The sequence below is a fragment of the Bos grunniens genome, chromosome 3 (assembly GCF_055505025.1).
Source record: "Bos grunniens cultivar Pamir isolate PY7600 chromosome 3, Bosgru_T2T1.0, whole genome shotgun sequence".
Taxonomy (NCBI): Eukaryota; Metazoa; Chordata; class Mammalia; order Artiodactyla; family Bovidae; genus Bos; species Bos grunniens.
In genome coordinates this window covers 40,465,449-40,702,032 of record NC_141167.1, presented here as the reverse complement: position 1 = coordinate 40,702,032, position 236,584 = coordinate 40,465,449, and the positions used below count along the sequence as shown (strand labels likewise).

The window sequence follows — 236,584 nt, the reverse complement described above, 5'->3', positions numbered from 1 at the left end:
ATGGAGAGGTTTAATATCCTGGGAAGACAGGACAGTCATTCATTCCCCAGAAATGTGAGAGGAGCCATTTATTTATTATTAATGACACAAATTTAGATGCCCAGAAAGGGGGAGCTAAGTTCCACACATTTCATTTGCTTTTGATTTTAACCCATTAGAGTCTTAAATTTCTTTGCATATTCAAGATGGTTAGGAAGGCTCTGAAGTTGACTGTGGCATTGAAGGGAGGCCTCCTTTCAGTTTGGCAACTGATCTGCTAGGTTAAAGTGAATGTAATTTGCCCTGAGGCATGAGCAGCGGTCCATTAAGAAATCACTATAGCCACTAAAACTGTCCATTCATACAGTTTATTTCACTAGGCTGCAATTTTATACACAGTATGAAGAGGTTTCCTGATAGCACACATATAGTTTACTTTCTGTACTGCTGAAGAACCAATTTTTTTTTTTTTACATTATATTGTAACACCCTATCATTAAAACATTATTCAGTAAATTTTTTTCCAACTACGTATAAACGGAGATTTACCACACACACGGTGCAAGAATGTCTTTATAACATATCTGGATCACAAAATGTGAATCTAAAATACATCACTGTAATTAGAACACTACTTTAAAATTACAATGCCCCATGTTATATCAGCCAGATTTGATGAACCCCTGTGTACATCACAAAGCAGTTGTGGATATCCACAAAGATAGGTGGACATCTTCTTGGGTAACTGGCAGCAGCTTTTAACTATGATTTCAAAAGAAATCTTTGTTTAAGAACGAAAATTCTGAATTTGAAAAACTTCTTTTATGTGTTCAATATTCTCAGAATCAAAATGGGACATTTAAAGATTTATAGTCTTTAAAACAAGGAGAATAAATCCAACCCTCCTTTAGCTGAAAGGCTGGCATTGTAATATTAGGTTTCGTAGAAACCTAAGGAAAGAACTGTATGGGAAGTGGAAGTGAGTTAAAAAGAAACATAAAATTTCTCTGAAAGCTTCCTGGACTGCCCCTCCCCACCTCTGTCAAACAGAGAAAGAATACTGCTTTGCAAATCAAGATGTATTTCCATGACATGATGTTCTAAAGAAAATGTATGTAAACAAGTCAGAGAGAAAGATTTCTTCATTTTCCCTTTTTTTTTTTTTTTTGGGTGGAGTGAGGCAGTGGGATGGTATCTGTTAAATAAGAACTAGAACTTCTTAATCAAAAAACCACTTTAATACACACAAAACAGCTAGGGATAATTGCTGAAAATTTCTCATGTGTTTCCTTTTCTTTCTCCCAAAGTTTGAGAATGTTTTGAAAGTTCAATAAATAGTAGAAAAATAATCCTTTACTTAGAAATTTGAGATGCATCATTTAGAGCTTAGTATGAGTTCCGTACAGCAAGTATGGCATCTAGGTACCGCTAAGAAACCAGGTGAAATCTTCAAAGACACACTTCTCTCTGCCTCTGCCACATTCTCAGTCTCCAGGGGAGCAGACCTCTCTTTTCTTCCAGTTAAGGAGAGCAGAATGTTTCTGGCTCCTCGGAACATTCCTCTGGCTCAGCTTAACCAAGGTTCCCAATGTTTCATTTATAGGTTCCGGCTCTGTTTAGAGGTTTGCGTCTGTTCATTCCGTTGGTGTTATGGCAGGTTCATTAATCAGACTTCTTTCCCCTCCATTTCACAACCAGCCTCGCATCTTCACAAATGTGGTGTTGCGGCTGTTTCACTTGTTTGGACACATGTTAACAGGCAGGAAGATGAGTTCAATGACTCCGGACAAAGCACGGACACAAGTGGATTTGATGCTGGCTCTTCTTCCCTCCAGCACACTCGGCAGCTGCCAGATCCCGCCTTCTGATGGAGGCGAGGGGGCTAGCATTCCGCGTCGACAGTGTGTACCGTCACGGCCGCCTGCAGGTGGTGGCTGTGGTGCAGCGTTGGGTGGTGCAGGCGGTAGTGGTGGAACTTGTGACTCAGGAGTGCGGCGGTCTGGGGCGGGGTGTCCAGCTCCAAGTCCTCGTCGTGGTTTCCCACGTCCACCCCGGCCGACAAGGGGTCATTGGTGCACGGAGGGTTTTCACTGTCTTCCTGTGGGCTCATGGTGCTGTAACCTAGAAAATGAACACAACACATAGGCAGCTGAGAGTTTCCACAGGCAGGGAGGAGCTGTCACGCAGATTTCTGTGGGCACTGGGAGGAGCTCCTACCTTTGGACTAGTAAGTGCCAATGTTTGCAGGCTGCCAGCAGACCTTGAAGTGACTTACTTTTAAAGAGATCTTTCATTAGCTGTTGTCTTAAAGCAATTACACAATAAATATGTAATCATTTAAAATAATACGAACAAGAACCCTTTCCCCAAATCCCCTAAACCAACAAAACAAAACTGAAAATCATCCCAATTTTTTCTGATCCACAGATCCCCACAATTGACATTTGGGGAAACAACCTTCTACACTTTCCCCCGAGATAAGACTATTTTTTATTTTAGAGAGAGAGGGAAAAAAAAAGCAGCTTCAAAACGCCTGAATGTGATACCACGGTAAGAACAAAGACAGCTGCCACAATGACAGCCCTGGTGTCATGTAATTTCTACACACCAACAAGACATATATTTAAAAATCCATTTTACAGGTGAGGGAAACGACAATCAGAGAGGTTAATGAACTTGCCTGAGTTTCAGTCCCTAACAAAACACTAACTCCACAGACACCCACAGCAACTAGCAAAGGAATCAGCTATTCTTTGTGTAAGCTGGTTCACTGTATTTAAAGATTAATTTCTCTTGGTATTCTAAGTAATACATGTTTCAAAAGAAATTGCCCTTGCTGATCAAAGGATTCCGTTCCAAGAACCTTGGCATGTTTTTAAATATTGCAAAAAAAAAAAAAAAGCCTTCAAGAATTTTGAAAAGTGACAGCTCGTTAATATTTCCGCTGCATCTACAGTTAGCATCAATCAACACTCACCCGTGGGTAGCGCTAGTCACAGCCGTGGCTGCAAAATTGACGTGCTTGCATACAGCCAAGCAGGAATAGTTTGTGGTTGAAAATGTTATGCTTCATGTGAAAATGAGCAAGGCAATCCTCAGTGCTCAATGAAATGTTCAAACGACAGAATTCTTTCTTTCAGTCCAACCAACAAATATTTACTGGGAATCTACCTTGTATAAGACACTGTGCTGGGCACTGTAGGAGACCTGGAGATGAAAACTGATCCCTGTACAAAGAATTCATTTACTAGGGCTCGAGAAATAAAACAAGTACAAGCATAGCTCAATCCAATTATTCATTTATCAAAGACCCTCAGGAGGCTGAAAGGAAAGACTATGAAGCATGAATAAGAGATGTCTGTTTTCCTTAAGGATTTCACCACCGAGTAAGAGACAGGTATGTACAAAGTTAGGCTTACTCTACTGAAGATCATGGTAGGTGTTCTAATGGAGGTTTAATTGAAATCCAGCATGTGCTCAGTTATGTCTGACTCTTTTGTGACCTCATGGACTGTAGCCCACGAACCTCCTCTGTTCATGGGATTCTCTAGGCAAGAATACTGGAGTGGGTTGCCATTCTCTCCTCCAGGGGATCTTTCAGATCCAGGGATTGAATCTGCATCTCCTGCGTTGCAGGCAGATTCTTAACCACTGAGCCACCAGGGAAGCCCATTGAACAAGGAATAGCTAATTCTGGCTGGGGGGCTGGGAAAGTTTCAGAGAAGAACTCATATTTTACTTGGGCTGTAATGGATGAGTAGGAGTTTGGTAAAGTGGATAGGAGCACAGGAACAGAAGGGCATGGCCAAGAGGACACAGGGCAATTCCTATACAATGTGGCCATGATGAGTGCTAGCCGGTAGCTACAGGAGGGACTTAAGTTTACAAGGTTTTGAGCAGACCACAAAAATAGCATGGTCATTTTTATATTCTAAAAGCAGAGTTATGGTGGAAATTTGGAGGTTGACTAGAAAGGAGAGAGAGGGAGGCAACTAGAGAGGAGGAGAGAGGGAGACGGTTAAGAGGTTATTGCCACAGCCTGGGTGAGAGATGTTGAATTAAAAGTATGGGATTGGACAGACATCTCTGGAATGGAAAAACAATAGAAGTTCATCAGAAGTTTGATGTGGGGGACTTGGGGGTGACGGGACAGCAATGTACTGTCAGGATGATGACAGAGGGAGACTCCAAGATCCTGAGTCTTAGGGAAGGAAATGAATTTTCTTTTTGCACATCTTGATTTTTAGCATCTGTGAATAACATATGTAGAGATACCAAGCCAGAAAAACAAGTCAGGGCAGGAGAAGGCGAGTATGTTGCTGTGTGCCTATGATCACTGAGTGCCTCCTTGGTGCCTGATGCCAGGCTAGGAGCTCCACAGAAAAAGGGGTAAGGTGAGGTTCCAACTCCTGAGAAGCCCACAGTCAAGAAGGGGAAATACAGGTACAAAACCAGAGGTACCCCAAAGAAACACCAAAGCTGATGAACTTAGAATCCTGGAGGAAGTGACATTCAAGGTGGCCCTCATGGGAGAGAGGGGATCCCTAGATAAAGAAAGGAGTGGAAAGTATTACAGGCAGGGAGATGAGCATGTGCAAAGATGCAGCAGGTAGAAAGGCTCTGTGGATTTGAGGCATGGGGAAGAGCTTAGTGTGTGAGAGGAGGAGTGAGAGATGAATCTGGACAGGCAGGCTGAGACCAGATCAGGAAGGGTGCTCAAAGAGCTGGGGGGAAGGTGGATGGCAATGACATAACGTGTGCTTTAAGATGATCCCTTGTGGCAATGAGGAGGTTGGATGGAAGGAAGGAGGGCTCCAAGGCTTGGAGTACAGGGGGCTGAGCACTGGCCCGAGGAGACGGCAGGGCCCTGAAGCGAAACATTTGCTGTGCTTCAGTGGAGCAAGCTGCTGCTCAAGTGCAGGGCAGGGCGGGGCAGCCTCTGGTGACCACATGGGCTTTCTGGCACCCACGAGAGTTAACATCCTCAAGGTTATTAGGTTCAGATGCTGGGGGAATGGAGATGCTTTTTCCCAAGATGAAAAGATCAGGAGCCAGAATGAACTCCTCAGCCTCAGTAGTGCTAAGTCTAGAATGCAGTGTAGGCTTTAAAGCCTCAGGTACAAATGTTCTACATGTAAGAGACCAAAGCACTAGAAAATACATTTCAGCAAAATCTCAGTGTCTGTGCCGATTATTTTTGGCCAACCTTTAGTGCTAGGCTGTCTTTATCCTGCCTCCAAATACCTCCTGGATGCCTTCCTGTCTCGCTCATTTACAGACGTCCATTGTAATGATAGTTGATTTCCACATTTGTGGTGTAAAATTCATAGCGGTCCCTCTGTGCCTGCCTTGCCCTCCCCCACTTCCCTCATCACTGTGCTTCATGTTCCATCTGAAGGTCTTTTCTGGGAAACCTTCCCAACCACCACCCACCCCACCCAGTCATACCAACCCACAGGAGTTCTGGTGGCCCTTCTGTGATGTCAAACGGTATTCTCTGCAATCCCTAGCTTCGATTTTACCATATTACAAAAATAAAGGACTGTCTTGTCTATTAGAAAAGTGCAAGGGCTTAGGCCTCACATAAAGCAGGTGTTTAATTAAAAAAATAAAAATCACATAAATTTTCACATAAATTGGTTTTGCCTGGTGTGACATTTACCAGTCTCATCTAATAATAAAGGCATTCTAGGACTCACTAGGCCCTGCCTGGTGTTCTGACTTAAGAGTCTGGGTGCTCTGAACCTGGCTGGTCACAGACCCAAGGGGTTGGTGAGCGGTACAGGCAATTCAGGGTCATCAGCATTTTCTGATCAGAACCCCAGCAGAGATCCTTTCAGAGGGAACCACTCACTCTGGAGCAATCTTGTTTTATTTGCTCAGTGGGACACTATTGCTCAATCCCTCTGTAACTTAGGCTTTCTCTTATCTCAATAATTAATGGAAATCTGGAGGGAGGGAGTTGTGGAGAAGCAGGAGGAAGCCAAACACATGCTCTCACTTAGCAAATTAATTGAGTGTTTACTCAGCACCAGGCAATTCTGTGCAGTGCTGGGAACAGTGATGCATAAGACAGACACGGTCTCTGACTCATGGAGGAGGCAGCACTATTTAAAACACAGAGGATATATACAAATAACTTCCAAAGAAAGATTTCTTTACTATCCAAAGGTATATGTAGAGAAATTCTTGCAAAGATTTTTCAAGGGAAAACAGGCTTTAGGAAGGAGGCCAGGCATCACTCAGGAATAAAAGAGCCAAATTAGGCTTTTGCTCTTTGGTTTTCTGCTAATATATTTATCCCCTGGTTCTTAAAGAAAGCTCTCTTGATGTCAAGGGATGTTAGGTCCCTCTGGGGACTCACTCACCACCTTGTGGTCACAGAGAGTAACTGCAGGAGAATAACTGCACCCCTAGAAAATAGCTTTGCTGTGTAATTTCGACCAAATTTTCAAGGTTCAGCATTTTAAGTCTTTTGGCGTTTACTTCACAAGGAGAAAATTTCCCTTTTATAAAGAAAAAAATATTGCTTAATATACATTTGAGTAATGCTTCTAATGTGATGGTAACTAAAACACAGATTCACAAGGAATAAATACATACTGTTGGTTTTTAACTTAAAAAATAAGCCAGTTGATGGTTAGATAGAATGTGATATTTTCAAGAGAAATAATGGGCAAAGCAGAGTATCAGTTCAGTTCAGTCGCTCAGTCATGTCCGACTCTTCGCGGCCCCATGAAATGCAGCACGCCAGGCCTCCCTGTCCATCACCAACTCCTGGAGTTCACTCAGACCCATGTCCATCGAGTCAGTGATGCCAAGCAGAGTATAAGAGTTAATAGTTGAGTGCTGGAAAAAATCATGCTAAGTGGTGTCAGAATATTGACTAAAATGCTTCAACTTTTCAAAACTGTTCTTATTTTGAGTGCTTAAGATAAAAATTAAAATCATACTCCTTTAAAATACAAAACTTTGTTGGCTACATGAAAGATTTCTAGTTAAAAAAGAAGCCTGGAGTCTCCAAGTGTAGCTTGACAGCATTTAGTTTTAATTCTAGGAATATCACCACTCTGAACCACACCCGGAAAGTCTTGTCTGTTCAATATTTATATATTTTATTCTTTTGAGGTTTCCTTTTGTGCCTCAGACCCGAAGACTCATGTGTAAATAAGCTCGCTGCGTACCAAAGAACCAGGGCATGACCAGTTCAAGGGCGAGCACCAATGTCCCCTCACCTCCCCGCCCTGGGTCTCACAGGATTCACTTGCAGATAAAAGTGAACTCTGTTCCCATCTTCTTCTTTGTTCCACTTCTTTAAGGGAACTGTCATATTCAGCCTTTTCTCAATCTTGTGAATACGTGCATGCATTTGTAGTTTCTTGCTGAATTATCAATTCTTTGAGCGCAGAGCGGGTGTGGGGATGAGGAGGTCGGGCTCTGAGCTCATGCCTGGCCATGTGTTATCTCACTTCATCCTCACGACAACCTTACCAGGGGGTAGTTTCTAATCCCCTTTTAATTATTAGGAAACTGAGGTCTAAGTAGTTTCACTGAGGTCTCACCATTTGGAAAGACAGGGAGAGGTGGGACTCCAAGTGAGTTCTGCTTGACCTATCATATATAAGCTGTTCTGTACCAGGCTGCCTGGCAGAAAGAAGACCACCCCTTTCCCACCTCGCTCCTCCCTGCCAAGCAAACAACAGATGCCTGATACATTCACCAAACAGGAGAACACCCGCACGAGTGTCGCGTGCCACAAAACCACTATTAATGGATCGGATTTCTGAGTTTAATGTGTACCTACGGCTTATCCTCTAGGCACCACGGGGACGTTAGCTTGATGTCACTACTTTCAGTGACCTGCCATATAGGTTCTGGGATACGACAGCACTTGGTTAACTGCTACTGATTTTGTGGTGTATTTGGAATTACCTGGAATGTCAGTGTCTTCCACTCCTTTTGGTGTATTCTGTCTGCACGAGAAACCATTTTTCATTCCTTGGGGATAATGGGAGCCAATTATTGTGAAAAATAAAAGAAAGGAAGCCCTTAGCTAGATTCCTTGGCTTTTAGATACTGACACCGCACTGTGCCTTTTATCTCGGCTGTTGCTTCATGTGCCATTTTATTAAGACAATGGGAGGGCTAATGCAGCACTGGAAATGTCATTCAGAATTCCAATTTTGTACTTAAGTGGTTTCTACCAGCAAGGGACGTGGGGATGGGGGTGGGTGGAGAGAAAGAGGGGGATGGGGAAAGAAAAGGAGGGTGGAGGGAGGGAAGGCGATAGAGACACAGAGAGGGAATGAGAGAGAGGGAGAGGAGAGACAGAAAGGACTCAGTATTTCTGCTGAATAAGAAATTCTTTCTGTTGAACTTTAGTAGCCTCAAACCTGTTTTATTATTCAAAGGAGAAGCACAGAACTGCCTGGCAGAATGAAATTTATGCAGGTTCAAAGATTTTTCTGGAAAAAAGGCAGAAAGTCAAAGAAGCTGAGAAATTTAAGTTCTGCTTTGACTCTCCATAGAAACCTGAAGATTCTATTTAGTTAGTGGGAACAATGTCATTCAGAGCCCAAATTAAGAGTCCCTGGTTTACAAATCAGAGCTCTGGCTTCTCCAGTTTTCCAAAGGGATTTAGAAGACCTGGCTGTCATGCAAAAGGCAGCATTGGTTGCTCTAGCGAATATCCCCTTCTGCATTTTTTAGCACAGGTGTGGAAGCACACTGCTTGAAGACTTTGTTTTCAGGGTAGATGTGGAGAAGGCAGAATAAAAAAAGCACAGATGCATTATTTATGCATTTATAAAAAGACCTGATTCTGGGAAGAAAAGAAAGACTTCTGGAAAATTGAACAGGTGTGTAAGGAAACAAAAAGACCTGACAATTAGAGGAAAGGATCTACACTTTCATTTTTGTGGAATGGTGACAGAACTACCTAGACAGTAGGGCACAGCTGTTGTTCTCTGTTGTCACGGAGAATAGGACAACAAGCCATGGGACACTGGGAAGGGGAGATGGCACACGGTGGCCATGCCATTGGTACCGCCGTGGACTTAGCACTCAGGGTCTCTTTCACAACTCAGCACCTATCCTTCCTGAGCATCCAACAGGCACTACAGGCAGCTCCATGACTTTGTACACACTAGCCCCTTTGCCTCTAATAGCTTTTACCTCTCACTTTTCTTTAATCGTCCTTCAAGGCCCAGGTAAGTGTTGTCTCCTTGGTAAAGCCTTCCCAGGGCCAGGGGATGCCAGATGACAGTTGTGGACTCTCGCCAGGTCCCGAGAGTATGTGGCTGAGAGAGCCCATAACAATCCTGCTGTTTGCCAACAAGCCTAAAGAGGCAGTAGGATCTAAGAAGGTGCTGATTCACTGAGAACCAAGTGCGGTGGTAAGCAGGCACCACTGAAATAATCTGAACCCTTATTCATGGAGAAAACCCAGGGGGTTATCTGTGTGCCCAGAGGTTATCTGACGTATGATGATGTATCTGGGAATGCTGAGCCATAAGCCAAAATCTCCTGGGGGCTCTTGTAAAGGTGTCATGTTGGAATGTGTCTTTTTGGAAAGCTATATCAAAATCATTTACTTGAGCACAGAGTAGGAAAGAGGAAAGGGCGGGTGTGAGCACTAGCCCATGACTACATCGGGGTCCTCAGGGCCTCAAGGGCAGGATGCCAGATCTTACCATGATCACTTTCTGTTCCTGAGCGACCCCAGTAGCGACGCCTCCTTTCTGGACTGTGTGCATGACGCTCGATGACTGCGGCTATAAATCGAGTATTGCTGACTGTGGAAGGCAAGGATAGTTAGTCACACTTGGGCCAGTATCTTCACTGTATTAAGCACATCTGCTCTAAGCAGGCTCTTTCACATGAAAGGGGTTGTTATTTGTTAGAGAGCTAGAATGAGTAATTTTTAAAAAATTCTGAGGATTAGGGAAGTTGCTTTTAGGACTGGGGCAGGAGGAGGTCCCTAATTACATATCTTCGACATGCATCAAGAAGATACACTTTCCATACGGTTGCAGGCCAAAGCATCTCACCACAAATGGAGCTCTCTTTTGATAAAGAAGTGTTCTTTTTGTCCTCCTGGGTTGTACACGCTAGTTAAGGGATTTAAAACATGCATACCTGATGACTCCCTTTCTAAAATGCTATACTGGAAAGTAATGAGGAGACAGAAAGGGAAGAGTAGGGGGTTTCAGGTCAAATGTCCTTAATGGCACAAAGAACACTCTGAATTCTTTGGAGATTTCCTAAAACAAAGCAAAGACCTATGCTTCCTCCTAACAAAAATGGGGGATAAAAAGAATCCCGTCGTGTCAAAGCATCTGAAATTTTAACACAAGAGAGCCTCCCGCTGGCACGTCTGGGACGGCGGCGGCGCAGCCACTCACTGATGCCTCTGTCCTCAGGGCCGTCGTCGTCCCTTTCATCTCTGTCGTTCTCCAGGTTGGACATGCGCACCGACATCTCTACCCGTCGTTAAAAAGAGAGACACAGGACTATTTAATCAAACAACATCACCCACGTTAATACCCGCAGAGGGCTCATCTGACGGCTGGGTGACAGCATTCCATCAAGAGTGAACTGAGGCCTTATCTCATTTTTTTTCTAAAGGAGGAGGGAGCAGGAATCCGAAGAGGGAGAACAAGAGGTGAATAATCCAGAGGGACACCTGAGATTGATTTCTGGAGACAGAGGAGAAAAGAAGTTGATTGAGGCTAACAAGTCTTTCATCCTCTCCTGCACCAGCTCGATGGACATGAGTTTGAGCAAACTCTGGGAGAGAGGGGAGGACAGGGAAGCCTCGTGCGCTGCGGTCCGTGGGCTCACAAAGAGTCATACACGTCTTAGTGACTGAACAAGTACCCGAAACAGAGGGAAGGGGCCTAAAACCATGGCTGGCTGTGCTGATAAAATGGTGCTACAGAATCTAGAAGCCAAGCCTAAGGTAACACTGGATGGCTGTCACCCTCAGTCGAATCAAATCTTACCAAGAGGAAAGAGCTTTGTGGTCAGCTCAGTTATTAAGTCAGACAACATGATCCCATGATCCCCCGACAGGATTGGGACCACAGAGAACTATCCCAACATCAGCTGATCGCAACTGCTACCAGGCTCCTGACCAAGTCCAGGAAAAATGATGAGTGAGCCTTATCTCCAAAACTCGGGGTAACACACCCTGAAGGGCTTTTAGGAGGCTAGAGATAGTCATTTGCAAGCTTTTTGCCCCTTGCAAATGAGCACAGATACCACATTTAACCCTTGATATGGAAGCCATAATTACTAATTTATCATCTTGTCAAGTTCTTATCCAGGTTGGACAGTTCTTATTCTATTTTAAGAACTGTGATCATCATTTTGAATATGTGTTCATTCACACATATAATAATGGCAACAATAGAACAGACTCATGTTCTTGCCAGTAGAGGCCTGGGCTATCTTTGGTCTGTCCATCTTTTTTGGAACAGCAAAGAACAGCACATTTGAGCTTAGCGAAGAACAAACTTTCCCACTGAGCCTCCCAACTCCCTTCTTCTGACTTCTTCCAGAGTCAGGCTGAGGTGGGCTAAGGAGCCATGTAAGGAGAGACAGAATCGAGGGATTTTCTGGAGAATCAAATGGGGCTTGCAGGATTCAGGCCTTAAAGAATGAGCTGTGAGCTAAAGGAGAGAAGCAGGCTTTGGGGGACTTCTGAATCTATTCCACAGAAGCAGAAAATATAGGGCTATTTTTAGAGTTGCTTAAAGGCTTACAACTAGTCACTGTCCTTCTAGCCTGGGGACAACCCTGGGGAGACTGCTGCTTCCTGGAGGAGCTTTGGGGTTCATTTCAAGCTCACCTTGGGCAGCAAGAGGAGACATATGCTGATGACTCCGGCGGTGAATCTGATGGCGGTATGCGTACACAGCCAGGACTAGAACCATGATACAGCCCATAATGCCTCCAGCCACCGGGCCCACGGGGGCACTTTTGATCATGTTCAATGTGACCACCTCATCACCTTGATTAAAACAAACAGATAGATTTCCCTTGTAAAGATTTCCCAAGTGTAGTAGCAGATAGGGATGGGGATGAGATGGAAAGAATCTAGCGGGAAGGGGTTGAGTGAAGATATGTAAGAACAGCTGCTTTAAGGCTTGAATTTCATGAAGAAGTTGCACCAGGATGGAGGAATAGGGCTTCCTTGAATTTCTGGTTCTCAAATTAAATGTTGGTTGCTTGGCAGAGCAAGAATACAGTTGACAAGGATTGGTAAAGTAAGCGAATGGATGAGAATCACTTAGACATGCAGTCTAAGGGCCCAGCTCTGGGGGGTGGGCTCCTCTTAGTACAGAGGTGAGGGAGGGTGACGTGTGCCTCTCAGCAGATATTTACTGGACCTGGTGTCATTTATTTCAGTGGATCTGTTATGTTACCTCCAAAAAGGATCCCATTTCAAAGTTTATGGGCTCCCTTTAAAATACTATTTGCACTTTTCAGGCAGGAAACTGCAGGTGGGAAATATAAAGTGACTTCTAGGAGCAAGGTTACTCCTGTCATGTCCCAACCTGGTCCGATAGTCATACGTGGGCTCAGAACCCTTCCTCACAAAGGAAAAGCTTTTCTTCCTCAGAAAGGCTCACACAGAGAGATGTCAAAACAGGCATTCACTGAAGTTTTAAATATCTACTCACCTGCGGACCACGCTTGAGATGCTTGTGCTGATTGCAGAAAGGCACGGAGAAAATCTCAGGTAGTATTTGAGGGGTAGGACGCAGGTAGTATTTGGGGGTTTTGGGGGGCCTGATCCCAGCGGTGTTCCTCCCAATATCTCTGTCCCCCACCTAAGTCGCCTGCTGCACTGGACAGTGTGGGCTTTTGTTGACCTCAAGGCCCTAAATACTGATTCGGAGCCCTAAGATGTCTGTCTGCAAAAGTCGTGAAGGGAGGACGCAGCAGGAAAGCAATGTCCACGGGTCACTCTGCCCATCACCAGCCCCGTGCTCCAGACAGCTGGGATTCACATTCGTACAAACCCCACAGCTCAGCCGCTCAGAAATCAGACCTGATATTTCTCAGAACAAGCTTTATGGGAATGCATTTCAGGCTTGCAAAACTTGGCAGGAAAGATGGCTGCTCACTCTGCACAGGAGAGCTAGCCAGCTTTGAAAGTAATTATTTGCCTTGGTTTTGCAACTCAAAACTACTGGCAAAGGAACCAGGGAAGTAGGGTAGGGAATTATTTTAAGATCTGTGTTCTAATTTAGAGGCCAAAAAATATGTTTTCAAGAATCAAGTTATTCTGGGTTCCCCCAAAACATTACCTATTGATCCCATGTCATCAACATAGGGACTTTTGGCTCCAACGATCCCCCCAAAGCATTCTTTCTGGGGTGCACAGTAGGATTTGTCCAGGTGGGTCTTCCCATCGCTGTCCACCATGCACCATTCACAGTCCAGCACACCGAAGCAGTCCCTGCCAGAAAGACAGTGCTGAATGTTCGAGAAAGCAGTGTCAGGCAGGAGTGAGCACATGGACTTGGGCGTCAGACAGCTCTCAGGGGTCCATGACTCACTAGAGCTAGAACTCCCTAAGCCTGAGTTGCATTTCCTTATAGAAGGAGCACAGCCATTGTCCGCCAGGGGAGAGCTGTCTAACATCCCTCGACAGCCTGGAGCTGAGAGAAATAGAATTGCCCTCTGTTACTCAAACCATCATGGATTAGTGCGGGGTCACTTAAAATCATCTTAAAAGACCACACGGCCCCAAGGTTTGTTAGACTTTGGCCTAACGTCCTCCAGGTTTATGGTTATTTAAAAAAAAAAAAAGGAAGGAAGGAAAAAAAAAAACCTAATTAATCAAGTTTGGGAAATACTGATCAGTTAAACATTTCTTTACTGCCAATTTCTTAGAACTTTTAATATGTTGAGTGCATTATGACACTCTAAGAGAATATATGCAGTGTTTCTCAAACTTAATAGGCTTTGGGTAACTGCATAACACACCCAGTCAATATATCTGATACCCTATCATTCCTCTATTAAAATACATACCAAAAGTAGAACTCGCTGCTCCTTTCACCCACTAATTTTGTTGAATCAAATGGCAACCTGCAGCTGTCTAGCCCAAACACCCTAGGGAGGAGGTAGAGGGAGCAGGGATCATGCAGTTTTTAGTTCTCAAAACTGCCATAAAGTATACCCGTTTTCTAAGAAAGAAGAATTGAAGCATTTCAATGTATCACACACACAGCTGAGTTCTGTTTCTAGAACCCATAATTTCCTGCTCCCTTGGCCTTGCTTTGTCATGCCATTTCCTCTCTTATGCCTCTTATTTCTAGAAAACTTTTCCGCCCACAGATGAGGCTACTAATATAGGGGTATGTGTGTGTATGCGCTCATGAGCAAGCGTGGGCCCGGTAGTTGCTCAATTGTGTCTGACTCTTTGCGACCCCATGGACCCTGCCAGGTTCCTCTGCCCATGAAATTCTCCAAGCAACAATACTGGAGTGGGTAGCCATTCCCTTCTCTAGGGGATCTTTCCGACCAGGGATTGAACTTGGGTCTCCTGCATTGTAGGCAGATTCTTTACCATCTGAGCCACCAGGGAAGACCACTAACATAGGTACATGTGCCAAATATCTGTAACAAGTAGAAACCAAGTAATGCTAAAATTGGTGGATAAAAGGCAGATAAGAACAGATAACACTAAAATTGGTGGATAAAAGGCAGATAAAAGTCAGTTTTAGATCTGAAAAACTGGCACATCTTTTAAAAACATCAAACATGGGGATGATGAATATCATCCGGAAAGTCCCATTGAGGCTGCTGTTCTCTGTTCTTTCCGAGGCTCTGCTCCCACGGCTGCGATGCTGGCGTGAATCAGCGCTGAGCATGCTTACCCACTCTCCGTCCTCTGACTGCACCTGCTGTTCACACACTGGTGAAGAGCATCCTGCAGGCCAGGGTCAATAGCTGTGTACGTCACTGGCTCCTGGTGTACCTCACAGCTTGGGTTTCTATGAAGGGGCAAGTCTGAAGGTTAGGACCGATACCATCTGCATTCCAAACTCATCATGCCCTTGGCCCCTGACGGTGCCAGAAAGACCTGCGTTTGAACTCTGGCTTTGTCATTTACCTGTATGAAACCTGGGGCCAATCTGGTCTTACAATCTGTCACTGAGAAAAGTAATGCTATCTTATGTGTGTGAAAGGTTCTTACATGTTTATCAAAGGGTAAACTAGAAAACTAAGTGACTTACCAGGCATACAGCATCTGACATGTTAGACACTTGTAACAGTCTCATACTTTTTGTAAGTAGTACATACACTTATAAAACTTTTTTAGAATTTTTATTCAAACCTGAAAGTGGGCTTCATTTTAAAATACTATGGAGTTTGAAAACTAGCTCATTGAACAGTTCCATCACTAAAATGAATCATCTTCTTATAGTTCCAACTTGAAACAAATCTATAAGACTCTCAGTATAAATATGCACACATACATATATAGTCTTATATATATCTCCCAGCATAAATATGCACATATAACACATATATATGTATGTACTCGGTTGCTCAGCTGTGTCTGACTCTTTGAGACCCCATGAACTCTAGCCAGCCAGTCTCCTCTCTCCATGAAATTTTCCAGGCAATAATATTAGAGTGGGTTTCTATTTCCTACTCCAGGGGATCTTCCTGACCCAGGGATCGAACCCACGTCTCCTGCATTAGCAGGCATGTTCTTTACCACTGTGCCACTTGGGAAGCCCACAAATATATATGTGTGTGTGTGTGTGTGTGTGTGTGTGTGTGTGTGTGTGTGTACACGATTTTTTATTTACCTGTTCTCTGCATTGGTGAGGTTGCCAGTACACTCATTGACCTCTAGAGGGCACTCACAAGGACATTCACATTCATTTTGTTCCATTCTGAAAAGCAAAAGGAAAAGTTACTATGCAGAGGGTTGATCAACTATATATTGCACACACACTGAGGGAGGTGAAATAAAGACAACATGAGCTAGCTAAAGCAGGCAGTAAACGCTATCACCAAAGGTTTAAATATTCAACTGACCTCAATCCACTGTTCTTTGGACAAGGATGTTACAAACAACAGTTCTAAATGCTTTTGCAACCAGGACTTTCCTTTCCTTTAGGGCACACCTGAGCACTTTATGTATATTGTACAGCTGGCATCAGTTAAGATATTCAATAGGTGGTAAACAGAGAGTATGTCCCACCCCATTTTTACCGGTGACAGTTGAGACAGAGCCGGTCTACCATGCTACAAGCACAGAAGGCAAGAGAGTCGCATGTTTCGTTGACAATGCCCACAAATGCATTGGTTCCTGGGATCCTCGCCAGTCTGTATTTAGAACAGTGACTGCCATGCACAAGGTTCGTCAAATCCCCCTGCAGACAACAGACGTGTCAGAGGTGACAGACAACAACACAAAGACTCAGCTCTACCATCCTGAAAACAGCTTACAACAAAACTTAACTTCTGATTAAAACAGTAGTTATACAGTCCTTGCTAGAAATTTGGAAAACAGAAAATTTTCTTAATTACCATCAGTCAGAGATAGACCTCATTTAACAGTGTGTGTACATTATTCTTTTATCCATGATGGCTCAGACGGTAAAGACGTCTGCAATGTAGGAGACCAGGGTTCGATCCCTGGGTTGGGAAGATCCCCTGGAGAAGGGCATGGCAACCCACTTGAGTATTGTTGCCTGGAGAATCCCCATGGACAGAGAGGCCTGGCAGGCTACAGTCCATGGGGTCACAAAGAGTTGGACATGACTGAGTGACTAAGCACAGCACAGCATACGGTTACATGATATGTTTTTATAGCTCTTTCTGTAATTTTTCTTTTTTTGAAACACATAATGATATAAAATGAAAATAACTGCAAGAAGCAATAAAGACAACTTTCAGGTACAGAATAGCCTAAAACTTATTCAAAGGCAAACCTAACCAGCCAAAAACATGCACCCCCTTTACCCCCCTCACTGTCTCTTGGATAACAAACCTCTTATTCTAGGATAACACAATTATTTAAAAACCAAAGACTCTTTAAGAGGCCAATTTTCTGCTTCCAGAATATTTAAACAATCCAACTAAAGTGAGCATCTTTTTCTTCATTCTATCACAAAAAAATGTGATAGCCGGCTTCATGAAATGTCTACAATTATCTGAAAGCCAAAGATTCTAAAGCAGCATTGTAAAGTTGAATATGGTCATTTTTTCTGCATGTGTCATCTGAGTCTTGTTTCCATGCCAGTCATCCCTGAGGTGTGCATAGTGAGGATAAGCCTAACCCTGAGAATCATGGCACTGAAAGGGTTTTCAAGAGGTCTTGATAAATTCTCCACTGCCTGGAACATGCCCACCTTTACAAGATAAGCAATAACATAGGCTTATCAGCCTGTTAGCTCCAATAACCAGGAATGCTCCAATTCCATTTTGGAATAACTTGGGCTGTTAAGAATTTATTCTAATTCATATTCCACTAAAATTTGCATTTTGAAAAATTTCTACTGGAGTATCCTGGCTGTCTCCTGAAGGCTCAGAAAGTCATTGTACAAATGACAGCAGATACGCTAGCTAAGGCAGACTTTCATACGAAAGCCTTACCTGACAGCCTCCCTCTGATCACACGTTTGTCAATGTCTCCTTTATAGAAAGTGCTCCTCAAAGTATGGGGGCGGAACAGAGTAATAATGACTTCCCTTGCTTTGAAAACACTAACCTACTAATATATTCATTTAAAAAACTCTCTATTTCCCCAGACAGTTGTTTTTGCAATCACTTTTTCTAAGCTTGTGTTTAGGATTTTCATTTAACCCAATACGTCTTTATAATTATTATTAATTTAAAAAATTTTGGGCTGTACCCTGCAGCATGTATGATCTTAATTCACTGACCAGGGATAGAACCTGCAACCTTTGCCTTAGAAGGTGGAGTCTTAACCACTGAACCACCGGGGAAGTCCCTTTACAGTTACTTTTTTTAATGATACAAGTAATGATTTGTGAATACAGTTACTTGTGAATAACTTTTTGAATGTAGATTCTGTCATGACCCATTTTCTCTCAGCTAGGATTGTTTACAAATTAATAAGTATATCCTTAAGGACTCTAACCATATCCAGGTAAGTCTGTAGCATCTCAAATCATAAGAGAGTATTCTAAGCTAAAAACAATTATTTTTGGATGATCTACATGAGTGTGGTGCCATGTGGCCCTCTCTTCCTGTCTTTGGGAGATTACTCAGTCTCCCTAAATTCCTAAAGCCAAATTAGGTTAGTTTCTAGTCATCCACCCTGTTTCATCCCACATGTATTTATACAAGAGTGTGGGAAGAGACTTCGGCAGACATTTCAAAGGGCTTAGATTGGATGAGTCTTTAAACAAACAAAACCAAGGCAAAATACCTAGTGTGAGACTTTAAAACATTCATTTATCCACTCTGGGCTTTAAATCCCATAACCATCAAGCTGGGGAACTGGACTGTCACGGCCTATCACTCTAGTTCCCAGGCAATGAAAACAGCTGGGTGTAACCAACATTCAGACATAAACCATGACTCCATTGCAACTCTATAGCCAGATGGGAGAGGAGAACGTGGAGGAGTCCTTACCACAAGGCTCGTGTTGAATTTATAAAACCTCTGGACTGTTCGGTCACTGAAGCTGTTGCATAGGTTCTTCTTGACAAAGTTGGGGTGGTTCAGGATGTCATTTGCTACCAGGGGCTCCTACCAAGGCCAAGCAGAAGACAGATGCCATGTCATTAGTGAGTCGCAGGCCACTTGAGAACTGGGCTCCAGCTTCGCGACCAATACCTTGTGGGTGATGTGCTGCTGCTCCACGGGTGCATGTCCTTTGGGGTCGATGAGGGTTGGATGTGCCACCAGATATCCCCTGTCCTCCATGATGAAGCACCTATATCAAGACAAGGACATCCCTCATTCATAGAAGTCGTTGCTCTGTGCTTTTGGTGAGCATTTATCTAACACAAACTGCATTTATCTCAGGTCCTCAATAAAGGTGCATGGACAAAATGAAGGAAGGCTGGCAGTCAGGTGACAGATGCATTATTCTCGAGGCGCTGGATCACCTGGCATAAGGTTTAAGGTCAGAGAGTTATACCTGACTCCGAGTTCACCTATATACTTCATAAGAATGTGACCACCCAGACTATGTAAGATGGGCTCAATGATCTTCTGCAAGAACATGTAAAGCGAGACTCCTTTTTTCCTGGGGAGGGAGACTGTGAAAGAAGCACTTGAGTATTTACAGGCACAAAAGTAAACCATACAATTTCTTCTTTCAATGATAAACATATATAAAATACAACATGCAGAGGACATACAAAAATATATTTGATGGAAACACTAAATAAGTGAAGCTAGAACTGATTTCATCAAGACTATAGTCTGCTTTTACTCTCCATTCATCATAACAATTTGCTGTGAATCCTGCATTTCCCCACTAAGGGCCAATGTGAAATTTAGCAGGGACATGAAGCACGGGCCATGAGTTGGAAATAAGAAAGCTATTTTAAAAAGCGGCCTGTATTAAATCAAGGGAATGCCCTTGCTTTGATCAGACATGCTCTTTTGAAATTCAGGCAGCAAAGACTTTCGGTTCCATGAGCCCCTTTCTGGGGAAATGTACAAAGTAACGAAATGTACAAAGTCTAAGTGTCTGAAAATCTCACAAAGGCTTTGGTTTAATAACTAAGTTCACATCAAAAGTACTACCCAAGAGTACCCTCTGGTCTTTCTAGCACCCAAGATATGGGAAACCTGTAATTACTGACTATTAGAGAAATAAGAGATTTTGGAGAATTTTGTGCCACAGTTACTCCCCTTGTTAGAAGTCAAATCTGTTTGTTTAAGTCATAAGCAATGTGCATTTTAGAAATTAAAAGAACAAAAACCTCCTTAATAGGACACCTAGGCATTGGACTCAGTTTCTAGTGCTATGACAAGGTGTCTGGCATTCCACTAGACATCCTTGTCTTTGTATTATGCAGCTAGTTAGGATACACAGTCTCTGAAGGGCTTACCTTATTTTATTGCCACCATCTTGGTTACAAACTGGTAACAAGTCCATCAGAACCTTGTAGAAGTATCTAAGCGTGAAATCAATGCCCATCACAGCCACAGTATGTCCGGAAGACAGCTGTGTACTTCAGGTAAAAGAGATCAATAAGAATAAGAGGTGTGTCTTATTTAAAGGCAAAAATTATATTCAATCATAGGACATTGTATGGTTTCAGAAACACATGCCCACTGTTCTCCACAATTTCTACCTTTGGAGAAACAATTAACTAAATGACTAACTTAGCTTAACATGGAGATTTGATACGAGAAAAATTTAAGATTAAAGGTAAGAATTCCTGAATAAGACTAGCCCAAAACACAGGTCAGTTGTAGAATATGGCTAGTCATAATTATTGGAAGAAAAGCTATGACCAACCTAGACAGCATATTAAAAAGAAAAGACATTACTTTGCAGGCAAAGGTCATCTAGTCAAAGTTATGGTTTTTCCAGTAGTCATGTATGGATGTGAAAGTTGGACTATAAAGAAAGCTGAGAGCTGAAGAATTGATGCTTTTGAGCTGTGGTGTTGAAGAAGCCTCTTGAGAGTCCCTTGGACTGCAAGGAGATCCAACCAGTCAATCCTAAAGGAAATCAGTCCCGAATATTCATTGGAAGGACTTCTGTTGAAGCTGAAACTCCAATACTTTGGCCACCTGATAAGAGGAACTGATTCATTGGAACAGACACTGATGCTGGGAGATGGAAGGCAGGAGGAGAAGGGGATGACAGAGGAAGAGATGATTGGATGGCATCACTGATTCAATGCATATGAGTTTGAGCAAGCTCTGGGAGCTGGTGATGGGACAGGGAAGTCTGGTGTGCTGCATTCCATGGGGTCGCAAAGAGTTGGACACGACTGAGTGACTGAACTGAACTATAGATGTTCAGACAATGGTGGGATTATTCTTTGTCAAGAATAAGGGGGTGGGGGAGATAGGTATCTGGTGGGAGGTTTAATACGTGGCTCTCAGGGTTCCTTCCAACAAGAAACCTTTTTTTCCTTCAATTTTTAAAAAATTGAGATATAATTGATTTATAATATATTAATTTCAACTGTTTAGCAAAGTGATTGTTATACATTTAAAAATATTCTGTTCCATTTTATGGCTTATCAGAGGATATGAAATATAGTTCTCTGTACTATAGTAGGACATTGTTATTTATTCATTCTATATATAAAAGCTTGCATCTGCTAACCCCAACCTCCCACTCCCTTCCCTCCCCAAATGCCTCCCCCTTGGCAACCAATAGTCTTCAAAAGGAACCTTTAGACAAAAAGCTTGTGTGACGTCATTATTTCCTTCATTTCATAGATAATGAAAAAAATCTATAGTTAATAATTAATCTATAGTTAATCTATACACCTCATTTAATAGAGATCTCAATGGTTAACTAGTTTAGGTCATACAAAATTTAGTAAAACCAATGTTTTGCTTTCTTCCTATAACACTATAGGGTTGGCTCTACTCAAAACCAGCTCATATTCTAGAACAAGACTCTCCTGGTTCATAGGCCAGTACTGTCTCCACTCAAAAATGTTTCTCACAAAAGTAGGAGCAAACATAGAAGAAGTTGGGGAGGACAACTTATGCTTGCTAGCCTTTTAGCTCTCAAACCCTGGTCTTGTTGGTTTCCATCTATTTGGCTACTGGGATGCTACTTAACCTTTCTAAGGCTCAGCTTTCATGTCTGAAACGGGGTTAATGATAGTATCTACGTCAAAGTGCTGTTACTGGGATTAAATGGGAGACTGTGTTTATAGCGCTAAGCAAGCTGCTTAATATACTGAAAATACCTAATAAGGAAAAGTTACTTTAAAGAAAACCAAACATGGCTTTAAGCTCAGGCCTACACGGAGAGTAAACATTTTATTCTTTCCGAGAAATTGCTAAATATATCAGAAGCATAAGCATCTCATTGGAACTGAGGTTCTTCTTAGTTTATGTTCATGGGTAGTCGAAGGATCTTGGGTTAACTTAACCAGTGAACTCCAATATTCCTATACCGGTTAAAAATTTGAAGTTTATTCCACATGCGATGTTTTAAGTGCCCATCATTACCATTATTTGCCTGCCTAATTTCTTCGTTAAGAAAAATACCAAAAGAAAAACGATGCTGAAGCTCAGAAGAAACTTCCCAAAGTAAAATCCTCTTCTGGAAAATCAAAACTTCATAGTGAAATTAGCTTTGCCATAGAGACAACTGGTTACTGTCAACATTAATCCCAACTTATTAACCCAACCCTCACCACTGACCCCTCACTCCTGTTGAAACAAACAAAACAAAACTAGAAAAAGGCACCAAGATCTGCAATGAAATTTCCATCAGGAACTTCCCTGATGGTCCAATGGCTGAGACTCTGTGCTTCCAATGAAGGGGGCCCGGGTTTGATCCCTGCTCAGGGGAACTAGAATCCATATGTCACAGCTACGAGTTCATGTGCTGCAACAAAGAGCTAGTGCAGACAAATAAATAAATATTAAAAAAAAAAAAGAGATTTCTGAGGTTTTCCTGGTGGCTCAGTGGTAAAGAATCTGCTTGACAGTGCGGGAGATACAGGTTGGATCCCTGGTCTGGGAAGATCGCCAGGCCACAGAATAATGAAACCTGTGCTCTAGAGCCTGAGAGCCGGAACCACTGAAGCCTGTGCACCCCAGAGCCCATGGTCTGGAACAAGAGGAGCCACAGCAATGAGAAGCTTGTACACTGCAATAAATAGTCGTTTCTGCTCACCACAACTAGAAAAAAAACCCTGCAAAGCAACGAAGACCCATCACAGCTATAAATAAACTTCTATCAGAACTTTCCTATCAGAGCTATTTTGGGCATGGGATGGGAGAAGACCATGTTGTGGGATTGTCTTTGAGAGGCTACTGCCTCAGAAAGAGCCCCTATTATTACTTAAGTAACTTAAATTCTACCGTGGGAACAGTTCAAAATTCAATTACAGTTACAAAATCCTTACAGGATTTGTACACTGTAGAAAACAATATTTTGCTAAAGTACTAGTCAAAAGGAGTCTAAACCCCTCTGGCTTGTCCAGGAAAGACAGATGAGTCTGCATAATAGTCATCATTATGATGACAGTAATGGCTTCCATTTACTGAATGTTCACAATTGATAGGCATTCTGGTAGGCATCTGAATACATCACTTCAGTGATTTCTCACAGAAAGCTTGTGAGGCAGTACTTCCAGAAAACCAAAGCTTGGGGAGATTCAGTGTTTGGTTGAGGTCACATAGTGAATAACTAGTGGAAGCCTGAATTCAAACTCAGTGCCTTTAACTTCAAAGCATATGTGCCGTATGCTAAACCGTTTCAGTCACGTCCAAGTCCTTGAGACCCTATGGTCTGTACCCACCAGGCTTCTCTGTCCATGGGGATTCTCCAGGCAAGAATATCGGAGTGGGTGGCCATGCCCTCCTCTAGAGGATCTTCCTGACCCAGGGACTGAACTGGCATCTCATATGTCTCCTGCAGGTGGATTCTTTACTACTAGTGCCACCCGGAAAGGCTGTATATTCCTAACCAATAGATTTTCTGCCTCCTTAGATCTGCATGGCATTCAAAAGTTTCCAAGCAATTTTAAACCATTTATTTAATTTCCTTTGAAGACATCGGAAAGGAATTATAATTCCTATTTTATAAATGAAAAATTAGGTTTAGAATGGTTATCGATCACTTTTTACTTATGGCTTAGAAACCAGTACAAAATCTGGTTCTTTCTATAGTACTATAGCTGCCTTAGTTAAAAAATACAATTCAGGTTTTTGGGGACAAGTTGATTTGGTTTCTAAACTTCCCTTGCATGACCGCCATCTGCTCCCACATATGATAAACACACTGAAGTAAAAGCATATACGTTGCCCATGGAAGTCTAGCATTCATATTTTCACCTGCATTTGAAAAATGTCCATGGTTACCATAGCAACTCGTAAAGACTACCACAGGAAAATGAAACCAAGCCTACATTTCTCAGCACAACATTGCATGCTTTGCAGTGCTCCGGTGAGATTTTCACTGCCAAAGGCTTGTCTGACCAGTTCCTTAATCACTGACTGTACTTCGTCATCTCTATCACACTACCTTCCTCCAAACAGTGAACACCTAGATTCTCAGGCCACTAACAATGCTGATGAAAGAATCAGAGGACAGTTGCTATAGCTGTGTAATTGATAAGTGAGCACTGAAAAACCTGTCCTCAAGAGCGCAACCCAACTGCATTTGAAAACCAAGGGAGAATTAGAGTGTTTCACAACAAGTTGAACATTAGCTTAAGTTCTCTCTTCTGACCAATTAAAATGCCAGAAACTTAAAAGCATGAATAGCGTAATAATAAAAGTAACTACCATTTATTGAGGATTTGACACTGGCAAGCATTTTACATACATTATCTATAATTTTCACTTCTTCAGTTCAGTCCAGGCATTGCTACCTCTGTTTCACACACGAGGCTCAGAGAATCATGGAATATAATACTAATACAAACATTTAACATTTATTGAGCCCTTAACTTATATGCAGAGTACATCATGAGAAACGCTGGGCTGGAAGAAGCACAAGCTGGAATAAAGATTGCCGGGAGAAACAGCAATAACCTCAGATATGCAGATGACACCACCCTATGGCAGAAAGTGAAGAGGAACTAAAAAGCCTCTTGATGAAAGTGAAAGAGGAGAGTGAAAAAGTTGGCTTAAAGCTCAACATTCAGAAAACGAAGATCATGGCATCTGGTCCCATCACTTCATGGGAAATAGATGGGGAAACAGTGGAAACAGTGTCAGACTTTCCCTTGGACTACAAGGAGGTCCAACCAGTGCTGTGATTCATGGGGTTGCAAAGAGTCGGACACGACTGAGCGACTGAACTGAACTGAACTGAGCCCTTACCATGCGCCATGCAGTGTTCTTGGAGACTCATGTATATTACTTAAAATAATCTTTAAATCATCACTTGAGGTAGGTCCTAATATCCTTCTTTCATAAGTGAGGAAACCAAGGCAAAAAAGGAACTTGTTAATGGTCATACAGACAGTAAATGGCAAATCTGCTTTTACAGAGTAGAATCCATCTTCGGGAGAGGGCAGGTTCTCAAGTTGGCATGTGAGATCAAAGTCACTGGTACTCATTTGGAAGAAGTCCCTTTGCAGAGCCCACCTATGAACACACCCATTAAAGCTGCAGTTGCCTTGGTTGAAAACCAGAAGCAGTAGTTGACTTGCATTCTAAGTTATACAGTGAACAAAACAGAAGGTTTTAAATAATAAAAACATGCTCACCTAAGGAAAATGTTCAAACAATCAAGTCCATGGGACTGCATATTGATCAAGACGTGAGCAGATACTTATTCCTGGAATACACTCTCATTGAGAGAGTGATGGACAGGTTTTTTAACTCTTGTTAAACTTAAATAGCTAAACTTGTGTAGTCTAAATACACTATCAGTGTTAGTTGCTCAGTTGTGTCTGATTCTTTGGGACCTCATAGACTGTAGCCAACCAGGCTCTCTGTCCATGGAATTCTCCAGGCAAGAATACTGGAGTGGATAGCCATTCCTTTCTCCAGTGGATTTTCCTGACTCAGGGATCAAACCTGGGGTTCCTGCATTGCAGGCAGATTCTTTTACTGTCTGAGTCATAAACAATAGCCAAATAAAGGAACTGAACCCAAGATATTTTGCAACTTGAAAGTCCATCCTATTTCCATCATGCTTCATTTGGGATGACATGATAAATATTTATAAATAAATGAGAAACTTCCACCCACTCAAATTCTGACAAAAACAAGTATACGAGCATAAAAATCTGTACCTCTCTGTGATCCCCCTGCCTCCCCTACAGCAAAACAATACTGTGTAGGAGGAAAAGTTAATGGTTCTTGATAATGAGTGGCAGGTGGGAGAAGCCAGATCAAGGATTAAGTCAAGGAATAAGTAAGACACACAGGTAGGCATCCTCTCCCTGCTCCAAGCATCACCTTTAAGAGCCCGATTCCAGCCCATGTCCTTGTCATCAAAGATCAAGGTGACTGCTGTCCCCTCAAAGAAAACACCTTTGTTTACTTTTTCTCAATTGACTAGAATATATGAGAGAAAAGATAAGTCTCACTATTCAGACAACAGTAGGTATATGTCTTATAGATGGTCTGTTACTAAAAACATTGAAAAGATTTGTTCTAAGAGAACGTTCGCTTGTTCATATGTGATGAAGCCAAATAGATATCATGCCCTGAAAAGAAATCAATATCTGGCTGGCAACAGGGCCCTGCTTACCATGGAGACACAGGTCACGCTATTGAAATTCCACACAGCACTGCTTCCCAATTCTTGTTCCCAATGAACTAGCATTAGAATAATTCTACTGATGTCAATCATTTGATATATAATGAGCACCAGTGAAAAGCATAAAGTTAGCAAGAAAATCTGTCTCCCATAAATTTTAAGGCATCATTACAGATACCAGTCAAGATATAGTCTCTATTGGTTGCTAAGGGAAAAAACAGTGATTTGTACAATGAAGGGATTAAAACAATGTGTTTGACTTTCCTCCTTATCTAACATTTCACTGACATTTGTAGCTTAAATACTGAAACCTCAAAAACCTGAAATATAAAGCACCCTAAATATATTTACAGTGATACTGACATTTTATAGCATTCTTGGAAAAATCAGTTTTCAAAATGCCATTCATTTCTCAAGAGAGTGCAATGACAAAGTAAGAACAGCAACAGAACCATCATAACAACAACAAATTCCTATATAATTCTACCGCTGCTGCTGCTAAGTCACTTCAGTCGTATCCAACCCTGTGTGACCCCATAGACAGCAGCCCACCAGGCTCCTGTCCCTGGGATTCTTCAGGCAAGAACACTGGAGTGGGTTGCCATTTCCTTTTCCAATGCATGAAAGTGAAAGTGAAGTCGATCAGTCGAGTCCGACTCTTTGCGACCCCATGGACTGTAGCCTACCAGGCTCCTCTGTCCATGGGATTTTCCAGGCAAGATTACTGGAGTAGGGTGCCATATATAATTCTAAAGAAACTCAAATACAAGAGGGAAGAATTTTGTCTTGATACATTTTTTCCTTCACTAGCAGTACTCTTTGTTCGGGAAAACACTCTCTGATAATAATAACTGTCAATTTCTTTGATTGGTTTAAGACTGGCATTTTCAGGAACTGCTTTACTGAATCTAACATCTCTGTTTTTCTTCTTCATAAGCACCCTCATGGCTACTAACAGGGTTAAGTGCCTTTTATTGACTCAATCACATGATGGCCTTGTAAGGTAAGCATTATCCCCATTTTACAGACATCAGGAAGTTTAGGAAAACCAAGACAACACAGAGAAGATATTCAAATCCCAGCTTGCCCATATCAAATGTCATACCTTTGCTACTACTCCTTGCTATCTACTAGTCTATTCAGATTTTCAAAATATCCTTAATGTTTTCAAGAAATGAGTAAATATTAGTTGAACTATTACCTGGTGGGGGAAGGAGAGGGTGGATGAATTGAGAGAGCACCGCTGACATATACACAGTACCAGATGGAAAATAGACAGCTAGCGGGAAGCTACTGTGTAACACAGGGAGCTCGGCTCAGTGCTCTGTTATGACTCGGAGATGTGAGACGGGAGGGAGGCTCGAGAGGGAGGGGGAAATGTATGTATATAGCTGATTCACGTTGCTGTCCAGCAGGAACCAATACAACATTGGGAAAGGAATTATCCTCCAATTAAAAAGAAAATTAAAAATAAAGAAATATTACCTGGATGAATGAATTGTATGACTGATAGTCACTACATAGCCAGCTCCTCCAACGTCTAAGTAAGGGCCAGTTAAGGAAATCAAACCTGGATTAGCTACTGCATGGAGATACCTGATGGAGACCAAAGAAAGTCCTTACTTTAGTGTACGAACAACAACTTTGCACATTTCAAAGAAAAGTGAGCTTGCAACCTAAAAAAATATTGTAAACTGTGCTTATGTTACATTTAAGTTCAAAAGGATTCCCACCCTTTATATCTGACTACAGCATCAACAACAAGGGGTCAATAAAAATATGGAATTCTCTTTTGAAAAGATACTGAACTCAGTATATATGTGAGATTTTAATAAGCTTTTAAAAATATAGATGTTTTCGAGGCAAAACCAAAGATGAATAAATCAGGTAAGGGCAAACACAACTGGGCACATACAAATGAGCCCTGGATTGGGAAGGGCGGGAGAACAGGCAGTAAAAAAGATGAGCCAACTCCCGAGTAACCCAGCTGCTAAGCAGCTCAAGAAGAGAAACCCTGTTTTTATGCCCAGGTTGCCCCTTGCTATACTACCTGACCAGCTTTTGCATTTGAAAATCAGAGTAAAAATAAATCCTTGAAGTAAAAAAGTATTTTTCAGTTTTTATGTCATTTTTCGTAGGTCATATATGAGCTGTAATTTGACACCATGATCATATGCAATGACAGTAAGTATATTCATTGTGGACACACTGCATATAAGGTGGGAATCAAACCACTAGGAACTGAAAAGGCCAAGTATAAAGCATTTCAGTCTCAACAGCTCAGTAAAGAGATAAAAGCACTGTAGACAGAGGAAGCCCACAAAGCTGCTGTTCACACTATGTTTAAAAAACAATACAAAAACATATTTCCACTGCCATGAAAAGTATCTTCTTTAAATATGACTGCCAGAAGTTGCTTTACCGTATGTACTTATCATGTCTCTCCAGGACTGGGGGAGAACCTTTGATAATGGAAGCCCCTAAAACTCACCATTGTCTCCTAGTGGGATCAAATGCTTTGTCCATGAGGGAGCCAGGATAAATTCTGAGGACGCCATTGGGTGTTGCTATGTAACGGCGGACAATGTAAGTGTTCAGGCTACTCATTTCCATTTGTGTCATCCATTCATCTGTGACGTGGCTGGTAGCCATTACTTCATTTCTGACAGAGAACTGGGAAACAAAGGAAGACATAGCGGGGATCCTTTAAGACTCACATGAAAAGAGAATGGCCTGCTGGCAGAGCTTCCCAAAGCTCTCTTGCAGAGAAGCCAAGCCCAATTACTTCTTAAAAATCTTTCCACAGCAGATGGATACAGCCAAACTTGGTGAAAACAAAAGCTTCCTGAAATATAGCCAGTGGACGTGTGACTTACTCAGTTGTTCATCCTACTTAGGCTTTCTTGCATTTATGAGGAAAGAACATATAGTGCAGCATTAATTAAATACACACACAGGCGCGCGTAAACACACACACACACACACACATCCCCTAAACCTCTGCTCCTTAAACTTCATCATATTTATCTCAACCGACAGTAGGGGCACTTTACTTCATCCCCCTGGGAAAAATGGGGCTGGGAAAGTTTCTCTGGTCTCTAACTCCTACCCCGCCTACCTAGAAAACCTCTACTGCATCTAAAGCCTGAAAGATATTCTGCATCTGGCCCACAGGGCTTCTTAATCCATCAGAAGGGTCCTCGCTGGCCAGCCTCCCCTGGGCCTCACACTCTGTCTTTCTGGCTCTCCAGCTGAGAGGCACAGATCCAGAGGCTGGCTTCCCACTTCAAAGGTTCACTGCAGCAACCCCTTCCGGGCTTGCGGAGGGGAATAGCAGAAATGCGGGCCCCAGGACAGCACTCACTTTGAGCCCCGGGTTGGCAATGAGGCGGGTGTTGTCGCTGAGATAGGCTGTGTAGTGCTCCACCATGCGCTTTGTCTCTGGCTGGCTGAGGTGCTCGTAGGGGGAGGAAAAGCTGCCAGCAGACAGCATAACGGTTGGACTTTCTGAAAGAGAAGCAAACAAAGCAGGCCTGAGAACATGGGGCCTGCACCTCAGGCTCAAACAAAAGCCTGGCTAAGGCTCTGCCCATCTGTCAGCTGTAGGGGCTTAGAGTCACTCCTAAGGAAAGCAAAGAACTCCACGCTAGAAGGAGCTGTGAAGGACAAAAGTCAGATTCTCTCCCTGCAGGGAGCTTACAGTCCTGGATTCTAAAGATCAGTCCTGGGTGTTTACTGGAAGGACTGATGCTAAAGCTGAAACTCCAGTACTTTGGCCACCTCATGCGAAGAGTTGACTCATTGGAAAAGACTCTGATGCTGGGAGGGATTGGGGGCCAGAGGAGAAGGGGATGACAGAGGATGAGATGGTTGGATGGCATCACTGACTCGATGGACATGAGTTTGGGTGAACTCCGGGAGTTGGTGATGGACAGGGAGGCCTGGTGTGCTGTGATTCATGGGGTCGCAAAGAGTCGGACACGACTGAGCGACTAAACTGAACTGAAACCTGAAGAGACACAAGAGTTGAGAATGTAACTGTTCAACATACTGACTCTCTGCAACCCCATGGACTATACAGTCCATGGAATTCTCCAGGCCAGAATACTGGAGTGGGGATCTTACCAACCCAGGGATTGAACCCAGGTCTCCCGCATTGCAGGTGAATTCTTCAGCAGCTGAGCTACGAGGTAAGCCCCAACATACCTTAGATCCACATAGAACATCTTACACTTATTGGGACCAAGGAGGTAGCACATGACATAAAGTCAGACTGGGTTGGACCTGGGCTCCACCATTTCCTGGTTGTGTGATGTGTGGCATGCTCGGTCACTCAGTCCAACTCTTTGCAATCCCATGGACTATATAGCCTGCCAGGCTCCTCTGTCCATGGAATTTTCCAGGCAAGAATACTGGAGTGGGTTGCCATTTCCTACTCCAAGGGATCTTTCTGATGCAGGGATTGAACCCATGTCTCTTGCATCTCCTGCAATGGAAGGTGGATTCTTTACCACTGTACTTCCTGGGAAGCCTGTGTGACTGTTGGACAAGTTAGAATACATGTGATGTTTTTATCATCTGCAATGTGGGGGGAATAGCAGTGCCGATCCTACAGAGTTAAGGTGAAAATTATATGTTAATATACACAAAGAAAATGATTTAATAAATGTAAAGCATTTAGAACAGTCCTTGCCCAAGTCATGTGTCTCTGTAAGTTTTGACTCTTACTGTTCATATTAGTATGATTATCAAGGAATAAGAAAAAATGGAATAAAAGTGGAGTCAATACAAGACTCAACTAAAAAAATTATTCTCACATAGCATATTCTCTAAACATAGCATAAACAAAGTCTATGAAAATGAAGTAGTTAATTGTTGGTCTTACTTAAGAGGAAAAACCCAGTATTATTAGGACAGAAATCCTTGCAATGAATTCCATTATGAAATAAAAACACTACATCTTTGTTTTTGAAATTTTACTCAACTGTATATTTTTAAAAGTATTAGAAAGCACTATCACATGTCTTATCTCGTTTAAATATGTGGGTGCTTTTCTATTCCTTTGTCAGTTCTCACTCACAGTGTCTCATTTCCTTGTGGCCTGGTTTTCTGTCACTGGATGCTGGGCTTACAAACAATTTTTGTAGCAAATGCTAAGGCTCAACAGGATGGGAATATCTTCCTCCACAAAGTATTGCTGTGCCAACCCCAAGATGAGGCAGGATGGGGAGGTGGAAACTCTTCCAATGAGACAGGATAATGACCCAAGTGCTACACTGGGAGACTACGGTATCCAGCTAGTCTATGATGAGCTAACACTCGAGATTCCTTAGACAACTCAGAAGACAGGAATCTCACGTCAAGGGCTGACTTAGTTCCAATTCATTCTTACCCTGAATATATAGTCCTCTGTGACTTCTGCTAAAAGCAGGTAAGTGTGTGGGGGAAGGTGGAGGGCAGAAGGGAGCAGTTTCACTTGTAAGTCTCCACATTTTGAGGACCTTGGATTTGATTTTTGTCGCTCTCCCTAGCCCAAAGAAGCTACCTAAAGCACAATTTCACAGTTGTTTCTTCTGGATTGATTATTATTATTATTGCATTTTGGCTACACCACACGGATTTAAGATCTTAGTTCCTTGACCAGGGATTGAACAGGAGCCCCTTGCATTGGAAGCACAGAGTTTTAATCACTGGACCTCCAGGGAAGTCCCTCTTCCAGGTTGATAAATATGAGTACAGTAAAACCAGTTTTAGATGACAGCTTTCTTCTCTGGGTTCTTATAAGCTCCTGGACTTTGGTCCACTACCAATTAGGTTAGTTCTCTGACAATTTTCAAAAAATTTAAAAAAGGTTCCATCCAGGACTTTTGGTTGAACTGAGCAGGATGGGTCAGAACGGCAGTCTTCCTTCACCAGAACACAATGCTTCCAGTATTGCTGCGTCTCCTTTAACTCTCATATCATCATGGTATAGCTTGGGAGTAATTATTGTATCCATATCAAGGAAAAGAAAGCCAGTGGCTAAAAAAAGGTTCGGTTGCCTAGCAATGAGTTCATGTGTATATGCTCGGGGGGCCTTCTGTGCAGGGTGTGCCAGAGAGACTGTCCCGAAACTCAAAGAATCTAGGACCCAATTGCAGAGATAAGAATAAAGGAAAAAAAAAAAAAGGAAAACAATATTAGACAACACAATGATATAAAAAACATCTCAGGGATAAGAGTTGGACCAGAAGGGGAGGAGAGACAACTCGGGGAGGGGACCTTCCTTGTAGCGATGTGGATAGAAGGAGAGGAAAAACCAAGATACAGGGCCTAGAGTCTTACGTCTAGGAGCTAGACACATAGCTCTTACATATATACCTGTGTACGCAACTGCACAGGATGATGTCATCTTTCAAAATTCCTCTGTCCCTCTTTGTATACCAAGAAAGACAACGCCCCATCCTTCCGACCTCTGGAAGGGAGCTCCAACCTAAATTAATACCTTGCCTCAAAATCCCCATCATCAATGAAATTAGGTAAAAATCACTTATTTGCCATTGTTTCCCTTATTTTCCACTTCTTTTAAAAAATATTTGAATTATCCTGCTTCACTTTCATTACCAACTGTTTCATTGGAGAAGGCAATGGCACCCCACTCCAGTACTCTTGCCTGGAGAATCCCAGGGACAGAGGAGCCTAGTAGGCTGCAGTCCATGGGGGCGCTAAGAGTCGGACACGACTGAGTGACTTCACTTTCATGCATTGGAGAAGGAAATGGCAACTCACTCCAGTGTTCTTGCCTGGAGAATCCCAGGGACAGGGGAGCCTCGTGGGCTGCTGTCTATGGGGTCACACAGAGTCAGACATGACTGAAGTGACTTAGCAGCAGCAGCAGCACTAAACTATCCTCAGTGATCTCTCTACACATTGTCCTGGGGGAGTTCTATGGCCAAAATGAAGTTGGGGTGTACAGTGGAAAGAGTACCCAGTGGAAGTCGGACACTGGCATAAGGTTTGTCCGTGTGCCCCCAGAGCAGCTCACTAATCCTAAGTAATGTATGGGCATTGATAAAGCTCTACATTTTCTGGGAGTGAAAATGTCCAACTGAGCAGGACCGTCCAACTGAAATACAATGTAATCCCCCATTGTGACATAAACATTTCTAGTAGCCACACGAAGAAAAGGAGGACCAAACAGGTTAATTTTACTAGTGTATTTTATAGACTCCAATATATCCAAACATTATCACTTTAACATGTAATCAATACAAAAAATTAAGTATGTATTTTATACTTACAATAAATCTCAACTTGGTTCAGCCACATTTTAAGTGCTCAATAGTCACTTGTGGCTACTAGCTACCATATTGGATGGTATAGCTATGAGGGATTATCTGAAGGAAATAAAAAATCTAGGCTTGGGCTTTTTTTTTCCATTAAGAAAAACTGCTGCACTTTGCTGTCCCAAATTTAAAAAGACTGGCCTTGTAAATCAACTATACTTCAATAAAATTTTTTTAAAAGATTAAATAAATAATAAATAAAAAGTTTCTTTTTATTACCTCATTTTCCCCAGCAGCAGTGTTTCCCATAGTGACTAAGGGAATTCCGCAGATCTGAGCTTTTCTTTAAGTAGTTCTTAAAAATATAAATTAAAGGACATACTGTTTTGTATGGGGCTTCCCTGGTAGCTCAGATGGTAAAAAATCCACCGGCAATGCAGGAGACCCCGGTTCGATTCCTGGGTTGGGAAGATCCCCTGGAGAAGAGAAAGGCTACCCGCTCCAGGATTCTGGCCTGGAGAAGTCCATGGACTGTATAATCCACGGAGTCACAAAGAGTTGGACACGACTGAGTGACTTTCACTCAATCACTCACTCACTCTTTTGTATAGAAACAGAAGGCAACCCTCTTTCCCTCAAACCTAAATTATAACAAACAAGGAAATGTAAATCCAAGTAGACATCTCTGGCCATATAACTTGTCCACACTGATGAGTGTGTCATAGATAAAACTACTTAGGCTGGCCTGCTCTGTTGATCTCATGTCCAGGCAGAAACTCTGTAGGGTGGACTGTAAAAGAGAAACCTGGACACAAGTGTTCTCATTTTAAAACTGGAGAATGGATGGTGACTTCTAAGTATTTTCAAAGGTGAAAAAGAAAATTTTTGTTTGATAATACTGTGAGTATACTGTGACATATAACATACGCCACAGATGCCTAGTATGCATCTGGCACATGGCAGCATGCAATAAAAGGGGTATATCAGGTATGGGAGAAGCATGAACCACATCTGAGCCTCGCTTCTTTCTGTGTTACTATGGGAAAGTTATGATCGGGTGGGCCAAAAAGTTCATTCAGCTTTTCCCATAGGATGATATGGAAATACCTAGACGAACTTTTTGGCCAACTCAATATTTGGATAAGCCCAAAAGTCCTCATCTGTAATAGGCCAACTCAGACGATGGCTGTAAAATACTGGACACCGACAAATGCAAATTCCCTTTTAGTTTCTTTGAATTAGTTGCCTATTTCCTAAGCGCTTTTGAAGACAGGGATCTGTGATAGGTACAGATATACACTATGTAGATATGTAGGTGTGCTACCCTTGGACTCTTTACCATTTTCCCACCTCCTATGCTGTACGCCTGCATCTTCATTATCTGCGTGCCTGCCTCTAGTGGGCCATATCTACCACTCTGTTTGATGGACATTCTTTGAGCTGCTAAAACCTCTTTGTCCTGCATTAGCAGAAACCTGAAAGTGACTAAGGAATATGAAAGTCCAGCTCCCTTTCCTGAGTCAGGGCAAGCTTTGCGGTGTAATTTACACTCCAAAGCCCCCCTCAGGACTAGGGTGAGGCTGGAACGTCACTTAAAATCAAATTCTGGCTTGCTTTCTCCTTTCTTCCTTCTCCTGTTAACTTCACTTCTGTACTTGTTTCTTCCAAGAGTTCATCCTGAATAAGTCACCAACCCACAAATCCTCATCTCAGTGACTCATGGAGAACCAGAGACAAGGCAAGGCCTCACACTGTTTTTACATTTGTCTCCCCACATGGGCACTGCAGGTATTCAGTGTGCTCAGTCACGTCTAACTCTTTGAGATCCCACGGACTGTAGTCCACCAGGATCCTCTGTCCATGGAATTTTTCCAGGAAAAATACTGGAGTGGGTTGCCATTTCCTCCTCCAGGGGATCTTCCTGACCCAGGGATTGAAACTGCATCTCCTGCATTGGCAGATGGATTCTTTACCACCTAGCCACCTGGGAAGGCATTTGGCATCTTAGTCCAAATCAATGCTCATGGGGAGCTGCTGTCAGGAAGACAACAATGGAAACTGAAAAGCACAGGGTTTACCCAGAGTGGCCAGCTGTTTGAAGTGGAGGCAAGCACTAGGCTGGCCCAGGAGGTCCAACCGGTGGTACAGCAGCTTGCTGCTGGGGACAGTGTTGAGGTTCTTCAGTTGTTTGACAGGTATTTCTGGTTGTATTACCACAATACAGAGAATGAAGGAAGTATCTTGGACCTGGAAAATTGACAAAGAAAATGTTAATACAGAAATGAAAGTTCCTGGAGAGATAGTAAGTTGGTCAACATTACTTTCTGCTCTCTCTGCTTCTAACCCACACAGAAAAATACGTGAGGAGTGAAGGAAAGACAGGAAGATGGGGTAATAGAAAATGGTTCTGGCAAAAAATCACATTTTCTATTTTTTATTTTTCTTTCTGATCGAGGGAACTTAATGCATGTAACAGAAAATCATGGAGTTGATGAAGGGATTAGAAAATAGTCTCTCTAAAACAGTAACCCTAGTCCTCTTTTGCTTATTTAAGCTAATGGATACAAGCTGGAACACGGCATAAGAATACAACACTTATTTCTGTTTGGGTTGGAAATGCGTTGTAAAATATACAGTTGGTTTTGCAATGAGTGTTCCGAGAATTGAGTATTTTAAATGCCAATTATGAATCTATATAACACAGCCTGTACAGAATCTGGTTTACTCATTCAATTCCCAATGAACACTTTCTTTTCTCTTGGTTAGAGGTGACCAGGATCTCAGACTCATGAAAAGTGCAAACCCTATCACTTCCTAGCAAAGCTGGCTTGACTTGTCCTTTCAGACCAGGAAAGGCAAGTGTGTTGTAATTTGGCCTAATTTAAGCTCCTATGTAGAGACAGGAGTACTTTCAGATTCATTCTGCTCCTAGAAATGGATGCTTGAATAAAATTTGGTGGGAAGAATGTCTACATGAATCAAAGGCCAAGTCAAGCTATGTAGTTCTAGCTCCTTGACTTAAAAATACAAGTCAAACTTCTCTAAGTTCATTATATTAAGAGCTGAACAGAATATATTTTAAAGGTGGTTTGTACTTAAATGAAAAGAGTGATAACCAGCAAATTCAGAACTAAAAGATGGCCAGAATCAAAGCAACTCAAAAGATAAGTTAACAATCAAGGAGAAATTTTTTAAACAAGGCAGGTTAGAGTTAAGTGTAATATGTGGTTTCTGAGGATAGCTGCAGAATCTTTTTAAACACAGGGGAATTTGCATCTTCCTGAAATTGCTTTTAAGTACTGCTGCCAAGGATATTCAATTACATTAGCAAATTTAATCCTCTTCCTCAACCCAACAAGTTAGAAAGTGACAGAGTATTCTGAAGTGGTGTTTACTATTTGCCCTCTTCCTGTCTCAGCATCTTTTGAGTTTGCTTCCTGTGCTGCAGGAAGTTCTATGCTGCTGCTAAGTCGCTTCAGTCGTGTCCGACTCTGTGCGACCCCATAGACAGCAGCCCACCAGGCTCCTCTGTCCCTGAGATTCTACAGGCAAGAACACTGGAGTGGGTTGCCATTTCCTTCTCCAATGCATGAAAGTGAAAAGTAAAAGTGAAGTCGCTCAGTCGTGTCCAACTCTTCGCGACCCCGTGGACTGCAGCCCACCAGGCTCCTCTGTCCATGGGATTTGCCAGGCAAGAGTACTGGAGTGGGTTGCCATTGCCTCCTCTGAAGGAAATTCTATAGGATAATTCTTATTCTCTTATAAGAATTCTATAAGAGAAAAAAAGTCAATTCTGTAAGATAAAAATTCTATCTTTCTCTTCAAGGGTCAATTATATAAGAGAAAAAAAAAAGAACTACCCTAAGCATCTAAAGGCAACACTTCATAATTTCTAGCTGGAAAGGAAAACAGATTTCAAAATAGGTCTCCTTGCTATTGTGTTCTTAGCTGAAAAAGTAGTTGCTTGCATTAAGGAATTAGTATAACATATCTAGAAGAGGCCTCCATGAGTGGGGAGTGGTTTTTTTCACTGATTATCCATGGGATTCATGTTTTGAAGTGAACCATGCCTGTACAACACTGGAATGTTGCAATACCTTCTGATATTAGTCAGTATTTCCTTCTGGCACAGCATGCAGCCTCCTCAATGCTCAAAGACAGACTTGAGTTGCATAGTGACAAAGTAGTAATCTCTTAATGCTGCTAACATAATCTCTCATGTTACATTTAAATTAATTCAGTGAAATAATCCGTCAATATCTGCTATATCTATGGATGCCAAGAAGTTTAACCAATTATTATCAACATCAACTAAATCTACTTAAATTGTATTTAGTAGAGGAATCCATTTCACTCCGGAGCACAAGAGTACTTACTCCCCCCTTTCTGCTGATGTAACTAGAAAGAGCTTACAAATTCTTGTTCTTATTTCTGGGTAATCAGGCAAGCCTTTTAACTTCAATCTCATTATTTATTACCACTTTAAATGTTCACTTAACAGTGACATTCTTGATAACTGATGTTGGAGAAGACTCTTCAGAATCCCTTGGACAGCAAGGAGATCAAACCAGTAAATTCTAAAGGAAATCAACACTGAATTCATTGGAAGGACTGATGCTGAAGCTGAAGCTCTGATACTCTGGCTACCTGATGTGAAGAACTGACTCATTGGAAAAGATTCAGATGCTGGGAAAGATTGAAGACAGGAGGAGAAGGGGATAACAGAGGATGAGATGGTTGGATGGCATCACTGACTTGATGGACAAGAATTTGAGCAAGCTCCAGGAGTTGGTGATGGACAGGGAAGCCTGGTGTGCTGCAATCCATGGGATCATAAAGAGTTGGACACAACTGAGCGACTGAACTGAACTGACAATTTCAAAACTCTGAGAAAGTTAACACTTCTACCTGAAGTGATTACATGATTATATTCATTCAGCTAAGAAGAGTCGTCAAAATGTGCCAATACCATGGAAGAAAGACAGTTTTTATAAAGATTATACTTCCCAAAATGTTAATACTAGGTTTATTTACTCTACAAAGAAGGTCTTAAAATGCCTGTATTTCCTTCTATCTCTTTTAATGCCTACAAATATTAATACAGATTTTTTTACCAGGATGTACCTGAATTGCTTTCAATTAGGATATAGTGTAAGATAAGCAATCTCCAATTTTAAATATAAAAGTATTTTTCAATTCAGAATTCTGGTGTCTGGCTCACTCTTTCTGATGTGAAAAATTAAGCAATTAGTCCTTATTTAAAAATTGTATGTTTATAAAGGGCAGATGGTATAATCATTCTAAACAGAAAAAAAATTCCTGAAAATGAGCTGTCTCAGAGAGTTTTGAAACAGACATTGACTTTTTTCAGATCTGTATTTATCAGCAAAATATCAGTAGAATTAGGCTGATAAACATAAGCTTCTCCAATGGTCTTATTATTTTGTTTCGTTTCATTTCCATTTTAGAAATTGCTGTTGCCTTATGATTCTATAAAAAGCAAATAAGAAGATCATAAGAGAGTCATGTCTAGAGGCATGTTGGCTTCTCCCGATTCCTATCATTCCTGTGTAGACACAGCACGGAGGTGTTGAACTGTGCATCCACTGCTAAGCTGGAAGCTCTGTGAGGGCAGCAAGTATCATTCTTCTTTGTCCTTCTCAGGTGACAGTCAATCTTCAATAGCAGGTCTTAAAGGGGTGAATAAACAGATCCATTTAGGATCGACAACACATATTAATAACATCAGAAATGGCCTTCCAAGGGAATCTCGAGTATGACTGTATTTTAAGTTTAATGATTATTACTGAATGATAGAAAAAAAGATCAAAGTCTACTCTTCTTTTGGTCAATTAGAGTACTTAGGGCCCCATAATAGCACTGTTATGCTATGCTTGGGAGGGGGAGTAAAGGACAAAAATATTAAGTAAGATGTGTGGTGTGTGTCAGATTCTGTTTCTCTATGATTCTTTGAGGCTCAGTGTTCTTTTTAAAAAAATATTTATTTCAAATAGGATATACTGTAAGATAAGCAATCTCCAATTTTAAATATAAAAGTATTTTTCAATTCAAAATTCTGGAGTCTGGCTCACTCTTTCTGATGTGAAAAATTAACCCTGCAGCATGCAGGATCTTCCCTGTGGCACGTGGGAACTGAGTTTCCCAACCACGAATCGAATCCGTGTTCCCTGCATTGCAAGGTGGATTCCTAACCACTATACCACAAGGGAAGTCCGCTGAAGCTTAAGAGTCTGAATGAGGCTAGTGAAAGAACGTGGGTAGCACAGGTATGGCTAGCAATCTGCTTGTGGTACATGGGAGCAGTACACAATCTAATCTAAATCTGTCTTTTCCTTGGCATCAATGGAGGACATTCATGCTTCTGTATCTCCTTTTCAGTGCCCAGTTTCCACAATCTAAGTTGAAAATGATAAAAACAAACCGTTACTGTTGTTCAGTTGCTCAGTCATGTCTGACTCTTTGCGACCCCATGGACTGTAGCACACTGGGCTTCCCTGCCCTTCACTATCTCCTAGAGTTTGTTCAAACTCATGTCCATTGAGTCAGTGATGCTATCTAGCCATCTCATCCTCTACTGCTCTCGTCTTCTTTTGCTTTCAATCTTTCCCAGCAACAGGGTCTTTTCCAATGAGTTGGCTCTTCGCATCAGGTGTCCAAAGTATTGGAACTTCAGCATCAGTCCTTCCAATGAATATTCAGGGTTGATTTCCTTTAGGATGGACTGGCTTGATCTCCTTGCTCCAACTGGATACAATCTAAATGTGTATTTGTGCGACTCAGAAGAAATTTGGTTGATCTATGTAATGTAGTACAGAGCCATTGAATGTGTTTTCACTTATAGAGATACATGCCTGTGTGTGAAGAATAAGTTTCCTGAAATTGATCAAAGTGGTTACTTCTGGGAAATGGGAGGTCAAACTCGGGAGGGGAAAGGGCAGAGTTCACTATCTATTTTTTTTTTTAAATATGGTTTGATTTATTCATGAGTAATTAATGGTTTTATAAACAAAAAAGGAAAAAAATATAACATTTCTATGGAATCTCTTCTTTTTTCAATCATTTTAAAACAGATTAGTAACATTACCAGGCTGAAGGTCCCTAGAATTTCTGCATGAGGAAGAATGTTGCATCCTGCACCTCCCTGAAGCAAAGGAGGCTTCCTCGCACTCACCATCTTCCAGGCATAGCTAACATTGTAGGCCTCCTTTCCAGTTTCCCTCAGCTTGTTTATGTGCCAGGACAGAGATGAGTTCACAGGGACTGCGATAATCTGGCTGCCCAGAGGGAGGCTGCATTGGCAAACAGAATGAAATACTTCAGGCAAAAGATAAAATGAAGCACTTAATTAAAGGCAGGGAAGACGCTGTGAGTCACTGACCACCTCCTGATTTTGAAAAGCAATGAAGCTCATCACTTTTGAAAGAGATAATATGAGATTTTTGATTTTGTAAAAGCATTATGTCAGCTCCGTACTGAAAACATTCCTTCCTCTCTACTCCTGTCCCCTGATTCTAATTCTTTCCAGAGACTAACTTGTCTCAAATCACTCAGTCATTAATTTACAACCAATGAGCACAAAGACCCGTTTCTCTATAGGTTACCATCTGCCAAAATAATGTATCATGGTTGGAAAAAATCCAATCTGTTCCTTATTTCAAGAGAAAATGTTGTATATGATTGTGCTGTCAACTTGGAATGGACAGTGCTTTGCCAAGCTATTTTTTGGCATGCTCTAGAGCTGGTCCTCAACTTAACCTCTTATTTTGCCAACAATTTCCAACTTGGTATAACTGGAGTATCTTTAAAAATGAGATGAGATATATCTGATTTTACAACTAAAGGCAATGTGAACATAAGAATTTGATTTACAAGACATTCCCCCCAAATAACAGTTCTACGAGATCTTACCTACTTTACAAAGTAAACAAAATTTTGGCTACTATTCTTATATCAAAAACCATGCTCTTGATAACATTAAAATAATTTATATACTTGCTTTATTTCTTATTCTAAACACTCATATTTGACCTCAGTGGATCCTATTCTCAGAGAAAAAAACAAGATATTATGACCCTCACCTTTTCCTTACCTTAGGATATTTTGCCGAACCAACTCAAATTTGGGGATATTTTCATAATGAATGATGTCAGTGTGAAGGGGGGGTTCTGAGAGTAAATATGGCCTGGTAAGAGATGGATGCATAAGGGTATACCCTGTAATAAGAAAAAACACACACACACACACTATGGGAAACATGTTGTAGGAAGAACTGATTCTAATAAAAGTGCTCATCGTAGATTTGAAATGTGGGGTATTCTGGGAGGGCTGCTCAACACTCAGCTGCTCAGTCTGTAACTCAGCAGTCCAATAAAACCTGAACTTGTTTTATGTTTTCTTGCATAAAACTTTGGAAGTGTAGCAAGATGTCTTAAATTCTTGAACATCTCCCTAATCAAGAATATTTGGGAGGTACTGACCATTTGGTTTTCATTTCATAAAATCTATCACATAAACCTTAATGTCAGTAAGTATTAAGAAAACAATATAGACCAAAGAAAGATCCAAAGGATCACTTCTATGTTTCATTCAATCCTCAAGTCTAATTTCCTGACGGTTATAAGTAACTATCACCTACCCCTCAACACAAGATAGAAACAAATGCACGATCTTCAGATGCATTCTGCCATCGTTATGGTCCTCTACGACAAATAAGTAGTCCTAGTCACACTTTTTCTACAAATACCAGCATTTTCCTACTTTGTTAGTATCAGAATCTCTGCAGATGACTTTTCTTCAGGATGGTAAAGAAACCGTTCTTTGCTATGTAAGTTTTAGTAGATTACCTTTGTCATCTATGAGGAAAGTATAGGAAGCCAAGGAGTCTTGGTAATACGTCACGTCTTCAAGGATGTAAGCCAGGTTCACGTCCACACCTACGATTCCCAGAAGGAGGTTTCCAAAATAACAGGGTTTACTTACAGTCATTATCAAACCTGCGGGTTAAAACAAAATAAAAAATCAAAACATGTCAGAGAAGGCATTGAACAAAGGCTGGTGCTGTGCTCCAGGCACTGTGAATGCGGCAAACAGCATCTTAGTTTGCTCTGAAGTTTCCTGTCTGCCACAGTAACCAAGCACTGCCTTTGCTGACAGCATAAAGGAGTTATGAGTGTGAGGGAAATAGACTCTTTAGGAATTCAGACATCTTCATTACCTTAAATGGAGGTAATTTGTACCTTTTCCACTATTTTTTCACCTAAAAGGATACGACACTCCAGATCCATACGAAACATCAGCAACATATTTATCATTCTACTTCCAAAGTGGGGATGATTCAACTGACTTTGCAAGACCACTGGACAAAGAATCTAACATTCTGGGCTCTAGCCCAACTGTGCCCTATACATATCATACATATGATACTGGACATAACTTTGAAACTTGATCTTCATGTCCATTTAAAGGACATAGCAGTAACAACCTTACCAATCTCTGTGCTGTGCTGGGCTCAGTTGTGATTCCATGAACTGTAGCCCACCAAGCTCCTCTGTCCATAGAAGCTTCTGGGCAAGAATACTGGACTGGATTGCCATTTCCTTCTCCAGGGGACCTTCCCAACCCAGGGATTGAACCTGTCTCCCATGTCTCCTGCATTGCAGGTGGATTCTTTACTGCTGAGCCACCAAGGAAGCTCACCGTACTCATTTCTAGGGGATGTTAAATGAAAGAGATTATGGATAAAGGAAAGCTTATAAGGTATTCTATTTTATTAATGAATCCTATAAAAAACCAGAAAGATAATGAGAAAAATAAAACATAGAAAGGTACAGAATCTTATGATCTGGCCACTTAGAACTCTGAGCAGCTAAAGGAGACATTAAAGTTCTAAGGGAATGTATTTCTAGTCACTTGGGCCAAGAGCTTGCAAACGTTTACATAAATGGTCAGGTAGTAGATATTTTAGGTTTTGTGAGCTATTTAACCTCTGGTGCATATTTTTTCTTTTTTTTCTAATGAATCTTTAAAAACATAAAAACCATTCTTAGCTCACAGGCCATACAATAGGATACATAGGGAAAGAGAAAAGCCAAGGGGAGGAAGACCTACAGAAGTAGAATGCATGAACAGTGGTCAATACATTGCCCGGAGCAGCAGAACAACTGGGCTCTCTTCTCATTTCTACTACTGAGTTGGCTGAGACGTGCCACCTCTCTGAATCCATCTCCTTGTGCATTCTATGCGGAGCTGAGACAAAGTGATCTCTAGGACCCTGACAATTCTACAATCCCATGGTTCTAATGAGGTTGCAAAGAGTCAGACACAACTTAGCGACTGAACAACAACACATGGTTCTAAATAAAATTTAGAACAAAAAGATGGATAGTTTCTCTCCATCTTGCTCTTATGTCTTACAACGCTTGATGACATGTTCATGCCTACTAGCATGGCAGAAAGCCATTCTTTTATCAACACCTAGGAAAGGGATTTAAATCACCTTGAAGACTTCTACAGAGAGAATAGTGTCTGATGTCCACTCAAAATATTATTGAGTTGTTGTGACTGCAAAGACCAATTAAATGTATCACTTGGAAGGAAGAAGTGGATACACTTCTGTAACACAAGGAAGTTCTGGGTATATAATGTACAGCCATAGGGACTATAGTTATAGTTATTAGTATTGCACATTTGAAAGTTGCTTTGGGTAGATCTTAAAAGTTCTTAACACAAGAAGTAAATTATAACTACGTGAGGTGGTTGGTATACAGTAAACTTATTGCAGTATTTTGCAATATATACAAATATCAAATCATCATTTTGTATACCTAAAACAAATGCTCTGTTGTATGTTAATTATATCTCAGTAAGACAAGAAAAAAGAAAAGCTATGCAATGGGTATTTATTATAAATTCAAAAGCATTCTTTAAGTAGTCAATTTTCAGAATGCTATCTATTGGTTTTAAAACATTTAAAAATAATAGTTATCTAAGAAGCTTTTAAAAATACATTTTGGAGATTTTTGCTCAGGTATCCCTGCGCAAAGGGGTTATAAATGATGGGAGCATTGCTATGAGGGCCAGGAAACAGAGGTCACAGTCTGCATGCCACACTCCCCTGGGCTTTAGTCTAAGAAGAAAGTCTTTTTTCACAGAGCAGTAAAGTGCAACAGAAATACTCGGGGACCACATGCTCACTTCAAATTTCTGTTCTCCTCTGGACATACTGAGAGCAAGCTTGATAAAAGAAAGGCAGTCTTACTTTTCAATTATCAATTTGGACAGAAGACTCTTTATCCCATTGTGGCAAATAAAGACTGCTAAGCTCTTGCTACACTTAATGAAATACCCATACACCCTCCCTACAAGTACATAGACTTATATTTTAAAAGAAATATGTCTAGTAACTGATATTTGAATCTGTGGAGATTTTGAATTAGAGCCATCTAAACATGAGTTTCTTTAGACTCAGGGTCCCCTTGTCATGGAGTTAGAGGAAGTATCACCCAGTAATTCCAGGGACTGAAAATACAAAGATAAATATGATATACTCTAGTAGGGGAATGCAGCAGATCAATAAATAGTAATTGAAACCCACTGCTTGGGAGTCATAAAACAGGCCTTAAGGACTAAACTTTGGAAAGCATCAGCTTTGCATATAATTTAATTTAAAGCATACATGGTAGCTTCTGGATGGAATATTTTGGGAAGGGTCCCACTCTACCTGATACCACTAACGGTAACTGAACTTGACTACATAATCCGCTCTGCTTGATCAGGACTCAGTCTCTACACCTGTCTCAATTCCTTTCACACAGAATTGTCATGTTCCATTGATCTATTTTTCTCTTATCTGATTAAAATACTTCTTGAGGGTGAGATATGTGTCCATCCCTGCCTGACAAAATACTTGACCGGCATTCAGCCACATTGGTAAAATGCATAAATTGTCATTCACGTTTAAGACTGACATTTCCCTATAAAAAGAAATAACCTTATGTAAAGGCATGAGTTTCTATTCTATACACATCTGTTGGCCCTGCCAGAACTAGGAAGGAAAAAGAAATTGAGGTGTGGCAGTAGCTACCATGCTTCTTCCCTATAGAAAGAACATATCTACTGAACTTCTATAAATCATAGCCTCTATAAGATTTATTCATTTTTATATGTGAGTTTTCTCTGAATATTGTAAAAATTCCTAGCAAATGGAACTTAAAAACAAGATCTCATATGGTGATGCTGTTAGGCAATACTAATTGCCTAGTAATTGCAAGGAGATCCAACCAGTCCATCCTAAAGGAGATTAGTCCTGGGTGTTCATTGGAAGGACTGATGCTGAAGCTGAAACTCCAATACTTTGTCCACCTGATGCAAAGAGCTGACTCATTTGAAAAGACCCTGATGCTGGGAAAGATTGAGGGCAGGAGGAGAAGGGGACGACAGAGGATGAGATGGTTGGATGGCATCACTGACTCGATGGACATGGGTTTGGGTGGACTCCGGGAGTTGGTGATGGACAGGGAGGCCTAGCGTGCTGCGTGCGGTTCATGGGCGACTGAGCAACTGAACTGAACTGAAATCTTATAAAGTTAATAACCCAAAGACTTATTATGTGAAAGATGTCGTGTTTTTGCAGATAACCAAATGTGAGTTAACAAGATTAAATACGTTACTAAAAATAACAAGTGGTAGGTAGGATTTGAAATCCTCTCCACGTCAGGCCTGTATCTATTTGACTACACTGTGTTGCCTTGCCTTTGATGCTGAATCCCAAGCACTTCTGCCTTATTTACCAGTTGCTGTGCAAAGTTACTGTTTAGTACCAAATTCACTTTTAGATTGGGGGGAATCCTCACAAAGCTTCTAGATGTACCCATTACGTTTTTTTTTAATTGTTTATTTTTAATTGGAGGATAATTGCTTTGCAATATTGTATTGGTTTCTGCCACACAACAACATGAATCAGCTGTAAGTATACATAAGTTCCCTTCCTCTTATACCTCCGTCCCACCTCCCATCCCAAGATCCAGTATGTTGACTGAGGCTAGAGCAATGAGGAAGAAATAAGGCTGCGGATTTCTGCTCTAGAACATAGTACTCACTGGGCCAGTGGCGGGGAGGCTACACAATCCTTTGACCAGAGAAAGGGACACCCACACTTCCCCTAAAGCTCACATGGCAAATACTGAACAACATTTAAAAGTTGCTGTTTGACTCATGTCCACTTCTTTTCGCTTTCCTTCAGTAGGAAGTTTTCTCCGAACTCACCATCTCCCATCTCATCAGAGAAGGGGAGGCTAAAGACAGCTTCATCAATCATCCGGTTGGGAAGGTTGGTATAGAACCTGCCAACTGTGGTCTCCAGGTTACTCAGCTGGTTCAGCACCATCATGCTGCCCTTAATCACAGGCAAGGCTATCCGGTCCAGCACGCCATACTTCCCTGAGTTCTGTTCGGCCAGATCTCTTAGAAAAGCCAGCTCTTTCAAGCCAGTCACCCCATCTGAAATAGAAAGCCAAGGGAAGACAATGTAAAACAAACTGGTGTATATCCATAGGATAGCCTTGTCATTTAGATCTAATAAGGGTCTCAATGAGGTCTTGCAGTGCCAAAGGGATCTTTGCAGAGACAATCTGGACTCAGGACACAGATACCAGTTCCTGCAGAGGAACAAAGCTGAAGGCATGATCTTTCCTCAAATAGTAATGAGGCCAAAGGAATTCTTCAAAGGGCAATGATGAAAAACACATGACTAAACAGAGGAGCCCCATTCAGCAAGGATTTCTTCCTTGAAAGTTTAATTATAAAATGTAAATTAGTTTTCTGCATTTAATATTTGAAAGCAAAAGTAATGATTAACAAGTCTGCATTTAATTTAAATTAGTAGATGAAGTTGTAAGAGTTTTAAAGGATTGAGGTTTGCCATTTCATTTCTTACCTCTTTGCCTATTAAACACTTGCCAAAGTCTCATGCAACTAAATGAAAGAATTATGGATTGTATTTAGTGATGTCTCCAAACCCCATTTCTTTAAACTCACTTTAATTACAAATGTTTTCATGCTTTATATTGTAGGGATAATACTGGATTTGATTTATTTAATATATATTTTTTATGTTTAGAGAGTTTTAAAATCTTTGTAAAAGATTCAGGCATACTGGGATGTATTGTTCTACATCTGTAATCTATAGCACAAAAATAAATTTAATAAACCTTTTTTAAAGTTTTGGTTTGCTATTGTTGGAACACAGTCAAAAGGATTAGTAACTGATCCCATATGGGTACTATTGTAAACAAATTCAAGTTATTTCAGTCACTACTGAAATTCTACCAATGAGTTTTAAAAAGATTTTTGCCTCATGTTCTTGAACTGTTTAGTCATTAAAAAATCTAAAAGTTCATGGTTCACCTACCTTCAGTGACTTTATCATTTTTAAATAGGTAATATATATACTTCTAGCTTTGGAAGTCCATTTCTAAAATCATGGCAGGATCTAATGGGTATAATTTCTTTCTTAACACATTGTATATAAATAATTTGGATTTTGCTCCCCTCAGACAATGCTAAAGGAGAATCAGAATCAGATTATCGTTGCCTTTGCTTGACACAGAATTGAAATGGGAGGTGAGTGGTATACTTCAGAGTAAAAGACAACACATAAGATGTGATTGATCCATGATCTTACACCCTTGAGAAGCTTACAGGAGTGAATGATAAAAGGAGACAATTTGAGGCGATAAAAACATTTCCTTTCTTTGTCATGTACTGCATGACTCTTTCAAAATGTACAAGAAAAGTAACAAACAGGAAAATCTACCAGACAAAGAGCACAGCACAAGATACCAAGGATTGGGTTATTTTATGTCACTTCATTATGAAGCATTATGCAGGGGTGGCAGCAGAGTAAGTAGGGTGGCAGACTGGATTATTCTATCAACAATGTGGTCGTGTTGGAAACTACATTTCCCAGAATCCCCTTTCTTCTATGCTTCCAGGTTAAACGTGGCCAAAAATGAAGTGCTGTAACTTGAGAGGTGAAGCGAGAGATGTTAAGAGACAGACACAGAGGGACTTGAGAGTTCCAGTTCATTCCACTCTTCTGATTTGTGTTCAGTTCCCTTTCCCAACTGCTGGCTTACTCACCAAAGGCAACCCAACCAAGGGCAGGCTCACTCCGGATGCTTCACTGAGAATTCACAGAGAGAGCAGCCACAAAGACAACAACTTCTCAGACTTGTACAACAGACTTCCACACCAGACTTCCTACACAGTCTGCAGTGGTCCTAGTCTCCAGATATCCTTGCAGGCTTCAACTTGTTCACCCAGATCAGAGCTGGTTAATAACCTTTGAGTTGTCAATTCCTCTTTGCATCTTTACTCTTCCAGTTTCCCCCCATAATTGTGTACATTCTTATTCTCTTATTTTAAATTGAGGTATTGTGTTGTTTTCAGGTGTACGGCAAAGTGATTCAGTTATATACATTTATATTTTTTCAGATTACTTTTCAATATAGGTTATTACGAGATATTGAATATGGTTCCCTGCATTACGCAGTAAATCTTTGTTGCTTATCTATTTTATGTATACTAGGATTTGTTAATCCCATACTCCTAATATATTCCTCCCTGACATCTTTTCCCTTTGGTAACTGTAGGTTTGTTTCCTATGTCTGTGAATCTGTTTCATATATAGATTCACTTGTATTATTTTAATTTTTTTAAGATTCCACATATAAGCGATATATTTGTCTTTCTTTATCTGACTTACTTCAGACTTAATTGTCCAGGTTCATCATGTTGCTATAAATGACAATGGCTCATTCTTTTTCGTGGCTGAGTAATATTCCATTGCATACATTTAGCACATCTTAAACCAATCATCTGTTGATGGGCAATTAGGTTGTTCCCATGTCTTTGCTATTATTAATAGTACTGCTATGAACATTGGGGTGCATGTATTTTTTTTTTTTTTCAATTTGAGCTTTTGTTTTTCTCTGATAGAAGTTTAGGAGTGGGATTGCTAGATCATATGGTAGCTCTATTTTTAGTTTTTAAAGAAACTTCCATACTGTTTTCTACAATGGCTACACCAATTTAAATTCTCATCAATAGTTCATGTTCTTATTCTGATAATTAATTTGATATACCACAATTTTCACTGTGATTCTGCTTCCCTATTTGAACTGACAGAATTAAGGGTATGTGTCAACCCTCTTGAGTACTGTTCAGAGATACTTTTCAGAGAGGTGTGTCAAGCTAGCTTATGGGAAGAAAGAGAAAAGATGAGAGTGGTTATGGGAAGTAACCAGAAGTTTCAAAAAGTGGAATTATCAGGGGCACAGCAAGTGCATATGATACTCCCATGGGAAGATCTAGGACCAGTGAAGAGATGGGTGATGCAAGAAAACTGCTCAGTATCTGCCTGAGCAGACCTTCAAAACACATGGGAAAGGCATGATCACTTCCTTTTATGTTTCCTTACACCTCTTCTATTGCCTTTAATTCATTTGCCTTGTCTATCTTCCTCACTGGGTCAAGGGCTTCTTGAAGACAAGAGATGTTGTATGAAACAGCTCTAAGACCTCAGCGCACTATGTTGTATATGGTGTGTGCTTCATAAGCACACCATATCTTGCATATTTATTATCAGAGCAACCCTATGGAGATTTTACTCTTTTCATTTGACCGATCAAAGTGAGGCCCCCAGAAGATTAAGTAACCAGCCATAAGCCACACGGCTAGCAAATGCAGACTGAAACGGAAAACCTCTAGACGTCAGCCCCCGTGCTTTTCCATGTGCAAGCAGTCCACAAAATATCTGGAAAACAATCACGCTGGCCTAAATACAGATTCCTGGAACTTATCTAGGAGGGTCTGATCACAAATCTGTAGACACTGCCTGGGAGTCTGCATTTAAAGATGAATCTACAAGTAATCCTTATCCCATTAAAATATAAGAACCAGTGCCCCTCAAGCCAGCTGGTTCTGCACAGAAATCTGGAAGTGGAGAGGGGAGATAAGAGACAACAGGTGAGGAGGACTGTAAATCAAGATGTGTTCTCTCAAGAACAAGAGAATGGGGCCACTTTGAACACTGAGAGCAAGGGGCCCAAAGAAGAAAAGGAAGAGCTGTGTATTTGTAGATGGGGGTGGGGGGGTGGAGGGGACGAGACACAGCAGGGAGCTAGAAAATTGGGCTGTTGTCAGACTGGAGGATGGTTAAATTGCTGAAGGGAAACTATTGAGTATTCTATCAGATTTGCCAGTTTTGTAAACTTTCTCACAGACTGATGTAACAGCCACACAATCAACTTTAATGAGCACCTAGCAAGTGCCTGGCACCATTCTGGGTGCTCACTCTATGTTGGGGTTAGTTTTCACAAGAACTCTGTCAAGTAGACACATCTCATTGCCATGACACGCAAGGGGATAGGGAGAAAGCGGCACAGTCGGTGATCCTGCAGGTAAATGTAATATTCACAGTCCTGGTTTTACAGAATAATCTAGGTTAGTACTTGGGATTCCTGATCTTAAATCAATGAGGTAAGTTCATAAGCTTCATACAGTATCAAAATCCAAGTATATAAGGAGAAACCCCCCCCCCCCAAAAAAAAATGGAGCTGCACAGATGCCTGTGTAAGACCATGTAACTGCAGAAGTTTTAGAAATGAAGAGCTGACTGGACAAAGAGATGAAGAGACAGCGACATCCTGACACATGCCCTGAGTATCCATATAAGGGGGAGAAAGCTGGGTTTGGGAAGGAATCTGTTCCTTATACCCTCATCAAAGCACCCTGTGATGGTTCTTTCTTATTTTTTGAAAGCAGCATGTACTTAGAAAGAACATTTTATCTGAAAGAAAAGGATCTCAAAACACTACCTACCGTTCATGAGGGCGTAGGTGAGAATCATTACAGAGTTGTTTAGAAAGCTATTTTCTTCATTGATGACACGGAGAGTCGCCTTTTTATCTTCTTCTGAAGAGTCCTTTGATGTAATGCCAGCGGACAGGTAAATGATGACCATGTCTGTATCTAAACAAATGCATACAAACTGAATGTTACATCAGAGGCTGGCTAAAGAGTTTCTCTTCCATTGGACTTTCCTGCCTCAAGGACCTGCCAGGCCCACTCTTCTTACTCCTGCCTGTCTGATGCTGAACTTTCATCTCCCTGCTTCTGCTGGCCTGTACTGGGCCACGAGGCCTCATTTAGCCAGTGTCAGGTAAAAAGATGCTCCTAATGAGTTTATTAGATCAAAGAAGGCAAGTTCCTCCAGGCATCCACGGTCATGGTTATTCAGCCATCCCAAATGGATGTCTCTTCTGCCTTCTGAAATACAGCATTCAGAACCTGATTTACTCTTTCCCCAGTGACCCAGGATCTTCACTAGGAATATACATTTTGGGGGAACTAGGCTTTAAAATGATGGTTCTTCCAGAGACTACTGAGATTTGCAAGGTTATCTGTCTCTATGCTAAGCAGTTCCAAAAAACATTTCTGTTTTGAAATTCATCAGTGTAGAAAAGCAGTGGGAAAAAAAAAAAAACACGTGGACATAGGAGCCAAGTTGCCTGTAGTATCTGGGTAGATTACCTAAACTTTCTACGCCAAAATTTCCTTATCTAAAACAAAATGAGGATAATGACTGTACTTACTTCATAGGGTTGCTATGAGGGCTAATTGGTTAATTTTAGAGTGAAAGCAAAACTATGATGGTGAATATAAAATAAAAGAAAGAAACTTTAACACAAAACAAAAAAGAAAACCCTTGTATTGGCATGAAGAAGCACCTAGACTCTAGAGTAAAATGACTCTCCAGCTAGGGCTAATGACTGAGAACTCATTGTAGCTCACAATGAAAACTTCTTTCAGGAGGATTTCCTCAAAAATTAAAGCGGTAGATTTCCTATCACTAAAGATGCAAGGGCTGAATGACAGCTTTAACAGAAGGAGGGCAGTAAGCCAGCTGGATTTTATACTGTCTTTTTAACCTGAGATTCTCTGATTCAGTATCTATTTTTAAGATTACTTACACAGATGTTCTTTTAATTGGGAAATAATGATTGATAGGCTATATGCTTGTTTCTTTAGCTTTTTATGGTTGTCATTCATCTGAGATTGCTTTCTAGCTACTGGGGGAGGCAGCCTCCAGGTTGGTCCCTCAATGATCCCACTTCCTGATATTCACATGGCTGTGTGGTCTGTCTATGAGAGTAGACTGGATTTAATGACAGAATGCAGCAAAAAAAAAAAAAGAATGCAGCAGAGGTCATGGGGTGTCAAGAGATGGATTAGGTTACAGAAAGACCATGGCTTCCACCTGTGTGCTCTCTCTTGGGTAAGCCAGAGAGAATGTTGTGAGCTAGCCTATGAGAGGCAAGGAACTGAGGCCCTCAGAATTGAATCCTCCAGCAACCATGTGAGTGAACTTAGCAGCAGATCTTTCCCAAGTTGAACTCTGAGATGACAGCCTCTCTGGCCACCAGTTTGACCACAACCTCATAGGATACCTTTGGGCAGAGGCACCCAACCATGCTGTGACCAGATTCCTTACCTATAAACACTGAGATAATAAATGTTTATTGTCTTAAGCCACTGCGTGTTGGGTAATTTATCATCCAGAACAGATTATTAAAAAAATTATCCTAACAATGATGAGAATACAATGACTGAATTTTCTTCCGTTTGAAAACTTCCATTTTAGACTCTTTATTATGTAGAATTGAATAATAACAACTTGATGCTTTTGAAATGTGATGTTGAAGAAGATTCTTAAGAGTCCCTTGGACCATAAGGAGATCCAACCAGTCCTTCCTAAAGGAAATCAGTCCTGAATATTCATTGGAAGGACTGACGCTGAATCGAAGCTCCAATACTTTGGCCACCTGATGCAATGAACCAACTCATTGGAAAAGACCCTGATGTTGGGAAAGATTGAAGGTGGGAGGAGAAGGGGATGACAGAGGAAGAGATGGTTGGATGGCATCATCACCAATGCAATGGACATGAGTTTGAGTAGGCTCCAGGAGTCTGTGATGGACAGGGAAGCCTGACATGCTGCAATCCATGGGGTTGCAAAGAGTTGGACATGACTAAGTGACTGAGCTGAACTTAAGACTTAATATATAAGCAAGCTTCAAAGCTAATTTTGATGATTGAACGATTCTTAATAAATATTAACTGCAAATTTAAATTACATGTTTAAAATTAGGGTATGAAACCTGATGTAAAATCATTAGGGAATATCCTGGTCTTAACTTAGATGTCAGTCTTTTTTCAATGTTGTAAACACAGTCCTATACATTTTTTTTTTTTTTTTTTTAAGGATGCAAAACAGCTCACTTAAGTTTCAGACTGGGAAAAAAATACTATTTGACCCTAGTAGGTGGGATACAGATATATCATAAAATAAAGTATGATCTAAAGTATGAGACAAACCAACACATGTGAGAAATTCCTGGATACTTTTAAGACTGACCTAAAGTGAACCCTTGGGTTTTCTTACTTGGCTTTATGATTCTGGATAAAACACACTGTCACTGACAGCTGGTCTTAGGCAAAGGCCCGTGACTAGAAAGCCAGAGGCCTGCAGCCTGCAGCCCCTTTAGCTGCCAAGTGTTATTTTCTTTCCATCCCAACAATAAGATACATGTTCTGCAAGCATTTTCTCTATCTCTGCCCAGCCCCTGACTCTGTTCTTGCCCCATTCTTAGGCAAAACTGAGTTACTTTTCTATTTTTAAATATCAGATCTACCAAATTTGCTCTGATTTATTTTTCTACTTACTAGGATATCCCCACTCTAATCACTCATGGGAACATTAAGCCTTGTGATTAGTAATGTTAGGGATGAGTCATTATAGACAATTGGGGCAGAGCAAAGATATAGCATGTACTTGGAAGAAAATGTAATCCTCTCCATGTGAGAAGTCCCTATGAAAGCCACCAGCATTCCTTGGGATCAATATCAAAGTGTGAAGAACAACCCAAATTTGGACTTTGCCCATGCCATTAGATCCCAACTCCTAACTGTCATATTCCTTCTGCTACAAAATGACCCCTCAACCGGTTATCCCCAAAACAAACCTAGGGAAAAAAATCCAAATGTGTTGATGGTATCTGTTACAGATCCACCACAGGACTGAAAAAGAGCCAGCACTGAATAAAAGTTTTAGTTTTTCTTATTAGTACAAAGCAGATTAGCACAAAGCCACCATGACTTGGCCATGCGGCTCTTGTTCATATGGCTATCAACATGGGGCAGATACTTGGTTTTCATGCACAGACTAATCCTTCCAATAACCTTATAAGGTAGGTCTTACTCATTGAGAAAATCCTACCAAATGGTCTTCATAAAGTGCCAGGTATACAGTAGAGTAGATAATAAATACTTGCCTGTGGAGTGAGTACAAGTTATGATGTACAGTATAAATTCATAAGAGGAGTATGTAGACCCCTTACAATGCTATAGCCAAGGTGACTAATGGTCCTTGAGTGTCTGGGCTAGGGGTCAAATTGGGATGTCTAGAGTATCTGCACTACTTTAGCCAGAGCAATAAGTCTTAAAGGAAACTGAATATCATTATAATCACAGCTAGTATGTACTTAATATTTATGATGAGATCCTGGATCTTATTATCACCCTCAGTTTGCAGATGGAGGAAACCAGACCTGGAGAAATCAAGTAATTTACACAAGTTTCAAAACATTTCAGAGGAGGAATTTGAGCACACATTGGTTGAAATTCAAAATCCATATGCTTAACTACTATGTAACATTGCTTGAAAGTACCTCAATCTCTCCTTAATAAACCAGGCAATACTAATTCCTACGTGTTTCATTATGCAACCTAATCTGGGTTTTTCTTTCTTTGAACTACCAGTACACACTGTAAAATGGAAGCCTGTGAGATAAACTTTAGAAACATCTTACTTGGCCTAGAAAAAGACCCTTTTCACATTTAAAAAATAGTACCATCAAAATGTGTCCTAATCAGTGACTCTTCTTGCCATGTTTTTGCTCACCAACATTAGGAAAATCCCCCCAAACCCAAAGGAGAAATGTTTCCTGCCAAAGCAGCTCTCTGCTAACATACAGTGCAGGAAGGTTTATAAGAAGAGGTTTAATGAAGTCTCTATTCACAGTTTTAAAGCTGGAACAAATGACAACATTTGAAAATCAAGGGATTTCACATAAAAATCCAGATTTCTGGCTTCTCTTAAAACAGAAAAAGATCTGGCAACACTGGACAGGCACTCCTGCAAGGCTGAACAGAAGAGCAGCTGCCTTCTTGATCGAGGATACTCTCTCTAGCTGTCTGCGCTCCCCAAACAAGCCCCAAACCTTACCTCGAGCTCCCTTGACACCTCACTGCCTGGCTGCTGCCAGTCTAACATTTCTCTCTATTACTTAAACAGTGGCATCACTAAAATTGGATTTCATCTCTAAAGATGGTTTGAGAACTGAACAATCAAGTAAAAAGAGCACATCTGATGAGGAATGCTGACAGGCAGATGACAGCTGGTAAAGGGCACCCACAGATGAATGGCATTGGCCAACTAGCCAATCTGTCTTGACTGCTCAAGAGGCCAACCTTATCCTTTGGCTTCATTGAACTAGGGTCAACGTTGCACTCAGGCATCCTGTAATATTGGTTATGGATTGCTGGTGCTTGCCAAGGTTGGTAGGCAAAATTCTAAGATGACCCTGAAGACCCACGCTCTTTTATGATCCCCTCCTCTTGAGTATGAGTATGACCAGTAATTTGCTTCTGACCAACAGAATATGGCAAAGGTGACGGGATATTATTCCTGTGATCGTGCTACATATATGGCAAAGATGGAGGGATTCTGCAGATGTAGTTAAGGTGTTAATAAGTTAATCATGAGGGAGAGTAGTTTATTTAAAGCAGAAGAGTGAGCCTGATAAGATCAGACAAAACCTTTAAAAGAGGGTCCAAGCCTTCCCTGACATCAGCAGCTGGAAGGAAAGATGCTCTCCTCCTGACCTTGAAGAAGCAAGTAGACATGAGTTTTACAATTGGAAGGAAATAAACTCTGCCAATGGTTGAGTTTGGAAGAGGACTCTGAAACTCAGATGCAACCACAGACCTGGCTGATACCTAGACTGCAGCCTTGTATAATCCTAAACAGAGAAGCAACGGATGGACTCTTGTCCCATGGAAGCTGTGAGATAACAATATAGAGAAACATAAAAATGAGACACCATCTACCATCATTACCTGTAATAATTACTGTAGCTTCTTTCAGGGGCCCATCATGTGCCAGCACTATGCTGGGCATTTATCAATGCTGTCTTAGTTTTAATGCAGACACACTGAAGGACTTGAAAATATATTCATTAAACTTATCTCAATAGGGTACATTCATTAAAAAACAAACAAACAAAAAAACAACAAACAGATTATCAAATATAAAAGAGAAAATGACATAGATTCCTTTCAGTAGTTTCAAAGCATGGGTCTTATTTCAAATATCCTTTCCTTTACTTTATTTTTTTTTTTTTATTTTATTTTTAAACTTTACATAATTGTATCAGTTTTGCCAAACATCAAAATGAATCCGCCACAGGTCCTTTCCTTTACTTTAGCTTGCATCCTAATTCCAGATTTTCTTTCATACATGAAAATTAAATTAGAGTGCCTTTGTACATTTGAAGGGCTGTGCTCATTTAAATGACAGTTGGTTAGAGGAAGGAAGGATCAAGGCAAGAATTCAGGCTGCCCTGTTTCTGCACACATGCGCACAAGCAGACTGTAAGTCAGTGACTAGGCGGGGTGGACAATTAGCATTAAAAAGGACGTGGATATTCTCCAGGGAAATAAACAAGGATATGTTCCTAATAAAAGGGCAGCAAGAAGAGGCTCAGGGAGTAAAGAAATCATGCAGAGTACCTTTGATTGGAAAAGATGAGAAAATCTAGTAAGTTCCTACTATTAGATGATAATATGACAACACAAGAAATTGTTATCCCGTCAGTTTAGGAAAAAACCCCTCTGGACATAGTTGTGTGATCAGTTAACAATCTATTTCCATCGCCATCATTTATCTAGTTTATGAGTTCCACGCCATAAGAGAAAGGCACTTACTTGCTTGAAATTTGGTGCTATTGTTTGTGCTTCGAATCAGCTGAAATGCCTTTTGAAATCCCACCGCGTGCTGGGTGGGGCTGTCCAAGGACTTGACGCTGCTGACGAAGGTGGACATCTTCCTTTTTGTCTCACTGGTGGCTGGAGACAGGAACGTCTTATAGCACTGGTCAAGGGAGCACGTCCTGACGGTGTCTGCCACCGTCAACACGGAAATCTGGAGGGGAAAACACACACGCACAGGCAAACAAAAACTTGTTATTCTGCCAAGGAAAAGCGTTTTACATTTCAGAAGAGCCCACAAGAGCCCGCAAGCCCACAACTGTCCTACAGGACAGTTTGGAAGAGTTTAAATAAAAGCCCAGAGGCATCAATCTATGGTATTTGAAGAACAGTTAAAGATTGGTAAGGGACAGAGACTCAGACCCTAGAGTTTTGTTTTTGTTCCAAGATGAAGTCAGGACTATGGTGTTCATCTAGAACATTAAAAACAATATTTGACACAGAGAAAAATCTTGACCAGTACTAATGATCATCATTTTCCAACTGGAGGTGGGGTGAGGGTAACAGTAAAAGGTACGTATGTCTGTGTGTTTAAATTTTTTTTTTAATGTGGATGATTTCTAAATTGTAATTCAATAATTTTTTACAATAATGCTTCTGTTTTGTTTTTTTGGGGGGCCCTGAGGCATGTGGAATCTTGGCTCCCCAACCCGAGATTGAAGCTGCACCCCCTGCACTGGAAGGCAAAGCTTTAACCACTGGACTGCCAGGTAAGTCCTGGGTGTGTGTTTTAAACAATTAGATCAGTGAGCAAAACCTTAGGGGATGGAAAAGTCAAATGTCTACAGGCGATAGATTATCATTAGCTGGGAACACACCTATCCCGAAGGTGTCCTAAAGATTAATAAACCTCTGCTGCTGCTGCTGCTAAGTCGCTTCAGTCGTGTCCGACTCTGTGCGACCCCATAGACAGCAGCCCACCAGGCTCCTCTGTCCATGGTATTCTCCAGGCAAGAACACTGGAGTGGGGTGCCATTTCCTCCTCCAATGCATGAAAGTGAAAAGTCAAAGTGAAGTCGCTCAGTCGTGTCCGACTCCTAGCGACCCCATGGACTGCAGCCCACCAGGCTCCTCCGTCCATGGGATTTTCCAGGCAAGAGTACTGGAGTGGGGTGCCATCGCCTTTTATCCCTCCCCTCCTATCAATCTTGAGACAAAGTCTGGCCACCAACTAGTGTCCAAGCCTTCACCTTGTTCCTCCTTAGTATAAATAGCAGTGTGAAAGTTATAGCTAATTATCGGTCTTAACAGAAGCCATTAAGGAAGTGCAAGACTCAGTTTGGTGGAACTGAACTGAAAGTGAAAGTAAAAGTTGCTTAGTCGTGTCTGACTCTGGGACCCCATGGACTATACTGTCCATGGAATTCTCCAGGCCAGAATACGGGAGTGGGTAGTCTATTCCTTCTCCAGCAGATCTTCCCAACCCAGGAATCGAACTGGGGTCTCCTGCATTGCAGGTGGATTGTTTATCAACTGAGCTATCAGGGAAGCCCAGTTTGGTGGGAGTGGTTTTAAAAAGAGATCTGGAACTAGTATCAGCAGCTACTTCCTCAGATACAAGAATAAAAAGTAAACCACTCTGTTTTTCTCAAAGTCATTTCTAGAGGTGGACTGAAAAATACATACCATAAAACATAAAGTGTTTTTAAAGGGGTATTCAAGAAAGACCCAATGCTAGTGGGAAGGGTAGAGGGAGTCATTGGGGTCATCGATACCTTGTCGTGCTCATCGATGGCGCTGAGGATGACTTGAGCGGCATCCTTGGCGATCTGAAGCTGCGTGTCTGTGACCGAGGCCCCGTGGTCCAGGATCACCACTACTTGCTTTGACTGCGGCCGGACGGTAGAGACGTAGATAGGTCTAGAAGGGCAAGAAGCTCTCAGGGGTCACTCCTGGTTTAGGAGAAAGGCTTGGACCTAACACAGCTTTGAGTGCTACAGACGGGCAGGCGTGCTGGCCTCTGTGTTTCAGGGGGGCTGGCACAAGGGCGGAGAGACCAGCATGGAATGAGAAAACTATCCTGGTACTTTGAAAACATCTCGAGACTATCGTAGGTGTCTGCACAACAGGGACTGCTGACTTCTGTCTTCCAAAGACTAGAGCAACTGGGAGAAGATTTTAAGAAGCAAAGCCTTTGGAAGACTGGCTTTTTCAGCCTGTGTGCAAGTCCACCCTCCCAGGAAATGGACCGAGTGGCCCAACAGGCAGCAGAGACATAGTAGCAGGGAGAAAACAGTTCACTGTTTTTCAGTGCTGGGTCCTCTGAAGAGTTCGAGTGGGGTTTGGCTAAAACCGAGGACACCTATCATTTGTGAGCATGCTGAGCAGCTCTGAATAGCAGATTTGGTTTCTCTCTCTCCAGACAAAAGCCACTGCTAGGAGGGCCCTTTCCTTTCTGTACTGTGGCCGTTTACACAGGTCAGCCACCAAAAGGCCCCTTATCAGAGATCTAAAACCATGCCATCAGATTTGTCCAAGCCTGTGATAGCCACTCTTCTTGCCAGGTTTTTGTTTGCCAACACTAAGAAGAGCGGGTGGGGGTGGATAGGGGAACTCCAAAGGAGAAAAACCTCCCATCAAAGCAGCCTTCTGTGAGTGTGCAGTGCAGGCAGGTTTGTGAGAAGAGGTTTAATGAGGTCTCTATTCACAGTTTTAAAGCTGGAACAAATTAGAGGGAGCTTAAGAGAGCAAATCAGCCTCAAGAGAATTCTCTCCTTTATGGACACCCTTAAAACACTAGATTTTTCCATGAAATGTTAGATGCCAGTTGAGTCACAAAAGCCTGGGCACAAATTAAGAAATACAGGCAAAGCACCAAAAAACTCAAAATCGGGCCAAGTTTACACTAATTGTTCTCAAGCCAAAAGTCCTACATTAATACTGAGTTCTACTATATTTTCACTAGTGAATACCATTCAGCCAAGTAAGGAAATAGAATAAAGAGAATCCAAAATTGGTGGCTGCAGAAACGAAGAAAACAGCAGAAAATAAGGAAATCTGTCTATCCCACCGTTGACAACCATGTCAAATACTGAACTTTTAGGTCCTCCAAGCTAGGGGAGCAGATTCTTTTTTTTTTTAAAAATGACATACCTCCTCTTTTCCAATTCAACTCACATAAACAAAAAGCAGAATATGTCTGCATGCTGTCACAGTAAATTGTTAAAAACTGCTTTAATGGGAGACATAAATAGCAGCATTCTATGTACAATCGGGGAGGAGGTCCTCACAGTGAGATTGGGTCCTTTCTGGAATGCGCTGCAAACCCACTCCACACTCTGCAAAAGCCTCAGAGGACAGGTAAAGAGATGGGTACAGCAATCTATGAGGAGAGAAACTCAGATTACTTGGCCAAGGGAACAGAGGCTTCAGGACTGATTAATGCCTATTTAAGGGGAGAGATTTGTGAAACCTTCTGAGTGAAGGTGAATGTTAATTTGTGACAAGGTGCTAAAGCAGAATGCCATCTAACCTATCTTCTTAGAAGTAAATGAGAATTGGATGGTTCAAAGTGTCTTTGGCCTCTCCTGAGAGATGAGCCGGCCTAGAATCCAAGGTCATGGACTCTGGTACAGTCTCCAAGATGCTCAATTCTTCATCATGCTGTCTAGGGAAGGAACGGAAGAAACCATACAAATGATACAAATGTCCTTCTAGGAGAAGCACAGAGGGAGTATTTTCCCTGGGGACAATTTTAGGTATAATTTACTTTTTGCTTCTAATACTGAGATGTAATTGACACACAGCACTGTGTACCTTTAAGGTATACAGCAGCACCCTGGTTTGACTTATATGCATCACGAAGTGATTATCACAGTAAGTTTAGCGAATAGATATAATTTAAAATAAAGATGGAAAGAATAAAAATAAAGATGGCAGTTAATTTACACTCAAAAAAAAGTAAACCAGGCATCTTGCACTAGTTCGGGAAGTTCTAGCACCAAACATCTAACAGTGCAAAAGAGAAACTGTGAGGATTCAGAAGGAAAGGATCTTTGCCTAAGGGGTTCTGTAAACTGATGAGTCTTGTCATACAAATTATCTCACCATTACCGCCCTTCTGGCTAAGTGGTAACATCTTAAGTTATTTCCTGAGAAAAACGGCAAGTTAACGATCCTCAATCCAGTGTTTTCTGGACAACCTTCAGACTTCTAGTAGCAGACATGTAAACGTCAAAAGGATGGCCAAGCACATTATCATAGAGAGGAAAACTGTGAATCACAAGCTCTACTCTGAGATATGCTGTGAAGTCTTCTAGCGCTGGTCTTTAGAGAAAGTATTACCACTTGTCTCTCAACAAAGGTGTCTGAAGGGCAAAACAGTTTAAAGTGCTTCACTATTTTTATTTCTTAGTAAATACCTTGTTTTACTTGGCTTGTTAGATACTTCTGAAAATGCTCTGGGCTTCATCATTTGCCTTCCTGAGCATTTCCACACCCATCTATGTTAAATAGTGAAATCATTTCAGGATAAGTTTCTAAAACCACAGTTTGGAGGCAAAGCTGTGTGGATGAATGAGGAGTCTATATTTTATACAGATTACTCTTAAGCAGTAATTAAAAGTTTGGCAAACAAGTCAACATACCTACTGCGATGCTCATAGCTGCCCTTACACCGGAACTTGTGTGCTGGGAAAACAGTGAAAATTCCTTCTTCCGAACTGAAATACTGCCACTTAATTCCAGGGTTGGATTTCAGGTTGTCTGCAAGAACTGGAGGAGTGGGGAAAAAGAAATATAACCACCAAATCCACAGGTGCACGGAGGCACTGTGCCTCAGGCATCTGTTTTGCATAAATGGTTTGTAGTATGAATAAATCCCACTAGATTTAAGGCTGTAAATTTTCTACTAAACATTTGCTTTCTGTCCCTTAAAAAAACACCCCGTGAATGGAAAATGTAACGAATGCTTCAGTCAAGTGAAGCAATTATTCTTAATATTGTATAGTGACACTTAATGTCGTGGATTATTTTTCCAGCATGAGTGACTCATTTGCATTAATCTCATCCTCACTGGGCTAGTCCCTGTTGGGTCAGTGTATATTTGCTGGCTTGGGGGTATGTTCTCTAACTGTGGAAGACAGTAATACTAATAGTCTAATCTCCAGAGTCCAGACCTGTGTGCTGACCTTGTTTGCTTCATAATGAGGGAAACAGCATGGATGGTACCTAAAAAGCCAGAAACCATATCATTCAGGAATAGCTTATGGAATGATTCCAGTATGCCAACACTACAATAGATACTCCCTCACAATATCTCATTTGATCCATAAAACAACTCCAGGATGAAGAGGGTTTTATCATTCCCTACTTTGGAGTTGAAGAAATAGGCTTATGGAGCTTAAGCAACTTGTCTGAGGCCTCATCAGGAACTGGCTGACCTGGGATTCAAGTCTGGGTGTCCTGGCTCCCATGTTCTTCCCATCACATGGTAATGACTCCCTTCATAAGTGTACAGCATCCCCCACGCCTGTTCTGCAGCTGGAATGGCAGCCACCTTACTGTGTGCAATCCTTCCCCAAATCTCCATGAAATCTTTCTCTCTTCTCTTACACTCTTTCACTCTGCTCCACAATACCTCATTCATGTGTCACATAGTACTGTGTGTAGGGTACTGCTTTACATGCTGCAAGATATACAGGATGAGCATAAACCAGCCCTTCTGTAATAAGCAATGAATCAAAAGAATTAGATAGAGGCAAATGGAGCAAAAAAAGAAAGCATGAGGTCTATCTGGCAAAACATGTATAGATAAAGCTCTGAATGCCACACAGCCATCCTGTAGTCTGGCTCAGGGGTCAGCAAACTTACGTAAAAGGCCAAGAGATCAGCAACTGTGGCTTAGCACACCCTATGGTCCCTGTCCCAACTATCCAACACAACCTTATGATGTGAAACAACCACAGACAATCCGTAAGAGACTGAATGGGTGGGTGTGTTCCCTAAAAGCGTATTTGCAAACATCAGTGGCAAGCTGGATTTGGACAGTGGTCCTCCAACTACATCATGTAAAATGCACTATGTGGAAGCCTTTGAACATATTTAGCAGTTGCCCTGCCCAACACACATCAAGGAGCTATAGTGCACTGTAGCCTCACACATATCCTAGGAGTAAACAGTCCATTAACCCAAGCTATGGATGAGGAGGTGGGCTGAGAGAGGTTTGCTGACTTGCATAAGGTCTCAGAATAGACAAGAAGGGAGTCAGCCAGTATATGACCATGACACCTGTCCCCTCTCTGCACTCTGCCAGGAGACCTTATTAAGGTCATCACTGGACCCAGACGACCACCGTCTCTCTGGAGACCAATGCTGATGTGAGCATGCATAAATAGGGATGAGGGTTTTTCTCTGTCTCATCTCCTGGGAGTCTGAGCCTTAACATTGACCTCACATTAGTTCTCTTCTCCACGCAGCCCTGTCAACTGGCAGTGAAAAGGCAAACACTGTCTTTAGAAGTAAAGGAGAGCTCGGGGATACCTCATGTAAAAGTAACATCTGTAACAATAAACAGCCTACAGTCAGACTGTTAAAAGGAGAGCCAATGAGCGCAAGAATGTTTTAAAAATAAATCGAATTCACACAGTGTGTGATACATTTAGTCTCACCACAGAAGATCATTCTGGTTCCATTCCAGCACTAGAGCCTAAGTCTCGGGCAAGATTCCTCAAACCCGCCTGCTGAGAATTCCTTTGGTATCTGATTAAATCTCATCTGTTACTTAGCACTAGCAGCAGAAGATGATGGTTATTATGGCAATGAGGAACGTGGGGCCCTGAAGCAATCAATCTATCATTGTGTGCAACCCCATGCAGGCCCCTCCTGACCTAGAGGTGGGTGACAGCCCTATTATCCATGCTGGGACTCCAGAGGGGGCTTCCCCATTCACAGGAGTCAGTTAGGCATTCTGATCACTAGATAACTTGAGTTGGGGTCCTGCACACTCACTCGATCCTCAGAAATGCTGGAAGCTGTCCAGGAAGGAAAGCTGGGCAGGCGCCCAACCTGTCAGCCCATGATGCACAGTGCAAGGCTTGAAGTTATCAATGGGCAGGGTCTGTATCTGTCTGAGTTGCTCTGCACACCAATCTCGGATGCACACATGTGAAGAAGGCAATGAATGGTTTTTCCTCACTGCAGCTTGAACCCAAGATAGTCATCGCACTCTCTGACATCCTTCTGCATTTTACCTCTTCCCACCTTCCAGTGAAGGGGCTTCCATGATGGCTCAGTGATAAAGAAGCCTCCTGCCGAGCCTCCTGCAGGAGACCCAGGTTCGATCTCTGGGTTGGGAAGATTGCCTGGAGGAAAGAAATGGCAACCCACGCCAGTATTCTTGCTGGGGAAATCCCACGGAAAAAGGAGCCTGGCAGGCTACAGTCCAGTGGGTTGCAAAAAATGTCAGACACAACTTAATAATTAAACAACAACACCTTCTAGTTAGAATTATTGTCCTTACAGTTAACTTTCCGATACTCCATCCCTAGATTCAAAGATCCTTGAGGGTGATTCTCTGTACCCCTGAAGCACAGATTCCCAGTTCTTTGCCCATCAAGGCATTCACTCTACGTGATGTCTGCAGCATACAGGCTAGGAAGATCTGCATGGAAGTACTATTAATGTTTCTTAAACATTTTGATACTTTTGTTTAATAAATTTTAAAATCTTACTTTCTTCTAATGCCAAATCCAGTTACACATAAATACTGTGACTAAATCAACAGAGACCAATGTTAATTCTACATATGTTTAAAAATGATAAACACTCCCTTCTCCCAACACCACTGCCAACACAACTGGTACAAAAATAGGTAAATGGAGAGAGAAGAGGCTTGCTTGTCTGATGATTTCATTTTTGTTGTTCGGTCGCTCAGTTGTATCCGACTCTCTGTGACCCCATAGACTGCAGCCAGACTCCCCTGTCCTTCACCATCTCCTGGAGCTTGCTCAAACTCATGTCCACTGAGTCAATGACATCATCCAACCATCTCACCCTCTGTCATTCCCTTCTCCTGCTTTCAATCTTTCCCAGCATCAGGGTCTTTTCAAATGAGTCAGTTCTTTGCATCAGGTGGCCAAAGTATTAGAGCTTCAATTTCATCATCAGTCCTTCCAGTGAATATTCAGGACTGATTTCCATTAGGATGGACTGGTTGGATCTCCTTGCAGTCTGAGAGAAGACTCTCAGGAGTCTTCTCCAACACCACTTAAAAGCATCAGTTCTTCAGTGCTCCTTTATGGTCCTTCACCCTCCTTTATGGTCCAACTGTCACATCCATACATAACTACTGGAAAAACCATAGCTTTGACTATATGGACATTTGTTGGCAAAGTAATGTCTTTTCTTTTTAATATGCTGTCTAGGTTTGTCATAGCTTTTCTTCCAAAAAGCAAGTATCTTTTATGGAATGATATGGGATGACTTCACGGGACTAAATATACCAAAACATATCAATTGTGTATGCTAAACAGATGAAGTTTATTAGATGTCAATTATACTTCAATAAAACTGATTTAATAGTGAAAACTTATTTAGCATCATACAAACTAGTTTTATATATCATTTGATGTTTTATAATGACTATTATACTATTATACTATTTTAAAGATGAAGAACGAACTTGCTCAAAGCCCTAAGTCATGATTTAACCTAAATGTCTGCAAGTCTTTGCTCTTTCCAGGACACTACAGTTCTTCTACATGTCAATAGATAACTGCTAAATGAATTAGCAATCAACAGATAAAAAGCATACTGAGTACTTCTTGAGAGGCAGAATAAATGTATAAACAGGTTGACGGTTCTCAGAATAATCAGCTGCATCAGTTTATAAGTATACAGTATAAGTAAATACAATTAAGGAGACACTTGCCAAAAAGGAGTGATGTTAAAACTGAAGTAAGATGTAAGTCTAAAGTGAGCACTTAAACTTCTGAGAGAAAACAAAGTGCTGAGCTGCTAAAACTGGCAGACACCCACTGGGAGTCTAATGTCGTAGGCTTCTCCATCAATCCCACAGGCTGATTTACCTGGAAAATGGCACAGACACGAGCTACAGCTTAGAGGGGAGAATCAACAGGAACTGCAGCGCTGAGGCCTGTGCGTGACATCCAGCAATAAATCGCATATTTTAGATAATAAAAGGAGTTTTTATTTGACAGAAAAACTATAGTGCTGAGACCTGTTAATTATTTTGCAGATGCTCAACAGGTTAGGGATGTGAGCTTGAAATGTCTTTTTGTTTCACTGTCAAATTTCTCACAGGCATGAGAAAGCCATTTGGACACAGGACCAGTGCTATTTTGCACTTTCTACTTAATTCAGGCTGGCTCTTAGGAACTAAAAGGGAGACCTTGATAAATCAGAAGGACTGGGAATAAGAAGCCATGGTTTTAAGTCCCAACTTTTTATCCAACATCCAAAGGCATTTTTCTAAAATGGAAATCAAATCCCACCATTGACTTCCTTAAAACTGTTCAAAGGGTTTCCACTTAACTGTGCCTAGTATTAAATCCAAACCCCATCAGTCCTTTCCTACTCCCCAGCCTCACCTTTTCCCCTTTCAACCCATTGGATATTGAGAGCTATTTCTTTTAGTGTTGTACATATGCCCATCTTTTTGCACTGGTATAACCACCTTCTCAGAGAGACCTTTGCTGACTACCCTGCATTATTATTCTCCCTCAGAGCACGCAGTATTTCCTTCACAGCAAAGCTTAATAAGTTTAATGTATTTGTTTTTGTCACTATTAGTGCCACACGTCTTACACAGAGGAGTTGTCAGTCCCAGAAGGGCAGGGGACTCACATCCCCAGAGCCTGGCACAAGCCCAGTTTTGGGGAAGCACTAGGGGTCAGTATCTGTTGGGCAATGAAGACCTTGCCAAAGGCTCTTCACTTCTGTCCCCATAAGATTTCACAATCTGCATCAGCAAAGTAGATTTGAAAAAGGTGTTCCTAAAGACCCTTTAGAAGCCCAGAGATAAATGCTAAGAGGGCCAAGGATAAAGGCTCCATCCACTTTAGCAATTGACTCTTTCTTACACGTCCTAGGCCAATTATAAGCGAACGCGAAGAATTTTGCCATACTCATTGGCTTATTTTTCCTTTGAGAAATTGTCATCAGATAAATGGCTGAAAAACTGTGCCTCTTCTCTCTGCAGGTACTCTTTATTTCCCGTCTACTGGGTCTCAACATCCGCCTGCATACAGTGTACTGAACTATCTGTGGGTAATTCTAACATATGGGCCCCAGAGTCCACAGTCCCCAAATATTTTCCTTCCAATTTCATCCTCTACATCTGATCGGTTCTGACGTCATTGGCCTTGCGAGTAAAAACAAAACCAACCACGTCCCCAGACTCCTTACCTGGGCGTTTTCTTTAACGCTTAGCCCACCATGTCAATGAGAAAGAAATGGATTACAAACTGTGTGTAGTTGGGCGGTGTCTTCTGTTTTCTTAACAGGGTTATTCAGCAGAGGTATGGACAAAAGGAAAATGCTCTGTAATAGAAAACTTTTGCTTCCACTTGGAAGAACTCTGGACTTTCTGATGTGCAGCCCAATACTGCTCAACAAAGCACCCAGAGCTGTCTACCTCCCACAGCTTGCCAAACGTAAAACACAAGAGCTGTCCTAAATACGCAGAGTTGCAGACACACAAAAACACACATCCTTTCCCAGCAGACCAGAAATTACATAGTACCTCTCAGTAATACTCCATGCAATAGCAATCCTTTGGGAGGGGAATCAAATAAATTAACATCCCGAGCACTGCAAACAAAATTTCTGGCATTATACCCTATTGCACCTTTCCAATTCCTACTCCTTGCTTACATCCTGAGTATCAATTTACCATGTATTCAGGAGGGGCCATATTTCACAGACCCCCAGACACTGTTTATCCTATTCCAGAGGGGGTAAGCATATCAAGTGACCACATACCAGCCACTTTTGAGGCTTCCCAGGTGGTTCTAGTGGTAAAGAATTCACCTGCCAATGCAGAGAGATGCAGGTACAACCCCTGGGTTGGGAAGATTCCCTGCAGTAGGAAATGACAACCCACTCCAGTATTCTTGTCTGGAAAATTCCATGGACAGAGGAGCCTGGCAAGTTACAGTCCATGGGGTCATAAGAGTTGGACACGATTCAGCATTGAGCATGCACGGGCACTTTTAGCTATGTTATCTTACTTAATTCTTACAACAACCCTATGAGGTAGATTTTATTATTCAGGAAACCAAGGCATATCGAGGTTAATTTTTTCAAGTATATAATAGCCAGCAAAAGCCAAACTTATGGAGTTTCACCAAAGAGATACTGTTATTCCCATTTTAGAGCTAAGAATATTTTGGCTCAAAGTGAGGAGTGACGTAAGCCTTGAGCCTGGAATGGGATCCATGTAGTCCTCTCATTCTCCCAGCACACTGATCATGTCAGCTAAAGCCCATTGCCACAGTTAGATTAATGACAGCTGACCCAGCTATCTCACTGTTTACTTCAGTTTAATACTAAGGAGAGGACATCCACAAGTCTCTGACTCTGTTCCAAGCTCACAGTTCATCCTGTCCACTCTAAGTTAATTACATAATGTAAAATAACCAGTCCATTCTATCCTTGATTCAGTTGAGACAGCCTGGTCATGGGCTTAGATAATCTAGAACAAATTTCTGAGCCAATCCAAAATCAGCACAGGATACACTGCTCTGTCTACCTTCGTTTCCAGTAGACCATTTCCAGTGGACTCAAAGGTCAAGGTCATCTCCAAACACTCATGGAAGGAATAAGAGAAAATTAACGGAGATGGAGTTCTCAAGTCAGGCTGATCATTACAATCAGCTCCTGAAGCCTCAGATTCCCAAGCTTTACCAAGCCAACATTCTGATTCACTAGGTCTGGGTTGAGGGGCCAACTAATAGGTATTTCTGACAAAGCACTTAAGGTGCCCCTGATGATCAGCCAGGTTTGGGACACTCAACCAGGATGGGAAACGCCATTGTCTTATCTGTTTCCTTAACTTCAGTTGCTTCCTAGACTCCGTCATCTTCAACATATAAATATTTTCAAGCCGCTCTAAAAGTATTATCACGATTTCCCTGATGGTTCAGTGGCTAAACTCCATGGTTCCAATGCAGGGGTCCCAGATTTGATCCCTGGTCAGGGGACTAGATCCCACATGCCGCAACTAAGACCAGGTGGAGCCAAATAAATTTGTTGTTCAGTTGTGTCCAGCTCTTTGTGGCCCCATGGACTGCAGCAAGCCAGGCTTCTCTGGTCTTCACTATCTCCCAGAGTTTGCTCAAACTCATGTCCATCGAGTTGGTGATGCCAGTCAAACACCTCATTCTCTGTTGCCCCCTTCTCCTCTTTTTCCGCATCAGGGTCTTTTCCAGAAAGCAAGCTCTTTGCATGAGGTGACAAAAGTATTGGGAGCTTCAGCAAGCATCAGTCCTTCCAATGAATATTCAGGGTTGATTTCCTTTAGGATTGACTGGTTTGATCTTCTTTCTGTCCAAGGGACTCTCAAGAGTCTTCTCCAGCCCCACAGTTCTCTTTATAGTCCAACTCTTACATTCATACATGACTACTGGAAAAACCATAGCTTTGACTAGATGGACCTTTGTCAGCAAAGTGATGTTTCTGTTTCTGCTATTTAATACGCTGTCTTGGTTTATCATACATTTTCTTCCAAGGAGTAAGAGTTTTTTAATTTCATGGCTACACGCACTGTCTGCAGCAGTTTTGGAGCCCACGAAAATAAAGTCTATCACTGTTTCTATTAAAAAGGTATTATCAACAGAACCTTCCCTATATCTGATCCCCTCCTGAGTTATCAATGACGTTTTACCTTTTCTATGCCAATCAACTTGGAAGAGTGGTCCCCATGGATTCTTCATTTCTTGTTCCCCCATTCATCCCTCATCTAGCCAATTTCCTCTCTCCATGGCCCCTCCCACTTTTGGATGATCTTGGCTGCCCCCCAGTTTCTCTTCTCTCAGGCTAACCACCCTTCCATCTGTTCTCCACAAAGCTCTCTTGCCTGCTCTGCTTAGAGTCTTCAACCGCTTGACTTCAAGCTAAGAAATGAAAACCAAACCAAACTCCTCACACTGACATACAAGGTCCATTAAAATCTGACTTAGTACTACCTTCCTTTTCCGTTACTTATTCCCTCTTACACAGCGACCTGTGCTGGATGCACTTTTTATAGATTCGGAAATGAGAAATGTGTTTGGTACTCAGCTTGAGAGCATTCAGCACGTTATCATACTATATCTGTTGATTTTTCTCATCCCAAGTGCCTTCAATATACATAAGACAAGGTTGTGAGCTCTGTGAGGGGAGGAATTCTGTCTTAACTACCCTGGTGTCTGCCACAGTAACTACTGTAAAGTTGTCACAGGAGAGAAACTTATTATGAGGGAGAAAGAGAGTCAGGATTGGTTCTGGTCTCAATCCTTGGTAACGAGCAAAAGGAAGCTGCTGCTAACTGATATATGGAACATGGCCCACGGAGGTGGTTTGGGTGGGAAAAGAGAAGATTGTGGGTTTGGTCAAGAGTTTGATGTGTCAGTAGGTAGAATATAGTGTTGAGGAGACATCTCTTCATTTTAAACCATCTGTCATAAGGAGGCATCAGACTAGGAGTCAGGACACGGACGTTTAGTCACGTTAATACCAACATTTTTTTGTTTGACTTTACGTAGATCAGTTAACTTCTCTAGGCCTGTTTCTCATTTATATAATACTGACAAATATTTTCCCTTGGTATCCATGGTAAGGATAAGGCAAAAGTATAAGATGGTTTATGAGGTACCAAAGAGTAACAGATTGATTTTCCTGTGCGCATTGTATGTTTGAAATCACCACAGTTAGTTTCATGAAAATAATACTATTCATCTGGGTAGTCTGTTTCAATAGTCTCCATATACCTGAGACATTTATACGTGCTGATTTCCTAAGCTAGGACAACCAGTTCTGATTTATAGCATATCACATATACATTCTATTCTTCACTAAGGTTGTTTCAAAAGCCTTGGTTATTCCATTATAAAGATGAGACAACAAAGTACAAAAAAAATCCTAGTTCTATTTATTCAATAAGCATTTACTGTGTACCTTCTGGGCTTCCCTTGTGGCTTAGCTGGTAAAGAATCTGCCTGCAATGTGGGAGACCTGAGTTTGATCCCTGGGTTGGGAAGATCTCCTGCAGAAGAGAAAGGCTACCCACTCCAGTATTCTGGCCTGGAGAATTCCCTGGAATGTATAGTCCATTGCGTCGCAAAGAGTCAGGCACGACTGAGCGACTTTCACTTTCCTATGTACCTTCTATGGGCCAGGGCCTGGATTGAACACTTGGCATACAAAAAATAAATGAAAAGGAGAAGAGCATCAAACAGATGTCCAACATAAAAGTTAAAATTCTATAGTAAGAATGGATCATAGAGTAAAGTAATAAAGAGTTGTGACTGGGCTGACACAACTCTGAAGGGCCACCCCCACCTCTAAGTTCCCTTGGGGTGGCTGAGGACTCCACTGAGGCTGTACCCCAGCCCATCTTCTCCTACTGCTCAATCCTGTCTCTCCCTTTCCCCACAGATTGCCAACCTCCATCTCAGAGTCTGCTTCCTAGTAAACCCAACTTGCTACAAAAGACAAGGAATTCTTACCTAATAAGAGTGAAGTATAGAGAAGTGGTAGAAACTAGGGATTTGGGGAAAGGAAAGGGATTCCTTGAGGATACAGCTCAGAGGTCACAAGGAAGTGAGAGAGCAGAAGATGAAATTGAAAGGCCTCCATTGTTATTTGGAAGGTTGAGGGAAGCAATCAGAGATTTTTGAGAAATGGAGTTATAGAGCAAGTACTTTAGCATATCTACCATGTGCAGAATACACTGAAAATGAGAAAGAATAGGAGAAGGGAAACTTTGGGGGAGATTTCTACATTAATTTGTCTTCTAGAAAGGCAATGAAGATTTAAATCTATGGTACTGAAGTGGAAAAAACAAAGGGGATTCAAGACATATCTTTGAACTATGGAATTTAAGCCAAGTTTCCCTTTAATGAAAAGGATGATGAGATCTACATTACAAGTGGGTGTGATGAGCAGGAAGAGGGACACACAGGTAAATGCCCTAGTCAGGTGACTTCATTCACTTATGCTCTCATTTGGTCAAAGCTGTTAAAGCCTGAAGTCTCAGGTAGAAAAAGATGAGGAAGAATTCCCAGTGTAACCAGGACAGGGTACTAACAATATATTCCAGATTGGGGAGTAAGTTTAGAGGAAAGTGTTCTTGCTTGTTTGATGGTTTAATATTTGAGGTAGCTACTGGATTATCATAGAGAAATATGTGTCCTGAAGTTGGTTCCTCAATAAATAAACTCAGAAACAGGCCACAGCTGGAGACAGAGATTTAGAATTGAGTAGCATATGGTGGGAGCAGGAGTTCTGTATAAATGGAGAACATTTGGGGAGATAACAGTGAGGGGAGGAAGGTGGTGAAGAGAGGACATGCGGGGACATCCACCATAGGAAAAAAGAGCCCAAGAAGAAGGATGATAAAGACTGGACAGAGGCGTCTGGGGATAAATGGCACAGAACAATTTTATAGAAACTAAGGAGGGTAAAGTTTCCTAAAAGGAAGCTTTCATGCCAACTGCTGTATAGCAGTCATGTGAAACCGTGGAGGGGTCACTTGAGATCCCAAGGAGCAATGAGGACTTCCCTGAGCAATGTGGCTCAGAGGGAAAGAATCTGCCTGCAACATGGCACACCTGGCTTCAATCCCTGGGTTGGGAAGATCCCCTAGAGGAGGGCATGGCAACCCACTCCAGTATTCTTGCCTGGAGAATCCCAGGGACAGAGGAGCCTGGTGGATGACAGTACATAGGGTCACAAAGAGTCAAAAGCGACTGAAGCGACTTAATGCACATACACACAAGGGAGCAAGGATATAGTGAAAAACCAGGACAATCTCAATGTTGAACTGGAGTAAATTGGTTGATTTAACATTGTTACACAATTATACATTGCTACAACAATAGAGACTTTGGAGAAGTATATTTGTTTTCATAGACATATAAGAATATTCACAATATATTTGCTAAGTAAAAAACAACAAAAAACCCCAGGCTGTATTCATTATGATCACAGGTATTATGGAAAGTGTATATATACACATGAGAATGTATGTGGCTAGTAAAATCTTCTGAAATCAGTGTAATAGGATTGTTGTAAGAAACCTAGAAGACGAGACTCCAAAGTAGCTCACAGTAGAAGAATAGAACTTGAAGAGGAATCAAAGGGAAGAAAGGTTCCCTTTGTTTGTGTACTTAGTTTTATGTATATACATATGTACACCCATCACCATACATGAATGTAAATGGAATCATAACCTCAAGAGTCTAGATTTCTAAGTGATTGAATAGTTTTTTAAATAATTACCACATCTTTTATGATACTATCTCAATCACAAAGCTGGATTAATTAGGCATACAAAATCCTAGAAAGTCCTAGCTTGATTGATTTTATTCTTTTTTTTTTAGGTAGAACATAGCTTCACATTGCATTGGAATTAGCATTTTAACAGATGATTTTCAAGTCATTTTAAAGAAAAACAAAAAACCTACAGCACATAGCCAGTGCTTTTCATTCAAAGAAGGAAGTGATGAAACCACTGAAATTAGCAGTTTGGTCCACAGCCTCCAGTGCCCATCTGGACCTCCTGCAGCATTTACTGCTGTAACATGACTTATAAGCGCCTCTTTCACCCCATGAATCCTGTTTCTCAGTGAAGATGGCAACGTGACCAAGATCGAAGTTTCCAACTTCAAATGCTCTTTAAATCAAACACAATAAAGAAAGTCCAGACACCCTTTCTTTCGGTGAGAAAGAGTAACTCTCACTTCCACTCTCATCTCAATTGCGTAACTCAAGAGAGCAAGAGGCAACTTTCCTTGGACTCTTCAAATAAACTCTCTTTAGGGATCAGGCTATGCACAAGAAAATAGCTCAGCAGGAATTTAAGAGAGACAGAGAGAGAAAGTGAGAAACTAGGGATAAAAGCAGGAAAGACCCTGAGCAAAACATGACCCATACCATCATGTAACACATGCACTATTGAACGTCAGCTATTTGTATGGAATCAGGGACAGGAGTCAATTTAGAAAGTAGAGATGTGGTGGGGTCGTTTTAAGACAAAGAATACACGTGTGTTGGATGGATGGACACATGACCTAGTTTTGGATAAATGAAGCTAAGAATGGTTTACAATTTATGTGAGTCTGTTTCCAGCTAGTCTGAGAGGCAATCTGAAACTGTGTTATCAATTAGGAACCCATTGATGGATTATATACAGACTGAAAGAGCCTAAGGCTGGACATTTTACAGATGTAAATATCAGACATGTGATAGCCTAGAAAGCACATTAATTCTGCTCTGAAAAGGGGCATGAGCCAGAGAGGAGGGGAAGGGGGAGCTGTGAGGTCACCCTCCCCCATCTCCCACTCCTCTCATATTACAAATGACTGTTCAAGAATGTGGACTTTGGCTGTAGCCACTGCCCGGTGGAATGTCACAAAACTTCAAATACGAGCAAGTCCGTTCTCAAATACCTGAATACTGCCAAAAACGGCTTGTAAATCTAGCTGCATCAACTGTGCTGAGAACAACTCTTGTCAGTTAGGGTGTTATATCAGTCTTTAGGACGTGATCTTGGAAACAGCCAAATTCAAGATCTGATCTCTAACAATCTACCTCTTCCCTGAACATCCTCATTCTCCCCATCTTTCCCTTGACAAATAAAGACTGTAATAAAACAGCATTTGGTCAGGATCCCCAATCATGTGCAGCTGAGTTCTACTCTAAAACCTCTATCACAGAAGGAAATCTTAGTGTAACTAATAGGTTTTCAGTGCCTCCTCCAACCCGCTCTCCCTGTCTCCTAGCCTCACTCTCAGCTGAGGGTCTCTTGCTTCCTAATTCTCTGAGAAAACACAATCACTATTGCAGGTCATGCTCCCAAGTTCCTGACATCACATTGGTCATTATGGGCATTCCACACACTTCCTCCTTCTTCCTCCTTCCCATTAAGAATGAATGCTCTGTGCATTTCCATCTTCTACTTGGAATCCCACCATCTCTTGCCTAATCAAGGGTAAGGCTGTAGCAACTATCTCTTTTCATGTCTCTCTTTTATCTACTGAATCATTCCCTTTGGCACATGACCTTGCCATAATTTCTCTCAATTTAAAAATATCATCTATACTCCATGTGGCCCTCCAGCTTTCCATTCAGCAAACCTTTGGAGTTCACGTGCTTAGCATCTCCTGCTCCATTCTTAAGAGCCTGAGCTGATGAAGATCAACCTTTCTTTTACTCTACGATTCCAGCAAACAACCTTTGTCAAATTCACCAGTTAATTGGTGTTTATGTTGCTTAATTTCATTTTCTCAAGAGCCTTCATCTTACTAAGGGCCTATTTAGCACAGTTGACCTCTCCCCCTGTCTTGAAACACTTTTGTCCTTTGGCTTAAGGCTCTCTTGGTCCTCCTACCAGACTGATTGCTATCTTAGATTCCTTTACTGCTTCCTCTTAGAGTGAACTCTAAGTTGTAAAGTGTCCCAAGACTCAGTCTTTGGACCTCTTGTCATTATTTTTTCCCCATGGCCACTTGCTGTATGATCCTACTGAGTCTCATGATTTAAGTATTACCTATACACAATGAATTTAAGTGATAAATGTCCAGTCTGGCCCATTCTCTGGACTCCAGACTTGTCTGGGTTTCCCTAATAGCTCAGTTGGTAAACAATCTGCCTGCAATGCAAGAGACCCTGGTTCAATTCCTGGGTTGGGAAGATCCACTGGAGAAGGGATAGGCTACCCACTTCAGTATTCTTGGGCTTCCTTTGTGGCTCAGATGGTAAAGAATCTGTCTGCAGTGCAGGAGACCTGGGTTTGATTCATGGGTTGGGAAGATGCCCTGGAGAAGGGAAAGGTTACCCACTGTAGTATTCTGGCCTGGAGAATTCCATGGACTGTACAGTCCATGGGGTTGCAAAGAGTCAGACACGACTGAGTGGCTTTCACTTTGGGCTTCCCTGGTGGCTCAGATGATAACAAATCTGCCTGAAATGCAGGAGAACTGGATTCGATCCCTGGGTCAGGAAGATTCCCCAGAGAAGGGAATGGCAAACACTCCAGTGTTCTTGCCTGGAAAATTCCATGGACAGAGGAGCCTGGTGGGCTACAATCCATGGTGTTGCAAAGAGTCGGACATGACTGAGTGACTTTGACTCACGATACACAATGAATCTAAGTGATAAATGTCCAGTCTGGCTCAGTCTCTGGACCCCAGACTTGTATACACCACTGTCTATGAGACATTTTCCCTTGGATAACTTTTCTAAAACTGAGATGTTGACTCCTTTCCTCCCACAGAAACCTTCTCTTTCTCACCTCCCCATCAACTCTGTCATTCTTGTTGATAAAGTCAAATATCTTGGAAGTCCTTCCCAACTCTTCTCTTATTCTTAAACATTCTGTACTGGGCACAACTGGGAAAGGAAAAGAGAGCAAATACTGAATCTGGGAAATGAAAGACTCAAGTTCCAGCTCTCTGCCCTGAGCCAGCCTTGGAATCTCCCATTAGAATGTCTCTCTGCCCATTCCATGCCCTTCTCTACTCACTTCAATTATGTTTTTATGAAAAGTATTTTCACTGAATTCTCTTTCTAGTAGTAAATCCCACCTGCTCCAGAAGGTCTCCAGATTCTTCGACCAATTTTTTTTAAATGACTGAATTTATTATATATTGGTCTAGACAAGAAGTGCCTGGCAGATTTAGGTTGCATCATTTAGCTAACAGCTATAGTTTTTTAATCCCTAAGCAACATAAAGCTTACAGTTCTTTCTTTCCAGACCTAATAGATTACCTGGTTTGTGTATACAATGCCCAAAGACTAGAATTCTTCCTCTGAACCAATACTGGGTAGGGCTCTAAAAGTAAATATTCTGGGTCTCTGGCTTTTCTCTTGGCTTATACATGTTTCCTGGAGACCTGGAATCTGGGAAATACACTTCTTCATGTATAAGGATTAAATTTTTTATTTCTCCAGTGATGAGGGAAGTCTTAGGACCATTCTGAGCTTCAGAATATTCCTTGGTAAAATCCTAGGACTGAGATTGGTAGGTAATTTCTAAAGGCATTTCTAGCTTTTATTTTTTAATTAATTTATTTTTAATTGAAGGATAATTGCTTTACAATATTATGTTGGTTTCTGCCATACATCAACATGAATCAGCCATAGGTATACATATGTCCCTCCCTCTTGAACCTCCCTCCCACCCCATCCCACTCCTCTAGGTTATCACAAAGCCCCATTTGAGTTTCCTGAGTCATACAGCAAATTCCCACTATTTTACACATGGTGATGTATATGCTTCCATGCCACTCTCTCCATTCAGCCAACCTCTCCTTCCCCTGCTGTTTCTACAAGTCTGTTCTCCATGTCTGGGTCTCCATTGCTGCCCTGCAAATAGGCTCATCAGCATCATCTTTCTAGACTCCACATACATGCATTACTATATGATATGTGTTTTTTCCTTTCTGATTACTTCACTCTATGTAATTGGCTCTAGGTTCATCCACCTCATTAGAACTGACTCAAATGCATTCATTTTTATGGCTGAGTAATATTCTGATGTATATGTGTACTACAGCTTCTTCATCCATTCATCTGTTGATGGACATCTAGGTTGCTTCCATGGCTTAGGTATTATAAACAGTGCCAAAATGAACATTGGGGTACATATGTCTTTTGCAATTGTGATTTCTTCAGGGCATATGCCCAGTAGTGGGATTGTTTGGTCACATGGTAATTTTTTATTCCTAGCTGTTTTTTAAAAGGTGAAGCCTTCAGGTTCTGAGGCCCATCACCCAACAGCTGTATACAAGACAGAGTGAGAAATGTAGATCGGAACTCCAGGGCAAGAAAGCAGAGATAGGGTGCCAGTTTGAAGCTATATGTAACCGTGTGCACACATGTCCTAACCCTAGTAGTAATTACTATTGCATATGACCGAGTTCTGACCAGACCAATAAGAAAGTTCAACATACAGTCAGTTGCCCATATCCACGGATGTGAAATACACAGATCTAAAATGTCAACTGTATTCTTTATACCTCACCATATATGTAAGGGACTTGTGTGTCTGCAGATTTTGGTATGAATGGGGCTCCCTGGAACCAAGTATCTGCAGATACTGAGGGATGGCTGTACAGCATCATGGCACTGTTCTGTAGTAGGAAAGTAACCTCATCATTCTTCAACTGCCTCCTCAAATTAAGAATTATGAACAGGGAATACAAATGAAATTCAACACTTTCTAAATGCAGAGACAATTGGGTCTCGAAGGTAACCTTTAAATGTGAATCTGCTAACAAATGAGATAATAGATTAAGAATCTAGCAAGTCACATGGCATAGTTCACAAACACAGATGTAATACAGTGAATGCTCAATGTATGTCTGCTTTATTTTCTTCTTCCTTTCCCTCCTTCGAGGGTCAGCTTGCCAGAAAGAAATACCTAACTTTAAGAACATATTTTTTTTCTTTCAAACTAAATGTAAAGCAATACGTTTATTCAAAAATGTGGTGGAAAACAGTTCACCTTTATGAAGTCAAGAGATTACTAACCTGAATTTAAGTCTCGTCCTGGATTGAAGGCCCGGCTATTAACAGTAGTAGATAGTCGATCACAACTAATTGTTCTAGATACATTGGTATTAAAGTTCCCATCAAATCTGAAACAACAGAAGAGAATCAGCAATATTTATCTGGTCCTTATTCAATTCAGAAAACAAACAAAAGTTAATAGTTCAAATACTGTGTACAGAATAGGTCAGCTCATGAATAGTAAAATTACAATTTAAATATTTTTAAAAATCACTTCAGAGTAGTGTGGACAAACCCAACATCTGCATCTAAAGGTTTTAGAAATCAAAATAAATTCTAAGAAGATTAAAAAAAAAAATCCTTCAAGACAACTTTCCCTGCAGTGAATGACCAGGTACTGTTGATGAAATCATACAGAAAATAGATTTGACAAAATTTAGACCAGAATGACAAACATTCAGACTTAAGCTCTGGTGTGACATGTGAAAAAATTCTTTAAATTATTCTGTCTGAAAACCAATGACCAAGCATAAAAACAGACAGTAGTGAAGGAGAAGGAATGGCTGTGGAGTAGGAAAGATCTAGATTTGAATCCTTGCTCTGTCACAATTACATGTGTGAACTTGCATAAATTGTACAATCTGTCTGAGCCCCAGGTTTCTTATCTGAAAAAAAAAGAAAAGAAAAGAAAAAACATTTTCCAAAGCTGTGAGAAGGCTGTAAACAACGTACCACAGTTCCTCTCATGATAAATGATACACAGCTTGCACGTTTCAGGCTGTAATATAGATGAGGCCAAGGTCTTTCCTGATTTCTAATGGGCGTGCAAGGCTGAACCTAGAGTTAGAACAGTGCTAAGTCTCTGGCTAGTAGCTGATCAATAAACACAAATATAATTATGACTCATTTCCCAGGGAAAACAATCTACAAGAAAATAATAAGAAAATCTACTGACTCATATAGTCACTAAGACTATTTTCCAGTGAATTTTATCCAGAAGTAATAAATCCAAGTAATTTTAACTTACAGGTAAATTAAAGAGATTTAGCTTTGTTCTAACTCTAGGTTCAGCCTTGCACTCCCATTAGAAATCAGGAAAGACCTTGGATTTATTACTTGGATTAAAATTAAATCCAATAATCCAGTAATTTTCTCTTTTTCTCCAAAGGAGAAAACTCTAGAACTTCTAAATAAGCTATTTTGGATTTCAGGTACTGAGATGATTCATGAAGGTTCTAAGAGTTACCTGTAAATAAACTCAATCTGAAATTAGGTCTTTAAAAACTAGTGTTAAATGTGTATCTCTGATTATAAATATCATTAATGAAATTTCATTAACACGGGTAGAGAAGCTCTTACAACGCTGAAGAAACACTCCTAAAAATCAAGATCCACTTTATCATTCATGTGAATGTTGATTTTATGGATCTTTTTTATAAGAACTATTAAATTGAACTGGCTGTATAAGCAATGGGGCTGGGTTTTCAAAGGGTATGCTGGGTTCCAAAGCAGTTTTGTTTCGATATCTATCATCCCAAAAGAGGAGACCTTTTAAGAGATCTTAAGAGACTCTTCAGTCCAGTCTCTCATCCAGTATAGAATTATATCAACACTGTCAACTGTGCCTCCAAGGACGCAGTTGCTTTACAAGTGTGGTCACTCTTCCTTGGACCTGCTCCAGTTTGTCTAGACGAGAAGATTGCTGCCTCAAAAGCCACAGATGGAGAGAAAAGAAGAGATTAATACATCAGCAGCTGCCAGAGTGTATGCTGGCAAAGCAACATAGTCTCACTGTCCTCTCTTGTTTTAGTATTTAACATCTGTGAAGCAAGAGTAGCATTAGACAAGGAACTCACTTGCTCTCCATGCACTAGATGGTCATATTAAATCTATTCCCTCACATACTTTTTAAATTAAAGACAGGTAATATTTAGGCTTTGTGGCCTACAAGGTCTCTGTCACAATGACCAATTTCTGCCATTGTGGTGTGAACGCAGCCAAAGAGAATTTTTAGAGGAATAAATATGGCTGTATTCCAGGAAAACTCAATTTTCAAAAATAGGTGGTGTACCACACTTGTTTCACCATCTCTGATCTAGACTGGGGCAGTCCTACAGAATTTTTTGAGATGATGAAAATGTGTCATTTTTGCACTGTTCAATATGGTAGCCACACGTGACTACCGAGCACTTGAAATGTGGCTACTGTAACTGAGAAACTAAATTTTCAATTTTGCTTAACCTTAATTTAAATGTAAACAGTCACCAAATAGTGGCTACCATGTTGGACAATGCAAGTCTAGAAGGTTCTCCTGATTATCTAATCATCCTTCAAGTCTATTCACTTATCACTTCCCCTGAGAAACTGGATTGTGAATGCTTTCCTAGTCTATGTCAAGTGTCTCCATCTTCTCTCAGGGCAAGTGCATAATTTTAAATTTATGGATCCATTTATATATGTCTTTTTAATTGGACAACACTTGTAAATGTTTTTAATGGGTGGCTTTTTATGGTTCAGGCCATATGAACAGACAAAAGCCCCTTGAGAGCAGATCACATGTTTGTCAGTTTTATTCACCACCATGTGTGTATACATATATGTATTCGTGTGTGTGTGTATATATATATATAAAACACTGAGCATTGTTCTTGTCAAAAGCAAGCACTCATATTAACTGATCATCATATTAACTGATGAACATTCCTCATATGTGCTTAGTCCTATTTTGGATTCTTGCAGAAGGCTCCAGAGGTCTAACAACTGAGGACCATCCCTCAGATAAATGGTTCCTAATTATCTAAAGTCTAAGCAATATCAGAATCACCTGGCAACATGCTGGAATGCAGATTCTTGGGCTCTACCCTGGAAGATTCAGATTTAGTGAGTCTAGGGTAAAGTCCTCCCTGAAATCTGACTTTGACAGGCTCCTGAGGGGTAAGAAGCCCTCCAATCCTATCATGTAGATTCCTTTAGAAATAAGGCAGTATAAAGGCTTTCCAGGAACTTCTCCCTATGCCTCAAAGAGACCAAGGACAGAGGACCTTTCAGTTTGAAGACAGCAGAGGAATTCTTAGGTATGCCTAAAACTCATAACTGGACTGTGCTATACTAATTACAAACCTTTTTCACACCTACCTATCTCCCAGTTGAGAAAAGTGACACCAAGGAACACATTGCAAATCAGGGACCTAAGAAAGACTTGACTAGATCATCACTACCTCCCTGTCCAAGGATGAGGCACACTTATTGTTTTATCTAAGTGACACATAAAGAACTTGTTAAAGGGGATGGGCAACTCAAGAGAGCTACTGACAACTCCTCCTAGAAGTGTAAGCCTGAAGAGAGCCCTCTTTCCCTGGATGGAGTCTCTATGGCCAGGACCTGTGCCATCAGCCCCAACTCTGGGGAGGGTTAAAATCCAGTGCAGCACACATACAGATTTCTGTGACCACTGTGAAATGATAGTTCACTCCTGAACCAGGGAGACTAGGGAACTATTTTTATGGGCTGTTTTCCTCTCTGTACTGAAAAGATCATCTCTAAGAGCATGAAAGAAAACATTTTGATAACAATAAAACTGCAAGTGACACATTAACGAGAGTAGGTGCTCAGTAAACATTTGTCAGTCAAAAAAAGATTTCACAATATAGTGCTTGTCATCAATAGCCTGCCCAACCTTCTTTCCCCACTGTGTCCCAACCTATAGTTCTACTCAGATCATAGTTCTAATCAATACATGTTTTTTTCTGTTGGGTCTCAACTGTGATGCTTTTCATTGTTCACAGTGCCCATTCTACAAAACCAATTTTCTGATTTTCCTTTTCTGATTTTCCTCCCAGGAAATCCTCTTGTCAGCCCCAGTCTATGAGGAGCCTTTTCTCCTCTAAACTGACTAGTGCCACTCTGCCTCTTGTGTCCATTTTCCATAATTTTTAAATATTGTTTTATAAACAAGCTTAGCATAATGTCAATAGAGCTGATGTCTGATAGACAGGCTGGTTGGTTTTAGATTCTACTTATATCAAGAAAATACTAATCAATAAAAATTCTAACATAAGGTTTATTATAAACAATGAGCAAATTATCTTACTTATTTTGCCTTCTCCACACACTAAATAAAAGTATAGTAAGAAAAACTGCCAAGATATTTTGTTATGGAAGCCTTATTGTCTAAATTCTACCACCCAGCCCTCGAATGCCCAATTCTCTCTATAACCTGTCGCATATCTGGGAAGTCTTAGTTCTGCCAATGGGATTGTGGGTTATTGAGGATTTAAAGTTCTCTCTCAGGTCCAGTACATTGCTGGGAATGTATAGTTCTCTGTAAGTTTTCTTACTGGTAGGTGACTGCTGTGGAAGGACAAAAAGCTAAGTCACTGAAAAGCTCTGCCTATTTCATTCAATCATATTCAGAGAACATCTGTGATGCAAAAGGAACTGCCACCTGGCAAAAGCATGCTGCGGTCATGTTCAGGAGCATGCCCTCAGATGTACACAGACCTGAACTGGAGTTTGGGTTTAAAATGCTTATTGCTCTCTAACTCTTGCATAGAACTTACATGTTTGCAGCCTACATTTTTCTCATCTATAAGATGGTGATAAAAATTGTATCTATTTTGTAACCGGAAAATAGCTCTGAAGAGCCTTGTACATAGTAAACATTTAATAAATAATAACAATGAATATTAGGTGTATTAGTAATGGTAACAGTTAACAGCTCCCGTGTTACATTGTATCGAGAATATTCCAAGTGTTTTACACAGATTAACTCATCTAATCATTACAAACCTGAGAACAATACTATTATTATTTCATTTAAAGACCAAGAAACTGAGGCACAGAAATGTTAATTAAGAAGTCCAAGCTTCACAAGATCCTGGGAAGTAAAAGGATCAAGATATGAACATATATTCAAGCTCTCCTTTTAAAAGGAGAGCTTTTAAACATATATTAAAACATATATTAAAAGCTCTCCTTTTAATGAATACATTACACTGTATCTCAATAAAATCAGTAAATTGTCATTAGCATTATCTAAAACAGCTGAAGTACAATTCAATTCTTTCAAAGAAAAGGATTACTCTAAAGGCTTGTGGGGCTTAGGGGAAATCTTTGCTTTTTACTTAATAGGAAATGACAGTTGCTAAGCATAAGGCTCACAATGGATAGCTGCAGAGAAAGAACTGTATGGACAAAGATGAGGAAGATGGAGAAGATATAATATTAAAGACAGCTATTCTCTATCAATTATAGATAACACCGATTTTTAAAATGTTCACCACTGGCATAACTTTGGAATGTTCCACTTTGGGGTTACTTTTTATTACCGCACTCCAGAAAAGCCTCAAGGTCCGTTTCCATTCAAATCTGAATTTGAAAGGTTTCTGAAATCTGAGAGGTTTCAGGGCAGCAGAGGTGGCTATAAGTTCCAGATGGACAGAAGAGTCAGCATGTCCACTCTCCACATAGAGAAGAGACACAGCTCATAGCAATTTCTCTCCTTTTCCTGGTGTTAACATTCTCCTCTGGGAGAAAGAACCAGGCATTCTGGTCATCTGATGACTTAAACAAATGGCTTATGTACACCAAAGATAAGATAAAAATAGGAGACCAAAAAGAGGAAATTTCACCAAATTCTGAAAATTTTCCATGGGACAGTGAGTTTCAGGTGGGTGCTAAATAACATTATAGACAATGGCCACAAATGTGAGCAACGCATAAAACCATGAAACAGGGCTCAGAGAAGCCCCAGCTGGTAACGTGTAAACACACAGCCTTCCAGAGATCAAACCTGATCCCAAAAACCATGTCAAATACCTGAAGACATTCTTTTTCTGAAGAAATCCACCCTGCTGTTTGAGAATTAAATAACCATTTTGCAGGAGAACCTCAGCCAGAGGGCAATATGACCTCTCCTCTAGTTAGCTCACAGACCTAAGTTTACTAGGAAAGGATGAAACAAAATTCAGTTCTTGCTCCCTGGGTAATCCACACAAAGTGAATACTAGTGGTTTTAAATTAATTTATTTCTATCAACTGCCAACATTCTGATACTTAAAGGATTCAAGGACAAGACAATCACTCTCCCTTCTCCTGCATGTTCCATGGAATCGTCTAAGTGGCAATGGTTGTACAACCTCTCAATTTTCTTGAGTCTCCTCACACGTGAGGAGCATCCACTCCCCAACTGAATTAACATGAAACACACAGAAACAAACCTCACCCTGTTTCTATGGTTGCTGACATTGCTGATGTGCAGGCAGGGCCGGGAGCAGGTGTCAACAGGGGGCTTGGAGATACAGGAGCATGGTGTGTTCCAAGCTGGTGAGTCAGTCGGAAGAAGTAATTTCACGAGCAAAACACCTGTGATTATCTCTCCCCTTCTGCTCAGCCACACGCACTAATGCTAGCTTCTCTTTTGAACTCCAAATACCCATAGCTTCTTATGGAAAACTGAACAAACTTTTTGGTCAACCCAGTAAAACTTGCTTAGTGCCATCCCAGTTACCTGAGTTATCTCCAGGCCTCAGTGGAACTGCTGCCTTGCCTAAAACGAGAGTACATTTAATGCACATGTGCCTTTTAGAAAAAATGATTTCTAAGAAGAAATGTACTATTTACCCTGATTGGGAGACTGTGAAAAATGCAAAGTTCATGCTTCTAAACCATTATAAAAACATGTCAGTTCTCTTAGGGTTACCTAAAAGATTTTTCATTGAGAAATACATAAGCTGCCAGTCACATTTATAAAATTTCAGCTTTTATAAGGTCAAGAACTGATAAAATTATAGATTTTCATATAAAATAAACAGGCAACTTATCTTTGCATATGGCCTTTAAAAAAGTCATAACAATAAGAGAATAATCCTATATAAATCTCCTCTAGACTTTCTCTCTAAAAAGGGGAGATATTGGATTATGACTGCTTTCTGTATTTATTTTCATAAGATAAAACTAGGGCCTTAAATTTAGTTTCAAGAGAAATAACTCCATCTTTCCTACCCCCTCAAGTTAAAAAAGAAAAAACTTCCTTCTGGATTTACTTTCATGAACAACTGATCGAAACTGCATCCCGAGGGAGAAAACAGAACTGTGACTCCCACTTTGATCTCTTCCCCATGGAGAAATTCACTCCCTGCCTGGCTTGCAAGATGTTCATTTGATTGACGTTTGCTCTGATGTGCAAACTGCTTTGAACTTCAGACATTTAATTCCCATCAGGCTGCAGTCATTTTTATTCTCCTTCAACAGGATTTACAAGCAGGAGATCAGCAAATGTAGAAGATAAAATAAATTTGCAGAAGCTTTGAATCTTACATCAAAACAGTGTTCAAGTGAGTTCCAATTGGATTTCATTCAGCCTCGGTTCACAGTGTAAATCAACTTTTCAGTGGAGTCCCAGTTTAGAAAGGAAAAGACACAAAAGGGAGAGAGACATACACCAGTCGGGGTTTACTTCCGGAATCTCTTTCTTGGTCTTTGTTTAAATTTCCTATGGAAGGTGATTTGCCAGGCAAATCACTTAAAACCCTGGGTTTTCCTCAACATTTCCAGGCAAAGTCTGACCAATTTATCATGTAGCACAGAAAAACCACACCCACAGTGTGCGTTCCAAGGGTGCTGCTGAAATGTGGTATTGTTCACGGGCACGTTTTAAAGGTAATAATTTAAAAAGCAAATCCCTGTGGATATCTCAGAAGAGCAAGGCTTATGCTGATAGTTGAGTCCATAAATAAAGCCAATATGCTGACAGCTAATGGGGTAGGGAATTTTTTTTACTTGTTTCCTTGTTTTTAATCCCTGCTAGAGACAGGCACGAGGGTGTTTCTTTTTTGTAAAAGACCACCACAGTTACACACCATTTCTTGAGGAAGCAAAATCTGGTATGGGCTCAGAAGCTGGTGTGGAACAAATGCGCTGAGGCTTGTGATGGATCTCCCAGTCTACGGCAGACCCTTGCTGCTTGGTGTCACCAGATTACCAAGTTCCATTTTAAGAGCAGCGCACATTTTTGTAGGGGGAGGCGGGGCGGGGCAGGGGGAAAGAAAAGATGGCAAAACCCAGCAGCTACAGGAGACTTTGAAAGGAGGTCCAGTGGTTAAGAGGTTTCCCTGGGCTCAGTCGGTAAAGAATCCACCTGCAATGCGGGGGACCCAGGTTCGATCCCTGGGTTGGGAAGATCCTCTAAAGGAGGACATGGCAACCCACTCCAGTATTCTTGCCCAAAGAATCCCCATTGTCAGAGGAGCCTGGTGGGCTATAGTCTATGGAGTTGCAAAGAGCTGGACATTACTGAGGGACTAAGCACATCAGTGGTTAAGACTTCACCTTTCAATACGGGAGGGTGCAGGTTGGATACCTGGTTTGAGGAGCTAAGATCCCACGTGCCTCGTGGCCAAAAAATCAAAACATAAAACAGAAACAGGACTGTTACAAATTCAATAAGGACTTTAAAAAATGGTTCCCATAAAAAAAAAAATCTCAAAAAAGGAGGTCTGGACATAAAAAACATCCGAGCAACAGCCCAACAGTGCCTGGTTTACTCAGATATGACAGGGAGACATTTCATTTCACCTCCATTCAACCAGGTTCCCACTCATTCTTTCTGGGAAGTGTCTGCTCTCCAAATATTTGAGCAACACCAGTTGAAAAGAATTAAACAAGAACCCCCTTATCTTCCACTTAACCACCCATGAGAATAAAGTTAAACAAAGAAAGAGCTAAGATAAAAATCAAACATCTGCCCTGGCAAATATTTAAACTCTGTTTGAATGGTGGAGGAAGGGGTAAGAGTGGGGTCACTTCAAAAAGGAACTATCACATTTATAAAGTAAATGATACTCAACTCTCCCCAATGGAGTTTACTTATTCAAACACCTAAATTAATGGGCAAACTGAAAAGCTGTCAAATAACGTGTAATCATGTTCCGAGAAATGGTTTTTCCTTCCATCTCTGCAGAGATTGAAGAGATAAGTCACATTCTTTCTGTTCTTATCAGTAATAAGGATTAAATCTTCAGGGTTCAGCAACCCAGACAGAGTGGAAACAAGGCTGGTTTCGAATGCCCTTGGAAGGTAAGGCTTAGAGCAATCAAGCATCTCTCTCTGTGTGAGGATCTAAGTATCATACAAACCAGTCACATTTCTCTTTCACCATTCCACACCCCTGCCTCCCCACAGCAGATCACTGGCAGAAAGCCCTGCTGTGATCTGTGTTTTGCTTCTAGAATTCCATTTAAACTGCTTTCTCACACAAGCTTGGAAAATGGCAAAGGTGACACCTAGGGGAACTGGAAGTGGATCCACAACCACGTTAAACATTTATCCTTTAACCTTCTTGTTACCAGGTTTGGGCAGGAATGCATGAAGAAGAAAGAAAGAAAGGTATCTGAAAAATAAAAGAGAAAACAGACAGCTGGGCAGAGGAATCCACAGGCTCCCTTTGTGCCATTCCGTAGCCCCCGTCCACCCTACCACTTGACCTCTAACGAGGGCTTCGCACATGTTACAGTTGTTTATATACTTTCTCCGTTGTAAAGAGAGAGATCCTTTCCCATGTTTATCCCTAGAACCTAGCCCAGAGTTTGCCTGTGAAGAGTACAACTGTAGTAAATGCTGAATGACAAAATGCAGAAAACGGAAGAGGCTGAAACTTGCCAGGACTAGAGTCAAGAGCTTGTAAATGCGTATGTTTTCTTCCCACACTTGCACTGGGTACTTAGTAAATAGCAGACAACTGTGAGTGGTATGACACAGACATCAAAGAGAAGCACTAAGAACTTCAGTTAGCAGATGACTGTGGAGATGAACTGGTTCAAATCTGTCAGGCACGTTCATGTTGGAGGAAGACAAGGCTTCTCCAGATCTCTGTTCTGCAGAAGGAACATGAAACATAAGATGTGAAATACTTATGGCTCATGTGTCCTCAAAAGGCATTACTGACTCAGTATTCAAAAGCTAATAAAGCTGTGAGTTGGAAGACAGCTGGGTCCACATCATACCAGACCAGTCGAGTCTCCAAGAAAGATTACGGCACAGTGATTTTTAAATCTTGACCTTCTCTGATACATTTTGGTATTTTTGCACAACAAAAACAGATGAAGACTTCAAGGGAATGCCTCTGTGATAACAGGGTATAGTTCTTAGAGCTGGGCAAAATGTACCAGGCAGTTTCGTTTAGAAATCAGACAGACAGGCAGACAGACAGATAAATGGAAAGAAAGGAGAAGAATTTCAAGACCAACTCTCCCTAAAATCCATAAAAGGCCACTGATGAAAATCAGTATTCTAAGCAGTGTGGCAGGTCTCCTGTCCTTCCTCCAGTGAAGGTTACATAAGGAAAATTCAGAAAGCAGGACTGTCAGACTCAAATACAGGCGTTTTCTGCTATGAGTGTGCTCATCAATAGTCCTAAAGATACAGATGTGTATCTACATACACATAAGGAAATAACACAAACTCCTGCAGCAACATAGTTTTAAAACAGAAATACAATTGGAATTTGCTATATCAAGGAACTCAAACAGAGGCTCTGTAATAACCTAAAGTGTGGGGTATGGAGGGAGATGGGAGGGAACATATGTATACCTGTGGCTGATTCCTGTTGATATTTGCAAGAAAACAACAAAATTCTGTAAAGCAACTATCTTGCAATTAAAAAAATAGAGAAAAAAAGACTGAGAAATATACTAAACAGAGTGTGGAAGCTTCACATTCAGCCAGTTTAGAAACTTCAGAGGGTCATACAATAGCCTCAAATGAAACTCTAAGAAGGAATACATAGTTCAGCATTTCAGTTGGCAGATAAGCCATTTCAATTTTACTACTGGTCAAAATAGTTTACCATTAAAAGAAAAAATGGTTTGGAATCAGGAAACCTAGGTTCTACACCCAGCTGCCCTGAGTCTTGACACGACCTCTCTGAGCCTTCATCCTCATGTGCAAAATGGAGGAGGAGGGGCATTGTACACCACCAGGCTGTCCTGAAGATCATAGGAAGAATGTAATTTAAGTAAAATAATGTTTACAGAAGAAAGTATTTCACTGAAGTTTAAACATATGTAACTCTTTTACATAAGTTAAATATTGTAACTGAATCAACCTTCTGAAATGTAACGCGTTCTGCAAAATCCTTGTTGAATTTTTAACTAGACTCAAGTCCTTCTGGTAACAATATCCATACAGGCTGTATCTGTAACATTTTACCAGCCCGCAGGTAATAATGATTTTTAAGTGGACTGGAGATGAAAATGTGAGATAAGACAGGGAGAACACTTGAAAGACAGATTCGTCATTCAGTACTTTGAGGGCAAAAATACAAATACACCTTCCTGGGAAAAGAACAGAACCTTTGATAAAATTCAACTTGTGTCAAGAACCATGCTTGTCACTTTATTGGATGTTGTGTTACCCAAAGAATAAAAGAACAAAACCATTACAGCAAGAGCTCCTGGCTAACTCACAGTGCTGTGAATAGTAATAATAAAAAATAAGATGTACATAGACATTTTTTATTATTCTTTCATGTGAAACACCTTAAAATATGGCTGGAAAAAAATAGGATTTGCCCACACATGGGTCAGCTGTTACGCCTAGAAACATTAAATCCAACTGTGCATCAGCACATTAAAACTATACATTTGCAATTGGTCCTCTCTTCTGAAATGTCATGCATATAACATACTTGTGGGGGTGAAAATATCTGTGGGATGAAAATAGAGTGATGCTACAGGCTACATTCAACTTCTTGCCAAATCTCTCCCAAGGATGATCCATGTGTGACTTTTAAAATCAGCATGTTCATACTAAATAAATCTTTAAATAAATCTTCCTTCTAAATACCTTCTGCTCTTATTTTCATTTGTTAGTTAACAGATTCTTCCCCTCTGAGATGTTCAATTTAAAATTTAGAATAATCTTTAAAAGTCTTCCTTCCAACCCAAATCTCCAATAAAATCTAGTGGCTAAGTCATGTCCGACCGTTCTGCGACCCATGGACTGTAGCCTACCAGGCTCCTCTTCCATGGAATTTTCCAGGTAAGAATACTGGAATGGGTTGCTATTCCTTTCTTCAGGGGATCTTCCTGATCCAGGGATAGAACCTGTGTCTCCTGCATTGGGAGGAGAATTCTTTACTTACCACCAGGGAAGCCCCTGTACTTCCTGTCTACAGGAAATATTCTATATAACGCACCACCACCCAGGACATCTTTTATTTTCCTACAGTCTTTCCTCCAGGAATTACCACTTTTCTCCTAGATTATTGGAATGGCCCAACATGACAAGCAACTAGTCTCTTCACCAAAATTTCTTTGGAAGGAATGATGCTAAAGCTGAAACTCCAGTACTTTGGCCACCTCATGCGAAGAGTTGACTCATTGGAAAAGACTCTGATGCTGGGAGGCATTGGGGGCAGGAGGAGAAGGGGACGACAGAGGATGAGATGGCTGGATGGCATCACTGACTCAATGGACGTGAGTCTGAGTGAGCTCCGGGAGTTGGTGATAGACAAGGAGGCCTGGCGTGCTGCGATTCATGGGGTCGCAAAGAGTTGGACACGACTGAGCGACTGAACTGAACTGACAATGATTTAATCTGCCCAAATCTCAGACCTGATCACAGCCTTTCTTTGCTTTGAACCTGTTTACAGATGTAAATCTGTCCAGTAGATCAAAGATTCTGAGCTCACCACATACATACATCCCTTCTTGGCTGTTTCAGCAGTATCCCCCATCTCAAGTTATTCAATGCTTTATGAAGCTTTGCTGTTTTCTGATCTCAAGCATCCTCCTTCTAGATCTGTCTGCAGGAATTCCACGCTTGAAGACCTCAACTACCACTCTTCAAGCAAACTACAGAGCCCTTTATTCATAATCACTCTTTCTTCAAAAGAGTCTTTGGGTTTTCCATGACAATTGACACAGCCTACTGAGTTTACTCTGCATCCTCTAAGCTCCTAAGGTACAAACTGTTTTATTCATCTTTACCTAGTGGCGAAGGCAATGTCTGGCACCTTAACTGCTTTGAACATGACACAGACAAGTTGAGTTAAAAGTGATATATACACAGATATTTGGAAATTTTGTGTGCTTAAACTCACTCCACATGCAGTCATCAGTATTGTTATAATAATTATTCATGTCTATTATTATTATTATCATTATCAGTTCAGTTAACTAATCACTGAGATAACTAAGTCAACAGCAACTTAAGTTTCCCATCAGAGCTTAGCACAATGGAATAATCCTCAGGTGAAATTGATGACTACCATGAACGGGCATAAAAGTACTTGAAATTCTGCCTAAAGTATCTCAGTAATTCTGACATCATCATCACTACCTATACTCAAACTAAGACCACCTCAGGTTTCGTACCACACATGAACTCTCTCCACAATTATATATTGAGGACCTGTTCAAGCAAGGTACTGAGCAAAAAGTTGACAGAAAAAAGATAAAGGGCACACAGAATAGAAATATGACTTAGAACCTGGTATCAGCCCCTTTCACCATTACCCAGAATCAATCTTCAGTTCAGTTCAGTTCAGTTCAGTCGCTCAGTCATGTCCGACTCTTGGCGACCCCATGAATCGCAGCATGCCAGGCCTCCCTGTCCATCACCAACTACTGGAGCTCACTCAGACTCACATCCATCGAGTTAGTGATGCCATCCAGCCATCTCATCCTCTGTCGTCCCCTTCTCCTCCTGCCCCCAAAACCCTCCAGCATCAGAGTCTTTTCCAATGAGTCAACTCTTCACATGAGGTGACCAAAGTACTGGAGTTTCAGCTTTAGCATCAGTCCTTCCAAAGAAATCCCAGGGCTGATCTCCTTCAGAATGGACTGGTTGGATCTCCTTGCAGTCCAAGGGACTCTCAAGAGTCTTCTCCAACACCACAGTTCAAAGGCATCAATTCTTCGGCGCTCAGCTTTCTTCACAGTCCAACTCTCACATCCATACGTGACCACTGGAAAAACCAAAGCCTTGACTAGACGGACCTTTGTTGGAAAAGTAATGTCTCTGCTTTTGAATATGCTATCTAGGTTGGTCATAACTTTCCTTCCAAGGAGTAAGCGTCTTTTAATTTAATGGCTGCAGTCACCATCTGCAGTGATTTTGGAGCCCAGAAAAATAAAGTCTGACACTGTTTCCACTGTTTCCCATCTATCTGCCATGAAGTGACAGGACCAGATGTCATGATCTTCATTTTCTGAATGTTGAGCTTTAAGCCAACTTTTTCACTCTCCACTTTCACCTTCATCAAGAGGCTTTTTAGTTCCTTTTCCCTTTCTGCCATAAGGGTGGTGTCATCTGCATATCTGAGGTTATTGATATTTCTCCTGGCAATCTTGATTCCAGCTTGTGTTTCTTCCAGCCCAGCGTTCTCATGATGTACTCTGCATATAAGTTAAACAAGCAGGGTGACAATATACAGCCTTGACGTACTCCTTTTCCTATTTGGAACCAGTCTGTTGTTCCATGTCCAGTTCTAACTGTTGCTTCCTGACCTGCATACAGATTTCTCAAGAGGCAGATCAGGTGGTCTGATATTCCCATCTCTTTCAGAATTTCCCACAGTTTATTGTGATCCACACAGTCAAAGGCTTTGGCGTAGTCAATAAAGCAGAAATAGATGTTTTTCTGGAACTCTCTTGCTTTTTCCATGATCCAGCGGATGTTGGCAATTTGATCTCTGGTTCATCCGCCTTTTCTAAAACCAGCTTGAATATAGCTACCTTCAATTCCTCCCTCTCCCAACACCCAATAGTGGTGTGCAGGCCATAGCCAACACCAACAGACAAGTTCAGGCCCCTTTTGTTCATGGCATATGTAAATGAAATCAGACTAGGTTTTCTAGTTGTTACATGGCAAACAAGTAAAATCTCCTAAAAGAGGATCATCATTTATTTTCTAAAATGTTAAATTCTCTCATTCAAACAACTAGTATTTACTTAGTGTCTACAGTACAGTACTCAGACGTTCAGTCACGTCCGACTCTTTGCGACCCTATAGCCTGTAGCCTGCCAGGCTCCTCTGGCTATGGGATTCTCCTAGAAAGAATACTAGAGTGGGTTGCCATTTCCTCCTCCAGGGGATTTTCCTGACTCCAGGATCAAACATATGTCTCTTGTGTCTCCTGCACTGGCAGGTGGGTTCTTTACCACTGAGCCACCTGGGAAGCCCTGCTGAGTGTCTACTATGTGTTAAAGACACATGGCAGCAAGAGATGAATTGTCCTTCATTTCATTTATAAAGCTTAAAGTCTCCTGAAAGAAGTTCAGTTATTCATTCTAGTATCTGAGGTACTCTATGATCTAATATTAATTCAACTTCTCAGCTGCCTTTTCCATCACTTTTCCCAATACAAGGTCCTCATCAGTGCTCCTGGCCATTTCCTTCTGTGGGGCTTTCTTTAAATTGACCTTCCTCTCCTGGAAAGCTCTCCCTCCATATCTCTATATGTGAACATCCTTTTCCTACACCAAGACTCAGCTGAAATGCTTCTCTCATAAACCATCTCATAAATGTTTCAGTTCAGTTCAGTTGCTCAGTTGTGTTTGACTCTTCATGACCCCATGGACTGCAGCACGCCAGGCCTGCCTGTCCATCACCAACTCCTGGAGTTCACCCAAACTCATGTCCATTGAGTTGGTGATGCCATCCAACCATCTCATCCTCTGTCGTCCCCTTCTCCTCCTGCCCTCAATCTTTCCCAGCATCAGGGTATTTTCAAATGAGTTAGTTCTTCGCATCAGGTGGCCAAAGTATTGGCATATCAGCTTCAACATCAGTCCTTCCAATGAACACTCAGGACTGATCTCCTTTAGGATGGACTGTTTGGATCTCCTTGCAGTCCAAAGGACTTTCAAAAGTCTTCTCCAACATCACAGTTCAAAAGCATCAATTCTTTGGCACTCATCTTTCTTTATAGTCCAACTCTCACATCCATACATGACTATTGGAAAAACCAAAGCCTTAACTAGACAGACCTTTGGTGGCAAAGCAATGTCTCTGCGTTTTAATATGCTGTCTACGTTGGTCATAACTTTCCTTCCAAGGAGTAAGCATCTTTTAATTTCTAGGCAGCAGTCACCATCGGCAGTGATTTTGGAGTCCTCTCAAATAAAGTCTGTCACTGTTTCCACTGCTTCCCCATCTATTTGCCATGAAGTGATGGGACTGGATGCCACGATCTTAGTTTTCTGAATGTTGAGCTTTAAGCCAACTTTTTCACTCTCTTCTTTCACTTTCATCAAGAGGCTCTTTAGTTCTTCTTTGCTTTCTGCCATAAGGGTGGTGTCATCTGCATATCTAAGGTTACTGATATTTCTCCTGGCAATCTTGATTCTAGCTTGTGCCTCATTCAGCCCAGAGTTTCTCATGATGTACACTGCATATAAGTTAAATAAGCAGGGTGACAATATACAGCCTTGACGTACTCCTTTTCCTATTTAGAACCATGTCCAGTTCTAACTGTTGCTTCCTGACCTGCATAAATGTTTACTTTTTAAAATTAATGAATAAGTAATGTAACCTTTGTAGGTCCTGTTGCATAATATCATCTCAACCACCCCCGCCCCCACCCACCAGATAGCTCTCAAAAGCGTGAAGAAAATTACCTAATCAATCTAGAATTTACAAATTTGGGCAGCAGGAAAGGTTGTCCATAATGAATCTTGAGCATTGGCTATCTGGAGTATAGTGGAAACTGTTCAGCTTACAGTTGAAGAAACTAAGGACTACAAAGGTTAGGTGAATTTTCTAAGATCATATAGCAAACAGGTAGAGCAGATGGCCATCTGGTCTTAAGACCATATTCCTATGATATAATCTATATCTCAGCTGAATTGAAAATGAAAGGAAAAATATCCTTACCACTTAAGATATTTTTTACTACCACAGTAGAGACTGAATTGATTTAAAAATGAAATATTTAAAAAGAGGCTTGCTGCTGCTGCTGCTGCTAAGTCGCTTCAGTCGTGTCCAACTGTGTAACCCCATAGACGGCAGCCCCAGGCTTCCCCGTCCCTGGGATTCTCCAGACAAGAACACTGGAGTGGGTTGCCATTTCCTTCTCCAATGCAGGAAAGTGAAAAGTAAAAGTGAAGTCGCTCAGTCGTGTCCAACTCGCTCCTCTGTCCATGGGATTTTCCAGGTAAGAGTACTGGAGTGGGGTGCCATTGCCTTCTCCGAAAAAGAGGCTTACCCTCCTTTTAAACATGAAACAAAGCTCATGTTTCAGTTCAGTTTTAAAAAAAGCAAATGGAAAAAAAAAAAAAAAGCAAATGGAAGATGGTACGGAGATTCCTTAGAAAACTAGAAATAAAACTACCAGATGATCCAGCAATCATACTCCTAGGCATATACCCTGAGGAAACCAAAATTGAAAAAGAAACATGTATCCCATAGTTCACTGCAGCACTATTTACAATAGCTCGAACATGGAAGCAACCTGGATATCCATGAATAGATGAATGGATAAAGACGTTGTGGTACATATACACAATGGAATATTACTCAGCCATAAAAGGAACATCTTTGAGTCAGTTCTAATCAGGTGGATGAACCTAGAATATATCATACAGAGTGAAGTAAGTCAGAAACAGAAAGATAAATATCCTATTCTAATGCCTATATACAGAATCTAGAAAAACGATATTGAAGAATTTACTTACAGGGCAGCAATGGAGAAACAGACAGAGAATAGACGTATGGACATGGGGAGGGTGAGATGTATGCAAAGAGTAACAAGGAAACTTACATTACCATATGTAAAATAGATAGCCAATGGGAATTGGCTGTATGTCTAAGGAAACTCAAACAGGGGCTCTGTATCAACTAGAGGGGTGGAATGGGGATGGAGATGGGAGGGAAGTTTAAAAGGGAGGGGATATATGTATAGCTACAGCTGATTCATGTTGAGACTTGACAGAAAACAACAAAATTATGTAAAGCAATTATCCTTCAAAAAAAAAAAAAAAAGGCAATCATAAACTGTGATCTCATGCTCTGAAGTCCCTAGAGGATCCTAAGGAGAGTAATACAGGAATCTGAACATTCTGAGTCAACATGTTAATCATCAAAATTAAAAATAACTCTCTAACTTATTCTAGTTCCCATGTCAACAATACTTCAGGAATTTAAAATGTGAACATACAAATGCCTTAGTGCCTATTCCCACAATAACTATTCAATTAGCCAACATTAATTGAGTGAGGATAAGAGAACTGACTTCTACTTGGAGACACAAAAAAGAATAAAAATCTGAATTCATCTCCCAGTATTTTCTCCCTGGTTTATCCATTGCACTCTTCCAATCTTCTTAAATAAAGCCATTGAAAACAAAAAATAAGAACACCATGAGACAGGAACACCTACAGAAGAAATTGAGGAAGGGAGGAGGAGAAAAATGGAATTAAGAGATGTTGAAGACAAGATTATTGACTGGCTTATAAAAAAAAGTCAAGGGTTAGTGACTAAACAACAGTTTCAGATGTGTAGAGCACATTCCCATTTCTGTGGCAGGTTTCAGAAATAGATATTTTTGGTATATGCAAAAGGTGACTATATATAAATGTGACAGAACAACATGTATGCTTAAGACACTTATAAAATTTATTAATATTATATAGTCTTCTCAGATTGGGAGTTGCAAAATCACATGCTAATGTGGGCCCAGTAGGTAATGATTGTTAGGGGAATGGGTTGGGTGTGAAGCAATAGGGAGTAGTGGAGACTGTGGTGAAGGGGAGAATACAGGCCCTGTCTTCAAAGGGAGCTGCTCTTCACAGGAGCTGACTATTGCCAGGGCAGGAGGAGAATGGGACGACAGAGGATGAGATGGCTGGATGGCATCACTGACTTAATGGACATGAGTTTGGGTGAACTCCGGGAGTTGGTGATGGACAGGGAAGCCTGGAGTGCTGCAATTCATGGGGTCGCAAAGAGTCGGACACGATTGAGCAACTGAACTGAACTGAACTGAACGTGATACCATTGAAAATGAGTTTGCTGTAGATTAAGTCATAGCCTGCCCCCCCCATAAGAAAACATCAATTCTTCAGATCATTCCTTCAGTAAATATTAATGGAATATCAAATCACTATACAGGACTCTGTACAAAATAATTAATTTTAAGGACTCCTGAGTAAGAAAAGTTGACTGGTCTGAGAATGAAAGTATCAAAATCACCTGAAAAATCAATTTTCTGCTGCTTTGCAGGTTCTGTCTGTAGTCATCACAGTATAAGCTTCAGGGTGGATTCTGCAGAATATTGTACAAAAGAATATTCTCTCTCTTCAGAGCTGGGCATTTTATCTTATTTTTTAAAAAATATGCATTATCATGAGACTTCCTGGTGGTCCAGTGGTTAAGACTCTGCATTCCCACTGCAGGGTGCATGGCCTTGATCCTTGTCAGGGAACTAAGACCCCATGTGCCCCGTGGTGTGTTCAAAAGGAAAAAAAAGAAGAAAAATCATTATCAAGTTTTAGTGACAAAAATCAAATATGGATTATACATCAGTAAAAATAAAATTCTAGGCCTAAAAAATAAAAATTAGTAATTGGATAAAAAAATCAATCATAAAAATATTGGCCAGGTAACTAACTTGTCTTTAATAAAGTTGGAGAAGCAAGATCAATGGGCTACAGACACAATGTTAGTAATAAGTACCTTAAGTGCTCTTGGGTCAGTGCTACATTTTTTAAAATGTTTACAGGGCCTATATATTTAAGAATGTTGTTCATGTCTGACTTTTTGCAACCCCGTGAACTGTATCACGCCAGGCTTCCCTGGAGTTTGCTCAAACTCATGTCCATTGAGTCAGTGATCCCATCCAAACATCTCATCCTCTGTTGGAGTCATCTTCAGCATCACAATTTGAAAACATTAATTCTTTGGCGCTTAGCTTTCTTTATGGTCCAACTCTCACATCCATACATGACTACTGGAAAAAACCATAGCTTTGACTATATGGACCTTGTCAGCAAAGTGAGGTGTCTGCTTTCTAATACAGTGTCTAGGTGTCTCATAGCTTTTCTTTCAAGGGTATGTGTCTTCTACTTTCATGGCTGCAGTCACCATCTGCAGTGATTTGGAGCCCAAGGAAATTAAATCTGCCTGCTTCCATTGTTTCCCCATCTATTTGCCATGAAGGGATGGGATCGGATGCCATGATATTAGTTTTTTGAATGCTGAGATCCAGATGTAAAACCAGCAATCCCTTATTTCAAGTCCAGTTGCTTATGTTTACTGTAATGGCAATATTATCATATATGCATGTGGCCAGTTCATGGGTATAAAGAGTTTGCTTTATAGAATGGTAAAATCTTACAATTTAGAAGGATTTTTCTCAACAATCTTCAGTCCAGTTTTCATTAACTTCAGTAGTTATTTATGTCAATCATCTTTAAGGCTTTGGTTACATTCACTTAATATTTTCATTTAAATTAATGCATTTTAAAATTTAGGTGTATTCATTTTAAAAATAAATTTTATGTTATTTCCATAAAAGAAAAAACATTATCTTGACATAGAGGATAAATATAAGCTGTTTTTAGTCATGTTCTTAAATTGCTTTCCAAGACTGGCAGTTCTTCCTTTCTGCATTTAATTCCAACATGAACTCCCTGAGATTCAAAATGTAGACTTTTTCAGAAGGATTGAAATATAAGAAAGAGAGAACTGAAAATGTCCTCAATAGGATAACACAACAGTTAGAAAATGCAGACTAAAGCATTTTATGAGAAACTGAAAAAAGGGGCAGCTAAGGATTCCAACCCTGGTTTACGGCAGTAACTTACTATTAACTCTTCCCATATTTGAACCTTCATTAAAAAGGTAAGAGGCCCTTTTAATTTTAACAAGTGTTTGTGTTTAGTCAATGGCTAGAAAAGCATCAGCTCAGTGTTCACTGCAAAAATTCCTACATACATTCCCTGGTAAGAGAGCCTTTTGCTAAGCCAAGAAGACTCTGTCTATGAGAAGGGTAGTTGTCACTTGCCATTTTCAGCTACAGACAGTTGTGATCAGATCTTTGTTTAAGATGTTGCTAGAGGGAACATGTTTTTTGCCATCCGTCTATCTTCTGATTGCTTAGCTTTATCATGAGAACTGCTCTGGTTGTACAAGATTCACCCCAAATGGCAGTTTCTGGCTCTGTCACCACTCCAAGCGAGGAGAGAAGACTGCAGTGCAGCTGCCCAGTGTTTCTGCTTTCAACACAAGTCCAGCATTTAGAGGACTACCAACCTGCTTACCCCGCATGTTAGGAGTGTAATTCAAGTCTCTTAGATGGCAAACTGAACTAAATGACAGATTCCTGGAGGGCAGAAACTACACTTTATATTTTATTATATTCACTTAAAGGCAGATCACTGGTTATTGCCAAATGTCTGGATGACCTGCATTTCAGACTTCAACCCTTATCTCAGCATATTCAAAATGTAAATCACTGTCTTTACTCCAAAACATTCTGATGTAAATCTGTCTAAACCTTCAAAGTATACATGTGTGTAAGCATGTAGCACCATTTTCACAAGGCAGAAAATTCTCTCTTTTTTTTTTTTAGAATATTCTCTTCTATGGCATGGTTACATTTTATGTTATCACTTTTATGCATGGGATATAATTTCCTTAACTTAGCTATTATTAGAAATTTAGAATATTTACAATATTCTCTATTCCAAATGCCATTACAATGACTTTTAAAACAAATTTATCTTTATTAACATGTCTTTATTTCTTGAAATATCCCTCCAAATGACCAGATCAAACAAGATGCACATTTTTTAAAAAAGAAAATTGAAATATAGCTGGTTCACAATATTGTGTTAGTTTCAAGTGTACAAAGTGATTCAGATATGTATCTTTTTTTGTGATTCTTTTCCATTTTATAGGCTATTTCAAGGTATTATGTTACACAGTAAATTCTTATTGTTTATTTTATACATGGTAGTATCTCTTACTTGCCTGGAAAATCCCATGGATGGAGGAGCCTGGTGGGCTGCAGTCCATGGGGTCGTTAAGAGTCGGACACAACTGAGCGATTTCACTTTCACTTTCCACTTTCATGCATTGGAGAAGGAAATGGCAACCCACTCCAGTGTTCTTGCCTGGAGAATCCCAGGGACTGGGGAGCCTGGTGGGCTGCCGTCTATGGGGTCGCACAGAGTCGGACATGACTGAAGCGACTTAGCAGCCGCAGTATCTCTTAATCTCATACTCCCAGTTTATCCTTCTCCCTTTCCCCTTTGGTCACCATAAATTTGTCTTCTATGACTGTGAGTGTATTTGTTTTGTAAATAAATTCATTTGTACCATTTTTTTAGATTCCACGTGTAAGTGCTATTGTGTAGTGTTTATTTTTCTCTAACTTACTTCACTTAGTATGATAATCCCTAGGTCCGAGAGGGACACCTCTTTTCCCCATGCCATGCAGCTTGCAGGGGTCTTAGTTTCCTTACCAGGGATCAAACCTGTGGCCCTGGAAATGGAAGTGTGGAGTCCTAACCACTGAATGGAAAAGGGGTTCCCCAATACACACACAGAATCCTTTGTGAAGCCATCCATCTGGTATACTTCTCTGCTTTGAGGAACCAGAGCACTTCTCTGCTGTGTCACAGTTTGCTCTCACTATTTAATTATGTTCAGTATTTGGTCCCACCCAATAATAGTTTAATTTCTCACCCCTGACTCATCCCCATATTCAAGTCATTTCAGATTCCAGCACATAGTAATCAAACCCAGTTGTGAGGCACTGGGATGAAAATGGATGAGCTGTAATCCCTGCCCAGAACAGCAGGGGAGGCGTACCTACCAACAACATGTGGTCCATTCAGTTCTGCACCGTAATAGAGGTGACGGAAACTCACTATGGGAACAAAGATGAGGGACAATGACTTCTTCCAGGGGCAAAGGTAAAGAAGGAGAGGGGGAAAAAAGAGGTGATAGGAAGCTATGGAGTGAGACAAATGGTTATATTGCCTGTTGAAACATTAAAAGAAATTCATGAGGTGGGAAAAAAATGGAAAGGTGACATATTGGGTAGATTTACAAGTAGACGTCAGTCAATTCAAGCTTTTTGTTTCACCTAGAGCCATGTTCTACTTAGAAATTTCATGAAGATCCCCTATTTTTGAGGCAACTTCTGCACTACTGACATTGAGAGTCAGACAATTCTTTGGAGGACTGTCCTGTGTATTGCAGGAAGTTTACAGCATCCCTGGCCTCTCCTCACTAGGAGCAACTGTTTCCACCTTCCAACTGTGACAACTGAACATGTTTCCAGATACTGCCAAATCTCCCTGGGGATGAAGGGGAGTGGAAATCATCTTAGTTGAGAACCAGTGTTTTAAGCGTAATTCTAGCTGTAAGGACTTCTCCCTTACTATCCTATCTTTTTTCCTCAGTCAGGAAATGATTTTTTTTCTTTGGTTTAAAGCCCAATGGACTCTTATTTTATTTTTAGATTAGAGGCAAATTGTTGAAAACATTAAGTTACCGATGCCCCGACTATAAAAAAAAAGAATTTCTTCTTTGATTAAACCTAATAAACAAAAAATGAAATGTTCACTATGATAGGAAAGCATATATTTGCTCAGAACATTACAATTTGCAAAGTACTTTCTTATACGATTTCAAAAAAATGCTCATAATATCCTGTGAAATATCCATTATTATTTCCATTCTAGGGATGAAGCAAGGCTCAGTTAAAGCTGTCACCTATCTGAGACCCCCTGAATACCAACTCCTGGAGTTAAGATTCATATCTGGACAGTCTCATTCCAAAATGTATATACTTTCTGTTTAGGTTAGTAAATAGCTACTATGCACACAGGTAAGCCAGAGAGAAAGTCTCATCTTAACATCATACAGATAGAGAAATAAAACGATCTGAGGATGCTCGGTTACATACATAGCCCACCAAGAAAATATAATAAGTAAAAACTTCTTTGTAGGAAGCAAAGGGTCATTTAACTACCAAAGAATTGTGTTGTTTTCATCCTTTGCATAGCTTTAAGAGCGCTTATGCAAAAAGAAGAGTGATACACACTAGATATGGTAACTTTTACACTCATAATTTTAGAGTATGTTAACTTCTTTTAGTCATTCTAAATAGCCAATTCTAACTTGGTATCATGAAGATTATTATCCACTGATAGAAAACTGCATATAAAAATAGAACGTTAAGTAACTAGATTATGGCTACTCAGCTAATTAGAGACCAAGTCAAAATCTTTGTACCTGGAAATAACTGTTCTTCCCTCTACAATTTCCAGCATCATATAACCCTATACCCCTCCAGATATAAATATCACTATGCCAATGAACAGCTTCCCTGGTGGCTCAGATGGTAAAGAACTGCCTGAAATGTGGGAGACCCCGGTTTGATCCTTGGGTTGGGAAGATCTCCTGGAGAAGGGAATGACTACCCACTCCAGTGTTCATGCCTGGAGAATTCCATGGAGAGAGGAGGCTGGCAGGCTACAGTCTATGGGGTTGTAAAGAGTCAGACACAATTGAGCAACAAACACACACATACGCCAATAAATAAAATATCCTCAACCAGATACAAATATCACTATGTCAATAAAAATATCCTCAACCATTCTGTTTCAATATTATCTGAAGCCATATCTACCTTGGTAGTTTTAAGGACACTATAAAGGATGTTCAGTTCACTTCAGTCACTCAGTCATGTCCAACTCTCTGCGACCCCATGAACCGCTGCACGCCAGGCCTGCCTGTCCATCACCAACTCCCGGAGTCCACCCAAACCCATGTTCATTGAGTCGGTGATGCCATCCAACCATCTCATCCTCTCTCGTCCCCTTCTTCTCCTGCCCTCAATCTTTCCCAGCATCAGGGTCTTTTCAAATGAGTCAGCTCTTCACATCAGGTGGCCAAAGTATTGGAGTTTCAGCTTCATCATCAGTCCTTCCAATGAACACCCAGGACTGATGTGGGAATTTTTGCTACTAATGTGTCAAGGATGAAAGGCAGACCCTTAAATTAGGCAAATCAGCTCAGTCAATGAGACTATCTTATTCATGACCCATTAGTTAACAAATGAAAAAATGTTTGCAATTTTCAAGACTTAGTCAACTCTGGACTCAAACAATATTTGGTATTTCTGAACCTAGTCTCCAGCTTGACAAAAAGGTGAACAGGGAAGATCCAGGAATTTCCTGCATATAGTCACACTTCTTTAAAAATTACTTGTCTATATAAAAGTAAAGGGCTTATTTAAGATAGGAATACATTTTGCAATAAACAAATAGGCATTTTAAATATGAATGGAAGGCAGTTCAATTCCTGGCTTAAACAACAAAAAATTCCAAGCCTTACTCCATCATGGAAGGTGGGATGGTACAGCAGTCTTGAATCGCAGTTAGGGGAGAGGTCAGGTGAGCTGTGTAGGATGCTTCTACAACTTGCTTATTCCGGTTGACCACATCCAAGTAACGGTTGAACTTCTCTCGGATTTTTTTGGCTAGCTGTGGGATGAGAGTAAGCAAAATCAATCAAAAGACCAGGACGTCAACCCATTGTACTTTCAACTATACATTAACTTTTGTCACAAGCTATCTATACTTCTGGTAAAACAAAAACATATTCATGGCTTATTTCATTATGTAAAGTTAAATAAAAATTGCCAAATACCCAAAAGTCACAGAAGAATACTTAATCTGTGGTAATATAGTAACTTCTATCTTATAATAGATAAAGACACATTAAGAACTACTCATGTGTTCAAATTCAGATAGAACAATACCGATCCATTGTTGGTGGAGAAAACAGCCTACTGATACTATTGTTGACATGGCAGTGGGTGTTAGGGGTTACAGAGCAAAATAGTGACTGGAAGAAAGAAATGCCACTATTCATAGTTCTGGATTCACACAGATTTTTAAGGAGGAAAATACAGTAAGGGAAATGATATTTAGTCTTTTCTGTTACACAGCTCCAGGGGGCACCATTCACAGCCTTCCATGTGAATGGAGAATCTCTGAAGTTGTACAGTGCAGACATCCATATAAAATAAAATATATATAGTTAGAAATAGACTTGTATTTGGTCTGTTATACATTTAACATGGGCAAATGTCTTTCTTAACAGACCACTACATCATAATACACTTTCATATGGGAAAAGCAAAAGCAAATTGCTAAGCATACTGCTTTTTCCTCAGTTGTCCCCACCAAATATCACAGCTTAATTACAGATCTCCAAGGAAAACAAGTGTTGTTTTTCTTCCCCTTAAACAAAATGTTACCCAAATGAAATGGCTGATAGAATTATAGCTAATTGGTTTTGTAGGGCTATTCATTACCAGCACACTAGAGGAGAACTAATCATCTCCTTTGGGTCATGCATCACACACAATCCGGTAGCTTACAAGCTGAGAACATAGAGCCAAATCAGAATATCTTCATTTATTCCTTTCAAGTTGCTTTTAAATTTTGATTTTGTATCAGTGACACTCTGGCACTTCCAGAGTTTCAATTAAATAACTGAGGTTCTCAACCTTGTTAAATGTTGTACACACTATAAAGTTTAGAAAAATGTCCAGATACCAGAAAGAGAGTATGAGTGTAATGTTTAATGTGATAATAGGTTGCTCAAATTCATTTCAGCATTTTCAAAGGAGGAACTGTGTGTCTCAAAAACCAACATGCCCACCTGTAATTCGACTCCCTGAGTTAAGAGTTCTCACTATTTAAAAAAAAAAACAAACAAAAAACATACATTATTCTTGTTGAGGTCTTTGTAATAAAATGTACAGACGTGGTTTAAATGTCCCACTGGTGATTTTGCCTCTCGGGGGGCACTGGGCAAAGTTTGGAGACATTTTGGTTGTTATAACTTGGTGGAGAATGATACTGGCGCATGGTGGGTAGAGGCCAGGATCCTCCTACATGTCCTGTGATGCACAGAACAACTCTTGGTAACCAGGAATTATGTGGCCCCAGAAATCAACGATGCCCCATTTGAGAAACCTAATGTAGAGAAAAATCAAAGATAATTAGCCCAATTTGTAATCCAGCCAATAGGTCCCAAACTGTTCTTCTAGGTTAGTTTTCCATCCATTCAAAATGATACCTTAAGGAGAAAAAAAAGTGTAAAAAATTTCAACATTTGCACATTTCTATTTCATTCTTTGGTTTTTCTTTCCCAAAGTGACATGGAAGAAGCCATCAAATATGCCTGTAGTTCTTCAAAATGTAGCCTAAATACAGAGATATCACCATTCATTATTAGCAGATATGCTGTACAGCAGTTTGCACTAATCCAACAAACCTTTTTTTCTAGACTCTCATTTTTAATGGGCAGTTGAGGATGAGAGACAGCAGCAGTATTAGTTGCTCATTTGTGTCAGAGTCTCTGTGACCTCATGGACTGTAGCCTGCGAGGTTCCTTTGTCCATGGGATTTCCCAGGCAAGAATACTGGAGCCATTTCCTATTCCAGGGGATCTTCGTTACCCTGCAGTTGAACCTGGGTCTCCTTCATGCAGGCCGATTCTTTACCACTGAGCCACCAGGGAAGCCCAGTAACAGGTCAAGCTTAAAAACCTAATGTATATTCTTACAGTGCTCTGCACTCTCCCCTTATGCTATCATCTGTTTGACATCTGGTTACCCTACTAGACTGCATGCTCTGTAAGGGCAGGTACTACATATGTTTTTGTTCATCTGTATTTTCATCAACTACTACACTGCCTAACATTGATGGCAGATAAAAATAGTTAATGAATATTGATTTGGATGGTGCTGATTCAAAATGTGCAAAAAATGTATAACACTTTTTTTTGCATGTAACTTTTTGCTTAGTTATAACTGAAGAAAAAACTATGAATAATGACTGTCTATATTAATCACTCATACACATATGTTAAGTAAACAGTTTACAAAGATTTTATGGCCATTTTTCTATGTAATATATCTTGTTATATTTATTGAAATGCAATTTTATGTTCATTAAATCTAAAACTAAATAATTTGCACTTACAAAAAATACTTGGTAAAAAAAAAATTATCCCAGAGAATCATCAACCTTATCTTTTGGTCTAAGGATCACCACCTCTTTAAAAACATGGGATACTTACTTCAAAAATATACATGTATTTCTGAAACTCCATTAAGAACAAATTCTGTCTTTTATCTTTAAGTTCAAAAATAAATATCACGAATTTCCCACCTACAAGTGTAGTTCATGACTGCCCTTGGGAACAAATTTTCTGTAACAGAATAAAGTGTGCTTGAAAGGACTGAAATTCCAAATAACATCGTCACAAATTCACTTTAAAAATGAAGGAAAAAATGCAAACATTTGTCTTTCTCTTACATACATTCAAACATACAAACACTTGAGAAATACCCAAGTGTCTCTTCTACACAGTTAGAGAATTCTAACTTTAAAAAAGTCAGATCTAGCTCATCATGATATTCTAATCTGGCTCTTTACTTATTTGTAAAAGGCATCCCCAAGAAAAAGAAATGCAAAAAAGCAAAATGGCTGTCTGAGGAGGCCTTACAAATAGCTGTGAAAAGAAGGGAAGCAAAAAGCAAAGGAGAAAAGGAAAGATATACCCATTTGAATGCAGAGTTCCAAAGAACAGCAAGGAAAGATCAGTGATCAATGCAAAGAAATAGAGGAAAACAATAGAATGGGAAAGACTAGAGATCTCTTCAAGATAACTAGAGATACCAAGAGAATATTTCATGTAAAGATGGGCTCAATAAAGGACAGAAATGGTAGGGACCTAACAAAAAAAGAAGCTATTAAGAAGAGGTGGCAAGAATACACAGAAAAACTGTACAAAAAAGATCTTCACAGCGCAGATAATCATGATGGTGTGATCACTCACCTAGAGCCAGAAATCCTGGAATCTGAAGTCAAGTGGGCCTTAGGAAGTATCACCCAAAGCTAGTTGAGGTGATGGAATTCCAGTTGAGCTATTTCAAATCCTAAAAGATGATGCTGTGAAAGTGCTGCACTCAATATGCCAGCAAATGTGGGGAACTCAGCAGTGGCCACAGGACTGGAAAAGTTTTCCGTTTTCATTCCAATCCCAAAGAAAGGCAATGCCAAAGAATGCTCAAACTACTGCACAATTGTACTCATCTCACACACTAGTAAAGTAACGCTCAAAATTCTGCAAGCCAGGCTTTAGCAATATGTGAACCGTGAACTTCCAGATGCTCAAGCTGGATTTAGAAAAGGCAGAGGAACAAGAGATCAAATTGCCAATATCTGCTGAATCATTAAAAAAGCAAGAGAATTCCAGAAAAACATCTATTTCTGCTTTATTGACGATGCCAAAGCCTTTGACTGTGTGGATCACAATAAACTGTGGGAAATTCTGAAAGAGATAGGACTATCAGACCACCTGACCTGCCTCCTGAGAAACCTATATGCAGGTAAGGAAGTAACAGTTAGAACTGGTCATGGAAAAACAGGCTGGTTCCAAATAGGAAAAGGAGTACGTCAAGGCTGTGTATTGTCATCCTGCTTATTTAACGTATATGCAGAGTACATCAGGAGAAACGCTGGGCTGGATGAAGCACAGCTGGAATTGACATTGCCAGGAGAAATATCAATAACCTCAGTTATGAAGATGACACCACCCTTATGGCAGAAAGTGAAGAAGAACTAAAGAGCCTCTTGATGAAAGTGAAAGAGGAGAGTGAAAAAGTTGGCTTAAAGCTCAGCATTCAGAAAACTAAGATCATGCCATCCAGTCCCATCACTTCATGGGAAATAGATGGGGAAACAGTGGAAACAGTGGCTGACTTTATTTTTCTGGGCTCCAAAATCATTGCAGATGGTGACTGCAGCACTGAAATTAAAAGACTCTTACTCCTTGGAGGGAAAGTTATGATCAACCTAGACAGCATATTAAAAAGCAGAGACATTACTTGGCAACAAAGGTCCATCTAGTCAAGGCTATGGTTTTTCTAGTGGTCATGTATGGATGTGAGAGTTGGACTATAAAGAAAGCTGAGGGCTGAAGAATTGATGCTTTTGAACTGTGGTGTTGGAGAAGACTCTTGAGAGTCCTTTGGACTGCAAGGAGATCCAACCAGTCCATCCTAAAGGAGATCAGTCCTGGGTGTTCACTGGAAGGACTGATGTTGAAGCTGAAACTCCAGTACTTTGGCCACCTGATGTGAAGAGCTGACTCATTTGAAAAGACCCTGATGCTGGGAGGGATTGGGGGCAGGAGGAGAGAGGATGAGATGGTTGGATGGAATCACCGACTCTATGGACATGGGTTTGTGTGGACTCCGGGAGTTGGTGATGGACAGGTAGGCCTGGTGTGCTGCGTTCACAGGGTCACAAAGAGTTGGACACGACTGAGTGACTGAACTGAACTGAAGAATGACTCTTACATTTTTAAATGAAATTAAAAAAAAAAATTTTGTGATAGTAATTATATGAAATTTGAAGCTCAGTATTGATAAAGTTTCATTGAAACCCAATTATTTGTTCACCTATCATTTCTGGCTGCTTTTATTATGCAATGGCAGAGTTAAGTAGATGGGATACAGATTGTCTGACTTGCTTTGCTGTAGGTATTAATAGAAGTCAGATGATCTAACACATCCAACATTAAGCCATTACTCGAGTAATTTTATAAAAAATTTGCTCTCCATTGAGAAGTGAGGGTCCCTCTACTCCCACTGCTTGAATCTGGGTAGGCTTATGATGGCTTCTACCAGTAGAGCACAGAAAAAGAGACACTATGTAATTTGCAAGGCTAGGTGATAAAGAGCCATACAGCTTCTGCCGGTCTCTCTTGGAATGCTCTCAACCACCCTGCTGTAAGAAGTCCAAGACACACGGAGAGGCCACAGTGAAGTATTTGCTTGGCAGCTCTAGCTAAGCAAGTCTTCAAGTCATCTCAGCCTGCTCCGGATATGAGTCAAGAAGTCTCAGGATAATTCTAGCCCCTGGCCTTCGCTGATGGAGTCCTAGGCATTATGGAACGGAGATGCCAGCTTTGCAATGCCTGAACCACTGAATCCGTAGGCATGAAGAAAGTTGTCTATGTCACTATATTTGGGGGTGGGGGGGTGGCACAGGGCAGTTCTTACATGGCAACAAGTAACCAGAACACCCAGGATAGGCAGAATTCCTTCATAAGATAAATGTGTTGAAGCTATGCTAAACAAAGCTGCTCAGAGAGAGACACTGCATTGAAATCATCAAGACAGTAGCCTGTAAATTATAAATCTGTTGCAAAGAGTTTTCAACATTCTTCAGAAAATTATGATAACTCTCATATAGTGGTACTTACCATATACTAGGCACAGGACCCCGCAATGTAAGTACTGACATTTTTTTATCAATGAACCACAAAATGTAAGACTTCATTCCCTCATTTAAAACTCAGAACTGTCTTGTCTATAAAACCTGTGTATTCACCTGCTCAGCTACGGTGCCACAGACAAACTTAAGAAAAGCTGCAATAGTGGCTTGAAATTTTAAACTTTAAAATCACACAATCTGAGGAATAGAACTCCCATTAACATAATCACCAAGGCACAGAGTGGGTTGGCTGTGGAATTGCCCTAGGGTGGGGGTGGGAGGTGGTTACTGGGTGATGGGAGATGGACTCTGGTGGGGATTGGGGAGCAGAGGGTGGTCTCTGCCTTTGGCCTTCGAGTTAGGGCGGGCCTAAAATGGCATTCTTCATTAGTGGAAGCAGTTACTTACATACAGAGTCCAGACACACAAGACAATGAACAAAAGGTCTCAGAAGAAAGCTCTCTCCTCTGGGATTCACTCCTCTTGGTCAATAACTCCTCAGAATCCATGTTATGACACCCTATCTGGCTTTATTTTTTTTAAAAACTGCCCACATTAATCATGTGTAGGACACTGTTATAAGCACCTCACAAGCATATGACAATTTAATCCTTCTAGGAACCCTACAAACTACACATTTCCATCGTTAAAAAAAACTTGCTCAAGGTCACAAAACTAGTAAGTAGTAAAGCTGGGATCCAAAACCAGTAACATTCTGCCTCAGAACCCAAGCTTCACTCTGTGAATTCTTAGACCAACAACCTCCCGTGATTTCTTTTCAAACCCATTTGAATCAATGCTATGAAATTCTTGGCAGAATACCATAAGCCATACACAGTCTCACGAGAATTAGATTTTAATAATTTACATTTCATTTGGAATTTTTCGTAATTCCTATGAAAGTCAAAACTTTGAAGTTTAGAATTGCTGAATTCTACCACCAATAAGAAAAAGGGATATGAATTTGAAGTAACGTACCCTCCAAAACAATGCCTATCTGTCCTTACCTGACTACTGTGCTATCAGTTCTACTGAACTAACTTAAATTGTCCTGATTAGTTCTGGGTATTCCAGTTTGATCATTACCTGGAAGGAGAAGAGAATAAATGTAACATTCCTATTCTGAAGGAAATGAACTTCAGAATTCAGTACTTTTCTCTGGGTTTTGATCTGAGTTAATTTATCTGTCATCACAGAGTAGTAAGATGAAATTGTAATTCCTATTGTGTATGTGGAAAAAAAATAAAAGAGGCATGTGGAGCTTGAGGGTCTCTGGACTCTCAGGGGGTGATCTGGCCTCCTTTGACCCCACTGCCTGAGATGACCCCAGGGTGCCCTTTGGACAAGGACCGTGAGGGTGACTCACAGTAGAAACCTCACGCTGCACCGTGGGGTAGATTTTCCCTCTCTAAAAGCAATCTCTTTTAGCATGCCAACCAAATCCAGGTTGCTCGGCAAGCATAACAGAATCTATTAGAGTAAAGATAGCCCACAGAGAGATTAAATCCTGAATGTATCCGTTAAATTCGAGAGGACCCGCTACCAAGGCGGAAACTTCCAAGAGGCCAGACAGATTCTGGGTCTGTATCCTGCCATGATCCCTGCAGACAGAAGAAAACAAAGGACATTCTCAACAAAAAGCTACAGGTGGACCCACAATCCTTCTCAGTGTAATTAAAAACATTTTTCTTTCCATGGCTCAGCTTTCATCTTTTATCCTTCTTTATCCTCTCCCCTTCATCCCCTAAGGGGTTCCTGAATGCTGATGAGACGACAGGGCTAAAACCATCTTGTCATCTTTTGGGTCAATTCTTTCAGCTAGCCAGCATCCAGCTATGGGTCAAATGATGAGTAGGTAGCTGGCCAGTCCCCATGGGAACGGATTCTAATTTGTCATCATCTCCAGTGACAACGTTTCATCACAACATCAATGAATTTCTTTCTTGCTGAATTTCACTTCCCTTAATTTTCCCATAGACATTTCTGCCATTTGCATACTTCCCCAGAGCCCCCCTTCTCCTCCCACCTTTTTTTAAAAGCTCTTTTTACCTTAGCTTTATACTTCTGAAGATTGGAGGTGGGGTGGGCATATGGGTAAAACAAGGTAAAAGAAAACAAAAATGCAAAGGCATAGTACACACTTTATTTATGTCTCTGTCCTAAAAGGAAGGGCCGGAAGGAGTTTTGAATGTTGGGGAAAGCTTTATCTAAAATACATAACAATGAAGCTGACAGGCACAGACGGGAAAGGTACCCCAGGGAACTGAAGATTCAGAGCAAAATTCCTACTGAATGTAGAAGAGTTTAACATTTGACATTCAGAAACCTTTGTGCCGTGATAAGAATCTACTAGCTTATCTCCCTTTCCTTCTATTTCAGCCTTATTACTCAAGAAAATAAACCTTTTCATTTTCCAGCAAGTTTCAGGATTTGGTTATTTAAATGTCAGTAACATAGACATAATTTTAAGTATACTCAAGCACAAGCATCACACCATTGCATTCCAAGGTTCAAGGAGGAAACCTTCTTATTGTTTCATGTTGGACATTGTTTATAGGATTATTTAACACCACACCCTTGCTATTATTTTTATTAGTAACAGTTGTAATATTCTAGACAGCTCTCCCAATTATTAGCTGGGAATCTGGGTCAGTTCCTCGACTTCCATTAGCCTTGGTGTCCTCATGAGTACAACAGGATAACACAGTTTCAAGAACTTTTTGTGGTGTTCAAATGTAAGAATGACTATATTAACATAAACCCCAGGATGACTACAAGGGATTATTCTCTTCGTTATACCCCAGTCTCTGGACTAGGAAGAGCATGTGGTGGTGATAAGGAAACACTGTGGAGCCATAAGTAACAGGATAGGGACTTCCTAAACATAACCATTTTATTCATTTAACTCGTGCTTAATTCTCCGCAGGAAAACTGACACATATCTGGGGGGTGGGGAAGCATTCTTCCCCTTAAAAATTAACAGTAAAATGGCACAAAGAGCTTAAGCTTTGGAGTCAAAGAAATCTGAGTCAAATCAAGCTGTCACTTACTAAGTAAATGGAGCCAAAGTAAATTATTTCTCTAAGCCTCAACTTTGTTGTTGTTTTAGTCTCTAAATTGTGTCCGACTTTTTGGCGACTCCATAGACTGTAGCTCACCAGGTTCTTCTGTCCATGGGATTTCCCAGGCAAGAATACTGGCGTGGGTTGCTATTTCCTTCTCCAGGGGATTAATTACCTCTAAACTGGAAATAACAATAGCTGCTTCATGACATTGTTTGAGAACCAAGAGGGATGGTGTTTATAAATATTTAGCAGAGCATCTAACTGATCGTATGTGCCAAATAAATGGTAGTGACTGTTCACTATTATTATCATTGTTGTGATTATCTGTGGGAATTGATGTAGGGACTCAGACACTATGAATAGAGACTCCCAAAGAGCCTAGGAAGAGTCAGGATGGGTGTGCTAACATTGGGCTATGACCTTACTAGGGCTATCAGCACCTCTTCCACAGCACACTATCATGTAGGTTATATAGTTACAATCATAGGCAGGAACTCTTCTGGGATCTTCTTTTTCTAAATTTAAGGATTTAATAATGACTTTATTCTTATGTCACACTTTACCATTTTCAAAGCATTTTTTCGTGACTCATCCAACAATGCTGGGAGCCAGGCAAAGCAGATATTCCTGGCCCCTTCTCTACCATCAGGAAATCAAGGCTCAGTGGTGCACCCAAGCTCATGCTGAGTAACTGCAGAAAACAGAGAGACCAGGGCTTCTAATCCCCAGTTCCATTCTCTTTCTGCCACAAGCTCCTCCAATTTGCAGGAAAATGTGAGCTCGCCCAGATCAAACGATCTAAGTTCTACTCATTCTTCCAGTCCCAGCCCTGCATTTGCCTCTCTGAAGACTTCTCAGGTCCTTTTTTCCCAAAATTGTCTAGGACTCAGTGTCTGTGCCACTCATTGTTGATCTTTCCTCATTTAAAGATCCCATTTCTCCTAAGAAGCCAATAACATAACAATAATTAACATTTACCCATTGCTTGCTATGTGCCAGGCACTTTGAAACTGCAATTTTGGGAGATGCCTTGTTTTTTTTTTAAATGCTCACAACAACTCTTGGTACTTACTATATGCTATTTTTATAAACAGTTTTGATAGATTAACTTGCCCAAGGTCATTCAGCTAATAAATAGAATAATTAGATCAAACCTGTGCTTTTGAACCACGGGGCTGTGCATTTTTCTTTCATGTATACCTAGCATCGAGAAGAGACTTAAAAGCCTTCATTACTGTATTCACTTCCCTACAATATACCATTTCTTGTCATATTGCTAAAACCTGCTTCTAGTTCAAAAAAGGGCAGATAACTTGGAAAAATTGTTCATATCTGGTTTAAGCCAATCAGAAGCTCTGAGCCTCTCTAGTTCCCTATCTTCCTCTGCCTCTAAGATGATATAAGCTGCTCTGGAGTACCTATTGCTGAGAAAAGAGCACCAGTTCAGATAAGGTACCCTGATGGCAACTGGCCATACTTGTGGTGTGGCTGCTGATCTGCTCCGAGCTCAGGTCTTAAGTGTGGAAGAGCCTGGGCCTGGCAGGCGACGATACAGGACAAGACAGATGAAGACCCGGAGATGGGACAGGGCCCATCTGAATTTCCAATGGCCCGCGGAGGCTTCAGGGTTGTCTGACGGATGTGTGGGAATAGCACATCCAGTGGAGAAGTGGGGCGGCCGCTGACAGATGAACTGCAGGTGGACCAGGAAGATTTATGTGCAAGGCTGTCTGGGCTCCAGGGTCACATACCCCCATTCTGGGAGAGGTGGGGCCCCTGTGGCTGAGCTGGGGAGGCACGCAATGGAAAAAACAGGAGGCAAGTGCTAACATGCCAGAGAGCCGAAGGAGGCTGAGCTCTGGGAAACGATTGAGAGCGGCAGCTTCTCTCTTTAAGCAAAACATAGGTTTGCTTAAAAGGTTATAATGGGGTTTGGTTTGGGCAGCAGTTTGTACTGGGTATTCCAGGAGAGTCATGGAAACACACAGCCCAGCCTCCTGAAAGCCAAGGTTATCAACTCAGTGGCTCAATGGGCTTTTGCCCTGTTTTTCACCCCTCTCTACCCTTAACAACCAGATCATAACAAAAGAAACAAAAGGAAGGGCAGGCTTCAACCCACTTCTCCCCACTTCACTCTGTAATAGGAGCCTCTGGGCTGAGGTTCCTTTAAACCAAAATAAGCAAGTGCTCAGGCCTTGAAAGTTTACAGTCAGTTCCTTCACAAGGAAAAAGCAGTTTAACCTAGTCTTAACCTTGGAAAAAATCAAGAGGCTGAGAGTTGGGGGATGAGGGAGGAACACTGGCCACAGCATATAGGATAATCTAACCTTTTACGTTACAGCTTTTGAGATAAGCTTTCTTAGTTTATGAATCAGGGAGGAAAGGTGTTGAAATAGCCTGGGGTTCATGATTTTAGGACTACTCTGGTGGCCCATGAGGGGTACAGAGAAAAGGAAAGGAAATCCAGTCCTATTACTCTTACCACATAAAGCTCTCATTTACAGTATAAATACCTGTGCGTAACTTATAAACACCAAGTATGAGGGCTTCCCAGGTGATGCAGTGGTAAAGAATCTGCCTACCAATGCAGGTTTGATCCCTGGGTTGGGAAGATCCCCTGGAGTAAGAAATGGCAACCAACTCCAGTATTCTTGCCTGGGAAATTCCATGGCCAGAGGAGCCTGGCGGGCTACAGTCCAGGGGGCTACAAAGAGGCGGGCACAACTGGGCACGCATGTACATACTTAGAAGCATTCTAAGTAACAAGGTGGCATGGGGGAATGCATTAGGGGAACTGGGGCCAGTTGGGAGGGCTCTGGAAAGCTGCAGTTTCACTCTATCCCAGACTACTTTTCCCATAACAAATGCAAATAATTTCTCATATCTACAACCAACCTTGCAACCTGGGGCAGCGCCTGGCAGGGACTTGATTTTTTGTATAAATGAAGGATAAAATCTGACCTATCCTCCACTGGGAGGCCAACTGGCTAGAGTGTTTTAGGGTTCTTCATGGGTCCTCTGAGAGCAGATGGGTCAACACTTGCCAGCAAGTGTCAATTAGCTCAGCAATGAAGTGGAAAGATGAGACTGGCAAGGAAGCAAAAATCTGCCACTAAACACTTACTTTTGTATCTTCAACCTGGCCAAGGCCTCATTAAATCCAATTCTGGGGAAAGCAATCTTTAGACACAATGAAAGAAAAACAAAAAACCAAAAAACTAGATGTTTCCATTTCCCCTTTCTTAAAAGTGGAATATAATAATGTGCCATTTTAGGACTTCATTGATACACAGTACTAAGAGCAGCAGGGCTCAATGATAGTAAGTCTAAGGTCTCCTACTCCCTAGTTACAAAAATGTAAGTCAATGCAAGACAGAGCCTAATGCACAGCATATCCCATTTTTTTGAGCAACAAATTTTTACATGTATTCCCTTTAAAAACTAAGGAAACATAATAGTACCAGAGAAAGCATCTTACAAACATTTGATTTCCTCAGTTGTTGAAATCTGGCCTTGAATATCCATAACCATCTGAGTCTTCAATGTGGCCTGACTATCATAGGAAGTAGATGCACTCTCTCCCCTGGTCCTTCATTCACACAATGAAGCCAACTTATGCTTATCTCAGTAGATAGAAAGCCATTTCTTGGCTTCATTGTGGAGATACTTGAGTAGTGGGCAATCAGCCTGCCTTTATGATCCAGGCCTAAAGCTCGAAGTACTAATACAGAGATACAAGTTTTTGCTTTCTGATTTTTATAATTAGGAAAAACAACACTTACATGGACCACTTGGATGAGGTGCAAATGTTGGCTGCTAGTAGGAAATACGTTACTATTAAGACTTGCTAGAAACAACAACACAAAGTAATGTTTCCCATGTGGGTTCCACACCAGAGGAATGAGGATATTTGCCTCAACCACAACAATTTTATTATATCCTTCTCTGAGCTGTTCTGTGTGTTCCTCTGCCAAGTTGCATCTGATATCATTCTCGAACTCACAGTTGGATTGAGAAAGGTCCTCTCATTGCCTATCTGATGACAGGGAGGATTGCAAACACAAGAAGCAGGGTTATGTGTGCTTTGTCTTGGCTATTTGCTTCCGTAGGACTCACACTCACACCTCTCCTGAAGGGTGATGCCTGACATGGGTGTCAGTGGATAAGACAGTGACTTCTTGATGACTTTGTAGAAAACCAGCATGCTCTTTGCAGCATATAAAAGGACTAAAGGCTGCTTAAGTAACAACCAGTGAGAATGCTCATGAGCAGCTATTTCAACATGATCCCTACCTGCCCAGAATCTTCTAATATTATAAATAAAGCTGTAGATCTTGGTGATCTTCCAATTTTATCAAACCACATATTATTTCATGGAACCAGATTTTCAAAGTGTTGAGCCAGTTGAAGGTTCTTGATATTAGCAGCAATTAATTCCTTTGCATCACTGCCACAAGTATTTCCTATTGCACCACGGGATATATTAGGGATAAATTGGTCCCTGCTTTTAAGTTGCTTGCTAGGTTTTAAAATATACATATGTTTATGCATTCTACTAGTGCAGATGATCTGAGCTTTTTTTTTTTTTAGTAGGAGTAGCAGTTTTAGATGGAAAGACAGAGTTGGGAGGGCAGATAGGAGGATTTGAAGAAATCTTGGCTGTTACCTCCTCACCAGCATTTCCTGATACTATCCAAACTCGTGATACTAAAAATGTGTGTTAAAATGGGCTTGTTTCCATTTTTAGTGGAATGTTCATTTCTCATGATGAGGTCTTCCTGGCTTTTAGAATGAGGACTTAGACTCAGCCTATTCCCTTCTATTTAAATGAAGTTTTGACTGAATCAAAAGGCCAGGCTCAAACCTCTTCTGCGTCACTGAAACAAGGCGTTTACTCACATATGGATGGCAGAGTTATGTGAAGAGTGAAAGCTCCAGCTGGAGCAGGGAGAGATGCACATTTTGGCGGGGCTTGCATGTCTTTTCCTGCCCTGCCCCAACGGCCTTACCAGACCCTCTCCTGGTACAGCCTCTTCTCTCCAGCTGTGCCTGCCAGCAACTGCCTCTCCTCCCCTGTATTTGCTGGGGGAGAATCGGTACCAGCCCCTTCATGCGTTCCATCACACACACGCGCACGCACACACACACACACACACACAGGGGGAGCACACAGTATGCGAATTAAAGGAACGAGGAAATGGATTACTCTGGGTTGTTGCCAAAACAACACGAAAAAACTGCAGCCATAATTTTCAAGCCTGAAGTATAAGTATGTGATGGTGGTGGGAGATGTAGAAAATTTCATTTTTCTATAATTGGTGTGAATACACAAATGTAAAAATGAACAGTGTGCTGTAAATATATGCACAGAGTACAATTTATATGCAAACAATGGATACATAGTACATTATAACAAAATATGTGAGTATATAGGACGAGTGTGGGGGTGGGGGCAGTGAGCAAGCGTAGGATTATCTCAGTTTATCTCAACACCAGGCATACATTGGCTAACATACAATATGTACCCCTGAAGTCAGCTGGTCTATATTTAGTACAGGAATTACAGCTTTCGTCCGTGCATACACATATTTTAACTTCCAAATATATATAAGAATTCAGAGCATATGTTGCATGTATATTTTTATGAAAATATAAACAAGATAGTTAGATATTTCAAATTCCAAATTGCCATTTCTTAAACAGTGAGGTAGTAGTTATCCTGCTCCTCTCTCTCTCCTGGGCTACCTTGTTTTGTTTTCTTCCTCCCTCTCTGAAGCTGGCTGAGCAGGTCCTCAAATATCCCTGATTACTGTTAAAGCTTCACACTGGGAGAGAACCTGGGAGTTCTGGGGCAGCTAAGGTTTGTTACTTTCTCCATGGAAACTTCACTAACAAAAACCGTACCAACCACGATTCTACACTAAGAATTCCAAACAGTTATCGACTTCTACTCATGTGCAACACAAAGGAAGCTCTCTATGTTATATTTAAACCCTACGGACTAGCCAAACTGCTGTACTTTTTTCACTCACTCAATTTGCTGAAAGTTTTTCTTTGTGTGCGTGTTAGTTGCTCAGCCGTGTCGGACTCTTTGTGACCTTATGGACTTCTAGCCCACCAGGCTCCTCTGTCCGTGGGATTCTCTAGGGAAGAATACTGGAGTAGGTAGCCATTCCCCTCTCCAAGAACCTTCCCTGACCCAGGGATTGAACCTAGGTCTTCAGCATTGCAAGCAGATTCTTTACCAGCTGAGCCAAAAAGTTCTTCTTTAGGGGATACTATTTACCACCCCCTTGAATCCCAACAAAGCAAAACAAAAAAGTCAATAGCCCCATAGAAGCTCCACAGTAACAAAAATTAGAACCAACTGATAATAAAGGAATAATGATTAAGTGTGGAAAAGACAAAGGTGTCTGCTCTTTAAATAAATCAAGGACTTCATTTATTTTTATATCTTGTTTATGTTCCTGCAGGATAACCCATTAGTGATAGAATGTACTTCCCCTTGTGATTATTAGAGCTAAAAGGCAGAAGGCACCCTCTACCATTGTTTGGCCCGGGTCAACTGATTATTTAAACTCCATCTTTTCTTCATTTAGTGGCTGTTTGCATCAGAGTACTTACAATGTTTAGACATATTATTTATCTTACTTTGGTTAATGTGTAATAATCTCAGCAGAGAATAAACCACCTTCCTCTTAAAAACTGAAAACATATAAAAGGATTGGCAATTAAAGAAGTATGAAAAGCAACATAGCACAGTGATTAAGAACATGGATTTTAAAGTTAAAATCTTGGTCCTATCATCTAATTCAAGAATGGTTTGGGGTAGAAGTCCCCAACCTTTGGGACTGATTTAATAATAATAAAAAGCTCATTTCCTTCAACTCTAAAAGAGGGAGAGAAACTGTGTTTGTATCATAGGGTTATGGTAAAATTTTAATAAGAAAACTCAACCAGCATTTATTAAATGAACATGAAACATCATGCCAAATAAATCACTTTTTCCAAAATGCAACACAACCCGGGTACACCTAGTTCTTGTGCCCATGCCATACTTATTACAATTCTAGAAAATCATACATAATTTGAACATAACCCAAAATACTGCCACACTAGATGGGATCCACAGTCCATTGAGACTACCTTCTGTCTCTCTTAAATGCCTCCTTCGGGCCATCACCTGCAAGAGATTAGCAAGATATACCAAGTATATGAACACATGTCTCTTGTAATTTAACTACGTCTTTGGGATAAGCTCTTTGTTTCTCTTCCTATGATGCCAAGTGTATAGTAAGTCCTCAACAAATGTTTGCTGAATCCATCAACCGTCTACCACTTAGCAGTGGTATGCTCAGAATCTCCCCCTTGAAGAGCTCATGATCTATAGTTTTTCCGTTCATTCCCAATATCTTGAAAGCATTACAGCATGAGTTATTCTGACAAGGTCCCAACACTCAGGAGTTTGGGCTCCCTAAATTTTTATTTTTTAGAAGAGGTAAAATAACCACAAATTTTCTTTCTGCTGCAAAAATACTTACAGTATTTAATATTTTCTTACTTCTTCCAAAGTTTGATGAGTATTCTTTCATCACAATATTTTTTGCCTTTCTTTGAAAACAAATCCAACCTTGAATGGATTTTTTCCTGGAAAGCAGCATGATGTAGCATAATGGTTTGTAAATCTTTTATAAAGTGATAGGCCATTAAAAAACACAGAAAATCTCATATTAAATTTCAATATATCAAACAAGTAAGGTAAATTGCTGTACGAATGAATGGAGAAGAAAAGGACAGGACCCGGTCCTTACATTCTGTCACAGCCTCTGCAGTACCTCATCCATACCTTTGGAAACAAAACTTTAAAAATATATAGTAGAACACTGAATTTCAATCCCTTGCAACCAAAATTGGGTTCTCTTAGCCCTTCAGTTGGATGCCCTTGCACAAGATATTTCTTTGGTATAATTTTCCTTGTCAGTGAAACTTGTAGAGCTTTTTATGAGGATTATGAATTTGTGTAGCAAATACCACTTATTATACTGAGATACTTTTTCAAGGTACTGAGGGTACATCAAAGACTGTCCTCACAGAGCTTACATTCTATTAAAAAAGATAACACAATTTTAAAAAGTCATAGATGAGTCCTAGGGGATAAGTTGTAAGGAGATAAATAAAGCAAGAAAGAGGTAAGAAGTAAAGGTGGGTATACTTAATAACATTTATAAATGGGTGGTCAAGGAGGATCTCAATGAGCGGTAACACTGAGCCAAAACAGCAACGATGTTAGGGAACGGGCCACGTGGCTCGATGACAAAAGATTTAAGGACAGTGTTGTTGTTCAGTTGCTCAGCTGAGTCTGACTCCTTGCGACTCCATGGACTGCAGCATGCCAGGCTTCCCTGTACTTCACCATCTCCTGAGGCTTGTTCAAACTCAAGTCCATTGAGTCAGTGATACCATCCAACCAACTCGTCCTCTGACATCCCCTTGACTCATGATATATATTCAATAAATGATAATGATTACCATAGCCAAGATAATATAAACAAAGAAAAAAAACGGGATTAAAAATTTTGTCTCTGCTACTTTACTAGTTCTCTGAGGTCTTAAACCATTTACAATGACCTCTAAGATGCTTACTCCTTGGAAGGAAAGATATGACAAAGCTGCTGCTGCTGCTGCTGCTAAGTCGCTTCAGTCATGTCCGACTCTGTGCGACCCCATAGACGGCAGCCCACCAGGCTCCCCCATCCCTGGGATTCTCCAGGCAAGAACACTGGAGTGGGTTGCCATTTCCTTCTCCAGTGCATGAAAGTGAGAAGTGAAAGTGAAGTCACTCAGTTGTGGCCGACTCTTTGCGACCCCATGGACTGCAGCCGACCAGGCTCCTCCATCCATGGGATTTTCCAGGCAAGAGTACTGGAGTGGGGTGCTATTGCTAGAGAGCATATTAAAAAGCAGAGACATTACTTTACTGACAAAGATCCATATAGTCAAAGCTATGGTTTTTCAAGTAGTCATGTATGGATGTTGGAGAACAAAATGGCAGCCCACTCCAGTATTCTTGCCCAGAGTATCCTGTGGATGGAGGAGCCTGGTGGGCTGCTATCCATAGGGTCGCACAGAGTCGGACATGACTGAAGTGACTTAGTGTGCATGCATGCACTGGAGAAGGAAATGGCAACCCACTCAGTATTCTTACCTGGAGAATCCCAGGGACAGAGGAGCCTGGTAGGCTGCCGACTATGGGGTCGCACAAGAGTCGGACGCAACTTAGCAGCAGCAGCAGCAGCATGTATGGATGTGAGAGTTAGACTATAACGAAAGCTGAGCACCAAAGAATTGATGCTTTTGAACTGTGGTGTTGGAGAATACTCTTGAGAGAACCTTGGACTGCAAGGAGATCCAACGAGTCAATCCTAAAGGAAATCAGTCCTGAATATTCATTGGAAAGACTGATGCTGAAGCTGAAGCTCCCATACTTTGGCCACCTGATGTGAAGAACTGACTCATTGGAAAAGACCCTGATGCTGGGAAAGATTGAAGGCAGGAGGAGAAGGGAATGACAGAGGATGAGATGGTTGGATGGCATCACTGACTTGATAGACATGAGTTTGAGCAAGCTCGAGGAGTTGGCGATGGACAGGGAAGCCTGGTGTGCTGCAGTCCATGGGGTTGCAAAGAGTTGGACATGACTGAGCAATTGAACTGATTATGAGATACAGTTTTCTCATGGAAAATGGGATAACAATACCTGCACTTAGTACAATGTCATTGCTGCTGCTGCTGCTAAGTCGCTTCAGTTGTGTCCGACTCTGTGCGACCCCATAGATGGCAGCCCACCAGGCTCCCCCGTCCCTGGGACTCTCCAGGCAAGAATACTGGAGTTGCCATTTCCTTCTCCAATGCATGAAAGTGAAAAGTGAAAGTGAATTCACTCAGTCGTGTCCGACTCTTAGCGACCCCATGGACTGCAGCCTACCAGGCTTCTCCATCCATGGATTTTCCAGGCAAGAATACTGGAGCGGGGTGCCATTGCCTTCTCCGACAATGTCATTAAGAGGACAAAAATAAGAAAATATGCAGGGAAATATTAAGGAAATAAAGAACCACATAAACTGTCAACCACTGAATCCCCTCCCATACTATCTCTCGAAAATAACAGATGACCATGCCATCTTATTAACAACGCATTCAATGATTTCATAGGTAGTCCAGGAAGAGGATTTTTAATATAAAAGATAACTTCTCTTTTGGAGAGTCAGCCCAAGAACAGTAAGAACTGAAGGAGATCGAGATTGATTTCCAATGAAGGAAACCTAACCACTAACCAGCTTAAACTTGCTGGGGCTCTGGTTTCAGAGAATAACCATCTATTTGCTCTGGTCCTTGGCTGACTCACTATAAATTCCCCATCTGGGTGGCTTCAATACACCTTAACCTTTCTTTTGCCCTCCTTCAGATTTAGTGCCTTTGGTTCACTCATTCAACAAACATTGAATAAATATTATACTTACAATAAACACAGAGCCAAGAATAGATTTGGGTGAGGGGGTGAACTAAACCAGGAGTCAGCTTAAACAAATCCCCTGTGGAAAGATGAGGGGAAAGGTAGGGGGCAAAGAAAGAAAGAATCCATTCCATTTCCAGAATTCCTCTAGTCTGAACAAGTCTGAACCTTGGACATATTTCAGTAGGTAATTACAAACAAAATGAGAGCCTTCAGGGTACCACTACACTACATTACACTTGGCAAGGCAACCCCAAAACAACTGCAGTACAAGAGTAACTCCAGTCATTTTGTCCCCCAGCAAATATTTACTAAATGCCTACCTAGTACTAGGCACAGAGAGCCAGAATTCAAAAGACAAGACTCCCAAGTGCTCAGCTCTTCCACACTCCCTTTTCTTGTCTACCCACTGGCCCTTTTCTGCCTGTGGTCCAGTGTACAGTTCAACAACATAATCAAACTTTTCTAGAGTGGCCAGTTTCTGGGAATAGGAATACAGAACGAATACAAATGCAAAGCCAATGTACATCCCATATCCAGTTTCACATTTCTCATCTAGTGTGACTTTTATTTACAGCTTCCACTGGTCCCTTCCACAGTCTTTCTGTGATCATCCCCTCTTAGAAATTCTCCTTCTAAAGGTTATAGATCTTTTTTTCTGGACCTTACCTAAAAGGATTAAAAAGTAGACTAAGAACAGCAGTCTTCTCACTGGTGTACTCCTAAATTCATACTCTACCATCCTTTTATATTCTGAAAGCAGAACTCAAAAATACTGAAAGCCTACTCTGAGTGAACCATACAACTTTTAAACAATCTTGCAAGACTATTATCCCTATTTTATAGTAAATGAAAAAGTTAAATATAATGCCAAAAATCAAACAAAATAGTAAGTAACAGAGCCCTGCCTGGAGCTCAAGTCTTTCAAATCAAAAGATGAAACTCTTGTTCTCTCTTCCAAACGATAAGAGAACTGTCAAAAAAAGGAGAAAAGTTATCTATCCTTTCTGGTCATGTACCCATAATCTCCAAGGTCCTTTCCAGCTTTAAAATTCTAAACATCATGTTAGTTAGGACTGATTATTTACACTTTGGCACATAAACCAACTCATTATAATGGATTCTCTATTCACAATCTCTTTGAAGAGGTCTTTTATGCTTTTAGGCCACATACAAATCATTCTGCTACTAAGTATATTTCTTTTCATATGAAAAAAGGATATAATTTTGTGCAAAATCTATTTCTTGCTTTTCAGATGGATCCTAATCTATTGCTTTGAACTGATCTGAATTGTTCATGGCTGGGGCCTTGAGTTCATACTCAGATGAAAGAATAACTTAGAGTATTATTAGCACCTGCTAAGTATTGATTTTTTATAAAACCAATATGCTTCTCCTTTCGTATGTCTCACTGATGTATTTGGTGGAATGAAACCTTAAACTTCAAATCATTCAGGCAGAATCAGTGTCAAATAACAATTCATAAAAATAATCAATATTAATAAAAACTAGATTTGTACTATAATGTGTTTTAAATGCTCAAGTGTTTGAAATATATTTGGGGGCAGAAAAATTCTTAGATTCTACACTATACATGTAAGAGGTAAGCTACATATAAACACTTGAGCTGAAATTTGAGCTGTTATCAAAGAGACAAATCAGCAGTTTTTATCCAAGTTAATTACCAGATAAAACAAACAAATTCAACACTCCTCATTGGAATACAATAGAATCCAGATTTTTTTTTCACAATCTCCAGAGCAGAACCCAATTTTTTGATATATAAAGGAGAAGCAAAGTGTGACCAATTCTCAAGAAAAGAAGACACAGAGATTAACTTCAGACATTTGAAGATGAATGAGCAGGCAGGATTCTACAATGGCTTCCCTGGTAGCTCAGCTGGTAAAGAATTCACCTGCAATGCATGCGACTCCGGTTCGATTCCTGGGTTGGAAGGATCCCTTGGAGAAAGGATAGGCTACCCATTCCAGTAGTCTTTGGCTTTCCTTGTGGCTTAGCTGGTAAAGAAACCACCTGCAATGCGGGAGACCTAGGTTCAATCCCTAGAAGATCCCCTGAAGAGGGCATGGCAACCCACTCCAGTATTTTTGCCTGGAGAATCCCCATGGACAGAGGAGCCTGACGGACTACAGTACATGGAGTCACAAAGAGTCTGACATAACTCAGTGACTAAGCACAGCATTATAACTATGCTCAAGAATTCAAAGGAAAATTGTTCTTGCAATGAGTGAAAAGAGAAAAGCCACAGTAGAGGAAAACAACTTCTATTAAAAAGAAGCAAATGGAAATCTTAGAGCTGAAAAATATACCTGAAAATTTTTTGGAGCTTAAATACGGCTGAGTAGAAGGACCTGCATCTCCTCCAGGAAGAATTCAAAATCACAATTAGCTGTTGAACAACCTTCCACAGGAGGATACTGGAATTCACCAAAAAACAATACCCCATGTCCAAACACAAAGGAAAGAGAGTGAAAGTGAAGTTGCTCAGTCGTGTCCGACGCTTTGCAACCCCATGGACTATATATACAGTCCATGGAATTCTCCACGCCAGAATACTGGAGTGGGTAGCCTTTCCCTTCTCCAGGGGCTTTTCCCAACCCAGGGATCAAACCCAGGTCTCCCGCATTGCAGGTGGATTTTTTCCATCCAAGCCACAAGGGAAGCCCAAGAACACTGGAGTGGATAGCCTATCCCTTCTCCAGCAGATCTTCCGGACCTAGGAATCAAACTGGGGTCTCCTGCATTGCAGGTGGATTCTTTACCAACTGAATTATCAGGGAAGCACAAAGCGGAAGTTGCCAAGTGGGCAACCAACAAACTGGAGAACAATAATACCAAAGAAGTTCTCACACTGTTGTGAAGGTTCTGAGCCCCAGCTACCCAGCCTGGGGATCCAGCACAGGGGCTGGGAATCCCCAGAGATTCTGACTTTGAAGGTCAGCATGATTTGGTTACAGGACTTCCACAGGACTGGGATAAACAGAAACTCCACTCTTGGAGGGCACAAACAAAATCGTGCTCACACTAAGACCCAGGGGAAAGGAGCAGTGACCCCATAGAGACGGAACCAAACCTAGCTGCTAGTGTTGGAGGGCCTTTTGTGGAGGCGTGGGTTGGGGTATTTCCTGGGAGGAGCCCCTTGGTGTAAGCCTTCTTGGAAGTTGCTATTAGCCCTACCATAGCACCTATAGGCTCTACCATAGAGATGGTTGGATAACATCACCAACTTGATAGACTGGAGTTTGAGCAAGGTACAGCAGTTGTAATGGACAGGGAAGCCTGGTGTGTTGTAGTCCGTTGGGTTGCAAAGAGTTGGACACAACTGAGCAACTGAACTGAACAGAGAGCCTGTAGACTCCAGATTGGGTTGCTGCTGCTAAGTTGCTTCAGTCGTGTCTGACTCTGTGTAACCCCATAGACAGCAGCCCACCAGGCTCCCCCATCCCTGGGATTCTCCAGGCAAGAACACTGGAGTGCATTGCCATTTCCTTCTCCAACGCATGAAAGTGAAAAGTGAAATTGAAGTCACTCAGTCATGTCCAACTCTTAGCAACCCCATGGACTGCAGCCTACTAGGCTCCTCCATCCATGGGATTTTTCCAGGTAAGAGTACTGGAGTGGGGTGCCATTGCCTTCTGCAAGGCAATGATTGGGTTCCCTCAGGCAAAATAATTAACAGGGAGGGAGCACAGCCCAACCAATCAGCAGACAGTGAAGAGTTTTACTGAGTGTGTGGCCCTGCCCACCAGAGCAAGACCCAGTTTTTCCCACCACCAGTCCCTCCCATCAGGAAGCTTATACAAGCCTCTTAGGCCTCATCCACCAGAGGGCAGACAGAAGAAGCAAGAAGAGCCACAATCCTGCTGCCAAGCTAGAATGAAAGCTATATCACAGAAAGTTAATCAAAATGAAAAGGCAAGAGGGTTATGACCCAGATGAAGGGACAAGATAAAACCCTAGAAAACCACCTGAATGAAGTGGAAATAGGCAACCTTCCAGGAAAAGAATTCAGAATAAAGATAGTGAAGATGATCCAAGACCTCAGAAAAAGAATGGAGAAGATGCAAGAAGTGCTTACCAAAGACCTAGAAGAATTAAAGAACAAACAAACAGAAGAACAATACACTAGAAGGAATCAGTGGCAGAATATGTGAAGCAGAAGAACAGATAAGTGACCTGGAAGATCGAATAGTGGAAATCAGTGCTTCAAGACAGAATACAGAAAAGAGAATGGAAAAAAAAAAAAAGAAGAAGACAGCCTAAGAGACCTCTGGGACAGCATTAAGCACACCACCATGCACTTTATAGGGGTCCCAGAAGCAGAAGAGAGATAGAAAGCACCTAAGAAAATACTTGAAGAGATAATAGCTGAAAAGTTCCCTCACATAGTAAAGGAAATAGTCAATCAAGTCCAGGAAGTACAGAATCCCAGGCAGAATAAAATCAAGGAAAACACACTGAGACACATAGTAATCAAACTGACAAAAATTGGACACAAACAAAATATTGAAAGTAACAAGGGAAAAAGGAAAAAACACAAGAGAATTCCCATAAGGTTATCAGCTGATTTTTCAACAGAAACTCTGCAAGCCAGAAGGGAATGGCACAAACATATTTAAAGTGATTAAAAGGAATAAGCTACAACTAAGAATCCTCTACCCATAAAGACTCTCATTCAGATTTGACAGAGAAATCAAAAACTTTACAGATAAGCAAAAGTTAAGAGAATTCAGTAGCACCAAATCAGCTTTACAACAAATGCAAAAGGAACCTCTCCCGGCAGGAAACACAAGACAAGGAAAAGACCTACAAAAAATAGACCCAAAACAATTAAGAAAATGGTAATAAGATCATACATATTGATAATTACCTTAAATGTCAATGGATTAAATACACCAACCAAAAGACACGGACTGCTTGAGGGGGATGAGAACATGCACATTTGTGTGTTTTTCCTTACTACGTCACTCTACTTAACCTCCCCACCAAATTGTATGCAATTATTTATTGTTAGGTTAATCATGTTTCCATTATGACTTGCAATTTAATCATCTTTTATTTTTTATTTTTTCTGGCTGCTGACTGTGAAAACTGATACACATCTTTCACTATTGTGACTATGTATTATTTGTTTAATACCATTTTATCATTGGTCAGAAAATTAGAGAATTCTGTATCACTGAAATTACCATTTAATAGAAAAACCTGTAATCACTTTTTAAAATCCAAATGCACACACACACACACAACTTGGAGTTTTTTGAAAAAATACAAATGCCCAGATATTATTTCTTTTTCCTCCAAAGCTCAGGATGTGATTCTAATGAGCAGCCATGTTTCAAAAGAACAGGGTTATATGATGATCTTTTTACTTTTATCTAGTTGCTTTACTTTATCTATTTCATATTCAGTGCTCCCATTTCATATAGTTTATGCTTTCCAATCTCCACATCTCTTTTTTTTGTTGTTGCTCTTTCTCAAGCCTTCGTCAAGTGTAGCAGAAAATCTTTGTATGTGTGTGTGTATATATATATATAGTATGTAAATTTTGCCTAGCTAATAAATTTATGACATTTTGATTCTATTTGTTTGGCTAAGTATGAATAGAAAAATAGATTTGTAATGTATATTCACTTAAAACTTTGACATAGTTTGTTTTATTCTGGCATATAGTATTACTGCTGACAATCTAGAAAGCTTATTGTCTTACTAATTAAAAAAAATTTTTTTGAATAGGCTTGAAACTTCTAATCCAATCCTAAGAATATAAAGAAATACTATGTTGTAAGAAACAAAACAAATGAAGCAAACAAACCAGGAAAGTAACAATGTGATACAGTATTATTAACTAAAGTACAAATTTTATTCAAATTTCACAAATATTTATGTTAGTATCCATTATTTGTTTTCATACCTTACTCAGGATTTCACATTGTATTTAGTTGCAGTGAGTAGCATCAGCTGTATGCAACAAATTTTGATAAATTCTCTTCATTTTTATTCTGTTAACAAATATTTTCCCATTTTCCTTATTATGGCTTCTTAGATACACCCACAGTTTAAAAATGGACACTTAATTTCCAAAAATGTGAGGTTTTTAAAGTATCTTTGCTATTAATTTCTCATTTTGATATTAACTTCTCATTTAATTGCTTTCTTCTCTGTAACCACCCTCAGTGTTTTTTCAGTCTTCTAACTTCACTGAAGCTTTCAATAGCTAAGTCAAAGATCTCTCTTGGTAAATGTCACAATGCACTTGAAAATATGTAGGTTATTTTAAAATATCTTTTGACATTGATCTCTAACATAATTCCACAGTGATAAGAGAATAGATTCTGTATAATCTCAAAATCTTTAGACCATGAAATTTTTGTACCTTGTTTTATGTCCTTGGATATGTTCCAGTGTCTCTTGGCTTACAGTCTATGAGAACTTGAATAAAATTTATATCCTACTATTGTATAAATCTTAATTATGTTGAATTGGTTCATAGTGCTTTTCAGGTGTACTATATCCTTCTACTTTTCTATTCATTTTATTAATTTTTGAGAATTTGATATTGAAACTCCAACTAAAAATCTTAATTAGTCTAATAAGAAAAATTATAATACATAGTGGAACTAAACGTAACTTTGCTTGGTATTTTCCAAGTCTCCTGTAAATGTGTTATCATGCTTTCATAATTTAAAAAAGAAAAAATACCAACAAAACTTAAATACATTTGAAAAATTTTAAATATATTTGGAGAGGTCAACAGTAGAATGGAGATAATATGAATGAATTCAAAAATCAATTAAAAATTATCTAGTCTGACGGTCAGAGAGGGAAAAATTAAAATAACAGTAGAAGGAGGTATCATCTCAGGAACTTACAGTGAAATATTAAAAGATTTGATGTATGTATAATTGGAGACCCAGAAGGAGAGCATATAATGGAGAAACTCTTTGAGGATATAATGGTCAAAAGAGTCCCCAAGTTTGATGAAAGATATAAATTTACAGATTCAGACTGCTCAACAAACACCAAGCAGAATAAATACAAAGATGGCTATGTCTAGGCAGCCATAGTCAAATTACTGAAAACTAAAGATTAGAGAAAAGTCTTAAAAGTAGCCATGGGGTGGGAAATGGGGCGATGACAATGCATACAGAGTAATAACTTGCACTGAGTCCTCATCAGAAACTATGTAGTCCAGTACACATGGGACATTACCAAAGTGCAAAAAGATTAAAAAAAAAAAATCAATCTGGAATTCAACTCGCCAAAACTGACACAAAATGAGAGAAAATCTGAAGAAGGGAAAAAAAAAGTCCAACCCTAGAAAACCCCTAAACCTAGAGCTATTAAGGAATCTGGATGACCAAAAACTAACTTCAGGTCCAGATGGTGCTCTGATGAATTCTACCTAACATCAAAGGAAGGATTAACACCAAACCTACACTCTTTGAAAAGTAACAGAGGTGGAATTTCCAAACTAGTTTTATAAATCCAGGACCCTAAAAATCAAAAAGTGATAAGTGATTAAAGAAAAACTAAAAGAAAATCAAGAGTTTGGGGAGCAGTGTGGGCTGCAGTATAAATACGGTGCTCAGCTCTTTTGGAAGGAAACTCTTGAGAAAGGACTTGAAGGAAGCGAGGGCCAGTGGGGATTACATGTTGGAACAGAACCAGTGCAAAGGCCCTAAGGCAGGAATGCGCCAAGAAACAGCAAGAAGGCAAGTGGAGTATCCTGCAGGGCCAAGTAAGGAAAGTTTATGAGAGAAGAAGGAAGGGATTAACTGTTCATTATTAATAGAGTGAAGACCCTGGATTTAGCAAAGTGGGGGTAACCAGTGACCTCCAAGATAGTGGTGTCTTGGGGTTGGTGGGACCAGAAAAGGTTGTATAGAGAAAGGGAGAGCTGGATCTACGGAGTAGAGACATCTCTTGTGTTGGGGCTGTGCCTCAAAGGGGAAGAAAGAAAGGGGACAGTAGTTGGAGAGGGAGGTGGAATCAAAAGAAGGGGTTTTTGCATGTGTGTTTAGAGAGAACAGCATGCTTGTATGTTAATGCATATGATCCTGGAGTTCCCTGGTGGTTTAGTGGTAAATCATCTGCCTGCAATGCAAGAGACGTGGGTTCCATCCCTGGGTCAGGAAGATCCCCTGGAGCAGGCCATGGCAACTCATTCCAGTGTTCTTGCCAGGAAAATCCCACAGACAGAGGAGCCTGGTGGGCTATGGTCCATGAGGTCACTAAGAGTCGGGCATGATTGAAGTGATTGAGCACACATGTATGTGATCCTGAAGAACTAATACCATAGAAGAGACAGGCAGACTGTTCCCTTGGTCCAAAGTCAGGTACATCTCCTCTTTAAGTATGCAGTTCTCCTGACAATTTGCTCATTTTAAAAGAATCCCAAGGTCTTCTAAAATCAGCTGCTGCCAAAAATCAATAGTTTATGAAATACTGTAATAATTATGAAAATGTTTGCCATATCATTAAAAACAAATTGTTAACATAAATAATTACTCGAGCACTTGAGAAAAAGTTAGAGCAAACTCTTCAAACATATCCAAAGTAGTTTTTTTAAGTGATTCAATCAAGTGGCCCAAGAAGCTTTTCCTCCTTTTGTTTTTTTCTTCACTGCTTTGTGTCTTATGGAGCACATTTTGCTATCTTACAGAGCACTTGATGGAAAATTTATTTTTCTTGATACAGGTTCAGTTTGATATAATGCCCTTAAGGTGTTCACACAACTTCATTTTTTAAAATATTCAAAAATGAAGTCAATGGGAGGTGACCCACATGAGAATGTGTGCCTGGGATTTTTATTTTCCTGAGGCTGTTGCTATAGCTTTTTGGCAGCAAAATGAACTACATAATGAACTAATTAAAAATTTAAAACACATTGTTAGGCAATTTAGAACCACACTCAAAAGGTTAATTTAAAAGAAATAATGAGAAAAAGCAAAGAAAAGTCTATATACTAAAGAGAGTTTTGTGGTAAGAGTCAAGAATCACAAAATGGTTTTTATTAGTTTTAATTATTTTGCTCCCCTAACCAGAAAGATATTAACAGGTCGGCTTTACTGCCAAATTACATAGTATACACAAGTCAGGTCCAACTCTCAATAAGATTTGATAGTAAAGAGAGAGAGCAAGAACCCATGGGGCTCCAGTTTTCATTACCCCAAAGGAGAAACGATGGATAGAAAATGCAAGTCAGTATTCCAGATACTATGAAACATATGAAAGCAGGCATAGCAAAGTGGTTCCTTTCCAACTAAAGATTGTGAGCTATAATTAAGAGGACATAGGTCAATAATCTACTTCAAATAACTAATCTGTTTTTGGCTCACTAAACCAATCCTAGAAACAGCTGAACTGTTATAATTGTTAAGAGCTGTTACAATTGTTAAGAGGCTGAAACTGAAAGCGTTAAGTTGCTCAGTGGTGTCTGACTCTCATGTGACCCCACCAGGCTCCTCTGTCCATGGGCTTCTCCAGACAAGAATACTGGAGTGGGTAGCCATTCCTTTCTCCAGGGGACCTTTCCAACTCAGGGATTGAACTTGGGTCTCCTGCAGTGCTGGAGATGGCAGATTCTTTACCATTTGAGCCACCAGGTTAGTGTCTTAAAGAAAAGTGGAAACTACCTTCGGACCACAAAATCCCTGAACAAAGACTCAGTGGCCCTAAGAGGGTAAGGAGAGCAGAAATCTGGGAACTAAGCCAGAGCCAGAACCTGCTTTTATCCTGAGAATTATACATAGTCTGGAGACCTGGAACTTCCAGTTTGATGATCACTTGGGGCATCGGACACATAAGAGACAAAACCTCAGGGCTTGGCCAAGTGGAGAATTATGATAGGAGACAGTGCATAAAACTATAACCCAAAGAGCTCTATGCTCTCAGTACAACAAGGGAATACAGAGGGATGGCTAGAAAATTACTGATAGAAAGATTCTACAGATATCTGGAAATTTTAGAACATACTTTTAAAATAACTAAATAGATCAAAGAAGAAGTGATAAAATAGGAATACACCTAAATAAAAATAATATATATTATATGTGGCCACAATATACAATTATCAAATATACAATACTTTTTTGGAGATCATTGTAGGAGGACACAGAAAAGAAATTATCTACATAGAAAACTTAGAGGAATCTACAGATAAATCATTAAAACTCATATGATAGCTTAAAAAAATTAGACATAAAATATATGCATGGAACTGAACAGCAACAGTTAAGAGACACTGTGCTTACCAAATCATATTAGTAAGATATTCTCTCCAAACTGCTCTATAGATTTATGGTAATACCAATACTGTTTCTAAAATTCACATGTAAGAGCAAATGATCTAAAATTCTAAGAAACATGACGTTAGCCATCTAGATATGTGGTACTGGCACAATTATAGATAAATACACCAAAGGAAACCAAATCAAACTCACACATACATGGACATTTGACTAATGACTGAAAACAAATAGAAAAAAAAAAAAGGGACAATTACTCAACAGAAAGTGTAAGACCACTTGGCAATACACATGGGGCAGTGGGAAAAAAATTGAATACCTGCTTCACATCCAACATCAAAAGCAATTCCAGGTGGCTGAAAGTCTTAAAGGAGAAAGACAAATATTTTAGAAGACAAGATAGGAGAACGTCTTTATGTCTTTGGGGTAGAATTTAACAATACCCCAATAACTGGAGACCAAAAAGAAAAGAAAAATTGACTTAAAAATCGACTATTAACATTAAAACTTCAATTCTTAATTGTAAGAATTGAATATCATAATCCCATGTAAGATAGCATAAAGAAAGTGAAAAGAAAAGCCACACATTGGGAGAACATTTATATTTATGAAACATAAATCTTCAAGGAAATCTAATATGGTAATCACTGGCCACACGTGACTATTTAACTTAAATTTAAAATTTAATTACTCAGTAGCTTTTGTTACATTTCAAGTGCTCAGCAGCCACACGTGCTAGTGGCTGCTTAACTAGTACCAGTATGAAACATCTCCACCACCACAGAAGTCTCTTTTGGATAGACCTGATCTAGAACAGTGTGAATATTTAAACTTCTAAAATAAACAGACAACTCAATTTTAAAAATGGACAAAGGACATTAGCAGGTATTCGACACAATAATAAACACACAAAAAATGAACCATAAATGTGGTAAACAGTCATTTTAACCTCATTAGTAATCAGAGTAAAACAAATTAAACTCATTAGATAAAATCTCAACATTCCAAACTGGCAAAAGATTAAAACTCAATAATACCAAGTATTGAAGATTGTATAGAGCAGTACATGTCCAGTACAGTCTGTAGACAGGTAACCCATGGTAACCACTGTGGGAGCAGTTTTGCATTATCCAATCACATTGAATACTCTGGTACCCAGCAGTTCTACTTTAGAGAAGGAATTCTCCACCTGAGCCAGTCTCTCCCCCGACCCAGGCTACTTGGAAAAGCATTTAATTGGCAGAAGTCAGAGATAATAATGTTCCTGCAACTCAAAGAATTATTCCACTTAAATTTTGCACCAGGAGATTCGACTAACAACAATAAAAATCAACACTAGACACAACCCAAACATCATCAAAAGAAAAACAGATACATAAACTGCATTTAATGGAATGCTTATAATCGAAACTAAATGTTCCTTAGTTACATATATCAATAGAGGTGATTTTAAGGAATATAATGCTCAGTAAAGTAACAAGACACGTGAACATAATATACTTAAGATGTATATAAAGAACAAAAACAATCAAATAATGAATTTAGGGACATATATATATATATTTCAAACACACACAAGCAAAGGTATGACCAACAAAAACTCAGGACAGAATTATCCTTGGGCAAGAAAGGGAGATGTCACCTAGGAGATGTTACATGGGCACTTTCTAAAGTACCGGTAATGCTTTATTTCTTTAGATGGGTTGTAGGTTGAGATGTTCATTTTAATCCAGTATTTCTGTATTCTACTCATACATGTTTTATATACTCTACATGTCTGATACATTTCACAATTTTTAAAAAGTCAGCTCAAATACTTAACAACTAGGCTCCTTGACCTTCCTGAACTTGGTTAGTTATAGCTAAACTCCCAGAACCTTACAGAGTTATTCTATAGTTTCAAGGAGATAATATGTATGAAAGTGTGAGTCACTGTGATGGAGGACAGAATAGGAAACACAGAGGTAAGCATTTCCCTAAAGATTTCATCCTGGCTACTGTCCAGGATCACAGGGCCCTGAGTTCCTAGGCAGTTATTAATCAAGTCAAGTAGATGTCAGGAGTTCTCTGTTCTCTCAATTTAGAATGAGGATAACTCTAGTCTAATTCAAGCCACAAGAGAATCATAATATTGAAGGCAGAGCAGATACTCACTGAAAGTGTCTGGAAACCTTGTCATGGAAGAAAAAATTATTCAGGACCTGGGTATTTTCAGTTTTAGGCTAAATGGTAATGACATGATAATTATCTCCAAATACTGGATGTGAAAGTGGCATAAGATCTATTTTGTCCAGGTTCTTCTAGAGAGACTGGAGGAGTTACAGAAAAGTTAAAAAGCACATTCCTGGTCAATATTTAAGAAAGAAGTTTTGACAATAAAAGGGAGGAGACAGAAATGACGAGGTGATGACTCTCCTTCATCTGTCTTCTTCAACTAAAGATAGTTTAGCAAAGTCTTCTGTTTTGTAGACTTCCCTGGTGGCTCAGGTAGTAAAGAATCCACCTGCAATGCAGGAGACTCAGGTTCGATCCCTGGGTTGGGAAGATCCCCTGGAGAAGGCAATGGCGACCCACTCCAGTATTCTTGCCTGGAGAATTCCATGGCTATGGTCCATGGGATCACCAAGAGCCAGACACGACTGAGCAACTAACACTTTCTGTTTTGTAAGAAAATACAGATTTTAACATAAACTCTGTTAAAATAAAAATATAGATGGTATAACTTAGTGTCAAACTTATTTTGAAAACCAGTTCTCTTACTTAGTATTCATGAGACTGTGGCCAACTTATTCTATCTTTTGGAGTTTTGTCTACCTCATCTAAAATAATGATAGCATCATTCCTTCAGGGTTATAGGGAAAAACCAATGTGGTAATAAATGGAAATCACCATACTTCCATAAGTGCACTAAATAAGCTGCTAATAATTTTTTGAAAATTATTATAGATTTCCAAACTTGTTCACAGCTAGATTTTAAAAAGCAAAGACATCACTCCAAGAAAATGAAACAACTTTCATGTTTAAAAACAGCTAAAGAGGGACTTCATTGGTGGTACAGTGGTTCAGACTCCACACTTCCAATTCTGGGGGCACAGGTTCCATCCTTGGTCCAGGAATTAAGATCCCAAGTGCCCTGTGGCATTCCCCTCGGCCAAGAAAATACATCTAAAAGAAGAACCCATATCTGTAAGGAAAGGCAACAAAACTGATATCCCTGGATCAGTTTCTTTAAAACATTATCAAATGGCTTTTAGTCTCCCAGTAAGTCTCCTTAAACATGCTTTGTGTAGAAACCATCCCCTATAAAAACCCTTTTCATGAAAAACCCTTTCAAAAGCACTTTCCGGTTTGCCAGAATAAAAATAAGACAGAATTATGAAGGTAAGATTTGATACAACAAACCACATTCCCTACAATTTCAGGTCATTAGTTTTTAAAAGTATCTAAATCTAAGAAAAGGGGTACATGTTTAATATCTCATGTTGTCTAAATTTAACCTGCAGAAACCAATAAATGTCTTAAATGTCTATAAACAGGAGATGCTGAACTTCAAGATGAAACCACAGTAATTTATTATAAATAAATAAGTATCCTATAAATAACTTAACATTAATGACACTTGAAAACTTAGTCCTTCTGCATAGCACTTTTGAAGTTCCGATCGAGTCAACATGAGTAAGATAAAGGCAGCAACTCAGGGAGTTTAAATTATTTTGTATTTTCCTATAGTTATTTTTTTATTCTATGGAAACACTCTGTTACACTCTGGTTTTCAGCTTGGTCCTGTGTTTTACTTAAGTTTCTAATCTAGCTTCAAATGACTAGTTGGCAGTCATATGGTGTAATGAGGTTGGTGGATTAGCTGAAATTAAAACCCAGAATCCTCTTTACCACCCTTTTTTTTCAAGCACAGATCAATTATTTATGACCAAGTTCACCAACACTATGTTTTAGTTTAGGAAGCAGTCCATTTGAAGCCAGCTATAAATAAAGTGAATAGAATATGGCCTTAGAACTTTTTGACGCCACGGAGCACTGAGAAGATGGGAGAAAAGTGGCAGTGGAAGAAAGCCAGAGGCAAGAAAAATAAGAGAACAAAAGAATCCAACATTCACTGAGCTGCTTCTACATCAGGCCATCCACCTACCGTATTTCACTTATTCTCAGTCAACTGGACATTATTTCATTTAATTCTCACAACCCCATCAAGCAGATATATCTCCACCTATTTCAAGATTAAGAAACTGTAGCTCAAAAGGCTAAATCTCTTCCTGAGAGTCATGAAATAAGTAGAAAAACCAGAATTTGACCTGGGGTTTGTCTGATTCCACAGCCTGAGTACTTTTTCCTATAGCAGATGAAATCATTTCTAATATTTTAAAATCTGAGTTTTGGAATTTCCAAAAAAATAACAAGGGACTAAATAGTATTTTCAATGTATAGCAGAAAACCATCCTATAACCATTATTCCAATTGCTTATAAGAACCTAAGTGGGAGGGTGTCATCATTTGCCTAAGATGTGTATGAAATCATATATAAAGAGCAACAGACAACCTCACATGGAGATTGGAAAGAGTCATGAAGCCAAAAGCAATCCAAAGACAGAGAATGCAAGTGTGCCATCACCTCTTACCTGCTGCACTTCACTTTCTCCATTCGAAATTTTCTCAGTGTAAACAAAGGAGTTGAATATCCGCTGCAAGGAACAGAAAATGAACACACATTAGATTTTCTAAATAAGGCAAACCATTTTCTATATGAATGTGTGTGTGTGAATAATCTGTTTACAGCACAAAGAGAATCAAGCAGAAAAAATTTAATTAAAATAGTTACTTTACACAGAGAAATCCAAATATCAGCCAGAGTCAATCACACTGATGGAAGCAATACCCAGGCACTTCTGTAGTGAAATAAACCAGATGTTACGCTATATTTTTCATTTTCAAAAATACATTTAATTATAGATTTCCGGAGCCCATGCCATTTTATCCGACTGGTATAATCTGACAAAGCTGTGTTTCTCATTTAAGCCCTGCAACTCCCTGAATGCAGTAATTGTTTACAGACACTACAATCTAATGTAATAAAGCTCTTTAAAAAGGATTTTTTCCATATTCTCTCATGTCCCTGTCCAACTGGTACCTACCCAATATTATCTACCACCTTCATTACCCAAGCACCCCTTTGAAAAAGTAGTATAACAGGGCTTGCCAAATACATGTGGCCTTAAGAGAGGATCCAATCCTTACATGCCAGGAAATACGACAACCACGCCAAGACATCAGTCCAAGCTGTGGCACACAAGCACACACATTCTTCCCCTGGTCTCTGCCTCGCTGATACCCACTCCTGCAGCCACTGCTGGCATTTACATCTTGCAGACTTACGACTCTACCGAACCCCACGTTTACTGACCAATCACAAGTGACTGAACTATAACCAACTGAAAAAGGAAAAAAAAAATAGAGAACCCAAGAGATGTATCCGTTAGGGGCTGGGGGGAATAAAAAAGTACAGCAGCCTCATCATTTACCCTAAAACTTTAAAGATACCTCTGGAACTCTCCAGATGAGCAAGCAGTCAGATCTGGAGATGTCAGCCAGAATTTCCCTTTTGCCTTTGTATCCCACTGCCGAGGGTTTGTCAGCGTCTGGGACAGCTTCCCAGACGGCCTCACACACCTGCGTGGTTGTGGTGAGGAAGACAAGCACCAAGGTCATCAAGTGCTGTGCAAATGAAGGAAGATCAAGGTGCTGGGGCTTGGGGAGGAGTGGAATAGGGGGTTGCTGCTGGGGGAAGGGAAGCAGTTTGGAAGGCCTGAGACGGAATGGGATGGAATTACAGTCTGGAAAATTCTAATTATGAATATCATAATTTTCAGTGAGCCATTCATTCATTCATATTTATTGTCTTTTTTCCCTAAAAACGACTCTGCTGATAGGAAAGCAGGTTACGTCTATTTAGGACTCATAAAACACCTCTGTGACAAGCACCATTCAGTTCAGTTCAGTTGCTCAGTTGTGTCCAACTCTTTGCTCCTTATTTAACTGAGGAAATGGACACATTTTAAAGAGTGCCTAATGCAATGTACATTGTACCTTATGTGCATATCTTATGTAATAATTCCTGCAGCCCCAAAGATAAAAAAACTAAGACGCTGGGAAATTACATAACTTTCCCAAAGTCACTCTTCATGGCTGGAATTTGAACCCAGCTCCACCCCCCCCCCCAAAATGGTGCTACTCACCCTACTGTCTCATGAGCAGTTGTTACATAGTATCTTAACACATAGGAAAGGAACTCCTATTAGGAGCTAACACCCAAACATAATGCCGATCAACAATCCCTTATGCACAGTTCCAAAATTCAAAAGTCCCTGAAAATCAAAAGGTGCGCGTAACACATTTGCTAACAAAATATGACATGATCTGAACTTATTGGCAGTAAATCCTAACTTGTATTTATAGTCTTTATTAAACCACTTAGTGTGGGGATTTATTCTTTATGATGCAGATGTATTAATGCATCTGATTATAGGGTTCTGCTTTAGATCTCACTCAGGGTGTTTGACATCATGGTACATCAGGATCCTGAATTCTAAAACAGATCTGGTTTCGGAGAAGGGATTATGAATCTGAAGACCTCCAGCCCCAGTTTTCTGGAGAATGCCTTAGTTAGCTAGACAACAACGCTTTTAGAGACTGAGTCAATGTTATTGTCACCTAACTCTCAGACCATATACAGTTTTTGTGTAATTTGATTTTTACAACCTGCTTGGTACCAAGAGTGCACTTTTATTAAAGTGAATAACATAACATGAATTAACACAATTCATGTAGTGTCTCTAGATCTGAAAGAGTGTGGTCAATTTCTTATTTCATTTCTGGCAGTGAAATTTCAGGGGATACATTATCTGTCCTGTCCTGGAAGATGTTCCTACAAGAGGAACTGCTGGAGCAACCCGTGTCCTGGGAAGCAAATCAGATCCACTTTGCTCAAGCCAACATCCACCAATGGCCATACCTAGTAAGGAACCCAGATCCTTCCCTCTTCTTTGTTGTTAAAAGAAAAGCGAGTTCCTCAGTAGTAATAAGGAATATAAGCCTGGAAGTGTTTGCCAGGCTGTGTTCAGTCCCTGTTTTACACATTCATTATCCTAATAATTATTAATAATGACAGCCAATACTTTACATAGAGCTTTATATGGCTTGTAAGCATTTCTATATTCTTGACACCTAATAAATATGGTGGGTAAAAGAAAATTTTCAGAGAAAGAAGTTATAGACATGAGCAGCAGTGCCCCTGCAAACTACTTACTTTACACAACCCTCTCACCATCCCAAGAAGTGAAAGGAAAGGTGGCCTGCTAGAATACTAGCTTGGAGATGTCACCAAGCAAACACTTTTTTGCCCCTATCCTTTCCCCACGGGGGTGTGGGGTGTTAGTGAAAAGTCAGAAGAAACGAGATAGTAAACACAATGTGTGGTGCAAGGTTAAAAGTAGTAAGCACAGGATTTCAAGATATAGAGTGAATTTCCATTATGCTCTAGATTAATGGACAGTAATAATCTTTCCTAAAATGCAAGGCCTGCAAAGTCCAGCTCTCAAAGGCTTATTAGGCTTAGTACTTTCATAATTTACAATTTCACATAAATGATCTCATTTCATCTCCACAATAACCCTATGTGGTGGGCAGCGATCTGAAACCAATTTTACAAATTAAAAACTAAAGCTCAAAACTTCAATGTATCACAGGTTAAAAAAAAAAATTTCAAGTACTGAAGTCTAAACCTAGGTTAAATTAAAAACATGCATTTTTTCTAGCACAGCTAATAAATTTATTCACATTATCTTTTTCTTAAGGATAATCTGCATGCAGGAAAAAATGAGGATTTGTTTTTTTTCCTATCCATTTCATTTTAAGCAAGATATAATGTGCTGGTGTAACATTTTATATATATGTAACACTTTATATATGTGTAACATTTTATATATAAAACCAGTGTCAGGAGTAATTAAATATGGGTTCAATCCCTGGGTTGGGAAGATCCCCTGGAGAAGGAAATGGCAAACTCTTTCAGTACTCTTGCCTGGAAAATCCCATGGACAGAAGATCCTTGCAGGCTATAGTTCAGAAAAAGTCAGACACAAGTGAGCACATACACACAGGAGTCCCAAAGACTTTATCTTTTATTACTTTCTGTCGCTACCGAAAATTGTGAAAGGAATAGAATACAGAGTTTTGTGTGGATTTTATTTCTAATTTGAGAGCTAGGAATTCCAAACAGTATACCTAGCTGACATTTGGTGACTGCAAGAATTTCTTGGTTGTTAGAGAATTTGAAAAGCGAAAGTGGAAAAAAGTTTTCTTAAAGCATGACATGAAGAAGCAATCCCAAAAGGTCAGACTGTTCATCCTCTCTGAGGATTTACTCTCAGTAACAGAGGTAGGGTACACATGGGTGGAGTGGGCATTCCACATTCTATTTCCAAGTTGTCACTTTCCCTTATTCCAGTTCCCTGGAGGACCAAGGGAATTCCAGACATTTGAACTCTTAATTCGAACACAAGCTGGAGGGGGTTTGAAGTCAATCTCCTCAATGCACAAATCCCTGGAAGTAAAAGGCTTGTTCTTGCCCACTATTCTTTCTCATTCTTGCCAAATACTAGAAATAAAAATACACTTTGTTGTATAATGAACAGATCATTAAAATGGGTGAGGAGTATTTTTTTTTTAAACAAGTTATTTTAAGGATAATAGTTCACCAACCCCTTTTTGTCAGTCATATTTATTTCCATAATTAAAAGAGCAACAAGAAGATGCAGCTCAGGGCAACTGAATACCCTGATCTAAAGACAAAACTGACCTTTCTCTCATTAAAACACATAGCCTGGAAAACTGACAATATCTTCTAAATTATTTGCACATCCTATGTCCTAGCAGTTCCTATCCTGGTATATACCTAGCAGAAATGTGTACATGTTTATCAAAAGAAAAACTTAAGAATGTTCATAACAGCACTACTCATAAGAGCCCCAACCTGGAAATTATACGAATGCCAATCAGCAACAGAATAGACAAATTGTGTGAATTCACAGGGTGGAGTATTTGGGTGAGATGAAATGAAGGCACAATTGCAACATGCATCAACATGATGACTCTCACAAGTAACACTGAGCGAAAGAAGCTAGACACCAGGACACAAAGAATGAAATCCCGTTTCTATCAAGTTCAAAACCAGGCAAAGCCAATCTAGCTGATTAGAAGCCAGGATAGTGGTTGCCTTCAACTGATTAGGATGTGAAGGCTGCTTCTGGGATGCTCAAGTGTTCTGTCTTTTGATCGAGATGCTGGTTACAAGGATGTGTGTGCTTTTGTGAGGGCTCATCCAGCTATATATGTGTGACTGTACACTGTGTTGTGTATATGCTATACTGCAATAAGTCTACTTTATATGCACACTCTAGGCAGTCTCTTTAAAATGCACCCTAGACAAACTTTTTTTTGTATATTTAAAAAAATTATTTCTACATTTCTAAAAAGCACAATAATCTATTACCTGGGCTATACTCAAAAAAGAATCTACATCTCACTCTGCAATCCAGATGAAACTGGACGGTACCAATACTGAGGAGTTACTTAGCAATGCAAAGATAAGGTCTCCTGAGCCTTCCCTGAGGCTACATATTAATTACTCTCTCACACCCTAGGTATACAACATGACTTAGTTGTTCAGCTTCTCATTCAATGGTACTGTACTAACTTGAATTTTCAGCAAGAAAATAAAAAAGGTGTCTTTATTAGAATCTCATCCAACTTGGATGATCTAAACTTACATAATGCAAGTTAATCACATTGCCTCTGTATATATTGTTCTTTTATTTCCTAAGAACTGCATTCCTCCTCCTCCCCCCAAGAGGAAATTAAAGAGCACTTGAATACAGTTTCCCCAGACCTCTCTTGCAAGGGAAGAAAAAAACAAAGACATCCTGGTGTGGGCGGGGGAGGGCGGGGAGGGGGCAGTGGGTGTGTATGGGCAGGGGGGTGGGGTGGTGGTGGCTACTTTCCCACTTTAGTCCTTGCCTGTCCCCAAGTCCTCACTCCATTGACCCATCCTCCCTACCCACTATCTTTCCCTCCCAAATCTCTCCATTTAATTGAGTCTGCTTAACAGAGGGTAAGAGAATTCTACTTAACTGGAATAGCAACAATTACAAGAGTGTTCAATAAGATGGTCAGTCCAGACAGTTGGCCCCACCTTCACCCTGCCAACAGCTCTGCCAAATTTTAACTAGATGTTTAAATGAATGGTAGGGCACAAAACCACAGCAGAGAAATAAATACCTCTGCAAATCTAATGAGATTCTGTTGGTCTCCTTCCCTGATCTTTGCTAAGAAAATGCAGGACTGAATTTTAATTCAAAAGTGTATTCTCTTGATGTTTACAGCTCTCTGTCTCAAGCCAGTTTGGCTGACAAATTCACTAACAGCTTCATTCCTCTCTGGATCTCTTCCTACCATTCTAGGAATTGAGGCCAAAGGGGAAGAAAATATAGGTCACCACTGTTATCTTGAGATGTTAACCAACATTAACCCTTAAAAGAGAAAGTGCTGTCATTAATACAAACTCCAACAACCACTGGACAGGGAATTAATGACAACTTAAATTTTTAAGTGTTTCAGGGAAGAAAACATATGCATAACTTTATTCTCCCCTAAAGCATACTCCATGAATAAACTTCTACTAGGTTATAAAGGATTTCTTCTGCCCAGAATAGGAATCATCTGATTTTTACCAAACTATTTAACCTCACTCTGAAAAACATATAGAAAATCCAGAAAAACGACATTTTATAAGGTCACTCTCATTCTCATTCTGAGATCACAAATCTGGTGCCAGAAATCTCCATCACTGAAAAAAATCTCTAAACTTGTTCATTCTGGATACAGGTAACTCCAGAAAAGAGTTTATTAAGAGTGTTAAAAAGGTTACCACTAAAAATAATAACCTAAGTGACTAACAACAGGGGAACCAATTAATTACTCTTCATCCAATCAAAAATATATTGCACAGCTAATAAAAATGTTTACAATTACTTTTCTTATTGTTCATATTTTAAAATCAGCATTTAAATATACACATACTGTTCTAATTATATGTGTGGGGGTCACATTATACGTAAGTGTTATCATATACATTAACAAGGGCACAGAATGGATTCAGGGGCTTTGCAACACATTTCACTTAATACAACAACTCTTCATAGTAGTTACTACGTCATCATTTTACAGGGGAGAAAACAGGTTCTGAGAAGTTTAGTTTGCCCAAATGTAGAACACTGTAAGTAAGTGGCCAAGTCTGGGTGCAAAATTTGCCTTACTCCTAAGTTTATGTATCATCCTCTATATAATCATCATCTTAATAAAGAAAACTTAGGTAAAATCTAGAAAATGACTCTAATAGTAACAGGGCTTGCCTGCGAATAATGAATCCAGAACATATATATATTCCCTCCTCCCCATCCCCCTAATCTCAAAATGGAGCATGAATTTCCTTTATGATGGATAAAGACATTTTTCAAAGAGTTGACACACTAGGAAAAAAAAGGACATACATTCGGAGTTACAACTAAACTCTACAAAGAATCATTTGTACAAGATCACCACCTTGAGAGCTTACAGAGGAAAAAATAAGTCCAGGGTCTCATGCTTCATCCTTACTATAAAAAACTGATCTTGAATACCATGGTGATTTGTAAGAAACAGGGCTATTGCAGATCATGACAAAAGGAAATGCTTAGGTACTGAAAATCATAGTAGAGGAAGACGCCTAGATTGGGAATTTAAAACAAAACTAATCAGTATACAATAGATGACCCTGTGCAAATGGTACCCTGTACACACATGTCCTGCCCAACAGACTTCCTTATTTTGTTTTACAGTTGCTATATATAAAACATGATAATAGCTAATGCTACTATCTGTCCAGCATTAGGAACGTCGTGTATGTTAACCTGATTCATGTGAAGATAAATTTATATAGACTACACTAAAAACATTATGAATATATTTCACATACCATTATGATAGTTATTCAAACAATCTTGATAGTTATTCTATTATTCTTCTATTCCATTTATGTTAACCTCTTAACAATATTCTGTTAATGACGGTTAATTCTATGATGGTTAGAGGTATAAGGGAGCAAAAATACCTGTACAAATATTTACCAACTCAAATCTCACCTCATTCTTAACAACTTCCCAAAGATAATTTCTCCCTTCTCTGAATCTCTGCAATAAAGACAGTCTATGCTACAATTAAAACAATACATACACTGTAGAAAATTTGAAAATATGTAAAGGAAGAAGAGGAGAAAAATAATCTATTGTCTGACCATCCAGTAAAAACCAACTACTGTTTACAGTTTATTTCATTCCACTCTTTTGGACTTCTAGGTTCTGACTTTGTTGTAAATTCTTTGATAACTGGTCCATGCCATGAGTCCTTACCACAGTGAACTGTACATAGTAAGCAAAATAAGCATGTGTGCACCCATTAATTTAAGTATTAAGTCATCAGACCGTTAGTTTGGCCTGTCAATCAGCTGGCGAAAAAGGGAAGAAAGTGTCCTTTCTCTTTAAGATAAAAAACTTACCCTTCTCTCAACAAGCTATTAATAGAGCCTTCCCCCATTACCTCTGTTTTTCCTTCCCTGTCCTCTTCAGGCTCTAAGTACATACACACATAGCCCCTTGGCTACTTAAAGCTTGCAAAAGAACTCAAATTATGAATTCCTTAATCTGAAGGCAGTTAACACCCTTCATACCAACAGAAGCTCTGAATAGCAAGGAAGCTTGGCACGGAGTCACAAATCGGTGACAACTGTCACCTTTACAAAGGGCTGCTAGTTTTGGAACACATGTATACCTGTGGCGGATTCATTTCGATATTTGGCAAAACTAATACAATTATGTAAAGTTTAAAAATAAAATAAAATTAAAAAAAAAGAAAAAGAAATTACAGGGGAAAAGCAATAGGCTGCAGTCTGATTTAGCCGGGGAAATCTAAAGCAATAATCTCAGCAAGCAAAGTTTCTAGCCTTGATCACTTGATTTCCTGTTGTAGCATTGAAACCAGGAGAGTCAGTGGGTAAATACGAACCCAGAGAACAAAGACGGGCAAAACAAGACGGAAACACTTTCCTAAATGCAATAAAGCTTCTGAAGGGTTATTGAATTTTTGTTGTTGTTGTTGTTGTGGCTTTCAAAGGGAGTAAGAGGGAAAAAAGCAAGCAAATCAGTTCCACATGTTGGAAAGATTCAGCCTTTAGCCAGTGTAACTTGACTATAAGTAATATTCATGACAATGCACGTGGAACCTCTCAGAAACTGACTCGCTTTGCAGGTGGTGCCAGATTTCCACTCCCCTACTTCCACTCTCCTAACTCTTCCTCACTCCCTACACCTTTGATCTCCATTAAGGCTTTTTAAATTTCACCTTGAAGGGGAAAAAAGAATGGTGGGGTATTTAAATAGCTATGCATTTATTCTTAGAGGAGGGCACTTTAAAATAGTCTTTGGTACTCAGTGTTCTATCTGTGCACAAGCCTGCACAAATGCTCAGGTCCTTAGGAATCCATCCATTAAGGACAAAGGGAACTGGAAACCCTGAAACCCTTTCTAGACTTAAATGACTATGCTTAGTTAATAACTCAGTGAATCAATCATGTCCTTTCTGACAGAGTCAGAAACTATGTAAAATATAGCTCTAGACTGAGCTCTCTAGTTGGAGGAAGAAATTAAAAATTAAAAGTAAGAAGGAATAGTGAACAGTGCAATGCAGTCTCCGTATGAACTCAGCATGCCTGGCACAGACCCAAGGTGCTGTCAGAGTTCATGGAGGGTTGGGGAGGTGGGGGAGATGGGAGGCAGGACTCTGAAGAGATGGGACGTGGGCTTGAAATTGAGGTCAGATTTAAATAGGAAAAAAGAAAAAAGAGCTTAGGCGAGAACATTTCAGAGCATTCACAGAGAGGGTCTTACTAAGTACTTTGGGCCAGGCACTGTTCTGGATATTAAGGATACAAAAATGAATGTAACAAACTCCTTGCCCACATGGACCCTATGTTCTACATCCTTTGGCTTTAAGAAAATCCTTAAAATGGACTTACTCAGCACAGGTCTGTATGTTTGGAAAATGGGGGTTCAAAGATAAGAAGATTGCTTCTATTGTAGAAAAGCTTACAATCTAGAGACCCTGCAAGTCTGTAGTTATGACACAAAGTCAGTTGCATAAGGGGAGCTTTTGGAAATAAAACTGAACTCAATGGAAGAGTAATGATGGGGCTAGACTCTGGAGGTCTTTCAAGCCAGGAAGAGGAGTTGGATTTTACACATATGCTAGGCACTGAGTAAATATTTTTTGAATGAGTAAATGAATAAATGTCTCTTTGCCAATAAATAAAGAACCATTAGAAAGGATTTGTAGTTGGGGAGTGACATGATGAAATAGGTGCTTTAAGAATGTTTATATTCCACATGCTCAGAAGCATGCATCCACTTCCCTCCACTGTTGCTAAACCTTCTCACAACGAAAACTGTCGAGTCCATTTAGAAGCCGGTTACTATCCCAAGGGTCTGTGACAACTTTAGGAGCCAAATGAACTGGATTGCCTTTGATCCTTCAAATGACACTTGAAGGACCTTAAATAAATTTTCCCATGAGTCTTATCTCCTTTGTAAAATTATAAAATCCTCCAAGGGACTGTTTTCTTTAATTTTACAACCCCTACAACACTTCCATAGATATTATGGAATAAGATGGAGAAATAGTTGTTCAAAAAAATGATTTAAAAATAACTTAATGAAAAGCAACTGTTCGAGTTTAAAGCATAGCTGCAATGTTGCATTCTGAGCTGAAGACTAGTTTTCGACATTTCAAAATATGCTTGCTACTGTGAGGCTGTTTGTATGGTTTTCAAATGGAATGTTCATTTATGCCATATCCAAATAGAATTTTTCTGGTACATCCTTTTATGTAAAGAGGTGCTTTTTTTTAGTATAATCATTAAGCACAGAAACTATAAATCTAAATTTGTCACAAATGCTAATAACTAACAATGTCAAATTGCAACTCCATATAAACCAGCTCTGTATAAACCATCTCTATGCCTGATGAAGGCTTTAAGCCTCCCTATATCTACTTTCCCTAACCTATAAAGGGAAAAATTGAGTTAGATTATATAAAACTTGGTGATCCTAAAATTTCTACTCTATTGTTGTACTAGAATCTTATTAAACTATCAATGGCTAGACTTTTGAGCAGCTTCTAAGGCTGGGTCTTTCTGCTATATGAAATAGATGTGTCGAGAAAATTATATTTGTTGGTAAAATCTGACTTAAATTATTAGGAAAAATGTTATAAACATATCTCTAAAACTTGTTGCAGCAGGAGAGGCAAAATATTAGAGGAACAGATATTTTAACAAGAAAATTTAAGTAGAGAAAGCCAATCTTGAGAGTGATGAGTTTAAATGTGGACATTAAGACATGAAGCCGAGCAGTCAGCCTTTCTGGAATAAATGTGATGCTAATATGATTACACGAATGTCTCCCAGGTCCTCCTCACTGTATCATCTTTCAGGCTCTCACAGCCAGGGTGCCTGTCACGCATATTGAATACCATGGTAACAAGCCTGCCTGCAATGGCTCCAGCATGCCATGATTCTCAGCAATAATCATTAACTCACATCTCAATGAATATGGTTCCCTGGGCTCAGATTCACAGTATAATTATAATGAATAAATAAATGCTGGCTCAAATGTTTTTTCGAGATTTTAGGGTTTAAAAAAATAGGAATGTAAAAGAAAAGTTAAAAAAAACACACGCACACAAAATCCTGTTACCAGCTGAGTGGCTATGGAGAGGTTAGATGTACAGCATTTCCTAATTTGTAAAAGAGAAGTGACAATAATAGCGAATTCATAGGGCTTTTGTGAGGTTCAGTGCTTACGTAGCACTTATTCCTGACATACAATAAGCGCTCAGTAAATAGTAGCTTTTAAAAATCCTTCAAAAAGAACAGCCATTCCCAGGAATAAAAAGTCATTTGAGATTTCCTGTGTCCTCCTCCCAACTTCAGGAACTCTTCCAAATCAGCACTCTGAAGCCTTCCACAGTGACAAGACTTATTAAAAACTCCATATTTTCAGGAAATGGCTTTCCCATTAGCTCCCAGTGCCTTGACAAGCTTGGCTCCCAGGCTCAACAAACTGCCTTCTTCAAGTTTCTTGAGCAACCCACGGGCAAGTTGTGTCCTTGAGAAAGCGACTTTCCTTTTGGTTACTGATGTTAAAGAATTGGCCAGAAAAGTTCATTTGGGTTTGAAAAAATGAAAGGAACGGAATTCCATCATATGGAAAAATCCGAATGAAGTTTTTGACCAACCCAGTACTTGCTGGGGAACACCTGCAGAAGGACTCTCTGTATGTCTAGTTTATTCGAGTCCGGCTCTGTAAACACATGGCCAAGGAGGCCACAGGAGTAAACTGAAGTTGGCAAATATATCCCAGAGGTGCTGGTCCCTCCCAGCCTAGTACTGCTTAACAAACAGGGTTCTGCCTGGTACTACAGGAGTGAAGTAGTCCTAAAACACCCACCTGCAGATAGTAAGCAAAGAGCTTCTACAGGAGAGGGAGAAAGGCATTATCAGCTATGCCTCCAACAGAACCCAGAGGCTTATCTGGGTTGAGCCTTCTCAGGACCCACCCAAAAAGAGGTGAGAAAATTAAACCTCCTTTAGAGCCTTCACTGAATTATTTACTTTCACATTGTGCTGCAAGTATTTGTTTAGAAACATGAGTAGTGAAGGTAAGAACAACTTCTGCTTGCCGAGATAGCAGTGTGAGGACTAAGGTCCAGGCTTTGGAATCATTCAGACCTCAGCCATCTCAGCCGGGTGACCAACACAAATTGTTTAAACCTTCTAAGACTAAGTTTCCTCATGGGAATTTAAGCGACATACCTCCAGCTTCCTAGAGAAGAGAATGATCTTCACTATCTACCAGGTTTGAAAGTTAGAACTAAATGGAATGACAGCTGGGACAGTGTCTGACATATTTTTTGCCCAATTAAGTATAGCCGGTATTAAAATTGCCATTATTTTCTCTGAATATCCAGCATCTAGTATAATCACCATAAATAGCTAATAATGCTTAATGAATCAATAAAAGATTTGGAACAACTCCCTTAGTTGACAGAAGAAGAAAGCAAGTCTTACAGAGGTATGAGTCACCCCCAGGGACAGGACCAAACACTGGTTTCTCCTGGCTTTCAGTAATGCTGACTTTTAAAAAAGTATTTATTTATTTGGCTGCATTGTATCTTAGTTGCAGCACGCGGGATCTTCATTTCAGCATGTGGGATCTTTAGTGATCCGTGTTGTGGTCCAGGCTTAGTTGCCCTTTGGCATGTGGGAGCTTAGTTCCCCAACCAGGGATGGAACCTGCATCCCCTCCACTAGAAGGCAGGTTATTAACCACGGACCACTAGTGAAGGCCCCACTCATGCTGATTTCTAATGTAACTCTTAAAATCAGACTATGCTGCATAAGGAACTAAAACTAAAACATTTTTAAAAATTTATTTTATTGAAGTGTAGGTGATTTACAGTGTTAATTTCTGCTGTATAGTGAAGTGACTCAGTTATACATATACATGCATTCTTTTACATTCTTTTCCATTATGATTTATCATAGGATACTGAATATAGTTCCCTGTGCTATATAGTAGGACCTTGTTATTTATCTCTAAAACCTGTTTGTTTACCCTACAAAGCCAGCACGGGAAAGGAAAATACATTACCTAAAACTACTGAACTAGGATAAAACCAGAACCTCAAATTATCCTCCCCACCAAAAAATATTTTTAAAATAATCTATGTATTTTAATTGGAGGATGATTTCTTTACAATATTGTGGTGGCTTTTGCCATACATTGACATGACTCACCCACGGGTGCACGTGTCCCCAAACAAATGTTTAATCTGTCTTAAGTGCCTGAAAGGGGGTCATGGTATAGTGGAAACATCATGGGTTCTGGAAGCAAGGAAGTCGGACCATGGTCCTCAGCTCCATTACTTTACTGTGGGGATTGGAGGTAGGTTGCTTAAATGTCCAGAGCCTCCATTTTCCTGCCTCTAAAAACGGGTGTAATAATATCTACCCTTGGGCAGTGACTGCTAATGAGAATAAAGTTTCTTTGGGGGATGATGAAATGTTTTAAAAATAGATTATGGTGATAATTGTACAACTCTGGAAATATACTAAAAGCTATTGACTTACACGCTTTCCATGGGTAACATTACGTAAAGTGTTAGTTGCTTAGTCATGTCCGACTCTTTGTGACCCCATGGACTGTAGCCCACCAGTCTCCTCTGTCCATGGGATATCCCAGGCGAGAATACTAGAGTAGGTTTCCATTTCCTTAGCCAGGGGATCTTCCTGACCCTGGGATCAAACTGGGGTCTCCTGTATTGCTGGCAGATTCTTAACCATCTGAGCCACCAGGGAAAGCCATGTAATGTAAACTGCACTTTAATGCCTAGTTAAGGTCATAGCTGTGAGGACTTAAGTTATTATCTATGTGAGGAATGTGAAGGAAAGCACAGAGTTGGTGCTTTCAACTATGAAAATTGGATTTTCATCACTAAGGTCATGGTTATTATTCATTAGAGATACAAGATAAATCCTATTTGCCTGTAAACAAATGCAGATTCCCGGGCCCCCACCTTTATAAATAATGGACCCATGAGCCCTGGGGAGGCCAGTATGTGCAAGAATCATCCAGGTAGTCCTGATGATGCCCACTAATCACTGTTTGATACATTCTACACTAATGACACTTTCAAATCAAAACGCTTCTATGAGTCTCCTGGAAATATCAGTAATATTGACTTTCTGTATAAATTCCCTATAAATTTCTGTATAAAATTCCCTATTGAATTTCTGAATAAATCCACATTTCCACAGACTATAAAGTACAGTCTGGTTTAAAAAAAATTCCTTAAAAAATAAAAAAGAGGGAAGGAGAAGGAAATAGAAATTCCCATTACCACTGACCACTTAGAGGAAAAGAAAGGGGCATATTCCAAATCTTCAGGCACCGATAGCTGCTCTCCACTTGCAGGCACCAAATTCAGAACTAGAGATAGACTAAGCTTTGTGTGGAGCGTCCTGGGAAGGCAAGAGGAAGAAAAGAAGGAAGAAACACTTGGTTTGCAATATTATTGCCTTATGCTGCTGCTAAGCTGCTAAGTCACTTCAGTCGTGTCCAACTCTGTGCGACCCCATAGACGGCAGCCCACCAGGCTCCCCCGTCCCTGGGATTCTCCAGGCAAGAACACTGGAGTGGGTTGCCATTTCCTTCTCCAATGCATGAAAGTGAAAAGTGAAAGTGAAGTCGCTCAGTTGTGTCCAACTCTTAGTGACCCCATGGACTGCAGCCTACCAGGCTCCTCCGTCCATGGGATTTTCCAGGCAAGAGTACTGGAGTGGGGTGCCATTGCCTTCTCCAAGATATTAAAAAGCAGAGACATTACTTTGCCAACAAAGATCAGCATAGTCAAAACTATGGCTTTTTCCAGTAGTCATGTATGGATGTGACAACCAGACCATAAAGAAGACTGAGTGTCAAAGAACTGATGCTTTGAATTGTGTTGGAGAAGACTCTTGAGAGTCCCTTGGACTGCAAGGAGATCAAACTATTCAATCCTAAGGGAAATCAACCCTGAATGTTCATTGGAAGGACTGATGCTGAAGCTCCAACACTTTGGCCACCTGATGCAAACAGCTGACTCACTGGAAAAGACCCTGATGCTGGGAAACATTGAGGACAGGAAGAGAAGAGGGTAACAGAGGATGAGATGGTTGGAGAGCATCATTGATACAATGGACATGAGTTTGAGAAAACTCCAGGAGATAGTGAAGGACAGGGAAGCCTGGCATGCTGCAGTTCATGGGGTTGCAAAGAGTCGGAAATGACTTAGCGACTGAACAACAACAGCAACTGCCTCACCACCACTCTTGAGGGGAGTGCGTTGTTAGAATCCCTGTTTTACAAAACGAGGAACTAACTAATGACCAGGCAGCATCCTCCAAAGCCACACATTGGATCCACGCAGGGAGGGACGACTTTTCCCACAACTCCAGGCTTCCCTAGAGGCCGTGGTTCTAACCTGGGATCAAGATCTCTTGGTCTCTCAAACTGCTAGAGCTGCTGGTGAGCTTCCTTTGTCCAACCATCTCCAGCTAAATGTTCTGGAAGGGCTCACCTTCCCAATGTAGCCCAGCTCAGTTTTCTGTTACTGAGCACAGGCTATAAGCTAGCATTGCATGATGCGATGCTAAGACAGCCCATTCTTCAAGAGCTGACAGTGCAAAGGAGAAGAAGGAGGTGTAGATTTGTAGAAGCTGTATGTAGTAGCCAGTGTGAGGAGGGCACACCTAATTCGAACACAACAGCAAGTTACCAGGGACCTCATTCTCAGCATTCAACAGGGACTATTAAAGTCTAATGTGCAGAGCAGGAGAGATAGCTGGAAGGTTGGTTGGCTGGTTGGTGTTTTGGCCTGGGATTTATATTCATCAAAAGCCCCCAAATTATACATTTAATCTTTTCTCCTAATGAGAGTTTATACACAGTCACAGAGATTGAGTGACAGAATGAAAAGAAAAAGGTATTGATCATACAACCTTGAACTTGTATCACACTAACAGAACATACCATGCATACACAGTATTCTCTAAATTTATGCTTTAAAAATAAAAACTGAAATTAGCTCAGAAATGGCACAATTACATTGCACAAGAGTGAATTTGTTAAGTAGAAATATTTAAATATAATAGTGCTGGTTACTGTTTGGCATTTCTTCATTTATTAACACACTGCTTCAAAACTGGAGGTGAGTTGGAGAGCTCTCAGGATCTGGAAGGCCCAGCTGCTGTTATTACTCATGGCTGATCCAAGCCATCTGGGTATTTGCATTATTCCTTCTCTACAGAAACCACAGCCCAGTGTCTGCAAGGCCTGATTGTGGAGCTTTGTTTAGAATGCCCCCTCTCACACCCAGGCACATTCATCTCTCATTCACACCCTGCCTCTTAAAACAAACAGAAACAAATTACCTTACTGCTATCTACCTCTTCTACTATTAATACTACCCCCACCATGTTACTCTTCCTTCTCACTGAGACTTTTCATGGAAAGAAGAATAAGCCTCAATTTTATAGATGAGGAAGCGGACAGAGCTAGTTCAAGTGGCAGAGCGAGATATGAACTCAGATGTGTCTGACTCTAAGGCCAAGCCTCTTGGCACTTACACTCTTGACTTACAGGTCCAAACTCTCCAACGGTTTTCCAACCAATTGAGAGGAAAAGCCCAAGTCTTCACCTTGGTTCAAAAGCCCTAACTACATCCCATGCACCCTTTTAACGTCTCTCCTGCCCTCTCCCCACTGCTTCAGACACACTGGCATGCAGCTTGCTACTTAGACCTGCAGAGCAATTTCCAACCACGGGGGCCTGTGCATTTTCTGCTTCCTCTTTCTGAAACACAGTATCTTTGGATGGACTTGCTCCCTCCTGCCACTAGGGTTCTGCTCAAATGCTATTTTATACGAAACAGTGACCCCAGTAGCTTTTGTCACATCTCATATTCCTGTTAGTATATACGTTACAAGCACAGGGACTCTGTTTTTCCCTGTCCCCAGTGATGAATTCACTCAGTTAATGAATTCATGAGAGGGACAAAAATTGTAAACATACTATGACAGAAACATATCCCACTTGGAATTCATAACACATGAAATTATTCAAAGGGGGTCACTTTTCTCACCTAAAATGTATTTTGCCACTAATTTTCTCAATAAATTCCATATAGTTGTTGTTTAGTTGCTAAGTCATGTGTGACTCTTTGCAACCTCATAGACTGTAGGCCGCCAAGCTCCTCTGTCTGTGGAATTTCCCAGGCAAGAGTAATGGAATGGGTTGCCATTTTCTTCTCCAGGGGATCCTCCCAACCCAGGGATCAAACCTGCGTCTCCTGTTTGGCAAGAGGATTCTTTACCACTGAGCCACCTGAGAAGCCCCAAATTCCACAGTAAGGCTCCCTTAATTTTTCATCTCCATGGAAAGTCTTTCCTGATCTCTATGCAGTAGGACATCCCACTATTCTAACACTTAACAGAATGCACTGCAATTATTTGTTAACATCGCTACTCTCTACCCTGATACCTTGTGAGCTTCTAGAAGACAAGAACTGATTCTCATTCATCTTTGAATTCCCAGCACATAGAAGGCATGCTGTTGTTGACTATCTGGTATAATGCTATTTCTACTATGCCCCCACAGAAGCTGTCAGTATTTAGGCAGCATTATGAGTCTGGCATTAAGCAAAATTGTAATGGGGAAGATTCTCTCATCATAGCAGTATCACCATCACCAACCCAAGCCCATCAGTGTATAAGGATGCTCAGCCTGTGCCAGTATAGCAGACACTTTTCTATGTTTGAAAAACAAAGAGAAACCTGGTAATAAGCAAATTAACCAGCTGAGAATCATTCCAAACACATCCCTACAGAGTAGAGTGCTGTCCGAGTTCATGTTCTTGTCGACTTTGTTTACCTCCCCAAAATAAGTTCTCTAAGGCAGTCTTCTTTGTAATTGTTCTGGTTCTCTCCATCTCTCTCATGCCCACACACTCCTGCCTAAGTGCATTGTAATAGCCTGCATACACATTCTCCTCCACCTTAAGTCACTAAGGAAAAGCAAAGGGACAGGAGAAGGCAGAGGTATGTGCTAGACATCAAGGCATTTGCTAGGATTCAGTTCCTGACACATTACATGTTTGCCTGGACTCCTCCCTTCTCTGTCTCCAATCCTAATAAATAACAGAGGACCCACACACAAAATGCAGGCAGATGAACACTTCCCTTATGACAGAACTTCATTAGACTGGAACTTCATTCCAGTGCACTGGAATCCCTATTGCTGCTGCTGCTGCTGCTAAGTCGCTTCAGTCGTGTCCGACTCTGTGTGACCCCATAGACGGCAGCCCACCAGGCTCCCCTGTCCCTGGGATTCTCCAGGCAAGAACACTGGTGTGGGTTGTCATTTCCTTCTCCAATGCATGAAAGTGAAAAGTGAAAATGAAGTCGCTCAGTCGTGTCCAACTCTTAGCGACCCCATGGACTACAGCCTACCAGGCTCCTCCGTCCATGGGATTTTCCAGGCAAGAGTACTGGTGTGGGGTGCCACTGCCTTCTCCGGGAATCCCTGTAACTGTCTGTAATCCTGTAATTGTCTGATATTCAGACCTCTGCTGTGTTTCCTTTCAAAAGGGTCTGGGGCAGGCACCAAATAAGGGTGCTTTTCATTTTTTCCACAAAACATTAATTTCAAGTTTAAGGAATGAAGCCGAAGGAGAAACATTCCATGCAATGACCAGACTTGCTCTGCATTATAAAACTAGCTGAATGTGATACACAATTAGTTGTCAACAAGGTTTCCTAAAAATTTTTAAGAATGAGAAAAAGGGAAGAAGTATTTGTTTTACTTAATTCTTCTTTCCTAAAAAAAAAGATGGAATGAGCTTTATTCATTACAATTAATTGTTCAAGAAAAGAGTTGACCCATTAATAATGGTGGGGAAAAAAATGTGCATTGCTCTTTACATTGACTAGGTAAATAAGGCTAAAGGGCTATCTTACTTTAGATCTTACCTATTTTTAAACTTGATCTTCTCTAATTAATTTTCCCCCCAGATGTATAGAGATTTCTAAGATCTTGCCAATGACTTTGATTTTCATGGCAAATGTCATTTCTTAAAGCTAAGTTTTCACCTATCATTTAAAAGTTGCTGGCCTTAAATCTCTAGGGAGGAATGTTGCGCTTCATTGTGGAGGTAACATTAGGAAAAGTCAAATGGCCCCAGGGAATGCTAAATTTTTCCACACCAGGAATCAGCACTGAAGCACCCAGTGTTCTTCCAATTAAACTGCAGGGCAAAATGCTGAAGACAATTTTAAGTTTGCAACAAAGAGTTCTGTACTATCAGATCCGGCCAGGCACTGGGTCACTTCAGGAGACACCAAAAGATCCTAACCATAGAATTGTACCAATGTTAGTTTGAAATGCATCTTTCTTCCTTTTTGTTCTATTCTAGCCAGTCAATCCTCATCAATCATAAACAATAACAAAGATGAGAAGCAGATGTGGGCAAAATCATCGAGAATGTAAAAGTAAGCCTGTCAAAGTTTGGAAGTAATGAGGAGACTTTGAAGTAATGTTACAGGGCAGGGGAATGAATGGATCAGATTTGGACCTGAAGCAGAATAATTTGGCAGTAATAGTATGACCTATTATTAGCAAATTAGATCATAACATACTGTTGAACATGCACATTTGGGTCAAAGGCTGTTGTAGATTCAAATCTCAGCTCTGCCAATTATTAGCTGAGTAGCCCAGGGCACTTTAACTAACCCCAAAGTTTCCCTTCTGCACACTCCCCCGCCCCCCGCCTCCAATCTCCTACTTCATAGGACTTTTATTATTCACTAAATTTTACTATTTGTGTTAATATGTATTAATGAGAAAAGTCATTTATCTCACTAACACAATAGCCAGCATATGGTAAGTAGTCAAGAAATGATAACTTTTGTTGTTGCTATTGTAATATACCAAAATGGGGAGGGAGGAAAGAGAGATTGAGAGCTAGAGAAAGGTGATGGTTCTAGAACTGAAAGAAGGAAAATGGATACAAAGGACATTTTTGAGCTCTCATCTGCTGATTGGCTGTGGAGTATAGAGAGATCCATCAAAAATGCCAAAGACATTTGAAAGCTGGGTGATTAATTACAGGATGAGCAATGATAGGTTTCATCCTTAGTGTGTTAGTTTTACCTAGACAAAATGAAAGAAACAAAAGAGAGACAGAGACAGAGAGAAATAATACTCTCTACAATTGCCGCAAAGTTTGAAAAAATTAAAAGCATAGTTCCTGAAAAGGGATCCCATCCTTTTCTAACAGTTAAGGTACAAACCTTAGGCAATGTTTTTTTTAAAGGGGGGGGGGTTTCTCAAGAAAAATGCATGGAATGTAATTAAAACACCTTTCGGAAACACATGTAACTTACACTCTTTTATAAGTAAGCACCAAGACTATAGACTCATGAATTTAAATCCCCTTTTCCCACATGCATAACTGATACTTAGGACAGCATGCAACTAGAATAGAATATTAGCCAATGAAGGCAGGAAAATATGGTGAGAAAATATGGGTATGATCTTTTTTTAATGTCAGATGTCAGCACTGTAAAATAAATCCAAGAGTCTCCTATTTAATTCCCTTATCATTAAATTAGGGGAAGGCCAACAATTATTATAACATTTTTAAAAAGAAAAAAATATGATTACAAATATCAATGTCAAGAAAGTTATTCTTCAATACCAATAATAGTAATAATCATGGTTTTTTTCAGAGATTCCACAAAAATGTTTATAGTACATACTCTAAATCTCATGAGTCTACAAAAGTAAAGCATTAGTTTTAGCAAAGCAATAAACCTAAGGAAAAAAAACTTTTTTTCTCCCAACAAAGAAATTCTCCTCTGGTCATCTGACTTTATGCTTCTGCACATCAAAGGAAACTATTAGCAAGGTGAAAAGACAGCCTTCAGAATGGGAGAAAATAATAGCAAATGAAGCAACCGACAAACAACTAATCTCAAAAATATACAAGCAACTCCTACAGCTCAACTCCAGAAAAATAAATGACCCAATCAAAAAATGGGCCAAAGATCTAAATAGACATTTCTCCAAAGAAGACATACAGATGGCTAACAAACACATGAAAAGATGCTCAACATCACTCATTATCAGAGAAATGCAAATCAAAACCACTATGAGATATCATTTCACACCAATCAGAATGGCTGCGACCCAAAAGTCTACAAATAATAAATGCTGGAGAGGGTGTGGAGAAAAGGGAACCCTCTTACACTGTTGGTGGGAATGCAAACTAGTACAGCCACTATGGAGAACAGTGTGGAGAGTCCTTAAAAAACTGGAAATAGAACTGCCTTATGATCCAGCAATCCCACTGCTGGGCATACACACTGAGGAAACCAGAAGGGAAAGAGACACGTGTACCCCAATGTTCATCGCAGCACTGTTTATAATAGCCAGGACATGGAAGCAACCTAGATGTCCATCAGCAGATGAATGGATAAGAAAGCTGTGGTACATATACACAATGGAGTATTACTCAGCCATTAAAAAGAATACATTTGAATCAGTTCTAATGAGGTGGATGAAACTGGAGCCTATTATACAGAGTGAAGTAAGCTAGAAGGAAAAACATCAATACAGTATACTAACGCATATATATGGAATTTAGAAAGATGGTAACGATAACCCTGTATATGAGACAGCAAAAGAGACACTGATGTATAGAACAGGCTTACGGACTCTGTGGGAGAGGGAGAGGGTGGGAAGATTTGGGAGAATGGCATTGAAACATGTGAAATGTCATGTATGAAACGAGATGCCAGTCCAGGTTCAATGCATGATGCTGGATGCTTGGGGCTGGTGCACTGGGACGACCCAAAGGGATGGTATGGGGAGGGAGGAGGGAGGAGGGTTCAGGATGGGGAACACATGTATACCTGTGGTGGAAAAAAAAAAATTTAAAAAGTAAAGATAGAAAATGCTTAATACACATAATTATTTTACGTAGGGATGTTTTGATATAATTTAACCTCTCACATTTAAGTAAAATTGCATGTATTATGTGTTCTTAACAATTTTTTTTAAATTAAAAAAAAATACTAAAATAAAAAAAAAAAGAAAAAATAAATAAATAAAAAGGGGGTAGAGTGATTAACCTCTAAGAGACAGAACCAATAATTTATTTCAAAGTAAATCTCTGCTGTGATATTATTCAGAAGGATTCTATTTATTTTAACTTCATGATTTAGGACATCCCCAAGCTGATCAAATATATAATGTCATCTTCATTAAAAATAATTAAGATTCCCTAGGCAGACACTCACACTTGAAATGAGTGGGGGGGAATTCTCAATTTTTTATACTACTGCAAGTTTCTCTAAAACTCATTCATATTTAATTTTTAAGGATGCTTTGCAGCACATTAAATATTTAACAGTCAGAGGGATTTCAAACCAGAATGCTAAATGTCAACCTATTCCTCCAAAATATTTATTTCATTTGCAGTAAATTAGCTGGACTTCCCTTCAGAAACAGGAGGGGGGGGTGGAAAAAGCAGTCTTCAAACTTAACTCACATTAGGTCATTCAGATAATAACACCTATTACATAATTAAATCATGTAAGAGATTGGAATTTAAATACCTGGCTTATTAAGTAAGGTACAATTCTGAAGTAGCGCAGCACACATTATAAATGGAGATAATCTTTCAGAAACTCGTCCCCCTCTCCTTTCCAGAATTCATTCTGCAGCATACATTAACATATGGAACGGATGTGATAAGTCAACACTAGCAGGCTCAGAGACACTGAGGTTCCAACAGTCCTGGGCTGATTAGCAATATAAGATGACAATGAAGAAACAGAGCTCATCATCAGACCCTCATTAAGAAGGGGTCTTAGCAAACCCATTTTGATTTCTGTAATGAGTCAGTAATTATAAGGTCAAAAGACCACGGGGTAGTCAGTGCTTGCTGACCCCCAACTACAGGAAATCAGTCTTTTTATGCGTTGGTATACGTATCCTAATATTATACTTTCAAATATATCCTAATATAATACTTTCAAACAGAAAGAAGGCAAATTGGTTTTAAATAATGACAAGAAGAATAAAAGTATAAAGGAAGAATAGAAAGAGAAGAATAGAAAATCTATAAAACTCAGAGACTCTATCAAACTGGACTTCATCAGGACAAAATTCAGTTCCTCCAGATCTTAAAAACCAGACAAATGCCTCTGCACCAAATGATTTCACAACAGCAACTGTGTGAAAATGTGTTTACACTGTTACCACACAAAACACACTATCACGAGGCTTCCCCAAGAAAGGCAGGAAGGAGCACTGCAGATATGCCATGATGGCTCAAGAGGAATCCAGTGGCTTCACAGTGTTCAGATAATAAAAGGTAAACAGAACACTTTAGACATGAGAATTACTGCCCAGCTGAAGAACAGGTTTTATTTGTGTTCTGCATTGCAATTAGAAAAGCGAGAATCTATAGTGATTTCATTTAATTTACCAATCTTTTCAGTTTCCTTGGACCTTCACCCAATACATCCTTTTAATAAGAAGTTATCAAACTTTTAGGAGAGGGGGAGGATCTCTTGCCAGAAAAGGAAAGAAAGAAAAAAAAAAAAGAGAGAAATACCAGCAAGGATTGCTTTCCGGATGTCACATGGGCTGCACTTAAGGATTCCAACTTTGGGATGTCCTTGATTTGTAGGGATAGGAAGGCAGACAGGGGGACAGCATCCCATTCCCTGGATGTAAGCAGATGTACACCTTTCCCCTGCCCTGCCATCCCACTCCACTGTCCTCCACTCACCCATTTTATACCATTTAATAACAATCAAGTTGTTTTTCTGAGCAATTTTGCCAAAGATATCCTTAAAAAAGCAAAACCATCTCTCACTCCCTGTGTTATTTTTTCCTCCTACCCAGCAAGAACAATCAGGTAGGATCTCCACACCAAAGGTTTACCAGTGCCTAGAAAAGTTCCTGGAGAAGGCAATGGCACCCCACTCCAGTACTCTTGCCTGGAGAATCCCATGGAGGGAGGAGCCTGGTAGGCTGCAGTCCATGGGGTTGCTAAGGGTCGGACACGACTGAGAGACTTCCCTTTCACTTTTCACTTTCATGCACTGGAGAAGGAAATGGCAACCCACTCCAGTGTTCTTGCCTGGAGAATCCCAGGGACAGGGGAGCCTGGTGCGCTGCCATCTATGGGGTGGCACAGAGTTGGACATGACTGAAGCGACTTAGCAGCAGCAGCAGCAGCAGCAGCAAAGTTCCACTAACAAATCCACTCATGATTCTCTGGCTAAATGACGCACATGGCCGTCCTTTCCCTGGAGGTTTTGTGAAAGAATCGTGGTGATACATTGAGGCTTGTATTCTACCACCAGTGATGTAAACCCAAACCAGAGGCGGTCAGGAAGGAAGGGGGCATAAAGAAATGGGCTCTGCAGGAGCTAGGGCTCTCAAATAGCTGGGCTCCAGACACCAGGAAGGAAAAGAACAGGTTTCTGACTTACAGGGAAAAAATAAATAAATCTGGAGAGCTTTCTGCATTCACAAGAATGGGAAATTGCTTCACTTCATCAATTTTGAAACTACCTTAATTGCTTCTTTCCCTAGTGCCCTCCTCCTACCCCCCATCTCTAGAAACTTGAGTCTAAAAGAAACCCTGTTACAAAAATGCCAGCCCTCTCAGGACTTTGGAAATTCCAAAACAAGTCATAGCAGGCTGAAACTTTTTCTTTTGGGGATAATATTGTTAACGTTATTATGGAATGACCAAAAAGTTCTTTCGCATATACAATACCGCCACTGCCCCCCGCCCCCACAGGCTCCAGCCCTGACCAATGAACCTTTTGACCAACCCAATAACTGCTTTCAATTGTCTCATTCTCAAACCACTTGAAAAAAAAAAAAAAACAGTCATGAGGTCCTCACGGTCCCCATAGACAGGGGTAGACATGAATCATTTCTTGTCTTTTTTCTTTTTAACCACTGAAAGATGGATGAATAAGAATAAGAAAGGGGCTGCTGAGAGGAGAAACCACCCAACAACTTGAAATCTTGAAAACACATGTGCTGTAAATATGACTCAGAAACCCATACCACGTAGAGCCTTAAAAATAAGAAGATGGCAAGAATCTCTACGAGGGGTGGACCACTGCCGGCCCACCCATCTTATGCGTATAGACCCATATGCATGGGTTCTGAGCTTTGTGGCTTGCCTAAACTGAGTTGAAGTCAAACTCCTGTCTTCTGAACCTAAATTCCAGGAAGCTTCACAGTCCATACGTTGAATAAAGCAATGCTAAGCAGGTCTTTGTTTGGCCCTATTAGTAGCACTGAACGCAGATGCCATTCTTTCCAGTTCTTGGATCATCTGTTTGTTCAAAAGCAATAACAATCCCAAAACACACACACCCAAAACAACAACAAAAACATCATTGCTTACATTCCTAAGATTTTTATAACTACATGAAAATCGAGTTGTTATAGAAAAGTCTTTTAATTATTTTAAACATGTTAAGTGGGGAATTTCCTGGTGGTCCAGTGGTTAGAGGTCCATGTTCCCACTACAGAGGGCCTGGGTTCAGTCCCTAGTTGGGGAACTAAGATTCCAAAAGCCACGCAAACAAAAAATAAATAAACCAATTGTAATGAAATTCAGAAGCCCACACTGAAACAGTACACAATGAGGATGAAATAAAAGTTATTTAAAAAAATATATCATTAGATGGTAATAAAATTACTAGTGGTCAGCAATCTGTCTACTTAGAAGGGCTCGCCTCCTCATCTGTTTTGCTTCTGCATGCAGGTTTTTCCATGTAATCTCACAGGCAGTCTGAAGAATGCAGTGTTGCCATTACCTAAAGAAAACCCAGAGTGTCCAGAGAGAGATCCAATCAGTTAAAGCACACTGCACATATGGGATCAATTAGGTGGAAATGACCTTTATATTTAGGAAAATACTGAAATGCCAGCCAGCCTCCTTAATGTCTGACCTACATCTGAAACTCAAGAACAGCAATAATTCTAAAGATTTAAGCACTTTAGGCCTACTGTATTTGGTCATCAGTAATACAGTGTGATAGAAAAGAAGCCAGGAGAGCATAGTAAGCAAGGTGCACTGAGAACCAACATGTCGAAACTGGACAAGGCTTTTCAGAGCTTCTAATCTGACACACTTATCATAAAGGGGAGGAAAAGAATGTCCAGAAAAGTTATTAGTTTTCCAATTTAGGGTAAATATCTACTTAACATTCTTTGACTATATTAATCATTGAGAGATTTTTCACTATCTCTGACATTTTAAACCATTGGAGGATCATATTTTTATTCCCTATATCTCTGATCATGAATACTAATTTCTCAATGCAGTGCTTGATAGGAGACCTAATACAGAATTTTTATTGCCTAGATTCACAGGAATTTTAGAAGAATTATGAAGCAGAATGCAAAAGAATACTACAATTTTATAATATGGCAACACATTATTCACAAAGAGAAATGAGTGTGTAGAGAGGCATTCTCTGAGATTGTGCATTGATGGTGGTGTTACGGGTGTACCAGACATACACATACAGTGAAGCAAGCTCTTCTTTGCTATAAAGTTCAAATCCTGCCTCTCTACTCACTAGCGATGCAACCTGGGCTAGTTACTTGGCCATTCTGACTCAATATCCTCATCTAAAAAGTAAGAATAACGTCTCTCATTCATGGGGGTGCTGTATTAAAACAACAACAACAAGAACCAATACATGCAAAGCAATAAGCAATTAGGAACATAATAAGCATAATAAACAAAGCTACAATGACCACCACTACTGGGACCACCACCAGTGTCTTTGGTTCCAGAATTCTTCCTGCAATGAACATGTTATTTTTGTAATTTAAATACACGATTAGAAATATTTCAAGGATAATTTCCCCCTTAATTCTGTCATTTAACTGTTCTTACAATACAAAAAGCCATCTCTAGAACTTTTCCAGAACTCTGGTTCAGTGGTAAAGAATCTGCCTGCTGACGCAGGAGGTGCTGGTTCGATCCCTGGGTCAGGAAGATCCCCTGGAGGAGGAAATGGCAACCCACTCCAGTATTCTTGCCTGGAGAATCCCATGGACAGAGGAGCCTGGTGGGCTACGGTCCATGAGGTTGCAAAGAGTTGGACACAGCACAGTAAAAAAACTCGCTGTCACTTCTCTCAACTAAATAGGTATGTAGACAGTGTACTTTTTACATATAGTTAAAACAGTATATTATTCCTAGGCCCATCCCGTGAACAAGGAAATAGGCCAACAATATGGGCAGTGTCATACAGTCAAGGGTTAAAAACACAACATATGGTGCTATATGATCTTGAACATGAAGCTAAATATGATGAAATACTATAGGGAGCTCAATTCTGGAAGAAGGTAGAAATCTTCCTACCTACAAATTATTCACACAGAGGTCGATATTCATTTTTATACTTGTCCTTATTCAAATAGTAAAACAATCTAGAGTTATTCAAAGCTGCTCTTCCTTTCAGCTAAAGCAGCCCAGATAGTTTCAATGAAAATATGTGAAAACAAAACAAAAAAGTCAGCAAAACCTTTACAAGCCTTTTCAGAGCCTGGCACCATTTACATCACAAAGTTCAACAATTATGAGAAGTTGGAATGCTCGCGTTTCATTATACTAGCAAAACTAAGAATAAAGCATAGGATAATTTCCAGATGGTATCCTTTTTTTGCACAGATTTTTCAATTTGACTTTGTTCTGAGAGCTTTAGTCATCTGAACACAGAGTTGTAACAATTCTATGCAAGAACCTCGTTCTTGGAGAAAGATGCACATACTGAGTATATGAGATTTCTAGCCATTACAGACTCCAACAAAGAATTAAGCATGTGAAAGTCTCTTCTACAATCAGCGAAAATGATGCCTGGAGAAGAATAGAGTTCAGCCCCTGAAACAGCCACATTTTCTATAGAGTATTTCTGATTTTTTTAAACTATCAAATCTATATATACACATACAAATGTGTATTTCATATATAAACTTTCATTTTAAAAAGAGTAAAGATTTACAGTATCATAGGTTTAGAAAAGCATTAAAAAATAAACTTATGTAACTATGAAACAAAGAGCACTGTAGATTAACATCTATAACATAGAGAGCAAAGAGGGCACTGTAAGCAACAGATGAATTCTATTAGGGCTCTAACAGACCTCAGAAGGATCCAGAAAGCCTCTGCAGTTTGCTTCTGAGAAGTGTGCATTCCAGTAATTGCTTCTAAGTGCTCCTCCATACTGGTGTAGGCCAGGGCATGCAAAGTCAGAAGTCCTACTTCTACGTAAAGCAAACGCAGCTCTGAATGGAAATGCCTCTCAAACACTTCCCCTGTTGTATTAAAAAGTAACAAACCTACCCCAAAGCTATTTTTATTACGGAAAACCTGTAAAAGAAGATGAAATAGTTTAACCAACCTCCACAAACCCATTACCCAGCTTCAACCAAGTCACAGTCAGTCTCGTTCATCCATAGGCCCACATTCCCAACTTATTTCTGAAGCAATTTAAAGATACCTCCATAATAAAAGGTAGACTAATTTTGTAAAAAGAAAAAAACAAAACAAAACAAAACACAAAACACAATACTATTAGTATAATAATAATAATTCTTGAATATCATCAAATATCCAAGCAGGTTCAAATTCAAATGCTATACTTTACAGGCTGGAAAGCTCTACTGGGAAGAAAGGGAGCAGCAGAGAGGAGCAGGACAATGTGGTAATCTATGCTTTTGTTTTAAAACTGTGCCAGCATTTAAAGGTCACACAGAGTCGGACACGACTGAAGCGACTTAGCAGCAGGAGCAGCAGTTAGACTCAGAACATTCCAACTCTCCTAAGGGTCCTCTCTCTCTCTCGAAATCAAGATGCAATGCTCTTTCACTTGGAAAAGAGTCCATGCCGGAATAAAATACAGAAAGCTATTTTTCTCACTGGTATTTTCATAATTACAAGGAAACTACTAAATGAGCCTAAATCTCCTGAATTTTATCTATGTCACAAGAACATTTTAAAAAATGTTTTATTTTGTTGTACATCTGAAACTAATATAGTATTGCAAGTGAACTATACTTCAATTGAAAAACAAGTTTTCTTTTGAAAAACTTTCAGGTTTAAAAGTTACAAACAGTATGATTCCCACATATTGTTCACCTACCTTCCCACATCAATAGCATCTAATAGAAGCATTTTTAAGAACCTGCACCAATCCATACATCTATGACCAATTGATTTTAGAAAAGGGTACCAAGACCCCTCAATAGTGAAAGAAGGGTCTTTCCGAGAAATGAAGGGTCTTTCCAATTGTATAGCCACATGTAAAAGAATGAAATTGAACCCCTGTTTCGTACCCAATACACATTTTAAAAATGACTAAAAAAAACCTAAGTGTAAGATCAAAAACTATAAAACTTCTAGAAGAAAACACAGAAGCAAATCTTCATCATCTTGGATTTAGCAAAAGATTCTTAGATGAGACACTAAAAACACGAGGAACAAAAGAAAAAATCCAGATATACAGAACTTCATCAAAATTAATCAAAGGACATCATCAAGAAATTGAAAAGATAACTGACAGAATGGGAGGAAAAAATGTGCAAACCATGTACATGATAATGGACTCTATCTTGAATGCGTAAAGGATTCTTACAACTCAGTAAGAAAAATAATTATCAAATAGGCAGAGGATCTGAATTGACATTACTCCAAGGAAGATATACAAATAATTAATAAGCACATGAAAAGATATTCAACATCATTAGTCATCAGGGAAATGCAAATTAAAAACCTCAATGAGATATCACGTCGTGTCTATTAGGATGGCTAGACTAAAAGTCATTAACAAGAAGTGTTGATTAGGATGTGGAGAAATCAGAACCTCTCTGCACCGCTGGCCAGAAAGTAAAATGGTGCAGCCACTGTGGAAAAGAGTCAAATGATTTAAACAGAATTACCAAATGACCCAGAAATTCCACTCGTAAATAAATATACAAGAAAAATGAAACATATTGTGAATGAACTATTCACAATAATCAAGACAGAAACAACCTAAATGTCCATCGACAGAGGAATGGATCAAGATGTGGTATATACACACAATGGAATACTACTCAGCCAAAGAAAGAAGAAAATAATGCCATTTGCAGCAACACAGATGCAACTAGAGATTCACCAAACTAGGTGAAGTCAGAAAGACAAATATCGTAGGATATCACTTACATGTAGAATCTAAAATGTGACACAAAAAACCTATCTATGAAATAGAAACAGAATCACAGACATAGAGAACAGACTGGTGCTTGCCAAGAGGGAGGGTTTGGGAGGAGGAATGGAGTGGGAGACTGGGGTTAGCAGATGCAAACTATTACATATAGAATGATAAACAGCAAGGTCCTAACTGTATAGCACAGAGAACTATATTCAATATCTTATGATAAGCCATAATAGAAAATATTAGAAAAGAATGCGTGTGTGTGTATATATATATGAATCACTTTTCTGTACAGCAGAAATTAACACAACATTGTAAATCAACCATACTTCAATAAAAATTGATAGGAAAGAGAAATAAAACACATATCCACAGAAAAATTTGTACACAAGTCCTTATGGCAGTGTTATTCACAGTATCCATAAAAGTGGCAGCAACTCAAATGCCCATCAACTGAAGAATGGATAAACAAAATGTAGTATATCTCTACAATGGCATGCTTTTGTCGTTCAGTTACAAAGTCGTGTGTGACTTTTTGCAACCTCATGGACTGCAGCACGCCGGGCTTCCTTGTCTTCCACTAGCTCCTGGAGTTTGCTCAAATTCATGTCTATTGAGTTGGTGATATTATCTAACCATCTCATCCTCTACCCGGCGCACCCCACCCCCCCCACCCCCCCACCCCCCCGCCCCGCTTCTCCTTTCCCCTTTAATCTTTTCCAGCATTTCCAGCATCAGGGTCTTTTCCAAAGAGTCAGCTCTTCGCATCAGGTGGCCAAATTATTGGAGCTTCAGCTTCAGCATCAGTCCTTCCAATGAATATTCAGGGTTGATCTCCCTTAGGATTGACTGGTTTGATCTTGAAGTCCAAGAGACTCTCAAGAGTCTTCTCCAGCACCACAATTTGAAAGTGTCAATTCTTCAGCGCTCAGACTTCTTTATGGTCCAACTCTCACATCTGTGCATGACGACTAGAAAAACCATAGCCTTGACTACATGGACCTTTGTCAGTAAAATGATGTGTTTCCTTTTTAATATGCTATCTAGGTTTCTCACAACTTTCCTTTCAAGGAGCAAGAGTCTTTTAATTTCATGGTTGCAGTCATCATCTGCAGTGATTTTGGAGCCCCAAAAAATAAAGTCTGCCACTGTTTCCACTTTTCACTCCTTCTATTTGCCATGAAGTGATAGGAATGGATGCTATGATCTTTGTTTTTTGAATGTTGAATTTTAAGCCAGCTTTTTCACTCTCCTCATTCACCTTTATCAGAAGGCTCTTTAGTTCCTCTTCACTTTCTGCCATTATAGCAGTATCATTTGCATATCTGAGGTTGTTGATATTACTCCTGGCAATCTTTATTCCAGCTTGTGATTCATAAACAGCCCAGCATTTCGCATAATGTACTCTGTATATAAGTGAGCAGGGCGAGAATGTACAGCCTTGATATACTCCTTTCTCAATTTTGACTCATTCAGTTGTTCCATGTAAGGTTCTAACTATTGCTTCCTGACCCTCACACAGGTTCCTCAGGAGATAGGTAAGGTGGTCTGCTAACCCCATCTCTTTAAGAATTTTCCACAGTTGTGATCCACACAATCAAAACATGTTACAATGGCGTGTTATGCAATCATACAAGGATACTGATACATATGACAACATGGGTAAATCTTGAGAATATTAGGGTAAGTGAAAGAATTTAGTTACAAAGATGATGTATAATCCCATTCATATGAAATATTCAGAATTGGAAAATCTATAGATACAGAAATATTTTTGTTTGCCTAGGACTGGAGGAGAGAGATAGTGGGAAGGTGATAGTTAAATAGTATGGGCTTTCCCTTTGTGGTGATGGAAAAGTTCTGAAATTGTGATGAGGGTTGCCAACATTTGTGAATATACAAAAATGGAATTAAATGGGTGAACTATCTGGTATGGGAATTTTATTTTAATAAAGCCATTAAAAATAAATTAATTGCAGATTTTTGTGATGATGGACATTATGATTGGTGTAAGGTGGTACCTCATGGTAGTTTTGATTTACATTTCTCTGCTGCGATTCATGGGGTGGCAAAGAGTCGGACACAGCTGAGCGACTGAACTGAACTGAATAATGAGTCATGTTGAGCACCTTTTCATGTGTTTGCTGGCCATCTGCAGGTCTTCTCTAGAGAAATGTCTATTTAGATCCTCCAACCCATTTTTTTGATTAAGTTGTTTGTTTTTCTGGTATTGGGTTTCATGAGCTGCTAATACATTTTGGAGATTAATCTTTTGTCAGTTGTTTCATTTGCAATTATTTTCTCCCCAAATGGTACTGATGTATCTATTTGCAGGGCAGGAATAGAGACACAGACATAAAGAAGAGACTTGTGCACACAGCAAGGGAAGGAGAGGGTGGGATGAATTGCAAAAGTAGCACTCTTTCATTATATATTCAGTTCAGTCGCTCAGTTGCGTCTGACTCTTTACGACTCCATGAACTTCAGCACACCAGGTTTCCCTGTCCATTACCAACTTCTGGAGCTTGCCATCCAACCATCTCATCCTCTGTCATCCCCTTCTCCTGCCTTCAATCTTTCCTAGCATCAGGGTCTTTTCCAGTGAGTTAGTTCTTCGCATCAGGTGGCCAAAGTATTGAAGTTTTGCCTTCAGCATCAGTCCTTCCAATGAATATTCAGGACTGATTTCCTTCAGGATGGACTGGTTGGATCTCCTTGCTGTCCAAGAGGACATTATACATTCCCATATTACCAATAGATAGCTAATGGAAAATTGCTGTATAACACAGGGAGCTCAACATGGTACTCTGTGACAACAGAGAGGAATAGGGCAGGTGGGGTGTGGGAAGGAGCATCCAGAGGGAGAGGACATGTGTATACTTATGGCTGAGTCACATTGTTGTATGGCAAAAGCCAACACAATATTGTACAGCAATTATCTTCCAGATAAAAACAAATGTAAAAAAGTTAAATGCAGTAAACGATAGTTTAAAATACAGATATATTTAAAAACAGCCTGAACTACCGAGTTTCAGGCCTTAATTCCACTCTTCTAACCAGCTTTTCCTGGCCATCATCAAGCACACACCACTTCCCTACAGAAGAAGGACAAGGGAAGTGCAGATGGCTCTTGGAGATACCACTGCTTTGTATGAGTTCTAAGGAGACAGCCAAAGGGCAACATCAAGGCTTTTCATTTACTACCTCTGAAAAAAAGAAGTGTCTGGAGCATAAAACACTGTATTCTTTATATTCTATACCACCAGATATAACTAAAACGTTTACTCTGCAGGGGGGAAGTGACAAGGCTTTCCCCACTTTCATCAAGATCTCTGCTGAGAGAGATGTATATTGGGACTTCCCTGGCAGTTTAGTGGTTAAGACTCCGAGCTATCAATGCAGAGGTTACAGGTTCAATCCCTGCTCGAGGAAACAACATCCCACATGCTATATGGCAAGGCCAAAAAAGAGAGAGAGAGATGTATGTCATGGTATTCAATATATACTCTATGTGTTTGCTTAGACTGATTTGGGAACAAAAATGACTTGTGATATAATGCACCAAAGGATGCTTCAGAATCTTGTGCAACAGGCATTCTTGAACCTAGTGCTGCCTTTAAAAAATAGTCTATTAGGAAGGCCTCCTGTCCAAGGGTACAGTGTCTTCTGGAAGCAAGAGAATACAAGTAGGAATTAGAAATCTGAGTTCTCCTGGCTGCACAGTCAGTCACAAGCTCTCTTTCCTCTGTGTCTCCTTCTTAACTTTTTGTAAACAGTGGTAGTTTGGGAAGAGGAATTGATTGGGAAGCAGCACAAAAGAACTTCCAGGGGTGTTGGAAATGTCCTATCTGTTATTTTGACTTTGGTTGATGGCTTAAACAAGGATATACACATGTAAAATCTCATCAAGCTGTATGTTTAAAATTTGTGCAGTTGACTGTACTTGTACCTCAAAAATAAAATAATATGTCCCTCCCTTGTGACTAATTCACAGTGTTGTACAGCAGAAGCCAATAGAGGATTGTAAGCAATTATTCTACAATTAAAAATAAATTTAAAAAATAAAATCAGGCAAAACGGTTCCTACGAAAGCACTTCGTATTTTGTCATGTGCTGGGTAACTGAAAGACATTATCATTTTAAGAGATTTTTTTTTTCAAAAAGGTAGTAGAGTGCTTTGAATGAGGAAGAAGTAATCATACATTCTTCAACAATCCTTGATTCAATAATGTTTACCACGCAAAGATTGTGTTACAGGCGCTGTGTGACCACTAGAGATACAAAGCTGCCATTCAGAGCTCATAAACCAGGAATCATACCTAGCCAGTACCTTGTTCACCAAGTACTCATGCTGATAATTACCCTCCCTCGCCAGCTGATTTGATTTCAGTTCAGTGAGACCCTAAGCAAAGAATCCAGCCATACCACACTTCAAAGTCTACCCTAAAGAAACTGAAATATAATAAACTGGTGTTTTTAGCCACAAGTTTGGGGGTAATTTGTTATGCAGCAGTAAGAAACTAATATAGGGGTTATAGGACAGCCCAAGGTTTAGATAACAGTTCCACTGCATCTCTTTCTTCACTTCAGCTTTCTGTCTATGAAATGGAGCTGAGTCTCTATTTCATAGAGAAGATGAGAGGATTGTTAGGTCAGTAAGTCGTGTCTGACTCTGAGACTCTGTGGACTGCAGCACACTAGGCTTTCCTGTCCTTCACTATCTGCCAAAGTTTGCTCAAACTCATGTCCATCGAGTCGGTGATGGCATCCAGCCATCCCCTTCTCCTCTTGCCCTCAATCTTTTCCAAAATCAGGGTCTTTTCTAATGAGTCAGTTCTTTGCATCAGATTCCCGAAGTATTGGCGTTTCAGCTTCAACATCAGTCCTTTCAATGAATATTCAAGGTTGAGTTCCTTTAGGATTGACTGGTTTCATCTCTTGCTGTCCAAGGGACTCTCAAGAGTCTTCTCCAGAGCCACAGTTAGGAAGCACCAATTCTTTGGTGCTCAGCCTTCTTTATGGTCCAACTCTCATATCCATACGTGACTACTTGAAAATTCATAACTCTGACAGTATGAACCTTTGTCAGCAAAGTGATGTCTCTGCTTTTTTTGATATGCTGTCTAGGTTTGTCATAGCCTTTCTTTTAATTCATGGTTGCAATCACCATCTGCAATGATTTTGGAGCCCAAGTAATAAAATCTGTCACTCTTTCCTCTTTTCCCCCGTCTATTTGCCATGAAGTGAATAAGTGAAAGTGAAGTCGCTCAGTCGTGTCCAACTCTTTGCAACCCCATGGACGGTAGCCTACCAGGCTCTGCCATCCATGGGATTTTCCAGGCAAGAATACTGGAGTGGGCTGCCATTTCCTTCTTCAGGGGATCTTCCAAACCCAGGTCTCCTGCATTGCAGACAGACCATCTGAGCCACCAGGGAAGCATGGGACCAAATGCCATGATCTTAGTTTTTTGAATGTTGAGTTTTAAGCCAGCTTTTTCCACTGTCCTCTTTCACCCTTATCAAGGCTCTTCAGTTCCTCTTCACTATCTGCCATTAGAGTGGTATCATCTGCATATCTGAGGTTGTTGATATTTCTCACAGCAATCTTAATTTCAGTTTGCAATTCATTTAGCCTGGCATCTCCTGTAATGTACTCTGCATAGAAGTTAAGTAAGCAGGATGACAATATATAGCCTTGGTATACTTCTTTTCCAATTTTGAACCAGTCTGTTGTTCCACGTCCAGTTCTAACTGTGGCTTCGTGACCTACATACAGGTTTCTCAGGAGACAAGTAAGATGGTCTGGTATTCCCATCTCTTTAAGAATTTTTCACAGTTTGTCATAATCCTCACAGTTAAAGGCTTTAGTGTAGTCAATGACGCAGAAGTAGATTTTTGTTTTGGAATTCCCTTACTTTTTCTATGATCCAAAGAATGTTGGCAATTTGATCTCTGGGTCATCTGCCTTTTCTAAATCCAGCTTGTATATCTGGAAGTTCTCTGTTCATGTACTGTTGAAGCCTGACTTGATGGGTTTTTTAGCATTACCTTGCTAGCATGTGAAATAAGCACAATTGTGCAGTAGCTTCGGAGAAGGCAATGGCACCCCACTCCAGTACTCTTGCCTGGAAAATCCCATGGACGGAGGAGCCTGGAAGGCTGCAATCCATGGGGTTGCTGAGGGTCGGACACGACTGAGCGACTTCACTTTCACTTTTCACTTTCACGCATTGGAGAAGGAAATGACAACCCACTCCAGTGTTCTTGCCTGGAGAATCCCAGGGACGGGGGGAGCCTGGTGGGCTGCTGTCTATGGGGTCACATAGAGTCAGACACGACTGAAGTGACTTAGCAGCAGCAGTGCAGTAGCTTGAACATTCTTTGGCATTGCCCTTCTTTGGGATTGGAATGAAAACTGACCTTTTCCAGTCCTACGGCCACTACTGAGTTTGATAAGTAGAGACAATACACATAAAGTACATAAAGTCACATAGTAAGTACTCAGTGCTGCTGCTGCTAAGTCGCTTCAGTTGTGTCCAACTCTGAGCAACCCCATAGACAGTAGCCCATCAAGCTCCTCTGTCCCTGGGATTCTCCAGGCAAGAATACTGGAGTGGGTTGCCATTTCCTTCTCCAATGCATGCATGCATGCTAAGTCACCTCAGTTGTGTCTGACTCTGTGTGACCCCATGGACAGCAGCCCACCAGGCTCCTCTATCCACAGGATTCTCTAGGCAAAAATACTGGAGTGGGTTGCCATTTCCTTCTCCAATAAGTGATAGCTAGTATGATTTTCCACCTCCTGATAAGAGATGATTCTGAGTATGTGGAAGTTAAGCAAGGCTTTTTGAACATAAGAATCTTGACAAATCATTTTAAAGTCTAACTCCTATAGAGTGCCATTAGCAACAGTGGTTTCCACCATGGGGTTCTAAAGACAGTGTTAAGATGCCTAATTAACTTAGCAATAATTCAATATGACATGTGAGTTAATTAGGTTCAAACTACAACTCAAATGCAGTTGGCATTATGCTCAGGAAGGCCCTCTCCAGGGGTAGGTAACTCATGTTCTAATCACGAAGCGAATACGCCAAGACAAAGCACTGCAAATTCTTCTGTTATCCATGTTAGTCAGCACCAGATCCTTTGCCAAGTAGCAAAGAGAATGTCAGGGGTGTACTGGGGTGGGAGGGATGAAATGAGTGGCTTTTGAACAGGCACTATAAACATTAGAAATGGGTCCTCACCGATGAAATGAAGGGTGTATTTAAGTTGTAAGGACTGACCAAAATAATTTAAAGCAACCCCTACCCTCGTGTGAACAAGAATGCAGCTTTGCTAGGCTTGTTCCCTAAGCAGCCCAAAGTCCAGCCATGGTTGGAAGTCTGCCAGTTGCTTACTATTGATTATTAAGGATAAAAGAATGCTCCTCTGGAATGTTGTCAGGTCTAGGAGTGCAGTTTTCAAGCAAGGTGACAATCAGAGCAACTAAAAAAAAGAGAATTGGACCTTTATCAAGCATACAGAGTGATTTTGCAGGAAGTATTTTGTGCCTGCTGGCTGATGTCTGACTGTTAATCAACATCTCTATGTGCAGCAGAATCATGTCTTAAACTTGCTCTAGTTACAACCAGGTGGCAAGATTGTGTGGAAGCAACTAAGCCTCGTATGTTCATGCTTAGTCACTCAGTTGTGTCCAACTCTTTGTGGCTTCATGGATTGTAGCCCACCAAGTTCCTTTGTCCATGGAATTTTCCAGGAAAGAATACTGGAGTGCGTTGCCATTTCCTATTCCTGACTCAGGGATCAAACCTGTGTCTCCTGCATCTCCTGCATTGGAAGGTGGATTCTTTACCACTAGGCCACTTGGGAAGCAGCTAAACCTCACTTACCTCAAATAATTTGGCTGCTATCAAAATCTACCCCCTCCCCCCACCCCAAAACCTTAGAAGTTATACATAATCAAACAGGCTTAGGTCAGTTTACAACAGGTGGCAATGATCGAGAGCTGTTTGGGGTGGGGTTGGGGCGGGAGGTGCCGTGGAGTCACAATTTACATGTCATGAGATGAGCTAAAACATCAATTTTTTGTTTTGCCCTGGAATTGTACCAACTTAGTATTATACTAACTCTGGGTAACTTAAGCTGTTCAAAGGATCTAACTGACAGTTAATGGGTGGTCACTGAGAACTTTTTGTTGGAAGGAAAAGCAAGTCAACTCAGACTTAAATAGCTTGGTAGGTATTTTAAAAGTATTATAAATAATAGTGAGTGAGTTCCCTATTACCAAGTTAGTCAATCCTGTCATTTTAGAGATAAGGAAACTGAGGCCTGGAGCAGATGAATAATTTTTCTAAGGTGTTTCACATGTTTCCATTTCTGAAATCAGACCTCCTTAGGGTATTTGATGTGACTCTCTCAGCAATTTCTGGCTGTGCCTCAAACAAAAAGTTCCATTGCCTCAACCTGTTGGCCCCAGATTATTCAGCATCTGGAATTTTCCCACATTTCCATTGCTGAAGGGAAAAAGTTTATCAATCAGGTCAAGAAGCTACTTGAGTCTGAGACTTTTGAGCAAATTCCTTCCTTATATTATCACGTGGGTAGCAAGGGGTTAATGGGATTTTTAAAAGTTCCTGCTAATGAGAAACCCCTCAGTTCTACAGCTTTAACTCAATTAAAGAGGCTTACCTCCAAGATGCTCAAATAATTACCACAGTGGATACAAGATGGGGTGCTGTAAGGGGTAAAATATTAGTAGGCCCACTGGGCAGAGGACAGCCTTGTGAGGCTCTGTGTTGGAAGGTGCAGGCTATTGGTCTAGTCAAGACCCTTACGTCTGGGGTGCTGGAGTGCACTAGGCTGTAAGAAAGCCCCAAACTTCAACTCCAGGGAGGCAGTGGAGAAACACCCACGCTTGACATGATACACTCTACAAAGGGTGAAACAATAATCACCCCACCCTCTCTGTTCCCAAACAATAACTTCACTGGAGACATGGTTCCCAACATTTGCAGTCGCAATTCTAGTAACTTGGTGTTCCTCTTCCTTTAGTTAGAAAAGACACATGTGAGTCAATCCACTTCAGAGACAAGAAACTTCAGACTCAGAGATGTCACAGCAACTTAACTACTTGACAAGCCAGGCATGAAACCTAGCTCTTCTGACTCCAATCCCATGAGATCCTGTGTTAAATTTTGCATCATAGCCCACTTCCATCTCATCTACCATTCCCTAATATCACCATATTCCTGGGCATGCATTAAACAAAAAGTAGATTACATATGAACTTGGTGGAGCATAAGAGGACAGAAATGAAACAGTGGAATATGATCGTGGGGCACTGAGAGCCAGGTTTAAGTCACTGATTCTCAATGAAGACACAGCACAGCAACATTTTCCATCCTTGTGTGTGTTGAAAGTACAACTGCTGCTGTTATCTCAGACAAACGAAGTTAAGCATAGATCATGAGCTGACCAATGACTATACTTAAGCTTTCCTCCTACTCCATAATGGATCCTCCTCCCTGTAAGGAGATACAAACATTTAAAAAACATTAAACCAACCAACACCTCCCAGGATCCTCTACAAAGGTTTCTCAGATCAGTGCGGGAAGCCTGGAAGACATCAAGTCATGTTCAAAGAGGATCACAAGCTGAGCTACCACAGGATTCTGCTTTCCTTCCCTCTTAAGATCTAATCACTTCCTTTGTTTCCCAAGGAATACAACCATTACAGCCACAGGACTGCCAAGTTCAATCAATGACAGAGTAGGCAGGGCAGCTACCCTGGGGTGATGGAATACACTTTTCCCCCACCCATTTAAAGTGTAAAAGGTTAAGCTAACAGGAGAAAGAGGGGCAAGGAGTACACAGGTCCCTCCTCCCAGAGAAAAGCTGCCTGGTGATGATGATGGAGCATGTCATGTCTCTGCTTGAGAACCCCCCAAACCCTAGGGACCCCTCTTCCTGTCCTCCTGCCATCCTGGCCTCCTTCTGGCTTGCTCCCACCTTCAGCCCTCTGCCAGGCTCTTCCCCAAGATCCACATGGCAAACTCTGTCACATCCTTAAGTCATATGTGTGTGTGTGCATGTTCAGTCATGTCCGACTCTTTGTGACCCCGTGAACTGTAGCCCACCAGGCTCCTCTGTCCATGGAATTTCTCAGACAAGAATACAAGCCATATGTTCAAGTCTAATTTTCTCATGAAGCCCATGGCGAATACCCTATTTCATGGCACCCTCAAAGCCCCTACACACTCTCTTGATCTTCCTTAACCTCTTTACTTCCTGTTGGCTTCATAGCATTAGCCGCTCTCCAACACAATATACAATTTACTTCTCAACATTCATTACATCTGTTGTCTAGGTCTTCCCTGTGAGATAGCTGGGATGGAAATGCCATGCCAAAATGGATTTTTGTTTTAATAACTGATGGATTGGTAGGAGACAAGGGTGCCCATTGCATAGTATGCACTCAAATATTTGCTGAATGAATAAAATGTCTCTATGTGCTAATAAACAATAGCAGGTAGCATCTGTTGAGAAATGTCTCAGACATTATGGCACATAATCTCCTATGTTCCCCACAAGCCTATGAGACAAGTACTAATAATATCCCCAACTTACGTATGACAAAACTGAGGCCTGAATGACTTGCCCAGTGCCACACGACTACTAAGTAGAGAAGCCAGAATGGAAACCGAAGACTTTCTCCTGTTAACTCTAATTAACTCCAGTTAAGAAGAGAAGGCAAGAATACACAGAAGAACTGTACAAAAAAGATCTTCACGACCCAGATAATCACAATGGTATGATCACTGACCTAGAGCCAGACATCCTGGAATGTGAAGTCAAGTGGGCATTAGAAAGCATCACTACGAACAAAGCTAGTGGAGGTGATGGAATTCCAGTTGAGCTATTCCAAATCCTGAAAGATGATGCTGTGAAAGTGCTGCACTCAATATGCCAGCAAATTTGGAAAACTCAGCACTGGCCACAGGACTGGAAAACGTCAGTTTTCATTCCAATCCCAAAGAAAGGCAATGCCAAAGAATGCTCAAACTACTGCACAATTGCACTCATCTCACACACTACTAAAGTAATGCTCAAAATTCTCCAAGCCAGGCTTCAGCAATATGTGAACCATGAACTTCCTGATGTTCAAGCTGGTTTTAGAAAAGGCAGAGGCATCAGAGATCAAATTGCCAACATCCGCTAGATCAAAGAAAAAGCAAGAGAGTTCCAGAAAAACATCTATTTCTGCTTTATTGACTATGCCAAAGCCTTTGACTGTGTGGATCACAATAAACTGTGGAAAATTCTGAAAGAGATGGAAATATCAGACCACCTGATCTGCCTCTTGAGAAATTTGTATGCAGGTCAGGAAGCAACAGTTAGAACTGGACATGGAACAACAGACTGGTTCCAAATAGGAAAAGGAGTACGTCAAGGCTGTATATTGTCACCCTGCTTATTTAACTTATATGCAGAGTACATCATGAGAAACCCTGGACTGGAAGAAACACAAACTGGAATCAAGATTGCCGGGAGAAATATCAATAACCTCAGATATGCATATGACACCACCCTTATGGCAGAAAGTGAAGAGGAACTCAAAAGCCTCCTGATGAAAGTGAAAGTGGAGAGTGAAAAAGTTGGCTTAAAGCTCAACATTCAGAAAACTAAGATCATGGCATTCGGTCCCACCACTTCATAGGAAATAGATGGGGAAACAGTGGAAACAGTGTCAGACTTTATTTTTCTGGGCTCCAAAATCACTGCAGCTGGTGACTGCAGCCATGAAATTAAAAGACGCTTACTCCTTGGAAGGAAAGTTATGACCAACCTAGATAGCATGTTCAAAAGCAGAGACATTACTTTGCCAACAAAGGTTCGTCTAGTCAAGGCTATGGTTTTTCCTGTGGTCATGTATGGATGTGAGAGTTGGACTGTGAAGAAGGCTGAGTGCCGAAGAATTGATGCTTTTGAACTATGGTGTTGGAGAAGACTCTTGAGAGTCCCTAGGACTGCAAGGAGATCCAACCAGTCCATTCTGAAGGAGATCAGCCCTGGGATTTCTTTGGAAGGAATGATGCTAAGGCTGAAACTCCAGTACTTTGGCCACCTCATGCGAAGAGCTGACTCATTGGAAAAGACCCTGATGCTGGGAGGGATTGGGGGCAGGAGGAGAAGGGGACGACAGAGGATGAGATGGCTGGATGGCATCACTGACTCGATGGACGTGAGTCTCAGTGAACTCCGGGAGTTGGTGATGGACAGGGAGGCCTTGCGTGCTGCGATTCATGGGGTCGCAAAGAGTCGGACATGACTGAGCAACTGATCTGATCTGAACCAGTTAACTCAAGTTAACTCTAATGCTATATTTTCCATTTCAGTTCTGCTAGACAAGTGTCAGTGTTTTTGTTTTTGGTGGAACTCCACAAGCGTTTATTAGGGGAAGGATCTGGGATACAAAAAATGCTCTAGTAAATTCTGAGAGAAACGTCTCTTCAAAAAAGATTCCCTAGAAACGTTTCTATATCAGAGGTTATCCTCCTGTAATACCGAGGTAAGAACAGTCATCAAGAGGATGTGTCATCTAAATGATACGACACAAATGAACTTATCTATGAAGCAGAAACAGACTCACAGACAGAGAGAACAGGCTTGTGGTTGCCAAGGGAGAGAGGCAGGGGGGACAGGGAGGGATCTGGAGTTTGGGGTTAGCAGAAGCAAGCCATTATATATAGAATGGATAAGCAACAAGGTCCTACCGTATAGTACAGGGAACTATATTCAATACCCTGCGATAAACCATGATGGAAAAGAATATGCAAGAGAATGTATATGTATAGCTGAATCACTTTGCTGTGCAGCAGGATTTAACACAACATTGTAAATCAACTATACTTCAATAAAATCAATTAAAAAGATAATAGCCAAGTGGATGAACACCTTTGCAATCAAATCCAGACTGGCTCAAATCCAGATTCATTCTCCCAACCAGTTCTGAGATGAACTGGGATAATAATTGATGAAACAGGATAATGAGGCCTCTCCTGCAAGATTGGTTTAAGGATTAAATGAGATACTGTTCATAAAAGTTACCCCTCCCAACAAAATCTGGCTCATTATTTGCTCCTTCCTTCTTTCAAATGTTGACCACCCCACTTACAGAACCTTAGCTTGTTCATGAAAGAAAAAACATTTATTAAGCACCCAGCATGTGCCAGGCACCATGCTGGATGCTGAGGTTAAAAATGTGATAAGATGGGCTGTTATGCAGCCAGGTGCCCAGTCTAGAGATGAGGCCAATCAGCAAACCAGAACCACGTGAGAAATGATCCCACAGAGTTATATGTACATCATAGGCTACCTAATGCTCAAATAAACTGCCTTGACTAAAATTAGAATGGACAAACAACTGATAATTGATTGTCAAATCACCAGGAAAAAAAAAAACAATATGAAAAAGACAGATAAATCAGGAATTGGGAATATACTGTTGAACAAAGGACCCATGTTATATCATCCTTAGCCTAGAATTAATCTGAAAATGTTCAGTATCAGTCTAATTTACATGCTGCTGCTGCTAAGTTGCTTCAGTTGTGTCCGACTCTGTGCAACCCCATAGACGGCAGCCCACCAGGCTCCCCCGTCTCTGGGATTCTCCAGGCAAGAACACTGGAGTGGGTTGCCATTTCCTTCTCCAATGCATGAAGTGAAAAGTGAAAGTGAAGTCACTCAGTTGTGTCCTACCAGGCTCCTCCGTCCATGGGATTTTCCAGGCAAGAGTACTGGAGTGGGTTGCCATACATGCTAGTTATGAAGAAAAAAATCTTGAATAAATAACAATTTTCTCAGATTTTGGTAGTCTGTATGTGAGAATTCCATTAAACTCATATCATGCTCTCTATGAATCACACTCTGAATTCCAAAAACTTAAGGATCTCAAAAATCTCAGGGTTTATACATGCTCTTAATTTAGGAAGTAGAGCTAGGCAAGGGAAGGGGTGACATTCCAATGTCCTCCCAATTTTTAAGTTAAAATCAGTGAACCCCAGAGTTGGACCCATGAATTCCAGCCACTTTTCCATAAACATAGACAGATTAGCATGTTCATTTAATTTCTGTACACCACTCCAGACCACCTGCATCCCCCATAGTGTCAGATAACAGGCCTTTCTTCATACATTAGTTTTACATTACCCTCTCGCCCAGGCAGCCAGGGAACTAACAAGCAGTCCCTGCAGCTCAATCTGAACAGAATTGGCATGCATTCAGGCAACACAACTACAGCTGTTGCATAATAGCATTCCTCATATGAGGAAGCCACACCACCACAAATACTAATAGCCAAAATGATTTAAGGAGGGGAAAAAAATGCTTTGAGATATTGTGAACTTGCAAAGACAGAAACTCATTTTCATTTTTAATTGCCTAAGCTTATATTCCAAAGGTCCTACACAAATGTCAAACCAATCAGACTGCAAATGCATCTGGTTTGAGGAGATCTCTCAGAGTAATTTAAATTCAGCCTCTCTCACAAAGTCGTAGGGTCTATATTTTTTCCTCTCTGCATTATAATCTGAAAGTGAAACTTCCACAGCTCCCTCATTCTGTTTTCCAAAGTATACGCTAAAGAAATTATTTATTAGAGGTACACTGTTCAGTTAAGGTGAATAGACGTTAAATTGTTAAACAGTTTTTATTAATGAAAGTTAAGGATTCATTATAAAAACAAGAAAAAAGAAGTCGAAGAATTCATACCATTAGAATTAATGTAGAGCCCTAATTTTTACCCTTGTATGCAGGGTGAGTGTGTGTGTTCCTCCTAAATACAATGCTGTAATGTGACCCCAAAAAAATCACATGCATATGAACGTGCCAAAAGAGAGATCTGGAAAACTTAAAACATGAGGAAAATATCTCCATTATGACCAAACAACACATGAGATCAAGAGCCCATGAATTTAGTCAACTTCATGCTCTCCTCAGCATAATTTTAAAATAGATTATTTAATTATAATTAAATAATTATAAGGACTCTGTAAGAGTAAATCAGGCCAAATTATGCCATTTACTTTACAAGTAGAAACTGTAAGAACCAGTATGTACCTTGATTTTCTCAAGGCATTGATGAAGTATTTGACACTTTGTCCTTGAGATCAAGATGGCACGCTGAGCTAGACTGTCAGACAAGGGACTCCGACACCGTCATAAAAGCTAAGCCACCTCTGGAGACTTAAAAGAATATAAATAGGGGTTATCACATAGCTTTGCTGTGGAGGTAAACATCAATAATCCTATGGTCAACCATGAATCTAGCTCTGTTGTCTAAGAATACATTCCTTCCCCACCCATAATTCAGTTTTTCAAAACCTAGAGTAAAAGAAGAAATTCCTTCCTTACAATGTTAAAGTTGAAACACTTTTATGTAAAGTTATGAAAGAAAGAAAGTAAGAAAAGAAAACTCACAGTCAAGTTGGCAAGAGTTCATTCTTAGCTAGATAGCCATATGGACACCTCTTGAAAAAAGCCATATGGTTATACTTGTTATTTTTGGCCTCTTTACCCTTAACTTCTTTCTTGTATATAGAGGTCTCCAGTTATTACCATCAAGTGATAAATCACTTTGAATTTCCAAGGCTACAAAAGGCATTTATTGGCAACAATTCCAGATTTCACTTTTAGCAGCAGACCCTGGAGAATTTTTAAGTGAAGGATGCTCACATTTTCCAAAAATGTTATTTTACTTAAGCTAGGTCAAACTTTAGATCTAAACTTTCTGGATAGCTAAGTTTCAAATGGAGAAAGTAAAAGTTAGGTGGAAATGAATAGTATATAGTAAGAAGGAACTTAGAGTTTAACTTTTCCTCCAAGTTTTTTTTTTTTTTTTTTAAATAAGAGAAAGGATGGGAGAAGCCCCCCTGCCCCAGCCCTCAAAAGATTACCTACCTTAAATGAGGCCGCAAACTGGAAATCTAACTTGATCTGCATCAGTCTTTTGTTTGATCAGCACAATGCTATGGGTGTTTTGAGTCAATGTTTAAAATTCCGGAAATTTCATATTTAACAAAAATCTGGACTTTCAACTTCTTTTAAAAAACTGGAAGATAAATCAATTAATCAAAACTAGAGTAACATTTTTGTTACCAATACCAGGGCTTCCCTGGTGGCTCAGATAGTAAAGAATCTTCTTGCAATGCAGGACCTGGGTTTGATCCCTGGGTCAGGAAGATCCCCTGGAGAAGGAAATGGCAGCCCACTCCAGTAATCTTGCCTAGAGAATCCCATGGACAAGGGAGCCTGGCAGTCTACAGTCCATGCATGACGTCACAAAGAGTGGGACATGACTGAGTGATGAAAACTATCAACTGGCTTCAATGGACAAGCAACAATTGGCTTCAGTGGACAAGTCTCTTTTACATATGGGTTATACAACCTCAGGTTTGCCACACTCATTTAAGGTCTATGATATTCATTTCCATTTTCTGACTGACAACTCATCAAAAGACCAGAAAGGAAGCAGTTACAGTATAACTCAAGTGGCAAGTGCCCCCTTGCCTTTGATACAGTAACTGAAGCTTGCAGATGCATCAAACGCTGCCTGGCATCACCCCCTCTACGTGGTTGCTCAGAAGCAGGGCTAGTAAATTATACTTGGTTATCATAAAAAGTCTCTTTTCTCATTGGCACAGTGCTTCACCTTGAATAGATACTTAACAAAAACTCTGGCGGTGATCTCATAGCTCTTCAGCACCTAACAGGGTCTTACACACACCTTACACACCTTAGAACAGTGTTTCTCAACTAGTGGTCAATTTTGCCCCCTCCCAGGGTACATTTGACATTTTTGGTTATCATAACTGGGATGGTGGGTAAAGGGAGAGGGAGCTGCTTATATCTTGTGGGTAGTGGTCAGAGATGCTAAATATTTTTAAATGCATAGGGCAGACCCTCTACCATCACCAACACCTAATGTCATTAGCGTCAAGGCTGAGAAAACCTGCCTTAGCAAAACTGTGGTAAGACCCATAACAACACATTCGCAGACATAGTCTCGAGTGCTTTACTCAGGGAAAACCAACCTGCTGCAGAATCAAGGTTTGAATTCTGGCGCCAAGCTCAGATTTTGGTAACAACAACTGATAACAAAAAAACAGAACACAGTGAGGATGGGAATGTGTGTGCTGCTTGGCATGAACCTGCGTAAGAATGTTCACAGGCCGACTCTCTGGAACAGTTAGCTGATAAAGTGTATTCAAGCTTCTGTAAAATATCAATATATAGTGTGGCTGATAGAGTCTGGGAGATACTTGTTGAAAAATAAAACTTAACCACATCTCAGATCAAGTTTACTACAGACATATACTAAAAAACAAAGTTCTACTCCCCCAAAGAGACTATTATTAGCTAATCAAAACAAATACACGAAGTGACACCTAACACAGGGACTGATGAATACAAATGCAAATGGCTAAGTTTCAGAAGAAAATTCCCCTTTAGGAGAAAAAAATAAGTGTAGCAATTTGAGGTGTGGAAGTGTTGAATTTAGCCCAGGACTGTCACATCTGCAGGGTGTGTTTTTTTCCCCCCCTTTTTCTTTTTTCTGTTATTCCAGTTGGCCTGTGGTACTCTCTCTCTGTTCAGAGCTGGGGAGTAGTAGGAACGCTAAGAAGAGCAAAAGTTGAGTCATTTGCCCTTGAACCTCAGGACTTCCACTTGACTTTTCTGTGTCTCTCTAAGGAGTTCCATCTGTTTCTGAGATCTGGGAAATGGGAATAATAATTTCTACCTCATAGAGTTATGGAGAGTACTGACAATCAGTAACCTTATCAACTCTTACAGAAAAGCCTCAGTATACGCCAGTGACTGTGCCACATGCTTTAGCTCATTTGATCCTCACAACAGTATGACGTGGCCCCCATGTGCAGATGAGGGCTTAGAGAGAGTATGTGACTTTTCCAGGGCCTCAGCTAGAAAGCAGAGGAGCTGGGATTCAAATCACGGCAATTTAATTCTAGATATCTGGTTCTTGGCACACAGCTTTATCAATTCAAAGTGCTTATTACTATCTGGAATTGCTAAAAAAAAAAAATAATAATAATAAAGGTTATTACTGGCAAATTTGAAGACAAAAGAAGCCCTGCAGTTCACAGAGAATAATTTTCTGATGGCCAGAGCTGTCCACAGATAGAACAGACCATCTAATGAAGTAAGTAGCTCCCCACCACTACCCAAGAAGGGGCTGGGTGACTACTTGCATGGAGGAGTGATCAGCTCGAGAGGGTGACAAGCTTTATTCCTTTAAATAAAGAGACCATTCCAATCTTACAATTTTATGACTCCTTACCCATGATTACTTTTCAATAATCTATCTCTGAAACCTAAAAGTTATTTATTTTCTTAAGTAATCCTCTGTTTTCTTCCCAAGTCTTTCTCTCTTCCACTTCCTTTTTTATTTTCCATTTATCCTAGCATGAATAGCCTAGAAAAAGTCTGGACTTTGAAACATAAAAGCCCTGAAAAATAAATGTCAATCTTCCTTTAAATTGCTAATTGATACTGGGCCATTTACCAAGATTTCCTCTCAATGAGGATTTCCTCATCTATAAACTAAAATAATAGCAAATGAGAAAAAAGAAAGATTAACATAAAGTGCCTGATTTATAGGAGCTCAGTAAATATTATTAGTCTTCTTTATTTGCAATGTTCTCTCAAGTCTTCCTGCTACACTATCACACTCTCACTCTCTAGTGTTCTGTAGAGCTTGTAGAGATCTCAGGTACACTAAAAATAAGAGCAGTCATAAGATACTTGTGTATTTCACCTACCTCATAGTTATAGGCAGAAGAAAAATGTCCTGCATTCTCTGGCTCAATATGGACTTCCAATGAAAGATTCAGAATCACTTCCAAATCCTGTGCCCATTCTTTGATATTCTAAATCCCAAAGAGTACCCACAGTCATATTTATCCTGCAGATTATTCCCCTCATCAGAACCTCCAGATAAAACAAGCTATGAATGCACTGAACTTCCACAGTCCCACAGCACTCCAATATGCAGTATCTCATTTAAATTATACACCAATGTTACAGAAAGAAGGGCACTTGACATTACCTGAATTTATCTGAATCTTAAACCCTGTGGGTCTCTGCCAATTTCTGGTTTTTATAATTTAAAAACTGCACAATATTGGATGATGACCACCACCAAGTAAAAAAGAAAACCCAGGTAGAATGATCTTAACCAGGGAAAAGGAATTTGTCAGAAAGACATTAAAAACACAAGAGACAGGAACTTCAGCAAGGTTAGATAGCTGAGAACATCCCCAAAGAGATCAAATCACTAAAACAGCTTCCCTAGAAGGCCACCATGAACACCTGGCTGTTCTGTCCCTGGAATCTCTTTTCCATCCTCTTAACACATGGACTGTCTGATCACCCTAGCCATTTATGGGGCAGGGATAAAGAAAGTGCAATCTGCCCTTCATCGAAAGGGTGTCTAAGCTGCAGGGCAGCCAAAACAGCAACATGCAAAGATTCACTGAATCTCCATCACAAGCCCATGAGAGCAATTCTACCATACCTCCTTCATTCCTTTTTAGGTAAGAGAAGGTATTGATTTATTCAAGTTCAAGCAGCTGGTCAAGTGCCAGCCTAAGAATCTATCCAAGACTCCTAGTAAAATGGCACAGTGGCTAAGAATCCAGAAGGCAATGGCACCCCACTCCAGTACTCCTGCCTGGAAAATCCCATGGACGGAGGAGCCTGGTAGGCTGCAGTCCATGGGGTTGCTACGGAGTCTGATACGACTGAGCGACTTCACTTTCACTTTTCACTTTCATGCATTGGAGAAGGAAATGGCAACCCACTCCAGCGTTCTTGCCTGGAGAATCCCAGGGATGGGGGAGCCTGGTGGGCTGCCGTCTATGGGGTCACACAGAGTTGGACATGACTGAAGTGACTTAGCAGCCAATGCAGGGGACACGGGTTTGATCCCTGGTTTGGAAAGATCCCACATGCCCCAGAGCAACTAAGCCCTATGCCACAATTACTGAGCCCACACTCCAGAGTCTATCTGCTGCAAGTACTGAAGCCCGGGCACCTAGAGCCCATGCTCCACAACAGAGAAGCCACCGTGATAAGAAGCCTGTGCACTGCAGCTCAGAGTAGACCCTGCTCACTGCAACTAATGAAAGCCCACGTGCAGCAAAGAAGAGCCAGCACTGCCAAAAATAAATCAATTTGCTTAAAAAACAGCTTTAGCAAGCACAAGCATAGCTTGCCCTAAGTACTGTTTTTTTTTTTTTAATGAATGTTCTAATCCCTCTTCACTATCCTGTCATGAACATGACTTTGTATGTGTATGTGGAACATGTACTATCCACAGTGTCAGTTCTTTGGCAATCTTTTTAAAACATGCATTTTTCTGAAGCCTGTGATTTCTTGATAATCCTCAATTTAAACATCTTGATAGCAGTTGTGCAAAACAGATTATATCCAAGAGTCTTTAAGATTCTTTGTTTCTATATGTCTGAATCTTTCCTAGTACTAATTAAACTGAAAAAGGATGCAAATATTAAGTGCTAGTAACTAATATGAAAATAGGTGTATAAAGATGTTTTCCTGAGGGGATAATATGTGTACTTATATTAATATCCGATTCATGTTGTCGTACAGCACAAACTAACACAACATTGTAAAGCAATTATCCTCCAATCAAAAAAAAAATCTACCTGTTAGTTTATATACAATATTGGATTGTCTTTCTTCTACTCTTGAGAGATTTAACAAAACTTCTCTACTTTAAAAAGCACCCTTGGGCTAATTTCATGGTCAAAGAAAAATAAAGCCTTATAAAATAACTGAATAACTTCAATGTTTTACTTTAAGACTCTTTTCCTTCCTACCCATTTTTTTAAACCAAGAAAGATAAATGAACTAAAGCTGTTCATCTTTAGTTAATTCAAATCTAGCTTTTTAATAGTAAGTGGGTGATGCCAAAGAAAGGATTAAAAAGGGTGTTCTTTCAACAATTCCTTATTATGGCCTAGTATTTGCTTTGCAATTAGACTCTCCTGGACAGAGCTGAGGCCACGTAAACTTGTTATTACCCAGGCTGAAGATCTCTACAAAATGAAAACTCCACACTTGCAACAAGAGGCGGGTACCAGAGGCATGAAAGGCCCCATAATGGAGGAAGTTATAAGGCCTTTGCTAATGACAGTTCAAAGAGGTGATGTGCCTCAACCCTCAGGAATAAAAGCAGAGAGCATTTTCCATCCACACATGTACGGCAGGAATGAGGCAACAGAGAAAAAGAGCATGAACTTCATTAAATGTGAGTCCTAAGTCTCAGAGCAGTCTTTCTGTGATGCTGTATTGCTTTCTCTCTTATAATTAACATTAAAAGCTATAAAAGGAAAAAGAAAAGATCTTTTCCCTTTGTTCTTATCTTCTGGGCAGCAAAGATGGGAAACATAGCAGCCAATAATGGAACGACAAGAATCCTAAGAGGGGAGATAGTGGGAGACACTAAACTGAAAGGCAAGTGGCTGGGAGCTCAGTGCCTTTTTCAAGGATAAAAAGAAGAACCAGGGAGGTAACTGATCCAGGTTGGAGAAGTTTGTCTTGGATCAGAGTTTTTGTTCATTTTTTAGGTCTGAGGAAGTAAACCAGAGTCAGACCTGGAAGCATCAGATCAGAACACGGAGTACCGTTCTCCCTGTGAGTCACACCTCTGTCTTATCTAGCTCACAATTTGATCAGCGAGAGAAGCAACAACAGTGAACTCGGGAGGAACACAGTCATGTGAGAGAGTATCAAACCTTTCACGCCAATCCCTGAAACAAATTTTCTAGTATAGTCTTTGCCTTTTGGGTCTTTTTCGTGTATTTGCATTTTACACTGAGGAAACTGAGGCTTAGAGAATCTGAGGTCACAAAAAAAAAGACCGCATGCTCTTAAGTTCTCTAAGTCTAAATCCAGCACTCATTCTTCTGCAGGAAGCTTTCTTGTCCACCTCAACACCAGTATTTGTGTTGTGCTTTATACTTACTGCAAGAATGCTGCTACATGTACTCTTATATAATTCCTACAAAAATGTGTTCGGAAGAAGATGGAATATATCATCTTCCCACTGTAAAAAAATGGAGGGCCTAACTTTAAATGACTTGACCAGTCATATGTTAGAGCAAGAACTCAAGTTTTCTGACTCTTAAAGATATGCTCTTTCCTTTTAATGTCACATTTTTGACATATCAAAATGAAGTTATTTTCTCTCTGCTATTTCCCAAGCTCAGTTCCAGCTGCTTGAAAGCTCATTCTTGTCTATTTCTGGCTCATCTTCCTAATTCAACCTGAGTTTCCACATTCTCTACCTCCTGGGCTGTCAGCAGGTTCCTACTCCAGTTCCCCCTTTCTCTTGCCCCACCTCTCCCCCAGAGGCCTTTGAGCCAGTGCTCTCCCTGCATCTACGCAAGCAGTTTCTTTTGTACCCCAAAGAGTAAAAGAATAACCAAAAAACCTAAAACATCACTTATCACCTAAACGTTAACCAGGCAGCCCATTAGTTTGATGCAATTGTCTTGTGCTTCCTGCAGTCTCAAACTCAGAAGCAGAGATGAGGGGAGCAGTGGCTGGCTCCAGGAGCACCTAGTCTAGTGGGGCGGGCAGAAGCACACGGTGAAGGGTGTAAAGGAGGCACAGAGAGTAGACCGAAAGGAACTGTTTCTGGCTGGAGGAATGGAGAGAAGGCTTGACCCCCCAGTCTGTTCCTGTCTAATCCTAGCACATCAGGAACAACCTCTAAAGCAGGATGCGTGAAATATGTACTAATTTACAAGTATGAGCTTTCAACACCTTTCTGCCTAGGATCTTTAAGTAATATATCTCACAAGAAGAGATGGTGACTATTATTATTATTAACCCCATTTTATAAGTGAGTAAGTTGAAGTCCTTGCCTAACAATCAATCACAAAAAGAACTGAGGAGCAAATTTAGCTTCTATCTTTCGATGGCTTTCAACCACTTTAGAACTCTATCTTTCCTAATGTTTCCAACGAAAAACATGCTCTAGGGAATTTCCTGGCAGTCCAGTGGTTAGGATTTCGGAGATTCAATGCCCTGGTTGGATGCAGCACAGTCAAATAAGAAGAAGAAGAAGAAGGAGGAGGAGGAGGAGGCCCTGTGTGTCCTCAGCTGTGTCTGACCGAATGACCCCATGGACTATAGCCTGCCAGGCTCCTCCCAGGCAAGAATACTGAAGCTGGAGCAGGTTGCCATATTCTCCTCCCCAAGAGATCTTCTCCACACAGGGATGGAACCTGTGGCTCTTCCATCTCCTGCCTTGGCAGGTGGATTCTTTACCATTGGGCCACCTGGGAAGCCCAATAAGGGAGTCTTTTCCCCCAAAGAACACGCAAGTTTAAATATTTAATCAGGAGAATTGAAGCCAAGTCCTGAACATTCATTTAGCTCCATCTCCATTTGAAAGTATTTCCTGGGTACCTGTTGAGCTTTTATAAACAAGCACAGTGTGTACTGGCAGGAAACAATCATGATACACAAGATGCACAGCATAAGGGTCACCTCGGCTCCAAATCTTTCCTGACGGCTCCAAATCTTTCCTGACGCATCACCCTCCTCCAAGTAGGAAAAAACCCACTTCCTCCCACTACACCTACTTACACCCTGTCTGGCTTTGACTTTTGACTCTGCTGTCATTAGCAAGTGTCCCTGAGTAAAGTTATTTAATCTTTGCCCCACCTTGTCCTCTTCCGTATTAAAAGAATAACAACAGGATTTACAACTCATTGGTGATTGGGAAGATTACACAGATTAATATAAACGGTTTAGAACACTGCCAGACCCATCGAAAGCACCCAGTATATTCCCCCACTGTACTAGTTTGGTTTAGTGGTTAATAATTGTACCTGAGCTTAAATGCTGGCTCTTGCACTCAGTAATTGTCATTAGAGGGTCTATCATAATATCTACCTAGTAGCAACATTGTGAGGATTCCATGAAATATGCAGGTGAGATTATTTAGTAAATGCTCAATAAATGATATTCACACTACCTGTCTGTATCCATGAGAAACTTTGGCCTCTGTAATTTTTTTTTTCCCCTAGAGCTCAGCACAGCACCAAGCGTTAAGTACTTATAAAATGCCCATGAATGAGTGGCAGGCGGCAGTTTAGTTCAGACAGGTGAAACTGGTCTTTGGTTCCTTCTTGGCTTGTTTATCAGCCAGAGAATCACTGCCACCTGGAACTTCGATAGACGCAAATGAAATGAGACATCAGTGAAAGGCCGCAGTTACCCAGCAAAGCACTTCACCATCGTGTTTTGCGTGGAAAATCCTCGCCCATGTGAAAAAGCACCTGTTTTTCGGAACTGTCTCAGTAACCTTGGTTTAAAAAAATAAATGCAGTTAAGGCGGGTAGGAGTGGGTGGGGTGGGCAGGAGAGGAGCAGCAGCCCCAGGCTGGGCTGAGCAAAGTTCACTGGGATCCCCAGGAGCGGGGGCCAGCAAGGGTCCTGCGTGGACCTCAAAGCACAGAGTATCAAGGGGAGGAAAGGAGCTGGGGGGCCGCGCTGAGCTGCTGCACAATGCCCAAGGGAGGGAACAAAGATCTGAACACCGCACCGGGATCCTGGGCGACCCGCAGGGAAGCCAAGCAGAGGGAGGATAGGGAGGACACGGAAGGCCGGGGTACTGGGGCAGCCGAGAGAGGGGCTCGGCCGGGGTGCGATGGGGGGACGGGGCGCCGCCAGAGTGAGGGCAGAGCGTGATCAGGTGGGGGGAATGGGCGAGACAGTATGCAGCTTGCGGGACGGGCAACCCCGGACTGGGAAGGGGAGTGGGGTGGTGGGGGCGGGGCAAGGCAGAGGGAGGAGGGGAGGTTGGAGGGAAGAGGAGGGGGAAGGCGGGCTCAGTGTCGCAGGCCGCGGATCTTCCTCACCTGGGAAGGTTTCCGGGCAACCGCTTGGCTTGCTCCCGGCGGCCCAGGACGGCCACATTTCTGGGGCAGCCACCACCCCCTGCTGAAGGAGACCCCTCTGTGCCCTCTCCTCGAGACCCCGCGAACGTTTCATGATTGAGGGATGAGCAACAGTACGACAGCTTTTATTTCTCGAGTTGGATTTTACCACCAGCCCAGGAGAAAAAGGAGGCAGCCTCCAGCCTTCGGGAAGAGAGGACAGGAGACGCTTTCTGGGAGGTCTGGGAAAGGGTGTCAGAAGGATGCCTCCTTCCTGGCTGTGCTGCTTGCGGCGGGTACCACTCCGCGTCCACCCCTACCCCACCCTCGGGCCCACCAGTGGCCCCTGCTGCCCTGTAATTTGTCCCCTCCCCCGCACTCGGAAAGATGACCCTGAGAAGACAGAGAGCTATTCTCCCATGGACCCATGCGAGCTTAAAATTGAATGGCAACAAAAAGTGAGCTTCAGCTTCACCGCAAGTTAAGATGCAGGTCCAGAAAAATATCTGACCTACAAGCAGAATAGAAACACTTTTCTGGATGAACAAAAACTTATATTTTTTTCTGGAAAAAAAGTTAGCAATCTTAATGTCAAGAGTTGCTCTCTGAGACCAATGGCCTCATTCAAAATCAAGTCATAGAAATTAGAACATAAATAAGAACTACTACCATTTACTAAACGACTGAGCGACTGAACTGAACTACCATTTACTAAAGAGCCATCGTGTGCTCCTGGTGAACCTCATCTCACTCTGTCTTCACAATCCATCCAGAGGTCTAATGGGTGTCTTCTGTGGGATGGGCACTGGGCTACGGATTATAAAAGGGGGTGGGTGGTGGTGAGAGTTTCCTATTACCACATCCGGCCTCCTTAAATACAGTAGGATTTCAGCGTTGACATGTTTTTACCCTTCTGTTTAAGGAAAGCAAAATGAAACCAAGGAGAGGCACCTCTATACAAAATGAAAGAATTAAGCCCAACGGATAAATCCAAGGGCTGTAAACTGACAAAGATAGGATTACTAGAAGCTTCATTCACTCAAAGATCACCTTTCTTAAGATTCAAATATAAGAAAAGAATTTTAATGTATACCATTCCTGTGTGTGTGGGTGTGTGCGCGTGCGCGCGCACCTGCGCTCAGACAGTAAAGGATCCGCCTGTAATGCAGGAGACCTGGGTTGAATCCCTCGGTTGGAAAGATGCCCTGGAGGAGGGCATGGCAACCCACTCCAATATTCTTGCCTGGAGAATCCCATGGATAGAGGAGCCTGGCAGGTTACAGTCCATGGGGTTGCAAAGAGTTGGACACGACTGAGCGACTAAGGACAGCACAGACCATTCCTGTGATAAGATGCAGTCTCTTTTAAGTAAAATAGATGTTTTCTCCACCTTTTAGTTTTAAGCTTTTTCATATGTTATGCTCGTCTATCTTGGGAGGAGTCAGAGCTTGGCCTACACAGCATGACAGAGCTACAAGGATTCCTTCATTTACAAGAGAAAGGGAAAGAGGTTCAGGTCACTTGGTGAGAATCAATAGCAAGGCCAGAAGTTAGTGCTCTTCCCAATAGCATATAGGAAATTTTGCCTATTAGTATAACAAACCCCTAGATTATTCACATTTCATTTTCTAGAGATCTTCATTTGCAAAATACCATTGAAGCCTAATTTTATGTGTGATAGGACTGGCCAATAAAAACATTTCAGACTGAATGTCTCAATTTGTTTAACCTAAGTTAACAATTCCGAAGAATTGATGCTTTTGAACTGTGGTGTTGGAGAAGACTCTTGAGAGTCCCTTGGACTGCGAGATCCAATCAGTCAATCCTAAAGGAAATCATTGGAAGGACCTGAAACTCTGATACTTTGGCCACCTGATGTGAAGAACTGACTCATTTGAAAAGACACTAATGCTGGGAAATATTGAAGGGGGGAGGAGAAGGGGACGACAGAAGATGAGATGGTTGGATGGCATCACTGACGTGATGGACATGAGTTTGAGTAAACCGTGGAAGTTGGTGATGGACAGGGAAGCCTGATGTACAGAAGTCCATGGGGTCAGACACGACTGAGTGACTGAACTGAAACTGAAGTTACAGATATTTTTGGTCCTCCCAACAATACTCATTGGTTCTAACTACAACTCCACATGAAAGCATGTTTAGAAAATGTGGAGTGAAAAAGTAATCTAGCAGGTAGTCTGAAAACATCTTAAAAATATGAGATCATACTTTGCATTAACAAAGATGATTTCTGAAAGACACCACTGAGTATCTTGGCTCTGTAAAACTTCTCTTTTTTTATTGCTATTTTATGCTTTTCCACACAAATATATTCTGTATTTCCTCTAAAGTAAACCAGTGCTTTGACAGATTTTAGATTTTTTTCCCCTTAACTAAAGGCACTATTCAATTTCAATGTCCTTGGCGTGTTTTATCTGGGGATTAGACAACTGTACCAAAACACAGCTGTTCCAGTTTTTTCTCCTTTATTTTTCACATTAAAAAACTCCCACTATCAGCCAGTCCAATTAGTTACTCACTATCAAAAGCCGGCTTTGGTCTTTCATCTTCTGGAAAACTGGATCCAAGTGACAGGGTGTCATGGAAACTGTATCTCGGGTCATTTCCTGTTTCAATTGTTTAGCCACAAAAAAAGTTCAGCTCTATCAGATGGAAATTAATGAATACTTGCTGTTGCTTTAGAAAAGCATGCAACTAAATAAAAAAGTAATTATTGTTTTTGACCAAGTTTTCCCACCAACACCAAGGAATACAGGGAGATGAGTGCACCCAAAATGGGAAAAGTACTTTGATAGATGCAATGAACCAGCCTTTTTCAGTTCAGTTTCCATAATTCAGTGGCCAATTTTAAGGCTCTCACTTGGGTTTGGGAAAACTAACTGTAGGTTAAGTGGTTTTAATTGTAGTAAACTTGTTCTTTTTTTCACTTCCAACACATCTTCACCTCTCCTCACATACTGTGCTTTGCCCCCAATTCTATAGAGCTGGAATTCTCTTTAGGTTAAAATCCCCTCAACATAAGGGAATGTGTAATAGAAACAAAAACTGTAATATAATCTAAAAAGATTTCTTGCTGTACCTATTCTCCACCACACACACACACACACACGGGAAAAGTGGAGCTTAAGGCCTACAAGCAATACCAGGCAAGCACATGTGTTTAGGAAATGAAGTCCTGGCTGGAATTCAGTAATAATGAGCCCCTGAGTGATCTAATGTACACGAGTGAACACTATGGATGGAAACAGAGTGCCAGATAGGACAATGGGGAACTCAACCTGTGTTTAGTATGTTTCAGCTCTGTCTAAATAATTATGAGCAAAAAACATGGAAGCAATACAACAAATCAATTTTAGGGCTCAGGAGGATTTGCTCAAATAAGACAGCTATGAAGTGTACATTACAGGATAAGTTCGCAGCTCCATTGTGGGAAAGGAGCCCACTTGCAATGCTCTCTGTCCTGGGTTGTTATACATCTTCTCTATTCCAGATGAGGAAGTATTTGTGCTGCTTCTTTTTCTTAGATGTAGAAAAGAAAAATAAGTGGGGAAACATCCAAAAACAAATTAACTTTAAATATTATTAAAGTAAGCAAAGCCTCATGTTACTTATATCCAACTTGCTATTTGGACAATGTCTATAGTGAAGAAAAAAAAAAAAAAAAAAGGATATCTCTTCACAATGATAACGGAGGTGTAGACCTTTGATTTGTGAAGTCACTGTACCAGCATAAAGGCATCTAAGCCAAGCTTGTCCACAGCTTCTCTCCTAGTTGCTTTACCATGCTGTCCAGTTCCTCTTTCAAAATCTACATTTATGCCCCTAAGAGACTGGCTCTATTTTATTAAAAATAAGATGAAACTGATAATTTCTAACTAGAAGTCACTGCTATTTCTTTTTCAAACTTTGAGGGAAGCATAATATTCATCCTTCCACAATTTGCAAGGAGAAAGTCCATGATTTAAGAGAACAGTACTTGTAGGCAATCTTTTAAAGTCTTTATATAATATTATATTTAGTATGCTTTGGTCCCTGTGTGCCCAAAACACCAGAAACAGAAATAATTTCACCAAAGATAATTTTTGCCAGAAGTATAAGTAATTTCTAGAAGCCATTCAGATGTGATTTTCTTACAGAAAAACAGGTCAAAATAAAGTAAACTGCTGAAGGCATCAACACAAAAAGGCATAAGTCAGTTCAAAGAGGTAGTGGGCCTAGACTAATAAATCCAAGAATACAGCTACCAACCAGACTTAAAGGCTTCTGGTCATGATGAGTGAAGTTGGTTTTATCCCAGGAGAAACAATACATAAAATAAAGATGGAGCTGGTAGGAGAGGTTGTGAACCATAAGAAAGATAAGAAATACAGTCAGTGTGTTGAGATAGACCATTTTTATATTCTGGTCTTAACTTACTATTTTTCTTTTAATTTCTTTCCGTTCGAAAATGCAGTGGTAGTAGGCTCATTGCACACTGTCTTATTTATCATAATGGAGGGGGAAGAAATAGATAATCTTAATTTGTAAACAGCTCAATTACAGAAATCTAACTCTCACTACATAGGAATAAGTTAATTCTTGCAATTAGTGTATGAACATCTATATTGGATTTTATGAAATTTCAGTTCTGGGTTTTGTTTAGTTTGCTTGCATGCCCAATCAAGGATACTATTTAGAATGCAGATGCCTACGGCACTTTCAATAGTGACGACATAATGTTGAATCCTTTTGGCCAATGAAAAGCATACTATTGAGAAACAGATGTATACTGCTTATTGAACAGACCAAGTTCTCTCTCACATACACAGCTGCTCAGCAGTTAGGTGGGGTCATGTGACCAATTATGGCCAATAGCTTGTGACCAGAAGTGACTTGTGACAGCAGGTGTACACCCAGGACTGTAAAGATGATGTCATTCATACCAATGAAAGAGAAGAAACTCATGGATTTTTCAACTCAAGTCAAAACAGGGGAGCTGCTAAACTGGATACTGATGCAGGATTCTACCACAGTTGGAACATTTCAAATACCAGTATTAGAAGTATGTCAATATGAAGAAAGGGAGTATCTTAGGGGGTGGGGGTTCTAAGGTGCTGGCAGTTTACATATTTTATCAGCTGTCTTTCTCACAAGGAACTCAAATGTGAATGGTTATGCAAGTACCACCAAAGAGAACAGGAGTGGAGAGAACTACTTGGGATTCCTGACCATGACCTTCACTGCACTGGCATGCTCCTTGAGGAACAAGATCATTACTGAATCCTTGAACATCCTAAGTGAGAATTAATATCCTCCAAAAGACGACTGGTATGTGTTTAAAAAAAAAAAAAGAAGTGAACTGTGTCATCACCCAGCCAAAGCCTACAACAATGAAGGTGAGTTCTCTATGCCTGTCTTGCCCCACTGAGGCAAACCTGGAAGTCACAAGTTGAGATACTAAGGTCTCAAGATAGAGGAAAACCACATGAACCCCAGACACCATTAACTGAACAGAAAGTATCATCGAGATGAAGGGATTTGTTCATTTCCAAAACCTATTTTAGCTTTTTTGTGTGTCACGGAGCCCTGGGACAGTGAACTGTGAACCTCTTCTCAGAATCCTGTGTTTAAATACATAAAATAAAACCATAGGATTGTAAAGAAAACTAAAGAGCTTTTTAACTGAGCTACAGCAATGCATACTTCTATCAGTAACAACACATTCATCAGCAAGATGAATTGTAGCAGATGTAATTTACCAACTACTATAATTTCAGAGTAGTGAGGATCATGCTATTTCAAGTTATCTGTGATATTTACAACAGGTTATGGGATATCTTTGATTTGTTTTGGTAACAAAGTCCCAGGTGCTGCTATACTATTAGGACTTGTTGTTTACATCACAATGAAAAAGAAATGCTAAATTTCCATGATAGGTTTGTGTTATAATTTTTTTTCTCATCAAGTTCATGGGCTCCCTAAACTCTGTACAGCCCCAAAATAAAACTTACAAGTGTTACCCTCTCCTAACTAACAGAGCCATACCACAAGCTCTCAGGTGGCGTGCTGCCCGGCTGTCTCAAGTGCAGCACCATGTGGGGCATAGTCCGCTGTGGCTTCTCTTCTGCCACTGAGTTTCTTCATTTGTTTTGTGCTCACACCAACTGTTTTCACACAACTCCAACTAACTAAGAGTGTCATTCAGGTTGTTAGAATGCAATTTTATGGATGCTTAGGTGTCTTTAAGTCAATGGTGAAGAAAATTGACAAGAATCAGCCCATAACAAAGGACTGTGCAAGTTTTATTGATATCATCAACATCACCCAGTCCAGGGAAAACTGACCAACAGTTACACAAAAGCAACTGATAAAACACTGTCTGGTAGCTTGTAATGACTTCAAGAGACATGAAGGCACCTGGAGATGCCCAATACAGGATGCTGGGGTCAGCTAATTAGGATGCTGTCCAGTCCTGAGCTGGTCAGCCCTACTGCCAGGAACGTGTGACTCAAAGGGACTGGGGAGTCAGTTCTGTTTAATAAACCTATGAAGCCTGGGTAAAATGAGACTGAAATAATTCATGCTTTTTAAGGTACTCCTACATCTATTAAGTTGCAAAGAAGCCAGAATATTCAATGCACATTCACATAAACCATTATTGTTCTTTCTTAAGAAAGAACACGCTACTCGACACCTTATTCAAGAGTATATAACACAGTAGTTAACTGAGCTGTAGAGCTCCCAGTCCTGACAGTTGAGATAAGGGATCAGAAAATCAAGAAAATATTTGAAATCAAGTAATTAACTATGCAGGCAAAACTGAAGAACCAAGAAGATGAGGCCTGGGAATCCATCCTCTTTCACATTTCACCTAGTAAGAACGGGTATACTGTGGCTAATGTGCCACTGGATCAAAAGTCAGGAGCTTGGACTTTTAATCCAGACCCCATGATCAATTAATTACCTGAGCAAATGTGAGCAAGAAGCCACATTTCTCCAAGCTTCAGATTCCCCTTCTTTAAATGGAAGAAATTAACTTCAAAGGCACCTTCCCACACAAAAATAAAGATTTGGTAACTTTTGGAATCTCAGGAATACTGAAAATAATATACAGTATTATTATTATAATATAATCAGATACATATTTAAACTGAATGTCTATTAAAACCAAGTGTTCCCTCTATTAAAACCAAGTGTTCCCATTTCAAAGGGTGAGAAAATGAAGAGAAGAAATGAGTAGTTTCTGTGTATGAACCACCGTGGTGTGCCAGGCAATGTCTGTGGTCCTGTACTTACATCAGTTGAAAGCTTGCACTAGTCAATGTCTTGATGCTAGTGGAAGACGTCTGCTTTCTCTGATAGCCTTCTCCATATTATACATAACTGCTGTTGTAATTGTGTTTTAGCTAGCTCCCTGAGCACGCCTTGTTTAAGGGTCTACTTCCCCAGGGTTAGAAGAATTGGGGAAAGTTTTCTACAGAAAATCAGAATGCCTGAAGGTCTATTGAAGGGTTTGAAATCTGGTCTATGCTCACTTTTGGCCCCTTGAAATTCCCCCTGCCCCTTTTTTGATGTCCCTGTACATCCTGTTGTTATTTTGATTATTTTATCCCCAAGGGCTGACCCATTTACTAGAAGTAGAAGGCTCTTCAGGTAATCAGGAGAATGAGTCAAAGTTTAATGTCGCTGACTCCAGGCTCTTTTCCAGGTGTTTTTTCTCCAGAACTATATGATTCCAAATAGCCTCAGTTCTCATAACCATCACGTTAATTTCACCAGACTCTGAAGCCTCCTTGTTTTTCCTGGCTAAGGGTTTCCTTCCCTGCCCTTCCCTATTGTCCTTGCCAACTGCTTCTGGCTGGAATTATGGAAGTGAAAATTTACAACTAGAAAGAACTTTTAGACTTTTTCCCAGTCCACTAGCACAGTAAGCAGATGCAGGGCCTGTGTCCTTTCCTATGTCTACCCAAAGACTTCCCAGGGCATTATGGAGCACATGCTGCTGCTGCTGCTGCTGCTAAGTTGCTTCAGTCGTGTCTGACTGTGCAACCCCATGGACTGCAGCCCACAAGGCTCCTCCGTCCATGGGATTTACCAGGCAAGAGTACTGGAGTGGGGTGCCATTGCCTTCTCCAATGGAGCACATAGTAGAGGCTAAATATTGTTGGCCCCATGAATGATCCACCAAAAGATGACTGCTGGCCAAAGCCCTGCAGCATGACAGCCAACAGAAAGAACAACGTTCACTCTTCATTTTCAGCATACAAGAACTGTAAAATCAGATTATTCTTTCTCTCGATTTATTGCAAAGCTAATAATTAATCAATAGCCAATAGGCTGATTACTCTGAGACTCAGCATTTTAGAAGAAAAAAATAAGAAAGTTTTTCCCAAACACACACGTGATCTAGGCGTGGGGGACACAACTAAAACTAAATTTCCACCTGGCTTTGAAACATAAATCTTAAGACCCCTCAGGTTAAAAATGACAGCTAGAGTCCTTTAATCTTGAAAATGCTCTCTCCATGGAAACCTTAAGGACAGGAAATCACTTAGGCAAAGCTTTTTTTTTTCCCCCTTTTGAGGTAACTTCTAAGGAAAATCTAAGTATTGAGGAAAGTGGGCTTCCATGCACAAATATACCATAGGAAGGCAGTCCATGTCAAATGATTTCATTGACCTGTAAATTGACCCTTAAATAAAGCTTTCCCAGTCAGGCTCAGCTGGCAGAGTCTAACTTACTTCATCTAATAGACTCAATCTCAATTCCCGTATACCACCTCCATGATTAAGATTTTTATTAAGGTAGGAACAAGGATTTATACTATTTTCACCCAAAGTCAGGGACTTTTGCAAGTTATAATTTTCAAGTACAACAAGCACCTAAAATGTAATGCTTCTAGCTACAAAAGGTTGCGAAATTTTGAGTTACCACATAATATTAGACAATTAGACCTGGGAAGATATCTAGTAAATTACAGGAAGAAATCAAAGCACAGAGAGGTAAAGCAATTAGCTCAAGGTCCCACAGGGCTTCCCCAGTGGCTGGGTGGTAAAGAATTCATGTACCAATGCAGGAGACATGGGTTCAGTCCCTGGGTTGGGAAGATCCCCTGGAGAAAGAAATGACAACTCATTCCAAACTTTCGCCTGTGAAATCCCATGGGCATAAGAGTCAGATACAACTTAGTGACTAAATAACAAGGTCCTTCCAGATATAGAATATGGTTTCCTACCCCCAAATTGCTAGATTAACCTTAACTCCCTACCATACCTATTCTTTGCTATTCCAGGTTGGCTACATTTAATAATGATGATAATAATTATATTCAGCTAAAACAATCAAAATATTTTTAATAAGAATAAGGTGAGGGAATTTTGCAAATTCCTGACATCATTTATAGAAGCTTGAGCCTATTAGCAGGCGTGAAATAGCTCACATATTTCAAAGGATAGGTCTAAAGCAGTTCAAACAAGTACAAGTCACTTTCACAACCACCCAAGTTCTAGGATGTACTGTCTGGGACATCAGCCAGGTTGGCAAACAAATCATTATAAAATGCAAAGGTATTAAGTGCCCTCTTGCCTTTGGCAGTACACTCAAAGCTATTCAAATATATTATAGTAAAACTAAAATACAGCTACCAAGGTCTCAGCCAACAAAGAGGGAGAGAAGTCTATGCATGTTTTTTTTTTAATTTAGGTATTCCAACTTTTGTTCTATTTCCTTATGGAAGACAAACCTAGGAAGGAAAGGAGATGGTGGAGAAAGAAAAGGAGACCCAGACATAAGCTTCTAGAAAAAGTAGGCTGAGATGAAGAAATCTGAGGACATAAGTATTAGCAGCTCTAAAACTTATAGCAACTTAGGTTCAAAAACAGGTCAATAAAAGCAAATTCTCTCAATTGGTGAGTCAAATAAAATGGAAACTCTTGCCTCTCTTTCTGTCCAAGTGTATCTTTTTACCTCTCTTCCAGTCAACAACTGCTACCAACCTAAGTCCAGGCCCAGAGATCAAGGGCACGGGACACACACTTTTGTACAGTAACCACTTGGAAGATCAAAGAGAACTTAATAGACTTTCAAGTATACGAAGAGTCTGTGTATAATGACAACAAACAAGACCGAGAAGAAATAAGTTTAAGATGACATAGGAGAGCTTTTCCTAACACATTAGCAAGGACCTCCAGAATATAGGATAGACAAATTCTATCCAGTCTTAGATATAGTATACAAGATAGTATTTAGCATTGTGTTCTCAGGTTCTCCTTCCTTCTCTCTTTTCCCTAATCATGATAGTAACACTTTACATTTGCATTCATTTCCAGTTTTCAATTAATTTTATATCATCCTACTGTCTCCAGTAGTGCGGGCAGGCATTTCCTATACGTGTCTACTTGGGACACAGGAATGAACTAAACAGATGTGTCTTCAACCACTGGGTCTGTTCAACATTTCCTACTGACTGAGAGACAGTAAAGCCAGTCTCTCTGGCAACCTACTCCCATATTTTCCCATATTCTCTACAAACAAGATTTATGCAGATAGCAAATACTAAGGCATTCATTAAATGCTGAATCAATTAACTGCAATAAACCTAAGTCTCAAGCACCAGCTGAGATGGATTTGAATCTAACCTTTTTCACTGTATGACTTTCAAAACTTGGACAAGTCAATTTACTCTTTCTGAAGTAATTGCATTTGAAATAGAACTCTAACCCTTAGCATAATACCTGCACAACAAAGGTGCCCTTAAAACATGCTCTACTGTAAATCACACTTACCAATAAAATGTCATCCTTGGAAGATACAGATCCATAAGTTGCTAAGAAAGCAAAAAATATCAGGCACAATCCTTGTGGCTTTACTAGTAGAAAACACAGAGTGACTAAAAGAAGCCTCCACTTGGTGAAATTCTAGAGTTAAGCTTACAGAATAAATGTGAACAATAAAGAAAGTGTAAATCATTTGTCTGACAAAGCTTTAGGATGTTGTTGTTGGGAACTCGAGAGTTGCTATCCTTCATACATAAATCCTCTCTGAGACAACTGCTCATGATATCTCACTGGTGTAGTCTGACTTGTCCACAAATACGGATATAAAAATGCCCCTCAATGAAAGAAAGATAGTTGGAAAAGATGAGAGAAGTTCACGTGTCTTCCCAGGCAAAGCCAGAACTAAAGCACCAATTCACAAACCCCTACCTGGTCTAAAAGAAAAGTTATCTAAAGCATTAACTAAGAGGATAAGAAGCTGCCATTGTAGCAGGCTTAAAGTGATCCACTTTCACTAGAGCTCAGTAGACTGGGGCCCTCATTGAAAATGCAAAATCTCCAGCTGGGGGTAAGAAGAAGAGAAAATGTTAAGATTCTCAGCTCTGAAGTGCCAAAACCAAAGGTCTCTGCATTCCAAGACTCAACCTCCTTCCTCCCCCGGCCGCCCCAACCCTCCTTTCCATTATTCTGGAGCAATTCCTTCCTAGTCCTACCATTTCGAGTCAGGGAGACTTGGGAAATGCTCCAGGATCCACTGAGAGATAGAGAAATACACAAAGGATTCTCTCTTCCACAAAGCATTCTTTCACAGAGGCAGCAGAGTCTATTAAATACGTCCTCTTAATATGCATACATTTCTGTAAGCAGATTATGAGGACCATGAGCTCATGAAATGAGCCCCTCCCCACAGAAAATGGGTTTAAAACCCACTGCAGGGAGGAGAAAAGGTGTTTGTGGCAGGGAGAAGACAAGGCTTAAAATTAATGTCAGGGGATCTTCTCCTCCTTGGTAATTCCCAGGGGGAAAGAAGGTGGAGACAAAACCACCTAACAAGGCTGCTGTAACTCCAGGGTTGAGCTAGTTGGTATCCACACAATTCCTTTCCTATACCTGCCTTCTTGTGTTGCCACACCATGGGCCACAACACAGAGTATTCCTTCCTATGAGTAAGTCATAAGAAAGGTATAACAATTATCTATACAGTAATACCGGAGAAGGCAATGGCACCCCACTCCAGTACTTTTGCCTGGAAAATCCCATGGATGGAGAAGCCTGGTAGGCTACAGTCCATGGGGTCGCTAGAGTCAGACACGACTGAGCAACTTCACTTTCACTTTTCACTTTCATGCATTGGAGAAGGAAAAGGCAACCCACTCCAGTGTTCTTGCCTGGAGAATCCCAGGGACAGGGGAGCCTGGTGGGCTGCCGTCTATGGGGTCACACAGAGTCGGACACGACTGAAGTGACTTAGCAGCAGCAGCAACATACAGTAATACACTTTTCAAATTGCCGCTCAAATCTTTGGAAGTATAAATATAACTAGTAATGAACTTCTCATATAGATCTACGTTAAGCAACACAGGTCTATTTTTACATTCACTGAACACTGTAGAGTACCTTCCAGTCTTTTCCAAGACTGTTAAATTGAGACAAGCAATTGAACAATTTGTTCTATTTCCATTTTTTTTTAAGTGAATGGATTGAAATCTTAAATGTGAAAATGTGAGTGTACATTTCTAAATTGCAACTTTTCTACTGAGTGTGTGCACCATACTTTTGGAATCTTATTTAACAACAAAAACAGGAAAACTAAAAACCAAAATACACATGATACATTTTCTCAGAATACATAACATTATAAGTAAGTATAAAAAAATTTGCCTGCAATGTGGTAAACCCAGGTTCGATCCCTGGGTTGGGAAGATCCCCTGGAGAAGGAAATGGCTACCCACTCCAGCATTCTTGCCTGGAGAATTTCATGGACAGAGGAGCCTGGCAGGCTACAGTCCATGGGATCGCAGAGTCAGACATGACTGAGTGACTAACCACTTTCAAACCATTCATGGGCCATCACTGGCTTAATGAATGATTATACTTTTCACCTCATTATTTCTTCAGAATTACTTCTTTCTTGGAGAATGAAATTGTTACACACAAAACAAATCTACCCATAGTAATAAATAGAATGTCCTTTTATTTACCTAGATATATAAAAAGATAAAACAGTCTTTCCTTACATATACATCAGTATTTCTGATATGCAAATTGTTTAATAATTCACAAAGGGATTTTAGAGACAGCTCACTTGATATAACAGCTCTGTGAAGTATTATTTACTCCAATGTTATAGATGAGGAAACAGAACCAGAGAGATTAAAGTGGAGCCCTGGGTCTTACTTCCAAATTCATTCCTTCATTCATTTATAACTGAAGGCCGGCTCTTGTTCTGGACACCATGCAGGATATTAAGGATTCAGGGAGAGCAAGCAGTGTATACCCATATGCAGGACACAAGGGCAAGTACAAAGTTCAAAGAGGGCACAATGGGGCCGTACTCAACCCAAATTTAATTGTAGAAAAGCAGACCACTTTCTAGAGAAGGCAATGCCAGGCTGAGTCCTCAAAGACAAACCCAGTGTTCTCACCACCCAATACCTTCCTTGACTCACCAGCCTTCCACATGGCTAACAAAACGTGCTCAAAATGGTATTCGTTCCAGAAGACACCTGCACTGCACACCCAGGAAGTGCCCGCCCAGTGCTATCTTCTACAATCCTGTTAACTCTAGAGAAAAAGTGAGTTCTCCATAAAAAGAAGCCTAAAAAGGAGGGGATATATGTGTACTTAGGGCTGATTTCATGTTGAGGTTTGACAGAAAACAACAAAATTCTATAAAGCAATTATCCTTCAATAAAAAAACAAATTAATAAAAAAAAACCTACTATGCATGTGTGACAGAGCATTTCAGACAGAGGACGTTACCTCTGGGCATGAGCAGGAAAACTCATTCTTGTGAGATGAGCCTGGAGGGACTTGGAACCACAATCCACTGGTTGTTTAGTCACTCCGTCATGTCTGACTTTCTGTGACCCCATGGACTACAGCCCACCAGGCTCCTCTGTCCATGGGATTTTCCAGGCAAGAATACTGGAATGGGTTGTCATTCCCTTCTCCAGGGATCTTTCGATCCAGGGATCAAACCCACATCTCCTGCTTGGCAGGCATATTCTCCTAAGGAGCCCTGGGATCCACTTAGTGTTGTCCAAATGCCTTGTATGGACCCACAGATAAAGGCTAGGAAAGGGGAGGAGGATGGAGGCCAGAGTTGCTGGTATAAAGTCTGTTCTAAGAAAATAATAGGAGAACCAAACTCCATGCTATCAGGAAAAAAGGCTGTCCTTCCCTATTTTGTTGTTGTTTGGTCACTAAGTCATGTCGGACTCTTTGTGACTCCATGGACTGTAGCCCACCAGGCTCCTCTGGCCATGGGATTTCCCAGGCAAGAAAGAATACTGGAGTGGGTTGCAATTACCTTCTCCAGTGGATCTTCCCAACCCAGGAATCAAACCTGCACTGGAGGTCTCCTCCTCAAGTTATAAAATGCCCTTACCCCTTGAGCAACAAAGATTTCCAGCAACTTTTACTAAAGATAAAACATCCCCCCAATATAGGCTATTTATATTCCAGCTATAGAATATCTTCAACCCTCCTCTTTCTCCCAATGAAAAATGATACCCAAATGAAAAAAAAAATTCATTTTTTATTCTGAACTTTTCACAAACAGTCCCATTCTTTTTAAACTCATGGAGAAAAATGTAAGTTTGAGTTTCAAACCACTATTAGTGAAGCAAGAAAACTAAGGAAACATCTTTTAAGGAAATCAAAGACAGTGTATGATTTTGACACAACAAAGCTAGTGTCTCAATGTTCATTTTTATTAATAATGTTTTTAAAAAAGAGGAGGCAGTCTTTGAAGAAAAGTACCTCATTTCCCACTGCTTTGGGTTCTTATAGGGGACTCTGATATTCATGGACTGCACATTTAGAGTTTGGGCCATTTCAAAGCACTTCCTGCCCAAGCCGTAAAGCAGAGTAATAAATTTAAGGTATTAACATTCTAGTCATATCACATATGGACTGTAAGATGGGTTTGATTATTTGCTTTTTTAAAGTTCCTTACACAAAGTTGTCTATATTTCATCTTTTAATTTTACATGAGGACCTCATAGGTTGAAGGTTTACTGAAAACAAATGGGCAGGAACTTTTGATCCTACATTTTAAAAGAAAAAATATTGTGTAGAGGGATAAATTGGGAATTAGCAGTCAACAGATACATAACCGTGTGTATGTAACAGATATATAACCTTTGAGTGTGTATCACAATAAACTGTGGAAAATTCTGAAAGAGATGGGAATACCAGACCACCTGACCTGCCTCTTGAGAAACCTGTATACAGGTCAGGAAGCAACAGTTAGAACTGGACATGGAACAACAGACTGGTTCCAAATAGGAAAAGGAGTCCGGCAAGGCTGTATATTGTCACCCTGTTTATTTAACTTATATGCAGAGTACATCATGAGAAACGCTGGGCTGGAAGCACAAGCTGGAATCAAGATTGCCGGGAGAAATATCAGTAACTTCAGATATGCAGATGACACCACCCTTATGGGAGAAAGTGAAGAAGAACTAAAAAGCCTCTTGATGAAAGTGAAAGAGGAGGGTGAAAAAGTTGGCTTAAAGCTCAACATTCAGAAAACTAAGATCATGGCATCTGGTCCCAACATTTCATGGCAAATAGATGGGGAAACAGTGGCTGACTTTATTTTTCTGGGCTCCAAAATCACTGCAGATGGTGATTGCAGCCATGAAATTAAAAGATGCTTACTCCTTGGAAGGAAAGTTATGACCAACCTAGACAGCATATTAAAAAGCAGAGACATTACTTTGCCAACAAAGGTCCATCAGTCAAGGCTGTGTTTTTTCCAGCAGTCATGTATGGATGTGAGAGTTGGAATATAAAGAAAGCTGAGCGCCGAAGAATAGATGCTTTTGAACTGTGGTGTTGGAGAAAACTCTTGAGAGTCCCTTAAACTGCAAGGAGATTCAACCAGTCCATCTTAAAGGAGATCAGTCCTGGGTGTTCATTGGAAGGACTTATGTTGACGCTGAAACTCCAATACTTTGGCCACCTCATGCGAAGAGCTGACTCATTTGAAAAGACCCTGATGCTGGGAAAGATTGAGGGCAGGAGGCGAAGGGGATGACAGAAGATGAGATGGTTGGATGGCATCACCGACTCGATGGACATATGGGTTTGGGTGGATTCCGGGAGTTGGTGATGGACAGGGAGGCCTGGCGTGCTGCGGTTCATGGGGTCGCAAAGAGTTGGACACGACTGAGGGACTGAACTAAACTGAAGATACATAACACTATATATAAAATAGATACATAGAACGTATAATGGCAGAGAATCTGAAAAAGAATATATATCTATAAGAATATATGTGTGTGTGTGTGTGTGTGTGTGTGTGTGTAACTGAATCACTTTGCTACATACCTGAAATACTGTAAATCAAGTATAAAAGAAAGAAAGTGAAGTCACTCAGTCGTGTCTGACTCCTTTCAACCCAATGGACTGTATCCGACCAGGCTCCTCCATCTATGGGAGTTTCCAGTCAAGAGTACTGGAGTGGGTTGCCATTTCCTTCTCTAGGGGATCTTCCCAACCCAGAGATCGAACCTGGGTCTCCTGCATTGCAAGCAGATGCTTTACTGTCTGAGCCACCAGCGAATAAATAAAAGAGGAAATATGACTCTGTACCTATCTTCTCATTACCATTTTTGGACACTCCCTGAGAATAAGAGATTAAATCTAAAAAGCACAGGACAAAAGCACTATTATGTACATGCTTTTCTTTGATCTTCACCACAACCCTTTGAGGTAGCTACTACTCCCCATTTTACAGAAAAAATAATTGAGGCTCAGAAGCCAAGTCACTCAGTCTTTGTACAACTACTTTGTAATTGTTCTTGAAAGACAGAATTTTTTTGAAACTCACTGAATGGAGAACACGGTGTTAGCAAAGCACCGTACTTCCCAATAACGTGTGTTCTGCCCCTCGGATGTCTGACGGGCACACACATCTTCTGAGAAGATGGAAACTCATCAGCTTGGGGAGAAAATGCCAAGTTTAAAGCGTGGCTTGTTAGAGAGGGAGCTATCACAGATTATTAATTTAGCCTTCTCTCCCTGCGAGTGTTTGATGTAAATGGCAAGGGTTCGAAGGTCAAAGAGGAAGAAGTATGTGCTTTAATTTCTCCCCCCTAGAGGTGCAAGAGTGTTTTCTATTAACAAAAACCCTGTAGCCAACAAATCCTGGGCTTGGATCAAACAGCCCTCCATCTTTTAAGTTATAACATCACAGGGAGACATTTCAAGAGGAAACCAAGCCCAGCCAGGCCTGTCGTACCAGAGAGAGAGAACGCTGTTCTGCCCTTTGGGGATTTGAAATGCGACTTTCTTTTTGCTGAAACAGCTTAGTGACAGACAAAAATGTCCCCAAATAGTTATTCTTGATCTATAGACAGGTGCTAAATGGAGGGAAAAAAAAAAAGTGGGCAGAGGCTGAGTTTAGCCATTTGTACCTGAAGAACCACCCGCTTTGGCCAGAGCTATTAGGAACAGAAATTTTGGCAACAAATGTTGGTTCACTCGGCTATGTTTGAGTAAAATAATAATAGTCAAAACAATCTGTGCTTCACTCAGTACATGATGCATAATAAACATCCAATAAATAGTGGCTAATCATACTCTAGCATTTTCCCGGTGACTTAGCGGTAAAGAATCCGTTGGTCAATGCAGGAGACGCTGGTTCCATCTCTGGGTCAGGAAGATTCCCTGGAGAAGGAAATGACAAGACACCCCAGTATTCTTGCCTGGGAAATCCCATAGACAGAGGAGCCTAGCAGGCTACAGTCCAAGGGGTTGCAAAAGAGTCAGACACAACTTAGTGACTAAACAACAACAAATCATATTATGCTTTCTTCTTCCCTGCCCTTAATAACACAGAAGAGCCATCCTACTCATTTCTCATCCCCATACACACACCCACAACCATCACTGCTGCTCAAAAAGTCTAGAAGTGAGAGATGAAACAAGAAATTTTGAAGACACAGCAACATTTTCTTTCATAAAGAAGAGCTAAAACTTTGTGGGACCTCTGGCACCAGGCATTGTGCCAGATATTCACTTATAATCCTACAACAATTACTAAATGTACCCCCAATTTTTACAGTGAGGAACTTGAGGTTCAGAAGGGCAGTGAGAAAGCTTGGATGAAAATCCAAGATTCTCCCAACAGACTTTTGTGAATTGGCCTAGTTGGGAATGAGGCCTGTTTTATAATCCCTCTGGGTGAATGCTATTCTAAACAACAGACTTCAAAACGAGCTTTGGAAGCCAGACTGTTTGTAAACTGAGGACCGCTAGAACTATTCACATCTCTTGTCACATTTAGGGGCACCTCTGCTACTTAAAAATGGCTTTTAGTTTGAAGCCCATCCACAAAGCCTACAAGAAGGCAAGTATTCCCTTTCCTGTCAAGACAGTGCTTAGAGAATGGGGCAAACCCCAGGCAGCTCAGTTGAAAAAAAAAAAAAAAGAAGAAAGAAAAATCCAAGTGATGGGTTTATAGGAAATACACAGAGGAAGAGCAAAGCATAGTAATTGTTTACAGGCCACTAGTGAGTCTTCTAAAAAGGCCAGGAGAAATGGGGCTTGGGAGAGTCTAGTCTGAAAAGAGTTAATCCCTTAGACAATTCCTCCAGGGCACGTGACACATCTACACCCATCAGGCAAAAGTCTTGACCACTGCACCACATAATCTTCCCCAACTGACCCTCAGCCCCTTGCTGTTCCCAGCCTGCTTACTAATCACCCCAGGAGAATGTATGCCTCAGGAAAGCAGGACTGTATTTTGTCGATCCCTCTTTCTTCAGCATCTTTGAGAATACTAAGCTAGTAGCAGACATTAAATATAATGAAATGAAGAACACGGGCCCGAGGGCTTCAGTAGTTGTGGCACAAGGGCTCAGCAGTTGCAGCTTCCAGGCTCCAGAGAGGAGGCTCAATAGCTGTGGCCCAGGGGCTCAGTTGTTCCATGGCAGGTGACTTTGAGAAGATCGCACACTGCAACTAGAGAGTAACCCCAGCTCACCACAACTAGAGAAGGGCCCACGCAGAACGAAGACCCAGCACAGCCAAAAATAGACAAATAAAATTACAATGAAAGATTACTTATCATTTACTCAATTTTCCTGGTTAACGTGTTTAGCTCAGTTCAGTCGCTCAGTCGTGTCCAACTCTGTGACCCCATGGACTGCAGCATGCCAGGCCTCCCTGTCCATCACCAACTCCCAGAGTCCACCCAAACCCATGTTCATTGAGTTGGTGATGCCATCCATCCATCTCATCCTCTGTCGTCCCCTTCTTCTCCTGTCTTCAAACTTTCCCAGCATCAGGTCTTTTCAAATGAGTCAGTTCTTCGCGTCAGGTGGCCAAAGTATTGGACTTTCAGCTTCAACATCAGTCTTTCCAATGAATATTCAGGACTGATTTCCTTTAGGATGTACTCGTTGGAGCTCCTTGCTGTTTAAGGGACCCTCAAGAGTCTTCTCCAACACGACAGTTCAAAAGCATCAATTCTTCAGCACTCAGCTTTCTTTGTAGTCCAACTCTCACATCCATACATGACCACTGGAAAAACCATAGCCTTGACTAGATGGACCTTTGTTAGCAAAGTAATGTCCTGCTTTTTAATGCCATCTAGATTGGTCACAACTTTTCTTCCAAGGAGCAAGTGTCTTTTAATTTCACAGCTGCAGTCACCATCTGCAGTGTCTTTGGAGCCCCCCAAAATAAAGTCTGTCACTGTTTCCACTGTTTCCCCATCTATTTCCCATGAAGTGATGGGACCAGATGCCATGATCTTAGTTTTCTGAATGTTGAGCTTTAAGCCAACTTTTTCACCCTCCTCTTTCACTTTCATCAAGAGGCTCTTTAGTTCTTCTTTGCTTTATGCCATAAGGGTGGTATCATCTGCATATCTGAGGTTATTGATATTTCTCTCGGCAATCTTGATTCCAGTTTGTGCTTCATCCAGCCCAAGGTTTCTCATGATGTACTCTGCATAAAAGTTAAATAAGCAGGGTGACAATATACAGTCTTGACATACTCCTTTCCCGATTTGGAACCAGTCTGTTTCATATCCAGTTCTAATTGTTGCTTCTTGACCTACATACAGATTTCTCAAGAGGCAGGTCAGGTGGTCTGGTATTCCCATCTCTTGAAGAATTTTCCACAGTTTGCTGTGATCCACACAGTCAAAGGCTTTGGCATAGTCAACAAAGCAGAGCAGATATTTCTTCTGGAACTCTCTTGCTTTTTCAATGATCCAGCGGATGTTGGCAATTTGATCTCTGGTTCCTCTGCCTTTTCTAAGATGAGCTTGAACATCTGGAAGTTCACAGTCCACATACTGTTGAAGCCTGGCTTAGAGAATTTTATGCATTACTTTGCTAGCATTTGAGATGAGTGCAATTGTGTGGTAGTTTGAGTATTCTTTGGCATTGCCTTTCTTTGGGATCGGAATGAAAACTGACCATTTCCAGTCCTGTGGTCACTGCTGAGTTTTCCAAATTTGCTGGCATATTGAGTGCAGCACTTTCACAGCATCATCTTTTAGGATTTGAAACAGCTCAACTGGAATTCCATCACCTCCACTAGCTTTGTTCGTAGTGATGCTTCCTAAGGCCCACTTGACTTCGCATTCCAGGATGTCTGGCTCTAGCTGAGTGATCATACCATCGTGATTATCTGGCTTGTGAAGATCTTTTTTATATAGTTCTCCTGTGTATTCTTGCCACCTCTTCTAAATATCTTCTGCTTCTGTTAGGTCCATACCATTTCTGTCCTTTATTGAGCCCATCTTTGCATGAAATGTTCCCTTGGTATCTCTAATTTTCTTGAAGAGAAATGTTTAGCTACAAGAATCATTTCAAAGGTGTTATATAGTGATGTGAATGTTTTGAGGAAAAAAAGCATTTACAGAATGCTAATGTGATGAGAAAACTGAGAAGAAATAGTAATGTCAATACAATTTTGATCTTAATCTCATACCTCATATTGAGAGAACCAATATATAATAATGAAATTCTCATGAAAAGGAAAGTACCTGAAATTACTAAATAAGCCATCCTGCTCAGTAGATTGTATGCACACTTTAGGTGGATTGAAAGAATGGATGGAGGAACAATGGTGTTTGTGTTAGTAGCCTTTCCAGCTCTTGATTCAATGTCAGATATTTTGGGAATGGCACCACAAATCTTTACTTCAATAATTTATGAACATGCTAAATGAAACTTCAACAAGAAGTTCACTGTGTTACATAGTCCTATAACTCTTGAATCAGCTTAAACAGAAGACAAATTTTGGAGGGTAAGCTAAAAAAAAAGCATCCTTTTCGTACTTCACCTCCTTGAAAACATTTTACTATGTCATAATGAGATTCTCTAAACAATGGATTGTTGATAACTTTGTCCAAAATAGGTGATAATTGTTCTCGTAACTATAAACCTCTCAAAAATCATTTATTAAAATCCAATGAATGCTGTATTTATGTTGATTGGAAATACATTAACTATTATTTCATTTCAATAACTAAATGAACTACATGCAGGCTATTTAATTACCACACCCTAAAGTAGCAATTCTCTTCATGACTTTTCTAAATATCATTATGGAATGGACACAGCCAAACAAGAAATTAGGGAAGGGCAAATGGAGATTGGTAAAAAACCTGAAATTTTCAAAACACAAATTATAAAGTATCTGTCGCTAGTGCTTAGAAACATAATTCTGTCTGTAAAGTATATTAAGATGTTTCAGTAGTGTTCATAAAATGTAAATTCGACTAGCATGGGTAATTCCAAACCTCACATAAAGCTAAAATTATATTCTAATATATATATATTATTAAAATCATCTCTGAAACTAATTGATTGAGTTCTTATATTAATCAAATAGTTAAGCAGTCCTGGATCATTATACTGACATGATACCATGCCTATGTTTCATATAAGTGATCAGTAAATAATTAAATTTTTAGGAGGGGGTGAATGGAGTCCAGCAGAATGAAGACACCAGTCAAAATGATGAAAATGATTCCCATATTCTGCTGCCACTGGAATAACAGAGATAACTATAGTACATTTTTTATTATCTCCCTTCTGTCCAAATCACTCAATATGTAACAGTCATCAGAAGTGGGTGGAATCAATTGCACGCCTAATTCTTGGAACAGGTCCTAATGGGCACAAATGATTGTCATTCCATCCTCTTGCATTCCACTCACCACAGTAAGGTCCAGTCAGGATGAGCCCAAGGCATCCTACAAGAGGAGGGGGCTCTTTACTCTCCTGGAGTCTGCTGTGCCCCAGACAGACCTGGGATCACCAAACTCATTTTACTACAGGCAAAGCCAGCCTGAGGGTTAGCTAACTCCTCGAGGGTGATGGAGCCAGGGGGATGTTGGGGTGGGGGTGGAGAAAAGAAGCCTTGGCTTTAATCAAACTATGCCTGAAGCTTACATTACACGTAAATCTCTCAGTTAAGCCAACAAACTATCTTTTAAGGAAGTTTCCTGAGTTGTTGGGATGGGTTGTTACTTGCAATTCTAAACATCCTAACAGAACCACAGATGATGATGGTGATGTGTCTCTGACAGACAGACACGGCCACCCTTACAACAGCCTGGAGCTGTGGCAGCTATTATTTTCCTCCTTTATAAAGTGAACAGCTGAGGCTATGAAGAGGGGGAAAGAATTTATCAAAAGTTACATGGCTGGTAAGCTAAGATCTCAACCGCCTTTGAGGATCTATCACTCCATGCAGTATCTGTACACAGGAAGGAGATTACCACTGTTGTCTCATTTTCTGTATTGAAAACTCTTCTTTTCTTGAATTGTTATTCTGCAGTAGCTGTCCTACTTTCTCTCAAATCATAGCCTTAGCCCAGTGGGCCTTTGTGGAATGTAAAGCATTAAATAACACAATTTCATCATATTTAAATGAAATCACAAAGGTAAAAGTGGCATTACCTGTCCATGAAGGATAAATACCTTCATTACTCTGTCTCCTTGCTTCCATTTCTGCCTTTCCCCACCCATATCCCCCAAGCAACCAAGGCACCCAATAGCCAGAGGGATATTATTAAAGCAAAAATCAATCACAACCACGTCACTCCCTGCCTCAAATCGGCCCATGGCTTCCAATTTCAGCCAGAATAAAATCTAGACTCTTCGGTTCCCACTGTAACTATCCTCTCTCCTCTTCCTCCACTGCCACCCTCCTTCAGTGCCTCCTTTCAGCTTTCCTTTCAAACACTCTGACCCATTCTCCTCTCTGGCCCTGTGCTCTCTACTTCTTTCCCAAGTTCCTTCCAGGTCCTCCTCCCCAAACACATTCAAGTCTTAGCTCCCTCAGCAGGCTTCTTTCAAATGGCACAGTAGCCTAATTTAACTCCTTCCCAGAACTGATCAGGGTCCAGTGTTATCTTGATTTATTTTTTTGCATAGCTAAATCTCTCTCTCTCCCAGAAGGCAAGCCTCTCAAAAGCAAGGGGGATTCAGTTGGTTCATCACTATACCCCACGCCTAGAGCAGTGCTGAGGTATACAGGAGTACAGGGGGTCAACCAATAGTTACTAAGATTAACCGATTAACTCTAAGATTCTACAAAGGCCACAGTAACCAAAACTCTTATATAATGCTTTATTTTTAGCTGAAAACAAGAACTGCAAACTCCAGAATTCTCTTTTAAAGATTTTTTAGCTATCGTAGATCATACTTGATTCTTTCTAATCCTGGGCACCATTATTCTTTAAGCTACAAAAGCAAATTTATGAAAACACAGTTCAGTTCAGTTGCTCAGTTGTGACTCACATTCATACATGACTACTGGAAAAACCATAGCTTTCTCACATTCATACATGACTACTGGAAAAACCATTCATACATGACTACTCACATTCATACATGACTACTGGAAAAACCATAGCTTTGACTAGACAGACCTTTGTTGGCAAAGTAACGTCTCTATAGTTTTTAATATGCTGTCTAGGTTGGTCATAACTTTTCTTCCAAGGAGTAACCATCTTTTAATTTCATGGGTGCAGTTACCATCTGCAGTGACTTTGGAGCCCCCCAAAATAGTCTGTCACTGTTTCCACTGTTTCCTCATCTATTTGCCATGAAGTGATGGGACCAGATGCATAAGACCCAATTTCCCCCTCAGTCAGTCTTTCCCATCAGGAAGCTTCCATAAGCCTCTTATCCTTCTTCATCAGAGGGCAGACAGACTGAAAACCACAATCACAGAAAACTAACCAATCTGATCACATGGACCACAGCCTTTTCTAACTCAATGAAACTATGAGCCATGCCGTGTAGGGCCACCCAGGGCAAATGGGTCATGGTGGAGAGTTTTGACAAAATGCAGTCCAATGGAGCAGGGAATGGCAAACCACTTCAGTATTCTTGCCTTGAGAACCCCATGAACAGTATGAAAAGGCAAAAAGATGAAAAAACAATGTCACTTTAAAAAACAACAGTGGTAGAATTTGGTACTCATAAGGAAAATTAAAAGCACATCTGAATTTTTTTTCAAGTACCTACTTCTCAAAACTCAATAACAGGCACATAGGAACTTTGGGGAGTAATGAAAATGTTATAAAACTAGATGGCAATGATCAATGTACAAATATACAAATTTTAAAAATCAGTCATTTTTTTAAAATAAGGAATAAGGAAACAACCCAATTTCAAAGTGGGTAGATGTTTTCACATTTCACCAAAAAAGATAGGCTAATTGCAAATAGGCACGTGAAAAAAATGCTTTGCACCATTATTCATTAGGGAAATATTCATTAAGATCACAATGAGATACCACTTCACACATTTTACAATGGATAACATTAAAATGGGCTTCCCTTGTGGCTCAGCTGGTAAAGAATCCACCTGCAATGCAGGAGACCTGGGTTAGATCCCTGGGTTGGGAAGATCCCCTGGAGAAGGGAAAGGCTACCCACTCCAGTATTCTGACCTAGAGAATTCCTAGTCCATGGAGTCGCAAAGAGTCAGACACGACTGAGCACATTTTATAATGGGTAACATTAAAATGATTGACCCAATCAAGTTCTGAAGAGGCTGTGGTGCTCCCAGGACTTTTACCCATTGCTGGTGGGACTATATAATGAGATAGCCCCTTTGGAAAACAAACTGCCAGTTTTCAACAAAGTTTAACATACACTTAGCATGCTAGTCCCACCCCTTGAAGTATGAGGACTCATACTGAAACTGAAGCTTTAATACTTTGGCTACCTGACAGGAAGTGCCAACTCATTGGAGAAGACCCTAATGCTGAGAAAGATTGAGAGCAGGAGAAAAGGGGGGTGACAAAGGATGAGATGGTTGGATGGCATCATCAATTCAACGGACGTGAGTTTGAGCAAACTCCAGGAGATGTGGAAGGACAGGGAAGACTGGTGTGCTGCAGTCCATGGGGTTGAAAGAGTCAGATATGGCTAAGCAACTGAACAACAAGTATGAAAACTATGTTCAAACAAAAACTTGTATGAGAATGTTTACCGTAGGAATATTTATAGATTTATGACCTCAAAAAATCCAAATGTTTTTCAGTTGCTGAATGGACAAACTGTGGTACATATGCACAATGGGACTATACTCAGCAATAAAAAGGAATAAACTATATATATATATAATGTGGATGAATTTCAAATGCATTATGCTAAATTTAAAAAGTCAAGACTCAAAATGTATATCATAATGCCTCCATTTATATGACACTCTGGAAGAAGCAAAATTAGAGATAGAGATGGTTTTCAGGCATGGCAGGTTGGAGTGTAGGAGAGTTGGGGAGGGGAAGGAATAACTACAAAGAAATAGCACTGGAGAATTTTGAAGGGTGATAAAAACTTCCATATTTAGATTGTGGTGAGAATTACATGATGTGCATCCGTGGACCTCTACACCAAAAAGAGTAGATTTTCACACTCATTAGGGTGGCTATTATTTAAAAAAAAAAGTGTTGGCAAGAATGTGAATTATTGTGAATTGTTGGTAAGTATGTAAAATGGTGCAGCCACTCTGAACCATTAATGCCACAACTGCACTCTTAACAATAAAATTTTAAATTATTAAATCTTAAAATTATTAAAATTATTAAAATTAAAATTATTAAATCTTTAAAATTTTAAAAATGTATGTTATATACATTTTGCTGTTTGTTGTTCAGTCACTACGTCATGTCTGACTCTTTGGAACCCCATGGACTGCAGCACGCCAGGTTTCCCCGTCCTTCCCTATCTCCCAGAGTTTGCTCAAACTCATGTCCATGGAGTTCACCGAGTTGGTGATGCCATCCAACCATCTCATCCTCTGTCCCTCCCTTCTCCTCCTGCCCTCAGTCTTTCCCAGCATCAGGATCATTTTACAATCTTAAAATTAAAATTTTAAAAAGTCTGATGCACTTCAAAGATTTGGTTCTGAACTTTCAAGGTCACTTTAAAAAGTGATCATTGCTAGCTACAGGGGGGAGAAAACAGTACATTTTATTGTGTGTAAATCTATCTATCTAAATGACTGTAACATAATGGAAGGAAAGAACATCTGAATCACTACTGCAGGACTTCATTGTTGTAATCACAGTTTGCTCTGGAAATCTGTTTTGTTTATCCCCTTTAAAGAAAAAGAAATAACATGGAAAGCATGAGTGTTTTTTTTTTTTTTTAATTCATAGGTGTAGAACGATGAAGTCACATTTACATTTTTCTCCTATTTTAATTTTTAATGAATTTGTAGTCTCCTATCCCCACTCCTCTTCTCTCTCTCCTCTCTGTTGGAAGAGAGAACAAACGGCCTACCATCAATTTTCCAACATCCAGACCTCTATCCACCCGGGGTCTTTCAGCATCTTCACCCTTCTAATGGGTCCATACCAGTAAAGGCATAACCAAAAGAGTTTGGGGAAACACTTATGCTTGCATCGATTAGGAATAAGATTCAAATCCCTCATGTGCATCATTTTCCTCCTCTTATACTAATAAGACAGCCACTTGGTTTTCTTTCAGTTCTTTAAGTATGCCAAAGTTTACTCTCAAGACCTCTGCACGGGCTGTTCCAATGCTGGCCAACATCCTCACCCTCCTCCTTTCTGATTGGTTCCCCCTTCTTTTGCTAGCCCCACCTCCACCTCTCCTCTGATCGGTTCCTCTACCTCTCTGGTCCCTCCGCATTACCTTCTGTGATTACTTCCCAGGCCATCCAGTTCTCGGTTGTTGCTCCCACCCACTGCTGCTGCTAAGTCAATTCAGTTATGTCCGACTCTGTGCGACCCAATAGACGAGGGAGCTCCCCCATCCCTGGGATTCTCCAGGCAAGAACACTGGAGTGGGTTGCCGTTTCCTTCTCCAATGCGTGAAAGTGAAGTCGCTCAGTCGTGTCCGACTCTTAGCGACCCCATGGACTGCAGCCTACCAGGCTCCTCCGCCCATGGGATTTTCCAGGCAAGAACACTGGAGTGGGGTGCCATTGCCTGCTCCCATCCACATTGTTCGATAAATATTTGTTAGTAATTAATTGTAAGGGCCAAGCCCATTCCATAAGAAAATAGCAGTGAACAATACAAAGCTTACCTGTGGGAAGTTAGGGAATATGACAAAACAAAATGAATGGGGTAAGGAGGCAGAGTGAAGAGAGGGAAAGGAGGATACTGTTTTAAAGAAGATGGGCAGGTAAAGAATTTTTTTTTTTTTTTTTAAATTTTTATTCCCAGATAAAAGAAACAGCAAGTTCAAACGCTCTGGGGCAAGGATGTGCTTGGAGCATTAGAGCAACATTACGCGTTGGGGGGTGGGGGTTGAGGAGGGGGAGGGTGGGAACTCGATGGTGGGAGGGGAGATAAGAAATAAAGTCAAAGATATCAGAGACCAGGTCACTCGGGCTGTAAAAGCCACTGTAATTTTGAATTTTACCCTGGAGTCAGATGGGAGCCTTTAGAGAGTTTTGAGCCGAGAAATGACATATCTGACATATATTAAAAGGATTTCCCTTGTTGTCTTTCCAATAATCCTTGTTTCTTTCATAACATTACTAAAACAATTTATAACTCATATTTATATGATTACTTCTTTAACGTATTTCCCCTAGTTAGGTGCAGAGGGCGGCTCTTATTCGGAGAGGACACCAGCCAAGCACAATAAGAGTAGAGATCTTGTCTCTCTTCTTTTAACCATGAACTCAAATGCAAGCATAGTACCTGACATACAGTATGTGCTCAACACATATTCACTAAATGAACTAGCTGATGAATCTAATCTCTAGGATAACAGAGCTCTAAGTACATAATTTGCAAGTATACACACATTTTGGTATTTTTTTTTTAATATTCCTAAATGGCCTGGATATACATACTTAAGCTTTCTCCAACAGGAAGAAATAAAACATCAGAACTCAATCAATAATTAAGGTGCTTACTTCTAGACACTGTCACTCATCTGAAACATTTTACATCTTTAGTAGCAAATGCAGGCTCAAGACATTATACTTAAGTCTGGAGTAGGTAATGAAATGGAAACATAGTAGCAGAAGCTGAATGCAGAATAGTATCAGAAAGTTACAAAATCTACTGTTTAAAGAAAGTGAAAGGGAAAGGGAAGTCACTCAGTCCTGTCTGACTCTGTGACCCGGTGGACTGTAGCCCACCAGGCTCCTCTGTCCATGGGATTCTCCAGGCAAGAATACTGGAGTGGGTTGCCATTTCCTTCTCCAGGGGATTTTCCTGACCCAGGGATTGAACCCAGGTCTTCCGCATTGCAGGCAGACTCTTTAACCTCTGGGCCACCAGGGAAGCCCACTGTTTGAAGATGGCCACCCAATTTCTGTAGCCCAGACATTTTTGGAGTCCTCACCATGTGCCAGAGACAGTGTTAACACACCAGGACTACACAGATGAATAAATCTGGGCTCTTTCTTGTGAGAACTCATGCTCTAATAACTCATCTGTACAAAGCTTTACTGTTTGCAGCTCTTGCCCACATTTTTTAACTGATTACAACATGGATGCAAGTAAAATTTTCCAGGCCTCCTTGGAAATCTGAATTAACACTAACTCGGATCAACCCATAACAAATGAGATGGTTTACAAATCAGCACACAGGCTAGTCCCCCATCCCCACCTTCAAGAGAACAGGAGGGGCAAACAACCCCATTACACATAGGGTCAATGAAAACGACTCTGGATCCAAGATTGCTAAAAACCTCAGTTCTCCAGGCTTTCTCCAGAACTACCCAGAGCAGCAAAAACTCAGTGACAGTTCCCAGGGTGGGAGGAATCAAGCAGCAAGAGGCAGAAAACTGGCTCTGTGACAGCAGCCGAGAATATCTCTTATTCAGAGAGGACACCATCCAAGCAGAACGCACCACCTTGAGCACTTTGGCATCGCCTGTCCCTGAGCTGCCAGGAGAGGCATGGGCTTTGGAGAAAGCCGATCAATAAACATGGATAGAATCAGGACAAGGGAATCCAGGATCCCACTAAGGGGCCCAGGGAGCAATACAGTCAACAACAACAAAAAATCCCATTGACATTTTATTTGAGCTAGCAAATGTCTGATAAGAAACCCAACAGGTCTTTCTACCCTTCTCATTTCCCAGAGATGAATGCGAAGATCACAGCAAAACTGTTAACAATATTTAAATACACATAAATGTTTCACCAATAAGGCCATAAAAATATTCTCAAGCCATTTATAAATACTGTTACACATATCAGAGAGGTGACAGACTTCAAAATTTCTTCTTCAAGTATATTTTCATGGTTACACACAGCACAGTAATTGTTAGGGATTTGCGACCTCCCTGTGATATACATGTTTTTGCCCTATGTAGAACCCTACTTTATTTTCAAGTGACATGGAAATATGAAGATTATTTTAAGCTGGTTAATTATTTTATAGGCGGAGTCAGGGCAGACTGATGAATCGGTACTTCAGTGTATTTAAGGATCATTAATTTCTGACCATTCCTCTTTGAATTAAGATTTGTAAAAAGAAAAAAAAAAGTTGGCCATCATATACGAGACTCAGTTTGTCTTGTTTCCTTAACATATGCCTTATCAGCTCTGCCACAGCTGAAGTGATTCCAAATTGCTTTATGACACACTTGGATTTTCTCCTGCTAATAATTTCTCCTTCCTGCCCATGACTGGCAGGCTTCTTCCACACTGCAGTAATGTGGAACAGCTAATTATCTACCAATCCACCTTGCTATTCCACACTTGGCAACTTTTATCTGCACAGGACAGCTACACTCTCCCGTTTGAAGTGAAATGTCAGTCTCTGCTAATGCAACAAGACTTACATCACTAATGATGTCTCCACACTTTGAAGAAACAACTCAAAGCCTAATTAAAAATTCAGATTCATTCTCACTGGCTTGCTGATTTTCCCTGCCCTTCCACCAGGGCCTTGGAGTATCTTTTAAAATACCTGATGCAAAAATAAAATTGAAAAAAAAAAAAAAAAATCCAAGGGGAATCCAGAAAGAAAGAAAAAGTGCTGGAGTCTTGGGCTTTGACCTAGTCTTTAAAATAATTGTTATGGTTGGAACAGAATCAGGATGTTATCATGTACAACAGATAAGAATTTCCTCCACTGGCTTCTCTACGACAATGACAACAAAGCACAGTATTTCCAGGGAAATGTGGACCCGAAGCTGCTTCTCAGTTGACCCACACTGGTATTTGGGTATCAGAACTGTTGTAACGGTAATTAACTTAGAAATCATGGGACTATGTAAATCTGCAGTAGGGGAAAACTTCTTTTGAATTCAGAATGAAGAGGGGGAAGGTAAAGAGGCTTTCAAATGACATTTATTCTGTTTCATTATCCAATCAAATAAACAAACCCTCAAAAGTAATTGTACTATTAGAATTTTCACAAAAAGAAAGAGCTTCATACTTCTAATAACTAGGGAGAGAGACGCAGTCCTGAAATTCAGTTCTAAAATAGCACTCTTTCTGAAAATTACAGGTAGAATTTCATTCTGAAGATTTTATATAAATACAAAAAATAAATAAAATCACAAAAGTTGTTCTTCCCTAAAGTTTTCTTCTTATGCTTTACCTTTTTAATTAAAAAAAAAAAAAAAAGACTTTGGTTTGTACAGGTTCATAATTATAACCAGTTATTGATTACTTAAATTTGCTGTTTTAAAAATAGCTAACATCACTGTGGAGTCAGAATTTTGTATTTCTTCAATGGCTCACTGACTTCTAAGTATTTAAATAACAGCTTAAAAAAAAAAGTCATCTGTCAAATGAGACTATCAGTTATAAGTTCTCAATCATCAAAGAACTAAGCCAAAATATTTTTTCTTTTCAAAAGAAGAAATTAAAATAAAGCTTCTTGATTAAATCAAGTTTCCTTTCCATTTTAAAGCAAACATCTCTTGGGAAATGAAGCTCCCATGGGATAAGTACTGTGAAAAATGTCCCAAAGTAAGAATCCTAAAAAGTCAAGACCTGAATTCAAGGTCTATCATGTACTACTGGCGTGACCTCTAGAGAGCCACCGCCCACTGGGCCTCTGTTTCTCACCTATAAAATGAGGGGTAGGGGAGGTCTGACTTTCCCTCTGGTCCTTCTAGTTCTCATACACTTCATCAGTGGATCAGGGAGCAAAGACAGGCTCAGGGCAGGCCTGCTGAGCCTGGGTTTGTACAGCCCCTCAGGGCAGGCCACAGGCCACAGGCCACAGGCCACAGTGGGAGGCCAGCCAGCCCGTTTGCAGGTCAGAGGCAGGGAGACTGCAAAGTAGGCTCTCAAGAAACTGGACTGGGGGAAGGAGAGCCTAGGTACAGAGCAGGCCTTGGGGCTGCTGGTTGCTAAGCATTTAGCTAAAACCTAAATGACTTCAGTTGAGCTTTCTAGACAGCAAGCTCCTCATTTCTCCAGGTTTCTAGTTCATCTCCCCCAGAGCACATCCCCTCCAAAGACAAGACTCATGCACAGAAAGTAGCTAGTTCGCAACTCAAACACTACGAAGGCTTGGCCAGTCATATAGAAACTAAAGGGGAAAACCTACTTGAGAATGTGAGCAATGGGGCCACATGACCTGAGCCATAATCTAGCCTGGCTCAAACTCCTCCCCAGACTGTCCAGTCACCTAGGGCAGCCTGTTCCTCTCTCAAGCCAGTGTAAACTGGGCATTTTGTTGTTACCTGCCATATATCTCACCGCCATGAAGGATCCAAGGATTCCACTACCCAACCTGTATGCTTCTCTGAACTCTTCCTGTGCCCTTTCTTCCCCCAGCTCTCTAAGCTCCAAACCTTAAGGCCATCTTTTCATTCTCTGAAGAGCCATCACAAAAGAGTCTTCTGGGAACCCCACCCTCTGACTAACCAATTCCTATTCATTCTTCTTTTCCTGGAAGACCTTCCAGAAGCTTCCTCCACTTCTAAGCAGGTTAATATCCCTGACATACTTTCTCCAAGCATCTGGAACCTCCTTTTTCATACCATTTCATTGCCTTGGAAATTAACTGATGGATATCTCAGAATGAATATGGTGCCTGGCACCAAATAAACATTTAATAACTGTTTAAGTAATTATGATGACAGGAAGCTCATCTCCTACAACAACCCGACTTAAACTCTATTCTCTGAGAAAGCTGTCCCTTTTCTATTATACAGAAACTTACTTCCCCAGAATCTTTACACACAATCACTGACTTTACCTCCTAGAGCTCACTGAATAATTCTAACCCAGACACTGCAAATTGGTGGCCTCTGGCCTGATCCAGACAGCTGGCAGGTTTGGTTTGGCCCACACAGTGTTTTGTTTTGTTAATCTGAATTAGTTGCCAACATTTTAAGAATTGAGAGATTTTGTTGAAAACCCAGAGACCCAGCTTCTCCTGAAAACCAGAGTCAAGTGGCAACACTGGCCCCACACTGCCACATGGCAGCAATTGGCAGAGCTGGGTAGCACCTGCTTTTCAGCCCTGGCATGTGCCCTCCCTTTCCAACAACCAACACCATGCCCTACTGATCTATACCTGGCTTGCCTCACTCTGCCTAACTGAACCCTGGAAATGTTAGAGTTAGCAACCCCGGGGTGGGCATGGATCTTGATCCCATATTTCAGCATTTTTTTCTACACTGTCTTGGCCCATTCAAATTAGTTTAGCTTCACTGATAAAACATGAGCTCTAGGAGGGAAAGCACTGGACATTCTATACTTTCCCCTCCACTCTCCTGGCCTCAGATTCTACACTACCATCTGCTGACAAACTCATCAGAAGATAATTATGTCCACAGTCAGTCTTTTCTCTTCAGCCTCCTGCCTTTCCTTACAGTTTATTTTGCTTTGTTCCTTTCTCCATCCTGCCTTCCATCTCTGAAATAGGGAGAAAGCAGGAGTGAGAAGACACGGCTCAGACTGTAAGCTGGCCACTAAGAAAACACAGAAACTCACAGCCTCGTGGGGAAAGCCAGGCATGAAAATGAGGGCCAGATGGCACGTGCCCAGGAGAAAAAAGGGGTCCTAGAGGAGCTTCCCAAAAGAATCTTAGGTGTTACATCTGGAAGGCAAAGGAGGCTGCTGGACAAAGGTACCAGCTATTTTGTAAAGGGCTAGGGAATGCACGGGAGAAGGCAATGACACCCCACTCCAGTACTCTTGCCTGGAAAATCCCATGGACGGAGGAGCCTGGTGGGCTGCGGTCTATGGGGTCGCACAGAATTGGACATGACTGAAGCGACTTAGCAGCAGCAGGGAATGCACAATGGCTCAGTGGGAAAAGAATCCACCTGCAATGCAGGAAACCAGGGTTCAGTCCCTGGGTGAAGATGATCCCCTGGAGAAGGAAATAGCAACCCACTCCAGTGTCCTCACCTGGGAAATTCCATGGACAGAGAAGCCTGGCAGGCTGTAGGCCATGTCATGACCGAGAAACTAAACCACCACCACCACACGGCAATCATTTTGCTCAGGCATGTCCTAAAAAATTTTAAGTATATACCCTCTAAAATATTTGTATTGATGGACTGCAAATTCTATATACTAGTATATCAATATATTATGCCTATTATAAAACATTAACATAGAAATTAAATAAGAATGTAATAAAAATGTTACAGATAGAATCATGGGATACCTGGAATTTCCTTCAAAATAATCAGGAGGGAGGGAAAGAGCAGGTAGAGGCAGAGATGAAACCAGCCTGACCACAAGTAGATAGCTTGTTTAAGCTGGGTAAGAGATACAGGAATATTTTTATGCTCTTCTCTTTACTTCTATATATTTTTTCAAATCCTTGTATTAAAAAAAGCTTAAAAGTAAATAAGGGAATTCCCTGCTGATCCAGTGGTTAAGATTTCATGCCTCCACTGCAGGGAGCCTTTTCACTTCCATGCATTGGAGAAGGAAATGGCAACCCATTCCAGTGTTCTTGCCTGGAGAATCCCAGGGACAGGGGAGCCTGGTGGGCTTCCATCTATGGGGTCGCACAGAGTCAGACATGACTGAATCGACTTAGCAGCAGCAGCAGCAACTTCAGAGAGCATGGGTTTGATCCCGCATGCTGTGTGGTGTAGCCAAAAAAAAAAAAAAGTAAATAAAAATGACTCTAATTGGCAGGTCTAATACTTTCTTCATAAATCTTAAATGATGGTTTTGCATCACATCCATGAGGTCGGTGCACCACACTTTGGTAATCCCTGGGCCAGAGGACTGACTACACTGAAATCTGCAGGTTCTAAAGCTTAGATTTCAGTTTCATTCCGGCTCTGGAGCTGCAAAATTTTTGTTGGCTTCCAGGTTCTGTGCCCTGGCACTAAACATGCTGTCCATGTTTATTTCTGTTTACTGATTGTTCCTACATTAGACTGTGTGCTAAAAGAGGTCCCCCCCCCCCATTAACCAAATGAAGCTCAAAGGTAATTTAATAATATGCTGGAAGTGACAGAGTTAATAACTAGTAGAGTCAAAACTGGTGCCCTTTATATTTTGACCTCCAATATACTTTTACTCCAGGTTGAAGCAGATTCAAAACAAATCCCATTGCACTTAATACCAAACTTCCAGAGTTCTCCAAGGTTCCTGTTGGCTCATCCACTTAAGCTCAAGGAAGGAACTCTTCAAGCAGCAACCAGAAATAGCACCAAGTTATAAAGTGTGAAACCATCCCCTTACCCTCCCCCACACCCCTCCAGATTTAAGTACAACTGGCAGGAAAAAGCTAAGCAGCTAAGACAGGTATTAGTGGAGAGGAAGGGGAGGAAGTACTGATTCTAAGCACACTGGGGAGAGTCCCTCAGAAGTGATTCAACATGTGTTTCTTTGCACTCGTTCTTACCAAGTTCAATTCATCCACCAATGGTCAATTTTGTTCTACTCCAAATGAGCAATCTCAGAAGAAAACAAGGCTGCAGCTTTCCCATTAGGGCTTATACTACACACAGGGCATAGAATCAAATAACATTATTTGCATTTTTTTCCATTCCTAAAATATTTTCAATTGCCTAAGTACATATTCAAATCATCCTAAAACATACCATTCTTGGTATGATTGACATGACTAGGGGGCAAATGCCAACCTTATCTAAACATCACTGTAAATCAGCATGAAGTTATAGTAGGGCCACCAGGGTGTTGATGTGAAATAACCACAGAAGCTCTAGGTGTGAGGGCCAGAGAAATAAGACATGGGGCCATACGCAGAGGGACAGAGTTACAGTCACCCCCACTAATCAAGAATTTAAGACATAGCAACTCCCTTGTCCAGTACCACCAAGGGGCCTTAGAAATGTCTGAAGAACTGCTTATTTGGTTCCCCTTAGTGTCTGAGGCTGCTGATGCTTTCAGGACTGCCCTCTGTGTGTGGCAGATCACTTAAAAGGCTGCAGGAGGAGTAGTCAACTTCATGACCTCATCAGATAATCTTGGCAGCCCTCCGCTGTACTTCCATAATGCCCTGTTCCTCACTGCAGCATGGTACTAGCCCACTACTTCTCTGCCCCTCACTAAACACTTCCTTTTGTATCTGTCTGCATCATCAGTTGAGAGCTTCAGGGCACAGACAAGATCTTATTTACCTTTTATCCCCAGCTTAAAGTCAAAGTGAAGTCACTCAGTGGTGTCTGACTCTTTGTGATCCCATGGACTGTAGCCCACCAGGCTCCTCTGTCCATGGGATTCTCCAGGCAAGAATACTGGAGTGGGTTGCCATTTCCTTCTCCAGGGGATCTTCCCAACCCAGGGATTGAACCCGGGTCTCTGCATTGCAGGCAGACACTTTAACCTCTGAGCCACCAGGGAAGCCCTATCCCTAGCTTAAGCCCAACCCAAAGTCCTTCATAGAATAGAAGTCTCCCCCAAAGTTTGTTGAATGTATGCAAATATGGACAGTGAACTTAATGCTTTTCTAGGGCATACAAAGTCGGCCTCCCCTTTCACTTTCAGCTGCAGCCACTATTTACAACACTGCTCTATATTTTCAGTCAACACCTCACCAATACTGAGCTTATCAGTTCTGTCCTGGCTGCCTCCTTTCCTTCCATTTGAAGTGAAGCTCCTCAGATTGTACTTCTGGCATTTGTTCTGCCCCTATTGGAAGGATTCTCCCCACCCATCCCCCTTCCAGGCCCCATACAGCAGCTGTCTGACCAACCTGCTGTTGTGTCTGCCAAGTTCACAGTGACTATGCCCAGCTCAGCAGAGCTGAGTTAGAATTAACATCAAGGCGGGCAACCTGGCTATGTGCCAGGTCCTTGCTGTTAGGAAGCCTGTATTGTCATATAATGTTAAATGGGCCTTATAAGTGCCTGGTGAAATGGCTCCCAGAGCCAGATATGCCTTCTAACAAGCAGGCATTGTTGCTTAACTGTTTTACCTGTGCAACCTTACCTCCACCTCCAAATTGTAAACTCCTTAAGGGGCTGTGCTGGAATATCTCCTTTTAAATCCACCAAACACTCAGCTAGCATAGTGCTCTGTGCCTAGTCAGCTTCTAAGGAAATCTCTTTGCTGAAGAACAACCACATCAGTCAACAGTTCCCAGTCCCAGCTCCACATCAACAGGTGCTTTCACATGGACTATTTTCATTAAGTCCACAGAGCAGATCTCCAGGAAGAATCATCACTGCCACCTTTACAGACAAAGATCACCTAACTTCTAAAGTGGCAGAGCTGGAACCCAGGTTTCCAATATGGAAACTTTCCATTCCATGATGCTCCTTCATTCAATGAAAAAAAAAAAAAACTTTTTGCATGAATGAAAAAGCAGAAACAAGGCTCCCTGAACACAGCCATTCTCTGCTCCCTAGATCTCTATGTCCATGGTTTCACTCCACCAGACCCCTGAGGAGATGATGATTAGGTTTTTGACTTTTACCCATGATGTATGAGGCCTGCTGCCAGGGGGGCAGTATTCAGTGGCAACTTTCCCAAGGCACTGGCAAAATTAGTTGGTGCAAATCATTTAGAGAATTTTTTTTTTTTAACTTTGTCCATTACTAAAAAGGAACCACAACAAAAAACCATGAGCAGGCAGCTACCATGAGAAAAACCTTTCCAAGGAAATCTTTAAGCTAGGCTGCTTTTCAAACTTTCTTTATCAGCCAGCACAAAAACTATGCCACGGGAAACTACAGTGCTGAAAGAAGTTCTGGGTTTTGTTTTTGTAAAATTCTTCCTTGTGCCTGTCTTGTGAGAGGTGACAACAGGCCTCCCCCTTGGAAGCGGCTTTGCAATTTCTCAAAATTAAAAACGGTCTTTGGAGAATTTCAGCAGCAGTGACGTAAAAGTCTGGAAATGGGTTTTTAATTCATAAATGAACCTACACAAAATTTCTTGTCAAAGAAGATGCTGCCGTGAAAAGTCTGCACTGTACTTGACATGGCAAGGTCAAGTGAAAAGAGTCGATCCCTTAATTGAGAGAGGACATTCTTTTCCTGCAAAGGTAGAATACCTCTCTCCAACTCCTTCATATCTTTGGATGGAACTTTGACCCCACTCACCTTAACACCCACATGAGGCTACCTGTCTTAGAGCAACAGATTGGCTATAATATCCAACATGTCACAAGGAGTGATTATATTATCTGCTCTTTAGACAGCTAAACCCACATAATTTCAGACCCACTGAACAAATCCCAGAGGTTTACAGAGGAAAATTTGAGGCTTGCAACCTTGTTTTAAGGGCAATAAATGTAACCTGCTTTAGATTTTATTTTACAAACATCTGTCTCCCACCCCCCCAAAAAAACAAGCTGGCAGTCTAACAAAACTGAAAAGAGATTTCCCCCAATTTTCCCAGAAGGAGGCAAGTGGCAGATCAATGTACAGCTCAAGAAGAAGAATTTAAATACAGTATGTGCTGCTCCTTTTAAAAAGGGAGAGAAGCCACTTCACATTTTGCCAGACAAAACCCTGTCCCCAGGAGGCCAGCTTCCACAATGAGGTTGCAAAGGTGTTAGAAAGAGGCCAGTTGGAGGAGATAAAGGGCCATTTGGGCACAAACCCCCCACTGATGAGAGCTTTTTCTTCTTCTTCTTCTAAAGTGTCTCCCTTTCAACAGGGAAGCCTTTTAAAACTACATTTGTTTTGGATCCCTACCTGAAAGACAATGTGTTGGGATCCGATTTCACCTTTTGTCAAGGATTGGGTGAGAAATAGTAAAACTGCTGTCAGCATCTTAGAAAAAGCTAGTCCTTCACTTATATGGTGGTGGTGGTGGGAGACCCGAAGGTCCCCTGTCCAGCCCTAGTGATGGGATGAAGGTGACAAATGGCTGCCAATCTTAAGATCACTGTCCAAAACTGTAATGTATTAAATTTCTTTATTAAAAGAGGGTCTCTATGCAAAAACACAATTGTTTGTCCTCTGAATTGAAACATTCATCAGTGGAAAAAGAAATCCTAGTTTTTCCCTAACATTTTAGTTCATTTCCTCTAAAAGTTACTTGACTCCTGAGAACTCTGTCAGCAATCATCAAAAATCAGAACATGCATATGGAAAAAATTATAACAATCTGAACCGAAAAGATCTGCATAGAAAAGTTCAATGTTGTATCTTAAAAGTTTGCCTACTCTTATGCAAATGAAGAAAAATCGGACTCTACTGCACTTCAGGGCTGGTGTCTGCACATAAACACAATTATCTTTCAGGCAAACCATCCACTCCTAAAACAAAACAAACCACCCAATAGTCTTTCACTACAGCGGTAAAGGTCGGTGGAATTGACTTTAGGAAAACTGTATCATCCTTGGAGGAGACTGGTGGTGGTTAGGGCGGGAGGGTAAAGAAAAAAAAAAATCAGAAACCGGAATCCCAAGTGACTTCTACCTCTCCCGATAGGAGGTAGAAGGGTGGTCACAGTAGAATCGAAATCAGAAACCTCTTCCGAGAACACGTTCCTGGAAACTTCGCTCTTTCGTAAACCACATGCATCACCATTATTATTGTTCGAATACGGAAGAGAAGGAGGTTACTTTACAGAAAAATGTTACAGCAAATATTTCAGATTCGGAATGTCAGTTCAACCTCTTCTAATCGAGTGGGCCTTTCCGGCCAAAGAGGTTAAAATAACGGGATAGAATCTCCAGGTGGTTGCTGTTTAGCAATTTTTTTTTTTTTTTTTACTACTGTTGGTACTGTTGGTTATTAGTAACATCTTCACGATTCCTTACTGGCCTCGGGCAATATTTCTTTAGCACCACCACCACCACCCCCTCCCCGGGAGGACGGACCTGGTAAACAATTTAGAGAAATGGGAACCTTATTCCCTATGCTTGCTTTTTCCTCCACCCCATACCAAAAGGCATACACAAAACAAAACAAAAACATTCGGACAGCGCGCAACCAACAGCGGAAAGCAACAAAAAATGTCCCCCACACAGCACGAGTCGGGGATCTACCAAGAGTCTATGAGGCCGGCCCCTCCCCCAAGGCACCCGGGCTGGGAGAGGGAGAGCGGAGTTCACTCCCCGGACGCTCTCAGCGGGCCCAGGTGGCCCTGGAGCAGCTGCGCACGCGGCGGTGACGGCCCTCCGGGCGCCCATTCGTGCGCCTCTGTCGGGGGGACCCGAAGAGCTGATCAAGGGGGTACAGACTGGAAGCCTCGGAAAACCGTCCGAGCCAGGCGGGACCGTCAGCCCTGGGATGGATACACAAAGAGGGAAAAGGGGAGTTTGTAGGGGTGGCGGCGGGGTTTAAAAAAAAAAAAAAGTGCGGGGGAAATTGGTGCAAATTAGGAAAGGAGGCGCGAAGGAACCTGAGAATCCTCGCCGAGATAACAGAGCTGTGCTCGGGGAGGGGCATGGGAAATGGGTCCTGTGCAAAGGGCAGGGGCTTCTGCACAGGAGAAAGAGAAGGGGACCCAAGAACTTGGAAGGAGTTGGTGTGTAGTTAGAGGATCCACGCAGAGGCCAGAGGTGTCCGGGGCAAAGGGTGCTCTGTGCATGCGGGCGAGGTCGGTGCTCGGTTAAAGTGACCTGTACTGGGGATGGGACCCGGCTCTGAGCAAAGGAGCGAGGCGGGATGTGCCTGGCAAGCTCCCGGGCACAAGGGGTGGGGGTGGGGGGGACCCTTACCTGCATAGTGACGACCCCCAGCTCTTCCGCCGCCAGCCTCCGCATCTGGCTCGCCAGCACTTGAGCCTCGTCCAGGATAGAGAATTCGGCGTCGGCCCCGGCCCCCAGCAGCCAGCCCACGGCCAGGCAGAGCAGCCAGAGGGGCGGCCGCCGCGCCTGGATCCGTCCAAGCGAGCCCCGACCCCCGCGGGCCAGGGCGGCCGCCCCTGCCGCCTCCTCTTCCTCCGGCTCTCGGGTCATGCCGCCTCCCCCGACTCCCCGCCGACGGGCTCCAGGAGCCGGGAAGCGGGGAGGTAGCCCCGGGAGGTGCGCCCAGGGCCCGCTCGGCGCACCCCGCAAAACTTTCTCGCCCTTCTGCAGCAGCTTCTAGGCGCCCCGGCAGCTCCTAAACTTAGGGGGGCGCCCAGTTACGGCGCGGGAGCGCGGGCGGCCACCATCGCGGGATCCGGCGGCCGCGGCAGGAGAGGAAGCAACCGCCCCAGCAGTGTCCCGGACCCCGGCGCCGGCGCTGCCCCCGCGAGGCGGCGGGCTGCTGCGAGAGCTGCGGCGTCCGCACCCGGTGCGTGGCCGCTGGGCTCACAAGCCGAGCCGCGGAGCTTTCGCTTCCCGCGGGTCCCAGCGGAGAGAGGCGGCGGCGAAGGCGGGCGGCTGCAGCCTGGGAGGAGGAGCGGCGATCGGGCTTGGTAGGCTGGGGCAGCCACCCGAGCGAGCAGGGAGAGGTTTTAAAAAAAAAAAAAAGCTGAAAGAAAGAAAGAAAGCCAGCGGCGGGGGAAAGGGAGGTGTCTGGTGCCACCACGCTGCGCTCCGGCTCCGTGCACTTCCCGGCCCGGCAGCCGCCGCGGCTGCGGTGATTTATGGAAGCGGGGAGAGAGGCGGGGACATTCCCCCGGTCGCCCCTCCTCTCTCTGCCCGGCTCCCGCCTCAGAACCGGCCCCTGGAGACGCTGCGGGCCCAAGAACAGGCTCTCGGCTCGGGTACCAGACCTGCACGGGGTGGGGGTCCCTGGAACCTTCTGGTTGCCGGGGACAGCTATCCACCCCAGCTCTCACCACCTCTGCCCCCGCGAAGGGACTCCGGGATCCCACCATCGAAAGTCCCTTTAAGTTCTAGGACGCTGGCTTTCTGCCTGGCAGAGATTTGTGAAGGACGGGACTGCCATTTGTGGGTCCACTGCTCCCCTTCGGTGTTACCAGTAACAATAGCTAGCATTTGTTAGATCAACGGATTCCTTTTTGTTTTTAACCAACTACTATATGCCCGGCCCAGTGCTCTGGGGTTTGTATACATTATCCTTTAATCCTCACCACATCCCTGTGAGGTATGTATCTTTATCCCCAATTTTTAGGTAACAAAGACTGAGGCTTAG

General features: G+C 40.8%; 1 protein-coding gene across 2 annotated transcripts; it reads right to left on the bottom strand.

Moving 5' to 3' along the window:
• Positions 1–331: 331 nt before the first annotated feature.
• On the bottom strand, positions 332–236,046 carry CACHD1 (cache domain containing 1). 2 transcript variants are annotated; one of them, XM_086390374.1, is made up of 28 exons: positions 235,219–236,046; positions 139,291–139,353; positions 104,842–104,990; positions 79,513–79,619; positions 62,406–62,532; positions 59,535–59,679; positions 57,757–57,973; positions 51,532–51,681; positions 46,915–47,148; positions 42,495–42,644; positions 41,741–41,864; positions 40,823–40,940; positions 35,709–35,877; positions 29,730–29,872; positions 28,857–29,038; positions 27,851–27,961; positions 20,049–20,171; positions 18,820–18,919; positions 18,616–18,732; positions 16,225–16,385; positions 15,816–15,902; positions 14,874–14,990; positions 13,296–13,447; positions 11,831–11,992; positions 10,383–10,460; positions 9,672–9,773; positions 7,912–7,977; positions 332–2,100 (listed from the first exon to the last, which is right to left on the bottom strand). In XM_086390374.1, the coding sequence occupies exons 1-28, from the start codon at positions 235,456–235,458 to the stop codon at positions 1,862–1,864; spliced, it is 3,933 nt and encodes a 1,310-aa protein (XP_086246500.1). In that variant the 5' UTR covers positions 235,459–236,046; the 3' UTR covers positions 332–1,861. The 2 variants fall into 2 exon arrangements, with proteins under 2 accessions (XP_086246500.1, XP_086246501.1); XM_086390375.1 differs by lacking the exon at positions 7,912–7,977.
• Positions 236,047–236,584: the final 538 nt, after the last annotated feature.

What these genes read in the sequence shown, in the direction of transcription:
- CACHD1 (XM_086390374.1), bottom strand. Translation starts at nt 235,458, where the DNA reads ATGACCCGAGAGCCGGAGGAAGAGGAGGCGGCAGGGGCGGCCGCCCTG. An exon ending in ATCCCACCTTCCATGATGGA is followed by an intron (nt 79,620 to 104,841) that starts GTAAGGCTTGGA and finishes CTGTTGTTTCAG; the next exon opens with ATTTGATGGGAACTTTAATA. An exon ending in GATCCCACTAGGAGACAATG is followed by an intron (nt 27,962 to 28,856) that starts GTGAGTTTTAGG and finishes GGTCTCCATCAG; the next exon opens with GTATCTCCATGCAGTAGCTA.